Genomic DNA, 220,016 nt, shown 5'->3' on the forward strand with positions numbered 1-220,016 from the left:
CTTTCAAATGCTTTTGGGCTGCATAAGTAGTGATATGCACAAATAGCTGCTGCATGGTCCTGAGTCTCTGGCTGGGTGTAGCTACAACCTTTGCCTACTCTAGCAAGGCTAGTTTGGAGCAGGCTTGTCAAAGCCTTTGCAGATGCAGCCAAGCAAAACTCTTTTTTTTTTTTTTTTTTCTTTTTCTGAATTGTTGTCACTGTGTGCAATGGGAAAGCAAAATAGAGAACTGGGTCCAGGTTGGTGTGGCAGAACAGGCAGGAAACTGTCTGTACCAAATAGCTGGAGTATGGCAATGTCTCGTGTAGGCTGTGGAGAGTGTCAGGTCCTCTATCAGCACGTACGAGCAATGACCTTGGAGCTGGAGGAACAGTCAGGTTGTACTGTATTTGCAGGCTTTGGGCCTTCAGCGTGGCAAGGTCCAGGCAGCCCTGATTGTTGAAACAAGACCAAACTCAGTGTTGCTACTATTGCCTTGGATGCTCCTCTGGCTCGTCAGTTTGCAAATACTCAAGGAGCTGATTAAGGGAGGGCCATGTCATTGCCTTACTGAGACCTGTCTTATCTGTTCTGGTTTCTCAGAGCCATGCCACTTCTCCAGAAATTACTAACCCTTACCTCCCCAAGTCCTCTGCAGCAAGTGATGAGGACAGCTGGTTTCTGCCCTTGGTATGAGAGTCCCACCCCCCACCCCCACCTCCCCGTGGTCCAGGACTGTTGGCGCCAGTGCTGCCCAGCTGATGCCTGCTCTGTTTGCTGGCCATAAGGGGACAACAGGCCCAGGAGTTTGAAAGATTACGGCTTGCCTCTTCTTGCTTGAGTTGAGTGAAGTCCGACTGGTCGCTGAACCGTAGCCCTGGCAAAGCCAAGGCCTGCTTTGGAGGTCTGGGCTGCTCTAGTTCCTCCTTGCAGACACTTACCCATGGATCAACACTAATGCTTCCATACAGGTTTCAAGGACACTTGAAAGCTTCCCAGCCTCAGTGTACTCCTGCTCATTGCTGGAGGAGCATTGCTTCCTCAGGACATGCTTATGTGACTTAAACCACTTCCCTGCATGCTGCTGCTTGTGTTTTCTGCTATGGTAACCTCATTTTGCCTCCCTTCTGCAGAACAGCCTGTAGTATACGTGTTCACCACAGCCTGCGTGGTCCATCTCAACAGCTGGCCGGGGAGCTCTGCCCTGCAGGATGGTGCTGAACGGGTCCTCAGACTCCCAACACTGTACACCTTTGCAAAATGCGTGTACGGTCACAGCCTCTCAGTTAGCAGGAGCATGGCCATATCCGTTATGCTTGTTTAGCTGGAAAGCATCTGTGGAAATTGTTCCTGGTTTATGGTAACGGTTTGTGGTCCCTCCCGTCAGTAACAGCTTTGGCAGCTACCCTGAGCTCTCCGTTACATGCGGCACAAGGTGTGGCATGCTCTCTGGCCACACTGACCTCTCTTCTGAGGGTTGTAGCCCAGTACTTGCTTTCCTTTTCTCTTCCATTCAACTGTGCCATTGTTTCCTCCTTGAGGACACTCAGGCAGGAGCAGAGCTGACTGGGCATCAGCCTCTCCTGACTGCTATCCCGCACAGGCAGAGCAGAGGGCTGCTGTCCTAGTTTTCTGCTGAGTAGCTAAAAGAGCTGAAATAAAGTGACTTTCCCTTCAGAGGTCAGTTTGGAGTTCTGCAGAGGTACAAAGACCCATTGTTGCAATAGGGATAGGCAGCCTGTGGTGCCTCATCAGTGCCTGGCTGCCCACAGGCCCTGAGCCGAGCCCCTCATGCTGGTGCACTGTCTGGCGGGCTGGCAGCAGGCTCCTGGCCCTGCTCTGCAGTGGTCCGCCTCCCGCAGGACCAGAGATGGTTCCAGTTCAAGGAATAGAGCTGCCCTTCCCAAGAAGTGCAGGGACGGGCAGAGGGCCACAATAGAGAGCGTGATTCAGGAACTGTGAGGAGCTGCGGTGGCGGCAGGACAGGCCCTGCTGGGCTCCGCATTGGAGCATCCGGGGCTGCATCCCCACCTGGGCCCTTGGCCAGCTGCGGAAGGGCCCGAAACTTCCTCTGGAGGGAAGGGAGCTGGAGCTGTAAATCACCCCCTGGGCTGTCCCAGGTAGGCTCCATGCCGCTGATGTGCGTGTCCCTTCCCTGGGGCCGCAGGACGTTTCAGCAGCTGTGAGTGGAGGTGTGGTGTTCGTGGAACAGCCCGTACTCGCCTGAACTCATCGGCTGGAGGCAGCTGGCCGGGACTGGAGGGAAGGTATGTTAGCAGTGTCCGTGTGCCCCCTGCCTACAGTATGCACTCACTCAAAGAAGAGTTTGAAACGGCTGGAAGTGCTCTTGTTCGCAATTAATGTGGCTTTATTATTAATGTGTTGGGCTCCTCTCTTGACAGCAGTTAGTTACAGAGTGTTTCACATGGAAATGGGCAAAAGGACAGAACACAAGGAACTGAATTCAAATAGAAACATGATGCTGAAGAAAAGAATCAGGGCTCTGTTCTTAAAACATTAAGCATAGAAGAAGCTAGGAGCACAAGTTGCCATTTCAATACAGTTAAGACGTTCACTTTTTTTAATTACAGGTTTAAAATAGTATTTTGTACCTATTACATACAGGAAGATTACGCGTTGTTGCCCACATGCAGAAACAAGCAAAAGCAGAGTTTAACTGTTTCTCTCTATACCGTTGTATTACCTCTGGCTCTGGATGGATTCTGCTGGCTCCTGCAGGCTAAGCAGGGTCAGACTCTTTACAAATTGGCATTTTTACAAGTCTTTTTTCCCCGTATTTTTTTTTAAGGGGCAGGAGGGAGGGAAGGGAAGGAGAGGAGGGAGGACAGGGCAGGGGAGGGGGCACTAAGACAGGGAGGGAGAGAAGCTGAAGGCAGAACAGACTGCCACAAAAGACTAAAAAAAAGTTTGGAGCCTTGAGGACAGGAAAGCGAACTGATGTAGGATAAAGCTGTCCAAGCAGCACAGCTGCGGAGTGCAGGAGCACAGCATGTGGAGGGCAGGTGTTTCTACTGGAACACATGCCAATGACCACACTCCTGCCTGGAGGATGCAGGCACCTTGCAAAGCCTCACTATTACTGCTGCTTAGTCAGAATTACTTCAAGTTTAAAATTGAGAAAACATTCATGTGTGGGTCTATCTAAAGTTAGTGCATTAGCTTTTACATCTAGCCACGCTTAGGGATCCAGGGAGCCAGCACTGTGGGTCCCGTTTGTTCCTCTCGTATCTGGCACCCTGCGTCGCGCTGGCTGGCAGCCAGTCCCATTGGCAGGTGAGCCAGGATCTCCCCAACGCACCGAAGGCAACACCCCCCCCCCAGCAGTATCGGGGGGGCAGGAGCAGGTGTGTTACTGCCTGCAATTGCTTGCCATAACCAACATTCATCGACGCTGACCCCATTGGGTTACAGAGAATGACATTAATTCTTCTGGCAGACACACCATGACTCCATGGTTAAAATGAATACAGCACAGGGCAGGGATTTGCTAAATCCCTGAATAAGCTCACATGCTCCTAACAAGGGCTGTGTCAAAAGGGCTGGCTGCTCCCAGGGGAGGGGTTGCTAGCCTCAGGCTTTGTCCTGCACCTGCTGGGGTTTAGACACAGCCTTGCAGGCTGCAAGCAGAGACCCCCTTTTACTGCCAGCAAGTTCTCTATCATCTTTTTTTATGTTGCTGCTGTTGTTTGAATTGCAGCATCTAGGTATTTGTACTGAGAAACCTCTACACTGACACTAAGAGCACGTGGTGTCATGTTAACATGTATAAATTAAAATATTAAATCCACACAAAATGCAGCTTAACATAAAAAAAATAAATATATAAATTAAATGCAAAATAAACCATTTCCCTAGAAACTCCATTTTAGTCCTAGGAGCAGGTTTCTAAGCAGCAGTTGCTTTATGTCAGCTGCCAGAAAACTAGCGCTGAGACTGCAGTGTCTCAGGCAAGCACAACACAGGGTCCTAGGCTGCTTATTATGGAGTCAGATCCTGGCTCAGGGCCAAGCACAGTGGGTGACACAGCAGATGGAAATACCTATGAGTTGTATGTCAAGCCTTGCAGCATTGCTTTCTATCTCATCTCTCCTTCCTCAGAGCACACCCTGCTGCCAGTCCCTTTGTCTTATGGAAAGATAAAAGCCATCTTTGTGGTAAGACCCTCTTGCAATGCTCTCAGATGTGGCGAAGGTTCACCAGTGCTGCAGGCTCAGCACACCTGAGCGCTAACACTTCTGGAGCTGCTCTCCTTACAGGGGCTGGGAGCCCACAGCTGGAATGGGTTTGCATGCCAAGCAGGCTCTGGCTGACCGTTCAGTAGCAACGATGCACTCACAGCACACACCTACACTTCTGCCAGGATGGCCAGAGAGCAAGGACATACGCCCACAATAGGTGTGCTAGCAATGGGCTGCCAGCTGCAGGGTGTGCACAACACAGTTTTGACAGCGACTCATCTACGCTGGCAACACGAGCCTGCATGTCCCTGCCACGGGTGTGGAGGAACTAAGAGCAACTATACTTACTAAACTACTTTCCCCAAGTGTTTTTGGAAGGGGGTTCTCTTTCCTAACACCACAGGTTCTGTTCCCCACATCCTGGACACTTACGGGGACAACAAAAAAGCTTGAACATAGCTGAGAGGCTTGGACCGCCGGCATACAGGCAGCGATGAAACTGCTGCTGCTTGTAGAACTGGCACACATCAGCCTCACCAGCCAGACACTAGCCTCTCTCGGTACAGCATGCGGGTTCCTCAGCTGCCTCACCACAATCTTCAAGAAAGCCTTTGGTATACAAGGACAGGGAGGTTTCACGTACATCTTAGGCCAACGGCGGCCAGGGTTGTTTCAGCCCTTCTGCTTTAGAAGGGGCTGTAGTTGTGCGTTTGGATACTCTTTTTGCGTGACTGTTCATGCAACAGCCCCCCTCTGCCTCCTACTGTCCCACTGCTGACGTGCGGGAGTAAGTTGGCCACTTGTGTGTGCAAAGCTCAAGTTAGCAGGGTAGGAATGTGCTCTTTGTAGCAAAGAACAACAGGCTGAACCCTCCCCCCCACTGCCACCCCCAAACAAACATGTCCTTTATCCCAGCTCCTTAAGCATAGTGAGCAGGTGTTGCAGGATGCCACAACCAAATATTGGGACAGAAACCTGCAGAGCTGGCAAACGGTGGGCCTGCCTAGTTGGAGTACAGGTCTCCTTGCTCAGAACACCACCTGTATGTTCAGGATGGGAGATGGAAGGATGACTTTCACGGTCATGTTACAGTTGGAGGGTGTCGCCTTCCCTCATCTCCTAGGTGCATTTTTGTTGCAAATTAGTTTTCTTCTCTGCCCCCCCTGCCCCCCATGCACTGTCTACATGCAGCAGCAGGACTTCAGCCCTCACCAGAAAGATGAGGTTCATGGTGCTACAAGTTAAATGGCAAGGCAGCCGGGAAGAGAGTAGAACAAGCTCTCACAGCAGCAAGGCAGCCAAGATAGTCTACAGAAACTGTACAGGCAGCAGAATAAAGCAGGGAAAGTGAAAGTGCCCCTGGCCTGCAACTGCTCTTGCACAAACTCTTAGCTCAGTCCAGAATATTACAGAGCCCTGCACTTCTTTCTCATGGCATCCAGTGCTGAGCTAGATGGATACCCGATTGCCTGACAAATGGGAACCATGTAGAGGACTAAACCAGAGAAGAACTGGACTGTGATTAGATGGTGTCTCTGATGTTGCATTGGTGATTGGAGAGTCAATGGATGAACGCAAAGTGTGGGAGATTTAGAATTCGATCTTACAGGCTGGAAAAGATTCATCCTGCATCACAACAGTGCTGCTGCTTGCCAGTACCATGATGTTTAGCTCCTGCTGTTTCTCATGGGTCTGTTGGTACCATTCTCGTGTCACCTCAGTATCGTGTGTTGGGATCAATGTCACCTGGGAAAAGAAAGCAGCAGGGATGATTGTCTGAGAACAACTGCAGTGACAAACAATGCCCATAGGAGCAGAGGCTAAAATTTCCCATTAATTTTGGAACACTGTACCCTTGGTACTGCTTGTTCTATTTAATGTCTTTCAGATGTCAGGTTCTCTACGGCAGAGCTGGTGCTTTATTTTATGCAGTACCAGCACAATGGTGCTCTGAGCTGGCCGCAAACTGGCAGTACTAACACCGTAACGATGAAAATGGCTGCAGTGCAGGACAGAGCATCTCTCTGTGGAGCTCCGGAAACAGCCTTAGAACGATCCCTCAGTGTGGAAAAGGAACAATGCTGACAGTGTCACTGTTAATGGCCTGATATTAGACTTTGCATGTCTATTGACCCAATGTGCAACTTGGGCACCTTGAAATCTGAGGCTGCTTCATCTGAAAGAACATACACACTTTCTTGTACCTGTCTTCAGAAAGCGTGCCCACCTAGGATGTCCTGCAAACCTGACTTAGCAAGAACTCTGGTTTAAAAGCACTAATAAAAAGTTGCTATTGGAAAGATCTTCAGCAAGCAAGACTAGCAACAAATGCCACTGAGTTTGGGACACTCTGATGAAATTTCAGACTGTGATGGTGCTTGTTTTTGCTTGAGGATAGGCTCGTCCTGCAGCAGATAAGGAGGCGTGTATGATCTCTAAATGCTTCCTCCCCTCAGAAGGATGTGGAAAGGAAGACATATCTGCTTCCACTCACACCATTTTGCAGGTGTCCTCCTCCTCATGGGTACGAACAGTTGCTCTTCTAAGACTGCAGAGCAGTACATGCCCAGTACCATTTGCTTCCTCTTAGTGTACTCCCTGTGGGTACGTCTGTGACGTACACCTTCTCCCCAGCACTTGTGACACAAGGAGCATCTCACACACACACACTCCTTGGCATTTCCATGACCTACCTGCAGGTTCTCCCCCCACTGAGACTTCCCTTCCAGGAGCGCATCCAACACTGCACGGCTTGGCTCTCCATTGGCTGCATCATTCCCACTCACAACATAATATGATGCTCGAACCCGCTTGAAGAACTCCGGATCTGTGTTCTTTCCACTGCAATGGTTGGGGATGTATGCCAAGTCCACATAGACAGGTGGACCCATGGGCACAGGCAAACTGCTCTTAGGACTATTGGAAGCTTTGGAAAAAAGAAAACAGAGGCTATCAAAACCCTTCTGGAAAGGACAAACACTCAAATAAACACTGAATGACTTGAATCCCAGAAAGGCTTTTCCCTGCAGCTGCAGCAACAAAGTTAAGATTTATCCAGGCTCTGCTGCTCAGAAGTGACCTGGGTGGATTTCTGGGCCAGAGCTGTCACAGCTCTTGGGAGGAAAAGGGAGTTCTGCTGTTCTTTGGGGAGGGACTGGAAGGCTTCAGGCTCAGAAGCCTTTCCTGGGGAAGGAAATAAAAAAAAAAAAAATCTCCATTATTAGCTTTTGCAGAGTTGTCATCCCAATCAATATTTAGTCCTAATTTTTGTTGTTTAATAACCTACATTTGCTAAAGAAACCTGTTCTGATGGCCTTTATATGCTATCCTAGGGTATTACAGTAATCTTTCTGGAAGCTCCACTGTGGCTTTCTGCCATTCCTGTGAATCACTGCTATTCCAAGGACTCTATTGCTCTTTCCTGTCAACCTTTTGTACCTCTTTTTTTTCCTTTGCTGCTGCTTACATGTATGAGATAAGAGATGGTAAAACAAGAGTTGTTATACTCAGCAATATATATGCATACACACACACACACACACACACAACCTGTAGCAGGACTGTCCCTTCTCTCCCTCCTGCTCTCTGGAATCAGAGAGGCCTCTGTCCTCTCTTTCCTTACATATACTATCTCTGAGTAGTCTCTTCTGTGACCAAAAAGCCACTAACTGCTGGCACGGACAACTCATTGTGCTGCCTAGCTGCTACACAAACAAACAAAAAAAATCCCTACCTGTCTCAGCCAGTCTCACGGACGTCTAGCCCTCATCCCAAGTTTGATTTGGGCAACTCACAGCGCTGCTCCACGCACAACATCTACTTCTATATCTTTGTCTCAGCCCTCCCTTCAGACGGACAGATCCAGGCATTGCATCTTGCCAGTCCTTTCTGTGCAGCGCCTCTAAGACACGACCGGTCTGTACAGACACTGTGCTAACACTAACACCCTGGTGCAGGCTCTCTCTTGACTGTATTTGCTTGTCAGCCGTTCATGAACATCAACTGGCTCAGTCCCTGTTCAGTCCCCAACCTTTGCAGAACCCTCCCTGGCCTGGCACTGTGACCACCTCACTGGTCCCTCCACTGCTTTCCTCTCACTCCCCACTACACTGAGCAAACCCTTCATCAACTGCTTGGCCTGTCCATCGCCCTTGCTGTCAGGGACACCAGTTTGCCCCACCTGAGTTGTGTTTGCACACACACACACCCGCACCACCCCCACCACCCCCACCAGGCTCTTTTCAGGTCTTCCCCTTCAGCTGCTCTCACTCAAGAGCTCCCTGTAGCACCTCTGCAAACCTTCCCCCCACTTCTCCTACACCCTCTCTTTGCCACAACGTCTGCAATGGACATCTGCTGAGACCACATCTGCTGTGTTTCAGCTTTCTCCATTCTCCCTGGCACTACCCACCTGCTGGCTCTTATCTTACACTCAGCATCAATAATCTGGAGCAAAGGATTAGTATTTGCTCTGTGTCTGTAAAGTGAGCTGTACGCACACTTGTGGCCGAGTCCCTCTTTCACACCTTTATTTAGGAAGAGAAGACCTTAGTTTCCAACAGTCAGACTGCCTTTTCAGTGCCCTGTGTGTGGTACTCAGATGTGGGAGCTGCTCCCATCCATCTCCGCTTAACATTTCAGAGGAAATCACATATTTGACCATGGTGGTGTCCTGTTATTCTAAATGACAGCTTTAGCTCAGTCCAGTGCAATGCATTTACCCCACTCACAGGCTGAGAGGTTACTACCTATTTTTAACGCACACACATATATTGTCCTTCAATTGCTGGCATTTCTTTGACAGCACCCACCTCTAAATACCTACAGATGTAGCCCCTCCACAGAGGTAGCCCCCTGGGTGGAACTGAATCTTGGCCTATAAAGTTCTGAATTAGGTCTCACGGGTCTGTCTCTCTTCAGAGGCGGTTGCATTTGGCTCTACAGAGGTTGAAAGTTTTCCTCAGGCTTTGATCTTTTAAAGCGATTTGTGTGACAACCTCTCTACCCATCACTGCTGATAACTTTTTATGCCTGACTGGGAGGTCCTATTCTCTGTTCTGCTACATTTAACTCAGTGCTTTTTCTCTGTGTTGGACCTAAAGAGAAAATGCATGCTTAGGGAAGAATTTCTTACCAGGGTTTGTTTTGATGCCATTAACAAGGCTCTTGCCAGGGTTGCCGTGACTACTCCGGGATAACTCATCCTCTGTGTGAGGAGGCTGCACCAGCGCACTACGTGGTTTGGGCTTCTCTCCTCCATCTCTTTCTTTTTTGGCAGTGACAGATTTTGGAGATTTGTCCGATGGCTGTTTCACAGGAGTGGGTGATCGTTTTCCTTTCACATCTAATTTCCGGACAGGCGAGGAAGATTTGGGTTTGCTCAAAGGCTTCCTCACACCTTTGTTCTTTTCTTTTATGTCTTTCTTGGAAATTTTATCAGTTCTGCTCATGCTTTGCTCATTTACCAACATATCAGGGTCTACCATGCAGACATCAGGGTGAGGAGGATGGGGATGGGGATCTACCATTGGAACAGGCTGAGGATCATGGCTGGACCTAGAACTGGCATGATGAGCATTCCCAACAGCTTTGTCCACTGGGAGGAAATCGGCATCTTCATCCGAGTCCATGTTGGCATCTGCTGTGATAGACGGACATTCTTCTGTCTCAGGCGGGACATCAGAGTCTGACTGGGAGGTTCCAGAATCACTCACTGATGTTGGAGGGGTTTCCTCCACTGTGGCACTTTGCATGGGGCTGCTACCAGTGTGGGGTGGTCTTCCTTGCACTGAAGGATGACCATCCTCCTGTGAGAGGTCACTATCTTCAGAGAGCTCATGAGGACTTGGGTTGATGAATGAGGGAGAGAGCTCTCCCTTCCTGTGCTTGTAGTCACATGAGGAAAATTTCTGTCCACAATCAAAACTGCCTCCTAAATGTGGCTCCATCTCATGGGAAGCATCTCCATGGTCCTCTGTTTTTGCACCCCTCTGCACATCTGGGAAAAAGGGCTGGAAACTGTGTTCAGGGGACATCAGAGAGGAAGGACGGCTCTGCCTCTCTGTGTCCTCTTTGCCTGCGCATGGAGAAAAACTGCTGTCAGAATCAGGACATGATTTTTCATCCTTTGCCTCTGCTGCATGGTATGTACTTTGGAAAGCTTGCAGACTGGTGCTCACCTCTGTTGGACCATTGGCTGTGGTTTCATCTTCATGCTGATGATGAGGAAATGATGTCAACACATCGGGGAGAGATGTCAGTGTCATCAGCTGTTCTGCAAATGGTGCCTTCTGCTCTGGACTGCCTACAGAGGGTTGCTGTTGTTTCTCCACAGAAAATGGTGTGGGCTGTGAGCTCTGGCACTCCTTTCTGCATGGTGAAATGCTGTCACCCATGCCACTTGTGAATGGAGAACCATGTTCTTCAGCAAACACAAAGTCTTTGGTTTCAGCTGTATGCATTTTCACAGCATTATCTGGAATCTGTGGAGACACATCCCAAAGACTCCTGGTACCTGGTTCTGTTCCTGCACCCGCGTATGTGGAAAGCATATGGGAGTAGAAACTTTCTGCTTTAGTCGGTATCACAGGAGTGGTAGCTTCAGATGAAGGTTCCTCTGACAGGCTGGAAGAGTCATCTTTCAGCGGCTGTTGGGGCACAGACTCTCTTTCCACAGCTTTGGAGAACAACTTGTCTTCTTCATATGGACTCAGCGGTGAGAATTTAGTAAAAGATGAGTCAAGGCTGCTGATTGTCTCAGAAACCTCCAAGTACTCATCTTTCTTCCCCTGGTCTGAGGGCAGAGCACAAGGAATCTTTAAAGGAAGAGAGATATCCCCTAACTGGCTTGCTGAGGTTTGCTGATGTCTGACCATACTGGATGTTTCACTCCTTCCTAGCAGGGAGCATTCAAATCCGGAAGAGCTATCCATCACTCCACCCTCCATTGTTGGGCCCTTTTTGTATGCCTCTTTCTGTTTTCCAGAAGCAGATTTCAAGTATGTAGCTTGCTCTTGGCACTCTGAGACCACCGCTTCACTTGGATAATCTGTTACACAGAAATGTGAGTCCTTTGTGGATTTTTCAGCAACCTCTCTCTTTTGCGATGAATCATGTCTTAAATGGCACATTTCCGAAGCCTGCTCATCTCTGCCTATGTCTGGCAGGTCACTGTAACCAGCAACATATGTCCCCTCAACAGCGGCTGATGCAGTTTTCCTACTTCCATATTCCTCTTTCCACCCTGGATCAGAAGGTGAAGAGGCAGTAGAACTGGGTGAAATGGACTCCTGACGCTTGCTTTGCAGAAGGGGTTCTGTTACGTGAAACTTGTCCATTGCTGAGATGTGTGCGTAGACTCTGCCTGCAGCTTCAACAGGGCTGTGCAGTTTAGACTCCTTTTCAGATTTCTCCCTAGCACCTTTTTCTAACTCTGAGTCACTCATGCTTTCGTCCCCTCGACCTGCTTTCTCATAATATGTATCTTTGAGATTTGGACTTTCAGATTTCAGGGACAGAGATATCTGCTCCTGGCTAGACAAAATGATGTTCTCATCTCGACAAGTGGCATCAATATAGGCAGCTGATTTTTCTTGATAAAACATGTCAGTCATGTCTGTGGGAGAGGCAAATGCTGTGCTTGTAGATGATGGGTGCAGTTCAGAGTCCAGTTCTTCTGGCAAAGCAGAAGACACCTTCAGTTTTTCCTGTCCATCAGATATCCTAGGCTTATCTGTTTCAGACAAGGGCAAGTATCTTTCATGGATGTCTGTATAGTCAAAGGCTGAATCTGCTTTATCTTTAGGGGATGCTGGAGATGACAACTCCTTCTCAGCAGAGGTATAAAGGCAGGACTCTTCTTCCTTTGCAGAGACATGAAAACTTTGATCTTTTTGAGAGATCAGTGCTGTTGCTGGCACCTTGTCAGTGTGACCTGGCCTGTCTGCACCCCCGGGTGTGAAGGGCGAGGGTCCAACTCCGGACACAATCATCTTCTCATAGATGTCAGCATACTTGAAACTTCTTTCATCAGGGTAGGGAGTTGGTTCTCTTTCTTCTTGCTCTTGTCTTGCAGAACTGTCATCACCTCTGGGTCTGCAAACCCCTTCCTCATAGGCATAAGGCTCGGGGGAGCTCCTAGCGTAGTCCTCTGGAGGATATGCCGCTCGGCTGGCAGAACCCGCAGCCTCAGCTTGGCCCATGGCAGCACTGCTTTTTTGACAGAGGTCTTGTCCCAGAGGGGAGTGTGCACGCTGTGCTGACATTGCAGCACTTTCTTCGGAGGACGCTGTTACATATTCATATTCCACTGGTCTTGTAGATTGCAACAGAGTAGATGCTGCTGCTATCTGCTCTTTTCTTCCTGTAGAGTCATAAAGATCCTCAGTGGATTTGCAGTCATCCTCTTGCTTTCTATCTGACTTGTATTTACAGTCTATTTCCTGATAGAAACCACTGATGTCTGATTTCTCCTCTGTGTCCTTTGGTGGGACTTCCTCCCGTAAAGGAGGCTTGCACTGATCTAACTTGTAAGGCCTTTCTGTTTCTGGTGTTGTGTCAATTTCCTTTTCCAGAGTCGTAGCCATTACAGACGGGGGAGATGCCATCAGTGCTTGGTCTAGTGACTTTGCATAGATATCTAGGACAGCTTTCTCCTCATCATCTAAGTAGAAGTAATCTTGTTTAGATGACAACAACAATTCTTGCCTTTCTTTGTCTCCAGTAAATTCTTTGGCCTGATTTTCTTCACCGGAGACATACTGAGAAGACAGAGGAGAACTTTCCATTTGTGTTCTTTCTGGGAGAGTGACGTCAGCAGGAACTATTTCCACTTTCTTTGTTTCTGATGTAGGTTTGGCACTCTTCTGTGTGTCATCTTTGTAATCATATGATTCCATCCTCAAACATTCTGCTTCTGCTTGCAGCAGCACAGGTTTGTCTTCAGCATGACAGAGCTCCTCATCCTCCTCACTGGGTAACTGCTGTCCTCGTCCAGTTTCTCTTCCTTCCTGAGGATACCCATACGCAGAGCCCCATGCTTTACTTTCTGCTCTTCTCCAGGTGTGACTGCCAGGCACTGCTGGAGACAGGATCTCCTCCTCTCCCATTTTAGGAAGGGATTTTGCCTCATATTCTGGTACCTCATCCAAGAATGTGCTCTCTCTCTCTTTATCATATCTCTGCCGCCTTCCCTGAACCGGGATCTCCTCCACTTCTTCTGGAAACCACACTTTCTTCTCATAACTTAAATCTTTCATGTAAAAGTCTTCCATTTCTGGAGATTTTTCTTCCTGAGCTTCCTCGAACCTGCAAGATTTTACACCTTCAGCAGAAATGTGTGAAGATGTTTTATCCTCAGTTGGGCTAGATTCTGTAAAGTGTAAGTCCTTCACATCTGGAGATACTTCCTGAGAGTCCAAGCCTGCAGTTCTTCCCCTAAATGGGCCCTTTTCTGCTGCAGAAAGTAAACTGTCATCTGGAGACATTTCTTCACTTGAAGTGTCTCTGGGTGACGTGTCTTTAACTGAGCTACTTTCTGGGCAAGGAAAAGATTTTGACACTTCTTTCGGGAGTTCTTTGGCAGAAATTTTCAGTGATTTTTCATATGTAGCTGCACTCAGCTCTGTGAAATCCATGGATTTCACAGCTTCTGAAGGGAATTTGTCAGTAAAGTCAGACATAGTTTTTTCTTTTGCAGTTATCTCTTCTGTGAAACTAAGAGATTTGATGTCTTCTGGAGAAATTCCTTTAACAAAAAGGTCTGAAGAGATTTCCTTGCTGGGACTCTCAGTGAGAGAAATGGATCTGGTCTCTTCTGGAGAAATGTCTTTAATGGAAACATGAGAAGATTTTTCTTCTTCAGAGGTGTCTCCTGTGAAATACAGCGGTTTTCCTTCTTCAGCAGTCACTCCCTTAACAGAAACATCTGAGGATTTTTCTTTACCAATACTTTCTTCTGTAAAAGAAAGTGATTTGGTGTCATCTGGTGAAAATTGTGACGATTTGTCACTTTCAGATTTGCTTTGGCTTGTGAACTGTGGAGGATCTGCACTTCCTAGAGATGCTTCTGTGGTAGAGAGTGGCTCAAAGGACAAGTGTTTTGAAAATCCCATTAAGCTTTCTGTCATGGTTTTAGTTCCTTGTTCTTCTTCTGGCTCTGGAAAGACATCTGTGCTGGGATGGGGCAGCACAAGACGCTCCTCCTCCTCCCCTATCACCACTGTGTCCTGCTTGTGGTAGGAGAGCCAGGGCAGCTCCTCCTTCCCCACCGGTGCTTCCTGCACCTCCTCCCCAGGAGACACTGGAACATCACTGCCCAAGACCAGCTTGTGCTGTACAGGTCCAGGCACTTCTTTTTCCTGTCTGTATTTAGCTGCAGATACCTCATCTTCTCTGAGAGGTTCACCCTTGACTCCCTTCATCACAACAGAAGTTTGGCCTTCCAATTTCTTGACAGCAGCATCTGTTTGTTTTTCAAATAGATCTGAATCTACTGTTTCTAGTTTTTCCTCCACTGGAGACTGGTGGAAAGGTGTGTGTCCTGCACTAGTGGGGCCAGATGGGGTGGGAGAGGCCATTTTGACTGTACTATCATCAGGACTCATGCATCGTTCTTCAACCTCTGCAGAGTCAATCTGGGAAAATGTTGTTTCTTCAGTGGATAATGGCAGACCAGAAGTTTGTATCACTTCTGTGGGAACACTGATTAACACATTATCAGGACATCCTTGATGAGGAAACATGGGGGCATCATAATGCCCTCTGAGTTTCTCAGGCATTTCAATATTTGGAGTCCCATCTTCTTCTTCCTCTTCATCTTCTGCCTCTTCGTGAAGATCCTTTTTTTGAGCTTCTAGTTTTCTCTCTCCTTCTGCTAATGCATGGAAATCTTCAGGGGGTGGAGATTTAAAACATTTGTCTTCTTCCAAGGATGATGTGGGAGAGATTGTGCCAGCGGAGGGAACATAGTCAAGACCTTGGGTTGCTTCAGTCCGAGAGGAGGGCATGCTGTTTACTGTGTCTAGAAGTAAAGAGCTTTTCCCAGTCTCTTCTGTTTGTGGTGCTGTTATAGATGCAACAGATTGATCTTCTGCTACTGAAGTTGCAAAAGATGAAAGCTTATCACATTCTGTAATGGAGGTAGCAGAGGATATATGTTCCTCCTCAGCTAAAGGTGCTGCCACAATGTTTGTAGGATATGCCAGGATTTCAGACTCCTGGCCAGCATAGCCCTTGGCTGAAAGGTCAGCAGTAGGCATGGCCTGTATTCCATGTATTGCTTCAAAAGAGCCTGGGTGGTCAGGAACAGAAATGTCATAGGCATTGACATCGTACTTCAAGTGTGGGATCCTCTCTTCCTGTTCATCGTGTATTTCTTCATCAGAAATGGTCTGCTCTGTTTCTGAGTAGCCTGGGATAGTTTCATCTTGGATATATGAAACATGTTCTGCTGTTGCTCCTGGTGGGACTGGTAGACTGCTCAGATATGACTCTTCCTTTGTTATGTCCTTTCCAAGTAACTTGTTTGTCTCACCCACATCACTAAATTCTTTTTCCTTTTCTGTAGTGGTAAATATTTTTTCCTCCCTCTCATCCTGATTCAGCTCATAGAAGTCTCTATTCTTTTCCACCTTCTCCTCTGTCTTCATGTGCTGTTCTTCCTTTTCTTCCAGTTCTGCCTTTTCTATCACATCCTCTCTCTTTTCCTTCTCACCCTCTTCCTGTGCCTCTGTCCCCTCGATATACTTTTCACAAATCTTTGTTTCTGCTTCCCTCTGCTTTCTGTCCAAAGAGATTTTCTCCTCTTCCTCCTTTTCTTCCTCTCTGAATGCTGATGACCAAACACCTTCTGCTAAGAGGTCGATCTGTGATGGTAACTGTTCTTTGTCTGGAAACAGCTGAACTTCCTTGTCCTGCTCAGCTTTTCCCTCACAGTATTTCATGTCATGATTTTCGTCTATTGTTCTTTCATCATCTATTTTTTCAGCATGACCTGCTCTCACTTCTAGCTGATGGATGGCCTTTTGCTCTGCTGGTGATTCTTTTTCCATATCAGTAGTAGTTATTCCTTGATCAGGAATGTTTGCTTTCAAAACCAGATCCACTTCAAGGCAACTCTGAGCAATCATGTCAGCAGAGTCTTTTATCTCTGTTTCAGGTACTCTCATAATCTTATCACCAACCTCAATATCAGACATTTCTTGAGTCACCTGCAAGGCCCCCTTCTCCTCATGCTTCAGTTCCTCGAAGTCCTTTGTGAGATCTTCTGGTGAAGACAGGACTAACCTCTGTTCAGCTATGGAAGTCTCTCCTGGCTCCACCTGTACAGGTGCCTTCTCCATTGGTGATGTCTTCAGGTCAGCAGGTACTTCCTTTTCAGGTTTGACTTTGATCTTCTCAGTTTTGAGTCTGCCTGGAACTTTTGCCTTGTATAGTGTTTTTCTTACTTCTGGGGTAAATGGTTTTAAGTCTGGTTTAGAAATTTTTTTGGGCTCTGGTTTGGTTTCTTTCTTTTTATCCTCTTTCTTTGAATCTTTTTTTTCCTCTTTCTTTCCATCATCTTTTTTTAAATCCTTTTTCTCCTTCTTAATCTCTTTCTTTTCTTTGTCTTTCTTCTCCTCCAGTTTGGATACTTTCTCTTTCAGATGCTTTTTTCCAACCTTGTCTTTTGCTAATTTTCTTTTCTCAGCTTTGAGAGCATCACTTTCTGTCTTTATCTTTTCATGTTTAACAGGTTTCTCAGGAATTTTCTCTGAGTGTTCTTTAACCTTTTTCTCAATTTTAGCATCCTTTATGACTTCTGGTTTTACCTCCTTAATCCCCTCCTCAACTGCTTCTTCTTTCTTAGCTTGCTTTGTCACAGATGGCTTGGGGGAAGATTTAAGACTCTCTTTACTGTCAGTTCTTTGTTTAATTTTGGTCTGCTTCAGCACAGGTGGGGGTATTCCAGAAGTGATATCTTTCTGAGTAGCCACTGGGTACCTCAGAAAATCCAGGTGCTTGAGTTTCTCAAGACCTTCAAGTATCTTATTTTGAGGAGCATTTCCAGGAAACAAAACCCTTACAATTTTCTCTGTTGGGCTAGCTGGAAGCCACACCACCAGGGCTGTGATGGATGTGAGATAGGGAACAGATATTTCACCTTCTTTCCCACTTGAGAGAATTATGCCAGTCTTTGCTTTACTATTACCAGCCCATTTCTGCATTAGAAACTGCATTTCTTTACTGTCCTTGACAGGATTCAGTATATACATGTCCAGCTTACCCACTCCCATTTTGTGGAAAAGTGTGATAGGTTCAATGGTGCTGCTCACCACCCTGTAGAGAGGCTCTGATTTAATGCCCAGTCTGTTGAGATACTGCAGTGTCAGACAGGCTTCTTCAATGCTCCTCTTTACTTTCATGGATGATTCAGGCATCTTCAGTTTTTCAGGAACATTAAAAAAAACCACCCCTAGCTCAGGAGAAATTAGGTTCTTCATCCAGTCACTGTAGTTGGTAGAGCCCTGGGATTGTTCCTCCTCTTGCTCAGCAACTTTCCTCTGCAGCAGTCCATTGATGCCAGGTAGGTTGTCTGCACCAATGTGGGTGAGCAGGATTGAGTCAATCCTATCCAGGTGCCTTACCAGCTTCCAGAAGCAAGATTTCCTGTCAGACCCACCATCCACAAGGATGTTAAACCCATTGACAGCAAAAAGAGCAGAATCACCTCTTCCCCCAGGGAATATGTAGCAGCAGGGTTTAGAAAGCTTCAAAAAGCCCCCTGAGGTGGGTGGCTCTAGGAGATCAAATGGAGATGGCACATCAACTGTCTCAGAGATGTATTCTGCAAACTCAGACACTCCATCCATTGCTGGCAGAACTGGATCAGGATTCAGTTTCAGATTTATAATTTCCTGAAATCGAGGATGCCCAAGGTTGCTCCAGTCTCCTTCTCCAAAGCACGACACAGTAAGGGAGGCCTTGATATCTGAATCAGCGTTGCTAAGAATCTGGGTGACCTAATGAGACAAGCACAGACAAATAAAGGTCAAATAGAACTCTGAGACCAATTCAGCACTTAAAAAAAAAAAAAAAAAAGCCAGTTACTGCAGAAACACATGAGCACTTTGCTGACGGGAAACAATGGGGATAGATTAAATAGTCCAAAAGCCTCTTGCAAATAGATGTGTGGGGCCATGTTCTGCTCTCTTTTGAAATTCTTAATGTTGATGAGCTGTTATGCTTCCTGACTGTTGGGAGTGCATGGTGACAAGATCCCGAGAAAGAAAATGAAAGCAGGAACCACCTTGTCCTCTTTCCTTACTTCTTCCTATTTAACCTGGGATATCAGTCCCTGACTTGGACTCAAAAGTAGCAGTTTCTTTTTGATTTATGAATTCTAACCCGGAGATACCCTTTTCAATGCTAAGCATTATTGTCTGAACTTGTCCTCACTCATTGGCTAGTGAATGATCATATAGTACTTTGTGCAGTTTTAGTCCCATAGGACTTTCTTTTTCATTCAGATTCATTTTCTTTCCTGGGCCCTATTTTGAAAGTCACAACTCCATCTCTGATATACATACGGGGCTGGGAACATGCTACATGACTAATAAGTAGAACTAAGGTCAATATAATTTCCAAGGCTCCTTAGAACTATGCTGAACATATCCTGAGCAAAGAAGCATGACACCTTAGACTTCCTAAGTATCTGGAATGAGATTAGTACACTTCTTTACACTGTGTTCTTTTGCTTAGACAGCCCTTAATCGACTAGTTAGTGTCCAAATAAATGGGTACCAGAAATAAATGAGAACAATCAGTTTAAAATAAATGAAGGTGGGCAGATTTGCTGATGTAATTACAGCAACAATGATATCAATTGTCAAAATATCACCCAGCTGTTCCTGCAGCAACTGTACATTCAATCAGACGCAGACATTCTAAACATCTGGCACACAATGATCAGTGGAAGTAGGGCTTATCAAAAACTGATGCAGCATATCTGTATCAGTAATGAGCACCAACAGAAAGAGCCTCTGAGGTTCAGAGATGTCCTGAGGTTTTTCAGGACCCCACTGGACAAAGCCCTGAGCAATCTTGTCTAACTTTGGTGCTGACCCTGCTCTGTGCAGGAGGTTGGGCTACAGATCTCTCAAGTGCCCTTCCAACCTGAACGATTCTGCAATTTTACGATTAAATAATGATATCTGTAGTTATTTAATCATTATGTAGTTACTTCATCAGCATTTAGTCATCCCCTCATCATCTTTACACACCCCTAATGAACACTCTGAACCTTTTGAACAGCTTATGCTTGCTGGACTGACTGTGAAATGAAGAGAAATTCCCACATTTACTAGGGTGATGATGGCCTCTGTTGGCATTTTTTTGGAAGCTGCCCACAGATATTTTAAGATCTGCTTTAAGAAATTTTGAGTGTCTGCCCACTGCAGAGCCAGTCTGGAAGGTTATTTCAAGCTGAACACTTAAAGGTGGAATCACCCATGCCTACCACCTTGGAAAACTTAAGCCAGGGAGTTAAAGCAAGATGCCCAAGACTATAGCATGAATTATTTATGGTGTGCAATTGTTTTGCTGGATTTCAAGCCCATCCCTCTGCAGATCTGCCACCCGAAGGAGCAGCACAGGCTGCATTGCTCTATTGTGCACTCTCTTAACAAACGGGGACATGTTAGCTCACTGTTCACACTCACCTCCGGGTCTGAAAGTATCTCAGCAAACTTCTGGTAAGTGAAGGTTCCCGTCTGCAGGATCAAGTCTCCTTCCTGGTCTGAGCTCTGACCACAGAAGATCAGTAGTTTGTGGGCTGATGAATCACACACCAATGAGCGGACCTGTTACCATGAGACAGAGTGTTGCAATCAAAAAGTTATCCTCACCAGCACCCAGAAATCCAATTGCATGGACAGGTGATACTTAACGCATTATTCACAAATAGCCAAAGCATAAGTTTTCTACGTACAACAGAGTAGGTCACTGAAGAGGGAGGACATTGCTACTGCCTGTCCAACACAGCTCCATGTCAAATCATAATTCACATTGAGAAACTAGTCCAACGCTAAGAGAAAACATTTGGCATTACACCGCCATGTAAGAGGTCAGCACATTTAGACTCTCATCAAACTGGAATGCTCAAGGTTCAAAAGCCCTCCACCTTGTTTGTTAGGAAACTCTACAAGCTTCTGAGAAGTCCTTAAAAATCAGACAATTCTAAGGCATTAACTCTTCCAGGAAGGAGATCATTCCTAAAGGGCTAGCACACAAGAAACCATACAGTCTCGTGTGTTACTTCGTACAGCAGTAAATTCTGCCACAGAATACTGCTTACTGCATATATCTTGCTGGCATGACCAGAACACCTGGCCACACCTCGCAGCAGACTGGCAGCATGTTCAAACTCCCCAGAAGGTGCAAAGTGTGATGATCATGACCTCTACATCAAGCAAGGGCAGGAGACCTGATGTGGAGAAAACCCGCTGGCATCTGGTCCTTACCTCAGATACGATGCTGTCCACATTGGGATTTACCAGGATCACTGTCTCCAGCGTATCGCTCCGGTGATGGAGGATTCTTTGGCCTGGGGAGAGGCAAGGGATTAGACAGGATGGGAGAAGCTGATGAGACAGTATCTGCTTACTGATGTTTTAGCCTCAAAAATTCCACTTCAGCATGGTTTTGATTGCAAGACTTCCACTTGCATTCTAGACCTAATTTAATACCTGTGTCTCATAGAACAAAGCAAGCTCTTTTCAGTAACAAGGAAAGAAAATCCTAGTTCTGGATCGGCACAATTTGCAACTCAACTCCAATGTCTTCTGAAGTCCACAGTGCCAGGCTTATCAAGCTGCTTGTGCCGGGCAGCTGTGCCTCATAAATGCTGGCACAGATCAATTATCCTCTCCAGACAGAAGTATCTTGCCTTGCCATGCTTGCTTGCAGCTACCATGGAGAGGTATCTCTGGATGTTGTCCAAGCCTTAGTCACCACAGGGCTTTGTGAGCCAGCTGGTGCATGCCAGCTCACCCTTCGTTAGAGTGGTGCAGTGCTAATAATGGATCTCTCGTCATTCTTGGTAAGTTTTTTTCTCTTACAAAGGGTTTTTCTTTAATCCAAACCTGCACTCCTAGAGGCAAACTGCTGCTATGGGAGCCACCTAGATGTTAAGAATGCTTGCTCTCCTGTCCCCCTCTTGTGAGAGTCAGAAACAGGCACCCAGACAGGATTCTGCTCGCTCTATATATTTAGGCAAAAAGGGAAGAGCCAGCAAGAGCCTGGTAGTGCAAACAAGCAGTCTGTGTGCTCACCTTGGCATGGGCATTCCCTGGATATTTGGCAAAATATTGACGTAATGCCTGGGCCCTATTAATTTATTAGAAAGAATAGTGGTGAGTGCCTGCCATCGTGAAAGGTGGGGCTAGAGCCATCCTTGTGTACCCACATCAAACTGCTCTGGGAAGGACCTTTTCCCTTGACATTGCAAGCAGCACATAATTTTTTTGGATGCTGGTCTTTGCAAATACCTACCTCTGGACGTTATATCCACTCTACAAGCCAAGCACTTAGAACTTAATTATTGGAATGTATAATTTATAGGGTTTAAATCATTCATAGGCTTTAACCCCACATATAGACTGGAGGGCCATAGATCTTCACTGAAAACTGATGTCTCTTTCTATTTTTCGTCTTCCAGGCAACTGCTGCTCTCTGACAATGTTGTTCTTGCTACCCTCTCTATTACACAACCTGCCATCAGCTTTCTTTCTAGGCAGATCTCAATCCTTCTAAATTAGCTTGATCAAACTGGTATTTCAAAGACAGACACCAAAAGGACACAAAAAGAAAGAAGTCAGAGAAAAGTCAATACTCAGTATAGCTTTAATCAAACTCAGTTTACAGGGATATTTTACTCTGGCTGCCAGCAATTAAGTATAAACCAGACAGAAATGCCCAGAAGGCAACTTTCAGACCAAAATGAAAGCGGCTCTAAGCTCTCAGCAGAACTATTAATACTCTGCATCTCTAGCTGCTTTCTGAACTTGTGTTCTTTCAGTTTGTCTAAAAACAGTCCCTCCAGACTAAAACAAAACCATCACTGTGCAAAGGAAATTCTTGCACTGAGTTCAGTGGCATTTCTGCCACTTGGTGTGGGATGTGGTGCGTGGATGGGAGAGGCTGGGAACCAAGCCTCTGCACAAAGAAGGAATGCTGCAAGTGAGCCTGTGGGCAGCAGTGTGGGAGGGTGGCAGATGGGGCAGATGCAGAGGGCCCAGGAAGCGTTCTGGGGCATGCACTGCAGCCAAAATAAGCAAAACCCCACTCGTCTTCAAGGCAATGGTAATTGTAAAGGCATTGCTGATACCTTGGCATCGCTTAGATCCCAGCAGCAAACACAAGGAGTACCACGTCTCCTCACTGACTGCATTGTGCAGTTATCACACAGCTCACCCCACGCCAAGACCTCCACTCGCATGCTGCTCAGAGCATCCAGAACGGACGCAATCTGCTCCCATTTTTCAGCAGGTCTGGTACAAAGGGAAACCCAAACAATGCCATTCCCTAGGCTTCAACTTCTGCTACCTCGCTGCCTATACATCCCCGACAGACCTTTTTGGCAGTTGTTACCCATGTCACCTGGAGAACACAGCCTGATGTACAAAACCAACATCAGCAGTCTCGTCCTTGTGCCATGTGAAAGGAGGGCTCTCGGGCTCAGTCTGGTCACTGGTGCCCAGCATGTGGGCATCCTTCCAGGCACCAGGTGCCAAGATGCTGCAGAGGCAATGCCAGCCCGAGGACTGCAGGCTGGGCAGCACTCAGTGGACAATGCCAGCTGTACAGGGAAAGGGGCCTGTCTGCAGGACTAACAGGCATGAAAATACTGCTGCTCTTTGCCATTTCTGTGATTCAAGCCCAAGCAGCTGAGCTGTCACTGCTGAGACTGGTAAACAAAGCATGGCTGGTTAGCATTCTGCTTGCATCTTCTCACCCCCCCCCAGAGGGACTGTCCCCTTCATACTCGAAAGAAAGAGAAGGGTTCGAGCTGTGGGGCCAGCAGCTGCTGGCAGACGGAAGGTAGGAATGGTGAAGTACTGAGTCTTGTGAAGGGCTGAAGATGATTAAGGGACTGAAGCATTTTCATATGAGGCGAGGCTGAGTGTGCTAAGACTGTTTAGGCTGGAAAAGAGAAGTCTTGGGGTGGGAGAGGAATCCTATCAATATGTATCAATACCTGATGGGAGGGAATGAAGAAGAGGAAGGCAGACTCTGTTCTCAGAAGTGCCCAGTGACAGGACAAGAGGCACAAATTAAGTCACATACGATTCCATCTGAACACAAGAAAACACTTTATTTACTGTGAGGGTGGTCAAATACTGGAATAGGTTGTACAAAGAGGTTGTGAAGCATCCATCCTCAGAGGTACTCAAAACCCGACTGGACACATTCCTGGGAAACCTGCTCTAGCTCATTCTGCTTGAGCAGGTGGGATTGGACTAGACAATCTCAAGAGGTCCCTTCCAACCTATGACTCGGTGCAGTCCTCCAGAGCTTTGCTCCTGACCCGCTGTTGGACAGATTCCCTTTCCTCAGTTGCAGCGCTTGGTTCTCAGAAGGATAAAAGAGCACAGTCATACGTTTCCTGAAACACCGAATCACTGCACACACACATGCGCATGCCAAAACCCCAAACTGTTCTTCAACTTAATTCAGAGATAAAGCAGAACAGCACACAAACTCCAGGCTAAACTGCAAACTGTGAGTGAGATGGCAACGTGGTGACTGAACCCAGCCTGTGAACTCAACAGGGCCCCTGTTCACGGCTGGGCTGCTAGCAGCTGCCTGCCCCAGCTCAGTGACAGCAGCACCCATGTATGTGACAGAGCAAACGCTGGGCTGTGCGCAGCTGAGGAAATACTCATCATCCCAAAGTCTCTTTGAATCCAAGTGCTCATTGGGCTAAGGAGCCCTTTGCTGGCTGCTCCCTCTGCACAGGCCTGCAGACAAAGGATTTAAACACAGACTGCAGCATCCTTCTTACTAGCAACAACTGCAACAGAAATGAGTTGCGGTGTGACTGACATTGCAGACACACTGATTGCAAGCACACTGCTCAGGTCATTGCCAGATATTTGTCCTTACTAGAGCCCTATCACAGTGAAACGCATGCCTGGAAATATCACTGCAAATGGCAAAATCCCTTAATTACATTTACCAGTATGAGCAATATCCTTCTCAGGCTCCTGCAGACTGCTGTCTTCAACTTACCTGGAACAAACCTCTGAACATAGATCTCCAGGTGCATTCTGAACACAGATCCCTGACCCTCTTCAGCCCTCTCAAACTATGTTCACAAGCTGCTACATTACATGAAATCTCTCCCCCAGTAACTGTGGGAGTAAACTTCATTAGTATTGAAATTCTCATTTCGTTCACATCTTCACTTTGTGCGTTCAGGCACATTCTGATTACTGCAGCCATCGCAATGCCTGTGCACTTCCAGAGAATGTTTCCGTCCATCATGTCCCCACCAAGACAGAAAGCCCCCTGTCTTTACCACCTGTTCCTTAAGAAGAGAGAATTTTTCTAGTCTCGCATAACCACTATTGTCTATCCCTGAAACTCTTCTAGTTCTGCTATGGCCATTAGGATGAGTAAGAGCAGAAGTATGCAAGATGAGAAGGAACACAGAAGATTCACAGGGTGGCATTACTGTATTTTCTGTATTATTCGCCATCCTATTTTTTTATGTATCATATCATAACCTGACCTTGGCTTTGCACCAAATAAAGATCTTCATTTAGGGGTATACAGCGACATCCAAATTTCACCCTGCCAAGGCACTGCTAATTGAGCCCTTATAAGGAGTCTGGAAGATTTAATTTTTCTAGTGTGCTTGATTTTGCATTTTTTGATAGTGAATTAAATGACATCATGAGGACTGTTCAATTTAGTCGCAGAAGTTCCTCACAGTCTTTTCTAGATATAAGTAACTGAGTCATCTACAAATTTAGCCACCTCCATGTTCATTCCAACCCCTTTCCTCGTCATTATGGTATTGATCAACTTTATATTTAGTAGGAAATCATGAAGCCCTTGCATTTTACATCTGGATGCTGCACAAACTTGACCACATATTTGTTTTCTGTCTCTTAGGTAGTTTTTGACTCATGGTATTAGATGCCTTTTACCCACACAAAGTGCTTGCTGCATAACACATGTAAAGATTTAATACAAATGTACCTTATTCATGACCTCACTGAAATTTCAGAAACCAGAGAGGGGCATTCTCTTTCTCCACATAGATCACATTACTTACCACTGTGCAGAAGTAACATCACCTTCATCCTAAAGGACCGCAGAGGACACACATAAAGCTCTCTTCCTACAGGGCAGCCACCTCTTGGATGGCAGTCAGCAGGAACTGACCACGGAGGCATTACACAAAAATGCCTCAGAGGTGATGAGCAACAGCTTCTCTAGGCAATGCTAGAGGAACTTCCAGGGCTAATACTAAGGGGCATTTCAGGGCGGGCATTTCAGGGCGGGCATTTCAGGGCGTGCAGACTGCACTCATGGATCATTAGTGGGGAGGGAGGAAAAGTCTGATTTATTTTTTTTCGAAGAGCATGTATAGCTTACCTACTAGAAAGGCTGAAGGGTGTCCTCATGGCAGTCCACAGCTTCCTGAAAGGGGGCAATGGAGGGGGAGGTGCTGATCCCCTCTCTCTGGTGACCAGTGGTAGGACACGATGAAATGGAATGAAGCTGCACTGGGGGAAGTTCAGACTGGGCATTAGTTTCTTCACTGAGAGGGTGGCTGGTCACTGGAACAGGCTCCCCAGGGAAGTGGTCATGGCACCAAGCCTGTCAGAGTTCAAGGAGCATCTGGATGATGCTCTTAGTCATGTGGTTTAGTTTTAGGTAGTCCTGCAAGGAGCAGGGAGTTGGACTCGATGATCCTTATGGGTTCCTTCCAACTTGAGATATTCTATGATTATATGGCCCACCGAGTGTACAATTAATCTGGTTATGGTGGAGGATAGCATGTAACAAGCAAAGCCACATAGATTTTTGAAGTCAGTGTGAATTAACCATCCAGGGCTGTCTACATGCACAAAGAGATAGAGGGTGAGAGAATGAAGGACCAGACACTGTGTTTTTAGTGATTAGCTGTCAGGCAAAGAGAACTTTGCGGAGAGGTCAGTCTAGGCTAATACAAAGGACAGTGCTCTAGGGCAACTACGTGACAAACAGGATGCCCAAGAAAGAGATGATCCTCAAAGCAGATAGGTGGTTGTGGAGGCAGAAAGGGAGGTTGTGCTGCCAATACAGATCCTTGCATGCAATGTATTATGCCACTCTAATTGAAAGCACCTAAAAACCCTGTAGCTGAATAATAAATTCTGGGCTGGTCCAAAGGGCTGGCAAGGATAGCTGCAAGAGCTGCTGCTTGTAATTTTTTGTAATCTTTTGGACCATCAAACCTCAGAGGTCATATTATTCTGTTGATCAGAACTGGAAGAACCATGGTTACAACTCACTGTGCTGAAATCAGAGATGAGTTGTGAGGGCAGGGGGACCCAGGTTCTCATCTTTGTGACATACGATGATCTAGGCCAGAGCACTAAAAAGTCATCTTTCGAAGGAAACTATGCTAAAGCCAGTCGTGATGCTCTGACTGATACACCAAATTGTAATGAACATAAGGGCCAGAAAGATGATTAAAGGACTGGCACATCTCTGATGAGAGGAGGGCTGAGACGTGGGACTGCTTAGCCTGGAAAAGAAAAAGCTCAGGGGAGGGATCTTACCAATGTTTGTACGTATCTGATGGCAGGGTGCACAGTCTGGGCTGCAGAGCTCTCAGGACCTTGCCATACAGAGGATGGAGACTGTTCATTTGACCACTAAGAAACCAATCCTCTCCCCATCCAGGGAGCATTCTTTAGTCCTAATTACCTCCCTTGTCCTTTCCATACCTTTTGCCTCTGTTGTCCCTAAGATTATTTGGGCTTGTCAGGCCAGATTCTACCCATAAAGCAAACATCAATAGTACACTGATAAAAAATACCAGTGTTTCACAGTCTAGACATGTTATGAAGGCACACAAGCCACAGTGATTAAAAAAATGACTCTTCCTAACTTCTGATCTCTTACCTGATGTTATGAAGATATCTCTTCAGGGTGGCACTTCTGAAAAGACTCTTCTTACAAGAAGATCCTAGATATTGCTATGGTTCAGTACCTTTTGCTACGCTTTAGCGAAGAGCTGAGCCTTGTATTACAAGGTCTTCCTGATGCTCCATTGAAAAGAGTCCACCTCTGAAGACAGTCAAGCCATGCACGACAGTTCTCAGAGTGCATATATTTGCATAATTAATATGAGCTAGTACAAGCTGAGAGACTGCCATTTCCTTTATTCTGAAATGACATCATAACACTGAGATAGTATCTGACACTTTCATTCTGAGGCTGTGAAGTCTCCAACTGCAGCTTCCTCAGTGCCAATGGAAGAAAAAGGATCCAGCCCCAAATGGTGTCCATTCAGAGAAAGTGAAACAACGCGTTCATTCACAAATGCTCCAGGACTGTACCAAGTACAGCAAGCTACAGCTCCTTGGGAGAGAGATTATAAAGACCAGAGGAAAGCGAGGAAAGGACCTGCACAGAATTCTGAGCAGGGTCCTGTCTCTTTGACCATTTGTGCAAATACACCTTCCTGTCATCTACTGCAATATGGACCCACCCCTCAAAGACCAAGGAAGCCCTGTGGCGTTTAGCGGTGAGGGAGGGGAGTGAATGTACTCTTGCTGGAAGCAATATCCTACACCCAGCACCTGAAGGGCACGCAGCTGCTGAAGCTCCTTCTTCCAGCATGCAAACTGAACAGTGTACAGCCTGGTAGGACCAGCTCTGGCTGGTGGAGATTTGGAAGCTCTGCCAGCTAGTCAGACAGGCTAAGGAATTAAAAAATAAACACAAAGATTGCTTTGGCAGCCAGTACACAAGCCAGCAACTGCAAATTTACCATTCAGCTCCTCCTTACCTACATACGCGTGCATCTCAGAAACCTCTCAGCTTCTCAGTACCTAGGCATCCTTGCTGTACTGCAGGAGTAACAGCCCTGTTACAATGAGGAGGGATAGATCAACCCTTGAGACATACTTAGGCAATTTCATAGCTGTGGGCAACCACACCATCAGCAGTACGAACTGGACCGTGCTACAGAGCAGCATGAGGAAAGTTTGCACACAGCCTTCCTGCTGTCTGTGTGGTCAAACCATTCAAGAGGAGAATCCTTAATAAATTTAGAAAGAAACCCCTCCACAGAGGGTTGGGCTGAAGAGATTCTGAACAGTGTGTGGGCATTTGCGGTGGGTTCTAGAATGGAAAGATCCTGGGCAAATTCAATTTTAAAGAAATCTGTCATTTCCTTCTCTTGGCAGAGGGATGCAGCTGCCTTAAACAGAGCACCTGTACAGGGCCTGGTCCTGTGCAAACAGCAGTAGCTGCCACTGCCACAAACGCAGCAGGAGAAGCAAACAGCTATGACTCACTCTGGCTTGACCGTAGAGGATAGCTCAGAGTCTAGAATGTGCTAGCATAGCCTCTGCTCTGACCGAGGGAAGCAACCTGTCTCCACTTCTGGGAGCTTAGCCACGTAGGAAACAGCCACCATCGCATTCTGAGTTACAGCGCACTTCCAAACGAGAGTGCCCAGCACAAGGAAAGCAGCGTGGCCAGTTCCTCAGACTCCAGAGACAAAGGATGACCCACAGTCTCAACTAGTTTCCACAAGCTGTAAATTAGATTCCAAAGCTGATGTAGTGCTTACGTTCACTGCAATAGTAAATTGTTTTACTAACGAACTGTCCTTAAAGAAACACTTATTTTTATCTCAAAGCAAAATATTAAGGTTTTTAGATTACCACAGGACATCTTTGTTAGAGTGAAATAATGGCTAAAATTATTGATAAAAGCAATTAAAGATTTTTTCTTAAACTTGCAGCAACCCATCAGTTATTTTTACTTCTCTTTCTTTTCCCTAAAAACTTTGATAAAATTATTTTCAGGATACTCTATTTATGACGTACACAGAATCCCAAGCTTCCAGTTCTTATTTTTTTTTTTCAGACAACAATGGCTGTATTGGGTTCAGCACATGTTTTGATTGAGAAGAAGATATAAGGTCACTGCACTTCCTCAGTTTAAATCTCTTTATTCTTTCTTGTCATGACCACTTTGCTCTTGGGATTATTTTTTCATTCATCTTGACTGTTTGAAACACCTTCTATTTTGTCATCATCCATGCCTATGGACCAACATGCTGTTTACATCCCAGTCTTGGCCTGCCTTAAAGGAGTATTAAGGAAGCTGGAAGAGCGTATTTCAGAGCAGCTCTCCTGGGAGGCAGAAGGCTTGGTTACCGGCTGCCACACAGCTCTCACGGCCCAGTCGCTGTCTTCTCGAGGATGACAGAGAACCCGAAAGAAGACAGCACAGTGGCCTGCTCATTGGCACGTTCTCTCAGGACATGGGTGACCTCTAAGTCGCTCCCTGCCAGAGACAAAGCAGGATTGCTCTCAACCCCTCCAGCTGAAGCTTGTCTCTTTAATGTACAATCGAAACACCCACTAGCACAGAGGTGTGAACAGGATCTTCACACATCTGCGTCCCGAACACCAGACTGTGTAGTGTCTTTGCTCCCTCCCCCAACCACTCTAGGGAATAATTAGTTAATTATGCAAGCCACAGCTATCTCAACAGGGACACAAAGAAAGCCCTTGGACTGGCAGCGCCCTGTGGTTAGGGAGGCATCTTTGCTTTGATGCAGTCCTAAATCTGCATGTTGGTTCCAGCTCAGGAGTTCAAACATGATCTCTAACACCCCAGCAAACACACTTGGATGCCTTTACCAACGACGGGACATTTCCCGCCCTATTGCTCCTTACCTTTTAACGGTATCACTGTGTCAGATGAGATGAGACCTTCAGGCGAGATAAGCAGAGAAACACCGGGTGAGGATTACAGCTGGAGCTTGGTGTAAACTGCCCAGAAAAGACTAAGAGATATTTTGAGTGCTAGGTGGGAGGCTGCAGTGCAAACTAGTGCCTAACTGTTGGATTCAGGTGCCTGAAGAGATGCAGCGATCCCAGCAATTCTGGGCACATCCAGCTCTTGTTTCTTTTCCAGAGATGAGAAGAGCAAAAGGCACAGGCGGCGCACGGGGTGCTCACAGCTGAAAGGGCTGTCCCACAGCCTCCTCCCCCAACTTGTATTTACAACATGCGACAGCTACAGTAACTACTTATTATAATAAAAGCATTATTAGGAAAGTGTTGTAGTTTTAGCTTTCCAGTGTGATTCAACAGCTGAGAATGATGGGGAACTGGCTTCAGGCAGTGCTTTGTGGTCCACCAGCAAGTGTTCTGCCTCTCACGGACTGAAAAAGTCTACAGTAAAGATTTATTTCATATACTTTCTATTTTTAGGTCTTTAAACATTCTGCGAAAATAGATAAATAAGTATCTATTTATCAATGGCTAAATCTAAAGATCTATCTCCTTAGACATTAGTGATTTTCTCTTAGCTAAAAAAGAGAAAATAATTGTCTTCTAGCAAAGGGAATATATATTTTTAGAATATCAGCTGAAAATTGAGAGGGAAGAAGCTGTAGCAAAGCACTGAGAGCACCGAGTCCCTATAAGGGAAGACTAAGGCAGAGCTATGTGCTGTCCTGTGGAGCAATGGAAGGGACCATACAAGCAATCACCAAACGGGTCACAGATGAAACTACACAGGACATAAAATGAGGGATTTTAAACTGCATCTAGAAAAGATGGGGAAGCCAACAGCGCCTGAGCAGGAAAGTATTCTTGTATGTATAAGTTTTTTTATTTTTTACAGAAGTTTCAAAATAGCGTGTGATGACTTTTCATATTGGGATACTGAATCACATAGTTAAAATTATGGCACCACTGAAATAAAGCCCTGTGAATATACAACAGGAGACATGCCTTATCTGGAGGAAGTGAATAGACAATTACAAAGGACAGGAAAACACAAAGCAGTGTGCAGAGAGAGTGAAGATAATTCAAACATCTCTAGGAAGCAAAGCTTCCCCTAGGGACTGTAAACCTGAAAGCATACCCACATTGACTTCAGCCTCTTAACAAGGAGAAATCTCCAGGTATTGGTTTTAGCTTTAGTTAACATCCCAGCTACAGACTGATGGGAATTTTGGGTACATGTGGTGTATTTACCACTATTGCCCGTATTCTAGTTAGACTGAAGGTGGGTAGAAGGTAGAAGAGCTCCCACTCAGGAATACACCACCACATACACTAAAGCTCCCTTAAAGAGTTCAAGGGTTTGATGATATGTGGCTCTATACATGGAGAAAAGGGTGTAAGGCATTGCACCCAACCCTGACAGGAGGCTTGGCAGTTCAGCACACAGAGGACTGAGTGGAGAAGGATGTAGCACATACAAGAGCATTAGGTCAGCCAGAGCAGAGCCGGTGACACATTCTGTACTCCTTCGAGGGTTTCAGATAGAGAGTTTTCAACCAGAGTGTCTACCCAGTTATCTTCAGGAGGACAAACAGGACAACTGCTCACAGATATGCTTCCAGCAAACACCAGTACAACCTAACTCTCTCAGTGTAAAAGGAGCCGTGAAGTGCTAAGAGCAGGAAAGAAGAGAGCAGCTGATTTGGGACAGAATAGGCACTAACTTTAGAACAGCTCGGAGGCAGAGAAAAAGCCTTAAAAGCTGCAGAACTCTGCAAGTAGAGAACTTGGTGTAAAAAGGTACAGAAAGAAGACAGCATCAGCAAGACAACTCCAAGAAGGAGAGCAGTTTATCAACAGGAACAGAGTCAGAGAGTGAAACTGAGAACGACACTAGGCAGGACAGAGAAGGGAAAAACACAGCAGTAACCAGTTATTAGGGTCAAAAGAACAACATTTCTGGGAGGACCAGACAGCAACAGATTTTAAAGAATATGGAAAAGCACAACAGATTAAATTAATTGCTGTCAAACATAGTAGTGTTCGGTGTGGAGACCTACACAAAGCAGGTGGGACACAGAATGGTCTGGGGTGAAGAAGAACAAGGTCTCGTTTCCAGGACCATTCCCGAGTTTGGCAGGATGGAGAGGATTGAGATGTCTGAAGGCATGTTTAGGTTTCCACTTGTGGATCTAGCTGGAGATATTTACCATATTGTTACTGCATGCCAGGAGAACTGATCATGCTTTAAGGTAAGAACAGGCTCTGCAAAATGACTGACCACGTCTTGGGGAATTACTACAAAGCTGAACCAACAGCAGGGCAAGAGAAGGAGGTGAAATATTTTTTTAAGGTACGGGAGGTTGTGGGTACTTGCCGCATCCCAGGAGATACTCCTCCTAACCATTTGCCTGTGTCTTCCTATCTTCCCTCCTCCCTGTGATATTTTCACGCCATCTACAGCTCCTCTCCCAGGCAACTTCTATTTCTATACTGTGCCAAGCCTAGCAACCATCTTACTGCTTCCTAATTGCACATACTGTCTCACTTTTATGCTAAAGAGCAATTTGATAGCTCAGCCATTTTAGAACCACTAACTGAAGACACAGATGTTCACTTTGGAAACAGCTGTATCTATTTCCAGAAGTTAGTGTTCCTAACTGTTCATTAAATACCCCTCCAACTGGAAGTTACACCACCACTGAGCTACATTAATGGGTAAGATGAGCACTTCTATCTAGTTCACCAGGTGCAGAATCAGTCACGAGAGATTCTGCTCCCTTCAGCAGCTTTTCTGACTCAAGCTAGCCTTGCATCCTTTTGCTGTGAAACAGTGTATAGCATTCACATGAATCAAGAACACAGCTCTGCACAGGGGCATTGTCTCCAGCTGTGAGGAGCTAGGGCTGTAACTTCTTAAATGCCTCCAGCTGAACCTACAAAATGAAGCCTAAACACACCTTAAGATACCCTCTTACCTGGTGCCCTCATCCACCCCAACCCCTGGCAGACTTGTAGATGATCCCTTTGGAAACCAAATGAATCTATCATGTTTTCCTTGTCAGTAGGACTTCAGCTGTGATTTGCTGCCGGTCCCTGAACAGAGGCTCCCACAAAACTATTCCTGTTGGCATTGAGGCAGATGCCCTGTTCCAGATTCCAGGACTGAAGACTCCTGTAGGTCACAGAGCTGGACAGCTTGTGATTTCTTCATTTTAGTAAGAATATGCATCACAGGATACATGTTCTTACAACCAGAACATAGCACAGATTCAAGAAAACTGCGTGTTTCTCATAGTTTTGAAGCATCTGGGTAATGCTGATTTTGACTAACTTGGAGGTACAGCTCACGATCTGTCTTATTTCTCTCTGATTTCCATCCCCCCCCGACAACTGATTAATATGAAATGTGTAAGCAAGCTGCCTCAGGTGGAGAGAACTTAGTTGTATCAAGGAGGTGATGACTGTCACAAATAAGGAAATAATTCTGAGATTTCCTCCTGTTTGCCTATTGAGATGCCAAATTTCTGGCAAGAGGCTCCTGCCTCTGGTTTCTAGCATCTATCTAGACTTCTCAAACCTCCTTCCTATTGCCTGCTGCTAACAGTCTCATTCTAAGTAGCTTTTCTTCCCTCTCACCTGCTTGTTTTGAAGATGACCTGCTGAATAACACGTCTAAGATACAGATATTAAGCCAACTGTGGACTCTGTTCTGGGGTGGTAAAGAACAGAAGGACTGTATTCTGCCAGCCCTTGAGAAAAAGAAGCTGTCCTCTGCCAACGCCTTTCTTTGCTGCGTTTTGACTTTGCACTCTTGGGTCTAGTTGCCACTTGATATTCTCTGCATGGTCTGGATTACTGAGATTTGATTTACAGCATGGAGTACAGTTGACAATCAATGGGATATAGGAAGTTATTTCAAAGTGCAGGGCTTCAAGGCCTCCTGTCCCTTCTGCTAGCAAATGCAGGCCTTGTCTGTTCAGCATTAAAAAGAGAGGCGTTTGGGAGAAGCCAAGGAGGTTTCTAGCAGAGTAGGGACATCATCTTCTCTCAATACTGGTGACAAGTCAGCTCAGCCACTGCCTCTCTCCAGTCTGCCTTGCGCTCAGCTCACTCAAGTCTTACTTCCTAACAGGAGGCCCTACTTCTCAATGCTACCCAGTCTAGCCAGGTCCCTTTCAGCTTGCAATTTACAGAATGGAATCAGGGACTGAACTTACTGACTTGGGAGAATAAAAATGACTAGAAGAGGCCTCCACTGCCATGAACACGTTTGTCTCAGGGCTTCTCACTTGTTCAGCTCCCTCGCAGCCATGCAGGCACAGACCCCTTCCACACTCCCATGCCTCCCTCTTGACAATTGTCTTTGCCTTTGAATATGGGCCAACAGCAAGAAAGAAATTCCATAACAATTAAAACTCCCATGCCAATCTAGCAACCAGAAGTGGGCCAAAACACATATTGTGCTCATACCTACCAGCCTGCAAGCTGGTTCTTCAAAAAGATGCCACATAGATCAAAGCCACAGAGAACCACCCTATCCAATGTTTTCCTACCATGGAGTCATATTTGTTTGAAGCTGTTTACTTGTTATATGGCCCAGCCAGTGTTCGCATTTCTGTCCAAGTACTGCACCTTACCCCTCTTAAACCATTTTAGGAAGCTTTTTGGAACATAAATCTAGTCCAACAGAAGGTAAATCACTGGCTTCTTGCCCACTTCTCCTCTAAGATAGCTAGTAGCACCTTGAGTGCCTGATGACAGACTGACATTCCTCAGGCAACGTTCAAAAGAGAGATACTAATGGCCTTTTCCTTCCAGTTTTCTCCTTAATTATTTAAGAATTTGGCACTGGAGCTTAATAGAGAGTGTCACAGGAGAGATGGTTGGATCCCAGTGAAATAAAGGTTAGCTACTGCAAATGCAAAAACAATTAACTTAATCTCTTAACTTGAAAGTCAATAGAGGAAACAATCCAGACTTGCCAGTTATGCTGCCATGCTTTTTTAGCACACTCTATTTGTAGCTATAGCACATTGTGAAAAACAGCACAAAGCTTTTACAGCCTTCATCTTTTCACTGGAAACCACCAAAAGGACTTTTCTCAAGACTACCAAAATACATGAAAAGCAGACCTAGCAAATGCCAGCCAACCCATGGAGTGGTACTGTGCAGCTTGTGGACAAGTCTCCAGGTGAGAGCTAAGGCTATAGCTTGTGCTGCTTATGTCCTGCCAGCTGGTATTTCTATTTTCTTATCATGGCCAGTATTCCAGAGGCAGGAATGGACTCTCCAACCTTAAAAGAGCTGCAACAGTTTCAAGTCAGGTATTCTATGAACATAGTCAATAACAACTGTTTATTAAGCCACTGCTGTCTGAGGCATTTAGCTGACTCCCAGGGGAGTCAGAAGAGGCTCAGCCTTTTGCCTGAAACTGTCTTGCTGTGCTTAAGCTCTGTGATTTGTTTTCACCTTTGCTTTGCACTAAAGACAAGGAGACGTGCCTGACTGGTGACTATAGATGAGTTCTCTTCCTGTTGCACCTTATTCTCCAGGATCTCCAAAGTTAGTACAAATTTATAAAAGATTCCTTGTTTTGCAGAATGCCAGAGACACAAAGAACCTTACATACCTGGTCAAACTGTGAACCCAGGACCCTGAGGCAGGTTCTAGTAAATTGCCAGAGTCTTTGATGCTTCACAAAAAGGCTCACGAAAGACAATAATATGTGCGAAGAGACACACAAGTTATTCAGTAGGACATACCGATAAGACATGCATATTAAATCCTACCCCTTCTGTGATTCACATGCCTCTTTTCATTTGAGATTCTCAACCTTCATTCTCTTAGAGGAAATATCCAAGCCTTTACTTTCAAAAGCAAAGAAAGGGCTCACTCATTTCTTTCAAAACACAGAAACTAGGACAATGATGCTTTTCAGAAAAGAAGAAGTGAATCAAAATTGCATTCCCCATTAAAAAAAAAAAATAAAATGTGACCCCATACTATTCTATACATTTGAGAGATTGGTCCAGCAAGACTTGAAGGCCTGTCTCTGGAGAACCAAGAACCTGCTGGCCAAGGACACCAATGCTCAAGTTCATCTGTGAATAAAGCCTCAGAAGGACAGAGTTTTTCTGAAGAGCTGGATACACAACTAATTGTTACGTTAGTACTAACTTTTGAGATCCTGGAGACGAAGGTGTGAGAGGAGGAGAACTATCTATAGTCACCAGTCATTGGAGGCAGAAATTTATCTCCATTTCTTTAGAGTGAAGCAAAGGTAAAAACAAGCCACAGAGCTCAGGGACAGCCAGGCATGGAATTAACAAAGACTGCTTTCTGTGTGTCCACCCTGCACTGTCCCACTGCAATAATCCAAGCTCCCTCCATGTTCCCTGCAGTCCACTGCAATATCCTCAGTTCCTCTCATGAGTCATAACTACCAACTGGTCAAGTGGCGGCACGCCCCGAGACAGACATGTCTGTCAGGCGGTGCGTAAGTGGTGACCGCCCGGTTGGCAGGCCAAACAAAATGGTGCCTTCACTGGGGCAGTACACAATTCTGATCCCTCTACTGCCCCACCAGTTTTCACAAAACTGGGAGAAACTTGTTACTTTTAATGCTTTAGCAGAAGGGAAAGTGTTTACTCCAGACAAACACAAAGCATGTGTGTTTGTCAGAGGAATTCATATGACTCATGCAAGCACCTCTAAGGGGATGGAGAAAAAATTAGTATTACCTGAGAAGTTAGAGGCAAAGTAGCTCAATACTTTCTTTAGTTTTTCCTGTCAACAGCTACAAGGCTTGTGCTGAAGTCCAGAAAGACATGGTCCTGTAGCTAATTCAGGATTTTTGAGGGGACAGAAAAGTAAATCCTCTTTTTCCATCTCAGTAAATTCTCCCCAGAATAATTTCTAAGCATTCATTTACACATAACTTACTCTCTTTCCTCCCATACACAGTTACTGGGCTGATGGATAGTCTTTATCACCTCCCTTTCTTCCCCAGGTACTTTTGCCTAATGAACGCTTCACAGACTAGCAGATACACCCTCCATTTTGAGCTAGCTACTACCATCAGGTCCCTGTACACTAACCAGACAATTTCATCTTCTTTGGCCTCCCGTAGCATCTCCTTTCAAAGGCCCGGAGGTCTCTCTCTTCTACCCATCAATTAGTAGTGGAAAGCCTGTGATAATGCACATTGCTAGCTAAGTGGCCAGAAGTAGTGCCCACTAGGATCTCTATACTCAGACACCTATCACAAAGATATATTGCTGGATCCTTATTTGGCTCTCAGTTTCTTCTTCTTTTATGAGATGCAACCATCCCAAGAGTTACCTAGGATGCTCTCTGTATGACATATACAAAGAGCACAAGACCATGTCCCATAGAAACTCATGCTGAGGAACCCCTCTTCCACCCTTACTCTGCTGTCCAGCCTTGCTCCTTTGAATGACATCCACTGCACCTCTTGCTCACGTACACAAGGCTTTCTTGCCTTCACCAAAGACAGCATGTGCTGGCTATCGCTTGCCATACTCCAGTGCTCAAGTCCATCATATCTGCTGATGACATGACTCAGGTATGCCAATGACACAGAAATGAGGAAGAGTGGCAAAAAGACATGACAGGACATGGATTGTTTTGTCAGGAAAGAAACTACTGCAAAGCTGCACATCTCTCTGTCTGCAGAATGTGAGCAGGGTGGAGGATCTGACAGCCTGGCCATGTCAGATTGCAGGAAAGGAAAGGAGGAGAGGAGAAAAAAAAGGTTCCCGGCCTGTATACAATAGCTACTTGCTGGAGAAAATGTAAGGACAGACATGCAGTCTGGATGCAGCCAACTAGTATGGAGCCATCAAGGAGATAGGAAGGGTACTGACCTTATACAGCAAAAGGCCCCCAGCCCCATCAGAAGAAAGAGGAATCCCTGTCATTCTGGAACAGTGCCCAGCCTGCAGGGCTTTTCACGGTGGAACCAGAGCTACTTGGAATAGAAACAGCCTCATCTCTGAGATCAGAGAGTTTAAACCGGAGCTTGTTTTTTCTGCAGTCATAAGCCAGCAGGCACCAGCTGCAGAATTTGCCGCAGTGTGTGTGTGCGCGTGTTTCTGCATGTGCGAGTGTGCAGCAGCCACGCTCCTCCCCTCCAAGCTCCCTGTGTGATAAATGTGTCCAGCTCCCTCCTTTTTCCCCTCCCTACATCACTGACAGTCCCAGTCTGATTGCTCTCGGCCCCCTCTCTTCTCTATTAAGAAAGCTTTTTTTGGCATCAGTAGTGACTTCTTTTCATTGTTCCCTTGCTGGCTAATGAGGTTTGCCTCTCCTCCTTCTCCCTCTTACCCAAAACACCAGTGTCTGACAGATATTCATCGTCACGTACCCTGGTCTGTGCAACGTGCCAAACCCTGCTCCAGCTCCTCTAGCTCTGGACCCTGGACATAAAAGACCCTATTTTGAAATACTTCAACACATTTTAGCATTAGCGTATAGATGATTTAACACTTTTAACAAGATGTTTGCTGGTGGCAACACTAAAGGATGCCGAAGATACCCTATGAAAATAGAACCCCGTGTGTCTCTGGACTGCAAAGGTGTCATCCTCACACTGTACCACTGGCGATGCGGGACCCTAATCATAAAGGGAGAAGCTGGCCCCTTATACCTCTGTGCTACATGGGAAATATAGCAGGGTAAGGGATGACAAAGGACCACTGCTAGGAAAAAGAAAGCACTTTGCTGTTCTCGTTTCTAAAGCACAAAATCCCTCCCTATAGCTTACTGGGATAAAAATCAGCTCCAAGCCTGGCTACATCTCCTCTCCTCTGCTGCCCTAGAAAGGCTGCATCACTCATTACAAGAACCTTCCCTTCTTCCTCCCCCACTAACTGGACACATTTGGATGCTTTTTGGCTTTCTGTAGTGGAAGAATGTAGTGTTGAGCAGCCCAAAGCCAGATTTCAGCTACTCCAAGACTACTCATGTGTGGGTGTACAGCACCAAAGGAAAGAAAAATTGCAAAAGGAGCCCTGTATCTCTCTTCCATCTAATCAGCAGCATGACAGTCCACCTTAACAACCCTCCCCCCTCCTGACTGGCATTAGCCTCATTCCAGCATCAGCACTGAGCTGAACAGTGATACAGACATTAATACTGGCTTTCACCAAGCCTTGCCCAAAGGGAGCGTCTGTGAGATGCCTCGTGCCACCTCCTCCCTTCTCCAGTAGCACACCATCTTCAGGAAAGACCATACTGGGACAAATCATAATGCTGCAGGACTCCTTAAGTCCCTGACAGGCAGAATATCTTCTCCAGATTCTTCTCTAGACCCATCTTCATACATCCTTCTCTATGTTTGAGCTAATGACACAAGTGCAGTAAACAGCTGAGCAGCTAGGGAATTTGGTTTCCTGTTCCTATACTCAGGACACAAGCAGCTGAGAAGGGGCAAGGTCCTCAGATCATAAAAAAATAAGCTCCATCTGCAGCCACCTTTCCCTTTTGTCACTAGTCCTTTCCCCTTCAACCACCAGTCCATCACCACCCCTACTGCAATAGGATCAAATTCCAAGGAAAAAACGCATCTGCTATAGACTGCTCCCCAAAGATTTCCTCACCTGCTCCTCTGCAAGGACAGAGCAGACCCAGCAACTTGCCCCCTGAGACAAGGCAGAGGAGAGCAAGAGAGCCTGCTCAGGGCTACATCTGCTTGCCAGGTATCTAAATTTATAGTCACCTCCCCCAGAATAACCCATCCTCCCTTGGTCGACCGGCTTTCTTCAAAGCAACAAACAGCATCAGAACAAGAACAAAGCCAGTTCTGCTTGCCTCAGTCCTGCACCCACCCCACCCCTCTGAACAGTATTAGGGGCTTGTCATTTCTGACCTCTACCAACACCCTCCACTGTCCGTTCAAAGTCTTGGAGCCTCCAGGTCGGGCTGACAGGCTAGGAAAGGAACGCGCACATACCATCCTGTCCCGGGGTGAGCGACCCATGGAGCAGCAGCCGTTACAAGGGGCGCCTGGAGAGCCGCAGATGCACAGGCACAGCCCGGGCTGCAGAGCAGCTGCTGTGTCAACGCGAGCCGAGGGAGGAGCTCCAAGCGCCCCCCCCCCCCCGCATCCACAGTGCGCAAGGCTGACTTAACCCTCGCCGGGCTGCAGGTCCTGGAGCATCCCGGAGACGCGGCCCGTAGAGCATCCCTGCAGGCAGACGTAGTGCGCTCGCCGGCATTCGCCGACTCCCGGTGTACCGCGGCCAGCTCAGTGCTGCTCCCGCACTAAGGCGGGCTGATTTTGACGCAGAGTCTGGGCAAGTGTGAACGCTAGGACTCTGAGCAGCGCTCCCAAATACGCGAAACTGGACAAACTCCTGCAAACATATGGGTTCCCATGCTATCAGAACATTTTTCCCCAACACTCTACAGTCCAGAGGGCTACTGCCCATCTCACGAGGGGGACTTTGGTTTAAGTTACTCTTAAACTGGAACCTCATGCCTGGCTCCAACTGCAGAGCAACTCCTCCAATTAAAGAAAAGCAACATGAAATACCAGGCACAGCATCAGCAGCTTGGCTGGGGACAGTTGTGCCTACTGTCACATACCCAGCATCTGGCTGCTAGTAAACAGGGATGTGTCAACAATGATCTCAGATCCCATTGAACAGATAATAGAACTTAAATGAGCGATGCAAGAACACCAGCAACCTGACCTCTGGAGACCTATTTCCAGCACTGTTTTCAGATAAATGTTTAAATAATTTTCTAAGAACCTTGCAAATTGTTTCATAACCAGTATCAATGTCTGGCTCATTCGACCTCCAAGACACTTGACAGAGGAGTGCGCTTCCTTGTTCCTGCTCTGCTGGGCTAAGGCCTGTCAGTCCGGTGTTGGAATATGTAGATTACTCCATGACATACTAGTTGCCAATAGTGATCTTTTATCATTTCAAGCACTGAAACCACTACTGGTGCCCTGCTTGCCTTACACAAGATCCCAGATTACTTTTAGATTCCAGAATTAACTGTGATAGCTGGAGATGTCCTGCCTGCCCTACAGTAAGTCTCCCTCTCAGTGATCTTTCAAGGGCTGTCAGAGACAATGGAATGCTCAGGAATAAAAATATCACAGAATTTTCATGAGTTTAAAAAAAAAAAAAAAGGAACCTTCTCTTCTGTACTTTTCAGATGATGCCAATCAGTGACAAATATCTGTGAATGTCAGGGAAAAGTAGCGCACTGGAATCAAACATCTTTGATTTCTGTATGTTTCAAACAGGTAACACATCCTCATCTTGACACCCTATTTAAAAAGACCAAAGATTAAAAAATTCTCAAGGGACAAACTATTGAAAATAAACAGTTTCATGCTATGGGAGCTGCTGAACTGCTCCATTACATCTGTCACATCCCAGTCTTCTGCTTGACAGTTCCAACACACAGGCAGTAACACCAGCGACTTGATGATGCCCGTTAGTCTACTGCAGTGCCTGGGAACCACTCCCACTGGGCTGGAGCCTCTGTGGTGAGCACTGGGAGAAAACAGAGCTTTCTGGATTCTGCTTTCACCTCCAACACAAAAGTCACTGCAGGGACCAGTTCTGTAGATCCATGCCCAACTATTCACTTGACAGTCAAATCAGACAACTAACAGATGGTGAGGGGGACATTCCAGTCACCAGAATCATCATACGGTATAACCTCCCAGCCACAGGAATACAGCAACAACTCCAATGAAGTGATCGACCGCTTCTTTTTAATATACATCTTTGGATTGTTAAATCCTGGGACAAAGTGTTGGAATGTTCTCTGAAAGATATGCAGCAAGGCATACTGGCCTTCCGGCGACCCAGTAGCTGGTTCTGGTCACCAGTATAAACAAACACAGGTACTAGTCAACACTTTCAAGCATGATACTCAACTGAGATACTTAAAAGGGTTTCTTTTCATCTTTGGAAAGAAAATGAGGGTTCAGCCTGAAGCCAGCTTTTTTTTTGGGTGAAAAGGCCTCAGTTCTGAAAGGGAGTACAAGTTCCTGCCATCTTCTTTGAAAGAGAGCAGACAGCTGATATTAACTAAGTAGAGCTGACCTTTTTTCTGTTTTGGTGGAAAGTGAAAGGTTTTTATGAAATGTGTACTACATAATATGGAATGAGAATATATGGATTTACATTTGTTTAATTCAGGAACTAATGGATTGAGTCTACTGGAAACTACAAAGACTTCCTAAAGGTAAAAGCTCCTTTGGATTTATGTCAGTGCTGGGATTACAATAAAGAACAGTTCTATACATGCTGAAGAAGGGGCCACAGTTGAACGGCTACAGCTACCCATTGACACTAGGATCTTAACGTTCAGGTCAGTATCTATTGAGCACTACATGCAACTTCAGCAAATTCTTGTCATCAAGGAATTCATGGATTCTGACAGTAGCCAGCACTGCGAAACAAATGATCATAGAAAAGTGGAAAAGTAAATCACTGCATAGATCAGACTCGGACTGTCCCATCTTTGGCTGCAGCAAGGCTCAGCTCCCCACCCTGCAGTCAATCACGTGGAATAGAAGTGAAATTTGGAATTCTTCCATGAAATGTTTGCCTCAAAGAGCAGAAGCGAACCTGCTTGCTGGTCCTAGGCTCTCTCATGCTGCTGCTTCTTGGTGCTGTTGTAACTAGTTCTGTTAGTTGTAAGATAATGATCAATCATTTCAGTTGATTTGGTTTGACAGCTTTAATTAAAACTGTTGGGACAGTAGTCAGAACACAGCCCACTACACCTCCATGTATTCTTTATTCCTGCCTGTAAAGAGTGGAGAAGACACAGAAAATCCCATTCCATAGCATACCTGTGCATCCCTACTCCCTCATCTGACAAAGTTTGGCCTCAAAAACCCCCTTATGACCCTTAATCCATAAGAATTTTAGAATGGGAACACTGGATCAGGCCATAAGCCCATCTAGCCCACAGCCGCGAGTGGACAGCTAGGGAAAAAGCATAAAATATATGATAGATTGATTACACCTCTCCGTTCCTGGCAGATGCCAGAAACAAAAGTTGTTTCTGGATCTTTATGTAGAAATTTCATGAAAGGGAAGCACTTACTGAGCTTCAAGTCTCTACCAGTGCCTAAAGAGAGGGCACTGAGCTTCTAGTTTCCACTTCCTACTTTCTAAAGCAAGGAAGACCTACAGACCTATGTTCAAAAACATTTCTGTTTCTTCAGTCCTTCAGGAAATCAAGAGATTTGCCTGACAGTTATGGGATGTCACAAACCAAGTACCAGGACCATAGAAAAGGAGTATACAGAGGAAACAAAGTCCAAACCCGACAACAAACCAACCCACGCCCCACCCCCTGCAAACCAACAAAATAACCAAACCCAAGAGAAAAACAGTGCTCTTACCAGTATTGAGGTAAGGCTCCTTGATGTTCAATGCAAAGGACCACTAGAACGTTGATATTTAAAGACACTATTATCCTCTGATGCAAGGATAGATTTATTTCAACTATTGAATTAGAGAAGAGAGATGGAGTTTTTCCCACTTATGCTAATAAAATAAACTCTTCTCCAATTAGTCAAACAGACAACAGTCACCGAATCACTGTGATTTGAAACAAAGATCCTGTCTTTTGGCTGGGGAATTCTGTTCCCCATCCATGGGGCTTTGAAAAGGCCTCAGAGCTTCCAGGGGTGTTAGGTGTAGTTCCCTTCTGACTATGATATGGAATTAAACATAGAATTAAACTGTTAACCATGTGAACACTTATTTCATCGCTGCACACTTGAGTCAATATCACACTGACAGGAATGTTCTGGATCATAAATATTAAGAAGCCAGTGTGAACTACTGACTGCATCATAAATATTAAGAAGCCACAGACTGACTATTCCTCCAGACCTGCATAAATAACAACAGAGACTTCATAAAATGTTCTTCTGTTATTTTCAAATTTTAGGATGCAGCCAAGGTCACATCTCCATGTTTTTCTCTACCATGATGTTTAAAGCATTTTTATATAAGTGAAGACTGTGTGTCTTTATGAAATACGAGACCTCCAAGAACTACAGCTAAAGCACAGGGCTTACAATACCTATTGAGTCTGGAAAGGTTGTGCTGCTCTCAACAATAGCTCTGAGTTGCCCACTGTCTTATGCTCAAATACACTTGATTTTCTTCACAACTATAGGCCAAAGGCTTTAATGAGAACAGAGATTCTAATGAACTGTATACTAGTTTCTGAAAAAAGTTGGGACAAAGAATAACCATGGCCTGACCCAGCCATAGCCCTGATACTGAGTTATATGCTTTTATTAGGAAGGACAGGTACTAGGCATTTATTTCTCTGCACTTCTGCATGAAAAGCATACAGTTCTCAATGCACAGAACTCTGACCTCTGCGTTAGTTCGTTAGTTGTAAGATGTCATTATGCGAGACTGTCAAAGTAATTGCAAGAAAAGAGGTAGCAGGCTATCACCGCAGCATGCTGTACAGAGAAGACTGCAGGGAAGCGCAAGGATTTGTTTGCATCCATCCTCTTGGAAGATTTTTTTTTTCTTTGACTATCCAGTTACTGACTTTCACAGGCTATATGCTTTCAACAAACCGAAAAAAAGTTATTATTTGTTCAAGTCTTTGGGAAATCACTCCTAAAATCCTGTTGGCTATCCTCATTTCTGTGTAGGTACAGCAATTTTTACTCTTTTCTACAGGCTTTACTGGGATGTTTTTAAAGGATACTTGTTTTTGCTGAATATTTCCGCATCTTTCTGTGCAACTATTTAGTCTTCCCTACTTCCTATCCCCTTTCTTATTTACAGCTATTTGTACCTTTTTATTCCGTATGGTTGCTTAAATTCTGACTAAAGATTTGGTTTCCACTTCTGTCAAGTTTCCTTACTTTTCAATAACCATTTCTGAAAAGAAACGACACCTCATTAGTTGTTTGCATACTTCTACTTCAAGGAACCTTTGATCCCTTAAGTATTTTATTCTTTCAGCTGCTTTTCAGGTCCAATACAGTTATATATTTAGGCTTCTCTTCCTTAATTTGAGAATAATCTTTTCATCTTCAGGGCCTAAGGAATGATTATCTGAGCTATTGAGAATTAGCTTCTCTCAACTTGCTGTGGTATTTGACTAGTTTACAAGTGGATAGCCCAACTCATCCATTCCATTTAGCTTTTAATCATTTTCTTCACCAAGTAAGGTGTTAATTCTGTGTTAATAGCATCCCTAATGCAGGTTCAGAGAGACTGTCAGCACCTGTTACCAGCCCCTTTTCCAATTCCTACTTTAAACAAATTCATGAACCCTGTGAGTTTTCTGTGGCAACAGTCTGGTCTGTCTTGTCCCAGAAAATAAGGTTTTAAAAATGGTGATCCTAATTTAACTCAGCAACTCAAAAGCTTTAGGGAAAACAACAGAAGATGACCTGTCTAGAACTCTCAGTGGAAAGGATAAAGAGGTTTATAAATCAAGGCTGCGAAACTGGAGCAAACATGAGCAGTACTAAAAGACCAGAATTGAGATTGAGGCAAATACTGGGGCACAGTAAGAACAGCACTGTGTCCCCTGCGTGAATGCAGTACGACTCCTTAGCACACAAAAGGGTGGCTTAATGCGGCAGAGAGGAAGGAGGGACTAGGATCAAATCCTAGTGATTTCTTAGTGACACTGGGAACAAACCCTAGCTTTTTCCTAATAACAGTAACGCTGAGTTCAAGGAAAGACTTCTCCAAAAGTGTTTCCAATACGCAGCATACCTCTACCTGAGGAAAACCCCATGCCTTCTACACAGTGTTCGGGTTGGCTGTACTCCCTGAGCAGCCTTTGCCAGCATTAGTACCTGATTAGCACCCACAGGACTGCTCCAGCCAGAGGCACAGCAAAGCTTTCCACGTGTCCCAACAGACATACAGAACGAAGGAGAAGGTTTAGCCAAGAAGCCAGGTCTAGCACGGAAAGTAAGAAAGAAATGCAACCAAGGCAATGTGAGAGAAGCTACAAGAGCCAAAATATGGTGCAAGATTTTTCTGTAAGCAATGCAAAACAGCTCTGCCACGTACCTCGAAGCTCCAGAACCCGTAACCTGTCAGGTTCATGCAGATTTAACTGGCATTGTATGCAGGCTTCTCTCACAATGAATCTAAGTCTGAAGACAAGCAAAAAATTCTAAGTAAAACCAACAGCCACAGACTCTAGTTGCCACTACATGCAATGATATCACGAGAAATAACCATAAGCTATGATTACAGAACAGGAACTGTTCTTCCAGGCATATTTTAAATTTAAAGAGATAAAATGTTAGCCCTTCCAAAATAGTGCTAATAAATTGTGTGTATGTTTGGGATATTACAGTTACCAGCCATTTGCTGCTTATAAGGCCTACTAGTCAAAAAACAGAAAAAAAAAATATGCGAAATAAGCAAATGTTCTTTAGACATCGATCAAATAGGACATCCGATTTAGGCACTATTCCCTCCTGGGCTTATGCCCTCCTGTAGGATGAGATCAGCACTGCAGCACATGATTTCTTGCAAGGATGTAGCTCAGATGAAACCAGAGATGAAAAACAAATGGAGGGGAAGAAAAAAAAAAAAACAAAAACTTTGAATTATTCATCTCCATGAAATAGGAATAAAAATGCTAGCAAATTCCATCTTTAGAACAGTGATCCCAGGAGAATTGTCTTTATAGGAGTCAAACTGTCTACTGCAGATTTTCCTGCAGAATCATTGGTACTCATTAAATTTCAGAGAGAAAGAGGTAGGATTAGGTCAAACCCAGACCATTCACCTACCTGAAGGCAAAGTAACATTGTGAATAGCCATAACCAATTTCCACAATAGCTACTGTCAAAGCGAAGGCAGCCAAAATACAGAACAGGCCTCAGTTTACAAAAATATGAGTAAAACTACTGAGAACAGGTCATCTGAAAGACAAATATGGCCTTGTTTAAGCATTTTTCCTGTCGTTCTTTTTTAACCACAAGAAATTAAGTCTTATCCAGCTTGTCTGTCCTAGAAAGTTCCACACATAAAGACCAGTATCACTGGGGAAAAAAACCCCACTGTTTTAAATGGATTAAAAATGTATTCCACCAAATCCTATTAACAATGGACTGAGAAATCAAAATCATTGAGTTATTCACAAGCTACCATCTCAAGGACAGACTAGCATAGACTTAGTATTTCTTTTAAAAAGAAAACAAACACAGTAACACCCACATCTACCAGGACAGAAAGTACTAAAGAAAACAAAACAACAAAATACGCTTCTTTTACTCTGTGTCCTGAAAAGAGGGCCAAACGTTCCCCAATCTCATCATTATTTTCCTTTTCTATCAAATTAAAGGGTTAATCTTCTCTCAAGGTCCATTCAAACAGATCCTGACAGGTCAAATCTTTATATATGAAAGATAGTACAGCAGAATGGTTCAGCACAATGCACTACCTCCACTTTCCTTGAAGGATTTAAAAGACTGTTCCAGGACAAACCTAGTTTCTCTTTACTCTTTGCCTCTATATACACTTCAAGAATTTTAATTCCATGAACTGCCAACATCATTTAACCACAATGTCTGGTTTTAGAAGCAAGAGTAATAATTTAGTAGAGCAAGCTCTAACTTTAGAAAATCTACCAGTGACTTCATGACTGCAGTGATTTCAACTCTAGGAGTTTTGATCTAAGAAACTCACAAAATTGGAAAGTTAGTTATCTATGGGGATAAAATGCAAAAAACAAAGGAAAAAACCTCACCAGGCATTATTTTTTGTCTCTGATTTGTATAAGGACTAATTCTGAGTAGAAAATACCTATATCAGTTTATTTCCAGTTAAATAATTATATCAACGCAATCTGGCTTGTGAAGACTTATTCTCAAATAAGTATGCCTGCACCAGTATTCTACCGCTAGCATTGTACTGACAGTCTCACTACTAGGCTTCCCATACACACCAGTCCTAAGCGATGACTAAAGAAAGGATGAGGAGTGGAGCACAAGTTACCTGTATCGGCTAGGTTTTCTATCACAGCAGTGTCTTACTGCCTGTCTGCAGCACATGAGCCCCACACATAACACCTATGGCAGATAGCTCATTCTCTACCATTTTCCCTCCAAGACAGCAGGAATCTTTGGTTGTACTGAACATTTTCTTCTAATGAACATGTGTGCTTGTAGTACTCCATTTAGAGACAGCAGGTCAAAGAATCACAGTTACATAAAAAAAAAAACAAGAAATGGGCTTGTGGTGACCATGTAGGAACTCTTACACTACCAAATTTAGCCTCCAAGAAACCACATCTGCATGTGACATTTTTATGCGTGCACCACAGTCCTGCTCCCCGTGAAGTTTTTTATTACAAACAATTTTAGGAGCCATCCTATCCCCGAACTCAAGTCATTCACCATACTGAAGCAAGAATCGAGATCTGGACTATGACTCATGGTTCTGTGGGGAAGCCTATTCAGGCACCGAGGACAGGTCTGATGCATTTGTATTGTCAGGCAGAAAGAAAGCAGTTCCACGTTCTAGAAGACTGTTAGCTTATATTGGGAAGGTTAAAAATAATTTTTAAATGATGGACAGCTGATGAGCAGATATTTGTTCAAGATATTTCTAGGGGAATCTCATATAACTGTTGTTATCAAGGAATCAATTACCTGCAAGAAAATACACTAATTGTTAACAGAAACTCATGATTGGTACCAAAATAATTGATGTGTCTACTGGACTGAACACATTACAGACCAGAGCAAGACATTTATACCATACTTGTGCAATGTTGGTTATATTTTAGAAAACAGTAACTTCACAGCTGAGAACCGTGCACATGAACTCAGCTCAGTGTAGAGAGCTAGCTGTGGAAGTATTGCAGGCTATTAATTTAAAGTGATAGAGTGATCAATAATGTGGTAATTACAGACAACACTTGAGGTTTTTTGTTCTTTTCTTTTGGTCTAGGGTTTTAATTTTTGAAAGGCAGATTCTAAGATTCTAGAACTGAAAACATCCTAACAGAGTTACAAGTACTGTTTGAGGTCAAAACACCCCAAATTAGTCTGATTTAGACAACTGAATGCATTGTGAGATGAGAAGACAGCTGCAGGTAGTAAGATTTCTTCCAGAAGAGAACTCAGACCTAGCGGACACAGGCAGAATGGAGTATAGCGACTGGAAACCACAACAAACAAGTTCAACATAGAAGTGAGGTACAGTTTTAACCACAGGTAATTAACTACTGAAATTAATTACTCATGGTTTATAGCAGACTGCTTGCAACCTAATGCATTCAAATAAAAAACAACACCTCACCTTAAAAAGTCTGTATAATACAAAAATCTTAACCACCCCCAAAACCCAAACGATAGTTAAAACATTTGCTCAGTTTAAAATAAAAATAGGAGACTCTCTTCAGGCAGTGAATTTATTTTCTTTGTGGTGTTTTTAGTTTTCCAAAGCTTGAACACAGGAATCGACTCATTTTTTCCATTACTGCTTCATACAGGCTAGCAGGATAAAGCAAAAAATAAAAAGATTACAGATGGAATAGGGATCTGGTGTGGATCCCCTGCAGTAGTACATTCACACTAGCAAGAAATCAGGAAAAGCTGATTGCTTTTGCATACAATCCCCTAAAGTTTCCAAATCAAGCAGCAAGACATTCCATTACACAGAGTGAAAACAAGTTGGTACTTCAAAAGAAAGATGCCTCTAGACACAAGCCCTCAATGATCCCTGTTAACCCCACTTTAGAATTCATGATTTTCTAGCACAAAGTCTATTATACTTTCTCAGTATTAAACAGAAAGCATGTCATCTCAGATTCCCCAGGAAAGAAGCAACACCAGATCAGGAAAGGAAAACAGTGTCTCCAGTCTGCAATTTTAAGCTCTTACAGAGGGAGGAAAAAGGCATACGTTCTAGCAATGCCATGGTTAATAGGGCAGGACAAAATCCTGGAAAAGAGCCAGTCAGACTGAGGGACATCTGTTTTCTAAGGAGGTAGGAATTATGGCATTAAAATTACAATAGCACATGACAACAATTAATCTCATGGCAAAATAGGATTAACAGGCTCCTTCCACACTGTTTTTCACCCTTCTGAATCTGCACCTAGTGGAAGAATTTATTTCCTGAAACAGCAGCTAAGATCCTAGATGAGATGACTTCAGGGGAATTCTGTTCAGTTCCTTTGCCCAAGCTGGATGCAGCAGAGCACCAGAAACAGAGTTATCTTCCTCAAGGCCGAGGGCCTGCCAGCATTTCAGAGTGCTGCACATGCACCTTGTGCACCAGTGTATGGGAAGCCGATGACATAGCCCGTTTCTCTCGCGTCTAGCACGTTAACGCCGCCAGTTACTCCACTCTACACTGGAGCAGTGAGACAGTGCACATTTGCTGGCTGTAAGTGAAGAGGCTTCCCACTTCATGAGGCCACTCTGGGAAGTACTGCAGAAACTGACAGCCAGACCTTTCTAGGTGTATCCATGAGCTCGTGCACAGGAACGGCTCAGCGGGCTCAGCCCAGGGTCCTCAGTCCCAGAAAGAGACCGGCACTGGAACACCCAAAGCCACTTACCTACGACTGTTTAAATGCAACACTCGAAGAAACAGGAATTTGAGAACAGCTGGTCGGAGACTCCCTCCTCAAGCCCACACCAATACTAGGGATTCTTTAAAAGCAAAGGAAGAGAGTTGGGGAACTGCGTTCATAGCACAGTAGAAGGAAGCAGACCAAGAAATCTGGTCAGAAAATTATACACAGCTGTTGAAACTGTCACATGTTAAAGATTATTTTCCTACTTAATCCTCCTTCCCCTTTGCTCATCTTGTTTGTCTTAGCAAGGTCCAGTTGACAAGGATCGGAAAAGCCTACTCTAAGCCACTGAAGCCAGGGACACTAGAGGAGAAAAGTGTACAGAGCCACAGTGAAATAATGATACACTAATAATGCATTAACAAGGCTTTTGTTACCAATCTCTAGATAAGACTGATGCTAGAATCCCAGCAACATTCATTAAAAAAAGTCACCCAAAGCTTGTATTAGCTTGTAATAAGTATCTCTAGTTTCAACACCTCTGCTAAATATGGAACAACAACAAGACTCCAGAAGACGTGTGTATTAGAACTAGTTTTATTTACGAGGTCACTGTCATTGCAGCTGCCATGCTTACAATGCACATGACCACCAAGAGAATGCTGCCTTTGTCAAGTTAAAAAAATGTCACTGCAACACTAAGAAAAAAGAAAACCGAAAACAAAACCACAAACACCAACACCCAACCCCACCCCCAGTTATTTTGTGTGCAACTCCTGTGATGGACAACATGGAATACTTATCAGAGCACTGCTTAAAGAACTTCTGCATCATACAGATCCTCCACAAGCTGTTATCCAGTAACTGAAAGCTGCTAATTTTACAACAGCCTTTGTTGTTTTTCTGCTGGCATTGAGTGGAACCACATGCCACTTTTCTTTTTTTTTTTTTTGTTCTTAACTGGCTTGCTGAGAGCTATTGAACACTTCTTATTTAAAAAAAAGATAAACAGCTTATCAAAAAAGTAGAGATAAGAGAATAAGGCCAGACAGTCAATGAAAGAAAAGAAAATGCTATTCTAGGCAAAAAATAGAAAGAATTAAAATGTGTTACACACTAAAAGGTGGCAGGTGTCTGCTGAGAAAAAAAAAAAAGTCTTATGTAAGGTGCTAAAAACAGTGCCTGCAACCTTTGAAATGCCTGAGTTGTCAGAACAATGGAACTGGGTATTCACCAAGGTCATAAAAAGACACTGCTCTACGTACTCAAATGCTGAGTCCTAACAGCCACTTCAACTTTCCAGCAAGTTTGGAGCACAGATAAGAGGGTTTATTTTGTGGTGATGTCAGTCATGAACAACAGCTGAGGGTGAGAATTGGAAATCTTGTATTATTTTCAAGTACAAAAGTAGTAATATAAGGGTCCACAATCATAGACAGGCAGTAACACTGAGTGTTCATTAAAATAGGGAATCTAGTATTTTGCTAAAGTTCTTATGTGATGGACCTTGTTCAAAGGTGATGTGTTTTTTTCATTCTTTAAAAGTACTGCTTCGTGAACTCTCTATTATCTTTATGAGGGTAAAAGATAATCTAGGATAGCACTGCATGGTGTTGCTGCTTATGAAGATAAGTGTTGTGTCTATCAATTCAGGTTTAGCTTAGAAAATCAAAATGATTAAGAGGTTTGAACAGTGGCATTATCATAAGAGTCTTTAAAGTCCAGAACTCTTCAATCTAGAAAGGAGAAGGGCTGAGGGTGTGAAATGCAATCAAAGCTTACTTAAAAAAAAAAAAAAAAAAAAGGGCAGCTAGTAGATCAGGTCATTGCTCACCAAAACCTAAAATGGTAGAAACCAGGGAGCACTCAGTAAAGCTAAGTCAACTTAAAACAGAAGAGGAATTTCTTCTTTAGACAGCAGCCAGTGAATTTCAGGAACTTTCTGCTACACATGACTGTGAAGGCAGACAGCATTTGTAGATTCAAGAGGGATTAAACAACTTTTACTAAAATGAGTTGTTCATGGTGTGTCCTTTAACAACCCTAATCCAAGCATTATGCATAGTGAGGGACCTATGAGGGGGGAAAAAGGGCAATCAAAAGCAGTTAGGCTCAGATACTTCCCTGAATTGCATCTCTTGTTGCTACTTCTGGAGACAATATTAGGCTAGATAGACCACTGATCTGATTCAGTAAGGTATTTCCTTTGATCTCATTTGCTTTTAAAAAGCTGAACAGAATTTTCACCTGAGTATTCAGTAGAGGAGCTTAACAGAACCAGAGCATCTGTGAAAAATTGTTTCTTTCATAGGAATTATGCTTCACAAAAGTAGATCCTATATAATTTTACTGAAGCCTCAGCAGTTTCAAACGTATAACAAATATGCACAGAAATGTCAGTTGCAGAGGGTCAGTTTAATGCTTACATGAATTTTGGAGAGAAGCACTATTTGCCCTTTCAGTCAGTAATCAACATTTGGACAGAACAGCATGAAAGCAAGAAACTGATGTTAAATTAACCTCTGCTTAGCTGAATTGTGAACTAGCTTATTTGGAGCTCTTATCTTCACCAAATAGCATTTTGGGTATCACAGTGAGAACCATAATGTATACCTTATGAACAAAGGAACATTTTGAAATACACAAAAGGAAAACAAAGATTAATTCTGATAATTTCCTAGCCTGGCCTACCAAAGAAGGTTCAGTATGCTGGCTTCAAATGCATAAAATGCAGCCCAATACTGTCAAAGAGAACTCTGAAGACGGGTAGTTTCTAGAGGAGTTGTCTTAACATTAAAAATATCTGTTAAAGATGGTAAAAGCAGCATTTTTAAATAAAGTTTATATATAATCTTCCAAGTTTTTTCTTTTGTGCTATCTCTTGTTTTAAAACTTAGCTCTGCAGGTCAAATAGAGCCAGAAATATTCAGTAAATATTTCTGTTCTGTATTTGGCAGAAATTAAGAATATATTTTAGATACAATGAAATTATTTCTATTTCAACAGTAACGGCAGTGGGAGATTACAGCAATCAGACTAAGTCTATACAAACAGATAATTTCTGTACAAGATCTAAGAGACTAAGAAGCTCTCAGCTTCCAATCTGAGCTCCAGTGCTCTGGCATTTAAGTCCTAGAAGACTGGAAAACCCATCAGCAGTAAAGATTCAAATACAGTACAAACTTAATGCCAATCAGCACGGCATTACAGAAAATATGACCTTACTTCTTAATAAAAACCAAATAAGCTTGTCAAAATCTCAAAGGTTGTATTGATATAGTGTAATTATTATTTCATAAGGCATATCATATAAGCCTACACCAGGACTTGTGCTGTTCACCATATGCATAAACAACCTGAAAAGGAGGAAAGCAGACTGGTGGCAAAGCTTATGGTTATTAGCATGGCTGAGGATAAACTACTGAGGGAGACTTCACAATGCTGAATTTCATTTGCCATTTTATTTATCAGTATAAATCACACATGAAATGACACTAACTATTGCTAACTAGAGCAAACTATTACCAGTGGGGAGAGATCTTAAGGTTATGATAGTCTTGGTTTTATTCAGAACTCACTGCTCAGCAGCAGTCAGAAAGTGAATAGGTATGTTAGAAATCAGAAAAATGAGAAAAAATCTTGTAATACTGTGTAAATACATAGCTCTACCCCGCTTTGAACACTACACATTTCTGATCCAAGCATCTCAAAGAGGTAGATCTGGAAGACAGTAATAAAACAAGAAAGATAAAAGGTATGGAGTAGCTTCCCTGTAAGGAACCATTAGGTAAACCAGGCCTCTTAAATCTGGAGAAATAATGAGAAGGCAAATATGCCAAACCTATAACACAACTAGATTGGAGACAATTGTCCAATGTAGGTCGGTACATCAAAATGAGAACAGACAGGAATGAAAATCCAAGGAACAAAGAAGAGGTTGCAGGTTTCTTCCTGCAGCATGTCCCCGAACTGTTCTACTCCTCGCCAGATTCTTTTACTTCTAGTAGGGAAGGACTGAAAATCTTTGTGGAAGTTCAAAAGTGCTGAGTGTTACTAAACACGTAGGAAGCATATCTCCCCATGAGCTGGAAAGAGATATGAGCTAGGAGAGTACAAGGAGGAAGTATTTTACGTGCTCATCATACACTTTTGCCCATGCATCCATTTTTTATCGCTATGCTGGGTATACCTTTTGCTTGAACCAGTACAACTACCTGTCCTAACATACAGCATTCTTACAGAATACATATTCCTACAAAACGCACAAGTAACTGATTAAGGTATGTCTAACTGCTAGATCCTGGTGGCGCTTGCAAGTCCCACAGAGATATTCTTTACCAGTTATCTGGGAGAAAAATCTAAAGCTGTTTGTGACAGAAGTCAGCTGAAAAGAGCAATGCTTGGGATTGCTGCAGACACATGTAACAAGAAGAAACATGGGCTGCGCTTACAGCATGGGAGACTGTATTTTGGGAGACTGCCATTCACGAGATCTTTGAGGTCATGCTCGGTGTGGTTACTATGAGAGCATACAGCCCTCAGTCACATAAGGAAGAAGCACAGAAGCTGACAAGTGCTTGCTTTTATATTTCTTGTCAGAAGTATGTTGGCAGACAAATGGTGCAGGAAAGTAATTGCTTGAGGACTACAAATCACATCTAAATGTCCAAAGAATCATTACTGCATCTGTGAAAAAAATGTTAACCACTGACTTTTTTACTACGTAAACATGCAAATTTAGGACATCGTAGTTCTTTTACTAACAGCCAAGAGCTGAACAAAATCCATGACAGGATTATCTATGTTACAGAAGTCTCTCTAGCAAGACACCACAGCCATGGGAAATATACACTGTAATATAACTTCCACAAGCAATTGGTCTTTTGCCTCTTGTGTAGAACAGCTTTTCCTTGAACACACAAACTTGTCATCTGTACTATCTGCGAGCTATAATTTGAATAAACAAGGCAGCCTTTTTTACTGTCATGCACTTGAGATTGATCACTGAAAACTAAGCAGTGTAGTGGAAAAAAGTATATGGCACAAGCTGACACTCAAAGTCATTCCAAGTTCCATGAAGAAGATGAGTCACTTGTACAAGTAAAAGCATTAACCTATGAGATATTTGTTACTGTAAAAGGAGGATCAAATGCAGGCTTTGAGACTAAGATGTGCATAGTGCACTCATGCATTTGCCTTTGCTTCTTCTCAGGTTTACAGCTTAACATGACCTGATTTGTGCCACTAGTAAAACTCTGTTCTTTAACTGTTGCAAAGTTGAATTCATAGAAGCACAGGCTGGAAGAGACCTCAAAAGATTACCTGGTCCAACTTTTAATGGGAAGAGGAACATAGATACCTAGCACCCTGTCCAATCATATCTTGAAAACCTCTTGAAAACTTGTCAGAGGAGTAAGTGCCCTCTCTGTTCCCACAGAATACTGCAGTTACATTTTGATTTCAGCTTCAAACACTAAGCATTAACATAATGCAAATATAGCTTGGAACTAAGTACTGTAACCGAGTGAGAAATTGCAGATAGGAAAGTCTTGAAATATTCCGTTAGGTAGACTGCTTTACGTCGTCACATTGTATTACCAGCCTTCATCTTTTGTTTCTCGCCAGTGGTGTCAAACTTCTACTGGTTGTTATAAGTCTGTAGAGTGAGAAGCCTTTTGCACTAAATAGAAGGTCAAAGAACTACTCCGGCTTTACAGGAACTGCTATGCTCCAGATGACTTTTCCCTAATCACAGAGTGCAAACATCAACCATTAAGGGAATGATATTCTGAGATTAATGCATATACTTCAGAAAAGAACAGTTTTATCCTCCAGAGACGCTGCTAAGCATACCAGTGTGGAGGTACATGTCCCTCACACAAGCGAGACTAGGATCTTTCAAGTAGTATGGAATCGTAAAAACAGTAACTGGAAGGGAGTTTTCAGGAGATGTCTAGTACAGCCTTGTGCTCAGAGTAGCCAACACCAAGCTATGAATACTAACAGGAAAATCAGTTGCAGCCACTCTTCTCTATGCTCACAGCAGGAACAAGAGGGCACGTACAGTGTAGAGTGGAACAACTCCTACTGTTGAAAAGTTTCTAGTTTTATTAATGTCCATCTGGAGCAGAATGGTGATGAACACACATCTTCATACGGCTGTTACAGGATATGCAACAATGAATTTGCAGCAAGTCACACCAGAAGTTCAAAAATAAATTAGGAAGATTCTTAACCATGGAAGTAATCAGTATAGAATAACTGCTCAAGCAGAAGCAGCGTAGCTAAAAGAGCATTTGGTTAAGACTGCAGCTATCTTCCAAAAGTTATTATCTGATGGTACATATGGAGTGCAGTCAAGACTGTTCCCAGTTTACATTTAGAGCTTCTTCTAGATTATATTACCAGTCGTGACCTGAAATTTCTCTAGTAGCAGTCCTTCCCACATCCTCACCCCGAACCATGCCATAACCATAGCTTCTTGCTAACTGTCACAGGGAGAAACCTGTCTACGCTCAAGATCCACCACCACCAAGTAAATCCTGGGATTATAGCATAAATCCTCAGTTTAAGCCTTTCAGCACTCATCTCTAAGCTACACTATCTCCTGCTGCAATCTTCAGCTGTATGGACTGTCATCATTTTGTACAGCTCTTGACAGCTGCTTAATACATTTTAAATTGTGGCCATTATTCCCATGCTTACTCCTTTTGCCTCAGTATTCGTGAGTCCATGGACCCCTTCTGAGGGATCACCTTGCTGCATTTCAAGATCCGTGCTTACTGAATCAGTCAACAGGAATATGCAAGTATCTAGTTTGAGACAAACCTGCCTCTAGACTTTCCTAATCCCAAAGCCAATCTCTGCCTGCCTGGTCTTGCCTTAAGTGCTGCCAGGGGACTCTATTAGAGAAATGACATATGCCAGCTGTACACAGTTGCCAGAAACCAAGTAGCCACCTATAGTAACTGATCTGCTCCAAAGGCCAATCCATGTTCCCTAGATTACCAGGCCAGAATATCTCACATCTATGCTGCTGACCACACCAGAAGCAGGAACAGCTGAGAGCCAGCTATGCTTTTTCTTTCCCAAAAAATTACTAGAGCAAAGAGATGTTTTGCAGAGTTAGCAGGAACGTGTAGTCCCACAGGAAATTCTGGAGATGTGTAATGATGGGGAGGGGCTCCGAGGAAGAGTGTCAGCATATCTAGTACCACATTAAGCTGCAAACCTCCAATTCAGGATCAAGTCACTATGGACAATTTCAACTCCCTTAGTGAAATCAGGTGAGATGAATTTGCTCTACAGAGAAAGTCATGCCAAACTGTTTAATATGGTTATGATCCTTAGTGATACCACAATATCAAAAAAGTGGCATGGTAAGAAATTTTAGCAGTATTAGCCACTGCTAGCAGAAAGACTGCAATAGCTCTAAGTCATACTGTCTTTTCCTAGGGAAAAGAATCTGACCACCACCCACTTCTCTCCCTGACTCTTCTCAAGCAGGCAGCTTCCAAAGCTATTGAACTACTGAACACATTACTTCTGTTACACAAACCGCCTGCATCATCTTCCAGAAAACAAGCACATCTAGACACTTGTCCAAATACTCACATCGAACCATCCTGAAGCATAAGGATACCTTTATTCAACAGACCCACGGAACAAACTCTAAGCACAAAGACAAGACCTGCTAAGGGGCTTAGAGACTTGTCTCTTTGGGGGATGTCTGTGTAAATAAAAGATGTAAGTTATGACAGAAGAAACAACCTTTTTGACAGTGTGTCAGTCAAAACTTGCCTGCCCTACTCCAGCTGATCAACGACATTAGCATGTCCTGTAGCTGTTGCCTAAGCTGTAACTCACTCATCACAGTGCTGTTCATACTAAATGGGGTTGGGAATTCATGCCAGGAGTTACTTTTACAGTGTATAGGAGAAGAGCCTCCCCCCTCAGATTAGTTTACTAAATTTGATAGAAAATAACTTCTTTGGGGTATCGCTTTCGAAGAGATAACAGTATCTAGGAAATGTCTTACGCTGCAAGAACTACACCTGCATAAACAAAACCTAATCTTGAATTGCAGCACCTCAAGAAGCCATATAAAGAGACTATTTATCAATATACCCTGCATCAATATTTGCTATAGGATGAACTAGAATTGCACTTGATCCCAGGTAACAAACATTTTGTTGAACAGACACAGGGACAGACTGGTCAGGGACAGTTTGCAGGCAAGTTTCTCCAGGAGAAGCTGGGAATTCTCCTAGAACACAGAGCACATCCCATTGGTGTTTAAACCCTGTCACTTTTTCTCCACTGTGTTACTGAAGTACACCAGCACTAGAATCTTAAGGAACAACTTGACTGAGCCAACTCGAGAACTTTCTCCATCACACACTGGTTAATACACAGCAACATGTGAAATCCCTACATCGAGTAAGAGTGTAAACACACGGGTTTCTTCAGCTCTGCCAGATCCCGCAGATAGCTATGGCTGCTTAAAGTCTGCACTGTGGCACTAGAACCATTACTGTAAAAAGGAAAATAGGTATCAATTTCCTGCTTTGCACTATCAGAAGATAGAAAACAGACTTACAGATCACAAACTGATTGACTAAAGTGAGAGGCTATTGTTCTGATGCTTAGTTGAGACCACCAATATCTGTCAAATTAAAGCGTAATTATAACAATTAATCTGCATTTCTATACAGGTGAGATAAAATTACTGCTACTGATCAGCAAGTTTGTCAGAGAAGTATGCAAACAGACCATAGAATTGTTCGTGTTACTGGAATGCTATCCATCCCTATACATGCCTTAGCTCTTTCCTGAGAAAATATTGAACGCTTCTTATCACATGCTTGTCTAATGCTAAGGACTGTTGGGGAAAAAAGGTCAGGATCTTTAGACCCTAGTGTGATAAAGCGAGGATTTTTCAGGTCCAGTGATACCACAGCACTTTTTAAAACAGATTAATGTTAGCCTAGCCATTATCTTACAAATGCACTGTTAGCAGTAAGAACCCGAGTCCTTAAGATCACAATGGGTGAATAGCAAGAACCTACAGTCCTTTAGGCCACATGATTAATATCTCACATTTTCCAGATAATTAGACCTGAGTGAGGAAGCCCACAGGAGGTTTCATGGAACCTTCTAAGACTCAACAGAAATAATTTCTGGGGAGAAGATAGGTAGTATTTGTAAATGTTTAATACATTAAATACTTGCAGTTATAGGGGAAAGCCTTCAGACAAGAAAACCTGCCATGCTTTACAGATAGTCAGAGTCTATCTAATGCAGTTTCCTACTTTACAGCCTGAGTCAAAATAATGCTTCAGGCTCCAGTTACGTTGCTCTAGACTAAGAGCTGTCCTGCCATACACAAATGGAGACGTGGTTGTAATCTTAAGTCAGCTTGCAGGTCCTGTTCACCTACGGGACGACAAGGCCACAGCCATGACAGAGGCTTTTACAGAGCAGCTATTTGCCAACTAATTTATGAAGAGCTTTAAAGTTACAACAGGCACAAAGAGAACTGGTAGCCAGAAGCCCTACAGGATAACACTGAACTGTTTACTATCTCCTACACAAGAGAGAGTCTTGTTATTTCTTGTTTTCAGACCTAAACCTAATGGGATGCAGAAGTCTAACCTGGAGGTGACAAACACACATCGCCGTTATCCCAGATAAAGACTAGATCACAAGAAAAAGCAAAACCAAGAGAAAAATCACAAATTTTATACTTTTAGTTATCAGTGGGTTTTGATTGTCCAAAATTAGGGTTATGCCAGTCAAGAAAGGCTTCAATAGAAAGGGAGGTTATCGGCTCAGTCCATAGGTTTCTTCTTAACTAGCAATAATTATCGTTCGCTCCTTCTAAAAAACCTGCCATCCACAAGCCATTCAGCTGTTGCTCTAGTAGTCTCTTCCATATAGATATGAGAGCTTCCAGATCCACGTTATACCTAACAGAAACACAACCCTTCAACAGGGGCTAGTGATTGGTTTCAGTTAGTTATTTTCCCCTCCAGTTAATTCCTTTCAGATTTGAGGGGGGGGGGGGTTGTGGGTTTTGTTTGTTTGTTTTGGGGGGTTTTTTAATGCAAAATAGATCAGACAGATGTTTGGATGTTGGATTGCTCTTTCAACTACCCCTTGCACTGGTATTCAGCTAGTGACAGCTACAAAATAGAAAACTCTTCATTACTTGCTACAGTAGAATAACATTGCAAAAGTCTGTATCAGACAGTTAGGGGCTGTAGAGTTTAAACCCTCAGAACGCTTGCAGAAAACGGGGCCTCTAACAAGTCACTGTTTAACTGGTTGCAACAGCAGGAGACAACTTGAGCGAGATCCGATTGCCTCATATATCGCTCTACCCTTTCCCAGTTCCACTAGAAAAGTCAACTAAGTTCTTCCACAAGGCATCTCTGTTTCTCAGAACAGAAGTGACTGTGAATGGCTGGTAACAATAACATCCATGTCTGATGCTCTTCTAGAGGTGAGATCAAGTCTGTCAGACCCAGATCATAGAATGGTTTGGGTTGGAAGGGGCCTTAAAGATCATCTAGTTCCAACGCCCCTGCCATGGGCAGGGACACCCTCCACTAGAACACATTGCCCAAAGCCCCATCCAGCCTGGTCTTAAACAATTCCAGGGATGGGGCCTCCACAGCTTCTCTGGGCAAGCCTGTCCAGTGCCTCACCGCTCTAACAGTAAAGAATTTCTTTCTAACATCTAATCTAAATCAACCCTCCTTCAGCTTAAACCCATTCCCCCTTGTCCTGTCACTACACTCCCTGATAAACAGTCCCTCACCATCTTTCCTGTAGGCCCCTTCAGGTACTGGAAGGCCGCAATTAGATCTCCCCGGAGCCGCCTTTTCTCCAGGCTGAACAAGCCCAACTCTCTCAGCCTGTCCTCACAGGAGAGGTGCTCCAGCCCTCTGATCAGCTTCATGGCCCTCCCGTGGACTCTCTCCAGCAGCTCCATGTCTCTCCTGTACTGGGGCCCCCAGAGCTGGACGCAGTACTCCAGGTGGGGTCTCACAAGAGCGGAGTAGAGGGGCAGGATCACCTCCCTCGACCCGCTGGTCACACCTCTTTTGATGCAGCCCAGGACACGGTTGGCTTTCTGGGCTGCAAGCAGATCATAAGTCTGTGTTGGACATGCAACAAGATGCCAGCTGACCTATGTCATTAGCTACAGAAATTAACTAATCAGAACTAAATTTATGTAACTGCACACTGGAGAGACCCATCGATATCTAAGGAAGGTCTGTGGATGCACAGATGAACAGAAATCTTTCATTTGTACTGTTCACTTCTGTACTTAATTTCTCCTTCTGTTCTGCCTCCGTCAAGATTTAATGGTTTGAAATATGCATCAAGTGTTCTGTAACAGACAGACTTAAGTAAGGCTAAAAGGGACAACAAAGTCTCCCTGTTTTGGCTCATCCATTTAGTAACTCCCCAAAGGGTGTGTCTCAAATATTTATCCAATTTCCTTTCTGAACCACACAAGCTTCTTTCCAAAGGATGTTGTGGAGATAAATTCTACAGCTCCGTTATCAGTTGAACGTGCAACCATATCACCATATTTTCTTTTGAATGTGACTTCCACCAGTTTCCCTTAATTCTCTCTAGCTCTTGTTCATCTCTTTAGTCAATTTTTTCCCAAACTGAAGCATCTCAGCTTATGTGATAATTTCTTGAAAGAAAGCTACTCCAGACCTCTGACCGTCCTCACTACCCTTCTGAGCTTTACTGCAGTGCCACTACATTTGAGATAAGGGGACCAAAACTGCACAGTATTCAAGATCTGGGATCTAGTATACAGTGCCATGACGCTCCTTGTTTTATTCTCTGTTCTTACCCAATAATTCCTAATATTTTCTCTGTTTTGTTTGCTGCCAAGCACTGAACTGATGTTTCCAGGAACTCTATCATAACTACAGGATTTCATTCCTCCATGGTAATGGTCAGTTCAGAACCCACCATTATTTTCAATTTCAAGCTACATTTGGGGGCTGGTTTTGCATATGGGCATTTACCTTACACAAGTTAAACCCTTCAGTCAGGACTCAACACTACTGAGTCCTGAATGACTTTGGATTATCAAAGTTGCCTCACTGCTCACCCTTTAACATTTAAGTAGCTATGTCAAGCAACATGTACTTTGCTGAACCCAACTGGCAATCCACCTCCATTGATGGAGCCGGCTATTTACATCAGAACTTCTGTTTACCCATCCTTCTCTCAGTAACTTCTGCATACCAAAGCCTGGCCCCTAATTCTATCACCAATAGGCTTCCTTAAATAGACTTCATGGACTTAGATTCTAAAAACATATTTGGCTGTTAGACTAAATCACTCCTTTGTATGTTTGCTGATCTTTTCAAAGAACTTCCAAGACATTTGAAAAGCAGGACTTCCCTTTGCAGAACCAATGGTGACTCTTCCCATATAGACACTAATTCTGCCTTTTATTATAATTACTACTGATTTGCCCAGTAGACCTGACAGTTGGTTAACAGACCTAAAATTCCCCAGATCCCTCACATTTATCACCCTTTGCTCCTCAGGAACCAAGCAAGGGAAGTGAGGGGGATACATGTTGCTATTAACCCAGATATTTCAACCCTGAGTTATAAGAATTCTTGGGCAAGTGTTATATTCACAGTGACTTGTTAGTGCTTAGTCTATTTGTACCATATACTCTGTTATAGTTGTTTCAAGTTTAGACAGATCTTTCACTGAGCATTTCAACCGATATGTTTCATACAGAGTATTTTAATCCTGTGTGTTTACATACACACACTGCTTTGCAAGGAGGGAGACTATCTCAATGTTAAAAAGTCACAGGAAAGTTAAGAGACCTCTCAGTCAGCGGCACATTTGAATAGAGTCCAGGTACCTTCTTTCACAGCTATGCATTAGGAGAACAGCTTTCCCAGCTGGAAGATATATTCAGAAGCTTTGACAAGAGTGTAAGATGTACAGTGAGCTATAAGACAGTCTTATATAAAAAAAATATTTTGCATCAGTGTCATCTGTGCTTACTATGGCAACTTTAATATACATTACATAAAAGTATTACAAACATCCTAACCAGAGTTCAAGCTTCTCACAAGCTAAGCAAGCACACTTTATAAATGTTAAAAATGACATTTTTATAATGTTCTTACTCATTATTCTTCTCAGAAAAGGGAGATAGGCCTTCAAAAAAAGGGATTCAGAAAGTCATTTGACTAGTCTTACACACTACTTGCAACACATTTTGTGCATACAAAAATATATTCTAAAACCCAAGAGACAGATAATAAATAGCTTATGAAGTAAAACTGTATGGACTGGACAGGAAATTAGCAAATGCGATGCCCAGAAGGAAGATCCAGGAACTACAGGCCTATCAGCCTGATCTTGGTGCCAGGGAAGGTCATAGAGCAGATCATCTTGAGTGCCATCATGTGGCAAGTGACACAAGGTGATCAAGCCCAGTCAGCATGGGTTTATGAAAGGCAGGTCCTGCTTGACTAACCTGATCTCCTTCTGTAACAAGGTGACTGGCTTAGTGGTTGAGGGAAAGGCTGTGGATGTTGTCTGCTGGACTTCAGTAAAGCCTTTGACACCAATGGCCGCTCATTGCTTGGATGGGCATATGTTTCACTGGGTAAAAAACTAGCTGGATGGCCGGGCCCAGAGAGTTGTGGTGAATGGAGTTAAACCCAGTTGGCAGCTGGTCAGAAGTGGTATTCCCCAGGGCTCAGTCTTGGGGCCAGTCTTGTTTAATATCTTTATCAATGATCTGGACAAGGGGATCAAGCGCACCCTCAGTAAGTTTGCAGATGACACCACATTGGGCAGCAGCATTGATCTGCTTGAGGGTAGGAAAGCTCTACAGAGACATCTGGATAGGCTGAGACCAGCTGTATGAGGTTCAACAAGGCCCAGTGCCCAATGCTGCACGTGGGTCACAACAACCCCATGCCATGCTACAGGCTTGGGAAAGAGTTGCTGGAAAGTTGCCTGGTGGAAAAGGATGCAGGGGCATGGGTTGATAGCTGGCTAAATATGAACCAGCATTGTGCCCAGGTAGCCAAGAAGGCCACCTGGCTTGTATCAAGAATAGTGTGAGCAGCAGGACTAGGTCAGTGATTGTCCCCCTGTACTCAGCACTGGTGAGGCTGCACCTTGAGTACTGTGTACAGTTTTGGGCCCCCCACTACCAGACAGACATTGAGGTGCTGCAGCATGTCCAAAGAAGGGCAACAAAGCTGGTGAAGGGTCTAGAGAACAAGTCTTATGAGGAGCAGCTGAGGGAACTGGGGTTGCTTAGCCTGGAGAAAAGGAGGCTGAGGGGAGACCTGATTGCTCTCTACAGCTACCTGAAAGGAGGGTGTAGCCAGGTGGGGGCTGGTCTCTTCTCCCAAGTAAGAAGCAATAGGATAAGAGGAAACAGCCTCAAGTTGCACCGGGGGAGGTTTAGATTGCATATTAGGAAAAATTTCTTCACCAAAAGGGTTGTCAAGCACTGGAACAGGCTGCCCAGGGTAGCAGTTGAGTCACCATCTCTGGAGGTATTTAAGAGACATGTAGATGTAGTGCCTGGGGATGTGGTTTAGTGGTGAACTCGGCAGTACAATGTTAATGGTTAGACTTGATGCTCTTAAAGGTGTTTTTCAACCTAAATGACTCTATGATTCTATATTGTGCCACCTGAATAACATACAGAAGACACATTCTAACTTACTAGCTTAACAGGCTTTTAAGCAGCACATGTTTCTATTCACTCTATTCTCAGTAGTAAGGTATGTAATTTTAAGTTAAATTCCTTGCATCCAACAGATCCCTTAAGATGTTTTTTCTTCTTTAGTATTCATGTCTGCAGAATCCTGGGCAAACAATTCACTACTTGAATTTGACATTCTAAATCACAATCAGCTTTATTCTGTATATTTTTCAAACCCAAAAGAAAAGTTAAGTTAATGCTGATAAACCAAAAAGCTGACCTTTGACTTCTGAAGAAAACTGAGCCAGGTGTCGGGTTACAAAGAGTCGCAGTTGCTGATTCAGGTCACAGGACAGAATGTTAATGTTCCAGGAACGAATTCCTGCCCAACAAAACAAAAACAGAAAAGAGAATAGTGAGCTGTTACTAGATTTACTGCAGAAACAGAAGTGGAGATAGAGAAGTAACAGGACACACAAGGACCAGTGATGCTCTTCCAGAAAAACATTTAGGATGGAGAAAGTCTTCAGAAGCAGTGGGCTGTAAGATACTTACCTTCCATAAAAACTTCTATCTCTGAAGCACATGCAGCGAGCAAGTCTTCATTCAACTTGGGCTTCATGCAAGTGAAACTAACAAGCTATAAGGGATTGCGGTTAAATAAGTTACACTGCCTAACCAAGCAAATAGATTATGTTCGGTTGACATCTTCTGCATTATCCAGCATTGGTCACTAGTAGAAAAGGCCTACTGGATGGTTAAACTACTAAACAGCTCAGACACCAGCTTCTCTGCTCTTACAGCCTGTGCATCCTCCAAGCCACAAAAGCCCCCCTCCCAACTCGCTCTGCCTAATCGCTCCTTCAAAGCCCCTGATCCCAATGAGACCCTTTGAGTTTGCTCTTTAATCTATATAATCTTTGAAGCTAATCGCCTTCATATCACAGCAGGAAGCAGCATCTGCTCCCAGAGCAAGTGGCACCATGCCATGCTGGGGAAGTCACCTTCAGACCTCAGTGTGAACAGTTGTACGTTCCGGATAACACCAAACACTACAGATCTTCACATCCCAGTAAGGAGCAGCCTCTCCTGGATGGTGTGATACCACACTTCAGCACCATGAATCACTATTCCAGCCTCTTGTGCTGCTGCCTGCTGAAGTACAGATGTTGAAGGCCAATGTCACAGACTGCTAAGAGTTAACTGAAACAAGAATTTCAGCCCCAGTGTTTATTGATAGGATCCTCACTGAGAGTTCTTCCACCATCTTCTGGAGACATGTCATCTGTTACATAAAATATAAAGATTTATTGCATCAGATATCTGCCTTCTTTCAAGTGAAGCATGTTGATTTTTCATGGAAATATTCCCAGTTACTGCCATTCTAGTTCTCCAGCACAGTAATCCCATGTTGTGCAACAGCTTCTGCTGGCCACCAGTGGGAAACAGGATCTTCTAGGATACAAGCTCCAGCTTTCTATACACAACCAAGACAGAGTTAGTAATCATTGCATCATACAGTTCAGTAGTCTCAAGGCCTGCAGAATCTACAGCATCTCAAGAAAACTTTGTTCTTAGTTTCTTTTTCTGGTGGCAGCTGGAGTAGAGTAATATAGCTTATTTATTACCTGACAGTCTGCACTGCAGAGTGCTCAAAAAATCCTCAGTAAACCCTCTGAGCATCTGGGGGGGGGGGGGGGCGGCGGCACGGGGAACAACTTACCACCACCTTCATTGTCACAGAACATCTATTCCTTTCAGTTTGGGCATGGGATAGGAACAAATGAAACAAGTAATAAAAGACAGGGAGCAAGAAGGTGAACAAAATGTTTTCCTATGCTATACTCTTGGAAAGCATGACTGTTTAAACAAATGTCCAATTTAAGTGCATCTTAATGCAGTACTGATGAGCATTCTGACCTGGACAGGAACAAGGAGGCACTCTGCATGGCAAATCCTGCTGACTCTAGCTGCTGTGTCACTGTCACAGTGTCCTACTGCAGCAATAAATGCTATTTGAGGTACTGCTACATCCTCTAGGATGCAGAAAGAGAGGATCCTCTTTCAGAGCAAGGAAAGGGAAGAGTGAAATTATCTCTCATCCTACTTGCAACAAATCATTAAACTTTTTCCCCTCCAGGTAGTCTGAAGTTACTCCTAATTTCTCCCCACTTGCCACAATTTCAATTTATCATCCCATGGCACAGGAGCCATGTCCTTGCTGATTAGGATCCTGATAGAAGAGCACAGACTATACCATAATAGGGTTTCTAAATATTCATGCTCTCTGCACATGCATAGCTTGGGTAAGGTACCATGTGATCCATCAGTTTTCCATCGCTTTCCTTATGTCCTTGTGAACTTTATTTCCTGCTGAGGTAATTTGTGTATAAGATTTGGCATTTCCCCCTAACACCAGACCTAGTCTTCCAGATATTTTTCTGTTTATGTGAGTTTTGTCCAGTTTTGAAACAGTAAGACCAATATTTTAGACAACATTTTAGAATAAGTGTTTTTTAAGCAATCTGTATCCCACAGATACACAATGCCACTACCTAAAAAGCACTACACATGGAAACAAGCAGGTCCCTATAATGCCTATATTCACTATTCCATTCTCCTGAACCAAGGTATAGGAAGAAATCTGGGAAGCACACTTTTTAGATCAGTCAGAGCAAGAGATTTGTGCTGGGTTTTTGAGGTTTGCTTGTTTTGTGCAGACAGGACACCACGGCCAACAGAAGACAGACAGAAAACAAAACCTAGCTTTTGCACTATTTAGAAAACCCTATCTAGATGTATAGTATGTAACACTTAGGACCAACTCTGCTTAACAACTTTATTTGCCAATTTTGTTAATCTAATTGTTATCAGGGCTATAAGCCCCTTACCATGCTTACCAAGTTGCAGAAAAATGCTTTTCTGAAGGGCAGAAGTATTTTATTATTTACACTGATTTCTTTCCTAAGGAAATCAAAGCTTCTGCTCAGCAGCCTGTTCTACCCTCACACAAGCCTCATGTAAACCCTCTCCAGCAAGTTATCACTTAAGAAATGGGATACCATACGTAAGAATGGGTGTACTATTTCCACATTTCTGAACTCCCTGAATCAAGAGTACAGCCATCTCCAACGTTATAATATGCTGTCTGTTGACAGATCTCAAGAGTCTGCTGTCATTTTAACTACTTTTACTTTTTATATCCATCTTCCAATTTGCAGATCCTTGTCTCTTTCATGAGGTCATTCTCCCCTTTCACAGTGGGAAAAGTCTCCTCTATGATTTGCTGCAGGTCCTGCTCCAAGTCAGTGACAGAGGAAAGTCTGAAATTCAGGTTTCTAGCTCCCTCAGCAGTTAACTTCTACTGTTAGTAACTTACCAATACTGCTTAAATATCTCTCACACAAAGAAGCCCCTGCTCTTGGCAGAATTTTAGTAGCTTTCTAGTTAGACAAAACTGTAGAACTTACTTCTGCTGTGGCAATTACAATTTGTGTTGCAAAATTAGCATTTCTTTTTTTTCCTCCAGTGGGAATTTCCAGGTCATTGGCATATGACTGCAGAATCCAAGAACAAAATCCATTAGCTTACAGTCTGATCTGTCACTATTTCAAAGATTCAGAGAATGGATATAAGCATGCAGGTTGGCACACCAGTTCAGTGAAGCACCAAGCAAAGATGATCATCCTGTTGTGCAGAAAGCAGGAACAGTCCCTTTGAAGAGGGGGCTTCAGAGGCCAGATGGTCATAATCTGACCTACCCCTACTGGTTAAAGCCGTCCCTTGGAAAAGTTCTCAAAGTAGCTGGTAAATGGTCTGCCAGCAGAGATGGTTAGAAAAAGGTGCTGAGATTGAGGAGAAATTGGACAAGATTTGACATTTTTATACCCACTCCCTCTCAAATTGCCCTGTTCCTCAGTACTGTTGAGGCTTGAGAAGAAAACAGTCACAGAAGTATCTCCAAATAACATAGTTTGACCACTAGCATCTTTTAAACCAATGTGTCTTGGAAATGGGAAGCAGGGTAGAAGTGCATGCAAAGTCAGAAGCCTGTTACTTTATTTCTCAGAGGTGCACTACACTGCTTATTACAACAGGGATTCCCTTAAGGTCCTGATGTAGCTGACAACCTCTCCATTCTCTTCTTAGGAACCATCAGAAACTGCCACAAAGCAAGAGCTACCATCCCACCACCTCCTTACCCCTCACTTTTAACAACACTACATCTAATATACAAAGACTAATTCATTGCCAAGGCCTCTGGGTGCTACCACAATATGGATAACAAAGGAGCAAAACATTATGGCAGGCCTATCTTGCTCTGTGCCACTCCTGAAGCAGTTCACTATTGTGGCTCGTCCACCCCGAGCCTCTCATAGTTGCTCCTTAGGCAGGCAGAGGCCATAGCACAAACCCCCGTTTGCAGCTGTCCCCTTGCACTGCGGTAAACAGTCAAGCAAGACAAAGCCTCCAACTAATACAACAGAGGCTTGGAGTAAGATGGAAATAAGATGCAATTCACTGACCCACTAATGAAATAGAAACTTGGGGAAATTAGAACCATAAAATGTCTTCAAGCTTTAAGACATTCTAAAAGCAGCATTAACTGCGTTTCACTAACACAAATAAAGGAATGCTTGGGGGGAATACAGCAGCGTATGGCCTGAATGCCTGCAAGCACACCAGCCCGCAGGAGCAGAGCCGGACTGACTCGTTACCGATGCCATCCGTCAGTGGGCTCGTCCTCGCTGGAGCCGACACCGCGGTCACCTCACCCCTGCGGGCTGCGCCACCGGCCGCGAGCCACGCCCTCGCCCGCGAAGCCCGCCCAAGCCCAGCGGAGCTTCTCCCCCCAGCCCCGAGCCCTTCCCAGGATCTGCGGCCCCAGGACGTGCTCACAGCAGCCTCCATCTCCTCCGCCCCCGCAGAGCGCCAGCCCTTCCCTCAGCCGCCGCCCGTGGGCCGCCTCCTCCCCCGCCCGGACCAGCGGGGCCACGCCGCCATCCCTCCGGTAGGAGGTGGGCGAAGTCCTGCGGCGGGGTGGCGGTGCCGCAGGGCAGGGCGGGCACCGGCGGCTCCGCCTCGGGCCGGGCGGCGGCGGGGACAAGGCGGCAGGCGCGGATGGGCTCGCATCCCCGCGGCGCTCGGATGCAAGGAGCGCCCTCGCCTCTCCCCGCCCGCGGGGCCTTCGGCCGCGGCCCCGCTCCTCACCGCGCTCCAGGGCGCTGCGCAGTGCCCCCCGCTCCGGCTCCGTCCCGATCTCCCCGATCACGACGAGCAGCGCGTGCCTCCGCGGCTCCCGGCGGCGCCGCCCGCCCGGCAGCCAGGGCACTGCCGTCTCCATAGCTACTGGCCCGGCCGTGGTCTCCATAGCAACCCCGGCGGCCGCTGCTGCAGCGCGCGGTGACTGGCGCACGGCTCTTAAAGAACCCTGAGCTCCTCCCCGATTGGGCGAGCTGGCACGTGATCCTGCGCTACTGCGGAGGAGAGGGGCGGGGCCCCGGCACCCCGCCTCTCCGCTCGCCGCACAGCGGGCGCACGGGCCTTAGCCGGGCCTGGCAGGCCTCGCCGCCACCGCGCCCGTGGCCGGTTGCCTGCGCAGGGCCCGGGCAAACCCGACAGAGCCTCGGCTCCAAGGGGCCCCAGTTCTCTCCCGGCTCAGGCAGTCCCCAGCGCGGGCTGTGCTGGCCAGCAGCACCCGGCCTGCCGGCCCGAAGCCGGCCTGTCTGCAGGCGCGGAGCACGGCGCCGTCCCTGACAGGACAGCGGCTGCCGCTGAGCTCCAGGCAGCGTTGGGGAAGCGGGACTCCCCGGTCCCCGGCTGGGCACGGCTGCGCTCCCTTCTTCTGGCACTAGGAGAGAAGCGGTACAGCTGCCAAGCTCCGATGCTCAAAACCGTGTGCGGGGCTCACGAGCTTTAAATGAATAATTCGGAGGGGAGTTTAGTTTGCCTTCATGATTTTAGTGTCAGAGAGTTACTTAAATACAGAAATCCATGGAGACTTTTAAATGCCTGGTGTTGAGTCGTTGCAGTATCCACAATAAAATCACGGACACCAGCAGTGCTAAAAGATGCCTAGGCTCAGCATCATCGTTCACATTCCTTCCTTCTTCTGCATCACTTGGAAGTAAGCAGAACAGCCAGGTCTTCATCTCCTCCTGGTGGTGGTTCTTCCTGTTCAATTAAAGACAAGTGTAATGGTCTCTAATGGCAAGTGATGGGATTTCCTAGATTCCAGAAAAATGAGATATGAGAAAAATCTCTCTGAACTTCGCTAACCGCCACTGTAAACCTGTTGTGAGCTGTCAACTGCTGTGTAGACAGCCAGCTGTGTAGACGGTAGTTCTTAACGTCCAGGACGACCAGAGAGGGCCTTAATTCAGGGCACAAGTCTGTATCAATAACAGTCAGTTCTAGCTAGCCACATCCTCAAAGCACTTCAATGCAGTATGTAGAAAAGCTGAGCAAACTCAAACTTCTGCATGCTGAATGAGGGAGACCCACCAGAAAGTAGTTTCAGATAGAAAAATCCATGTCTTTTCTAACAAAGAAAGGGAGATGCATCCTGTGCTGATGCAGCCTGGTGGAAAAGCAACCCAGCTGTTGTAAAACAAAAGTCAGCAACAATCTGCAGCGTTTCCTAAAACCGTGTCAGGTTCTGGCCCCTGCGGTCTGCAAGATTTCCATAGAGATGAGCTACAGTTTAGGAAGCTCGATGGTTAGATAAATCAGTGTCCTGCCCTGTTTTGTTCCTTAGTACCCACGAAGCCTGCAGTGAAGACACAGTTGAAACCTCAGAAGGTTTGGACACTCGGCATTTTGGCAAGCGTACGTGAATCTATAGTGTCATAAGACTCTGACAGAAGATAATCAGGAAAAAGGCCAATCACAGAAATGGGGAAAAATCCAGAATAATTATCTCTGCAGGCTACAACTGATGTTACTAGCTTACAGTTTTCTCAAATTGAGATCTTTAATCTGAAGGTGCTCTAGCTCTCAACAGATAACTTAGGAAATGATGCAATAGGTCTTTTTCATATTAAATTGTGGTGACACCACTGGCTATGATCTTTAGGAAATAAATCTTGTAAACAGAATTAGCGCATCGGAAGGGTTTAATTTATTTCTGTGTGTTGTAACTTGCATAGCATCATTAATTTAGTTTATCTCAAGGGATTGTACTGCAGCAGGTAAATATGTGAATAAAGCAATAAACCTGCAAATAAACACCAGCGTACAATATATTCTATCATGAAAGTAGGACTGTAGATCATGGAGGGAAAACATGATGACAAAACATGAAGATGAAAGATTTTCAGAGATTTTCACACCAGCTGGTAGAAGTGTCTTCTGTTTTCAGGTGATTCAGTCTTAATACTTGCTGCTTATTTTTGACATGGTAGCTTTCCAGAGCTGCAGCTTTTCACTGCAGTGCAGAGATGCTCCTCCAGCTGGCTTTCTGCCAAGCAGAAAAGAAACGAGACATGCAAACTGGAGTGAAAGCTTAAAAAGAATATCCAAGCATGGTTCTGTACCAGAGAGACTAGAAGCTCTAGGGAAGACTGTTTACAATTAAGACATGGGCTTTTATGATGTGATCCATTTGCGTTCTTCTACTGTACCATCAAATGGCAGAATAATGGTATTTCTGTTGCTTTCTGATGTGAATCAGAGCTGTCTGTGGTCACAGTAGAATTGGGGTGGCTTGAGTCCTAGTGTGTGTCTACTGCATAAGGCAGTGAAATGAGGGATTTCCAGCCTACTAAGTTCTTCCTTTTCCCTGTAAATTCACATTCTGGATCCATAGGATAGATCTGTATAGTAATTATGGTGTAAGTTTCTGCTTTCATGCACTGCAGCAGTAGCTGGCACCCCCATGAAATATCAAAAGCTGACTGGGCTGATTATAGATATTAGAGGTCCTGACAAACATCACAGAATGAGAGGTGGCAGAAGCAGACAAAAGGATTATGTCTAAACAGTGAAGGATGATGAATCACAGGTAAATGACCATTATAAAAATGGATTTAGAAAAATAGCCTAAAAAGGATCTTCATAATATCATGGGAAGAACAATCTACACGATTTCTCAGTACTTTAGCCTGGAATGATGACCTCCTGTCCTACCCAGCTAAAAAGGTCCATATGAATAAAAATATTTCTGGGAACCAGAGATCTATGGCAGTATCTGAAAGAGGATAATGTCTTTAACTGAGGTAAAATATAAAGTCATTTTGGCTGTGACATTTCTAAGAAACAAGGAAAAATAGGTGACTGCCTAAAGGCCTTGATCTCTCCTGTGGTGAACACAGCTATCCTTAGGTAGAGCAGAAGAACCCAACTTTGATAATGCTTCCATGTGGAGATGGAGCCATGTGGCCATTTATACTGTCACTTCCAGGATGTTTTGTAAGATACAGAAAGAGAAACAGAGGGCTAAGTCCTTCAGCTTGACCAAAGCATGTATATTTTTGCTTCTCTTTAACCCCATAGGTGATTTATCAGAGTAGAACTCCTATTCCTCCCACTTTTGTCTTATAGAAGGTGTTGCAAGATACTGAATGTCTTCTGTGCAATTTGGAACAACTGCAGCTCTGACCAAGACTAGGATCTAAGTGCCTATGAAATTATCATATATATTTATTGTGTCATTTCCAGTGATCCAGAGCTTTGGAATTAAAATAGATGTTTATCAGACCAAGAAAGGTACTAATTCATACTGATGCAGCAATCCCTCTGTGAAGCCAAAGTGATTTTTAATCGATTAAAATACAAATACAAATTGATTAAATACAAAGTGGCCGGAATTCTTACCTCTTACCTTCATCGTTCCTCATAACTAAAACCAGTTGAAATAATGTAGCTGAAACAGTCAGGCAAAGCACAAGCATAAAAAATGAGCACAAATGGAATATTAGTAAGATTTTTTGCAGATTGAACTGTATGGGTTGCCAGCAGCCTCACTGAACAGTGCAAAGAAACTGTAACACTACACTTTCCACTATAACTCTGTATATATCTTTCACAACTTCTCTTGCCCAGTAAAGCCATGTAGTGATTTTCAGATTTCTCCAGAAGAAGGTGCAGAGAAATTATGTGATCCTGGCTTACAGTGACAGAGCTAAATTGCAGTTTTACATGATGCATTTTGTGTTACTGAATATGTTAGGAGTATTCAAAAGAAATGATATGCAAGTCAATAAGTAAAATGTATGCTTAGGATGGAAGCTAATTTGCTGTGGCAGTCTTAGCTATGTAAGGCTCACATGATTAAATGTGGGGGTTTTTTGTTGCATTCATATTGTGAACACTTCTTTGTGGTCGGTCTTTCACAAATTAAGAATATAGATGCATTGCATTAATGTTAAGAGCCTTTGCCTGAAGGCTACAGAAGAGCAATAAATTGCATTGTCATTCATGATTGATGCTAGTCCCACTGTATATCTTTCAGTATTCTACTGCTCCTGGAGCACACAGTCTCTGAACACTGGTTAAGTGATCAAATAAACCACAAATCTTGTACGTTTGCACTGAAGTTCATCAGCAATGAAAGACTAAGTAAACCAACTTTAGAATGAATATAGAAATATCTGACTAAAATAAAGTTTGACCAAGAAGTGTACGTAGATATGAGAAATAGGGTTTAAGAACACAGTTAAGTACAAAAATGCTATTTCACTTACCCTCTGGGACTGATTTAGAGGGTTGGCTGTCCTGCAGGATTGGGCGTTACTGTGACCTAAGGAAGCAGTCCTTGTGTCTGCTGCTTACGGAGTTTCTGATATCACATCAAGAGAAGCAGAGACCTCCACTTCCATGTCTCAAAAGGTAACACAAGCAAATTCATTGTTTAAATGTATTTATCCCACAGCACAGCTCACAGTAATGTCTCTAAATATGGGTAATGGCTTTAAACTGAAGGAGGATAGATTTAGATTAGATATTAGGAAGAAATTCTTCTCTATGAGTGGTGAGGCACTGGAACAGGTTGCCCAGACAAGCTGTGGCTGCCCCCTCCTTGGAAATGTTCAAGGCCAGGTTGGATGGGGCTTTGGGCAACCTGGTCCAGTGGAGGGTGTCCCTGCCCATGGCAGGGGGGTTGGAACTGGATGGGCTTCAAGGTTCCTTCCAGCCCAAACCATTCTAGGATTCTATGAAATCCTGCAGTCGTACGTATTTAAAACTATCTTAGCTTTCCTTCAATGTTTGATTGAAACGTAGTGTCAGTTGCCCATACATTACTCTTGGGTCAGCTTAGTGAAGCTTTAGGAAGTGTTTTCTCAGCATCCAGAATTTACCCTTCTCAAAGAGATGCACATCGATGTCACCAGGGCACCCTCTAGGGACCACTGTGTAATTGGTTGTACGCTACTGTATTCTGAAAATGATTTAACGTTACTGGGTCTGTGAATAAGAGATGGACAATGCTCGCATGTTCCAGACAGATATTAGTAAAACCCTAAGCTTTCTGAAGTCCAATAAAAGCATACTGTATATGTGGTGTCCGTATCTTTGTCAGATAGAGATCTAATGGCTATAGAACCTGCCTGAATTTCCATGTTATCATGCCAACAAAAAATGAAGTAAGGTGCCTGATAAACAAATGTAAGGTAATTGCTTGTAAGGTTTAAAAAGTCTTCAAAAATTACTATGCCTGGGTTTTTTTGCTTTCCTTTTTTAAATTCTGCTACTGATTCCCTCTCTTGGCCCAGCTGTTTGTCATGCTTTCTTCAAAACAGGAATTACAACCTTTGCAGATAGCCATTCATTCTCTTTTCACTCTGTCCATGTTATAGCTAATGGTCAAAGTTCCAGTTAGTTTGTGGCTGCTAGAAATTATTCCAGTAACTTCATCCATCAGAGCATCACTTCTTACACTAGTAAAATCAAATAGGTATTTATTTTAAAACATAGAGACTGTTGAGATTAGGTTGAAAGGGATACAGAAATAATACAGACAATTCTCCAAAGGTGTTTCTGGTCTAGGGAAAAGTTGTATTCTTACCAGGCTGAGTTACAGTATCTCAACAGTACAAAGCAAAATCTTAATGAAGATAAAAAATGAAATCCTGCAGTCTATCTTAATGAAGATTTTGCTTCATTTTGCTTGAAGATGGGCAGTTTTAATAAGACTTGGCAGGCTGCAGAAATGGCTTTTGGCTCCTGAAAGCTTTGCGACTTCACTTTTGATTTTTTATCCTAAGTACAAGTGATATGCTTTCACTGGGTTTTTACTTCAGGTTATAGCTGGTTTGTGATAAGAACATAGGTACAAATACTACCATTATGGAAGAAAAGGAGCATGCCCTACAGCAAGAACTGAATGACGTTGAGGACTAAAAAAATGAAAACAGGATGAAATTTAATATTGCAGAAAGTAAGGTTGTGTATTTGGTGACTGGGAATAAGAATTTTTGTTACCATTTAGGCACTAATCACCTGAAAGCGACTGAGGAGATTGAAGCCCTAGGTATTTTAGTTGCTCAAAAGCCAGTTGACTTCACAACATGATGGAGCCATGAAAAAGCCACAGTTTGTCAGTTCCAGGATGAATCAGATGAAGTATTTCCAGTGGAGATCAGAAGTGCTAATGTCAGCAGGCAGTGCTGGTCTCATTTAGAATACTGCATAGAGTTCTGGTCATACACGTTGAAGAAATTCAGACCTGAAGAATGTAGAGAAGGGCCGCTAAGGTGAGAGAGGAGAAAGTAAGGTACAAAGTGCTAAGAAAGGTGCTAAGGAAAAACTATTTTACAGAAGAGAGTGAAAGGACCAAATGGTTCATCTCACCAAAATAAAGACAATATTATAAAGACTATAGATTGCACTTATAAATATATCAGGAAAAATAGCAAGGACAAAAAAAGAACAATGTATGTTGAAGGACAGTGATGGCATGAGAACAAACACATAAACCGGTCATGAGCAAAAGTAGGCAAGAAATTAGAATTGTAGAACATCCTGAGTTGGAACTGACCCACAAGGATCATCGAGTCCACTCCTGATTCCACACAGGGCAACCTAAAAGTTGAACCATGTATCTAAGAGCACTGTCCAAACACTTCTTGAGCACCAAAAGGCTAGGGACTGTGACCACTTCCCTAGAGAGTTTGTCCCAGTGCTCGACCACCCTCTCAGAACTTTTTCCCAATATCCAATCTGAACTTCTCCAGATGCAGCTTTAAGGCATTCACTCACATCCTATCACCAGACACCAGAGAGATCAGCACCTCCCTCTCCACTTCCCCTCATGAGGAAGTTGTAGACAATGAGGTCACCCCTCAGTCTCCTCTTCTCTAAGCTGAACAAACCTTCTTTGTAACACTATCATTTTCTTTTACAGCTATGTAAAGTTCAAAATGTCTCACTCTTAGTTGTTTTCACCTGTGAGAGAGAAGCTATGATGTCCCTGACATGTCAAACTCAGGAAAAAATTAATTTCGAGGGTTAATCCTTATCCTTTGCATCCTTAATGCTCACCTAATGAAACTATGGTAGGGGATGGTCTTCTCTGACACCATAACATCCACTGCTCTTTAAGCCAATAATTCAACAGTTTACTAATGAGTCCTGAATCAAACATCTTCAGAAAAGAATGTCAGTAACTTACAAGTTACATGGTCAAATTCAATTATCCTAAAGAAACTAGACTTCTGAAGACACATCTGAATTAGCAAAGTGCTTAAATAAGTGTTTACAGTAAAGAAACTCTAAAATGTTTTAAGTGTTTTTGGTTTACATTAGCCATCTTTTTTTCTGGAGTTGCATACTAGAACAAGAGTTCCCAATCTTTTCGCAGCCAAACCTCGTCTAAGAAACTGGTATTTATTTAAAAACAGAGAGCTGTAAAGGAACATGGACATGTTATAATGTCACAAACAAACCATCACTTGGTGAATGAGATGACTAGGTTAAAAATAAAAGCCAACCTAATCATTCTTAATTAACGTTAGTACCAGCTCTGTGACAGGGTCCTAGAGGAAGGTGAGAACGGTAACAGCTTACAGGAACCCCATGGCAACGCATTGTGGAGATGACGTCAAGGCCTTTGGTCACACACCAAGCAATGAGGATGCAGCTGTGCCTCAGGATGCCCTCCAGAGCCTTGGAGGATAGCACAAGGTCCATACAGCCATGCCTGTGAGCATGTCCAGACCACTTAGTCTTGCCTGGGCTCTCACACCTCAGGCAGCCTCAAGATAAACGCGGAGTTTGGCCGCCTTCTGCCATCCAGCAGATAGTGAAGTAGGCTCCAGTGCCATGTCAGGGTGGGGGCCAGCAGCATTGCTGAGGCTCGTGGGAGAGGGGCGCTGCCTGTCCTGCCACGATGCCAAGCGGTGCCCTGCGCCAGCAGTGCCAGCCCCCGCTGGCAGTACCCCGCCCGTCCCACGCGTTGGGGTACAGCTCGCCACGGGTCAGCATGTGGGCCGGGCCCCCGCACCAAGGGGGCGTCGGGGTGGGCCTCCGTCCCCGGGGGATCCGGGGCCGGCCGGGCCTCCGCCCGCCTCCGCGCTCGGGCACCCCCCGCAGCTCTGCCCGGCTCCCCCTTCGCCTCGGAGCCGCCGCTGCCCCCGGGCCCCGGAAGGGGCGCGGTAGCGCTGGAGCCCCAGGCGCGGCGCGGACAGCGGGCGGAGTCCGGCCCGTTGCCGCCCGCCTGATGTCAGCGGGGCGGGCCCGGCCGGGGGCGGCGGTGTGGCTCGAGCGCCTCTGCCTCCGCCCGAAGCGGCGGTACTGGCCCTGCTCGCCGGCTCAGACCAGGTAAAGCGGGCCGGGGCGGCGCCGCGGCCTCCCGCTGCCCGCGGCCGCTTTGTCCGTTGTGCTCCGCCCGGCGGAGACCGACCCGGGAAGCGGCCGGGGCAGCTCCCTCTGGCCCGCAGGGCGGGCGGGGCAGGCGGGAGCCGCGGGGCACACCCACGGCAGGACCTTGGGGACGCTGAGGCGCCGCGGGGCCCGGCCAACCCCTCGGCCCGGCCTCGCCGCTGCGGGCGGGGGCGCCGCGCGGGTCCTGTCCGGGGAGCTCCGGCGGCGGTTCGGGCGGCGGAGGCGGCAGCGGCTCGGGAGGCGCGCTGCGCAGCGGCCGCCTCACCGGTGGGGCGGAGCGGGGCCGCGGCCGCACGTCGCGGGGCAGGAGCACGGCCCGGTCACAGCGCGGACGCGACGCGCTCTGCTCGGGGCACCCCTGCGAGGCGGGCCGCAGGCGGCCGGCCAGGCTGCCGGGGGTGGCTGAGGTGTTCACATGTCCCGAGCATGAGGGCTTGCTGGCTCGCTGTAAGCAGCAAAGTTTGGGGGGCGCAAGTGCGGGTGGCTGCGATTGCCCTGCCGCTGGCTCAGGTCAGCTGTAAGCACAGGCAAGGACAGCTGTTTCCCGGTCACTCCAGACACTTTCGGTTTATAAAGCACATCGGCCCCTTGTACCTTTAGTCAGTAGCGTGCCAGGCTACTTGCCACTGGACTCACAGACCCCGAGAATGGTAAATACTGCGCAGTGTTTATTCCCAAATTAGAAGAGCAGAGGATAATGCATACGGAAATTGTCCAGGTAGTTTTTAGATGTGTCTCCCGTGAAAATAATAATTGCAATAATACAGTACAATTGTTAAACCTAGATTTTCAAAGATAAGCAGCATCCTTATTCCTTTAGTAAGTTTAGCTTTCTTGTTAGGTATCTTAGTTTAGGTATCTAATTTCCACCTGAAATCAGGATCTGGAATTTCGTGCTTTTCATGTGAATACTATCCTGTTTTGAAGATGGGGCCTGGGGCTGCACTGAGACACAGAGAAATGGATTCACAGTGGAAGAAATGAGAATGGGTACTAGGAGTCCTGTTTCTCGGTTTCCCGTCCTAATTAGTAGACTTGCATTGGAAAGTATTCAGAACAAAATAAACTATAGCTTCAACTGTCCATTGCAAATTCTGTAAGATACAAGAAATTCAGAAAAAAAATACTGCAAATAGGAAAAATCAGACAGCCTTCATACCTCGTTCATTGAAAGCCTGGTGCTGGACATGTTTTGTTTTGAAGGGAGAGGAAGCAAAAATTAATTTTGCTCTTTTATCCTCTTTCTTAGATAAAGGCGGCCACACCCTATTTGTAATTTATGATAGGTCTCAGAAAAAAGGCAGTCTGCAAATTGAGGGGGGATATTTAGATCAGAGATTTGTATATTATGAAGAAAGCAGGCTGCTTTTTTTCATAGCATAAAAAGATGGAAAAAATGAGATTACCAATGTAACACAAAAAATGGCAGTCAGCTTTAAAACTCAGATGCAGATTTGGCATTTACTAATTTGACTGCCTGGACTGAGCTCTCAGTTTTGTTCATGCAAGAGTATTGAATTGCAGAAAAATAAGACTGGAAGAGAATCCTGGAGATGATCTAGTCCAGCTTTCTGTTTCAGACCAAGATCAACTATATCTGTTTGTTACTACTTTAAAAAAATGTTTTAAATCTTAGAGATTGCATAATCTTCAGAGCTTCATTAGCCTTACTTTTTAAACATTTTTGCTTATTTCTGTTTTGTCTTACTTTAATTTAAACCTATTTGCAGTTCATGTAAACAAATTCACAGCTGTCCTCTAAACTGTGAATATGAAAATCAAATTATTTGCCATCAACTTTTTTCTATTTGAAGACTGTTATGATAACCAATTCCTTTGCCATCTTCTCACTAGACGTAGCGCTTAGCTTAGGCCTTGCCAGTGTGGAGTACAAGAATTATATCACGCATCTAGCATATATGCATACTATACATAAGCATAATCCTTGCTGTTTGCATCTTTTTCGGTGGCAGCAGCGTGACACTGACTCATGAGTTTGTCAGGCACTATGACCCCCGATTGCCTTATTTTACAGCAATGCCATGTAGCTTAGCAGCCCTGTCCTGAATTTGTGCAGTCAATTCTTTCCTTTTGTAGAATATTGTTCTTACCTGCATTGTACTTTGTCCATTTTTGAGACAATTTTTAAAATTTTTTCTTCTTCAGTCCTTCTCAGTTTCAGATTCCTTGTAGGTTTAATAAGTGTACTCCTTATTTTGTGACCAAGGTGATTAAAGAAAACAGTGAACAGAATAGGAATAGCGCATTGATGTTTGGACCCTCACTCATACATACTTGTTTTGGCATAGAACTAATGATGATTACTTTCCAGGGATGGATATTGAACAGGTTTTTTATTTATCTTACAAAAATTTCATCACAGCTACGTCTCCCTTGTTTGCTTACAAGAACCCCATATAGACACTGCTGAAGGTCTTAACTATAGTAAGGTTGTTATTCTGCCACTTCTGTCCATAAGGCCTGTTGCTCTGACATGGGAAGAAATCAGATCAAAGTTATGTGCCTTGTCTTTACGGATCTATGTTGGCTGCTAATTCCTCTCCTTATCTTCTAGATACAAACTGGTAATTTGGTTGGTGATTTGTTTTCAAGGATTTGAAGGGAATATTGAGAAAGAGTGACCGGCACATTTGCCAGTTCTAGTCTTCAGATACCTCATGAGTTTTGAAAGGTAACTGTTAACAGTTCTAAGACAACATTTTTTGGGGGAGTCATCTAGACTCAACAGTTTCTAAAACATCTGGCTTAGATAAGCACTCTAACCTGTTTCAGCCTTGTTTCAAGACTGAAATCTTGCCCTTTGTCATTGTTGTTTAACTGAGCTAGATCCCATTTTCTGTTAACCTCTTTAGAGAAGAAGAGTAAATGCTTCTGCCTTCTTGACATTAGCCACCCAGTAGTGTTCCTTCAGAACAGCAGATCAACAATTCTTATGGTTGTTGTTTTCTTACTAGTATGTCTATCGATAATTTTCTCATTGCTATTGATTATCTCTGGCCTTTTTAATTTTTGTCTTTGTATGCCTCTGCCATTGTTTTATACTGATCCTTTAAGAAAGCTGATACAGTTCTGATTTCCTTGTTTCCTTTCCTCTGTTTTCTTGTCATACCTGAGTCAAATCACCTTCTCCTATTACATTTCTTATCCTTTCTTTGCATTAAGATAGTTTGCACTTGTGCCTTTAGTAAAGAAACTGCTGTCTCTTCGTAACTCTTCTTGTGCTGCAAGATCTTACTTGGCAGGTGTTTATTGACGTCTGCTCCTCAAAATCCATTCTTTGTTTTTCTGCTCTCTTATTTTCTTCCCAAATATACATTCTGCGTGGCCAATGTCTGCATGTACTTCTCGTGTTGTTATAAACACAGTAATTTTCTTTTCCCCCCCGCAGTTTGTAGTTAGCTGTGTCTATTGTAGAAACACCTTCAGATGAAAATCTGAAGTTTCAAGAAGGACTTGGCTTAGGTAAGCTTTTAAAGTGCACTGATAAAGAGCATATATTCCCCAGGAGAAGCTAATAAGAGGTGCTGGCAGGATACAAGTGTGAAAGAAGATGAGATGAGGAAGGATATAGTTGTTTAATGTTTTGTCGATAAGAAAAGGAGCTTATTCTAAAGGAGAAGACAGTAGCGAGCTTGGAAACCCGCTAGTAAGTCCAGCAAGAATCAGTAGTGGAATACCATAAACTTGCTTAAAAAAATGAGAACTTGTGCTATCCTTGTGTTTATAAGACAGCTTTACTTTCTATTTTACCAAAAAGAAAAAAAAAGAGGAATTTTATATTTTATTTTGAGAGTAGGCATAAAGGCAGACCATCTGAAATGCTTTCATTCTGATGGAAGCAGAATTCTATTTGAAGGGAATTGAACAAACTGCAAGAGCCCATTCTAAAACTTCTGAGACACTTGAGGATCATAGACTGCCAGCTGTCCCATCAGGATCCCAGTCTCCTTTTCAGTTCCCTGGGATAAAATATTTTGTGAACATGAAATCTGGCTTCTCTAGATGGCTAACAAAAGCCTATGAACAACGTCATCTTTCAAAAGAAAGATTTAGTAATCACAGGCCTGGTGGTGTTCTTTGGCATTGTGGCAAATTTCAGACAATATCTGAAGTTGTATGTATTTTTGAAACTAGTATACCAGAAGAACTTTTCAATAATACAGCTTAATGTGTGCTAAAGCAGCATCTTCCGGGAGCTGAACAATCAACCATTAAAGCATCCTTCCTGCATAGGAACTGTAAATATTTATAGCCTGTTTAATGTTCTTAACATGCATGTGCAAAATTGTATTTCACATTACACACAGAAGTTGTTAACACAAACTCATATTTACAGTGTTTTACTGTGTACAACCTTGTGTCTATAACTTTGCATAATAACAGTTTCTGCCAGGCCAGGTATTGGTTTTTTCAGTCTTCTCTAGTTTTGGTTCTACAAGAGGTTTTTAAATAAAATATATAGAGTTCTCATCTATGAAATAGAGAGAGGTGCAGAAGTAAAAAAGAGAGCTTGCAAAGGCGGATTTAAATTAGTCTATTCACCCTAACTAGTTTTTAGGCAAAAAGTTTAATGCTGACAGACAACAACGCTGTCACAACTTGTGCCTGAGGCTTCTTCAGTAACTGCCGTTTATTAATATAAGCACGGGGAAATCAGTCAGATTTCACTTTCCTGTGAAACCCAACAATTTATGTACACGATTGTGGTTGCCCGCGATAAGCACTATTCCGTGCCGGAGCCGGGGATGTTTTGTACGTTCCCCGAAAGGGGTCGGTAGGGCGCCGCGCTGAAGCCCCTTGGCCCGAACCTCCTCAGCCCGCGTTCCGCGCCAGTCGGGAAGTCGCTGTATTCGCCCTGGAGCGGCCGCGGCGGCACGACCGAGGCCCCCGGCGCGGGCTGGGCCGGAGGGCAGGGGGCTGTTTTCTGTCTCCCTGGCTCCTCACGGAGGGGCCGAGTGGGCGTTTCCCTTCGCTGAAGGAGACGTGAGGCGGGGCAGCTCCAAATCCACCGCCGTTACCGCTCCGTGGGCGGCACTGCCGGTGCAGAGCCCGGTCTCATCTCCTGCGCCCCGCCCCCTCCCCCGGCGGCGAGGCTGCCGCCAGCCCCGACCCCTCTCGACTCCCGGGCCGCTCTGCGAACCGCGAGACCCGCCAGGCGGCGCCTGGGCCGGCGTCTCCCTGGTAACGGCGCCGGCGGCGCGGGGCGGGGGGGTCGCGCGTCGCCAATCGGCGCGCTGCAAGATGGCGGCCGCGGGAAGTGTGGCGCGGGGTGGCGGCCCGGCGGGCGGGCGGGCGGCGTAGGGCCGTGGCTGGGCTCCCCAGGCGTCCCGCTCCCCGCGGCGCGCTGCATGGAGCGCGGCGGCAGCCAGCTGGACCCTGGCTTCTCGCAGCAGGACACGCCCCGTCTGATCGTGGAGGACTCGCAGCCCGAGAGCGCGGGAGCGGAGGAGGACGCGGAGCAGGCCTGTCTCAGCGTGCTGGCCCGCCGGCTGCCGGCCCGGCGGAGCCCGAGCCCCGTTCTGGTGAGAGCCCGGCGCGGGGGCGGGGCGGGGCGGCCCGGCCCTGTCCTGCCCTGACGCGGCCTGTACGTCTGTCTTGCAGGAGATCGTCTGCTGTCCTGCCGGCAGCCGCGCACCCGCGGGCGGCGGGGCGGCCCGAGAGCGATCCGCAGGTAAGAGCTGGGCGCGGGGCTGCGGCGTGCCCGGGGGGCCGCAGCCGCGCTAACGGCGCTGTGCTTGCAGAGCCGATGGAGAGCCCTGCCCGCTCGGACGCCGCCGGTTCGCAGGACCGCGTTGCTGAGGAGGTGCCACCGCCCGGCGGAGAGAGCAGGTGCGTGGGCCGGGCTGGGCCGCGGAGGCCGCCATTCCCTGGCACGGCGCGCCGGCTCTCGGCCGCCTCCTGGGCTTCTCTCGCCTTGTAAAACCGCCGTGGCGCGCGGAGGACAGGCTGCGCCAGGGTGCGGGGTTCGGAGGGCTCGGGAGCGCCTGGTCAGGGGCTGCAGCCGCGAAGCTACCCTTCGGAACATAAGTAGGCTGTCAGAAGGCAGGCCGCAAGAAACCCCAAAGCGATGTGTATAAGTCTTTCTGTTGCAGTGCCCTTGGAAAGGCTGGAGAAAGAAGTGAAGGTGATGTTGAGGACTGTACTACGCCGTGCGTGGAAGGTAACTTCTCCGTTTCAGGTCTCTTCTTGGGGCTGTGAATCTGATCAACCACCTGTGTAGTTCTTAAGTTCAGCTGCCTCACTTGTCTCACATGGGGTGGTTGTGCTGGTAGTAATGGGTCAGAAATTGATGTCTTTTTCTGGAAGTTGATCTGTATGCTTTGGTGCTTGAAAAAGAAATGGTGATTTCATATCCTTGTTAACAAGGATCTTGGGAGACAGGAGAAGTGATGGAGGCATAGGTGCATTGTTACCATTAGGAGATGGAGCCTTTTTATGGCAGAGTAAAGAACTCCTGGCATAATGGTTGTGATCATCAAAGGACTTTCAGGCACAGGCTATGTATTACCAGGATTGTTTTCTCATCACAGAATCCAAATCTTCTGCAGTACCTAATGGTGTTACATAAGAACTTGCTGATTAACACTGGTTTTGGAATTAATGGTGACTGTCCCTATTCTGTTACCACATTTTTAATTAGTACGGCTGAGATCAGAGTCTGTTAGTTTATTCAGAGTTTCAGCAGTAGCCTAAATACTTTTGTTAGAGGGTATATCTTTTGCTCTTATAAAGTGATAGATGGCTCTTTGATTTTTTTCTTTTTTCTTTTTTTTTTAATTTAAATATGTATTATTTATGGATGTTTGGCGTTAGATACGGGCATGTCACAGCTGCATTTTGGAGCTCTAGAGCTCTCACAGAGTCAGGATTTTGAGAGTGACTTCGTGCCCAGCGAAGGAGATGCTAGGCATCAGTTTCACCCTGGAGCTGCTGTCCCTTCTTCCAGACTTGTGAAGAACGATACTGAAGATGGTATGTGAAAATTATTTTAGATGTTCTTTTGTTGCTTTGTCAATTATCTCTAGTTTCTTTTAATTTATAGACGTTATGTTTCTTTGACAGGAACTACAGTATTAGTAGTTTTCAGAAATGAATTCACAGCTAGTTGGTAGTTGAAAAGAATTTTGCCTTCTCTTTGGGCAACCTTTTGCTAACCTGTGGGCTAGTTTATTTGTTTTCTTGTAGCTGTGCAAGTGCTGTCATTGATTCTTGCACCTCTCTTTCCTAATTTGTTTCCAGAATATTCAGACAATCTGATATTGAATTCCCTCCCTGGTAAAAAAACTCATCTTGTCCTTTTTTGTTATTGTTGCTGTCATTGATAGTTCAAGATTATTTTTTTCATATAAAGCTTGTCTTGATATTTGTGTAACTTACAGAACTACACATTCTTCTCTTTGTATATTAATATAGGTGACCCAAGTAACAAATATATATATTTTTTTTTTCCTCTTGCTAGAACTGCGTGAGGATAGCACGGAAAACGTCTCCAGCACAGAAGCACATACTGCTTTGGAATGCCAGCCAGAGGAGTCTGAAAGGTAAACCAGTCCGTGTTCTTGTAGGTCTCTTGCTGACATTCTGGAAGTGGATTTGTGTCTTTTTTACTGGATTTTTAGACGTAGGAGGGTTCAGGCTTCTAGGCAAAAGAGAAAAGTGAAGGGAAAGATGAAGTACTGATGAGACCATTTTGCGGCAGTGCTGACTAAGGAGTGCTTTCACCATTCCTAGCTGAGAAAAGAGGTGGTGTCAAACTCTTGCGCACAAAGATATCAATAGATTTATTTTTAAGGGAGAGTGCACTGGATAATGAAACATACTAATAATTTTCTTAAAAGTTAAACAACTGGAATATATTAAAAGTAATAATTCAGTTTAAGGCACAGAAGTTATTTCAAAATGACTTAATCACTGCAGCATGGGCTTTAGCCTCACAGAAGAAATCTAGAGCCTAAGTGGTGTCCATTCCAGGATGCTTTTGAGTATTTGCTATTGTAAGATTTATAGTTTAAATTATTTTTAAATGTGAAACTTCAGTTTGTTGAAAACTGTTTATATATCTTTTATTCCTGATACAAGATGAGCTAAATACTATTCTATTGTCATAGTCTGCCACAAAATAATATTAAAAAAGAGGTGAAACAAAATTCCTAGAATCCACATTGAATAGAAGTCAGTAGAACAATCTGCATTCCCTTTAAGCATTACTTAAATTGGTAGAAAACTTACAAAACAATCCTGAAAATGTATTTTGTGAAGGCTGAACATGTTAATTTGTCAGGAGAGAGAGGTCGGTCTTCCTTCTACTCCTCCCCCCCATGGTATACACAAATGAATACCTTTCATCTGTGCTGATAAATTTTCTTTACAGTCTTGCAGTATTACTTCATACTATAAATTTCTCAGGTCAGTGACTGCATCTTGCTTTTCCAGAACTCTGCACAAAGCAGAAGAGCATACCAGGAAACAAATGCCTGTCTGTGACTCCACTAAAACTGAGAAATCCCTTGATTCTGGTCACGAGGAGTCAGATATCTTGTCAACTCAGGAAGAGATGTTTCCTGAGGATAATGCAACAGGTAACAATAGACAAGCAGAGCCAAAACATCCATCCCAGAGATCATCATAATCATCATTCCTACTTGATCTTTTTAGGCATGTAATGTTTTAGGGTACAGAGTGCTGTGAGTCTTTTTTCGTGTAATTTCTGCTAAAACTGAGAATGCTTTGGAAATGAAAGGCCACCATCTCTTTTACTATACTATGGAGCAACGGCTAAATGTCACTTCTTGTTAGAACAGTTACACTGCCTTGTTAAATACATTTAATTTCCTTTTTTTTCTGTGCCCCTTGAAGAACAAAATTAAAAACAAACAAATTTTTACCCTCTTCTGAAACTGGCAATAATAACGCTTACCCTTTGTAGTGACACAGAATCTAAAGTGTGGATCAGTAATGTAGGCAGATATTGTACACCTTCTTATGCTGGGTGATTTTGGCAAAACATTCCACCTTACTCTGCTGTTTGGGATAGGACAGAATTCCTGCAATCAAAACTTCATACCACAATTTTGGTCAGTCTTATTTGTCATCTAGGTTAATGTTCCTTCTCTGTAAGAGAACAGATTACATAAAATAGGATCAGGAGAGAGGTCATCACTGTATGTCTTGCTAGGAGGATGTGTATGTCTGGTTTTGGTATCCACAACTGAAAGGGTAATAAAGAAATTGAAAGGTTCTTAACAATCTTAATAGTGAAAGGCCTAGAAAATGAGGTTTTGAAAGGCAACTTTGTCACAGTTTATAAAGCATGAGCTAAATGAAGTCTCACCGTGCGCTTTTTATTTAGTTTTAATTTGTGTACGACTGTGTCTATACCAGTATGATCTTGTGCATGAATGTTCTGTATCCAGAAGGTTCAAAACAACCTCCTACTCACACTGAGTCAGTGGTCAATGCACGGTGTCTTTTCTTATAAGAATGTTGCCTGCATTTGCATTCTAGTGCTGGATCAAGTGTGCTGATATTGGAGCCATTGGGGATTATTTTTTTAAAATTCCCAAGTAGGATTATTTCTACAGTCTGGCCTAATAAAAATCTATTGTATGGGTACAAACTTAGATTTTTCACCTTAACTATATTATGTTCACATTTCACATACTGAACTTTCACTTGCAGTCCGTCTTCAACTTTGTGTGAAAATCAGCTTGTCCTTGTCTACTTGAGAAGTAACTGTACCGTAGTGTGAATATCATTCCTCAGAATTTTCTGATCAGCTTGGTTATTGTCAGATTTCTAATCTTATTTCCTTTTGTTCAAAACTGCTGCAGGGAGTGGCTGTCCAATAACCAGGGTGGAAGAGAGAAGTTCGCTGGCATGCACCCCTGCGCGCAGTCTGCAACTCCTGCAGCTTTCTGGACAGGGATCCCTTGTACAGGAGAATCATCCCACGTAAGCAAAAAAACCCCCAAACTATTGCAATAGCTTAATTGCAATAGTGCATTTCTACCACTCTCGTCTGTATTCAAGGACTTGTGCTTTATTTTAAGCAATCGATATTTTAATTTTGCACTATGAGAGGAGCATGGCTTTATCTTGTGATGAAATTGACTAATGATGCCTATGTGGTCAATGGCTTTTTCTCAAGTCTCTTGCTAGTGAACACCTGACACTCTCCAAGACTCATATTGTGACAAGCTGGAGCTACGCTTGAGGAGAAGTTAATGCATTTTCTAGTGATGTATGGTCATCTTTTCCATGTTCCCTTTTCTTGGTCTGCAGTGTCTCTTCAGGCTTAGTTATTCCTCCTCCTGTTGCCTTTGGATCCAATGCTCTTGTCCCTAGCAGTCCTACTGAACTGGAGCAAGCAAAAGGTAAGATTTTCTGCATACTGGTCAGTGGTGGTGTTTCTGTGCTCTGTGGTTTAGCCTGCGCATGCAGCCTTTTCAAAACCTGCTAAAATTACGTTTAAAGAGTAAAGCAGGATTGAGAACACTGAAGGAGGTAGATGAAGGTGGATCTGTATTTGTGACTAAGACAGCTGATGTGCTGTTGATATTTCCTGCATAGCTATCATGATAAAATTAGTATGGTCGGCTAGCTCCCCTTCACTTGAAAGATGGAAAATACTTTGTGTGGGATACAGATTGCTGCTTGCGATTGTCCCCCTTTCTTAGGGACAAGCCATTCGTGCTACAGGCAGATATCTGTATTAAGTGTGTACTGTTAGGGCAGTAGAAAGGGCAGAGGACCGCATCGTAACAGTTATTTTACCTTAACTTGCATGACTTGCACAATATTTTAAAAAGCTTTGGTATGTTGTGTGTGTGTATTCTAGAAGGATTCTTCTATATGGTGGGGTAATGGGTTTAAACTAAAAGAGGGTAGATTTATATTAGATGTTAGGAAGAAATTCTTTACTGTGAGGGTGGTGAGGCACTGGAACAGGTTGCCCAGAGAGGTTGTGGGTGCCCCTGGCTCCCTGGCAGCGTTCAAGGCGAGGTTGGATGGGGCTTTGGGCAGCCTGGGCTGGTGGAGGGTGTCCCTGCCCATGGCAGGGGGGTTGGAACTGGATGGGCTTCAAGGTTCCTTCCAGCCCAAACCATTCTATGATTCTATTATACCTTGGTTCTTAAACATTTTATCTAAGCACCTGTTCACTGTCAGGGATAAGATACTCATCCACACAGACTTTTAGTATGATCCAAAATCACCATTCCTTTTTGTGAGATTCTTGTCACAGAATGTGAAATACTTTTAGAACAGATATTTTGTTAGCCGGGGTCTGAATTTGGTTGCAATTTATAAAGATAGAAAAAGGAAAAAAAAAACCTCCAAGAAATACTTTTTATAAATTTCAGATACTTTTTTCTAATTGTAGAAGTTCTAGACCTGTAGCAAAATAGCTTTATGAATTCTGAACAAAACGCTTTCTCCCCCCCTTAAATTTAAGAATATGGATGGTTTTTTCATGTCTTCCCCCTCCCCTCCCCCCAATAATTTACCTGGAGATTTTAGATTCACCCATTAAAGTATGAGAAAGTAGCATACGCCAATGAAGACAAGTCTTTTAACAGAATGTTGGAAACTAGGCACAACACAAGAATTTGCTAGTAATGTATTTTCTGCTCTTTCAAACCAGATGAACAGATGGATTTATCTATCCCTGCAGAAGGAAGAGAGCTGATGCAGAAGCAGAGAGGAGATACGCTAGTGGAGATGGCCATCCCATGTATCCCACCAGGACCTCTTGTCCTGCCACAGGCTTCAACTCCAGTGTCCCAGAATGCCCCAACCTTCTTTCCTGGATCTTTACCCATACCATCACAACCAGAGTTCTCTCATGTAAGGGTTCATGTAGATATCTTTGCTGGGGTTTTTATATGGCTGTTGCAGAAGATGTGTGTTTGAGTCAGCCTCTGTGCTTCTGTTTTGAGCTTCCCTACTAAGCTGGTTCTCATGAGCTTCCGTGTTCCCACCAGTCACAGTTATATGTTGATCATACTATGTGGCAGTTTATCCTGCAGAAAAAATGCACAACAGCTTAAGAGGGCATAGTGAGTTACTGAACATAAATTTGTTGTCTTTTAATCTATGCTAGAAACTTTTTTTGTGGTGTTTTTGGGTTGTTTTTTTTTTCTTTTTTTCTTTTTCTCTTTGAAGGGTTGCTGCTTTGTGATGCTGAACTGGTCATCATGCATCTCAAACTGTGCCATAAATTAGACTTTTATCAGGATAGACCTTAACATCATTTGTCATGGAGAAAGTGCAGCTGTTTTGTAATAAAGCATTTGTATTCTCTTACAAGGCTAGAATTCAATTACTGCATTTTTCAAGTTGCTTATTATCTGTTTTTTCCTTTGGGCTTTTTGATTCTGGAAGTTATTACTGTTCAAATGGATTTAACAGGCGGTTGGTGGCTTTATAGCTTAATATTACAAATTTCATCAATTTAAGGCAGAAAATGAAGGTTGTACTAGAGACTTCAGTAGTTGAAGCAGGGCTTCTCCTTAGCTGAAAGTGGCTTTCATGCTAATGTAATAGATTCCTCAAGAGAATCTTTCCAGAACCCTAGAAAAATAGCTACTAGTTTGCCATACTTGACCATACTTGACCTGTACTTCATGATTTGGTACTGTGAGAGGTGTACCAAGGATTGTGTCTGACTTTACTTTCTAGTATCTCTGTGACAATGGGTGGTGATAATTTTTCTCAGCAAGAACAGGGCAATTATGACTCTCATAAATGTGGGGATTTTTTTTGTTTTTTAATCGGTAGTTTTGCACCGAGCTTGCTCTGCTCCATAATCCAGTGTAATGTTCTAGGAAAAACAAATAAACAGTCCTACTCGGGATGCCCTGATGCTCCATGTCCCACTTTTTCATTTTAGGATATCTTTGTTCCAACTCAGAGCCCAGAGAAGCAGCACGAAGGAGAAGCAAAAGCTGCTGCTTTAACCCACTTACATTTACCAGGAGATCTCTCTGGACCCACAGATGCTTTATCAAAGATGTCTACAGGTGACTCTACGTCACAGCCTTCTGAGTCCTGTAAGCTGATGCTTTCCACAAGTGAATGTAGCCAACCCACAAATACAGAGGTCAGTTCAAGCTCTCTGAACGTGGGCCAAGATAGTGAAACTACTCAGGTAGAGACGATTTCTGAATGCAAGGCCTCAGACTTGAGACTCTGTTCTGTGGAGAATGACAACATAAAACTGAGGCTGGATGCAGGTGATCAAGCCCTCTCTGAAAACTGTGAAAAAACAAAAAAGGAGGAGTTACAGACTGCAGGAAAACCTGTAATGCAGTTAGTTAGTGTGGATATAGCAGCAGATGGGTCATTAGCCCCTACAGGTCATCGGGAGATCAAATGTATTTCTGGAAGTCAGTCTGCTGCAGATCAGTCTGGTTTGCCTGAGGTTTTGTCGTATACTCAGGGTAGAGAAGCGCAATCTGAGGATTATCCATTGGAAGAGACTTCTGAACCTGAGGCTGTTCCTGAGACTCAATGTGAAGAACAAGAAGAAAAACTGCAAATAAAAGAGAAGCAAATAAATGAAGATGGGTCTCTTGTTAATATAATGCTTTCTCAGAGGTTTATTCTTGAAAGCGAAGTACAGCGTCATGAGGATAGGGAAGTGGAATTTGCTGATGGTTCTTGTAAAAATAGCAAAAATTTGTCTAATCAGGCCCAAGAATCAGAAAAGATTGGACCAGAAAGTTGGAAAAAAGAAACTTCAAAAGATTGTACTTCTGACACTGGAGAGGTGAAGAACATGGATAAACTGTCCTTTAAGGCTGCTTTGGAAAACATGCCAAAGCTCAATAAAGTTTTATCTAAGCCTTCTGTAGGGGAGTTACTGGAACAGCACAAGAATTTGTTTCCTAAGTTAAAGAGTGATGTTCCATCGGAAGTGGAGTTGTGTGCCAAAAAACATCCAGGTTGTTCAGAATTAGGACAGATAATGCTAATAAGGAATCAGCCACCACTTAGAGAGGTTGACGTGGTGGTGACTCAGCAGGAGAATCAGGTGCCAACGAATACGGAGGATATTGTTACGACAGTGGATCTGGACCAAGAAGAGCAGATGCAGCCACAGGAAAAGGCAACTGCTAAATCCCCAAGTCCTTCCAGTGGTAAGTGAATTTAGGTTAGTAGTTCACAAGTGTATATTTTGGATGATGTCAAGGACAGCTGTGTACAATCCTCAGTGTTTTCAGGGAGCACTGGTCTTGGATGTGCATTGAACAGTGTCTCAAGAGGAGCACTACAAGTTACTCTGTTATGTGCATAACATGCCTTTACTTTTTCTTCCCCTTTGTCACACTACTGCGGGCAAGAACGATAAGGTAATTCTTGTTCCTAACACTCTTGTGCAGTATTTTCTGGCAGAAACGCAAAGCAGCTTGGACTACTGAGAATACTGTGACCTTGGCTGTAACTTCCCCACCCCAAGCAACAACAGTAGTGTCCTTGAAAGGAAAAGGATATGTCGTAGTCTGCACTTTCCCTCTTGTAGGTCTCCTTACTTTTTTTCCCTTTTTGGCTTTTTTCATCCTCAGAAGAGAATTTTCTCTGTGGGGGTGTATAGAGCAACTTTGAGATAGAAACTAATACAGCAAATTTATCTTGAGATTATTTTAAAGTAGAATGGCTTTTCACTTGCACATAAGCTGTGGCTTTGCAGGTGTTGTCATGATGCGTTGAAATCCATTTAACATGCTGTTGTGTAGTTATACAAGAAATGTCGGATGCTGAATTTTGTGGAGCTTTTGCCTCTTAGTTGGCCTCATTTTAAACATAGAGTTCTGTACTCCTCATGAGGAAGTAATAGAAAACAAAGTTTTACTAGAGCTTTCTCTTGTATGCATTTTTGAGATCTAAGTAATCTTTCATTAAACTGCAGGATCAGGGAATGAGAGAGTTTACCTTGTCTTATGATGATGGTAGGTGACTTCCAGCCTCCTGAAGTTGGTGATTATGAAAGTTGAGGGTCTGAAAACATCAGTTGTCAATAGGTGATGGTTGTCTTTACATCTCCTGAACAGACCAGTACTTTAGTAGAGATTTATTTAACTCTTTTTGCTTGGTAGTTAATGCTCTGTGAGTTATCAAAGTCCTTCAGTTAGAGTACGATAGAAGATCAATCTGATAGCCTTCTGTGATGGCATGCCTGGCTGGGTGGACGAGGGGAGAGCAGTGGATGTTGCCTACCTCGACTTCAGCAAGGCTTTTGACACCGTCTCTCATAACATCCTCATAGGTAAGCTTAGGAAGTGTGGCTTAGATGAGTGGACAGTGAGGTGGATTGAGAACCGGCTGAATGGCAGGGCCCAGAGCGTTGTGATAAGCGGCGCAGAGTCTAGTTGGAGGCCTGTAGGTAGCGGTGTGCCCCAGGGGTGAGTACTGGGTCCGGTCTTGTTGAACATGCTCATCAGTGACCTGGATGAGGGGACAGAGCGTACCCTCAGCAAGTTTGCTGACGGTACAAAACTGGGAGGAGTGGCTGATACACCAGAAGGCTGCGCTGCCACTCAGGGAGGCCTGGACAGGCTAGACAGTTGGGTGGGGAGGAACCTAATGAAGTTCAACAAAGGGCCCTGCACCTAGGGAGGAATAACCGCATGCACCAGTACAGGTTAGGGGTTGATCTGCTGGAAAGCAGTGCTGCAGAGAAGGACCCGGGAGCCCTGGTGGACAACCAGCTCTCCATGAGCCAGCAACGTGCCCTCGTGGTCAAGGTGGCCAATGGTATCCTGGGGTGCGTTAAGAAGAATGTGGCCAGCAGGTTGAGGGAGGTTATCCTCCCCCTCTCCTCTGTCCTAGTGCCACACCCCCCACATCTGGAGTACTGTGTCCAGTTCTGGGCTCCCCAGTTCAAGAAAGACAGGGAACTACTGGAGAGAGTCCAGCGAAGAGCTACGAGGATGTTTAGGGGACTGGAGCATCTCTCATGAAGAAAGGCTGAGAGAACTGGGTCTGTTTAGCCTGGAGAAGAGAAGATTGAGAGGGGACCTGATCAATACTTATAAATAAAGGGCGAGTGTCAAGAGGATGGGGCCAGACTCTTTTCAGTGGTGCCCAGTGACAGGACAAGGGGCAACGGGCACAAACTGGAACACAGAAAGTTCCATCTCAATATGAGGAAAAACATCTTTGCTCTGCGGGTGACCGAGCACTGGAACAGGCTGCCCAGAGAGGTTGTGGAGTCTCCTCCTCTGGAGATACTCAAAACCCGCCTGGATGCAATCCAGTGCAGCCTCCTCTGGGTGAACCTGCTTTAGCAGGGGGGTTGGACTAGATGATCTCCAGAGGGCCCTTCCAACCCCCACCATTCTGTGATTCTGTGTTCAATAGAATTGTGCAGTGCTATTGGAGTTAAAAGAGATGTCTAGCAGGGAAGATGTTTGTGGACCATCTGATAGATTCAGATTGACCAATCTGTGATTTTGATTTGTGGAACCTATAAAGCTGTGGGCTAGATAGAATTTCTCTTGCCACTCAAAGGTCATGGTATTGTAGCCCTATAGTCTGTTCTGCAGAGCTTTGTTCAACTGGTAATGTTTTCTAGTTTTTCCATTTGAGAAATTAGTGTAAGATATACTGCTTAAAAAACATTTCCTAACACTCAGCCTTCTTTTTCCCTTTATGTACTCAGTGGATAACCAGTCTCAATAATTTTCTATTCTTTGTCAGCGAGGGATATCTCTCTTATTTTCTCTGCCAATTTATGTTTGGGGTTTTTTGAGAGATGTATGCTTCTTCAAAACTTCTCTCATCAGTCTCATGAGTCCAATATTTTTTTGTTACTGTTTTCTGAACTACTAGTTTAACTTTTCCAGTTACGAACTGATCCTCACTGCTGTTATGGCAGCTTTGGCTGTTTCTTCCTGAAAGCCTTTTGAGCTTGTTTTTACATGGTTCCCTCCCCTTTTCTTCAGTTCTTGTGACCTTGAACCGTGCTGACTTCTGGAACATGTGATCCTGTTTGGAAAGGTCAAAATGGCAGATTTCAAAAAGGAGCAAGATGAAGAGCTTTCTTCTTTATGTCTGAACAGAAGTAGGTGAGATGACTTTGAAGTGCTAGATGGAGACGGATGAAAAGGATTGAGTGTAATACTTATGTCTGTTTTTAATACCAAATTTGCTGACACATTTGAGAAAGATAACCATTTAATGCTATGACTGGTGAGAAAGAACTCGAGATGCTAAAAATAGGATGAAGGTAGTATCTTATGTTGTAAGATAAGAACAACAGGTAAATATTGATACCTGTAGAAGTTAGATTACAATGAGGGGTGTAAAAGAGATTTGAGTGCTTATACAGGTTATCAGTTTTGGAGAGATTTCTAGCAAAAGGTAATAGCAGTTTTCAAGCTAGACTTTGCTATAAGTATCTGTTGACCTATTTTAAAATAAAGGTCAAATTATTTTCAAGGAGTATGGATCCTTGTGGCTGCAGATTTTTTACCTCATTGACATCTGAAAACAACTTCTGCAGTGGTTATTTTATTTTGAGCTAAGTATATGTTTAGTCATGTAAAAATTCCCATGCTTTAGGGGTTCTGATATAGTCTTTTTTTAGATTTAAAAACTCCACTATCCCAATAACATAGTCATATGAATTAAACACTGCTTAATATACCAGCTATCATAACAATTTAATTGATGTAACTTTTGTACCCATTCTTCTGAATGCATTAGGACCAGTCAGATGTTTGGGAGCTTTTTTGGTTTTCCATTCCTTTAACATGCCATAACTAGTGACTATCACTTTCTTTCAGAATGTTATAGCAAACTGCTTCATTGTTGAGCATGAAAGTAGAGTATTTCGGTTGGCCAGAAATGCAATGACTTTTTTAATTTAGCGCATTCTCTGACAGTAATCTTTGTTGGCTTAGGGAACTGGTGCTAAGCAAGTAACATGCTGGAGGCAATTCGGTGAGTGGTTTTGTCAATCAAGATGGTAGAGTCGTCAATTTCAGATTTAAGGTCTGAATTTGTGGTATTTAGATGTGTCTTAGCAACATCTTATCCAAAGTTTGGAGGCTGCCTCGCTAATGATATTTAGGGAAAGTTTTGAATATTGTTTATAAGTGGTACAAATTTCAAATTAGGGGGGAAAAAAAGCTTCAGTGACAGATTTTGGAGACTGCACACAAAATCTGAATCACCAAGGTTTGAGATACTCTGTGGACAAAGACAACCAGATTCTTTGTTAGTGTTAGAGCATTTAATGGTTTGTTGTTGTTGGGGTGGGGATTTTTCAGTCTTTCCCATTCAGTGGCTTGCAATAGGTCATTGTGCCTTTGTGATAACTCTGAATTAAAGACTGAAAATCATGGTCTCTGTGAATTGGGATACTACAGCAGTTAAAAGAACAGTTACACTGCATCAATCTAGCTTGGTATGCAAGTTCCCCCAGTATTGAATAGCAGATGCATACGGATGAATATAAGGGCAAAAATGCAGTGGGGAGATACTTCTGAAGAAGTTTCTCCATCATCAAGAAAAGTGTGGTTTAGGAACGTGCTGCGTCTGAAGTGATGTCTTTGTTTTCTGATATCTTCAATAGGTGTTTTTTCTCTCCCACCATGGCATTTCCATGTGTGTTTTTTTGAACATCTGTAAACTTTTAGGCTTCAAAGCTTCCTTCAGTAGGAAGTTTGACAGCTTAAATTATATACTGGGTAAAAAAAAAACTCTGTTTCACCAGTTTCATTTGATGCCCCCTAATTCTGAAAACTTTGAAGTCTGAGAACTTAAATTTTATGTAGAAACTTCACATGGCAAGAATGGAGGAAATTGATATTAGTATCAGAAAATCTATTTCCCTTCTATTAATCCTATTAGGGAAGTGCAAAGATTGCAGGAGCTCAACATGAAGTTGAATGGTGATGTTTTAGATACAGTATTCTTAATTTCCTTTAAGAAGAAAGAAGAAAAAAGCTTTGTTATATAGAAAATAATGCTTCGAGGGGATCTGGTCAAAATACTGGTCAGGAACTTCAAAGGTGTTCCGATCCCATTGCATTTTGTGATCTCCAATTAACTTTTCTGTGAACAGGTCCGGGGCATTTAGTATGCTGGGACAATTTGGCATAGTCAAGTGAATAGTACTGGTTTTTGAACTTAAGAATAGTATAGATTTTATTAAATAATACGTTTGGCAGTACGCTGCTGAAATGATGATAAAATAAAGATGAGTGGCTGTAGTTGCATAACGAGGTTGAATGTTACATTCCACTTCAGTATAGCCTTTCACAGAGCTCACAATCCAAAACTTCCTTTTTAAGAGACCATGAACAAAATTGCATTTAACCTGAGGTGACATTTCCCTTGTTACATTGTACTTGAAATGTTTTTTCTTAGATAAATCTAAATGAAACTTAAACACATCACAGTTGGCTGGATTTACTAGCGAAAGAGAACAATAAGCCACTGTTTGGAGAAAATTAACTTGGAAATTAATGCTGGTGGTTGTGTTTTGCGCATTTGTATTACACTAAAGGGCTGATTGGTATCAGCAGAGAGTTCAGGCTTTTCAGATGGTTCTGCCTGCTGTCTTCAGACTCATGAAGCATGGCGGAAAAGTACGTAGAGTGATGTTTGCTCTTTCACCATCACTCAGTCCTTAAGGCATGAAGAGTTTTAGAGCATCCCTCTTCTCTTAAAGCAGCTTTGTTCTCATAATAGTTATTTCCAACAGGAGTCTAATCCCTTATCAACATTAGGAAGCATACATCAGTAAGCACAAACTTTGGGTGAGGACTAGAAGGATCTTGGAGAAGTGTCAAAGAAGCAGTAGAAACTGGATGGTGCGATTTGGGGGGTGTCTTTTTGGTTTTGAATTTGCCTTGAATAAGATATTAAGTGTTTAGTTACTTTACTAAAAAATGCTCAGAAGCTAGAACATGATTGAATATAGAGATACAGGAAAGATATTTACTCATTGAAGTCTGTTTCTAGGACTCTATGGAGTTTATAGAAGTTGTGGTTCTGTAAAATCTTTTTTTGTAGATGGTACAATTTTGTACATACAAAAACTTACTCAGAAAGTTATCTCTTTACTGGTAATATAAAATAAAGAAGAAACAGATAAACAGTTAACATAGTCATAAAGTTTAAGCACACCACATTAAATAAAAAAAAAAGTTAATATTTTTATTAAAATAATGAAGACTTGTGTTGTCAAGCTCTTAAAACTTTTTAACATTGCCTCAGGCCTGTCTAGAGTGTTGATTCTTAATCTGGAAGACTTTGGAAGTAAAGTTGTTATTTTCTAATGAGGTCCTTTGATATATCACAGCTAGATAGGAATTACCAATGGAGGAAAATGTATGTAATCAAGCTTTTGTCCTGTCTATTAAATAGTTGTGCTAATGATTTAAGAATAGAGCTAAGAAAGGGCTTTTTAAATAAGAAAAAGTTCTTACATAGAAGGCATGGGGTTCCTTGGGGTGGTGGTTTTGGGGTTTTTCCTTCCCTTCTATATGCATAGAAAACAGACTGGCCATCCACTACTACTAGCCTTCTCTGTAGATCTTCATGTGGCTGACAGCCACAGTACATGCGCCGCAGCTCTTGTAGAGGTGATGAGTAGGAGAGAAGAACTAGAGCAGAGGGAGCTGTGCTTGAACTGCTTGAGAGCTGCAGGCTGGCCATCCATGTAGTAGTAGTGTGCGAGAAGCATCACAATATGCAGAAAAAGTGGTGGGACGTCTCTTTTCATGTAGAAGAGAAGAGGATGATAGCTCTGCTTCACTTAGTTTGACACAGAGTTGGGAGATTCCTTCGTCCCCTTCCATTATGAGGGTGCAGTTTTGTGCTACGCAGGTAGTTGCCGTCGGCACTGTGCTAGAAACATCCAACTCTCCCTGTGAAAGTGTTACCCAAGCAAATGAGTTTGTAGAGAGAATTAAGCTTTATAACCATTGTTACAACAGTTGATGCAGTTATGTGAAAGCAATTAAGCTTTCAGGCATACACATATTTTGCAGGTCTTGTGAGTGTGAAAGCTTGTTTATTTTCTCTGATGGTGTCTGTTGGTTTAGTAACTAGGTTATCTCTTATTAAAGTGCAGGCTGATCAGTTCATAAATTCTTTTGATCATTTGTTATTAGCCTGCCAAATGTGGATTTGTAGGCTAGAAGGGATTGTGGTAGCTAAATCGATCAAAATTCAGTGGAGTTTCTAAAGGCTTCCGTTTTTAAATAAAACACTTTTTAAATGGAGATCTGCTATAGGTCATGATATGACAGGCATTCATAAGCTGCTTGTGAGGAATGGTAGTTTCAATATGTGGTGTACCCACAAAATGTGAGTACCATTGCACTATGAAATACCTGCCCACTGCAAAAATACAGGTTGATTTCAAGGATCTTGCAGTTGCTGAACTGTATCTTTAAAACTTGTGACAGCAGAGCAAGTGATGGTTTTCAAAGTTTTCAGATGGACAGTAGATAGCTTTTCGCTGTTCGGGATTTTTTCTGTGAGGGGATTATGTCTTTGTCATGTATTTATGGCTTCATTTGCCACAAGGTAGTTGTGTAAATTGTATGTCAGCATATTGTGTAACTGAAGAATGAAGCACTGCATCTGGCTATAACTAAAAGTTGTATCTGAATATCTAGTGCTAGCTCTTGAATTTAAGTACCTTGAATTTGTATTCTCATGACCTTAACTAACAATTTTCCAATACTGTTTAGTTTTGGGGTTTTTTTTAATACATGCTTCTTAAAATTCACGAGATATGTAAATTGCACTTTTCAAGTAGTATCTTGAATGAAATCCAAAGAAGAAACACAGTTTTAGAAAAAGGAAGGATGGTGACAAAGATGATGAAAACCTATTTTGACCTCAGTGTGGGGAAGAAATGGCTGTTCTGTTAGTTTTGTTAAATAGTTCTATGCAATTTGGGAAGAATGCGGCCTGCAAATTACTGCTATATGATGTTGAAGGTTTGCAAATAAATGGCATGGGGTGAGGCAGAAGGAGGGAGCATTATGCTAGGTTTTTAATGTATTTTATCTCTTAAATCCTGCAAGATCTGCACATGGTTAATCCACCAAGGCGTGGTTTCCCTGATGGGATAGGCTACCTCAGCCCATAGACCCTGCGTACCCCTGGGTGTTGTTGGGACAGCAAGGGGGGCTGGAACTAGATGATCTTTAAGGTCCAACCCAAACCATTCTATGGTTCTATGAGGTATTGGATAGGATAGGAGGATGAGGCCAACTCCTGGTGGCAGCCTGCAGCTGGTTATGAAACTGCAGTACCTGTTATTTCTCTTAAAGCTTACTTTCCAGGCAAGTTTCTGCTGTCATCATCTAACCCTTAATTGACTGCTACTAATTGTTTGGGCTTATATGTGGCTATCTGAAGTGTATCTGCTGACCTTTGATCTAAGGCTGTTTGATGATAAAGCATCATTCTGTGTAAGTTTCAGGTTATTAATTCAGGCAACACATAGCTCTGCCAATTCACTTCTGTGCTAACCTTCATTTCTGTTTCTGGCTTCATCTCCCTTTTCTGTGGAAAATCCTGAGCATTTCTGAAGCAAAGCTGCATTCTGTAAAAGTCCTGTTCATGTCAGGATATTTACTCTCACTTTTACCTAGCACCTGGGGACAGCTGCATCAAGTTGACCAGATTTTCACAGAGAGAGATTTTCCACACAAAATGTAAGGAAGGTCAGTTAGAGCAGCTGTCCTGAAACCAGTAACTCTTCAGGTGGGTTTTAGTACAGGACAGCACCAGCGTTATGCTTCTCCCCATTTCCACAGCACAGTGAATCTATGTATTTGGTATTTGAACCAAAGTGTTCCCCTGAAATTAGTAATCCTGGTGCTCTCTGTCTCTTAGGAACCCCGTTTCATTTTACTTTGCCAAAGGAGGGTGACGTCATTCAGCCCTTGACCAGCATAACGCCACCTCTTATTGGCCAGCTTAAAATGGGACCCAGAAGACACAGCACACCAATTGGTGAGTTTGACCTGAGTGGCTCTGTTCTGCAGTGAAAGCCTGTTTGGAAGCTTTTGATGCAGGATCTGATGGGATAGCTCAAACCTACCTTGGCAAAAAGCATTGCTGTTCTATGGGGACAGCTCATCTCTTCTTCACACTTTCCTTGTTATGTTCTCTAGTGAAGGTGTTTGCTCCCTGAGTATGGGGTGATATGGAACATGTCTTCCTTGCACTTGTTGCGTTCCTGCATACAACTCCATTAAAGAATGCAATAAAGAATACCCCTCTGAGTAGTGAAAAAGCTTAGACTAAAAGAAGATCGTTCCCAGTATTCATCATCTTTTAGCAGGACTTCCTCTGTTAGGTTCACAAAACAACGCCCTGCATTTGCTGGATGAAAGGCAGTGTGTATTTTTGCTTGTGTAATAGTAAAGTATTCTGTGGCAAGCTAAGGATGATACCCGTGCTACAGAACTTTCATGCTTCAGAACTCTAGATAGGACTTTCCACTACTGCACAATTGCTAGTAAAATGCATGCAGTGAAGCATCTTCAAAATGGAACCAGGACCTGAACCCCAGCAGTGTGAATGACAGTAGCTACTTTTTGGTTTACTTTTTTTGTTTTCCTATTTTCAGTGGATGATAGTTGCCCAGACAGCACTATAGCAACTAGTGATGTTACAGCAGAGGGCTCAATGGGGACCAACAATGTCACCGTGGAAAGTGCAATGGTATCAGCAGATGTGTCAGAAGTGTGCGAGAAAGGAGATTCTCACGTGGTTCCTGAGGCTGATGCAAAACTCTCTCTGCGAATGAATGTTGTTACCCCTGTGAATGATGGGAGTGAGGAGTCCCTGCCATTCAGCTTGGAAAGTAAGAGGATGAAACCTTGAAACATATACAGGTCCTACTAGATCTCAGCCCTAACTCATAAACTCTTTGTGGCGTTTCCTGAGACAGTCTCTGAGTCTCTGTGATTTTTCTCATTTTTCTTTTTGAGCAGTGTCACTTAAATTTGTTTCTTTGTTTCTGCAATGCTCTAAGTGAGGATGGAGTGACAGGAGAGGCCTCTGTTGTGAGGAAAGATATTTCCAGCAGACTAAAAATTGTGATGCATAGTGACAACATCACAGGACAGGAGCTGGAGTTTGATTATATTGGGAGGGAAAAAGATTTTAAAAATATAACCTGGACAAAAAAGTTTGATACCCTTTTAATCAGAACAGTGACGTTCAGTCTAATAGTCTAAAACTTGTAGAAACTCAGGTCTGTGATGAGAAGTTAGGCGGGGAGGCCTGGGCACCCTCTGTCCAGCTTTACTCAACCCCTCTCTTTGCTGAGTGTGGGGGGCTTGGAAGGGGCAGGAGAGTCTGTTCAAGTGACACTGAAATCATCCTTCCCTCCCTTCTCGTTTCAGAGCCTACTGCCAGTGACAGGAAAGATGGATCCTCTCCTGCTGCCGGGGCTGCTGCCAGGTAATGGGTCTTGTTGCTGCGCAGAGTTAATACGAAGGTCTGGGTAGATCCTTTTTTCTGTTTGTCACCAGCAGCAGGGAAAAAAAAAAATAAAATGAGACACAGAGGCATGCAATGCTTTTAGCAGTAGCCACGACATTATAACTCGTTAGCTCTTGCAGCAGGTTTTAAGTACATAGGCAAGGGTGCCCCACCTGCTCTTTCACTACGGGGTTTGTGCTTCCTACTAATGTCAGCATTTTGCCTCCATCTGATTGTAGTCAAAGCAGAAATTCATGTCTTGTGCAGTCTGGAATGCAATTCTCCCCTATCCACCTCTTAAACTTCAAATGTGTTGTTTTCTGCTTTCTTTCCTTATCGTATGATTTTCTGCAAAGAATCTCTGAGGAGTTCTGAAAGAGAATTCTCTTTTTGATATGAAGCTGATAGAAACATAACCAGGTCACTGATGTACTGAAATCACAGTTTAACATGTTGACCAGAACATAAGTTATTCCCTTGGTCTTTTGATTTGTACGTATTCATCTTATCTCACATTTGATGCGTAGCATCGCTTGATTTTAGCTTTTGGGGAGTATGGTTCGTATGTACTAATAAGAATCTGAGTCAGAAGAGTGTGACCTGTGGTCATCTGAGTGAAGTATAATGGTTTGAAGCAGTGAGAAAACTTTGAAATAAACTCAGTATCTCTTGTCACAGGATTGCATGCTGGATGGTAATCCTGCCTCAGTGCTAAGTGGCAGTCATTCCTCACTGGTTGAAGGATGGGTTGTCTTTTTGGGTATAGGATGAACTTGATCTCTCAGGGTCTGCTTTATGACTGTCATAACCCATATTTTTGTGGTGTCATGAAAATCCTGAGCAGTAAGCCATAAATGGTCTGTTTTCCCTTGGTGGGTACCAGAGGTAGTAGATGGTGAAACTCCTGATGGCGCTGCAGTTTTCTATACCACGTTTTCTGGAATTGTTACATTGCTCTTGGCTGTTAGGGTGTCTGCAGAAATAACAGAAATGCTTATGCAATTGCAGCTTGTTTCTTGACCTTTGAGACTGACCACATCTCACTCATTCTGTGGCTGTGTAGGTCAACAAGCTTAATACCAGTTGTTGCTTTCCCAGGGGGCTAGAGAACTCTTGGTTTGCTTTATAAGAGATTTTTCTCATTCTCTGATGCTTTTTTGTTTGTCTGTTTGTTTTAAATCTGCACTGCTAGCTCCCAGAAAGCATCATCTGTGTTTAGTCGTGTCTGTGAAGTTCGTCGAGAGGATGAGGCCAGAGGTCATGGTCTTTCCACTTCTCCATTTAGGTAACTCCTCACAGTCTTTGCCTGCCAGTCCTGGTTGGATTTATATGCACATGTGCATTTTCTACATCAAAGAAATTGCACAAAGTCACTGTCTTTGGGTGACTTAGAAGGTTGGGGATAACAGGGTAAGTATAATAAGTACTGTATGTTTGTATCTCACATGGTAATCAGACTTATCTTTTTGACTGAGCAGCGATGTGATTCCAGCTGGCTAATATGCTTTGGTAAAATCTGGGGCTTGAGAGAACTGAGATCATACTTAGAGCTGTTAAATACCTTTTCTTTCTCCTGTTCCAAGATCTTCTGACCTATTGTGTTATTGTTTCTGCTATTGTCTCCCTTCCAAGTCCATTGATTTTTTGCTGTCTCTGGTTGCTTTGGAAAGGACTGTACTGCTGCATATCTTATGGTGATAAGGATGCTGGCTGGAGGAGCAGGTGTAGAAATCTCATTTTTCGGTGTTTTCCATTCTGTCGTTTGATGGGGCAGTGAGGTCTTGGTCTACGGAGAGAGAGTAACCTATATTTCAAGAGCATTGAACAGTTGTACTAAAGACCGTAACGAATAGGGAGTTCCAGTACTGGGCGATGTACAGACAGAATGGAAGACAGTCACTCCTCAAAGTTCTCAAGTACATGAGGGAAGCCAAATGTATACTTAGACTAAGGCTCAGTATACAGTCCCATATAGTACCTGATGACGCTTCTGACAGGGCAGGCAAATTCTAATGAAAACATCAGACAGCATTTGTGTTTATGCTCCTGCCCCTTCTCACTAGGTGTGATTATCAGTTTCAAGCCAGTGAAGTCCTGAAGCAGCCTGTAGCAACTTCAGGATGGCATGATGACTTCCAGGAGCATGTTGCATAGTTGGTGCCCGACATGTGGAGTATAGATTGCTTTATTAGTGTTTGGAAAAGCGCCTAGTTCTCTACAGGTGTCAGCCATTCTTCTTGCTACCATGTGAATCACTTGAGAGATGTTGAAAGGTTATTTTATAATTTGAGACTCACTGAATTCTGTGCAATTTTAAGAAGCAATTGAATGACTGCCAGTTGTTTGGGGTTTTTTTTTTTATAGTACTTTCACTTAAGTGGCAGCATATTGGTTCTCTTGCTTTTTTAGTCAATAATTTTGATCTCTATATAACTGTTTTGCAGGGGGAATCTGTTCAGTTTTCCTGGCACACAAGAAGATGCTGAATTACATAAAAATCCCAGTGGTGGACAGGTCCTAATTCCTCAGAGGATGCAGCAGGACTGCTATCAACAACCTTCTGGTGCAGAGGATGAGTCATCTGTGGAGGCTGGTATTGTAAGCACTCAGACAGAAGAAGGGAGAAGAACACAGAAGAAACCAAGTAAGGCTGTTAAAATTGATGAAAGCCAAGAGAGGTGGGCGAACACCAAGAATAAAGGGATTCAAACTACAGCAGACTGTCTTTTTACCCCAACAACCATTACAACAGCAACACAAACGTCAGAAGAAATCTATAGGCAGGTGGAAGTGGGAACCAGTATGTCTGGGGAAAGACCTGGGCGACAAGATGCGAATGTCCAAACTGAGGAGAGTGGGGAAAAGCTTGTGAATGCCTCTGGAGAGCACACGGACTCTCTGCACAGTCAGGTGGGATGAAGGCTGCCTGTATTTAATTTTACTGCTTTAGAACAGTAAAGTATCCGTTCAGCCAGTAAATTCACTAACAGTAGGTTCTCTGTTGAAAAAAGCCAGAAGACCACTTTAAAGTGCTAATGTCACAAGCTTTCCTGTATCAACTGTACACAACTGCTAAGGTAGCAATACTCAGTGGGCAGCATAAGTTTGGGAAGTAAATGTCTCCGTATTTATTTTCTGGAAAGATATGACAAGTTTGGGTTGGTTGGTTTTGTGTGTCCAGATGTAGCTAACACTGTAAAAAAAAAAAATTCAATTTTTGTTGAACGGAGATGGGAGTTGCATGAAATTTTGAATGAAGGATTTGATGCCTTCTCTTCTGCACCAAGTAACTTCTGACAGCTTGTTCTGCCACTCCATCCAATGTCAGTGGATAAACACAGGAGGGGAGAGCTTCTCCATATGAACATTGTAACAGGATGAATAACTTTGAATTAGTATTTCAGAAAGTATTGCAGACTCAAGAAAAATCACGGCTTTGCAGTTACAACTTGTATATTTTCTTGTGAACACAAAGACTAGAAAAATGCTTTTTTCTGAACTTAAGAATAGTGCGTCCTCTAGGAAACAGGAGATTAACAGGGCCGTAAATACGCAGTGCAACATTGATATGATATGTCTGAATGTCCACTGAATGAAAGAGTATCAGAAGCCATGCTAAGCAAGTTTACTGTTTCCTCCTTGGACTGCTATGATTTCCCTTCCTCTACCCATAAGCAAGTCAGCAAAATGTGTTCAGTTCTCCCTTGTTTAGGGTCTTTTATGTTGTTGCATCTAATTTGTAACAAGATGCTGAAAGGTTCCCTACACCAGTACTTGAACATGATATGAAGAAACTGTACTGCAGAGATAGCTCTTCCCAGAAATTATTTGCTTTTCGTCGTGGTCTGATTTGTTTTTAATTTGTCCTGTTTATTACAGGGAGAGGAAGAGTTTAACCTTCTTCACCCACCCAAAGGCCGAGTTCAGCATCGCCACACGCGAACCATTCGAGAAGTGCGCACTGTCGTTACGCGTGTTACAACAGACGTTTACTATATAAACGGTGCAGAGGTGGAACGAAAGGTAGTTGAGGTAAGTTCTTGTTTTCAGGGCTAAATGTAATGATATGTTGGCTGAAAAATAAAATTAATTAAAATGAGAATGTGTCGTGGCTGCGCGAAACGAGTTGCGTGAACAAGTCAGCATGCTGCGATGACAAACTTTTCTTCATGAGCAAACATGTAGACCATTTAGTGCGTGGCGAAAGCAGTGTATTTGTTGCTGGTGTATTTCATGCCCGTTACTGTATTCTGAAGACACACTTTTTTTTCTTCCCAAAGAACCAGACAAAAGACTTTACTATGTCTGTCTGACTGTTTTAAAATTCTTGGGATTTTGTCAGAATAGAGATATTTCAGAATAGGCAGAAATTCTGTTAGTAAGCAAAGATCACTTCTGCCTGTAAAATTGAACTATGTAACGTAGTTTAGCCAGTTTTGCAGCTCACTGTCATTTTTAACTGCACTCTTTTGAGTCCTGTGGACCAGATTCTGTAAGAGGTTTAGAAAAAGCAACTTAAAACCAAAAAATAAGCAAGCTTATTGTTAGTACAGTTGTGTTGGTCTATGTCCATTCATTAACTGGAAGATCTTTAGGGAATCTCAAAAGATAGCTGACAAACGCTGATTTAACATGCACAGTAATCCTATCAGCCTGCTAGCAATAAAATGTTACTGCTATTCTGCTATAAAGGTACATAACATAAGAGTCTTGTGCTGTGTTGTTACAATGAGTAATGACACAAAATGATTAATTAGTTCAGTGCAAAGCTTATACTTTCACACCTCATGCTACACATGAAATTGCTTATTGTAACATTATAATAATAAAGTTTCCTAAAATCATAGTATCATAGAACGGTTTGGGTTGGAAGGGACCTCAAAGGTCATCTAGTCCCATGGGCAGGGACACCCTCCACTAGCCCAGGTTGCCCAAAGCCCCATCCAACCTGGCCTTGAACACTGCCAGGGAGCCAGGGGCATCCACAGCTTCTCTGGGCAATGTACTTACATAGGTTGTGTAATCACAATCATAGAACCATTTCCAATTTATCTACCAACATTTGACATCAGTATTTCATAGATACATATTTTTATATCCATAAAACTTTAATGGCTCCAAGTGACTAGCTGTCTGAAACTGATCTTGGATTATTAGTAACCAAAGGCCGCTAGTGTCTCATGTATTTGTTGCACTCTCACACCCTCGAAGGGAGAGAATTACTCAAAGCCAGACTGATTTGATACCAACCAAGCTCTGTCCTGTTGATTGATTTCTTAATGTGACTTCTTTATACAGAGCAGTGAGAGATACACTGTCTACCATTGATCAGTTCAGACTCAAATCTGCATGGCTATCTTCAGTTTGATGAATATGGGCTCATCTTGTCTGCACTTTTGCCTGGTGATTGTAGAGCTTCCATGTAGCAAGTGTGTTATCTTTGACAAACCTCTTATTTTTTCTTTCTTTTTTTTTTCTCTTCTCTCTTAAGGAAACTGAGGAGCCTGTAGTGGAGTGCCAGGAGTGTGAGACTGACACATCCTCCTCCAGAACTGCAGTGGGCTCATCACTGACCTCGGGAGACCTTGGTGATGTCAGCTCCTTCTCGTCTAAGGCCTCAAGCCTTCACCGTACATCCAGTGGAGCAATCAGTGGTCACTCTGCCACCCACAGCAGCAGCAGCAGCTCAGGGCAAGGAACTGGAGCTCTCAAAGGGAAAGTATGTGGGACAGAAACTGGAGAGTTTGCTTTACCCATTGGCAGAGGCGTCTTAGGAAAATTAAGGTACGTGCAGAGATTTGGGAAGGGAAGAACAGATATTTTGCAGAAGTGAACGGCTGGCTTGGGTGTAGTGTGAAGCAGGGTAGGCCCTAAACCAAGAACTTCCTGGGAAGGATCTGGCTTGATGAACAGAAATAAGGAGATAGTTTTTACTTTCACATCTGTTCTTCCTAGAGGAAAAGTTTGTTTCCTTGTGAGGCATTGCTTTGCCTAAACTCTTGCCAGTTTAGCAGCGATGAGGCAAACTTCTTGACCGATTGTGAGATCACAGAGAAAGTTGGGGGGGGATCCTAGCGATCTGGCTTCTCTTTTCGGAACAGCTAACTCATAAATTCTCTAGCCCTAGGAAAGGAGCTGGTCAGCCAGCATCTCCACTCAGAGTTAGCCAGACAGGAGCACTGCCTTGTGAGGAAGAGGAGGACTCTATGCCTGGCACACGTCAGGGTGGCAGAGCACCTGTGACACCTCGTGGGCGAGGAAGAAGAGGCCGCCCACCATCTCGAACAACAGGAACAAGGTACCCTGGAAAAAGGAGACTGTAAATTTAATTTATTGCCAAGGAAGAGAATAGGGAGCTGCTATCTTAATGTGACAGAGAAAAAGGAGCACTGAATTTTTCAGGAGCTAGTTTTTGGTGATAGCATGTAGCAGCTGCAAGCATCTCACCCAAGTATTCTTTGTTTAGTAACTGTTTCCTGATCCTTCTGGGACTGCTTTTATCTTTTCTACAGAGATTTATCTGGACTGCCAGGTGTGGAGGATCTCTCAACTACAGCATCACCTGAGGAGAAATCATTTACTCATTCAGTTCGCCTGCCAGATGGAGGGGAGAAATCTGACACTTCTGGCTTCTGTGCCTTACGTCGAAGTGATTCTCCAGAAATCCCATTACAAGTGGTGACTGGTACTTCAGACTGTGCAGACTCATCCTCTGGGAGCAGCTTTGTGGGCCTCAGAGTTGTAGCAAAGTGGTCCTCAAATGGATACTTCTATTCTGGGATGATTACCCAAGATGTTGGGGCAGGAAAGTACAAACTGCTTTTTGATGATGGATATGAATGTGATGTGCTAGGAAAAGATATTTTACTCTGTGATCCTATCCCACTGGAGACTGAGGTGACCGCACTCTCAGAGGATGAGTACTTTAGTGCAGGTAAGAGCAGTGCTTGATTGAGCTCCATCCATGGGTTTTCTGAGTTGCTGAATGCAATGGGAGATGGGTGCTTGTCCAGGAGGATGAGAAGCCTGGGTATAGTTGGTTAACAGGTGTTATTTGATGTCTTGTCAGGTGTGGTGAAGGGACACCGGAAGGAGTCTGGAGAGTTATACTATTGCATTGAAAAGGAAGGCCAAAGGAAGTGGTACAAACGAATGGCTGTTATCCTGTCTCTGGAACAAGGAAATAAGCTCCGGGAGCAGTATGGGCTAGGTCCTTATGAACCTGTCACCCCCCTGACCAAAGCAGCTGACATCAGTCTCGGTAAGGGGAGGAGCTGTTTAGCTGCTGGCCGTGCTGTTCTGTGTCTTGTGCCTTTGAGGTGCTTCTAGTTCCTGATCTGAATTACCCATGTTTAAATCTTTCTGGGTATTCAACAGTGCTTTTGGTACTTAATGGAATCTTTGAGATACTTGTTTTGTATCTTGTTCAGAGACTTAGTGGTATTGACTGGTTTGTGGAGAGTGGCCTCCTTCTAGGACAGTGATGCTTGCTGTACTCATTTACGCTTGGTGGATGGCTGCTATGAACTCTTCAGCAGTACTGGGAGGAAAAGAGACAGGGAGGGTACAGGGCTTGGGAAGAAAGATACACAAGTGAGATTTTTTTAATTTTTTTTTTTCTTGCTCTTCTCTGTCAGAGGGTAGTAGTGTGTACCATCTAGGTACTATTGAGTTTAGCCACCTTTATACATATAGGTAGGGTGAAAGCTTGTGGAGTTAGGTGACAGCCAGTGACTAATCTCTGCATTCTGTTTCACAGATAATCTTGTGGAGGGGAAGCGGAAGCGACGTAGTAACCTTGGTTCTCCCAGCACTTCCAGCAGCAGCACAACTCCCACTCGTAAAGGGCAGGAGAGTCCACGCATACCACCAGTCACACTGTCTGGGAAAAGAAAACTCGTTGCCTCTGAAGATGAGAGATCCCCAGCTAAACGTGGCCGTAAGTCAACAATGATAAAGCCTGGTGAGAACCTTATTTTCTGCTCTTAAACTTGCATTCAGCTTTTTTTTTCCCCCTCCCTGGTATTTCTGTAATTCATCTTTCCATTTCCCATAAGCAAAAAGTAGATGAGATGCTTGTTTGCCCTGCAGGATTTGAGACTGATTCTCCCTGGATGCATTCAGCAGCCGGAGATATTTTTACCAAAGTCTGAGTACTTACCTGCCATTTTTTCAGTTCTGCTTTTTAGAAACGTTGTGACCTTAATGTTGTGATTTGCCTCTCTCCCTTCTTCTCTCTTTTCTTACCCCTTTAGCCAGTCCTGAAATGCGTAGCTGTTAAAAAGACTCTTCACAACACTAAGTGTTGTTTCAGGATGTTGATAGACTGGCGAACATTGTCCCATTAGTCATTCAGGTTTTGATGTGAAGATTCTTTGCAACCAGAAGGGTAAAAAAATCCCTACTTATCCTAGTGTAATCCTAACCCAGTCTTGCCTCCCTCTGTCTCCTCTAGTAAAATAACTGAAGTTGAACATATCCCAAATCTTACCCAGGCTCTTTGTGCTGAACCTGACTTTTGAGACTCATGGTCCTTCTCTCTCTCTGCAGGGGCTGTGAGAGCCGGAGAGTTTGTAAGCACCTGTGAAGGTGTAGATGCTGTAGATCCCCCAGTACTGGAGGACCATCATGGACCCTTGCCCCACAATAAGACCCTCTTTTTGGGCTATGCCTTTCTCCTCACTATGGCAACACCCAGTGACAAATTGGTCAATCACCAGAAGCCATCGGATGGTCCCACAGGAAGCAGCGAGGAGGAAGAAGGTGAGGCAAATCTTACCCATTGCATTTCCAAGTGGAATGCTGTGGCTTTAGGAAAAACGCCAGATGCTGTCTGATCAGACATTTGTGTGAATGCTTGTTTTACCCTTTTGCTCTTTAATCCTTTGCAGAAAGCACCTAAGTCTCTGTATTAGAGAATTTACAGCCTGAAATGTGGCAAACATCAATGATGATCATAGGGCTGTTCAGCAAGTTAAAGGTGTGAAAATTAGTGAGATCAGCAGTCTCAGAATAGTATAATATGAGAAGGAAGGTTTTGAGAGATAAGGGATAATGCTGGGAAACATAGTACTTTAAAGCATGAATGCGTTGCTCCAGTTTGCCTTTGCTAGGGTCATGTTTCATGCAATGAACTGCAGCATCAAAAAAGTGAAGAAGTGCTCACTTGGCTAGTTTTTCCAGTGCTGTGCTTCCCTTTCTGCTGCCTTTTTTTTTTTTTTTTTTTGATTCTTCCGAGGGTTTTTCTAGATATTCTTAGGAGAAAGGCTGGCATTCCTTGCTGCCCTTATTGGAGTGGATGAGGGCTCTGTAGACTGAGGAGTATATGGATATAAGCAGATAGACTATAGCCAAAAATGGAACTTTCTGTTTCTGCTGTAGAATTTTTAGAGATGACTCCATACGACAAACATTACATAGCACAACAACTGCGAGCAGGAGCTGGCTATATTCTGGAAGACTTCAATGAAACCCAGGTAAGGGCTTGCTTACTAATCTAGAATGATAGTCACAGAGTGGTCGAGATTGTAAGGAATTTCTATAGCTCATCTTGTCCAACCCCCCTGCTGAAAGCAGTATCAAATAGAGTAGATTTCTTATGTTCTTGTCCACTTGGGTTTTGAGTATCCTCCGGCACGGAAACTCCACAGCCCCTCTGGGTAACTTGATCCTGTGGTTAACCACTCCCAATTTGGGGGGGGGGGGGGGGGGGGGGGAAGAATTTCCTGTATTTCAATTTCTATCTGTTGCTTTTTGTCCTTTTAGTGGATAATGCCAAGAAGAGTCTGGCTCCATCTTTTGTATACCCTCCTATCAGTCATGCATATGCATTGATAAGACCACCCAAGCCTTCCCTTCCTGAGTTTAAACCCAGCTCTCTCAGCCTCTTCTTGTATGTCAGATGCTCCAATGCTTAGATATCTTAGCACCCCTCGGCTCGGCCTGCTCCATTATGTCTTGTGGTTTTGTTGTACTGCGGAACCTAGGAGTGGATGCAGTACTCCAGATGTAGTCTCACCACAGGCCTGTGTCTCAGAACACTTAGATGTAGAGTTCTTCACTCTTCACTTACCAGATCTACTTGGACAACTAATTTCATTTAGTGTCACTTTTACTGAAATTTACATTTTTAATAGAGAGGGTAAATTGTTCTTGGAGCATCTTGCCTGAGGATGCAGAGTTTTCTCCAGTGACTCACTGAGTCTCAAACTAAAAGATGAATCTTCTCCTTTGTTTGAACTGGAAGAGAGAGTTATGATACAAAAACTACTAGGCAGAGGTTTTTGCCTGTGAACTGCATAGCTTGGAATAGGTGGTTATTATAGGTACTCCTGATTTCAGAATCTATTTATCTGATTCACCTTTCACATAATATGGCTGTGAAAATCAGGGTTTCAGTTGTTTTCTTCTTTAAAGTGTTTAGCAGCAGGATAACTTCTGGGTCTTTGCAAGCATTGTCTCCTGTTTACATGTCTTTTTATCTCCCCTGAAGTGTAATGCAGCATATCAGTGTCTTTTAATTGCGGACCAGCATTGTCGAACTCGGAAATACTTGCTGTGCCTTGCCAGAGGGATCCCTTGTGTGTCTCATATCTGGGTTCATGATAGCTGTCATGCTAACCAGCTTCAAAATTATCGGAATTACCTTTTGCCAGCTGGTTATAGCCTCCAGGAGCAAAAATTGCTAGAATGGTAAGTGCTAAATAACCATGATCTGAGTCCACAGACTGAGGATTTAATCACAGAGAATTGTTATGCTTGGGAAGCTCCTGAATCCTACAAGTACTGAAGGTGTCCCTAGTACTGCTCCCCATGCTTTCCCTTCCATTTAGGAACAGCACTTCCATCTCTTTCCTTGGATTTACAGTGACCTCTAATGCCAAGGTACATTTGGGTGCCATATACACAAAAAAGACAGTCTCCTGGGAAGTAAGAAAGATGTCAGTCTCCTCATGAGGAAGATGGAATTCAGGCAAGGCTTCCCACACACTTGGCTGACTTCTCTAATTGCTCATCAATGGATAAAGGAGAGCAATACTACTGCAATTTCCTTTTCCTTTGGTACGTTTTGAAGCCAGCTTCTGCATTTTCTATGGAGTCTAATCCAGTTGGTCTGTTCTGAGAGATCAAATGTTAGGTCAGACTCCTCAGGCAAGGTGAGGGGTGGACAAAAGCAGTTTGTAAATCTCTGTGGGCTTTTGGGCAGGAGACCGATGCCTGCCTGCTCAGCCCTGTCAAAGCAGAGACATTTTGGATACGCACAGAAAAGTTGGTTCAGGATTAAGGAGGAGCTTAGCCTAACTTTGGATTTAAGCTGCTGCACACATAATCCACCAATGTTGTCTGGCTCTTTTACTATCTATAAACAGAGGACAATTGTTCCAAGTATTTCAGGAGGGGTGGTAAGAGAGCAGGTCATTGTATGCAAGATATTCAAAGAACAATATGGAAGCCAATCAGGTGACTAGAAGTAGATAATGGTCCTCAAATAAAGTCTCAGACTACTGGATATTCTTAGCAGTCTGCATTTCTCTTCTTTATTCTACAGGCACCCACGAGAAAACCCATTCCATAACCTGAAGGTTCTCCTGGTGTCAGACCAGCAGCAGAACTTCCTGGATTTGTGGTCTGAAGTCCTCATGACTGGGGGAGCAGCATCTGTTAAACAGCATTACTCAAATGCTCACAACAAAGGTACTCATCGGGCAGTTTCTCAGGCCTAGTAGCTGGGAATCCCATGCCACTGTGATCTCTAGTATGGTTTAAAACCATTTATGATGGCTTACTTGGTTGTCTATAAGCATAAAGGAAGGCAAAGTGCAGACACTAGCTCTCTGTTTGAATGTAATCTAGAAGATTACATCTGCAAGATCCACCTTCCAGAGGACATGTTGCAGCAATTCAGAGGACAAGCCATCAGCTTCCAGCCTGTGCTGAAAGGGGGAAATAGGCAGGAGTTGCTCCTGGACCTTGCATAGGCCACTAAAATTGTGCTGCTTTGTCCTTCTGAACTCAACTGTCTCTTCCCCTCGATAAGGGATGTAGGCCCTACTGCTCACAGCGTGAGGTCAGGACTTAAGGTTTTCTAGTCCTGCCTGTAATGTTGGCTGCTGGTTTTCTGTTAATTTCTATCTCAGCTAGAGGGAATCTTCTCCTTGAAAGTTGCAGTGTTGCTCCAGAGCATGTCTTAACTTTTACAATGAGAATTCAATGGCTAGGAATGAGAGGACATGAAAGAGAGATTCATAGTGAAACACGCTGATCTTCTGCTACAGGGAAGGTCCTTTTTCTTTTTTTCGCCTGACAGATGCCTGTCTTTCCTCCTGTGCAGATATTGCTTTGGGTGTTTATGATGTGGTGGTGACTGATTTTTCCTGCCCAGCTGGTGTCTTGAAGTGTGCAGAAGCTTTACGGCTGCCTGTTGTCTCGCAAGAGTGGGTGATCCAGAGCCTTATTGCTGGGGAGAGAGTAGGCTACAAGCAGCATCCAAAATATAAACATGACTATGTCCCCCACTAAACTAAAACTTTGCCCTGCTGTCCCACTGTTGTGCAGACTGTGTTTTAATCAGGTTTTAAATGTTTGTGTAATTGGACAGTGTGCATGGATTACTGTATATAGTTTTATCTGCTGGACTTTTACGATGAAATAAATGTTCAATCTCTTGTGGTAGCTGCTGGGACTCCTCATTTATTCCAAGGCCGTCCCTCCAGAGAAGGGAGGAAAGAAATGCTTACATTTCTCTGAGCTGAATAGCACTAACATTCTACTTTCAGTAAAGGTTGACCTCAACACAAAGTCAATTATAAAGGAAGGGAAAGCTGTTCTCAATTGGCAGCCTGTATTTACAGAAGTGAATACCCTATGACCAAGTTCAGGGCGGCAGCAGAAGCAGCACTTCTGTCTGTTGGAAGAATAGCACGTTGGGTACTACTCCAGCTCGCTGTTATTTTCCATTAATTTTGTCAAGTTGCTGAAGTGACTGGTAAGAATTTCTAGGACAAAGTGCCATTTTGTTTTGGCTGCCTGCCTTTTTTTTTTTTTTTTTTTCCTGTTGTGACTATATAGGTATTAACCAGCCTTATTGCAGACTACTGAAGTAGAGATATAGACACAGGGACCTAGGACAATTAAACTGCTGGGAGACTGAGGTGCAGAGTATGCAAGTGCTGTGTATCTTTGTATAAATGGTAACGGGATAAGTCATCAGCTTCTGAGCTGCTGCATTCACAGCCAGACCCTTCATCTTAGAGGTCAACTGCAATAAATACAAAAGCTGAGTTTGACAGCTCTTCACTCAAATAATGCTATAGGCTCGAGGTACACACAGGCCTCCATCCAGCCTTGTACACAGTCTTTCAATGCCCTGCTTCGAAAATGTGAGTTTTTCTTGATGCATATTTTTCCCCTAGCATTTCCTAGCTCAGTCACCTTCTGACTGTGTTGGTGTGTAAAGTCCACATCCAAACTTCAACACCATTCTCGTTTTCTAGCTTTTTTCATGGTTGCAGAATTTTTAACTTTGGAGCAGGCACAGTCCTACCATGACCAGCTGTAACGCATTGAAGATGCCAGGCCTTATACTTGCTGTCTGTTGTTACTGTGTCTTTCTGAGGGAGGAGAGAGGATTTCCACACCACCCCCCCACCCCCCCAAACATGTAACTTTGAGAGCTGCAGCTTCAGATACTGTGAAAATACCAACACTTTGAGGCTTTGGGCAACGTGGTCTAGTGGAGGGTGTCCCTGTCCATGGCAGGGGGGTTGGAACTAGATGATCTTTAAGGTCTCTTCCAACCCAAACCATTCTATGATTCCAAGGTTGGTTTCCTGGCAGCCTTTGTGTTCAAATTGGGAAACCTGATACTACACCCTAGTGCTGGACTGGAGGGCTCTCTTCTGCCACTCATTCGAATGGACTTACAGCAAGATTGTCTGTTATTGCAAGACTAGGAAATCAGTAACGTGCTAGAAGTTCCTGCCAGATACTGCTTTTCATTGAAATAGGCTACTGTGCCACACTAGTCTCTTTGTACTTGGGTGCAGACATTGTCAATGTTCTACATAATTGCATGACAAGATATTTTTTTTTTTTTTTTATTTTGGTTCAGTAGAATAGTCACTAGTAGCATTCTAAATAGCCTTGAATGAAAAACAGTACATTTAGAGCTGGCATCTTAGCTAAGGTTCTTCTTAGTTTTAATTCTAGCATACTTTTCTGCCAGCAGCGGGAGCGTTGTACTTTGAATAGGGCAAAGCTCCTACTTCCATCTTAATGTGCATAATTTTAGCACACAAAGTGTAGAAAGTTTTATAGAGAAAGCATTTGATATCACTAGTGAGCACAGATATGCTAGAACAGTGCACTGTAGAAGAAGAGATTCTTAAAATCTATTCCTTCTTCTCTCCCCCTTTACCTCAAACTGCCATGGCAGTTTCATTTATCTGGAGGTACGTATTTGATTAGCAGACATTGTGGACTGTAAATCACTTTACTACACGAGTGGAACTTCTGAATACAGCCAAAACTTCATTCAGAGGCAAGAACAGATTACTTCCTCCATACTCCAACTTGCAAAGGATCACAGTCCAGCTGAAGAGTCAAGACTAATTCTTGTTGTTTTTTCACTTTCTGAAGAGGCACAGACTGCCTCCCTAGAAGCATTTATAAGCATATGCAGGGCTGCTGAAAGCATGTTTTTACTAGTTCAGCAAAAATGGAGTATCTTTCTGCAGTCACTGGGCAGCCTCACATTAAGTGGTGCTTCCTGCCAATTCCTTCTGAAACGGTGGTTCACCAGGCAAGAGCCAAATTCAGTTGAGTGCACCAGTCTCCACTGCTTGACACGTTGTTGGTCACAGCGTGAAGAAAAGGTCTTAGTGCTTAAACCCCAAAACTGCAAGAGAAGGGTGCAGTATTAACTACATGTTGAAAGGAACTCCCTTTATCACCTCCCCCATCAGCATTTTTCAGCCAATATGAGCTAGCAGCTAGTTCAAATTCATGCTAAAACAAAAAAATAACTTGTGCTGGTTTATTACTTTTGTTACAGTATTTAGCAACACTTTGCTTCTAATTATTTTGGCTTACACAATCAATAAAAAATACTTAGGATCATTCAGATCACTTTGTACTTCACGTACCTCAGGATAATGCTACAAGTGACCCTGAAGATATTCCTACCTGCCCAAGGTTCCTCCAGCCTGGGTATAGTATTTGTTATAATCCAAGCGTAGCAACAGTTGAGCCAGGTCAGAGTTTATCTGATGGTTGCGAACACTAGAGAGAATCTTGAAGAGAAGCGATGACTGACGACTGAATCCCTACAAATTAGAAGCAGTCAGTTCTGGGCACTCTCAAGAAAGCAAGCAAGCCTTTCACCTCTGTTCCTGCCTAAACGATCCTTTAACAGCCTGAAGAAAAGAATCACTGCAAGAGAAGTGAGGTTTGTGATCCTGTGTAAGGTAAGCTGTCAGCCACAAGAATTATTAGGTGTCCAAAAGGAGGGGTAGAGCCACAGGCTGATATCCACCTCCTTTCTATTCCAATAGGATAAGTTCTGCATATCTGCCCATATTCCTCCTCTCTGTGCACACTGAATTTTTTAACTCAAGAGGGTCGATTAATTAAAATCATTGCAAGTACTCACATAGAAGGTCTCAGCTTAAACTTGCTCCTGTTCTACAGCTGTTAAAGCCAAGATGACTGCCTAGGCAAATATTTGCATGGGAGAAGAACAGGTCCATATAAACATAGATTCACCTTCACCAAAATACTGAGTTGTGCAGCTCCTCGTTCATCTAATGGGCCCAGATTCTGACTGACCAGAGAACAAAAACTATGACAAAGATCCAGAATTTCATTTAAGCAGTGGAAAACCTGCATGGGATAAAAAGGAAAAGATAGTAGTTTAAACAGAGTTCAAACCTAGAGAAAGCTGGTCTTAGTACCTGAAATTTGCAGCATTCATAATCAAGATGTTGCTGATACCACGTTTTTCAAGCAGTAAGGAAGATGTTAAAGCACCTGTAGCATTTTTGTAAGGTTTTTCTACGGAAAAAGGACTTAAATGTTATGTTGCCTCTTTCCCCCCCACCCCCAACCTTTTGCAGACATTACTGGGGAAATAGCAATTGGCATGAGCCATCCACATAGGCATAGAAGTTGAACATTGGCTTCCCTATCCAACCAGGAGGCCATCACTGCAGCTTCAGGATTGAGAAGGAAGAATAAAGAACAGCAAGAGCTGTGGTTCAAGGCCTTGGGTTCACTGTTCACAAAACTTAGAATTTATTTTGCATCAGTTGGTCAAGGAAACTTGTATTCAGGGGTGTTAAGCAAGCCTAAATGCCTCACAGACATAAGTACTGGAACACTGAAAAGTTCCAGACTGAATAAGTCTGGAAAAAATAGTATTTTACCACATTTATGCTATAGTCTCATAGACTGAAAAAAATAATGAAACACACAAGATGTGCGGTAGTACCATGTTTCATTGATACCAACCTGCTTTGGGAATGTTGTTGTGAGGCTACATGTTCAATAAATATACTGGTAACACTGTAACATACCCTTGAGGTCCACTCAGGAAGGTCTCAACTATTTTTATCCTCTGAAGTAAGAGACGGAATTTTTCCTGATCTAATGCATTTCTAATGCATTTTGGAACGAGTCCCTCAGGAATACAGTTCCCAGCACTATGCTAATTAGTACGTCTTTAATACTACTTAATTGCCTGTGAGAAAAATACAGCAACAAAATTTCAGTTAATAAGGTTAACTGAATACTGGAATAATTTTGATTTTAAATTGCCAGGAATGCAGCATCCACACTCACCAACTGTAAATTAAGTGATCTTAATTCAATTATCTATTCTAGTTTATACCTGCTGTATTCCTAGAATGGTAGTCGGTGCTCTGCAGGAGATTACCACTGATCTGTTTTAAAAGAGATAGTTTGACTTATCTGTTCAAAAGGTGTGTTGCTTAGGGCAGTTGGAGACTTTGTAGAAAAAGGTGACAACAAGACCTACTTACAGGTTTTAGGAGGATGAAAGACTGAGCCAACAGATTACTTAAGAAATGATCGTGAGCCAATCGTATACTCTCAAAATCTCGCGTGGCATTTATCTGCTGCAGAAGCTGTGAGAACTGAGATTCCAGTACATCCACCTGATGGATATGTAAAGAAATCTCATTAGTATCTTGAGGAATGGGAGTATCTGGAGCCAGAAGTTTTGTGTAAGAAGTTTACTTTCCTTATTGCTACTCTTACCTTAGAGGCTAAGGATTACCTTCTCTCTGTGTCCTCAATGGGGGATTATATACAACAGTAGTACGTAACTAGGGGGAACAATTTTTGATGCCTATTATCTAAGTAGAAAGGGACATAGTCACTTTCTTTAAGATCGACTACTGAAAAAGTATACAGCTAGCATATAAACAAAGGTATTTGATTGTAGTCATCTCTGAATTTTACACTGGGAGATACTATCTGGACTCTCAGGGCAAAGGCTGCGGTGCAAAGATCTGCCAGATTACTCTGGAGAACCTAGAAAGTCAGGCCCCCTCAATTCAGCTGTTATGGCTATTAACAAAATGGCTACTAATAACTGGTGTTTACATTTGAAAAGTCTCCCGATTACTTCAAATGTTCAGAATATGACTTCTTTCAATTCTTAAAAAAAAAACCCAACCAAACAAAAGCAAACAAAGAAACCCCAAAACAACTTGTCACTTAACTCAAACTGGAGTTCACTTAAAGGGACAAGGGAAGAAGCCAGGATGGTATTTTAATAATACTACTTCAGAGATGCCTGTGGCTTCTCACAAATGCTTCATAGCACTACAGAGGCAAAAAAATCCTGCATTTCCAGTAATACTCACTGATTCACAAGTCCAAAAACTTTGTAATTGTAGCACTAAGTCCAGGAACTCAGAGAAAGTTCTAGACTTGTTCCAAAGGAAATCCTGATTTCCTTAAGGTACAAAGAATCTGAATCCTGAAAGACAGGACTTCAGTGCTCCCTCCATGAATTTCTGCCAGTTCCTGATTAACTGATACAGTTTACCTTTCTCTATAATCCTGACCTGCAGATAATACTGAAGATTGTCCACAAGGAAAGCCATGTGATCCCTCAGGCGCCACTTGATGGCATCAGTTCTGTTAGATTTCAAGTGTTTGCGTTGCATCTGGAGAGCCCAGCAGTGCTGTAGCTCAGCCTGGACTCGTCGCACACTCAGCAGGTATTTGAACACAACGTTGTACCTACAGTCAAGAAATACAAAATCGTTTAAGGTGAAAATCTTCCTTGGGTGCAGGTACTGGAGAACATAACAATGCAAGACTGGAAAAAAACCAGGAGGTGGCAGCCTGCCAACAGACAGGGTAGGTCAGGGGATGCCCCATCACAGAGTAACAGATTTCTCCTTGTATTGGTTACTGATCTAAAAATTGCAAAGTTAATTTCACCATAAGGAGGGAAGAGCTGACAATGTTTTGTCAAAGTAGCCCTGTTTGTAAAATAGTGCAGATAGAATCATAGAATGGTTTGAGTCAGAAGGGACCCTAAGGACCGACTAGTTCCAACCCCCCTGCCATGGGCAGGGACACCCTCCACCAGCCCAGGCTGCCCAAAGCCCCATCCAACCTGGCCTTGAACGCTTCCAGGGAGCCAGGGGCAGCCACAGCTTCTCTGGGCAAGCCTGTCCAGTGCCTCACCACCCTCACAGGGAAGAATTTCTGCCTTATATCTAATCTAAATCTACCCTCCTGTAGCTTAAGGCCATTAGCCCTCATCCTGTCACTCCGTGCCCTTGTAAATGGTCCCTCTCCAGCTTTCTTGTAGGCCCCTCTAGGTACTGGAAGGCTGCTATGAGGTTTCCCTGGAGCCTTCTCTTCTCTGGGCTGAACAACCCCAACTCTCTCAGCCTGTCTTCATCGGAGAGGTGCTCCAGCCCTCGGATTATCTTGCAGGTCTTACTGTCATTACAAGTACCCTCAATATGAATAAGTGGAAAGAGTAATTCTAAGGTTCAAGGAGCAAGCTAAAGCTCTGCCTTTCCACAGAGAGGAAAAAACCCCAACCCATTAGTGAGTGCCTGTGATCAGGGAACCTATAGATGAATATAGAAAGACCATACCTAGTACTTACTTCTCCAGAACAGCCGGAGTAAAGAGAATGTGCAGTGGCCACTGAACTTTGTAAGAAAGGCCCAGAGCTGCCCATCCAGATGTAGGGGCTTCACGTGGAGATAACTCCCGAGAAGGCCCTTCACGAGTCTGAGAAGTATCTGAAAACAAATGAGGTGCTGAATTAAGTCGTGTTCTCAGTCAAGACAACCATAGCAAGGAAGAAAAGGGGAAAGAACAGAATAAGAAGAGCCACAGCAGGCTAGGTCATCACATAGCGCTGCAAAGGGAACCAAGTTACTATTTCTTTAACTTCAGAGAAGGGTAAGTAATAGGACTTGAAAACAAGGCCATCATCGCCCCTCTTAATGCATTACCAAAAATGCAAGTAGATATACCTTTATGCTCCTTTCCATGATACTCAATGGTCAAGTGAAGCAGAGGAAGAAGGTTGTCATCATCTAACAGTACCTTATGAGCAGACTGCTGAAATGCAACGTTGACATCTGACAAGGAGAGAGCAGATATCAGCACTAGCTGCATCATCTTGTGTTAATTTTGCACCCATTAATTATTTATGCTCAGCCATAAAAGACAACACTGACACGCTATTTCCACTATTTTCATTTCATTCCAGTTTCAAATATGGAGAGAAACCTGTCATCTGAAAGTTTCTGAGATATTATTTTCACCCCCTCTGTGAGACATTGTAATTCACAAGTGCCGTTCTTTCAAAACTAACAGTAACATCTAGAGGATAAGATAGAGCTCTTCTGTACTGAACGCGGCTAACCATTTTCCTGCTATACGACAGTGAGGACAGTCTGGTAAGTGAATAAGCAACACTCACCATGTTCAGTTACAGCCGTAGGTGGTGTTTTTAACATGTGCTGTGCAGTGTCGATGAAGGCCTGAAACAGCTCACCTCTTCCCAAAAGGTAAAAGTCTTTTATAATCTGTGGAGATAAATTTTTTGTATACAAGCATATCAAAAACTGAGCAGAAATTTTAACCATCCTAGCTGATAGCATCCATTTTTATTATTGCTTGGACAACTTCTGCCATTTCAAAACACAGCTGGAGAGCTATGAATTTCATCCAGTGCCCAAAAAGTCTACACTGCCTTTGCTTCAAGATGCAAACCACAAAACCACATACACATACCCCTCTAACTCTGTCTCTGACCAAGTTCTATCACTCTGTGCTCATTCTTGAGACCTGGAAAATGAAAACAGCTTTACCTAAAAGAAGAAAGTGCAGAATCTAAGACAGTAAAGTATTTATTGAGAAAGAGCCGAAAGAGCCGAAAGAAAGAAAGAAAGAAAGAAAGAAAGAAAGAAAGAGAAAGAAAGAAAGAAAGAAAGAAAGAAAGAAAGAAAGAAAGAAAAGAAAGAAAGAAAGAAAGAAAAGAAAGAAAGAAAAGAAAGAAAGAATTACGCTGCTTTAGCAAAAACAAGCTAGCAGTTATATTACCTTCAGTTGTCCTAGTAAATCTGATTCCTCCACCATCAGTTTCCAAAGATGCTAGTGAGGAAGCAAAAAACAAACTAAACAAAATAAAACTCCCCTCAGATTTATCTAAACCCATTCAGTGAGAAGAGTAGCTGTCTTAAAATGCTTGTGATGCATACAAAAAAAAAGCACCTATATAAAACGCTACGTAAAGCACACTAGAACACAGTAAGAATCTTGGATGTAGGCAGCCTGTGCTACTATGTAGAACACTCTTGATGTATACCAGCAAGAAACTCTGCTCAAGAAACAGGAAGACCCATGACGAAAAAATAGGCAAATTCTTACAAAATCAGTTCCACCTAGCTTTGTTCTCACTTCTCTAACCTCCCCATCTTCTCAGGTTTCCCCTCCAACTCAATTAAAAAAATATTAAAAGTTCCCAAAGCAAAGAATTTGCCCAGTGAGATGCCATCTGTTATGCCGAAACCATGATGAAAAGTTCTGAAGTCGTTGCAAGTGAAATAAAAAAAATAAAATTAAAAAAAAAAAATCCCTTCTTTCCCCCATGAAAGTGAACAGTATTTGTTAATGCCCTTTTGTCATTAGAAGTTAGGGTAACATGAAGCTCTGAGTCCCATAAGAACATGAAAGCTACCTGCAGCATTCACACACTTGTTCAATCACTGGTTTTAAAGAGCCCCTTTCTTCTCCCAGTCATTCACAAAACTGAAGAGCTCCTCAGCCTCCACAGTAGTTATCCTTCCTAGGATCCTTACCTCAGCAACAGTGCTCCGTATCCAGTCAACCACTGATTCAAAGTCCACCAAACTAAAGAGCGGTTGCTGCTTGAGTCGATGTAGCTCTGCTGCAAAAGTGTCCTCCTGGTTTTTTAGGATGGAGCCTGCACAGCAATAAGAAAAGCGTTTTAGACTATAAAAAGGAATACCTTTTGGAGAAGTGCAGACCCCTTCCAGCACAGTGGGACAGAAAGGCTGTCCAGGCAGTGCCATCTTAGGTCTGGCGAGGAACGTGAAGTTGAGGAGGCATCAAAGTACAAGTACCAAGGAACAAGATTACTATTGCAAGTACAGTTACAGTATAGACACTTTACATAGCAGTGCTGTGGTATCAGTAAAAAAACCAAAATATTTTCTATGTAAATGATTGCCACCGACAGCCCTTTTTGCTAGGACTGAGCTCAATCTTTGAACCCACAACTCTTCTGCCACATGAACCTGCTGGTTTGGTTCTCCACCCACCGCTGTTTCAGATCTATCCTACTGCTTGAACTTGGGGATTTATTTATTTTTTAACTAAGCTAGAGGACCTATTTCTTTTCACCTCACTTCTCCTAAGGCAAGAACAGTCCAATTTAAATTAAATACATAGACAAGCTCAAGATAGAGCCTCCACAGCAGTTCTCCCAAATTGGTGTAGGAATACATTTCCAGAACCATCTCCAGTGTAAACTTATCAGGCTCTCAAAGAGAACCATCAGCTGGAATTGTCTCTTTCTTGCTGTCTTAAAGGCTCCATCTTGATCATTTGTCTTTCACAGCAACCTTTGGGACCACCTTGCAATGAATCTCTTATGTTTGCGGATGTGTTTTGATCCTAGGACACCATGCTGCAACATACACACTCAGAGCAAGACGTGCCCTTGTGTCTGTCTGCATCTTTGACAGACATGGGTGCAAACTGAAAAGAAAACACAGCCTTTGCAATCGCTTTTTTTATCCAGAGTAAATCACATGGTGACTTCTTGCTGGAAACTTGGAGACTATGTTTGGAAAGTGTTATTATTTACTCGTCCTGTTCTTATACCGCTCCCCTGGAATCAATCAGAAGCAGAAGACTGGGACCACTGCTCTGTCCTGGCACAAGCATCCATATGTTCTGAAGAGTATCAGCCAATAGTCAGTGACTGTTGAGGATTTTTTTAATACAGCATTTTGGAAGATACCCGTCAGTCACTCATAACTGAGCAAAGGCCGCAAGAAAGATGTTCCTTACCTTTTCTGGTCAGGTTAACATTTTGATTCTCAAACATCTGTACAGATTCTCCCACAAAGAGGATTTTCTCAGCAACTCGCACAGGAATGTATGAAGGCAGCATTTCTACTCGCAGAGAAAACTGTTTTAGAGATGGAGCCAACATGTTCTCCTCCTCAATCAAGCGCTGTCAGAGACCCCGGGGAAAAGAAATCAAGCCAAAAAAGTGTGAGGAAACCAGACAGAAAAGGTGTATAAAGGGGGTGTGTGGGGGTGTGTGTGTGTACACGCATGGGAGGGGGAATCCAAGTATATTGGAAGTAAGCAGAAAGGCAGCAAACCTGATTTGCATCATTAAAGTAAGCCTGCAAACTTCTTTATACTTCTGGTACACTACCAGATCTCCCTAGAGATGTAACTTTCATCAGACAGGGAGCAGAAGCAGGAAAAGGAGAAGCTAAACCTTCGTGAAACAGCAGCAAATTGGCTCCCCCAAAGGATAATGTTACATCAGCAAAGGGAATTTTTGTTGGAACTGCAATACATTAGGTTTTTTTGCAGCCATAACGATGTTAATTAGCATTACCAAAAATAATCCTCCCTTACACTCATTCCTGTATGTTTTAACAGTACTAGAACACTTGGGATATGGGCCAAATGTAAGCACCTCCACTAGTGATCAAATAGGTTAAAGATCTGTAGGCTTGCTAGCATAAATTAGGCAGTTTTCTCAGTTCCTGCAAAAGGTGTTGAAAACAATACAGTAAGCTATTACCTTTTTTCTGAATGTATTAATAAAGAACTCCAAGTACAGAGGTAAGACTTTCCTTCAGAGAAGCAATACGGATTATTTCATTTGGCTTTCTTGTTAGTAGAGAATTAGGTTCATTAGTCAATAATCCAAAAAACACCATGCTAACAAATTTTTGAGAATGTTTGCCATCTACAGAATTCTTCTTTTTAATAGGAGAGTTCAGTGCGAGTTTGTATACTGATGTTAACAGCTTGGCAATTCTTTTCTTAAGATTCTTCTGACACTTTTAGATGAGGAAATACAGAATCACAGAATGGTGGGGGTTGGAAGGGCCCTCTGGAGATCATCTAGTCCAACCCCCCTGCTAAAGCAGGTTCACCCAGAGGAGGCTGCACTGGATTGCATCCAGGCGGGTTTTGAGTATCTCCAGAGGAGGAGACTCCACAACCTCTCTGGGCAGCCTGTTCCAGTGCTCGGTCACCCGCAGAGCAAAGATGTTTTTCCTCATATTGAGATGGAACTTTCTGTGTTCCAGTTTGTGCCCGTTGCCCCTTGTCCTGTCACTGGGCACCACTGAAAAGAGTCTGGCCCCATCCTCTTGACACTCGCCCTTTATTTATAAGTATTGATCAGGTCCCCTCTCAATCTTCTCTTCTCCAGGCTAAACAGACCCAGTTCTCTCAGCCTTTCTTCATGAGAGATGCTCCAGTCCCCTAAACATCCTCGTAGCTCTTCGCTGGACTCTCTCCAGTAGTTCCCTGTCTTTCTTGAACTGGGGAGCCCAGAACTGGACACAGTACTCCAGATGTGGGGGGTGTGGCACTAGGACAGAGGAGAGGGGGAGGATAACCTCCCTCAACCTGCTGGCCACATTCTTCTTAACGCACCCCAGGATACCATTGGCTGCCTTGACCACGAGGGCACGTTGCTGGCTCATGGAGAGCTGGTTGTCCACCAGGGCTCCCGGGTCCTTCTCTGCAGCACTGCTTTCCAGCAGATCAACCCCTAACCTGTACTGGTGCATGCGGTTATTCCTCCCTAGGTGCAGGGCCCTTTGTTGAACTTCATTAGGTTCCTCCCCACCCAACTGTCTAGCCTGTCCAGGCCTCCCTGAGTGGCAGCGCAGCCTTCTGGTGTATCAGCCACTCCTCCCAGTTTTGTACCGTCAGCAAACTTGCTGAGGGTACGCTCTGTCCCCTCATCCAGGTCACTGATGAGCATGTTCAACAAGACCGGACCCAGTACTCACCCCTGGGGCACACCGCTACCTACAGGCCTCCAACTAGACTCTGCGCCGCTTATCACAACGCTCTGGGCCCTGCCATTCAGCCGGTTCTCAATCCACCTCACTGTCCACTCATCTAAGCCACACTTCCTAAGCTTACCTATGAGGATGTTATGAGAGACGGTGTCAAAAGCCTTGCTGAAGTCGAGGTAGGCAACATCCACTGCTCTCCCCTCGTCCACCCAGCCAGGCATGCCATCACAGAAGGCTATCAGATTGGTCAGGCATGATTTCCCCTTGGTGAATCCATGCTGACCACTCCTGATAACCTTCTTTTCCTCCACATGCTTATTGATGACCCCCAGAATGAGCTGTTCCATCACCTCTCCGGGGTTGGAGGTGAGGCTGACTGCCCTATAGTTTCCTGGGTCCTCTTTCTTGCCCTTTTTGAAGGCCAGAGCGACATAGCCAAGTATTTCATTGGTCTATCCCACCAACACTTAGGATTTCTTATTTTACTCTGACTGAAGAATTGCCAACACTGTTGGTCAATAATACTGAAGAGTTAATTAGGTGCTCTCGGTGTCATCTTCTTAATGCCGACATTTTCCACCACGCATCTAGAAGACTCACCAATTTTCACATTCTTCCTATATTGATATAGTGAAATAACAGATTTTTCACTAACTGCCTTTCCAAGTTTTCCCTTGTTTTTGTCTGTGTGTAGTCTGTCCTCAGCAGAGACTGTACAGGCCACTTAATTAGTATGCAACTCAGGGTGTTTCAGGGGTGAATCTTCTATGTGTTCACAGTCAAGTTGCATGCAGCACACTGACACCATGGGTGCCCATGAAATGTTTTCTCACAGTACACTAGCATGTGATTTACAGAGTTGCAGTTGCTCCTCACTGGTCCCTGATGCAGACACTATTCAGATGCACAAAGTGTGGAAGATTACTCCATTGAGAAAACTGCTTTGCACAAGGGCACTCTAATGGTATGCCATCTACATGAGGAGTTACCGAATTTGACCAGTATACTGGCAGATTGCTCCCTTGCTTAACTTAAAAGCCTGGACATGTTCTTAGCAGTCTCTTGACTCTCACATAGCACATTTTTCCCCAGCAATGTCAGCAGTATTACCCTGTTAGGCAACATTTGCACAACAAATGGTTGTGCAAGAAGATACCTGACCCAGCTGCCAATAGAAAGGGTGCAAATCAAGTCAACACCCAAGCTCCCCACACCCTTTCCCTTGCAATTGCTCACACTACCACCAATGTCTATGTTGAGCAGATCAGTGCTGACCATAAGGAATCACGTAAGAGTCAAGAGCAGGCTGAGTAGAGCAGTTCCAATTACTTGACATCAGCATCTACACAGATTCCACCCACAGGGCTTTCTGCCCTGAGATTATCCAACTGTGCCAAACAGTATGTGTCTGTCCCTTATGCCTAGCCGCAACTTATTACAATATTCTGTTGATTTGCCATCCTAGCAGGTCTCAATATATGCCCAGTCTAGCATAGCTCACACTGAAGCAGAAGACAATGTATTTCTTCTAGTTCCCTAAGGGCCGAAGGATGTCAAGCTACGACTTACAGTCTTACCAGGTCCTGCAGTTCTCGTAGCTGTTTTCCTGTAAGTCCCCCAATTCCTAGGTCATCATCATCTTCTTCTGGTTGGCTAGGGACATTCCCAGAAGAGGGGCCTTGTTTGATAAAGAACTCTTCATGTTGGTCTAGTAGCAATCCATGCAGCATCCAAGCAGAGAGCTGCTTATACATGACTCCATGACACACAGCCAGAATCCTGAAGTCAAGGGAAACAGACGGTGGGGCCTTTGCAAGCAGTAATCAAAACCTCATTGAACATCATCCTGGCAAGTCCAGTTAGTCAACCAGGCAATATGGCAAGTGCTAAATGGCTAATGTGGAATTTTATAATTTTTTAAAAAATGTGGACTGACCACTTGCAAAACTAAACTAACATATCCTCTGAATATGTGGCTTCTTCGCAGAGATCTACTAGTATACCAGAACTATAAGTAAGTTTACAGTGGCTTCCCAGTCCTGCTGTTTCTACTCAATTACCATTTCAGCATGAACACAAATTATATTTTAAGTAGTCAGACTTTCTCTCCAAGGACACACAAACCTAGCAACACTCACCCAGTCACATTTATTCTTTTGAAGGATCAAAAGACAATAACAGGTCTACCATATGCAAAACAGTTCATGCAGACCTCAACAGAAGAAAAAACATAGGGTCTGAACTTTTCTCCGCCCTAAATCCAAAGCATGGAGAAAGCCTTAATTCCTGCCATAAACCTGCTTTAGATAAATAATGGGCACTGTGACTGTTTTCCCTGCATGCAACTCCTACTTCTATGTCCTGCAAGCCTGTTTTGTATATACTGTTTTCACAAGTAAGATAAACACTTTGACACTAACTCCAGTTACTACAGAAGACTGAAATAATAGCTTTACTGTATCTACATACTTTTCAAGAGCACTGCGAACAGGAGGTAACCCCCCACAGCTATGTTTGTGCACTGTCTCCAATATCTGACATCCATGAATCTGCAGAAAGAAAACAGGGTTAAACTAGGTCTGTTATTTGGATCTGTACTGAGCTTTTCAGACATTTAAACACTACACTTTTGGCTAACAAGAAAATGCCTTATCAACCTGCACAAGTCTTAAAGAAAGAAAGATGTAACATATTGATGTAGTGAAGAAAGAGATGTTCTATGTGTGGCTCTACACCCAAGCTTCCCTCAAAAGTTTCCCTTAACAAAAAGTAAGCATCTCTGGATTCTGAAAACATTAGCTTCTGCTTTTTTTTTTTCGTTTTTCATGTAACAGTGGGAGAAAACAGACTCAGAAAAGAAGAAATTCCAACCAGCAGCATCTTGTACCATGAAATGTATTGTGATTATAAAATGCAAGTCGTCAGAGATCATACTGATAATGAAAGAGTCAAATCCAGTGTAAACGAATTTGCAAAATATTTATTCAATACTTATAGTAGTACTGGGAATAGCGCACCCATTACTGAAACCACATTCTTTCCTAGTATTAAAGGTCTGGGATTGGGGGCAGAAAGAACTTAATCAGCTAAAGCGGAAAATTGTTAAGAGAAACTAGCTACAATTTTACTGTACCTTCTGAGTCTTTATCTGTTCCACCATGACCATCACAGAGGGGAAGAGTAACTGAAACTGCAGGAGCAAAATAATGAATTAGGTTGCTATGCAAGGGAGACAGAAAAACTATACTTAAGTGTGGACAGCAGCTGACTGCAATAATTTCATGAAAATATCATCTGGCTTTCCCCACAAATTAGAAACATGACATGAAAATCTCTAGGAAGAGTGTCCTCCCTCCACTTGACCAAGATGCATGAAGTTACTACGTTCCAGCTGCAGTTCAGGCTAAACACAGGCAGCAGGGAATATGTGAGGGTCAAGGTGGAGGACCTAAGCTTTGTGTCAAAGTGCAAGTGATCCTCTGAGCATGATTAAGGGACTACGAATGTAGAGGCATTAAAAAGAAATGGCATGACATGACAGACTAACCCTTATTTATCCCACCCATTTTCTTATTAGACTCAAGGAGTGATAACAATAACCAAAGAGCACTCCCTGTTTATTAACATGACATACCTGGTCCAAGGAGTAATTAACATGTGAGATGGAAAGATGTGGGTCGGCCAGAAACTGTAAGAACAACAAAGCAATTAATGAAAATTAAAATAAGGTACGGACAAATGAAAAATCGTGTTTGGCTCTACATTCCAAACCTTTAGTTCCCACAGCTTCCCCCCTCACACACACACCCCCCCCACCCCGATATTTTCGGGTCATGTCCCATTTTAGGCTATAGCAACCACTGGATGGTGACAGTACCCAAGATAAGACAGCTGCTAATCTAGCGGAGATTAATCAAAACCTTTACAACTGGAAACAGAAGTCACAATAGGTTGAGACAGCACTGGGCTCTGAGGCAGATGGGGCACATACTGAACTGAAGGCAGAGGGGACAATACTTATTAGAATGAAGACTCATTTACAATGGCACTTCACAAGAATAAATTGGAAGACATCTCTGATGTGGAAAGGAAAAATACCTTGTCTCCTCTTTAGCTACTATTACTTAGCATATTAACTGCAGAAATGACAACTTTCCACAATGTCAGGACAGCCTCTTGTTCCAAATCTCTCTCCTTTACCTCTTGTTCTAGGTCAAGTAGTGCCTGTCGATATGGCTGCAGCACTGAATCAAGACCTGTGCAGAAGGCTCGCAAATAAATGCCATGTAATCCACTCTGGTTTTGCTGAGATGGATGATGGTCCTGAAACCAAACAATAAAATCTACATCAGCTCCCCAGTGCAGGTCTAAAGGGTAATGGAGTTTCTGTGCAGTGTTATACCAGCAGCCAGTGGTCCAAACATGTTGAAATGCACCTTAGCCCACCAGAAAGTGCCCGGGGAAAAAAAAAAAAAAATCAGAAGTTTGTCACAAGGAGAATTACTTGACCAGTTATATTTAGCTCTTTTGTGGACATATGCAAGTGCTGGGAAACACTGGTAACTTCAGTGCTGCTTTGTACTTATGCATGCCTGTTGGATCTCAAAGCTCTTCACAAACCATGAGAAGGGCTCACTACAACATAGGGATGAGCATCCCGTACAGTTCATAAACCCCGGCCAGTCTGCAGTGATCGGAAATTATTACAGTATGCTTCCCCAAGAATGGGATTTTACATTGGGTCTGTCTTTCACTGTTCTGCACTCTCCCTTATCTGCAGTGCACGGAGCTTTCTGGGGCTCTGTTCAGAAAAGTGCATTTGTTTGTGCTAGCGCAGATATGCGCTGCGGAGCATCCGGGGCAGCTTGGCCAGACTGGCATGCACTGCGCTCTGCCCGGGAAATGCAGCGATGCGGTGCGGCAGCCCCACCTGCTGCTGTACGTGTCCCGTGTACTGCTCCACGAATTCAGCGAAGCGGATATAGTCGGTGCCGAGACGGCAGAGCCGGTTCAGGACGCTGGTCTCGCTGGGGTGCAGGAACGGCAGTTCCTGAGACACCTGAGGGGGGAAACAGCCGTGAGGAGCGGTAAGGGCGGCGAGAGCGGGGCAGACGGGCCGTGTCGTACCTGCAGGCCCCCGCGCTTGCTCCAGGTGAAGGCCGCCCCCGGGTACCCGCTCAGCGCCAGCAGCAGCTCGTGGATCATCCTGCCGCGCAGCAGCGCGCGGGCTGCTGGGAAGCGCGCAAGGGCCGCCGGGAAAGGCGAGCCTCCGCAGCAGCTTCCGCAGGGCGCGGGCGCGGCAGCTCCCCCTGTGGGAGCGGCGGAGGCGGTTGTACCGCGGGGGGCAGTTCCTCGCCAGGCTCGGACAGGTACGGGGTTAGGGCTGGCGCGTCGGGAGCGACCAGACCGCGTTGTGAGGGGTGCCCAGGCCCTCGCCCAGGACCTTTGGGCGCCTTTGCTTGCTGCAGGGGGGTGGTTGAGTAACGTGGGTGGCTGTGATGGCAAGTGCTGGTCTGGATGGTGTCTTCTAGGACAGCAGCAAGTCCACGGCCTTCTAGGTTGATTTTTGGTTTAAGTATACCTTACCAGGTTTCTTTATCATTTTCTCATATTATTTGTCAGTGTTTTATCAATGCCAGTTTTACCTTTCTCCATTTATTATTGTGCTGGGTTTGCGTGGCAAGGTTTTGGTAATGGGGGGGGCTACAGGGGTGGCTTCTGTGAGAAGCTGCTAGAAGCTCCCCCTGTGTCTGACAGAGCCAATGCCAGCCGGCTCCAAGACGGGACCCGCCCCTGGCCAAGGCCAAACCAATCAGTGCCTCTGTGATAACATATTTAAGAAGGAAAAAAGAGAGAACTTTTGCAGCTAGAGGAGTGAGAAGGTGTAAGAAACTCTGCAGACACCAAGATCAGTGCAGATGGAGGGGGAGGAGGTGCTCCAGGCGCCGGAGCAGAGATCCCCCTGCAGCCCGTGGTGAAGACCATGGTGAAGCAGGCTGTCCCCCTGCAGCCCATGGAGGAAGGATGAGGGGGTGTAGAGATTCCACCTGCAGCCCGTGGAGGACCCCACGCCGGAGCAGGTGGAGGCACCTGAAGGAGGCTGTGGCCCATGGGAAGCCCACGCTGGAGCAAGCTCCTGGCAGGGCCTGTGGAGCCGTGGAGAGAGGAGCCCACATCAGAGCAGGTTTGCTGGCAGGACTTGTGACCCCGTGGGGGACCCACGCTGGAGCAGTCTGCTCCTGGAGGTCTGCACCCCATGGAAGAGACCATGCTGGAGCAGTTCGTGAAGGACTGTAGCCCGTGGGAGAGACTCCATGCTGGAGCAGGGGAAGGATGAGAGGAGTCCTCCCCCTGAGGAGGAAGAAGCGGCAGTAACAACGGGTGATGAACTGACCGTAACCCCCATTCCCCGTCCCCCTGTGCCGCTGAGGGGGGGAAGGTTTGAAGCCGGGAGTGAAGTTGAGCCTGGGAAGATGGGAGGGGTGGGAGGAGGTGTTTTAAGATTTGATTTTATTTCTCATTCCTCTACTCTGTTTTTGCCTAGTAATAAATTAGATTAATTCCCTCTCTAAGTTCGGTCTGTTTTGCTCGTGATGATAATTAGTGAGTGATCTCTCCCTGCCCTTATCTCGACCCACAAGCTTTTCTTTATACCTTTTCTCCCCTGTCTAGTGAAGAAGGGGAGTGATAGAGCGGCTCTGGTGGGCACCTGGCCCCCAGCCAGGGTCAACCCACCACAATTATATATTGTTTTCCTTCACTTTCTCTTTTAACCCAATTAGTCTTTTAATTAAAACTGCCCACTTTCAAAATTGTGGAGTTATCTAATAAACTGTTTTTTACCAATCTCCTTTTCATTCTTTTTACTATTTTTGGCAATGTTTTTCTTCATGTGCATTTTTGCTCTTCTTCATTTAGAAGAAATTAGTGTTAAGTATCATATAACAGATGTCTGTTATATGTCCAATTTAAACAAGTATTTGGTTCACGATCAGCTTGTCACAATGAGGTCTGAAATGTAGGAAGAAGAACTTCTGTTACATTCTTACAGGGATGAATAAGTTCCTAGTACTTTGCCTCATTTTTCTAAAGAATGTTTTGATACAGTCTCTCTGACATGTATGCATTTGCTTTCTGTAGCTATCTTTACATGTAACTTGAGAGCCCCAATGGCATCATTCTATCGTGTCAGTATAATAAAACTATCCTCTTTATATTGACAAAGCTTCTGTTGTCTGACTAAAGACTGAGGAATTTGACATGGGCCTCTTGGAGCGAGTCCAGAGGAGGGCCATGAAGATAATCCGAGGGCTGGAGCACCTCTCCGATGAAGACAGGCTGAGAGAGTTGGGGTTGTTCAGCCCAGAGAAGAGAAGGCTCCAGGGAAACCTCATAGCAGCCTTCAGGTACCTAAAGGGGGCCTACAGAAAAGCTGGAGAGGGACCGTTTACAAGGGCATGGAGTGACAGGATGAGGGCTAATGGCCTTAAGCTACAGGAGGGTAGATTTAGATTAGATATAAGGCAGAAATCCTTCCCTGTGAGGGTGCTGAGGCCCTGGCACAAGTTGCCCGGAGAAGCTGTGGATGCCCCTGGCTCCCTGGCAGTGTTCAAGGCCAGGTTGGATGGGGCTTTGGGCAGCCTGGGCTGGTGGAGGGTGTCCCTGCCCATGGCAGGGGGGTTGGAACTGGATGGCCTTTAGGGTCCCTTCCAACTCAAACCATTCTATGATTCTATGAATTTGACTAGGCATTTGTTGTTCATGATTGACATAAATATCACGGTATACATTTGGGCCAGGAAAACTATGTGCCATTCCTGCTTTTAGGAAGCTGTATTTGAGGTTTAGTACTGTTGGCGTCAATCTGACAGCGCTGAAGTTAGTGGCAGCCCTTCCCCTGTTCATGAAAAGCTTTGGTTCAATCCCATGCTGCTGACCAAAAGTTCTGTGCTAACAGGTGGGCTTTGATTAATGCTGAATTTAATTACTATTTTCAGTGGATTAGAAAGCTAAGCATCCTATAGATAGCTTATAGGTAGTTAAATATGTAGCGATAGCTCAATAATTGACCAAAAATGTTTAGTATGTAAAGACTAAATATATAATTTAGTGGTGTCTTTGTACAGTACTATTAATGTAAAGCTTTTATCAACAGAAATACATGTTACATAGTTAATCAATTAGAGAAATCTTGAATCTAAGCACAGTCGTCTTCTGCAGCCAGAAGCTGAGCTTACAGCAGCATTCCTTCACAAAAAATGGAAAATCCCAAGAGTTTTCCTTGAGAATAGGGCAGGAGAAAACACGGTGTAAAATTTATTAGAGCAGAAGGAACTTTCCTTTATCAAAGGTGGGGGCTGTGGAGGGAGCTAATTTTTGTGGAAGGTAGTGAATTGTTAAAAGTGAATCATACTGGGGATACTGTTATCTACCTGGACTTTAGTAAAGCCTTCGATACTGTCTCCCACACCATTCTCCTAGAGAAGCTGGCAGCTCATGGCTTAGACAGGTGCACTCTTCACTGGGTAAAAAACTGGCTGGAAGGCCAAGCCCAGAGAGTTGTGGTGAACGGAGTTAAATCCAGTTGGCAGCCGGTCACAAGCAGTGTTCCCCAGGGCTCAGTCTTGGGGCCAGTCTTGTTTAGTATCTTTATTAATGATCTGGATGAGGGGATCGAATGCACCCTCAGTAAGCTTGCGGATGACACCAAATTGGGTGGGAGTGTTGATCTGCTTGAGGGTAGGAAGACTCTGCAGAGGGATCTGGACAGGCCGGATTGATGGGCCAAGACCAACTGTATGGGGTTTAACAAGGCCAAGTGCCGGGTCCTGCACTTCAGTCACAACAACCCCAGGCAATGCTACAGGCTTGGGGCAGAGTGGCTGGAAAGCTGCCTGGTGGAAAAGGACCTGGGTGTGCTGGTTGACAACCAGCTGAACATGAGCCAGCAGTGTGCCCAGGTGGCCAAGGCGGCCAACAGCATCCTGACTTGTATCAGGAATAGTGTGGCCAGCAGGAGTAGGGAAGTAATTGTGCCCCTGTACTCGCCTCTGGTGAGGCCGCACCTCAAATACTGTGTTCAGTTTTGGGCCCCTCAGTACAAGAAGGACATTGAGATGCTGGAGCATGTCCGGAGAAGGGCAATGAAGCTGGTAAAGGGACTGGAGCACAAGTCTTATGAGGAGCAGCTGAGGGAACTGAGGTTGTTTAGCCTGGAGAAGAGGAGGCTGAGGGGAGACCTTATTGCTCTCTACAGCTGCCTCAAAGGAGGTTGTAGTGAGGTGGGGGTTGGTCTCTTCTCCCAAGTAACTAGCAAAAGGACAAGAAGAAATGGACTCAAGTTGCATCAGGGGAGATTTAGATTAGATATTAGGAAAAATTTCTTCACTGAAAGAGTGGTCAGGCATTGGAACAGGGTGCCCAGAGAGGTGGTGGAGTCACCATCCCTAGCGGTGTTCAAAAAACATGTAGACGTGGCACTTGAGGACATGGTTTAGTAGACGTGGTGTTGGGTTGATGGTTGGATTTGATGATCTTAGAGGTCTTTTCCAACCTTAAGATTCTATGATTCTGTAAGATTATAATTAACCATGAAAGCAATTTAAATACAGATATGGTGGCTTTTTCATCATTGGAGTCCTTCTTTGATGGTGAAAGTTACGGGTTTGATGCAGGGTGTTTGGTATGCGGCCGGTGTTGCAGAATTGGTCAGACTAGATGTCTCACTGTGTCTTGTCTTTACAATCTGTAAATCTGGCTCATTCCCAGTCACTTGCTTCCAGCTAAATGTTGTGGTATGCTCAGGACTTAAATTACTTTCTTGGTTCAGCAAGTGTCTTTTTAGGTAGCCTACATGAGATCAAATAGAGAGGAAACAAGACAGCCTTACTAAGTGGATAAAAAGACAGGGAGCATGTACCACAGACAAAATGAGTCTTGAATTACTCAATATTTTTTTTCTGTTCTGTTTTTCCAGGTAGCTGTGGAGCTTCCTTGCACAGGAAAGGTCCTTCAAGAGAAATTGTTCCTGGTGTGTGGGGACAAGTGCACAGTTTTCCAGTTCAAGAAGCCTTTGTGCCAGTACAGAGCTTGCCCATGTTGCACTGTCACGAGGGGAGAAGGAGATGGGTGCTCAGAGTGGGGATATTGCTAACTTGCCTCCAAAGAATGAGGACTCCTCTGCTATTCCAGCAGCCTGTTGCTGTGCCCTAGCATCATGTCATGACTATCAGCATAACTGAGCAGGATTTAGGCTCCATGCTTTTGTGTCACTTGCTCTCAGTCTTCCACGGGGAGTCCTGTAGACAGTGTGCATGCAGGGCTGTATCCCAGGCAGCTGCTGGGCCATTTGAAGCGAGGTCAGGATGCAAAAGCAGACTCTGGCAGCAGAGGTGATTGAGGAGACCTGTTGTTTTTAAAGCCAGACTTCCCTTTTTCCTTCCTGGCTTGTCTGGTGCAGTAGAAGCATGTGGGATGGGGTAGTCTGCATTTTCTTGTCCCAGGTGTGCAGCTGCTTCCTTTGCAGTTTCTCCAAAGCTTCCCTGCTGCAAACACGGGCGGATCAAGGCTGTGGGAGTGATCTGGGCTAGCACTAAGAGTGCAGTTGTGAACTAGAACTGGGGGCTGTGTGTGTGGAGATGTTTGTGCATATGTCTGTGCGTTTGTTTCTTTTAAGACCGGGTCAGTAACTTGTCACATTTGACCACTATGATTTTGATCTGATATTGGGAGCCAAAAGGCAACTTTTGCTCTTGGCAATCCATAGCCTAACATGCAACCATATACAAAAGAGTATAATCAAATATACGAGGGATGGGAGTATTTTATACACACCCACGCATATTTTTCGATACATATATGTAAAATACATATAGTTAATTGAGACAGCTCCATCTGGATTCCTACAGGGCATTCTGACCCTGTAGACACAGAACATGTAGCTAAGCCGGGTAATTAGGGAAGACAGCAAAAATGAATAGGAATCTAAACCTTATTACAGACATAGAGGATAAGAGTTAAACTTATCTGGGATAAGTGGGGCCAAAAGGGAAAGGTCATGATTGGCTGTACATGATTAAAGTACAAAAATAATATTAAGAAAAAAACTATTAGTAAGGATGAGATGGATCATCAAAATGAAGGATGCTCAGATGTAGAGAAGCAATAAACGAATGTTACTCCAGCTGTCTGAGAGTTTCATGTGTGCTACAGAGAGAATAAGTGATGGCTTGGAATTCTTAGTGCTAAATGGGACCTAGAGCAGATCCTACTCCCATCTTCAGGCTTTGTTTTCCCAGAAATGAGGATACATGTGAACAATTATTCAGTACAAGATTGTTTGAATACGCTATTATTTTCCAATCTGTTTTGGACTGCAAGACCATAATACTTTGGAAGGGCAGGTGTGATAACTGTACATACTATCCTGTTTGGAGGAGGATTTGAAGAGATTGGAGATTGCTTATGTTTCAGTGGTAGCCTGTGGCTAGGTTATCTTTAAGTGACTATAGAATCATAGCTTCAGAGTCTTCAGGTGTTCTAGACGTATTTTTTTCAGCACCATTCACAGAAATAATCTTTTTCATAAGGGAAGTGGCCAATAAATACCTGCAAAAGAACAGATAACAGTAGTTTAAATAAAGGACTGAATTTTTGAGCTGTTGTTTCCCCTGGGAAGCCTGGTGATTAGGCATTAAGGCCTAATTTTTTTTTTTACGGAATCGATCACTCAAATTTTGAAACTAGAGAAAAATTGGTACCTCTGCAATGCTCTTTGTAAGGCTATCTGACTAGTGCCTGTTCAACATTAAAAAAAAAAAAAAAGACGACAAGAAACAGGAGAGGCAATAAATTACACACATAGATACACAAACCCTAACAAACAACAGTCAGCAGAGACAGTAACAAAGACCAGAAATCTTAAATCAGGGCAGCTATTACAGGAACCACTGAAATATAACCTTGAAAAGGTTTAGCCAGATTCTTTGATGATGTGTAAGAATCATATTTTATGTTTCTTATCAGAATGGGTCTTATAGGAAAGAGTAAGCTTATGAGATTTTTTTTTTGAGGGAGGATTGTGGGACTGTGCAAAAAATACTACAGGATTTTTAGGGGGAACAAAACCAGTTCTGCACTGCACAATCTACATATAAACATTATTTTAAATGGCTTCTCATTGTATAACTGCAAAGTGGCCACATGAGAAGTAATGCAAATAAATGTTAATAATTAGAACTATAACTGTTTCTTATAAACCCTTTTGTTTTGTAATTTATGTCTGGCATTCACCTATGTAGTTACTTCTGTAACCGTTGAACTGTACATGTAACCATTATAATCAACAAAAGCAGCTTTCACTTAGTCTCCCTTTCATACAGACCCTTTAAAAATTTTATGTAAATATACCTTTTCATGGACTCACAGAATCATTGAGGTTGGAAGGGACCTCTGGAAGTCTCTGGTCCGACCTTGCTTCCTCAACGTAGGGTCAACTAGAACGGGTTGTCCAGGACTGTATCCAGTTAAGTTTGAAGTACCTCCTCAACTTCTCTGGGCAACTTGTTCTAGTGTTTGACCACCCTCAGAGTAAAAATGTTTCTTCTTATCTTTAAGTGGACTTTCTATGAATTTCAGTCCACTGCCCGTTGCTTCTTGTCCTGTCCTCTCTCAGCTTCTCTACATACGTCAGATGCTCCAAGCCCTTAATCAGTTGCTCAGTGCTTCACTGAACTTGTGCCATTATGTGCATGTCTTCCTTGTGCTGGGGAAGCCAGAACTGGACCCAGTACTCTAGATGTGGTTTCACCAGCACTGGTAAGAGGGGAAGGATCACCTCCGTTACCTGTTGATGATGCCCTTCCTAATAGATGCTATTAGTGTTCCTAATTACTTAATTTGTGCTTAAGTAGTAAGCTTATGCCCTGGCAGCAAAATTTATGGGACTAATTTAAATGGGCATATGGTGACATCTTCAGTACTCTGACTCTTGAATCAGAGCTAGCCATAGCAACAGTAATAGATGAGCTTAACATGCACTGAGGGAAAGGGAACTTTCAGGGCATAATTATCTCCTGTGGCAGTGCTGCTGAATGTTGCATGTTGTTGCATGCTGATGTTTTGGGCCACCCTGCTTCATTTCAGGTGAGTTACCATGGTGTGGTCAGCAGAGCCGTTTAGATAGGAGGGGAAAACTGTGTCCAGCAAGGCCAGGTTTTGCTGCTGAGGAGGCCTGGGAAGCCTGGCCCAGCAAGGTGTGTGGAAGGGGACCAGACTGCCAAGGCTGAGCTGATCTGGCCGCACTGTATGCACAGGGGCTGGCACAGTGGGACTGTTTTTGTAAGGAGGCTGGAAGGGTTGAGAGGGTAGGTGTAGGGTCATCACTGGGTTGACCTGGGCTGCATCCCATGTAACAGGGCTGGCAGAACTTAGGTCAGAGCCTATCTGGGTGTTATGAATGGAGCTGACTGGAAAGCTCATGGCTACGGGTGGGACAGGGCCTGGGTGGGGGCCCTGTTAGGGGGACCCTGGGGAGGGACATAGGGACCTGCGTGGGGCAAGGCGGACAGGCCGGGGGCCGTCGGGGCTAAGGGTTGTGGAACGGGGCCGAGCTATGCCGGGCACCGAGTCCGGCCAGCGCGGCAGGGCAAGTTGTCGCGCTGCCTCTGCAGCGGATGAGGGTGGCAAAGGTGTGGCCTGGGCGGGGAGAGGGAGGGAGCGCGGAGCGGCGGCCCCTCCCCCCGCCACTCCCAGTGTGGCAGGAAGAGGAACAGCCGCGCCCTGCTCCCGGCCGGTCCCGGCCCAGCCCAGCCCAGCGCAGCGCTATGGCGGCGGAGGAGGTGGACGGGCTGGCTATGTCCCGGCCCCACTATGGCTGTGAGTACTGGGGCGTCCGGGGATCCGCGCAGCCTTCGAGCAACAACGTGCCCGGTCCACGCTGTCCGTCCCTTCTAGGGGCTGATGCTGGAGGTGGAGGCTGGGGCGCCGCAGGCGTGGGGGAAGCCGCGGGGCCTTGGCTGTGGGACTGGCCCACGGGCGCAGTGGGCCCCGTCGGCTCTCCGCGCGGGCTGCGGGGCGCGGCCCGCCGTGACTCCTGCGGGGCGGGCGCTGTGCGGTGCGGGAGCTCGTCCAAGCTCGACGTCCATCCCCGGGCGCTGGGAGAAGACGGTGGATGGGCAGCGCAGGGGCATCCTCTGGCTCTCCTGCCGTCACCTCCCGCTGGCGGGCTCCGTGCCTCGCCCAAGATGTCCGCCGCGGGCGGGGGGGGGAGCGCGGGGCGGGGGCGCCCCTAGTGGGAGGGGACGCGGCGGCCGCCCAGCCGCGGGGGCGCCCCGGCAGGAGGGGGGCGCGGGGTCGCGGCGATTTCTGTCGCCTTCTTTCCCGCGTGTTTCGGCGACGACACCCAACTTAGGGGCGAAACGCGCATTCCGATCGGACACCTCCACCTCCTTGTCATACGCTTGCTGTGGAGAGGGAGGCTTTAGCTCAAGATGTCCGAGATACGTGCTCGCTTGTGCTGCGATACCACGCCAAAAATGAGCAAAGGCGGGGAAAAACGCGATGCTGTGGATGGGAGATGTCGTAAGCCACAGCCGGAGGCCGGCGGCGCAGGGCAGGGAGGGCGGCAGCGGGTGGAGTGCTGGCGGAAAGGTTGTGTGCTCGACACTCGTAACGTAGGAAGGAAGGATTGAGTTGGGGAGTCAAGATGGGAGGGACTTTTTCCTTACTGATAGGCGTTACCCTCTGGTTTAGGACAGTTTTCAGCTCTTGTAACTTTGGGTGGGGTTGGAGTAATCAGAAAGATGCTTTTGCGGTACTCCAAGGTGGTTCTAAGAGGCCCTTTGCAGTTTGAACCAAGATTTTGTTTGATCCAAGTGCTGTAGTTGATACCTCATCACTTGCATGTATTTGCTGAAGGCATTTTAGGTGTAAGCTAACCTTTGATTAACAATGGTATGAGACATTGCCTATTTGTCAAGTTGGTCCCTAAAATCTAAAAAAAAGTGGGGGGTTTTGTGTTGGGTTTTTTTTTTTTTGGACATGAGAGCGTGGATGAGATATTTAGCTGTAAGAGTGGAAAGAGCAGGCTTTATCACTGAGGCTTTAAACACACAGAATCTGGAAGATTTAGGCATATACCCCTGTCGGTCCTCAGCTTGGTCTGAAGATGACACGCAGGTTGTGGATCTGAATGATTCCCTTCCAGATGAAGACTGTGAGTAACGTTTCCATCTTTTGAAGAGATGGACTATAAAGATACAGAAGGGATTATGAGATGTGAATATATATTGTTGTTCTTCCTTAACCTTTGACTACCAAATCAGAGGATAGATGGAAGGACATGTGGTCACTGATGTGCTTTTGAGGAAGAGAAAGGCAAAACTAGAGGAAAATAAGAAAATGAAGGACCATTTCTAAGAAATTGGAAGATGGGAAAAGTTGGATCACAGTCAAATTGAGAAATCAGAAAGAGGGAAGATGGAAAGTTTATGTGACAAGGAAGGAAGGATAAGGAAACAGGATCTGTTCTGTTGCTTGTAAAGAACAGGTATATTTGGTCCTTCATTTTTCTGAATCAAATAAAACCTGTGATGAGTTTCTATGGGAAAGGTTGGATCTGATTTTTGGTGTGCCTGTTCAGTTATATTAAATCTTCAACCACCTGAGAATGTGTTTTGACTATTTGCAGCTGTCTTGGATAATGAGAGATTAACAGCAGAGGAAATGGATGAAAGACGACGCCAGAATGTGGCCTATGAATACCTTTGTCATCTGGAGGAAGCAAAGAGGTAAGAATAAGTGGTTTTGAAACTGCTGGTGCTTTAAAAGAAGTTGTGATATTTGGTAAGGGGAATAATTTGGATGTAGCTTACCTCTTTCCTGTGTTTCTTAGTGGCTATATAGATTCATTTAAAAAAACAAATGAGAAGCCAAACAGAAATAAACCCAAAACCCAACTGACACCTGATGTGCTTATCTAACGTGTTCTTAAAGACTTTTCGTGACAAGGACTCCGTAGCTGTTGTGCTGCGCTATTCCTATCACTGGATGGCTTCTCCCTCCCTGTTAGCTAACTTGTATATGTCTTGGTGCAGTATTACCTCACTCTTATCAATGGACATGAAGAACAGGTTATGCTTTTCCTCTTACACTGTTACAATTTAAATTTGTAAAAGGTTACAGTTATTTCCCTTGCACTTATCTTCTCTGAGACTGGAAATCCAATTCTTGCATGTTTTTGTGTGGGTCCTATTTAATAGGTCTGTAGTACTTTTCCCTGGATTGGTCTGGCTTCTCTCCACTTGCTCCGTGTCTTTCTGGAAGTGCACTGCCAAAACAGAGAAGAGTTTTCCCACAGGGGTGTTAACATGCATGCTTATAAGAGCACAAAGATTGTTTTATGTACCCTGATAGATATGCTAGTATCGTACATTATGGCATGGTACCTATGTTTTCATAATAGTATGGTGTTGTAGTTTTGCTGAGTTGCTACCCTTTTCCTTGAAGGTGTGCTGCTGAAATGTGTTCCTCATCCTGTCTTTACACAGTCTATAGTGTTTTCCTGAATGTGTTACTTTTCACTTGATCCTGCCAAATTTGATTTTTCCTTATCTTTAATATGTTGAAATAATTTTGAACTTATTCCTGTCCTCCAGCATGTGTGTAGCATGTGTCACATCCATGTTTAATAAGCATGCTCTATTTCTTCATTCTGACAATTAATGAAAGTGTGATCAGAACACAGTAGATGCTATATATCTGCTATTAAAGGAAAAAGAACCAATATGAAAAATGAATGCATGAAGTCTTACTGTCGGTGTTTTTTAAATCTTTTGGCAAACATTCAATCCTACATGCTGTACATGGAGAATAGGAATGAGACCGATTTGTCTACTCCTTTACTTCATGACAAGTTGGGTCTTTCATGCCTCTGTATAAATTGAATTTTTACTTGAAATTTAAAATATGTTTTTGAAGCTGAGATTGAGATCAAAGGCAGGTTTTCAAGAACAAGATTAAAGAAAAGAGATGAGAAAATGTTTATATTGGTGACTCCCCCTGCCCCCAACACTTTTGAAAGTGATGCTAGTGTTTCAGTTTGCATTTTGTAATTAGTCAGGAAATGGATTGTGAGCATTTTGTAATTAGTCAGGAAATGGATTGTGAGCTTAGACTTTCCTTGTTCCCACAAAGATCTAGGCAAACTAGCCAATGTGTATACCACAGAAAATAATTTCTAGAACAGTAGAAAAGTATGGAGCATGCATAAAAACATGCTCTAGTCAACTGCACGTTTTGTCATGGCTCACTGAATACTTCAGTCTACCTCTGTCCTTCAAAAGATGATATGGATCAAGAGTCAGGAAACTTTCACTTCTGCTGGCTGGGTGATGAATTTTGGATAAATCTGTGTAAGTCTTCCCCAGCAATACAGGTATCTTCCACTGTAGTGATTTTATTGGGGAGGGAATGCTGAGTTTGTACAAGTTCATTGCTGGCAGAGTATAAAGAAGGACTTTATTCCAGGATTTTAATAGTTTACACTGCCTTACCAAGAACGTATAGTATATTTTTGAAGGCGTGGGGAGCACTCAGTTTATGCTATAGTCTTTTAGGTGCTTCATAGCAATTGTCACTACTGTAGATTCACAGAGGCTGCTTAGTTACTAACAGATAATGATTTTCTGACCATATGGATTTGGATGAGCTTTGAAGTAGTGAGAAAGATCTGACTATATGTCAAGATAACTCCTTCCCTTTGAATCCAAGATCTTTATGATCAAACACTGGGCAACAAGGAGAGATGAGTTGTCCTGTAGTCACTGTCTGTGCTTGAAGGAGCCCCAGATCCATCACTTTTGGACTCTTTGTCACTGGCCTCGGAGTAAACACTTTCCAAGGTGCTGGTTCTCTGTTCCATTCCATGTCCAGATTTGCAAAAAAAAAAAATCAGGCAAAAATACCTAACACAGCAACAGCTTTAATGTTTTCATTAAGCCGTTGCTTAATCATGGGACTTACTCTTTAGATAACTCTTCTTTGACTCTAAAGTTTCTTGGCCATCTTATCTCTGCTTCTGAGTATTGCCTTGGTATTGATGAGGCTGAGCAGCTGGGCTTTTGATTTTGTTGCACCTTGTCAGAAACAAGATGTTTTCACTGTTTTGTCTCAGGAGAAGCCTTGAGATGTTTCAAATACTGCCTAGTGGTTCCCAGTATGTTTTGTGAAGAACGAAGCAACAGCTGTCTTGCTCAAAATGCAGGTAGTGGTGTTACAACTTTCCTTGTATGCACCTTGGCAATCAGAGCACTTGTTAAGTGGAAGGTCTGCTTGGAGAGCTTCAAATACCTCTTTTCCAGCCCTCAACCAATGTTTGCTTAGTGGCCTACACCGGCTGTTCATGCATATGTGAGTGGCAATTCCTGACTCCTATAGCTGAAGCCATACCACTTTGCATGCGAGTTAAAGATTAAATGACCAGAAGGAGGGGAGCAGACTCCTTAGTTTAATAATTAAGATACATAAGTGAGAGCAGAAAGGCCTGAGTTCATGGTCTGCTCCCAAGATTTGTTTTTTCCTCACTGAGCAGTCTTTTTGTAAATTGTCCTTTGAAGTTTTTTATTACTACTAGTACAGCCTAAAAGAGGGCTCTTGGCTGCGTTGTTGGAAAGGAGTTTGTTTAACAAAAACAGCTACAGCAGAACTGTAAGAGATCATTGTATTTTAATGTCCTTGGTCTGAGATTTTCTGTATTTGACTTCTTTACCAGTAGTGTAACTGAGACATAAGGTGTGAATTAGATTACAGTGCCTCAGAGCTATGGGTATGGATAGGAGGGTTTATAATCTTTCTTCACAGTGAGAGGCTTTCAGATTGGAAGTTATAAGAAGACGAGGATCTAATAGCAGAGGAAAGTATCTGGTGCGCCCTGTGTCACACTCTCAGAAGCTGAAAAGGTGAACGTTGTAAAGTTGGTGGCGGCTGAGGCAGCGTGGGAGGTGGCTGAAGAATGATTCTTAGTGGCCCCCCTCCTCAGCCTGTAATCATATTATCATATTACATTCTAATATTGTATTCAGGCACTGTAGTTTATATTCAGTTTTTATGAATGTCAGAGGCTTGCTATCCCTTTAACCAAGCAGCAAATACAGAATCTAGAAGCAGAAGTGGGTTTTTTTTTTTCATAATTATTAAAAGAAGGTAAGATGAAAATTGGCTAGCACCTAATTTCATACTGAAATGAAAAATCCAGAAAAGTCCGGATTTCTGAATTGTCTGATGTAACAGCACATGTGCAGTAGCTTTAAGTATTTCATGAAGTTGTTTGGAATACCTGTCTGCTAAGGAGCGTACATCAGAGGCATTATTAGAGGAGTATTAATAACTTGTATTTATTTAATGGCATTCCAGCCTGTTTTGTTTTTTCTTAAGCTGTCACTGCTGTTCTATTGTTATTTAGCAGTTTTTGACTTCAGCTACTAATGTGCAACAGTCTTGTGAAACAGGCATTATTCTTGCAACTTGGAGAAGGGCAGGGTGTGCAACTGAGTTGCTCAAGATTATGAAAGACATTGAATTGAAAATTGGAGCTGAAATGAAGATTGTGAATAGAATAGTACTATGCTTTGACCAGATACCTCTTTATTGAATAAAAATGGATGTATGAATAAGTGTTGTTTAATACTTCAAGTTTGGTGTTTTGTGTGGGTGGGGTTTTTTGGAGGTTTGGTTTTTTGGTGGTTTTTTCCTACCTCCAAATCACAGTAGTCTATACAGAAAAGCTGTGGCAGCGCAGATAAAACTGTAAGAAGTAGTCTGTTCTGTTGTGACATGGCAGCTTGTGCTGGTGGAAGGGTAAGGGTATACTTACCTGGAATAGAGGCAATCTGAGAAAACTTCTTTTTGTCATCATTATCTAGAAGTCAGGCTGGTGCACTATAATATCCTTTGCTGTGTTGTGAGAGCCTTTTTCCCTACATGGGTTACTTGTTGGGGTATTGTGGCATTTTCATGATGAAATTAGCACTTACCAATTTGGCAAAGGCTTTTTCAAGCTTTGTCTTTCACCGTGGAATGTTTTAGGTATTCCAAGTTGGAAACTAGAATGTTGTTGGCTCTCATTTCCTTATCTGGCTTGCTGAGTGATGGCACCACGCTTTTCCCCTGGGATATTTTCATTTTGGGTTGTGCCTTAGCATGGTGTAAGCATTTTAGTGCCCAGATTATGTGGCTTTCAGTAACCGTATAACTTCCATTGTGCCTGAGCAGTGTTTCTTCTTTTATGCATCGGGATGGAATCTGACCATATGGTTTTCTTCTCCTTTTTGGGGTTTCTTGTAGAAGGTGATCCCTATTGAGCAAGAAAAGGATGCTGCTTACTCTTTATTGCTGATTAAATCTTTTAAGGATTGAAGCATACTGTCTGTGATCTTGTGGTAATCCCCTTCTTTCTGACAGTTTGGAAGATGGCTTAGTGTAAACTGATGATACTTTGAGAGATAGTAATGTTTTGTGCCTGTGTGGCAAAGTCCGAAGGGTCTTTCAAATTGATTGCTTTTCTATAAGAATTACTTTCCCCTCTCCCTCATGCATGCTCTCCCTCTTCAAAGTGGGGAGCAATTTTTTTGACTGAGATGACTTGTCTGTGTCTTTAAGTAAAAACAAACAAACAAACCACCAAAATTGTTTGCCAGGTGACCCAGTTAAATTTTGTTTCCTAGAAGAAATCTAATGTTTAAAGAAAAAAATCTGGTCTTCATCTTCTTGGGTTTCCCACTTTTAGTTTGAAAATGTTTGGATGGATATTGTCATCTCTTGGAATTCAGTGCAGTCATCCAAGATCTGCTTAAACAGTTTTCTTTATCTTCAGAGGTGTAGGGTTCCCAGAAGAACAAAAAGGAAGAATTATGGAGGACACCGCTTTCTGGACAAATTGAACACATCTAGCGTTGGTGTTAGATGGGAAGCTCTGTAAAGCTTATTCTGTGAGTTACCTGTGAGTAACTTTGTAAAGCTGGTTCTTCAGTGTCTGTGAAGGTGTAGATATCAGTTGTTGAAGGAGCTCTTGTTTGAAGATAATTTTTAATATAGTACACTACAGCTTAAATCTGCTCGTGAAGGAAATGTGATAGCTGCTCTCTTACACAGAATTAATCTCAAGAGGCGGCTTCATTGCAAATCAGAAATTTTTCAGAAAGGTGATAAATTGCATTGGTTCCATTCTCTTATAACCTGAACTTGGAAAAATTGAGGTAGTTCAGTTAAAATATGTATCTTATGAGCCTCCGTTAAGAACAGGGCTGCGATAGAGAGCTAGGTACCAGTGAGGTAGTTTGAGAACAGCAGGATTAGGCTTTCTCAGTTTTGCACAGTTCTCTCTGTGTCTCCTAAGCAAGTTGTGGGCAGAATATCTTATTTAAATCCTGCTTGAATTAATCTGCAAATCAGATACAGGCAAGTTTCCTGTGGGTTTTGAAGCGGTAGAGTTAGTGCACTACCTCATGGAGGGTTCTGAGGATGGAGCGGTAATAGCGGTCTGGGGAGTACAGCCACACTGATGGCGTGAAGCAGAGCTGCAGCTCAAGAATGTCAAAATTTTTTTTGCTTTGTTTTACTGTAAATCTCTAGACAGCAAGAATTGTAATGTAACTCTGGAATCCCTCAAATAAAAAGAAAGGTGAGGATTGTTTTGGGAATGAGCTGTTTCTGAGCTCATTCTCCTCCCCCCCCCCAACTTAGGCAAACCTGACTTTGTGGGATGGGGTTTCTCTTAGCTTTTAAAGATATTTCTATTTGCATTCATATTCTAATGTGCAGACTGTATGCAGCCCAGCTACAGTTTAGTGTCCTTCAGTGATTTATGAGCAATTAATTGCGTTACCTCAGAACCATAGGAAATTATTGCAACTTTGCAAATAACAGAAAAAGAGAAGGTAATGCAGTGGATCTTAAACTGTTCGTAGAATAGATACAAAACATATTTTGTAGTTATGATATGTGAAAGCTACTTTGCCTTATGCAGGTCAGCCTGCATCTATATTTAATCCATCAGATCATAATGGTCCCCTCTTTAATAATTGCTGGTCAGTATTGCATGCTGGAAAAGATGTAAAGATGAAATTAGTTATGTTTAGAAAACATCTGCGGTAATATAGTCAGTAGCCTGTAATGTAGAACCTTAGGAAGTGTTCCTCTTGTTGATGAGGTCTTCAGACTTAGATGGGAGGCCATCTGAGACTTCTGAATGATGTTTGTCTGGTTTGCCCATGTTTTATTTCAAATGTATAACTCCATTTTGGAGATACTTTGTTTTTATTTTCTAACTTTAGAATGAGGCTTTTTTTTTTCTAAAAAAATTGTAATATTGAAGTATGATTGGATTTTTACAGTTGCAGAGTCAAGAGAGAAATAAAGTCATTCATAAATTGATGTATTTGTAGATACATTTGTATGTGAGGAGTCCTGATATTTTCGTGTATAATCCAAGTCACAAAATTACTGGCATTTGGCTGAAAATGACATATATTTCCCACCAAAAGTGACCCTTCTAGGTCAGTTGAGTGGGTCAGAAGGTTGCTAATTGTCACAGCAGAACTTACTCTTATGTGACATAAATAAGGTTCCTCTTTTTATTCCAGGCTAATCAAGACCTTTTTTCTTTATTTCCTTTTATTTCCATTGTATTCCCACTTGTAAATTGGGTCAGGGTTAGGGTTCTTTGGGCTGATTGTTGGGGGGGGTTTTTTTGTGTGTGTGCTGTGGTTTTGTGGGTGTTTTTGTGGTTTTTTTTTTTTTTTTTTGGCTGTCAGATACGATGCAAGTCCCATGTTAGATTGTAACCATGAATATTCATAGATAATATTTTATTACCAATAGTTGTAAGTTGAAGTAGCTGCTCTTTAGCTCTCACCACTTCATTTGGGGCTTCTTATCAGCTCCTGTTTGGACTTGAGATCTTTCTCTACAGTTTCTGTACTGTTCCGTTGATGACTTCATGTGGCTGGCAGGGAGTGGCTGTCTGGACTGGAAGTGTCTTGGAATGCACATTCAGAACTATATTTTTTCTGCAAAGTGGGTGGAGAGAGGTGGGGGAAGGACAGTGGTGGGGTACCACCATCTTTGCCTCGCTGAATACTTTTTTTATGACTCACTGGAAATAGTAATGAAAGGCTGGCCAGGAGGAGGAGAAACAGCTGTTTGCACAGAAGTCAATTCAGAGACCGGCGTTTTGCTGTTTGAACAGTGGTTTCTGAAGGAATATTGTATGTAATGCAAGAAGAGAGCAGCCCAAAATAAAGCCAGTAGTTGTCGCAAAACAGTTTTTGACTATCGGGTGCCGTGGAATGCTGCTTATAACCCTTATTTGCAAAAATCAACTTAGTTTTGAGGTATGATAACTTTAGCGATGCTATACCTTCCAAGCATTTAGGCCTATTTAGTTTCTAATGGTAAACGATCAAGGCAATTAGTTTTGGCAACAGAATGAATGTGTCTTGAAAAAGATTTTTGTATATGTGATAATTAAGTTCCTCATGACTATGTGCTTGGTACTCGCCTAAAGCTCTTTGAGACTAATCTTTTTGGCAAACATGGTAAATGTGATAGGATCCTCATCAGCAAGAGCAGCTAAGGTAATTTTTACCAGTTGTTGGCAGTGTTTGCAATGGACCAAAGAGGAACCTTATATTTACTTTCACTGGGGCGAGGGGAAAAGGATTTAAATGCCAAATTATTAATACGGTCTTTGGTTCAGCTGCACGTTGCCAAGGAAGGTACATCAATCATTGGGAAAAATCTGACCTATGTTACTTGCTAATCCTTTGCTTTTTGGTATCTTTCGACTGAAAATGTCTCCGTGGGTAATGAGAATGTTCTGGGACCTTTTACTTGTTTTCCTAGCTCTTCATTTGAGAGGCCGTGTCTCTGGCCTCTCCTGCACAAACTGTACTGAAACACATTTAAATTTCCACTGACTTCTCTAGAAGAGAACACTCTGGTGTGATAAATTCATTTTACTTTGTTGTTGTTAGCTCTCTGAGAGATCTTCTTTCATCAGGTGATTCTTTGATTTATTCAGAGTTGGTAGAATGAGTTATTTTAGAGAGAAGTTTTTGGTTTGGGTTTTTGCATGGCTGTCTGATACCCTTGCTCAGGTGAATTGGACGAAGAACTGAGGCTGTTTGCAAGTTTTCTCTTCTGATGCTCTGTGAGAATGTGTGCCAAGTCTGTGACTGTAACTGAACTAAAAATTAATGAGATTCATATGTAGAGGCAATAATCTGCTGGAATTTGAGATCCCTCTTCTCTCAATAAAATGAGTAGTATAATTTGTAAAAAAAAAAAAAAAAAAAAAAGCAATACCTATGGTGTTAGCAATACTGAGCAGTGCAAAAGCCTTTAAGCCATAGCTTTGTACATTCTTATGCAGACACTGTTGGGGTAGTGGGGGGGAAGGGCTGCCGTTTTGCTCTGGCCACTTGTTCCTCTGCTGTGATGCTGCTGTGACCATGCATGTCTTCCTGGGCACACCTGTAGGGAATTGCAATAGATGGGCTAAATGGATGTGAATGGAAGCATCTAGATGTGGAGGTACCACGTGCAACAGGGGAAGGGCTATTGGAATGACCTGTGTTTAAAAATGCCTGGATTAGCAGCTAGTCTTCAAGACTCCAGCATGTTTGTGTTCAGTTTCACGACACCCTTTGGAGGCACAGGGAACAAACCCTGATGGTCACGGAGGTGGCACAGGACAGAGATAGTCATCACTGTCAGCTACAAAAGGGCATGAAGAGGCCTATTTGTAACCTGTAAAATCTGGTTGTGGTTGCCAACTGAGGAAGAGCCCGGGAGATGTGAGGAGAACTTGACAACTGGTGTCCATTGCCCTCCGTGTCAGGGCAACAGATCCTGGATTTCCTAATGCTTATTGTTGGGCCAGTTGTAATGGCCCACTGCTGGGTGGACAGCTTGAACATCGTTCTCCTGGTTGCCTGATTGTTGGACAAACTTCTTGGGCATCAAATGCTTTCTGGTGCTTGTGAGTATGAGACTGAGTGAAACCTGTTTTGTTTTCTGGTTTTATGTCAAATGCAATCAGCTTCCCACTTCTATAAGGTCTGGCGATTTAGCTACGTTGTTGGTACAAAGGTGTAACTGCATTTCCTACTTGTCTGCCACCTTACAGGGTTCAATAGACACTGGCTTTAGACCTACGTCGAATGCAAGAGCTTTTTCTTTTCTGGGGCAGGTGACAAAGATTTAAATTTCTATTTCAGCTTGTTACATTTCTCAAAACTATTTGAATTGAAATTGAAGTGAAGAATGCTGCTTTTGATAGAGAACTAGAGAAGAGAGCTATAAACCAATGGTCAGTCAAAATCTGCTTTATGAAACAGATCTTGCTCAACAGAGTATTTCAAATTACAATTCTGATTGTTTTGTGGTAATTACTGGTATAACTTTAATAGTTGTAAAGGTACCTGACTTAATATGTGATACTGATTTGAGCAAAGCCTTGAGTGTTTACAGGTGTGATTTCAGATTTACCTGCTTTGGAAGACTTTAAAGGACTGATCTCGAAAACTACATCTCTTGACTATGATCTCATTTCCCGGGATGTCAACTGTTACAATACTGCGGAAGCCAACTTGCCTCCCCCGTGGATTTGAATGTTTTTTGAAGAGTGGAATTCTAAATAAATATTGTTGGTGCCTTCCTTTAGCTCAGACACCTGCTGTCTGGAATGTGCTGGTGTCCTTCAGTCCGCTTTTGTGAGCCTTGTTTCTGTAGGATGAGTTGTCAGGCAAAAGATGGTAATGTTTGATATTCTATGTGTCAGTGCAGAATACTACACAAGATGGGGGAAAGCCGATGATATGTTATGCAAACATTGACCCTGAGAATGAGCAATCCTGGTGGGGAGTTAGGGAAAGGGAGACAGTTTTTCTTTCTTGAGGTTTTGTTGTTCTGAGTAGAATGCTTGGTATTCTGAAAGTCCTTGCATGATGTAATTTGTCATTTGTGTAGTATGAATTGAATGGCTGGTTAGCAGTGTTCACTAGCGCGTTTCCAGCTTCTGACTGGCAGTTATACTGTGATCACCGAAACTGAGTTTGACAGAGGGTTCTGCCCTCTTCTTGCAGTTTTTCTGCCATCTTACCAGATGCTTGCCAAATTTTCCTGTTAAAGCAGCCACATAAATGTTATCGCAACCTCTATCGCTTGAGGAAGATGATTCTGTTTACTGCATGTCAGAAATCCTTTGAAACAAACTACTCTCTACTAAAAAGAAAGTCCTTTTTAACACAGGGACAGGTATGTTGTGTTACAGGTCCTTGTGTTTTGAAACATAGATATCCAGGAATTGCAAAACTAGCTAATTAACTGCCAAAACCTGAAGCATATGAACATTTGTTGGGTCTTTGCTGCTGCAGTCTGTTTTTCATTTCGGCTTTGGTAGATCAGGTGCAAATTTTCCACTTATTTCCTTGTGGACAAAACTGTTATTTTACCTTTCACTCGCCCTCGAGACTACTGAAAGGAGGAGAGAGAAACTTTTTCAGTCTTTCCCTAGGCACTCTTTTAAAGTATTAAAAAGCCTGTGCATCAGCACTACGTGGTGTGACTGCCTTTTTCTTCTTTTTTGAACTGAGACTAGACAACGTTACTTTATGTGACTTTTACATCAGCGTTACGACATTTGACGGAGTTAGACCATAAAGATATCCAATACTGATTTTTTTTGAGGCTCCAGGAAGCGAGAGTTCAGCCAATGTCTAGGTGGATCGTTCCAATGGATTAAAATTTACATATGTTTTCCTGCTTTGGCTTCTAGCTGTTGTTTCTTATTGTCTTTTTCTAGTTGAGACTCCTGCTCTTGCAAATACTCTTATTTATATTAGTACTGGTTAAGAGTGATTAAATATTCTCTAATAGTCAGTTTGCTGACCTGGCAAAATCATCCGTTCTTTTCCTTGGGATGGAGAGTGGGGATGTTCTTTGTCAGGCGACTGGGCTGAATGTGCTTGCTGAGACACATGGGCCTCCAGAATGCAAGGGAGGCAGCTGGAGTCTGTTGCTGCAGTGGGAGAAAGATTGTACTAGGCTCACCTGTACTGATTAAGAGAATTTCTCTCAAAGCTAAACAAATTGTTTGCATGTATCCTTGATATGTGGTGTGCGTATGCAGCGTTGCCCTGCTTGGATGCACAAGGGTTATCTTGCTTTGGTATAGAGTGCTAAAGACAAAATGGAGAAGCAACATTGGATTCTATTTGTTGTGTGTTTTCTGGAGCAATGCAGGAACTCTGCCGTTCCTCTTCTGAATTACTGTAGTGTACTTCTAGTGAAGTTGCAACTTCAAGCTTTGCATCCTGTGTGCTGGCTGTCAGTTTCTGGGTGAGGTCTAAGACTGTGTGGCTAATGGTTAAAAGAAAGAAGCGAGTATGTTAGTTTTATAGAAGACTTTTAAAAGACCTTTTTAAACTTTCCTTCAGTTTTGTAATTTATTGCAGTATGTAGAATACTATCTTGGTTTGGAGCGTTTTGTTCAGAGTCGTGTAAATGGTAGAAAAGTGGGGGGGGGGGGGGAAACCACAAGAATGCTTATTTTATTTAAGTCCAGGAGAAGCATGAGGATTTTTCAGTTGGGAAAAAAAATTAAGGCTGATGTAGAGCAACAGCTTCAAAGATCTAAAAAGGCCTAGTATTACTTAAGAAATGTTCTTGCAGGTTAACAGCTGATCTTCATTGTTTACTGCAGGAGGTAGAAACTGGTGTACATACGTACTTCTGAAAGTTTTGCTAGGTATCTATAGACATCTCTGGTTATGTGAATACAGTTAAAAGTCTGATTTAGGGTGACTAAAACCAATCTTTTGTGCCTGAGTGTTAAATAAAGCAAAATGTATTTAAGTTCTATGTACTTTCTGTGTGTGAGATAGATCTAATGAAAGTAAATCTAAAGACCATTTTAATGCATTTTAATAGTTCTGTGATTCCCAAATACATTTTTGCATGTTAGATAAACTCACAAATGTGACATTCATAAACTTCTGTCAAAGAGTTTCATCAATTAAACCTATGCTATGTACAATAATTTAGGTCAGTGTGAATAGATACAGCATATTTAATTGAGCAATCAGTTACCTAGCTTAATAAAAGCCAATGTTTATATGCGTCTCTCTTACTGGCCGTTGTCAGAGACAGGGTATTGGGCTATGTGGGGCGCGAACTTTTGGTCCGATACCATCAACAGGCATAGGGGCTGCTGTTGTCATCTGTGCCTTCCTTCGTGATAGCTTCCTGGATTAAATATGGTTGAGGTAGCTGGAAGCATTGTCAACGACTGTGCTCACCAGATTGCTAGACTGGATAGTCATAAAGTGCAGGCAGATGCTATAAAAAATATAAAGAGAACAGAAGTAAGCATAGAGCGGTTGCCATGGGGAAATGCAGATGATCCTACAGCAGGGAGTCTTGAATTTTCCAAAGATATTTGTCCTTGCCGCTTTCTGGCATTTGGTTGATATGCTTTCACCTCTATTTTGTAACTTCTGTTGTGCATTTGGGAATGTGGTGTGACTGGGGGAAAAATAAAATCCTGAGGAGATACACCCCCCACCCCACCCTGAAACACTCCATGAGCAGGAAAATGTTAAGTTGTAGTTAAGTGCTTGGGTATGCCACCTGGCCGCCTGCCTAGTTTTGACTGTCTGGTGTATTTCAGTGCGAGAGACGAGCAGGGAGCCAAACAGTGAAGTCTGTTCATTACGTGGTGGTAGCTGTACTGTTTGAATGAAGTTAAGCTTTGGTAATCTTTATTAGCTAGCTTGGAGATGTAAGCAATAAACTCTTGCAGGAACCTTTTCCTTCAGAGCAGTAAGCAAAAAGATTTCTTACTCTGATAAATGAATTGGGAGAATGCAGTGCTGTAGGTCCAGTGCAAGGGTTTATTTTAAGATGTGGTGTACTGTAATAGTTTGAGGGATGGACTTCCCAGTCTTTCTGTAGGTGACTGTGTTCAAAGAACCATGTTAGTTCCCTGTTAGGTAACAGTATCCCCAGTGATCTCAGCCTTGATGTTCTGGGATTAGCTCATTGAACCATCGCTTGAAGGCCTGCTCTCGCAAGAGCTCTTGTAGAATCCCAGCCTGATGTGCAACATTAGGTGAGAGGATCCTGGTGTTTGTGTAGCACAATTCCATGCCCTTCCTAGCGACTTGCCTCTACTTAAAATCAAGATGGTTATTTCCTTAGGGAATATGTTGGCAGTCCCTTAGCTGGCTGAGTGCTTGGGCACATTTGGAGTAGGAGCTTCTCTCTGAGGTCAACAGGATGTCACTTCAACAGTGGCATGATGTGGCGGGTTGACCCTGGCTGGATGCCAGGTGCCCACCAAAGGTGCTCTATCACTCGCCCTCCTCAACTGCAGAGGGGAGAGAAAATATAACAAAAGGCTCATGGGTTGAGGTAAGGACAGGGAGAGATCACTCACCAATTACTATCATGGGCAAAACAAATGCAACTTGGGAAAATTAATTTCATTTATTACTAATCATAGAACAGTTTGGGTTGGAAGGGACCTCAAAGATCATCTAGTTCCAACCCCCCTGCCGTGGGCAGGGACATCCTGCACTAGAGTAGGTTGCCCAAAGCCCCATCCAACCTGACCTTGAACACTGCCAGGGAGCCAGGGGCAGCCACAGCTTCTCTGGGCACCCCTATCCAGTGCCTCACCACCCTCACAGGGAAGAATTTCTGTCTTATACCTAATCTAAATCTACCCTCCTGTAGCTTAAGGCCATTACCCCTCATCCTATCACTCCATGCCCTCGTAAAATCTACCCTCTTTTAGTTTAAACCCATTACCCTTTGTCCTATCACTACACTCCCTAATAAACAGTCCCTCCCCATCTTTCCTGTAGGCCCCCTTTAGATACTGGAAGGCCGCAATTAGGTCTCACCCAGAGCCTTCTCTTGTCCAGGCTGAACAGCCCCAACTTTCTCAGCCTCTCCTCACAGGAGAGGTGCTCCAGCCCTCGGATCAACTTCGCGGCCGTACTCTGGACTCTCTCCAGCAGCTCCATGTCTCTTCTGTACTGGGGCCCCCAGAGCTGGACGCAGTACTCCGGGTGGGGTCTCACAAGAGTGGAGTAGAGGGGCAGGATCACCTCTCTCGACCCGCTGGTCACACCTCTTTTGATGCAGCCCAGGACACGGTTGGCTTTCTGGGCTGCTAGTGCGCACTGCCAGCTCATGTTGAGCTTCTCATCAATTAATACCCCCAAGTCCTCCTTCTCAGGGCTGCTTTCAATCCATTCCCTGCTCAGCCTGTAGTTGTGCTTGGGATTGGACCCACGTGTAGGAGCTTGCACTTGGCCTTGTTGAACTTCATGTGGTTCCCACAGGCCCACCTCTCCAGCCTGTCAAGGTCCCTCTGGATGGCATCCCTTCGCTCCAGTGTGTCGACCACACCACGCAGCTTGGTGTCGTCGGCAAACTTGCTGAGGGTGCACTCGATCCCACTGTCCACGTCACTGACAAAGATGTTAAATCAGAGTAATGAGAAATAAAGCCAAATATTAAAAACGCCTTTCCCCATCCCCTCCCTTCTTCCTGGGTGTGTTGGGTCTGTCTGAGATGGAGTTAATTTTCCCCATTGCAGCCCTCATAGTGCCGTGCTGTGTATTGGTAGCTAGCAAGGTGTTAATAATACACCAGCGTTTTGGCTACTACTGAGCAGTGCTGGCACGTGTCAAGGTTGTCTCTCCAACATCTCTCCCCCCCCTCAGCAGTAGGCTGGGAGTGAGCAAGATCTTGGGAGGGGACAAAGACAGGACAGCTGACCCAAACTGACCAAAGGGGAGATTCCATACCATCTGACATCTGCTCAGCAATAAGAAGCCGAGAGATAGGGGGAGGAACGGGGGGAGGCATTTGGTTTTTTTACAACGCTTGTCTTCTGGAGCAACCGCTACGCGTGCTGAAGCCCTGCTTGCCAGGAAGCGGCTGGACATCGCCTGCTGATGGGAAGTAGAGAATAATCTTTTGCTTTTTACTTTGCTTCTTGCGTGTGGCCTTTTGCTTTTACTACATTAAACTGCCTTTGTCTTGACCCACAAGTTTGGGGTTGTTTTTTTTTCCCATCTTATTTTTCTCCCCTCCCTGTCCCGCTGAGGAGGGGAGCGATAGAGCGGCTTGGTGGACACCTGGCGTCCATCTGAGGTTAAACCACCACACCGGGCATAACTTCACTCCCAATTTCTCTCCCTCCTCCCCCGCAGCGGCACAAGGGGACGGGGAATGGGGGTTGTGGTCAGTTCATCACATGTTGTCTCTGCCTCTCCTTCCTCCTCAGAGGCAGGACTCCTCACATTCTTCCCCTGCTCCAGCGTGGGGTCCCTCCCTTGGGAGACAGTCCTCCACCAACTTCTCCAACGTGAGTCCTTCCCACAGGCTGCAAGTTCTTCACGAACTGCTCCAGCGTGGGTCCCTTCCATGGGGTGCAGACCTTCAGGAACAGACTGCTCCAGTGTGAGTCCCCCATGGGGTCACAAGTCCTGCCAGCCAACCCGCTCCAGTGTGGGCTTCTCTCTTTACGGGTCCACCGGTCCGCAGGTCCTGTCAGGAGCCTGCTCCAGTGCAGGCTTCCCACGGGCTCGCAGCCTCCTTGGGGTGCGTCCACCTGCTCCGGCGTGGGATCCTCCATGGGCTGCAAGTGCATATCTGCTCCACCATCAACCTTCGTGGGCTGCAGGAGGACAGCCTGCCTTACCATAGTCTTCTCCATGGGCTGCAGGGGAATATCTGCTCTGGCGCCTGGATCACTTCTTCCCCCTCCTTCTGCACTGATGTTGGTGTCTGCAGAGTTGTTCCTCTCACATACTCTCACTCCTCTCCCAGGCTGCAATTGCTCCTGGTTGTTCTTTGGGTTTTTTCCTACTTAAATAGGTAATCCTAGAGGCATTACCACCGTCACTGATGGCCTCGGCCTTGGCCAGCGTTGGGTCCGTCATGCAGCCGACTGGCATTGGCTCTGTTGGACACGGCGGATGCTTCTAGCAGCTTCTCACAGAAGCCACCCCTGTAGCCCCCACCCCCGCTACCAAAACCTTGCCACACAAACCCAATACAAATGAGTTGTAAGGCTCTTGCCACTTAGAATCTTTTTTCTGAGCTGTGTTTTTTTTAGCGTGAAATACTTCTAATCACTCTTTCTTGAAGTGTATACATTCAGGAGTTATTATAAATAAGTTCATCGTCTTGGATACCATGAATGCTTTATCTTCAACAGGCTGAAGGACTCTGGTGTGATCTCTTGCCTCTTTGCTCTCATAGTAGAGGGCACCTATATTATTTATGTTGATACACAGGTGTTTCTTGCACTCAGTCTTGGACTCTTAAGAACTTTCTACAAGACTGCCAGTATTCATTGTGTTGTGAATACCTTCCAAGAATACAAATGACTTTGGTGTTTTTGAGAAAGATCTTTGAAGCTTTGTCAGCAGTTTCGCTAAGCATTGCATGTAGCTTTTGCACAGCTTCCAAGTTTCAACCATAGTTAATGGTTGAGCAGCTCTTCAGTCACTCTTCTAACAGCATCCAGGTACCTCTCCAGATCCCTGTGTAGGCTGAACAGTGCTGCTGGGAGTTGCCTGCATTTTAAATGTTGGGGAGTGAACACTCGTAACGGGTAGCGACTCTTAAGTTCTTCATGGCATTTTCAGTACATCCATTAATATTGCGCTTTTTCTTTTCTCTTCCGTTTAATTTTGAGTATTGTGAGATTTGAAGAAACTAAGAGTGTGAGATGTACGTTTTGTCTGTATATGGACATAGCAACAGACAGTGGGTGACTACCAATAGGATTACTTTGAAAGCACCTCATTTCAAGAATTTGTACCCACAGTATGAGTGTGCACATGGACATCACATTATGAAGATGTGTTTAAAGAACTTGATTTTGGGCAAATAGCCTGCTTGTTTCATGGTTACCAGGAGGAGATGTCTAAGACAATCTAACTGTGTTAGTAGAGCGCAGGTTTAGGCAGGCTTATTTGCTAATTAAAATATATTGGCATAGGATACAGACAGTGTTACAAAGACTGGAGGATAATACATGCACCTGGAAAGAGAATCAAGCTCTGTGCCCCTCCAGTCCCTCTCTAGACCTTCAGGAGCATACTCAGCCTTCTCGAAGGAAGAGACAACACCCTTCTGAAACATAGTTGGTAGGGGACCACTAGAAGCAAGCAGGGAGTGCTGTGACACTGACATGCTTACAGAGAGAAGACTCCTGTGATTCTGACCCATGATCAAGAACTCTGTGGCCAGTGGCTCCCAAACTAGAGGCTCAGAAGTTTGCATTGAGGTTCTGTTTGCAGCTTTCCTGCTAATGAAATTGGTGAGGTGTGCAATAAGCAGAATGTGGTGTGATCCTGTGGACAACTGAGCTTCAGCCAACACTTAGCATTGGTACCAGACTCTGATATGAGTGGTACTGGTTATCCTTTAGCATGATGTGTTAGTGTTATGTACTTTATCTTACAGTATTTAATGGCTAGAAGAACTGAAGCGTTGCTCTTGAGGCCAACACAGCGGAAGTGACCACCAGATGCAGACCTAGACGGTGTGCTGGGCTGCAGTCTGGTCTCAGGGTTGAAAATGTCACTGGCTAGGTCTGTGTACAAAAGGAAGAATCACTGTCTTGAAATTCTGGGCTAGCTAAAGGTTAGGAAAAGTTATTTCTGGCCTCTGCAAATAATTATTTTTACCTTGAAGTTACTACTACTTAGTGATGGCCAAGAAGTGAGCTTTCCTTATTGGTTGGTAAAGATCACTTTTTTTGACTGTTTCTATGCCATATTCTGTTTTCTTTTTGTGCTGGAACATACTGCATGGTAGTCCTGTCATGAAATGAGCAGTGTTCCTTACATGTTTTTCTAGGTTTTTTTATAGTCTGCTCTACTATTTTTGTTGATTAAATTGGCTATTCTTGCAACAATTTCTGGAGAGATGGGTTGCTAGTTCTTCTTCTTAGGCTTATCTATAATCAGTCTGAGAGGAACAGTGACTTTTCCACATTTTTTCCATTGTCTCAGGATTAGCCAGACTTTTGACATTTTTGCAAGTGTAAGAGCAAAATGTGTGCCGTGTGATCAATGTTAAGTTTCTGCTGGGTCTAAACTCCAGTTCTGGTTAAAATTGGCCTATGATACTGTTGAAAAAATAGGACACCTCTGTGTAACTTGTCACAATCCTTGATAATGCTGTATTGGGGGAGAGATAACAAGTTGGTAGTTGAGATGACTGATGTTAATTTTTTCAAATCCTGGCTAATGGAGCAATGTTTCCTTTAAAAGTTCGAAGACTGCTTTACTTGAGAGACTAGCTGCCTGACAATACCTGCTGTTACATTTTTACTGTCCTGCCTTCTCCGGGAAGGCTTGGCTCTAAATTGCAGCTGATGGTGGTACGTGCATGTAGATATTCAAGGATCTTGTTCTAGGAGGGGGATCTGCATTTCGTAGCAGTAGGACTCACTGATTAGAAAGGTGTAATTACTACTTTAATTTGACCTAGCTTCAGTAAAATTGGAGAGTCCAACATTACCTGTGTGGTCATGTGATGAAATTTGATTGAAAAATGGATTCTGGGTTAAAAATTACCTTTTCTGTGCTGGTGAGAGGGAGGGAGCATCGGGGAAACTGCCGAAGTAGCAAAAAAAGAATTAAAGGTTTCTGTGAAAAGCTTATTGAGAGCATATTGTTCTAATGCCTAATGTCTAAAGTGAGTAGAGGTTGCTGCCCATCAATCAGTTTGCCCCTCTTTTCTGCTCCCCACCCCGCCCCGTGGGACTTGAAAAATGCTTTCCTCTTGTTCCTCTGGAAATTCTGCCTTTATTTCTGCATTTTAAGGATGCTAGGTGTTAAATTTGAGTATGTGAGCTTTTAAATGTAAAAGGTACTGCATAATGCTTTCTGAAACCATCACTTTGTCCTCTGGCCTAGCAAATGGTTAAGCAGTGCCGCACCAAGCAGGAGTATTATTGTATGTAAATTGCCCTGGTTTTGTAGTTACATTAACACCCACTTAGGAACCTGTCGAAACAGGTATGAGTGCATTGAGACAGCTTATGTTCTAATTAAGGGCTATTTATCTTACTTTATAGAGATGCTTAAAGAGAACTCACTACCTCTGTGTCCTTGGGCAAGGCTTTAAATAATTCAGTACCATGTCCTTTCTACTTTCCTTTTAGGTCTTCTTAAGTTGAACAAATTGGGTGGGGTTTTTTTGTTGCCCCAATAAGGTTCTTGGGAGGGTATTATGATTCCTATTGCTAGCATTTGGACTCTTCCAGGGTTTGAGTAGCTCTGTGCCCTCTGGGGAGTCTTTGGTTGTAGTGATCTAATACATGCAAATGACATTACAGAAAGCTCTTGCCCCTCTCAGAAGGAATGGGGAAAAGGGTTGCTCGTGGGGGCGGGGAAGAGTTGGACTACATCTCGAGAGGTCCCTTCCAGCCTCAGAGATTCTGTGAAGGTTGGGTTGAAGCAGCACAGGAAATGCAGCCATGTGGGACAGGGGAAGAGAATAGTGTTTGATTTGTTTTACAGTATCTTTTGGATAATGGTCCAGAATTTTTAAAATTACATTGTATTTTCTCTATCATTCAGTTGCTGTCTGCATTTTTCTAGAACTTAAAGTTAAGAACAACTAAGTTTTGAGAGGAAAGCAGCAAACCCCAGGGAAACAGTAGTTTGCAGGAGAATGAGTTTCTTCTTGTAGCTCACGTACAGAAGTTGGCCAGGTGTTCCCAGAAACCTTTTCTTCCTGGTAAACACTACTCCTTATTGCTTTTCCAGGCTCCCCATCCTGCTTTGGGTTGCATGCCCCCCTTTTCTTGGGCTCAGGCTGCACTCCACAGTGTAATGGTGTCTTATTTGGGATTTAAAGTGCTCTCTCGGTTTAACTGTCTATAATCCACAATTCTTCATTTGCAGTAGAGGCTTCTTTGAGAACATTCTGTTGAAGAAGCTGTGGCAACCAGCTTGATTTTTAATCCCTTTAGGAGAGTGTTTGCATTCCTATTTATAAAATTAACCTGAGGAAATATGACAGTCTAAGTCACAAAACACTGTATTTATGTCACATTAGAAAGGAAAGTGTGGTACTAACTCTCTTACTATAGGAGACTGTTGAGAAGCTTGCAGGAAAGCTAATGTTTTCCAGGCTAAACTTAGCTCAAATTAGCAGCTTCCTATATATACTTTTTCCACTTCAAAATTGTTACTTACTGTTTAAAGGCACTGTATCTGAAGTACTAAATGTAAGGTTATTAACTTATTATTAATAACAATGAGGTTGTTAATACTGTTTTCACTTGGATTAGAGGGACTGAGCATCCTTTGGCTTGTGGAAGCTTCTCTAATACGGGGTATTTTGATTTATGTCTTATTTGGAACTCTTCTGACGTGTAGCCCCTGCCGTCTATGACTTGTATGTGTCCTGAGTTGATGCCTTCTGCACTCCCGTCCCTTTACTGCCTCAGATTTGTAAGCTTTTCACATTGAATACTGAATTCCTATCAAAACTTGTTGAACTGGTTTGCTTTCTGTAACTTGTACTTTGACTCAGTTCCTTACTCCCTTAACATGTCCTTCGGGTTCTGTTTGTTTTCTGTACCTTACGGGCTTTGCATAAACAGTCTTCCTATTGTTTTCCTGAGTTAGGTGGCAAGGAGCTCAAAGACAAGATGGGAGAGAACACAGGCTGCACATCATCTGGTGTTTGATGGCTAACTGGTGGCTTTCTCATATATGAATAGAGGGTGCAAAGGAGGGCCATGAAGATGATCAAATAACTGAAGAACCTGCCCTATGAGGAAACACTGAGGGAGTTAGGTCTTTTCACCTTGCAGAAGAGAAGGCTGGGGGGGGGGTGGGTGGGGTGGGGGACGACGGGGGACCTCATCACAGTTGTCCAGTACTTACAGGGCGGTTACAAAGAGGACAGAGGCTCTTTCTTCACAAGGAGCCACATGGAGAGGATGAGGGGCAATGCGTGCAAGTTGCACCGGGAGAGGTTTCATCTTGATACAAGAAAGAAATTTTTTTGTAGTGAGAACAATCAACCACTGTAACAACCTCCCCAGGGATGTGGTAGAGTCCCCATCACTGGAGGTTTTCAAGATGCAACTGGACAGGGTGCTAGATAATCTCATCTAGGCTCCCTTTCCCAAGGGGAGGTTGGAGCAGATGATCTTTCAAGGTCCCTTCCAACTTGGGCTGTTCTGTGATTCTGTGAATAAACCAGGCAGTAAGACTAATTATCATTTCCAGTTAGTCAGGTGCTATCAAAGGGCACATAAATCAGTCCTCTGACTTCTCGAAGCTTTTAGGAAGGTGAGGAGAACCCACAAAGAGTGTGTGAGACCTGAGGCTTGGAAATGTCATTTTTATATGCCTGTCCAAATAGTATTTTAGATGCTTCTCCAGAATATGAAAGGATACTTCCTAATTTCCGCAGAGCATGGACTCTTTTGAGGATGGGGAACATGACGTTTTTCTCCCTCTAACACCCCCCCCCCCCAAATGTAGTGTTGCAGTGTCCCATTTCAAGTAACACCTTCTTCAGTAGTGCTTGAGCCTAGTCATTTTTGTGTGAAGTTTGTCTCAGCCATTCCCAACAGCTATACTTTCAATCAGCAACCAGTCATTTGCTGATTGAAAGTTTCTGCACGCAGCCTTTATAATCTTGTCGTTCAGACCAGAGGCAACAATTGTCATGTTGTACATTTTATGAAGAGTTTTGTGAGATGTTAATTACAAAATTTATTCTAGTTTTGGGGGTTGGGAAAGACCAGAAGTAAGTGAGACAGCACGAGAAGGAGAAGCCAGCAGAAGCTGGAAGAATCTGGTGTGTCCCGTTTCCTGCAGAAAACCACTCCCTGTTGTGGGAGGGCTGTCAGTAGGAACATAAAACTGTTTCTTGCTGTTGATTTTTCTGAACGCTAGTTCCTGAGAAATGTGTGGGTTTCCTTTTCTCTTCTCCCCCCTTCCAGGCTCTCCAGAAATCTCCATCGCTGTGTCTGTTGGAGACATCTAGTTGCTGACCTGTTTCTGTGATTCGTTGTTGTGGTAACCTCATTGAAAAGCTTCACGGCACCTTTTTCTTGCTTGTGTTAGCTTTTCAAAGGTGCCACCTCTGCTTGGAGCTGTAGAGAAGCCAAGTGTGAGGAAAAGGCTTTCCTGGGCAAAGAGGATGGGTCTTAAAATTGAGTAGTTGTTTGCATTTAGATGGAAGAATCAGTAGAACTGAGATTTGGTGACTGTAATAGTGGCTGATTGTAAGTACTTTATGATGAGCAGCTATGGAATGTTGGTGAGTTTTTTTCTCTTGAAGTAACTTCACATTTTTCTATGTTTACCTGGAGAGGAATGCAGATACTGAAAACAATCTGAATAACCAAAGAAACAGCGGTGAAATCAAGCTGATTGTAAAACCTCTATTGAATCATGAGTATTTTTTCAACAGTGAGGCTGTAAGCATAGCTGGCTGCTGCAGAATCCGCAAGCAAGAAAACAGCATCAGGAATTTGATCTTTAAAAAAAACCCCTCAAACAGAAGTGCAAGGGATGAATTAAAAATTTGAGGACTTTATGCTGTATTTGCTTTACAGTCAGTTTTTAGATGCTCTTGGGTGTAGGCATTGGGATTGCTACAGCTGACTTTAACTTGTGTTAATAGGAGAGGTGGTCTGAGGATTAGTGGCAGCTGAGCTGAATAGATGTGTTTGAATTGTACCTTTAAGCAAATACAGAATTAGAGCAAAGAACAAAGCACTAGTGTTACGCCTTTTTTGTTGTTTTAAGAACACCGACTTGTTTATCTTAAAAGGCATATGGCTACTTTATGTACTGTGAGACTGCATTGTATACTAACATTTCAAGTAGAGAGAGATGGAGAAGTAATAGATTCAGATATGAGAACTTGACTGGCATTCCTCTTGAGTTCGAGTAGTGAAGATGTATGTTCATCTGAAATGTATGTTTTAGCAAGCATTCTGTTTATGCTGACAGACATGAAAATGGAGGAGCTGTGGTAGAGAAACAGACCATCTCTGTTGGGGGTTTAAAAAAAGTAAACCCTAGAGATAGTTGAAACTGAATACAGGCAAGACAAGAAGATGGTCTAAGACTGCATATCCGCACAAGTCAGTTGTCTGTCCTTCGACTGTTAAAATATTGCAGCCTGTGAGATTTTTCATTTTCACTAACACCTACCTGTCTTCTGTAATTAGAAATGCAGTTTACTGCCTTCTCAGGAAAGATGAAGAACTGGCCGTGGTGAATTTGAATGCATCTCATCTCTGTCATGTACTGCTACAGTGTTCTGTATTTGAGATCAAGAGTAAACTGTGCAAAAATATCCCCAAAATGCAAATTAAATTTTATGTTTATACTACTTTTCTAAATTACTGTAAAAAATCATCATGTATTATTTTCTTGTTAAGGTCAGAAAGAACTGTCACTTACTCTGTCATCATCTCAGATATTGCAGGTTAAATAATATTTAGCTCTTTCCATTAAGCTTTGCATGCTGGGCTGAAAATTGATGGTTCGGAAGTTGATTCACGTGTAGTTCATGTGCTCCTGCCTTGGATTTGGTGGTTTATCAGACAAGGTGGAGCAGGCTGATGTCAGTGATTACAGTTTCAGTCATCCGATTTCAGTCTGCTACCAAAGGACCATCAGAGCACCAAACTGCTTCTCAGACTTTGTTTCAACAAACAGCATGCACTGTGTTGTTCAGGCTTCTCACTGTGAAGTATTATTTTAGCTAATCAAAAATGTCTTTCCTATCTTATTCCTGCTCTCCAGTTTGAAAAAAATGTGACAAGGTTAGTCTCCTCAGTGTCGCATACAAAAGAATAGTAGTGCCTGACATTACCGCTCCCCTTTGTATACACCCCACAGTAACATTAGGCCTTACAGCTTTAAACTTCAAATTCATTATGTCTGCTGTACTCGTTACCCATTTTTCAGTGTCACGGTTGTCTTTTAGGATGTAATCTCCAGTCTGTAGATACGCTAGGTCAAAATGACCTAATATTTAACCATGTCTAAAGCCTAGGCTATTTGAACAATCCTGTTCTTATTCAAGCTGTGACCACCTGTGTGCTAATTATAGGTTACAGTTATGCTAATATTGGTGTTATCCTCTAATTCTCCAATTTTGTCAGCCTCAATTTTTGTGTTTACTTCCTGGAAAACTGAAAGAGCAGGGCATAGCACGCATCTATGCCAAAATGCGTTGGAAACAGCACCAATTCAGTGAATCCCCATGAAAACACTGCTTGGAGATGTCTGTTAGTTCTTAGTATATATGAGCTTTTTTTTGTATGTATGTACAGTGCTTGATTTTAATCAGAATATTACAAGGGATGAAGCCTCACAGACATGAAATATCTGCAGTTTAATTTGGTTAGAGAGCCACGTAGTTTTCCCAGGTGTGTTTTACAGGACTGATTTCTGTGAAATTGTCTTAATTTACTACAACTATTCATTTAATGTGTTATCACTTGCATCCAGTACGGTGTTTTCCTGTTATTTTGCCTGGATTAATATGGAACTAAATAGTTTACAGTTATGTATGCATCTGAAACGGTATTTAGAATATTAAAATTCTGTTCATTGAAGTTCAAGCAGGGTTTTCTACTTGCCTGTCTTTAAGATCAGTCCAAGTAATGCGGACTCCTCATCCCCATGTGCCAAATTGTTAACCTCGCTTATGTTGCAGTGTCGGCTCTGTTTTCTAATATGGGCTACTGCTATCTAGGCTACTGTTGTCTTGAAAGCCACTTTTCTGTGATCTTTATTGATTCAAGGTTCATCCGTCCTGTAAGAGCTTTAGACTTTAGCTGCCAGTGAGGCATGATCTAAGGAAAACACTTTAGAAAGTAGCCCATAGCTGTGCAGCTCCCTTTTCAGAGAAAAAAGAACAGCCAGGGAGTGTGTCGACTTTGGAAGAATCTGAGCTTGCCGTATACAGCCTGTGGTAGCTCTGTACAGAAGAAATATCAAGGTGCACCTCTGTTTTGAGAACAGTGACTTTTAAATTATTTGCTGTTGTAATCTTTGTTTTTGTCATGAGGATCTGTGGCACCATTAAATGAGATGGAAGGAAATAAGATAAGGGAAAATGAATTGTTATGAGGATAGGAATGCCCATTCCAGAACTTTTCCCCTGATTTTGAAATGTATAGTAGGGTGGGAGAAAATATATAGGTCAGGAAGGTAGACTTGATGACAACAGTGTAGGGTGTTTCTATGGGATCAGCTGAAAGAGCTTGAATAAGTGGTACAAAGTCATGAAACTGCTCTAGTCTCATTAAGTATTTGCTAGTTAAGAAATGCTTGTGAGATAAGCCTGTACTCAAGAGGAAGATTTAAGTCAGTTAAAGGGACAGGTTGGCCACGGTGTATAGACCAGTACCAGCTAAATCATGGGCTGAAGGAGAAACATGACAGTGAGTTGGTATCTTAATTACTTGTGAAACTCTGGCTACTGGACTGCGTACTTTTTTGTCTCAAGTGTTACTGACTAGCATTTTAATGACACAGATTGTGTGTTAGTGCTATAAACACTTTCAACCCCTAATGCTAAGTAAATAGTATGGTGGAGTATGACAGCAGTAGCAGCATGAAACTTGTTTAGCATGGGGTTGTGTTCATAAATTGGAAATATACTCATGTGACCAACTTTGTTCTTCTTGCACTTCCAGATGGATGGAGGCATGTCTGAATGAGGAGCTGCCTCCCACAACGGAGCTGGAAGAAGGATTGAGAAATGGAGTCTACCTGGCCAAACTTGGAAACTTCTTCTCCCCTAAAGTGGTTTCTGTGAAGAAAATCTATGATAGGGAACAGACTAGATATAAGGTGAGAGCTGTAGGCCATAGATACTGCTTTAGGTAGACAACTAAAATGGGAAAATGCGCACATGGAGATACTCCGAGCAAATAAGCAGAAAGTTAGTTTATATTAGTATTAGCTGAGGAACTCCACCTTCACTCTAGAACATTGGTTAAGTGAGGGAGGGTAGACTTTTAGCTTTACAGAATTCATAGAATGGTTTGGGTTGGAAGCAACCTTAAAGATCATCTAGTTCTAACTCCCCTGCCATGGGCAGGGACGCCCTCCACTTGACCAGGTTGCCCCAATCCCCATCCAGCCTGGCTTTGAACACTTCCAGGGATGGGGCACATATATCTGAGCTTGCACTCATGTGAAAGAACTTGTCATAAACAGTCAATATAAATGCATATGGAAGAGTTCTGACTTGTTTTCTGTAAGAGTACTGTTTTCACCATCTGTCTTAATGAACCTCCCTGCTGTTCTTGGCAGCTATGATATCTTGTTTCTTACTGCCCTCCCCCTTGTTCCTGCCTATTTTTATTTCAGGCAACTGGTCTCCACTTCCGGCACACAGATAATGTGATCCAGTGGCTGAATGCCATGGCTGAGATTGGTCTCCCCAAGGTAATTTCTGTGCTGTACGTGCAGATAAATAAATAGTCACAGAAAAGCTTTACATTCTGTGGAAGCATTTGCCGTTGTGCAAAAATCAGCATGCTTAATTTAGTTAATTCTTAATTTTTTTGGATTTGTGTCCCTATAGAAATTCTCTCCTAAAACTTGCTGAAAGATTTCATTCTGGTATGTGTGTGGGAATGATTAGGAGCAAAATAATTCCTCCTTCTGTACCATATCCTTAATATCACTAATCTTGCATAACATCTGCATTACATTGTTCTTGCCATGCATTCTTTTGAGCAATACCTGAGCTACAGTTTGATTGTGGAAGTTTTTTTTAGAAATCTATGTTAAAAGAAGCAGCGCAACAGAAAATACTATGTTCTCCATTTCTTCAGGTTTCCCTACGAAATTTTCACGTCAACTTGAAATGTTCCCAGTGTAGCTTAATCAAATATAAATTATTGGCTTCACTAGGGGAATGGCCAAATAAACTCCTCTGAGCTAATAAACACTGTTGCCTGAAAATATGTGGAACTGTGGTAGTGTTGTGCTGGTAGTCAAGTTGCATAAATGGATAGTAAGTAAATTTTTTTTAGCATAGGTTTTTTTTCTTGTAAGCCATGTTATGCTTAGTCTCACCAAAACCAGTGTTGCGTAGTTTAGTCTCATGTATGTTTTCTTTGCGTACATGCTTGCAAATTGAATGCTTTATTTTCGGCAAAGTTTTTCAAATAACTTGTTGAGATTGACCAGTTGAGCCTTGCTGATATTTATCATGATCTTACAGTAACAAATTTGGGATTGGGAAATACTGAAATATGCTGTTAATGTTGTTAGGTGAAAATAAATGAGGAGGGAGCTAGACAGAGAGAAGTTAAGTGCCAGGTATGAGGAAAGATTTTAAAAAAATGTGTGAGGAGATTAAGTTAAAGAAACGATACTGGGGTCCAGTACATTGACAAAGAGATAATGGTGCTTTAAGTATTTTCCCATGCAGAAGAGCCAGGGAACTGATGTGGAATTGTGGGGGTCCTTCAGTAGCTTTTGCCTTTACAGATAGAGCAGTGCTGTTTTGTGCTCATAGGCAACAGCAAGGAACCTTCCAATAACTAGAAAGTAACGTACCTCGTCAGCACTTCTGAATGAATTGACGCTTCCAGTATTAGCCCCTTGTGTTAAACTTTGAAGAGCTTTGCATTTGAGACTGTCTGGAAGCTTTTGGGTCCAGCTAACTGAAAACGTAGTATGCAGAGCACTTCAGTGCTGGTCTCAGTTTCCCTTTGTCACTGTCTCTTCTCTTGCTTCTCAACCCCATTTAGTCCAAACAAAATCCTCTTTTCTCTCTTCTGTTGTGGTTTTTTTCATCTCTCAGTTTTCACCAAAGTCCTTGCTAATACCTCATGACCCAGTAACTTGGTGGGCACACAAAAGAAAGGGTGTAGTCATCCATGGAAAAGAGGAGCCCTGGTTTGGGTGGTAGAAACAAAAGGAAGGATTGGCGCTTCAAGTAGGAGAAATGTTGGGCCAGGGCAGAGAAGCTCGAACAGTTTTGTTTTGTGGGCTGTTTCATTAGTGTGCTGCAGAAGAATTGGGCTTATCACAGTTACACAATTTGGCTATATAGAGTGAGTATAATTCAGACTGCTAACTTTGTTTTATCTTTAGATATTCTACCCAGAAACTACAGATATCTATGATCGCAAGAACATGCCACGCTGTATCTATTGTATTCATGCACTCAGGTAAGGCATGCTAGGCAGAAATCTAATTGCTTCTGAAGTCTTTCTGCGAAGCTGAAAGGCAAGAGGGGAGATAACTGAACTGAGGGCTGGATGAGGATGAATTTTTTACCAGGTCAGAGCAAAGATCCGTGAAGCCAGTATTTTGCCTTGGTCAGTGGCCAACAGAGATGCTGAGGGAAAAAGAACCAGTCAAGTATGTTGTGATTACTACCTCATCATCCCAGTTCTCACCCTCCCCCTCTACTGTCTGAGGCAGAGCTACACATTTTGGGGCTTAAAGGAAAGCCTGAAGCCCTAAAAGGTGTTCATGAGAAAGGAAAATATTAGTTTATCTAGGGATCAGTCAGATCACTGAATGAAAGCCAGTGTGGTCGCGGTATTGTACTGCAGTATGTGTATCTTGATGACCACACTAAGCGATCAAACAGGAACCGTTGTTGGAAGGTCTCTTAAATTTTAAAATCTAACGTAGACCAGGTAGGATAATTCCAGTTCTTGAGAAAACTGGGAGGATTCATTTGTTGATGCTTTGCTCTTCAATTTGACAGGATGGCACATTGCATGCATTTTTGTTTTGGGGACGGGGGGAGGGTTTGTTGTTTGGTTTGTTTTTTCCCTGGCTAGCTGGTTGGAATGCAAGTGTGGCTTTTGGAACATGTTGAGATTTTTATTTAAAAATAATTCCTTTTGTAGAATTTACTAGGTGATTGAGTGCTGGATTGTGTACATTTGGGTCTCCATTTGTTGCTTGCTCATTTTCAGATCTCAAGAATGGCTTGTTCTGCTCTTTGATCTGTTGCCAGTGTGAAATCCATAGAGATAGATTGCGTTTATCTGAATGTTATCTGATATTTCAGATTGCTGTAGATGAAATTATTATTTACAGAAGTGAGCTTGATCCCAACTTTAGATCTAAAATGAGTTATTTCTGTAGAAGAATAAGTCATTTGGAGTTTATAGAACAGTGAGGAGTAGACCTGTGGTGTAGTACACTGCCACTATCGAGACCAGTGCTCCTTTTTGTTTAGGTTATGGCAAAGTTCCTCCCTCGCTGGCAGCTTTGTGACAGCTATTGTAGCTACTTTATGTCAGGAGTTGACTGGCACGTATTCCTGTTACATGTTTTTTATTATATCCTGGCTGTTCCCACCCCCTTCCCCCACAGTAGTCTGAATTGTGGACAATTACCAAGCTTCCCAAGAAAATTGAGTTTGCTGTTGCTGTACTCTTTCTAGATCATATATTAGGAAAAGAAAATTAATTCAGGGAGTAAAAATAATACATGCAAACAGTTACAGTAGTTAAGGCTGTAAAGGTCACAATCTTTCATCTAATAATACCTTTTTCATATTACTTAATTTTCTCCAATTGTTAACCTTTTTGGCTGTAATGTTCCATAGCCAATTTCTCTGCAAAGGCAGCCTCCTTAAGATTTTATCATTGAAACAATTTACTTATCAAGGAAAGAAGATTAATTCTGACAAGTAAATATAAATATGGAAAAGGATGTTTTTCTAAGAACTTGTTCGTTTTTCAGGCTTAGTGCCGAAGTATATTCCAGATGAGAAATAAAGATCTAGAATGCAGTTTTGTTGACGGTCCATAGGTCAGAAAAGTTCCTGCCTAGCGTTTGTGGTTTGTTTTTGTAAAAAAAAAAAAAAAACAAAAACAAACAAAACCAAAACAAAACCAAAACCCAACTACTTAGACTTATAAAGATTGGAGATTTAGATTTGACATGGTGAGGTCAGGCATAAAGATGGAATTGCTTACCTTCTGTTTTCTAGTCACGTTAAAGCTGAGTTTATCAGAGGAATGAATATTTGCTTTATTAATAGTTCATTTTTAATGTTCCTGTATAATCAGATATTTTAATAGAGGGTACACTTCTGTGATCTGTGCTGAGCTGGCACAACAGGCAAAAAGGAGAGGAATTACTTCTCTTTCCACAGAGCCATTTGTCCTTAGATGTATGGATTCATCCGTCCTTTGTAGCAGTTCCATTTCTCATCAGGCTCCAAGTGAATACATAAACACCATTTTAGTAAGCCGAATCAGCTTAGTGGATATTTCCCTCCTACTCAGCACCGGTGAGGCCGCACCTGCAGTACTGTGCCCAGTTCTGGGCTCCCCAGCACCAGCGATACGGACATGCTGGAGAGAGTTGGAGGAAGGGTCACTAAGATGATTAACGGACCAGAGCATCTCTCCTATGAGGAAAGGCTGAAAGAGCTGGGACTGGTCAGCCTAGAGCAGAGAAGGCTCCGGGGGAACCTCAGCAATGCGTGCAGCTATCTGAGGGAGGGTGCAAAGAGGATGAAGCCAGGCTCTTCTCGGTGGCGCCCCGTGACAGGACAAGAGGCAACCGGCACAAACTGAACCACAGGAGGGTCCCTCTGAACATCCGGAAACACCTTATTTACTGTGAGGGTGACCGAGGAGTGGCACAAATTGCCCAGAGAGGTCGTGGAGTCAAAAGCCATCTGGTCGTGATCCTGGGGAACCTGGTCCTATGTGACCTTGTTTGAGGAGGGAGTTTGAACAAGATAAACTTGAGAGCGCCCTTCTATCCTTAACCATTCTGTAATTCTGTGAAGAATTCAGACTGGTGGAACAGAGGGGGGAAGAGAGGAGTCGGCTCACCCTCTTGGTGATTATGAGCTGTTACATTGGCTTACCTGAGTGGCTCCTTGAATCTATAGCTCCTAAAACTATCTGTATCATTGTCAGAACCACAAGGAAAAATTACTAGTTGTAATTACTTGCTTTTTTCTTTTCTAGCCTGTACCTGTTCAAACTGGGTCTCGCCCCCCAGATTCAGGATTTATATGGGAAGGTGGACTTCACAGGTAAAAAAAACAACCAACCAAAAAACCCCCAGCAACAAACGACAAACCAACAACAAAAAAGTGCTGATATGTGTGCTGCCTTTATCTCATACTCTACTGGACATTGTATAGATCAGTTACAGGATTGGTACTGCTGATAGCCTAAATGCAAATTAAATTCAAAGTTAATGGCTGTGAGGAGTTCTAGTAATTTAAGAAGAAGATTTGATTTGGGTGCTTCTGAGCCAGGCTGTTAAATAGCCATCAGTGCTCTAACCATTACTTTCATGAATAACAGCCCCTTAACTTTTTGCCACTGTTGTAAGATGCTTAAACCTTGCCTCTATCCCTTTGGGAGTGATTTCAGTTTGGAACTTGGTAAACAGTTCTCACCTCCCTTGGCAGTTTAAAGTAGAGGTGCCATCAGCTGAAGAAGAGTTTGCCAGCTGATCTGCTGCAGGAAGTTCTAGAACAAAGGCTCATGTCTACATGCCTCCTGAAGGTTTCAGTTCCTTGATTTTTGCAAAAGTGTCAAATTCTGTGTTTTGCATTAGTGAGGTTCCTACCTGAGGGTGCAGATCTGGTTTAAAATGTGTATAAACTTTATTTTCCTCAAAACAGTTGTTGATTGTACCTATAAAATGTTAAACTATCAACTCTCATTTTGAGTTGTATGGTACTTATCAACAGCATGTCTCGATATCTTCCATTCGCTTTTCTCAGCATAGTCTGTCTGGGGGGGAAACAAGAATGCTAAAATACTGCCTGTGCATTTTCCTGACCTGTTGGCAGCTGTAGTTGAGGCAATTCAGAATAACGGAGTTGTTTCCAGCTCCTCATGAGAGTCGTGTGTTGTTTTCTAGTGAGAAAAACTACAGAATATTCCCATGTGAGTTTCTGGGAGAAATGTAGATTTTAGGAAAGTGTGCAAAATGTCAATCAGTTTATATTTTGTTTCACTTACTGCATTATATTCAAAATATTATTAAAACAGTAATTGTAATTTATTGTAGTTAATCTAATTTTTTTTTATAGCAGCAGTTTGTATAGCAGTACTGGTTCCTAATGTGTTTAAGCCTGCATAACACTGTTTTCATGTATGTTTCAGAGGAGGAAATCAGTAATATGAGGCTTGAACTGGAGAAGTATGGTATTCAGATGCCTGCCTTCAGCAAGATTGGAGGAATTCTTGCAAATGAACTTTCTGTGGATGAAGCAGCATGTAAGAAAAAATGGCGTTTAGCTTTATGTGATTATTCAAATCAGCAGATAAGTTTGTGGGTTTTTTGTGGGGTTTGTTTGTTTTTTTTTTTTTTTTTAAAGCGTTAGTTTTAATGCCCCGTTCCAAGACAGTACTGTCCTTTTGGTAGGCCTTTTGGAAGACTGGGAAGAGAGTTTTCTTCTTTCCCTTGTGTATTTTTATTTTATTTCTGGAACATGATGATTTGACTAGCTAGAGTATCATAGTAGGAAGTAGGCTGCCATTCTTTGTCAAGAACAGAAAGCCATGATGGAACAAGAGATACTTTGATAGTTCTTTTCCTGACCAGTTAATTTCCAGATAATTCTTCTGCTTTTTCCAGTTAAGTTCTCAATTTTGAACAGAGCTGTTGTGTTTGGGACTAACTGGCAGACTGCGACTTGTTTTTCAGTACATGCTGCTGTCATTGCCATTAACGAAGCAATCGACCATCAGGTTCCAGCTGACACACTTACGGCAATGAAGAACCCTAATGCCATGCTAGTAAATCTTGATGATCAACTGGAATCCACTTACCAAGACACACTCTACAGAGCAAAGCAAGATAAGATGGAGAATGCTAGAAACAGGGTAGATCAATTCTTCTTTCAAACCACCTGTTTGCTTGTATTGCAGTGTAAACTGTGGGAAATTCACAGAATGTGTGTTTAAAGTCCTATATGTATAGTGTTAGGTTGATTTACTCCTGGTGGTGTTACCCAGTAACCTTTCTGCCTATAGTAGAAGACAGGCAGCAGTTAGCTGTGTTACTCTGTTTAGCGATCTGAAATGTGGGCTGCATAGATACAGAATTCACATCAGCCTTTACATGTTGGGAGTGCTATCCCTCTATTTTCATACAATATAGATACTATTTCCTGACAATGAAATGATGACCAAAACTGATTGATGCTTTCAGAAGGGGTCAGCGTTGTTTTAGAACGCTGTATATCAAATGCCTAGCTGTGTACTGCTTTCTACGTTCCGGGGCTCTATTGTGCGTTTGTATAGAGCCATTGCATTGAAATAAGCCGTTTCTAGGCTGTCTGCATGAGAGAGTGAGTATACTTTATATGTATTTACTTCTAGGGCTTCTTTTTGCGTGTGTGAAGGTAGCCTATCTATGACCTGTTACAGCTCTGTATATGGTTATCCTCCCTGACCTTTTCAATGAGAAGATCTATGAGGGCAAAGGAAACTGTAGAAACACTGATTAATTTTTATTTCATCTTCAGATTGCCTCAGAAAATTCAGAGAGAGAGAGAGATGTGTATGAAGAACTTCTGACTCAAGCTGAGATTCAGGGAAACATCAATAAAGTGAACAGTAGGTATCATGCTAAAGTAATAGGCTTAATTAAAAGAGTACTTAAAAATTATACCGGTACTCCTCCTCGCTTTCTGTAATGCTAACAAAAGTGGAAGGCAGCTCCCCGGTTTTGTGAATTTTCTTGGTGCTGTGGGGGTTTTTTGGGGTTTTTTTGTTTGTTTGTTTAGGGGTTTTTTTCAGTTTGGTGTGGTTGTTTTTTGGTTGGTTTGTTGGGTTTTTTTACTCATTAGTACATAGTCATAAGCTGAATTCATTTTGTCTTCTGTTGCCCGCCCTTTAGGAAATGGATTGTCCGTGTCACTGCCCCCCTCAATTCTTCATCTTGAGTAATGCATGCTATTTCCAACCTTCAGCCCCTTTTACAAGTACTACTTTGCAATTGATTTTGGAAGTCTTCCATTCAGATTGCATACCTAACTTGCTATCCATCAGGTCTAAGAGTATTTCTTTCTGAGCAGTAGGTTATATAAACCGTGGGACTGCCTCATTTAATGTTTCTCTCAGAACTCTGCTTTACTGTTCCTAGCACATGCAGCCATATCAAAGATTGACCTAGCTTTGGAACGAGGCGATGCATTAGCACTGTACGAAGCTTTGGCAACACCAGCCCTGGGACTCCGAGGATTGCTACGAGAAAATTGTGACTGGTATTTCAAGCAGTTTTTGAGTGATAGACAACGGAAACAGGAGGTACGGAAAAAATCTAGATTACCCCGATTCATACGGTTTTCCCTCGTCCACCCTTGCACCATACCACTGTATGCTAATCACTTGCTATATACCTGCATTACAGTTTAGTTTTGGTTTGAAGAAGTTAACACTAAGAGACAGAAACATATACTAAGCATATTTATCATTTAGTTTCCATCTCTGCATATGAAAGGCCAGTATAGTGCTTGTTTGTATGTATCTATAATTAAAATAATTTCACCAAACCTTAAAATACTAACTTGTGTGTGTATAGAACCATTATAATATAGGTGCGTCTTCCTTCTCATTTTACTATTGTCAGTGCCCAAAGAATGTGGGTATTTGTGTTTTATAAATACTATCAGATAAGCATACACTGCTTTCACTGTGGAGAATCCCACCATACACCATTTGTAGATGTGGCACTTAGGGACATGGTTTAGTGGTGGGCTTGGCAGTGTTAGGTTTACGGTTGAACTCGATGATCTTAAGGGTCTTTACCAACTTAAATGATTCTATGATTCTATAACTAAGGTTTAACTTAGTTTCTCATTTCAAGCCAACCCTTCAGTTGATTTTTATGTGCAGGCTGCTTATGTATGCTGCTTATAAAACATATGGAATAGCTTTTATAACCAGCATCGTCTCAATTATCACAATGTCATGTATGTTAATAGGGGAAATATACGCTGATACAAAGATGGTTATTACTAGTGCATCTCCTGAATGAGTGATTTTGTTAAAAGCTGCAGCAAGGTAGACAAATAAGATATTGCGTGCATTTGGATCCAGGGAAAATGCAGACAAGTCAGTTACACAGTTCCAACAACCTAGATCTTGGGCACTGTGGTGGATGCATACGCACCTGTATGTCATAGGTAGAAAATGCAATCACATGACCCAGCAGTGCCTGCTGGAAGAGCTGTCGGGGAGGAGGAGATGAGAAGGCTTTTGCACTGTAGGAAGTGTAGAAAGACCTAGAAAAGTTCAGACCGCATAATTACAGTAAGAGGCTGAAGAAACATACCTGTTCCTAGGGCCTTTGAACCACAGTTTGTAGTAGAAGCAGTATATGACAAGCGATCAGAGTGCTGAATCTGTAGTAAGGCCTGGCAGTTTAAATTGAGTCCCTGAATAAATGTCAAGTTTGAATTTCTGTCTAATTTTGGAGAGGGTAGCTATGCATTATCATAAGGCTTTTAAACCTTACCACTGTTAAATCATTAGGTACTGGAGCAGACCTCATTTTTAGTATAAGTCTTAAATTGCTAGAGCTGGTAGGTGGGAAACAAGCGCTCAGTGTCAGGCACACAGTAATCATACGCAATTCATTGTTGTAAAGCCACTGCTTAGCTGAGTATTGCGTCGTTCAGCGTATTTAATGACGGCAGTTAAAAGCATGGAGCTAATCAGAGTGTGTTCTCAGTGCTGACAAACCTGAAGCGAGCCTCAATGCCATTCGCACCGCTTTGCTCACAAAACTGCCCTTTGAATTTTCTGTTGACTCAACAAATGTCAAGCTTCTGGGTGGCGATCAAACCCCGTACAATTGTTTGTTTCCAAACTGTTGGAGGTATGTGGTCTAATCTTTTGTAGGAATCAACAGGGCAGGGTGATCATGTGTCCAAGTGAGGAAGCGGTCAGCTGGGTTGGCAAGCAAAGGGTGTAGAGCAGTGTGGATGAGAGACACCCTGAAATCAACAAGACAGGGCTGAAGGGGACCTATCTCTAGCATATGTACAGAAGTGATGAGACCAGTGTTACAAGGGAATCTCTTACCCTTTTCCTCAGAAGTCAACATGACCAGGTGCCTCTCTGAAGTGCCTGCACACTAATGCGTGCAGGGTGGGGAACGAACAAGAGGCATTAGAGGTCTGTATGCAGTGGCAGAGCTGCCAGAACTGGAGTGCTGCCATGGACTGGTACAGGCCTGTTAAAAAGGACAGACCAGGCTGGCGATGAGGGGAATTAGCCCTCTATGTGAGAGAGCGGCTGGAATGTCTGGTGCTCTGCCTTGAGACACATGATGAACCAGTTGAGAGCTTATGGGTCAGGATTAGCAGGCAGACCAATGTGCGCAATGTTGTGGTGAGTTTTTGCCGCAGACTGCCTGATCAGGCGGAAGTAGGTGAGGCCTTCTTCAGGCAGGTGGAAGATACCTTGTATTGACAGGCCTCAGTCCTCCTGGGGGACTCGAACTGCCTGACCTGCTGTAAGGGCAGCACAGCAGGGCACAAGCAATCCAGGACGTTTCTGGAGTGTGCTGGTGATAATTTCTTGGCATATGTAACTGAGGAGTTAATGAGGGAAGGTCCTTTGCTGGACCAATACAGACAAGGAAGAAGTGGTTGGAGATGGGAGAGTCAAGGGCAGCCTTGGGTGCCGTGACTATGAGACAGTGTGATGATAGAATTGAGGATCCTGAGAGGAGGGGACTAGGTAAAAAGTGGGATCACAGCCCTGGCCTTCAGGAGAGCCTGAAGACCTGTTCACGGATCTGTTTGGAAGAATACCGCGGACTATGGTCCTGGAAAAGAGGTCCAGGAGAGCTCATTGACTTGTCAAGGATCACCTCCTCAAGCTTGAGAATCGCCTGTCCTGATGAGCAGAAAGTCAGGCAAAAGCGGCAGGAGGCCTTCATGGATGAACCAAAGAACTTCCCACAAAGCTCACACAGAGAAAGGAAGTATACAAGAGGTGAATGGAAGCAGGGTCAGGTGACTCAGGAGGAACGTAAAGATCCTGTCTGAGCATGTAGGGTGGGGTTAAGAAAGCCTCAGCCCAACTGGAGCTGAATCTGACGGGGACCGTGACGGGCAACGAGAATGACTTCTACATAGATAGATCGGCAGCAAAAGGAAGACTAGGGAATATCTGGGACTGCTGCTGAATGGGGCAGGGGAGCAGATGACAGGGAACACAAAGGCTGTGGTACTGAATACTTTCCCTGCCTCTTACTTTACTGATAAGATTTTTCCCTTGGGAATCCCAAGCCTCTGAGACCAGTGGGAAAATATAGGACAAGGAAGACTTACCCCTCAGTAGAGGAAGATCAAGTTAGGGACCATTGGGTACTCATGCACAAGTACAGACTAGGGATAGATTGGCCGGAAAGCAGCTTTGCCAAGAAGGATATGGGGTCCCAGTGGACAATGACTTCACCAAGAGCCAGGAATGTACCCTTGTGGCAGAGGAAGCCAGCAGTGTCCTGGGATGTATTAGGAAGAACATTGTCAGCAGGCGGAAGGAGGTGATCCTTCCCCCTCTGCTCATGGTGAAGACCACAGCTGGGCAACTGCACCCAGTTCCAAGGCTCTGCAGGACAAGAGACATGGATATACTGCAGCACGTCTAGTGAGGGCTTAGAAATTGATTAAGGGCTTGGAGCATCTGACATGTTAGGAGAGGCTGAGAAAGCTGGGATTACTGAGTCTTGAAAAAAGAAGGCTCTCAAATAACTGATGGGAGGGAATAAAGAAGATTGAGCGAGATGCTTCTCAGTGGTGCACAGTGACAGCATAAAATGCAATGGCGCAAGTTGAAAATTGGGGAAATTCTACTTAAGCATAAGAAGAAACTTTTTTTTTTTTTTTACTGAGGCTGATCAAACACTGGAACAAGTTGACCATAGAGCTTGTGGAGTCTCTATCCTCGGATATACTAAAAGCTCAACTGAACACAGAATCACAGAATAGTTAAGGCTAGAAGGGATGTCTCCAGTTAGCTCATCCTGTTCGACACACTTGCTCAAGCAGGGCCCCCTAGAGCTGCTTGCCCAGGATCACGACCAGATGGTTTTTGACTCCACGACCTCTCTGGGCAATTTGTGCCACTCCTCGGTCACCCTCACAGTAAATAAGGTGTTTCCGGATGTTCAGAGGGACCCTCCTGTGGTTCAGTTTGTGCCGGTTGCCTCTTGTCCTGTCACGGGGCGCCACCGAGAAGAGCCTGGCTTCATCCTCTTTGCACCCTCCCTCAGATAGCTGCACGCATTGCTGAGGTTCCCCCGGAGCCTTCTCTGCTCTAGGCTGACCAGTCCCAGCTCTTTCAGCCTTTCCTCATAGGAGAGATGCTCTGGTCCGTTAATCATCTTAGTGACCCTTCCTCCAACTCTCTCCAGCATGTCCGTATCGCTGGTGCTGGGGAGCCCAGAACTGGGCACAGTACTGCAGGTGCGGCCTCACCGGTGCTGAGTAGGGGGAAGGATCACCTACCTCGACCTGCTGGCAACACTCCTAATGCAGCCTACTACCATTAGCCCTCTTTGCTACCAAGGCACCTTGCTCCCTCATGTTCAACTTGGTGTCCACCAGGACCCTCAGGTACTTTTCTGCAGAGGTCCTGGACAACCTTCACTAGAGCAGGGGTTTGGACTAGACTATTTCCAGAGATTCCTTCTACCATCGACTATTCTGTGTTTCTAAGTGGCCTCGCTTAGAACTTTAACCTTTCTGGGGCTGAAGAAACTCTCAGCCTTAAAGTTTCTGGGACTTGGTTGTAGTACCTAACTAGGGAGCAGCTTTTAAATAGGGTCCCTGTGCTTTTGTTGTCAGATTTTAGTGCAGCTCATTCAACTCCTCAACCACTATATAATTTATTATGGAGGAGGACCGAATACAATGGGAGTTGCAATGGGAGCTGCCTGGCTGTGTGACTGTACCTGTCTCGTGTGACCTGATATATTCTCTCACTTTGGACAGTCTCTGCATTGGGGTCATTAGGACCTACATTTCTACTAACTTAACACGTCCTCTTCCCTGAACTCCCTCAAAATCTATCTGCATCAATACGTGTTTTAATATATATATAGGTATATAATACCTTTCTTTTGTAGACTGTTACAGTTTTTTCTGGCGGAGTGCAGCTTTTTTGTGTTCAGAAGGATCCCTCAATCTGAAAGGCATACAGTAGTAATTCAGAGCCATTCTTGATTATTTACTTAGTTATTTTTATTTCGATGGTAGTGTTTTTGTTTGTGGGGGTTTTGTGTGTGTGTGTGTGTGTGTGATGCAAGATTTGTTTGGTCAATAGCTAAATGATATTCCTTACAGTGAATGTGCTGGTTTGGGATGCTCTTTCCATCAGCCAGTGTACTGTTATACTTCGTGAATGTTCCTTACCTCGGATTCGGTGTGAATGATAGAGCTGAAGGATGTGTGTATTGCTGTTACACCCTTCTGTGGGGGGTATGAGGACTTCTTCAGCACAGACTTAGCCCCGCAGCTGTTGCTATTCAGATTTGTCGCTTATTTCTGAAGAAAGATCTTCACAAGCTATGTTTCTTGAGACCTGCAATTAAGATAAAATAGGAAAAGTGGGGGCTTTTTAAAAAGTCCTACCGAGCTTTGTTGTGGCAGAAGCTCTCTGTAGTTGTCCAAAGGTGTCTCTAGGGATGAAATAGGACTGGGAAGATTTTTACCAAGTTTTTTAGTAGCTGCAAAAAATAAATTCAGCTGTTTTCTAAACTGCAAAGTCCAATTGCATGTTCTTCCAGAATGTAACGGAAAGGTCTTGTTACATAAATGTGGTCTGGTGATGCTTTTGGAGAATTATCATTTTTAGTGTGTGGATTATACAAAGGGTTGTGACCTGTATAGCTACTACCCAAGTTATTCAAGCCCTCCTGCTCCCCAGTCACTCAGTCTCATTTTCTGTTTGTATTCACATGGTACCATATAGTCCAAGGAGCGCGTATTTATAATCCAAAACTGCACGTTGTCCATTTTTAATGTTCTGCTCACTTTTTCGTTGCTCAGAGGTAGAATGGAACGTTAATTAATGTGTCGCTTCATGGCAAACTACACAAGTACTAGTTTCGCACCAGCACGCTGCTCACGTACAGGGAGTCTTTTCCCACAAAATTGTCTCCTTTGTCTTAAGTGTTTTATAATTTTGGAAGCTGGGTCTTGCCTTTAATTGCTGTGTTCACGGGACTGCACTTCTAATACCGTAAAAGGGATCAGGTTGTACACGTACGGGTCTCTCAACATATGACCTGAGAATTTGGTGAGTAATTTCCATCTTCCTCACATATGTGGCATTCTTTGTTTGCAGAAGCTATGTGGCATTAGAGCGTTGTAAGGAAAAGCTGGGTTTTTTCCTTTTTATTGAGCTCTTTGAAGTGAATAAGCTGACATCGTTTCACCCTCCCGGTTTCTTTTTTTTTTCTCAGGCTGGCCTTACAGGTCCTCTGCAGAAGGAAGAGTTGCAATTGGGAGTGGATGCTGCTAACAGGGCAGCTCAACAGTATCAGCAAAGTAAGGATCAGCAGAAATTATCGCAGCAGAGTGACTGTGGATGTGATCAAAAGGATGAGACAGCAGAATATTTGGGTCTATGTGGGGATACGTGAGGTCTCTCTCAAACAGTTATGAATGTTCTTTAAGTACTTCATGGCTGCTAAGAACATCAAAGACACGGTTGCCCTGGTTATTTGTAGCGTCTTTTACCCAGCTCTTACAATACTGCTGCAGACAACAGCATATCGTTTGAAATGTTAAGAAACATTCAGAAATATTAAGAAATACTAAGGAACTTCTGCATCCACTTTAAATAACCTCGTTTTCTAGAATGTTTGTATGAGTTTTTGTGCTATGGATCTGTGATGGAAATCTGGGTTGCTCCATGAGGTGTGAAAGCTAGGTTACCTGCTGACCATTGACATAAATCTTACTGGGTTTGAGATACAGAACCTTTAACTGTTTCTAAGTACCAGGTAGCAAATAAAATGCAGATCACAATGGCTGTTTGTTTTTTTGATTGATTCTTCTGACGCTATGCAGAGCTCTCTTCTGGAGAAGAATGTTTAGTTCTGGCTGTGGAGGAGCAATTAGTTCAATTTGTAATGGGTAGAAAGGAGACTACTAGAGATCTGGGAGAGAGGGTTGAGAATACAAGACGAGAATAGTGAATGCCTAATAACTAGGTGGCTACCTTTGAAGTACCTTACTGGTTCGGCATGGAGCTCAGCGTTAGTTTACCTACTCGCGCTATTTCAAAGTTAGCCGACGTGTACCCACTCTAGAGTGCGTGTTACTGCCTTGAGCAGGATAGATGTTGACGGGAAGAAAAAGTTACTACTACTTGTCCATCAAAAAAATTGCAATTATGAGGCTTCTTACTATCAGAAGACTGAACTGGTGAAACCATCCTTTGATAACCAGGCAAAAAGGTGAACTGGTTTTAAACATGAGCTTTATTTTAAAGAAGGCATTATGTATTTTAGTTGTCTGCAGTAATAGATGACTAACTGGGGAAGTATGGATCAGAAAGATTCACTTATTTTCTGCAGCTAAGGGAGTTATGCTTTTTCTTCTTAGGTATCTGATTATTGAGTAGAATAAAAGTCCTCTTGTTACTGGTGTCTCAACTGTCTGCCTTCCTCATTCTTTATGCTACCTCTTCGAAATTCTAGGGCTGGCAGCAGTAGCCAAAATTAATTCTGCAATTCGAATGGGTGATGCTGAGAAGACTGTGGCAGAAATGATGAATCCAGAGGCCCAGTTGCCAGAGGTTTATGCATTTGCTGCAGATCTTTACCAAAGGGAGCTGGCCACCTTGCAGCAACAGAGCCCTGAAGTAAGTACCACGTTCTCTATTATTAGAGAGAAGTTGGTATGGATCACCAGGTCTACCTTGTCTGTTTCGTTAAATGCGTTTTCTGGAACAAACCTGTCTTGAGTCTACATGGAACTGATTTGGTGTTCAGTCTGTTCTGATGTAAAGTTTAATCCCTAAATCTTGAGCAACTTGGCCCTAGCAGATGATTCTACTTTAATCTCTTACTTGGTATTCTAGCTTTGTTTACGATACTCATCTTTCTGCTTCTGTGTCATAAAGGTTGTCCCTTTGCTTTGTTATGTCTATTCTGACAACTGCTCTGTTCTGTATTCTGCATGCAGCAATAGTTTGTAAAGAGCGAGTGGAATTAATTTGTTGTCCTCTTTGTATGCAGGGTAACCTCACCCATCCAGAATTATCTGTTGCTGTAGAGATGCTGTCTTCTGTGGCCCTGATTAATAGGGCTTTGGATTCAGGGGATGTGAATACGGTATGGAAACAACTGAGCAGTCCTGTTACGGGGCTTACAAACGTTGAGGATGAGAACTCTCAGAGGTGGGTATTTCAAGGAATCGTGTCTGTCCTTAATGTTGCTTAGATTCTATGACTTTTTAAAATTTTTTTCCCCCTCTTGCACTTTACGTTCTTTCTACGTTATTTATTATGGTATTGATTTAATCTCGCATCTTCGTTTTGTGATTACTGTCTCTCACTGGTCTGATTTCTGCGCTGTCTCTCAATGCTTTCTCACGGATTTCACATTAAAGCCGTGTTCTGGTACCATTAGGTTGTCACTAATACTAGGCCAGCTCACCCACCGTGTTCTGTACCCTGGACCCTCATTCAGTGTTTTAGTGCTTTTGTCGATTGTTTCACATTTGGGCTGACTATCCCGCACACAGCCTTTCCTCTTTCTCTTCTTCCCCTTTTCCTGTTTGCTCCAGTTTCAACCCTCATGCTACCTCTTCCACTTTGTGTACAATTCTCATGCTGTGTTGTGTGTGCCCTAGCCGGCTTCTTGCGATGTTAGTTGGTTTTGGTTTTTGTTCTTTGACAGATATATCGATGATTTGTTGAAACTGAAAGCTCAAACACGCGCAGAAGGAAATGAATTTGTCACGTGGAACGATATCCAGTCATGTGTTGATCGTGTGAACGTAGTTGTGCATGAAGAACACGAAAGTAAGTTTTTCTGCTCAATTCATGCAAGAATCATCCTAGCTCATAAGGAGCGCTAAAATTAGGTGCATGCCAATACAAAAAAGTTATTGATTGACTTGTAGTTGTGTCATACATTCGATATCTAGGAATATCTTAGTTGTGAGCAGGCCTTGGTGGTCTGTAATGTAAAAAAGCTTGATAGCAGGACTGTTGATGGAGAGCTCAGACAGTCAGGAGTGTTTGTGGTATTGAAATCAATTATCTCCACTTTATTAATCTTTCCAATGCAAATTTCAACCCTTTTTGGATAACAGAATGTGTTGTCTATGGTCAGTGTCTAGGATTGGTCTAGAATCTTTTCTAATTTTGCTTCAATCCCTCAAATTTAACAAAAACTAGTGTTGTCAAAATCTCTGAGTGGATCGTAGCCCAGTCTTGGGGTAGTCCATCCTCCTTCCTAAATTGCTGTGTGCAGGAGAAGTTGCTTTTCTTGAAGTCTTGTTCTCTCTTTGCCTGCAATCTCTGCCCTGTTCAAGTTTTCCCCTTCTCCCTTTTAGTCCTTCTTTTGAATGTGCTTTGGCCTTTTTACGTTTCCAGTATTTAGTGGAAATTCCGTAGACTCAGTGCAGGATCCACCTCTACTCTTTATCTGTGGGTAATCAGACCTGCAAATGCAAGATAAGCCACCCATGTTTGTGTTCCTGGCTCTCAGATGTAATGATCTGTCAGATGCATTTCTACAGTGGATGAGGAGCTTGAATGAGCAACAGAGATGAGTTTATTTCCAGGTCTTATTCTCAGTCCTTTAACTCCTGGCTGTGTTAACACTACTTCCAAATTACAGCTTCTTTGAAGATCAGTAGTGCAAATACAGCATCAAAGAAATAGGCTTTTGCAGTTAGTTTGATTCAGCAATAAATCAATAGAGATGCCCAAAAGGTTTATTCTGAAGTGCTGTCTGTTCAACAGTTACGTTGAATTCAAATGTTTTTGCTTAAAACATCTGATACAGATTTTCTTTTTTCAAAGAACAATTAATGATCTCATCAGTTTGATGCCACTCAAATTCTAAGTGCCAGATACTGGGACCCAATTCTGAAATTAGAGTTGAAATGGGAAGTGCTGATCTTTTAAGAGGTTAATTGCTTTGTGTACAGTTAGATCCATCAGGAAATTAGAAGCTTTTATTGTCAGTTTTAACGCTACGTACGACCACTAGTTGTTAAAACCAGGGTCTATAAAAGCTGAAATGAATGATAGCCGACCTGCTGACCAGTAGAAGAAGAATATGCCTGCACAGCTGTTCCCTTTTAATACGAAATATTGGTAAAGAGCAAAAAAATTCCCTGATCGGAAAATATGCAAAACCCCATAGAAGTTATAAGTGCACGCAGCAAGTGCGAGTAGCAAAACTTAAGTGCTTGCGAAGGAAAAAATTCCTGTTGCAAGCTGAGAAATGCGAATGGGTGTTAACCTAAGTTATGTGCTGCTTCTAGTTCTGCATTGTTTTCATTTCTATTTTTTTAGTAGTGTTTATGCTAATAAGTGTCTTTTAGCAGTGATAAAAGACTGGGATTGAGCGTAACGATGAAAATTTCAGCAAAACAGAAAATTGGAGTAATTCTCCTTTCTCTAGGATAGAATTAGCTGACTTAAAATCCAGAGCGGAGATAGAGGAGTCCTTGAAAATAGCACAATGAAAGCAAACTTAGGTATATCATCGTGAGGTTCTGTGTCAGGTGGTTCAATTTTCTATTAACTTTTTTTCCAGTTTCATTAAGGGACCATAATTTTTTTAGTTATGACCAGTGCTGAAAACCTCCTGCATATGCAGGTAGTATGACATTTACTTTCAAGCTATCTTTTTAGTATTTAGCTCAAAGCTTTGCATCGTAAGAGAGGAGAGGTCTGTCTCAAATGTGGAGGTGATGCTATTGTACACTGAGACAAACAGATGTCTTCTGCCAGTTCTTGTTGCATAGCTGGTGAGTTGTGTTTCACCTTGAAAATACTTTATAGAGGGCTAAACTGTACTTTAAGAGCCTGCTATCTTGATTAACTTGTTTCCTGGCTCTCCAAATAGACACTGAGTTTCCTGTTTGGGTCACATGAGCAGATTTGTTGAAACCATACAGACCCACACCGCTGTGTGCAAACACCAAGATGTTAGTTTCGTAGTCTCTTTTCTATGTAAGAGGTCACAGCAGAAGTCTAAAAGTTTCTTATAACACTCCTTAACCTGTAAAAAAAAAGGTGCAGAAAATCCTGTAATGAGATAAGCTGTTCTCATGGGGAATTTCTTAATTCTTTGATCTGCTTCATATATGCCCTATGCGAGGACACTTTTTATCTCCTCTCTATGAATAAGTTAAAGTAGTCTGAGAAGGTCCTCAAGGCATACGAGCATGTATATTTTTCATTTCCACTATCCTTGTAAATAGTTTCAAATTAAAAAATGCTCTCTAGTGAGGAGCTGTAACATATTGCTGTTCTGTGTCTTGTCATGCCCATACTAGCAAAACAGATGTAAAAATCAGTAAAAAATGAGTCAGACAGAATTACAGTCTGTGCCCTTTCCTGAGTCTAACAGTTATCATACCATCTGCTTTTTCACAGAAACCATGCCATTATTTTAGTGATCCTGGTTCTTGCAGTGTCCTCAACATATATTTTTCCCTAATCTCTACTCCATTCAAATACTGCCTCTTCCCTAAGATGTTCTGGTTTTCATATAAACTTTTGTTTTGTGATTCTCTTTCCTCCATAGAAGAAAGTCACAGTCTTTGGCTACGTTAACCAAAGTTGAAAATGCCCACACTGAGCTCCTTTCTTTTGTCTAAAAGATCTCTTTTGTTCTGCACTGATCAAACCATGATTTGAATTGATCCTTCTTTAAGCCAGGAATTGAATCAGATGATCTCAACCTAAGTTATTTTGTGATTCTCAGAAGATGATTGCTGTAGGTAGGTAGGGCATGTACGATGTAGACTCTTTTCACGCTTAGCTAACTATAAGATATTTATTTTTGTTTATTTTTATTTAGCTGAATGGTAAATTTTACTGTACGTGAATAGCATCTGCAGCTCTAATAATATAGCTAATACTACATACGTTCAATAAGAGTTTTCTAACATATGAAGTTACTGTATTTGCAAATGGTATTCCATGCAAATCTTTAGCTTTATGTAAAGATTTCTTTCTAGAGAAGCCAGAACCTTGGAAAACTGTAACTTATGAAATCTGGCCATTTGGGCTTTGATAATTCTCTTCCAGTGGCTCTGAGCTGGATACCTGAGGACTCAATTCTGTCCCTGCATGTGGTCTCCCTGAAAGATTTTTTTTTTTTTTTTTTTTTAAATTGCAGTGCCCAGGCATTATGACTACTTTAAGGTGGAGAAATAGTCTTGGTTTCTTTACTAGTAAATAATGTTTCCTGTTAAAAATATTACAGTTCTCAGCCGATACCTGATTTAGGAAAGACAAACTGCTCTTTTCTTCTGAAGCAGTGCTTATGCACGATGGCCAAATTTTTTTTTGCTCATGCTTATGACCAGAAATTAAACTTTGCATTTCTCCCCCTACGCCTTCCTCCCTAGGGATTTTGGCAATTGGTCTTATCAATGAAGCTCTGGATGAAGGGGACACCAAAAAGACTATTCAAGCCTTACAGATTCCTGCAGCAAAACTGGAGGGTGTAGCCCCAAAGGTAGCACAGCATTACCAGGATACACTACTTCGAGCCAAGAGAGAGAAAGCACAGGTGAGTGCAATTAAATGCACCTCTCAAAAAACCTTTACATCTGTGTAATGGGCTTATTACTGGTTCTGAAAGCCAGGAATCAAAACTGGAAGTGGAGAGCTGGGCATTCTGTAGACCATCAACTGATCTTACCCGGTCACTTTGGATCTTTCTGTACTAGAGAAAGAGATTTGCAGCCAGACCGTATGAATCTTCATGAACTACAGAGATGGGCATAAGGATATTAACTGCATGAGATGGCTTGCTGCAGCTAATCCTGGGCCCAGAATATGTATCTCGTTTGCAGAGAAATAATATGCCTCATCTGTTTTCACTAGGAGACCTTTTTCATTCCAGGATTTCTGAAGTTCTGAATGCAAATTTCCTGCAAGCTTAAGTTTTTTTTTTTAGTGTTCTTTGTTAAATGTAGGCATAGACATAGTTACATACGGCAAAAAGAAAGTTTCTGAAAGGGGAAAAATCCGTTAAGGTGGTAACTTAGAAAAAAGAAATGAAGCAAAATACATGCTACTAGCAAAATGTGTACTGATGCCTGTTGTTCACCTGGGATGCTTTTATTGCTAATGATATTTTGAGCGGTAGTTGTCTGTCTTATTAACCAAGGACTTCTACCTACTTGCACATAGCTGTTCCTTTCACGAAGCGACTAAACGTGAATGTGGGGAGAGGAAGAGCAAGTCTCATGTTGCGGGTGTAGGAAAGGATGAGAGTGCGTGCACGCAACCGTTTTTTGAGTAGTGTGGATGGGATACTGTTTTGTTTGGGGTTTTTTTTCCCTCATCTATTTACAAAGAGGTTGCAGACATCTCTGCTTTCAGTGGCTTGAGTGTTTTGTTCTGTTTTTTCTGCTGTGGAGCTCATGGCTCTGATACCAATGAAGAATTTTGCATAGAGACTAAGATCTAGATTGTGTTGAACGTGCTTTTTTTTTTTTTTTTTTTTCCTAAAGTAAACCCACGTGATGCAAATAGCTGAAAACTGTAGGCATTTCTGATGAAAATCATTAAGCAGCTTCCTCGAGGGCCCTGAAAGGGTTAATTTTCTCAGGAACACATTTTGTGCTGAAGCATTTCCTCCCACTGAGTCAGAATGAAATAATGAACTCTTTTTAGTGCGCTCTTCAGCTTGTGCCAGGCTGTGCTGGTAACTTTTCACTTGGTGTGAAATTACCTTATTTAGGCATATGTTCAGTTTAGGGCTTCTCCCAACAGCATGGCAGTAATTTCAGAAATTTGAAAGATCATATTATAAAGTAACATTGTGGGGAATAGTCACTATCTGAAGTCCGCTGCTACTAACTAGTGATTTCTGTACCTTGGGGATGAGAGGGATTGTAGTTCACCACCAGACATTGTTCAGTTGCTTATGTGAATGGGGAGTGCTGTATGATGCATGTTTCTCACAGGATGACGAGAGAGAGAAACGGTAGACTCTGTAGTACGTTATACTGCGTGTACCTTCCAGAAGGCCTGCGACAATAAATCCGTAGACAAGCACGGGTTGGTTTCGGTAGTCTTTTTGGGCTGCCTTCTGCAGGTAGAGATGACAGTAGAGGAAGCTGTTTCTTTGATTATTCTCCCACACTCCCCGGGCAGGAATTCAGCTGTTGCTGGTACTCTTGTCTGGGCTTTCAGATGAAATCTGCCTGTGAAAGACAAGTTAGTCTCTTGAATGAAATATCATTAAGCGTGTCGATTTCGGACCCGCCAAAACAGTGGGGAAAAACGTGAAGGGCACGTAAGGAAATGTTCATTTTCAGTCTGGCCCTAAAGCTCTTGAACACTGTAAGTAGTGGCTCTTTTGTGCAATGTGATTATTATTCCATACCAGAAGTAAATGTTTCCTGTGTTCTGTTTGTACGATGAGAGTTGTCAGAGGGGTAGCAGTTGCGTCTTGGCGTTTCTTTCAGTAGTTACCTACAGGAAGCAACAGTGGGTGGGGAGAAGCTATGCTTGGCAACTGCTGGATCATTGTTCTTCATGTATATTTTGGGACTAGCTAAACAGCTGTCTCTTCCCTCTTCTTGAATTGCTGCGTGTAACGTTAGTTGACTGAATTTCTTCAAATCCCAGCTAAAATACAGCATACTGTGTGATCGCTGCTCCTTGACGAGCAACCTATTAAAACAAAGACTTAAAACATCGCTTTAACTATTGTGCGTGTACACCCAGTCACAATATGCACAATCCTTTTTGGTTTGCTAGTTTGTACAGGCTTGTGAACTTTTGTGGACAGAGACCAGAACAGCCTGCTGTGGCATTAATTACCCCTGAGTTTTTAGCTTCTGCATACAGACTTGCATCAGAAGCTTTTTGTTCTAAGAACTCTTTGTAGCCATGTTGCGTTGAAGGACTAACTTGTGTTCCTGGAAAGTTGTGTCCTCTTACAAGTACGGCTTTAGGACTAACCGGTACCGAGTCCTTAGCCTCGTGTTCTCTTTGCTTATCAGAGTGATTCCCATTGACAGAATTTCTTCTTCATTCTGCTTCCTGAAAAGTTTTTGACTGGGAGAAGGTATCGATTCTGTTAATGCCACAGTATTCTCTGCTAATTACAAATGCACATGATGTCCTTGTGTTGCAGTCGATTAGAAAGACTGAAATGCTTCTTATTCTCTCTGATACGGAAGACTACTGTATTGGCTGTTGTTGAGTAGAGGTTATTTTACTTTGCAAAAATAGTGATACTCTTCTCCTCACGCAGTGTATCTTTTTCTCATTGTGTTCTCTTCAGGACACACAGGATGAAACAGCTGTACTTTGGCTAGATGAAATTCAGGATGGGATTCATAGGGCTAACAAGGACACAGAGGAGTCTGAGAGATGTAAGTATTGTCGCACAATATTGCAGTAATGCCCGTTATCAACCAAATACTGGTTACTTAAGGAAAGGTTGGGCTAGAAATGTCATGTAAATGTGGCAAAGGAAATCAAGTGCGCTTATGTGCTTCTGGTGTAGTAGTTTTTCTTTGAAGAGTGAACGTCACGTTCTGCAAATATTAAATTTCTTAACTTTTGGAGGATACGCCACTTGTCCAGTTTTCCATGCGACCACGTTACCTCATTGGGCAAATCTCTATCAAGTTGTTTGTCATTTGCGACTAATGGTGTGCGTCTGTGGGTGGTTAGCTCAGTATGAGAGTGTTCACGTGCACAATTTAAATGGTGTTTTCTGGTGTGCATTACCTTTTGTTTGTGTGGCATACTGTTGTCTTGTCTCGGTTCTATTTAGCGTTTCTAGACTACCTTGCATCTTTTTCAAATATGGACAATAACACACATCAGTGAAATCCACCTTTGCTCCATAGCGTGGTTTGCAGGTGGACCGGCCCACCCGTCATTACATCCCAGTCTTTATAATGATGTCTTTTCTGTCTCCAGAAACAATGTAGTAATTACTACTCTTTGCTTAATTTGTTTGGGGGTTTTTTGTGGTTTTTGTTGTTCCTGAAAGAAGCTTTCTTTTTTAACAAAACATGAAGGTTTTTAAAGTCTTCTGATATATTCTAATGGCCTGCTCTCTGTATATGCTGTTTGTTTGCCGGGTATCGCGTGCTTCGGAGAGGTTGTGTTTACATATTTTTAAAATACGATATTGTTATATTTGCATTTACTCTAAATCTCTTAATTTTCCATTACGTTCAACATTTACACCCGCCTGCTTGTTTTGCTTGATTGGTACAGTATTAGTAAACTGACTGTTTTCTCTCTTTATAGTCACCTTACATTTTTCTTGATTCTCTTTCATCATCTCTGGTGTGCTGATAAAATGTCTTACTTTCCATTTCCAAAATGTCTAATTTGATGTTAGGATGATACTTAAAGTTATCCAAAGAGGCACAGTCAGTCCTTTCTGATTTTACTTTGCATAGGCAACCGTACTGGAAACTGAGAAGTTTATTCTGAGTGTGGAATCTCTTTGGTGCCTTCTGAAACAGGTTGTCCAAAGGCACTGTGGAATCTCTGTCCTTCAAGATTTTCCAAACTCGGTCAGACAGGGCCCTGAAGTTAGCCCAGCTTTGAGAACGGGATTGGACTAGGGTGCCCTCCAACATGAGTTCTTAATGAATCTGTGTATCAGATATGTAGAGTTTCTGGCACGGTGTCCTTGCTCTGTTGGCGCAGAAATGAGCTTGCTTTTATATTTGTGCCTTGTCCATTTGTATTCTTTATTTGTAGATGTTTTAGAAGAGAGAAAAATCAACAGATTCACAAAAAGCTTTCTAATGAAATACACAATGAGTTTGTCCAACTCCATGGCCTAGTTCAGTTGTTTCTAATGACTTTATTTGGTCAGTGAATTCCCCTGTCAATTGGCAGGAAGAGGCAGGGAGAGTAGGGCAGAACTTTACCTGTTCATCTGACTGTTTGTTCCCAGCAGTACCAGTGCAATTTTTTCACCATTTTCCCACCCACCGAGCACTTTGGCAAGGCAGCAGCATTCAGGCTTGAATGTCATGCCAAGGAACGTTTGGTCAAAAGCGGGATTAAAGTATGCGCCCTCAAGCCTGGAAAACATCTTCAAATACCCTTATCTATCCATATATGAACAAACATTTTTGTAGTCTTACCTAGTGCTGAAAAGTACTGTATTTCATTTTTGCTGTGTCAGTGTGATTCCTGCGCTCTTGTGAATATGTCTGTACTTGAGTTGCATTTCTGGAGCAGCCCTGGAATGGCGTGTTGTTATTTGTCTCTTCCTCTGCCCCCTGTTTTTCCCTGATCAGGTTTTTGACTTGTTGACAAACTACTCCATACTTTTTTCACTAAGGCTTGGATGGTACTAGTTGTTGAAAAGGCCCCTTTTGAGTTGCGACTGGCTCTGCCAGAAGAAACTGCCTTAGGTAAAACGGATGTCAGAGTAGAGCTGAAACATTGTGTGTTGTTGAGAAATATTGGTGGTAAATCAGCACCATACCGGGACTCAGGGCATACAAATTATATGCTGTCAGGTGCAGTACCACATATGGTTGGACACTCTGTACTGAAGAGGCCTCTATGCTGCAAGTTGTCTGATTGTTTTTTTTATTTATATGTTGTATTTATATACACTTAAATATCCATGCGTATACACGAACACCAACTGTAAGTGTGTGTTCACGTTGCCTTGCTCTGTTCTGTGGTTCTGCGTTTGCTGTGAATCACCGAACCCTGAATGCCGAGATGACCTGCTTCCTTGTGTTATCAAAGTCTCCTTAGGAATTCTGGCCATTAACGAAGCAGTGGACCACGGTGACGTTAGCCAGACTCTGAGTGCCTTGCGTTCACCGGATGTTGGGCTATACGGAGTCACTCCAGAATGTGCTGAGACGTACCAGCGAGAGCTGTCAGAAGTCAAGAGAAGAAAAATGGCAGCAGGTGAACCTCAAGTAGCTAACTGTTAGTGAGATAAATTCAAGATTATTGCATGTGGAATCGGAACCAGAGGTAAAAAAGCCTCTGTGGAGAAATCTTGTGTTACAGGTGGCAATTGCGGATGCTTTGTGAACTAAGGTTTCAAAAAAAAAAAACAACCCACAAAACAAAAAAAAAAAAAAGTGAACAGTAGAATGTTCTCTGCTTATACAACGTGTTGTGTTTAGGTGGTTCTCGTATGAGGTCATTAGGGACTTGGAAACATGCCTTCTCTTATTTGGATGAAGGAGCATCTGTATATGTGGATTTCCTAGTCATAATATTTGTATGTGAGAAAGATAAAACACTTGTCTGGTTTTGAGACTTAAACTGCAGTTTCTGCTCTTAGGGGACAATGGCAGTGAATGGGTGAAACACTGGGTGAGAGGAGGCTATCATTATTACCATAACCTGCGGACCAAAGAGGGAGGATGGGATGAACCAGCAGAATTTGTGCAAAATGACGTACAGCTGTCGCGGGAGGAGATACAGGTAGGGTAGATAAGACACGCTCTTTCTCTGAAAAGTTGGCGTTCCAACCATTCCCATCCTTAATGCAGCTCTAAGAGAGAATGCCTCAGTGCCATAGTCATGTTAACAAGCTTAGTGACCCATTTATTTCACTGGGCATCATCAGATTGTGTGTGTCAAACCTCCTTGTCCCGTTTGAGAAGAATTTGTCCTGTTGGTAAAAGTGTACGGGACCGTGGTGTTGCTGTTTATTGAAAGGCAACTTGGAAGTTTCTTGTAAGCACAATATGGAAAGCCGATGTAATGTCTTGTTTCTTGTATCTCCGTTCCCTTTTTCTGGCTCTTCTTCTTACCATAACATTAATCCAGAGCACCATATCTGGAGTCACTGCAGCATACAACCGAGAGCAGTTGTGGCTGGCCAATGAGAACCTGATTACAAAACTTCAGGCTTGCTGTCGAGGTTATCTTGTTCGCCAGGAATTCAACTCAAGAATGAATTTTTTGAAGAAACAAGTTCCAGCAATCACTTGCATTCAGGTAATGTTATCCTTTAATTATGTTTGAAGCTTGTACTCTGTGATTGTTTTCTATATGCAAGCTTATTGACAGGTTTTGTTTGATTCAAACAGCACTCAATTGTCTTTACCTCATTTTGCAAATTATCTAAAGGCATTTCCTTCTCCCAAAGAGTTTTGGTGCATTATTTACTTTTCCACATCGTACATAATCAAGAAAGTCTTCTTAGGCAGAATTGGAGAGAGAAAAACTTATTTGGGGAAGCTTTATCTATCATTTTATTATCAAGATTCATTGTTTTGGGAATAGGGCAGTATGAAGTGTGTCATATGTATTTATGGTGATGGTAAAATACCATGTGATGAATTACTATTGCGATTCCTCAGAACTGAAGAGAAACAACATAGTTTTCAGTATTCCTGAGTAAGATTATTCTTCTCAAATTTGTTGAGGGATTTGGAGGATTGAGGACCATCTCTTTCAGATGGTGGGATAATTCAGCGTGAGATTGGGTGCATTTACAGGAGAACAATGAAAAAAATCTTTCTCTGGTGTTATAACTGAAAAGTATGCAAATTAAATAGATGCTTTGCACCCTATTACCACTTTATTATTCAAGCAGTATATGCATGTGTATTTCTGCCTAAGTAGCACACGCTCTGCCTATATATTTGAAAAAAAAGTCACAAAAAAACCCCCAAACCCACTCCCAGCTCGTTTAAATAGCACTCTCTCCCTTTAAGTATAGTCCGAGCCCTTGCCTAACTGCTGTTCCAAGTAGCAGTAGCAGTGAGTCTGCTCTGAAGGCTTATAATACTACAGCACTGTTCTCGCCAGCAGCAGCAGCATCTAACGCACAATCCTCGTACAGAACAGTTTCTGTCGACTTGACTGTTTAGCTATATCCTTGATCTCTAACTGTGCTTCAGAAGGCCCAGGCTCTTCATGGGGTAATTTCAAGTCAATTGTGATTACAGTTGGTGAAACAATTAATGCTTCACACTGTATATCTCTTGATAAGATAAGCATGTCAACCTCACATTTTACTTAGCGAAAAGGGAAGTCGGAAGCTGAGGAGCAGAAAGAAGCTCAGATTCGTAATGGCTTCTCTTTAATTAGAAAAGTAAAGTCAGTGCGCCTGTTTTCTGTTTCCAGTCCCAGTGGCGCGGCTACAAGCAGAGGAAGGCATATCAAATCCGTTTGGATTACCTGCGAGCACAAAAGGATCAAGTAGTGAAGGTAGCAAAGGCTCCCTGCTGACTTTTTAGGTAAACCTTTTGGGTAGTGGACTTTGCAGGAAAGGTTTTTATCTGAGTGTTTTGGTTACCCTTCTGTAGATTCAATCAATGACCAGGATGTATCAAGCCAGAAGACGTTACAGAGATCGTTTGCAGTATTTCAGAAACCACGTAAGATGCTATCTTGTTAAATGAATTCAGTACTTGACTTTTGTAGTCTTTTCCAGAATGAGGTTGAGTGCCTTTTTTTTTTTTTTTTAAATCCTAGATAAATGATGTTGTAAAAATTCAAGCCTTTATCCGAGCAAACAAAGCACGAGAAGACTACAAAACCCTCAGTGAGTATTGTCAAGAGGATAAAACTGATGTGTCTCGAATCTCTGTTCACGAGGGATGACGCTAGTGTGATCTATAACATCAAGACAGTTTTGAAGAGTGAGGGGGATGAAGTTGGTAGGGCAACAGGGAGAGTAGGTAGCACTAGAGGCTGAAGGAAATCTTGATTCCAGCTGTTGCTTTTCCTACTGAGAAAATAGAACCGTAGCTTTGCGGTTAACTTTGGTGGTGTGGACTACCCTAGACTGATACTGACTTTGTTCTTTACTGTTTGCTTCTCTCATTATTTACTCAAAACAAGAAATTCAAAATGTCAGAAGCTATTTAGACATGGTGGTGCTAATTTTATTCTGGCTGCTCCTTGATGTGCTGTTTAAACATAGATCAAGCATGTGTTTACTTCTGTTTCCCATCCCCTGATGTTATCTTGCCTATTTTTAGTTAATGCTGAAAACCCACCTATGGCTGTGGTTCGGAAATTTGTCCACTTACTCGATCAGAGTGACCAAGATTTTCAGGAGGAGCTTGAGCTAATGAAACTGCGCGAGGAAGTTGTAACCTTGATCCGATCCAATCAGCAACTGGAAAATGACCTCAATCTCATGGACATCAAAATTGGGCTGCTAGTGAAAAACAAAATTACACTGCAGGTAGGAAATGTGCTGATGGGAGACCAATTACAGATTGAACTGAGCCCAGCAGTAGTTAGCATGGAGAGCTCCTGGCCTTGGGAGTCAGTTGCTCAGGCCCAGCGGAAAACATTGCCCCAGACTTGCATATTTTACTCCCAGTACGTTCTTACTCCGTTCCGCTAATTTAGTATGTATCCCTAGAAAGAAAACTGTAGGAGTAGAAGAAACAAGACCTGCAGCTAAAAAAGACAAACCATCACTAGACTATCTTGACCTAATGAATGCAACAGATAGTGTGTTTGAAGGCTTTGAGAATTCTGCTTTATTGCTCCTTTGCAGTTAAACAAGGGGCATGCCACAAGCTTGCAACGAGGAGGGTGATTTTGGAGGCAAGCCACATGGTGCTTGTTCGTTACAGGAGGTCCCCCTATATCACTTGGCTGACGTGATGAATTTGACCAAAAAAAAAGAAAAAATAAAAGAAGCTCTTGCTGATAACGGCATTGCGCATTGCCTTTTCTTCAAGCTGAAGATCTGGTCAGCTTTGTATTTGGTGCTGGATCGCATGACGCTAGGCTCCTCCCAGTGCAAAATCTCAATTGGTGTAGTGAAATTGATCTTGGAAGGAGGCTGCAGCTTTTGGGCTGGTGCCTGCAGCGAAAAGTGCCATTGCTGTCAGAGTATGTACAGGTAGCGAGCTAGCTGAGTATGAAACAGGATTTTTAGGTTTTAAGCCCAATTTAAAAAGGAAGATATTTTCAAGCATCTTCAGGATGCTACCAGCTCTGATATTAATTGCTGCCAAGAGTGACTAACCCTTCTAGGGTTTCGGATAAATTCAGGAAGTTGGGGACAAAGCAGAACATGTATTTCCAGTCAGAGAAATTGCTGCCATAGCAAATAATGCTTCACTTTAATAGCCCCAGGCATACCTTGACCCTGCCTTTCCGTGTACAAGAAAAGCGGGCTCTCAGATGCATTTGTTTTCCGTATTGCCCGTTATAAAATACTTAAGAGTGGAATCTGTCCCTATTCTTTCTTTCCAGGATGTTGTTTCTCATAGCAAAAAACTTACCAAGAAGAACAGGGAACAGCTCTCTGACATGATGATGCTGAACAAACAAAGAGGAGGTTTGAAAGCTTTGAGCAAAGAGAAGAGAGAAAAGTTGGAAGCCTATCAGCATCTGTTCTACTTACTTCAGGTAGGCAACTTCTAACGCCGCTCGGTAACCTCTCGTCATAGAGGCTTATATGTCTTGGCACGGTCTTTGCTTACGCACCGGAGTTTTGAGCCACCGTAGTTCTTAGCGACACTGGCCTGTGTGAACGTGTACACTAAGTAATTTTTCTTGTTGTTGTAGACTAACCCAACCTACTTGGCCAAGCTGATTTTTCAGATGCCTCAAAACAAATCCACAAAGTTCATGGATTCTGTCATCTTCACTCTGTATAATTATGCATCCAATCAAAGAGAGGAATACCTGTTGCTGCGGCTTTTCCAAACAGCATTGCAGGAAGAGATCAAGTATGTGATAGCATACGGCCCATTCTTGCTGTTGAATCAGTTTGGCAGTTTCTTGAATTGAGGCTGTTTTCACGTTATGTCTCATGCTGATATGCAGATAACGCTAACCTGTCCCTTCATTGTCCTCTTCCCGTTTCTTATCTGTTCGTAACGTAGTCTATAAAGGAAGAGTCGAGTATGTCCGTTGAGGATGAGGGCTTTTTACTTCCATCAAGATTCTACTGCTCAGCACGGCAGCTACTTTTAATCTGATGCAAAGTCATCCTAAAATTCAGTCTAATCTCAGTTCTCCAGTGTCTGGTTATAAACACCTCCAACAAACTGCAGACTCAGGCTTTACAAGCCTGGGTAGAGAGCTAACACTCTGGATTTCCAAAAGCTGATGAGGAGGCTGAAAATGAGAGGCTTTATTGTTTGGCATTTCTGTGTACTCTCAGTGTTGGGGACTCTGGCTCTCCTCAGGCATGTCTTGCTTGATCGGTTGGGCCTTAGGAGCTCAGTGTTGCATGACTTCAGTTCTTTTCAATGCAGAGCTGCATAACTTGCTGTGAAGAAGGATGCGCAATAATTTTTTTTTTTTTTTTAGGAACAACTCTAAGCGTTCTTTGGAATGCTTTTTAAGCATGAAGATGGTATACGCCCTGAAAAAATAACAACTTCTAAAAGGGATTCCCCCCCGCCCCGCCCCTTAAATTCATGCTTGGAATAGCAGTCCAGGGAAACGTAGACACTTTGTTCTCTGCCGCTGTATTTCACAAAGCTGTATGCTAGGAGCGCTTTTGTTGTCCATCGCTTGTTTTCTTATTTTAAATACTGGAAGAAACCTACTATTCTTTTTCTTATCTACATAAAACATACTCTGTTTCCTTGCTATTTGTGAATCGTGCTCTCAAGTATAACGTACGGTTGGATTTGCATTAATCGTCCTCGAGATGACTACTGGCGAGTTGCATTGGAATTCCAAACAGAGGTCATAAGTTTCTTGCCTCATCTGTCTTGAAAAGCGTTCCGGTATTGTTCTTACACAGTGTAGTACTTTATTGCTGTATCGAGATCTTAGTACAAATCCATCGGCTGTTTCGCGAGGGTGATGCTTTTTAACAGTTCGGTTTATGCCGAGAAATGTATCTAAAGCTGACGGAATTATGCGTACCTCATATTTCATATAGATTCTTTCTTCTTCAGATCCAAAGTAGACCAAATACAAGAAATTGTCACTGGGAATCCTACTGTTATTAAAATGGTGGTAAGTTTCAACCGTGGTGCCCGTGGTCAGAATGCCCTGAGGCAGATCTTGGGACCGGTTGTGAAGGAAATCATCGATGACAAAGCACTCAATATCAAAACTGATCCGGTGGATATTTACAAGTCTTGGGTTAACCAGATGGAGTCTCAAACTGGGGAGGCCAGGTATGGGAACTGTTACTACTGTGTGTTTCTAAACATTGTTCAGCTGCTTTGCACTGCTCGGTTAATCATTCCAAACCATCTTTGGCTTTGCTGCATCCATCTGTCCAACTGATACTGGCTTTTCCATCTCCTCAAGACTGCTTTCATCTGAGAGTTCTAAATATCTGGTGATGGAGCTGAGGGTCTTGAAAGGTGTTTGACTATGTCCAATTGGCTATGAGATGCCCTCTAACCTAAAAGAAATCATGGTAAGAAGAAGTATTTGGGAATCGGTTCCGTGTCAGTCTCTGTTCATGTCATATATATAGCCTGTGCAAACTTCGATACTGTTTGCAAGCCAACAAAACCTCTTTTGCTGGAGGAGAAGCATGACATTGCAGTTCTTTAAGTCCTAACATCTTTCCAATTAATATCAGCCGCTGATGACAATTGGATTGTGCTAGAGGTTTTGTGTCATTCTGTTGCACCGAGTCCAGAGGAGGGCCATGAAGATGATCTGAGGGCTGGAGCACCTCTCCTGTGAAGACAGGCTGAGAGAGTTGGGGTTGTTCAGCCCGGAGAAGAGAAGGCTCCAGGGAGACCTCATAGCAGCCTTCCAGCACCCAAAGGGGGCCTACAGAAAAGCTGGAGAGGGACCGTTTACAAGGGCATGGAGTGACAGGACGAGGGCTAATGGCCTTAAGCTCAAGGAGGGTAGATTTAGATTAGATATAAGGCAGACATTCTTCCCTGTGAGGGTGGTGAGGCACTGGAACAGGTTGCCCGGAGAAGCTGTGGATGCCCCTGGCTCCCTGGAAGCGTTCAAGGCCAGGTTGGATGGGGCTTTGGGCAGCCTGGGCTAGTGGAGGGTGTCCCTGCCCGTGGCAGGGGTTTGGAACTTTAAGGTCCCTTCCAACCCAAACCATTCTATGAATCTGTGGTTTCTTTTTCTTCCAGTGCGTGTGATTTGCTAGAACTTGAGGTTTCTATTGTGTTCTATTGTGTTGTGGGTTTTTTTAAACATATTTAAAAAAAAAAAAGCCACACAGATGAGTGAGTTTCCCCATTCAAAGCAATCTGCAGTCATATCTTGCCGCACGCCTGGTTCAAAATTCTGGACGTGTTGAAAATGCAGGCGAAGATGTGTGTTCATGTCCTTCTCTTTACATGAGATTCAGGAGATGCTTTTACAAATTAGCCGCTTGTGTCTGTCTTCACTGAAATACTATGCAGTAATTTCAGCCAATGGAGAGAATGTAATTACTCATTGGGCACCGCTTCCCACCAATAGCATGTTATATCGATTTTATGGATACTGTTCTGGCTTCTGGCTTGTGTCCAAGCTTTTAGCATCTTAACATTCAAATGCGTAGCTTGCTTTTTCACGAATTTATTTGCAGCCTGAAGTACCGCTACATGTCACAGGTGGCACTTTTTTGCCTAGCGTGCCTGTGTGCCTGCTGCAAAAAAGACACAGTTTTGCACTAGCTGGGCCTCTTCTCACGATGGCCATTGTAAGGGAGAATAGAAGAAGTAAAAGCAAGAAGTCTCCAGCTCTTCCGGTGCCTAAAAGGTTATTTGAAGGCAACGCACAGCTCTCGGCAGCCAAGCGAATACAAGCTTGTTTCCGTGTCGAGCTAGAAATTCTGGAAGTATGCTAGCCCGAGGAATACTCACCTTCGCATGTTTGACTTTTTTCAAATAGCAAACTGCCGTACGATGTTACGCCTGAACAAGCTTTAAATCACGAAGAGGTGAGGACGCGCCTGGATGCCTCGATCCGAAACATGAGGACAGTGACAGACAAGTTCCTGTCTGCCATTGTTAGTTCAGTGGACAAGATCCCGTGAGTCTGGTGTACCATAGTGTTATCCCTGAGAAGTTGTTGGTGGGTTCATGCTTGCAGCAGCCTTATTTGCCCTTCTCTTTCTCTTCAAGTTATGGAATGCGTTTCATTGCCAAGGTACTAAAAGACTCCCTCCATGAGAAGTTTCCTGATGCTGGTGAGGATGAGCTTCTGAAGGTGAGGATCTGAACACCTTTGTGAATAATTGTCAGCCAAATTGGCTGTGGCAAGCACATCTCATTCTTCTCCTTTGTTGGATGTATGTGTGGAGAGGAGTGCATGTAAACCTATATAAAGCTTCTTTATTTACTTCTACGGATAGAAAATGTTTCACATTGGGCTTTTGGTTGTTAGCTTCGTTTACGTCACCTGAGATGTGTAGTACATTGTTAGATGGAGGTATCCTGTTGTTTCTGCTTTGCTTTTAACATCTTGGGCGTTTGGTCCTTTAGGTTTCTTGACTTGGGGTACTCTTGCTCCTGGAAAGTAAACCTTGGTTTTGCTGGTGTGATCACAGCCAGCTGCTCCTTTCTTAAAGAGACAGTGTCAAGTTAAAAAGCCTGTGTGCAAAATACTGATGTGCCTAATTCCCCTGTCTGAAACACTCCAGGGTATTTTGACAGCAACGTGTAGCGTGTCACTTTCCATCGTGTCTAGTCAGTTTTGTATTTTGCATTTGAGTAGGTTTGGAGAACTAAAAGGATCCTAATAACAGGCACTCTCAGATGATTGTAGCTTTGGGGTTTTCATTGAAATTTCTTGGGGTTTATGGCTTTTGGGAATTGTGAAGGCCTTTATGTCCATGAATGCTTTGCTTGTTAATAAAACAAAGTTTGGATCCTAGAATACTTGACAACATCTCTTTAAACTTCTCTGCCTCTGCTTCATTACAAAATAATTACCAATCTGAATGCTGTTTTCTTCTCTTTTCTAGTTCTGTGCTTTCCCATTCTGAGACATCGATTCTTTCTATGCAGGTGAATTAATTTCTTCCATCTCTAAATTTAGGTGGAAAACTGCGGTTTTTGTTAATCCTCGTGGAAACAATGTAACTGTCCACATGAAAGTCAAAACTGCAGTTGCGTGCAATGACTACTCGCAGATTCTTTTTAGCAACCACAGCTATCCTATATAATATGCTGTTCTTCTCTCCTGGCAAATTTGAAAGTTAGTAATACAGTTTCTTTCACAGATGTGTTTTCGTACTACTGGTAGTAAACAGCTTTGACTGTTGTCAATCTGTGAGAGTACAGCAGGGGCTTGCATGAAACAGGTGTCAAAAACATGACCTCACCGAAAGCAGTTAATAATTTCTGGGGCTGCTCAGCCGTGGCTGGATTATGTCTCTCTGTTTTCAGCTGTTTGCTCAAACCCCGATCTCTTCCGTGCATTTGAGTCATGTGGCAAGCAGGCGAAGCCAAGATTCAGTGACCTGGCCTTCTGCAAATTTCTGTGAACCACCAGAAAATAGTAGAGCATGCGGTGTGAGAACTACCGCTTTACATCAGCATGTCGGGTTAATTCCTTTTCATTGCCGGAATTACTTTTGGCAAAATATTAAATACAGGTTAGAAGTATATTTGTGAGCATATGGATAATGTGATATCTTTATTTCTGGTTTGAAGTTTATTGCTGCTCACATTTGACTAGGTGAATTGGATTTTGAAGTGTCAAATGCCGTTTGTCTCCTGTACTTCTCATTTTCTTACTTCTGGATTAAATGGTTTCTCGGTTACTCTCGCTAACTTTTAACTGGGGGTCTGTGCCTGAAAATGTTGCTGGCTTATCGAAGAATTATTCTGAAAGAGAAAAGGGTATTGGAGAAGGAATGGAAAGTAGTTTCCTCAGTTTAGCTCCTTGGTGTGCCATGCTTCCTCACCATTTTTGCTTTGTCAGAGATGGCAGCCGATTCTGCATGCTTCTCTAAGAATTAGCTCTTGTTCCACATGGAAACTGCATTGCCGGGTTCCTCTATACCATGATCGTTCTGCCCTCTGTTAGACTACCTCGATTATATTTAATTTTCCTGATAGATTGTCTCGTGCTCATACGAGTAGTCTGTCGGTAACTTGTAATATCCCCTGTCCCTATGTTTTTATGAGTTAAAGTTTTAAATCTTTATGCGTAGGAATAGCTGCTGCTGTATTGTCCTGTGACTAGTAGTGCTCAGTCTTCCTTCTTTGTGTTGACCGTCCTATTGTGTATTAATGTTTTGGGGGTTGGGTTGGTTTGTTTTTTCCCCACTGTAGATTCTTTGGGATAGTATGTGGTTGTATACAGCAGCACAGCAGAACCTTTTTCTTGGAAGGGGCCTCTGGCTTACAAGAAAATAACTTATCAAAGCACAGTCAGAGTAGTTTCAATAAAATTCAGTTGGGTCCGATACCATTGTTTCTTGACACGTTTCTTCTCAACTTTTCCCAGATTGTTGGCAACTTACTCTATTATCGCTACATGAATCCAGCCATTGTCGCACCGGATGCGTTTGACATCATTGATCTTTCAGCTGGAGGTCAGCTGACCACAGATCAACGCAGAAACCTCGGTTCCATTGCAAAGATGTTGCAGCATGCTGCATCCAATAAGATGTTCATGGGAGACAATGCGCACCTAAGCATCATTAATGAATACCTGTCGCAGTCGTACCAGAAATTCAGGTAGAAGGCCTTAGCTAATTAAGTTGGGAAGTTTTGCAGGGGATAACATTGCAAGTGAAAAAGGGAAAATAATGAATTTTAAATATGATAAATTCTATCCCTGTCAAATATGCCGTCTGTTGAAAATAAGAGATTGCGCTCCAGACTGCCATAAGCGTCAGTGACAATGGCAGATAAAATGTGTGCCTGGAATTTATGAATGATACGTTGCATGTTAATGGGATTGCAAAGTCAGGTATTTTGACTTAAGAGTTTCCAGAATAAAGGTTGCTTTTGCACATATTTATTGTTATACTTTGGATGTGGACACCTAGAATGGACCTACATTCTTCTGTCCCATATGAACCCTGGCTTCACATGAAAACCCAGTGGTGCTCAGGAATAAAGCAGGTTGGCATTTAGCTGTTCATATAGTTGAAGTAAGCTTTCGGTCAAGAACGTCTTCCGCCTCTCGTGTTTTTGAAGAAAGAAAACCAGAGATTGCTGGGAGCAAGGGGTGTTACTGCAGCAGAGGCAGGAGGATGTGTGGACAAGGTTGCCGGAGCCATAGCGAATGCTGAAAATGAGGAAGTGTCAACGTGGTAGATTTCAATAATTGAATGTGCTAGGTGACTTCTGATGTGTTAAACTAAAGCTGACAAACTGTAGTATGCCATAATGTACCGTAGTTTTCTTTATAAAGAAGAGAGACTACGCTTGGGATTGTCATGGGGAGTTGGTGCTTTCGGCATGTCGCGTGACTCTGAGTCATACTGATTCTTCTTTTCTCCTCCTTTTTTCTGAAGACGTTTTTTTCAGGCTGCCTGTGAGGTTCCTGAATTGCAGGATAAATTTAATATTGATGAATATTCTGACTTGGTGACGCTCACTAAACCAGTTATTTATATTTCTATTGGTGAAATCATCAATACGCACACCGTAAGTATACATCAGTCACAGTTGCTCGTAATAAGCAGTGCTTACAAAGAAAATGCCGCTCCTGCTAAAATGCAGCATTACCAAATACAAGGCTGAAAGTTGTCTTTTGCTTGCAGTGTGCAAGGGCCTGTCGGTTTATAGAATTAAGTAATTTGCCTGTGGCTTCTCTAAGTTTCTTTGGAAAGTATTTGATTGTGTGATAGTGGCACAGCTTTGAATGTTGATATAGCTGCTTTGAAGTTCCGTGAAATAAGATATTTTTGTAAAAGATACCAGCTCAAAGTAATGTAATTTTACTGTCTAGAAAAGGATGCACAATTAACGACATAAATGTTCTTTCCGTTCATCTAGTTGCTCTTAGATCATCAAGATGCAATTGCTCCTGAGCACAATGATCCAATTCACGAGCTGCTGGACGATCTCGGAGAGGTTCCTACAATTGAGTCCTTAATAGGTGGTCTAGTTTATTGTACTTAAGAAATATGTGACGTTACCTTAAATGATTTGAAGTACAGTAAAGAAACTATGTAAGGGATCATCGCAGGTCATTTGGGAGGACACGCTTTAAAAAGCAGCAGCAGCAGATTTATTCTGACATATTCCCTCTGACTGCAGAATTTGGTACCCTGTTTGAAAAAAACCAAATCAGGGGTTCTTTCTCTTCTCCTCCCCACTTTGCTCACCTCACCCCACGCCAGAAGTTTCTGGAAGACAGACGGATATTTTGACATGTTTTCTTTGTTCCGTTACACTGGAGCCATTTCCGTGTGCGTGTCCCCTTCCCAGCTTGTTTGCAAAGATCCGTCCTCCATTCCCTGTGCGCGTTCCTTTCAGAATGCGGTAGTAAGTGTATTAAATGACGTGTGTCCCTGTAGGGATCTTTGCCATATGGACAAATAACTTTTTTCCCCCTCCTTTAGGGTTTTTTTCTAGATCTTAAGAATTTTATCTTCTTTCGTCTGGCTGGGGGAGGAAGGAACTGACTTTACTAATCTGTGAAAGTTTTCTAAAAACTTGAGCCGTGGTTCACGGCTTCAGGATATAACAAACACTGGAAAGTTGCGCACGCCTCTCTCCTTCCTTAGTTTCTATGTTGCAGCTATTTGAAGCCTGATAGCGGGGAGGTGCGGGGGGGGGGTGTGTGTGTGTGTGTGTGTGAACAGACACGGTTTCTTGAGAGGGTGCTTTGACAGCAAAACGCTTGTCTTGAAGTCGCCTAATGAGAGAGGTTGGAACCTTTAAAGGAATGATTGCTAGCCCATTTTCTTCCAAGCACCGGCAAAGTATGGGACATAAGAGGTGTTATCTGAGCGAATCTAGGCCTTGAGTTTAAGTAGAATTTACCTTACTTCCCCATTTCATTTCTCCCATGTGCATTGTATCAACGTGGTTAATATGTCAGAGTTTAATCTTTCTGAAGCCCTTTGAAAAAGGGGGGTGGGAGGGGAAGCATCCTAACAACTGTTCTAATGGAAGTGCAGACATAGGTAGAGCAAGAAAATGTCCTTTTGACAGGATAGCTCACTTTGTTTAATAGAAGATTACAAGCTTGTTGGCCAACAAGGGCTTTGCTCTTAGCTTGTAAAATTCATTCTAATGAGGACATGGACATAGAGGCATGGTACTATTTTTATTTATAAAATATGTTTGGCAGGCCACCTACTCCTCTCAGTAGAGAGTGAGACGCCGAGATACAGCGTGGAATACGCATACAACTTTAAGGCACACAAACTAGTGATTTTGTGATGCCTTTCTGGCCGGTGCATTCTCTCAGTTTTGTGAAGAAAAAGTCTGTAACGTTCACGGTGATGATTTTAGAAGCTGGTTTTGGCTTTTGAAGCGTCCTTTTGACAGTATAGGAAACAGTGTAGTTTTTCTGTGGCCTGTTATATAGGGAGAAATTACAAAGCTGTAGCAGTCAAGAACATAAAGAATACGATTTAATCTGTAAGCTCTTTCTGCTTGGCAGGGGAAGGGTCTGGCAACGTTAATGACCCCAACAGGGAAATGCTAGCAAAGACTGAGGTTTCTCTCACGCTCACTAATAAATTTGACGTTCCTGGTGATGAGAATGCAGAGATGGATGCAAGGACAATTCTGTTGAAGTAAGTGAGGGGTAACTACCTGGTTTGTTTCTCAAGAATGAGAACAGTTAATCCGCATGTGAAAATAAGAGAACAGAAGTGTAATTTAAACAAATGTGGGACTGTTACTCCAAATACACTGAGCTTGTAGCCATGTCCTTTCAATGCTGCGGCCATTAAATTTGTTCCTGTTAGTTCTTTGTCACTGTTGAATTTGTCATTCTTTAAAAGTCTATCTGGGATGGTTCTGGAAGGGAAAACTATCAGAAAAGAAAACTTTCTAGATGTGAGCGAGCGCGACAGCAGCAGTTGGATCTGCCTGCGTGTGAATAGTTTGTAAACATAATCTTTAATCCGTAGTGTTCATCACAATTGAGTTTTAACTCTGAAGTCTATTAATATAAAATTTAGATGAGTCAATATTTGTGTCGCCTGCATAACGCCCCGTGCAAATGTTTTGAACAGAATACGTGTGACATATGGAAATTTAAGGGTAATTAAATGTATAGCATGTGTGAGTAACGCTCTGTTGCTAAGTTTGCTAGTTCCTGCAGAATTAGCTTCTTCACACGGCCGTTGAGCGGATTCTATCTGTATCCTGTTAGCGAAGCGGGAGAAGATGGTAACTTAGGATACTCTCCCTATAGCTTTCCCCTGTCTGTGAGAAATATTTCCTTGGGATGTTTTTTGCTGTTGCTTCTCTCCTCTTTTGGTTTATGATGCGGTCCCCTTCTCTCTGCACTCGCTGTTCCCCAAACTCTGACTCTTAATAGATGAAGACCAATAGCCTTTTTGGGACATAGAGGTGTTATTTGCCTAATGGAAAGCTGTCAGGAATTTCATCGTTGCCAGACTCTATTCCAGAGGACTTGGTTACTGCTCTGTGCCAGTTTTAGGCAAATTCCTGTTGCTGATATGTATAGAGCAGCTACCTGACATTCGGATGCATATTTACCCGCTCTGACGCATTCCTGCTCAGATGCTAGATAGTTCAGCTGAGAATTCTTTGGGTCAGCTTACATTTGGCCTGATGGACCAGTGATCTTCCAGAAGAAAATCTTGTCTCCAGAAATAACTGTAAATTAACTGGACTTCTCAAAAGATACATCAGTATTTTCCTACCTGCCAAAAGAACGTGACGTTGATGTCAAAAGTAAAGGTTTACCAGACGTGATCTAAGTTGTGGATGACGAGGAAGGGGTGCGTGTGATGCCAGAAATAATTCCAGCCTGACTGCAAAGTACTGAAGTTGCTATTTGGTTTCATTGTATGGCTCAGAATTGCCTTAGAGTGGGCACTGGCTGTGATTAAATCACAGTTGAGATCAAGGCACGACCCTGTCTATCACCTGATTGGAGTCAGGGGTCTGCTGTGGCTCAACTACCGTACACATAACAAAATAGTTCTGTGGAATTTTTTGATACCTGTTACAAAGCACTGAAGTGCTCTTACGGATGGATAATACGGACTTTTTCTGGCTGCGCAAATTTGCTGTTGCTGCTACCTGCTTTACCTTTTGCCTCAGAATTGCAGCTTCTGTGATCCACGTGGCAGTACCGGGGCTGCCTTGGAATATGTGGGGTAACGTCCTTGCTGTTTGAGGGGGTACTGGGGAGCAAATCCTATGTACTACGTAGGTGAACCTTTCAGGGAACCAGCTTCTGATAACGCATTGTCAAAAAAGTAAAGTGCTTCTCAGGGGTCTGGTCTAGCCTATGACTACCTAAGCACGCATCCAGTGGTAATCTGACTTTAGGTAAATCAGTAATGTTGCTATTATTGCAGAATAGAACAGTATTGAAGGTCTTTCAGTTTAAAGTTTTTTCTCCTCTTCTCCTTGATTTCTTTGCAGCACAAAACGTTTAATTGTTGATGTAATCCGCTTCCAACCGGGGGATACGCTGACTGAAATCTTGGAAACTCCAGCCACCTCAGAGCAAGTACGAAGTTGTTTGCCTGCATTCTATTTAGACTAGGAAATTGTCATCTATCTATATAGATGTGGGTATGCCTGGGAATCTGCATTTCTGTATTGCAGTGAAGCTGTCTCCGCTGATGTTGGAGCAGTGTGTAACGATAATGAGGAGGGAATATAATAGGAATAAATTGTACGGGTGAATCTTATTCCTCTGGCAGTTGCTAGAAACTATTTATCTAGAAGACCGTTTTAAATGTCAGGTAGGCTTCTGTGGGTTCCCATACGTGGAATGCGTTCATCAAACGTAGATTCATTGGAGTCAGTACGGGAATGATCAAGCAAAACTCCTTATCTTGTGTTTATGCTGGAGGTCAGACAATCTATTTCTGATTCTTTTTCCCCTTAAAATTGATCTGCTGATGAACTGATATTTTTTGCTTTCTTTTTCTAGGAAGCGGAGCATCAAAGAGCTATGCAGAAACGGGCCATTCGTGATGCTAAAACTCCCGATAAGATGAAAAAATCTGTGTCTGTAAAGGAAGATGGCAACTTAAATCTTCAAGAAAAAAAAGATAAAATCAAGACAGGCCTGAAGAAGTTGACAGAACTGGGGACAGTGAATGCAAAAAATAAATACCAGGAGCTAATCAATGACATTGCAAAGGTATGCCAGTCAACGGTTTCCTAGTAATCGTAGTGGAGTTTTCCCACAGTTCGCAGCTTCGTGAAACTGGCATGAGTATTCAGGAGGGGTAGGTTTTGTAGTAGCTACTTTACAGACACGACGCCTACCTTTTGCCGCAGCTTTTCCGCCTCTTGGCATTTGGGAAGTCCTTTATTGTTATAGGACACTTGTGTTTTCTCAGATGACTGGGTTGCCGGAATCTCAGGCGCTTTAAGGAAAAGCGTTACGGCTTGGAGGGGAAGTCCTGATGTGCGATCTTCTTTCTGCACCTTTTCAGGGATTTAAGTAGCGCCCCTACAAACTTATTCACACGAGGAAGTTTTGCCCATAACTTAAAGACATCCTAACCGTTATTTTTATTTAAATGTACCCATTCGAGAACACCTAAACGATAAAGGGGGGGGGAAGCCGAGAAAAACTTGCGAAAGTGCTCTAATACTGTTGTACGTTGTTACAGTGACAATGTATTTTATATGTTTACCAAAAAACTACTTTGGAAATGTTATGTACGTAAAATGAATATATAATCGCCTCTAGGGATCCGATTAGAATTAATCGTGCTGTCACGTAGCAAAAATGAAAACAGAAGTCAACTTGGCTTGAGTGACTGTTAAGTTTTCTGCCTGTCTTTCTCTGCGGCGTAGGATATCAGAAATCAGCGTAGATACCGTCAGAGAAGAAAGGCGGAGCTGGTGAAGCTGCAGCAGACGTACAGTGCCTTGAACTCCAAAGCTACTTTTTATGGGGAACAAGTGGATTATTACAAAAGCTACATCAAAACCTGCTTGGATAACCTGGCCAGCAAGGGCAAGTAAGTATCTCAGAACCGAGCCGCACCCCTAGAAGTGCTTCTTACAGAAAGCACGCGTGTAGGGTGTTGCTAAGAAGAATCATAATGCCATCTGCTCAAAGCTCCTCGGCCAAGCTCTTTACCACAACGATAATTCTGGGGGAAGGGGTCCCAGCAGTGGTACGAAAATATGGGCAGTGCCCCAAATGAGGTCAAAAAGACATACATGAAAGAATTTTGGTCCGGGGCGGGGGCAGAGTATAGAGTCCAGTGGGAATGAAGCAGGTTGCCCAGATAATGCATGTGCTGCTCAGTCTGTCTTGTCATCCTTTCTAAGAACAGAGAATAGTTACCTACAAGGAAAGCATTGATCATGAATTGTTCTCTTTTTATCCTGAATGGAGTCAGTTGTTTGTCGTAGTGCAAGACAATTCAGATTTTCGGGGGGGAACGGGAGAAAAAGTGTCTTCCTCACCAGCGAGAGGCGGAAAGAGCAACTGCCAGTGAAAACTGAGGCAAGAAAGTTGTCTAATGATAGATGGTACTGCTTTCTATGAAGTACCATGTGGTTATGTTTTGGTTGTTTGGGGTTTTTTTGTTGGTTCTTTTTCTTCTTCTGTAGGTAAATCATCTATCAGCTGCATTAGTCACAGTTGATTAGCTATATTGGTTCTGTCCCCTCATCCAAATAGGATTAAATGTTTGCTGTCTTTAAATCTCTTTACTGGTATGACTGATCATCTTGGGGGTTTGTTTGGTTTGGTTTGGTTTGGTTTTTTTTTTTTCAGAGTCTCTAAGAAACCTCGGGAGATGAAAGGCAAAAACAGTAAAAAGATTTCTCTAAAATATACAGCAGCTCGACTTCATGAGAAGGGAGTGCTTTTAGAGATTGAGGACCTGCAAGGTAACCAGTGAGTATCTTTTTAAAACTCTTTAGAGCTAAATAACCTTCTCGGAGGAGAACAGGTATGTCGAATTCTTGTCTCTTTCGTTGAACTAGTCTAGGTGCTGGCAATTGAGCAATGGAAGCTCTGAGGTTTGTTTGAGATTGTGACAGCTTGTCTTGCGGTTTTGTTCTTGGAATTTAGCACTGTTGGTAGACTTAGCTATTAAAGCTGAAGAAACTGTTTTGGCGATCTAGACTGGCATCCCTAGGGCCAAGAAATCTTGCATAGCGATCGCTTTTCAGTTCTCTCTTTTTTCTGGTTGAAGCGGAGCAGGTCTCTGATTGAGAAGTGTAACAGGATTTAAACATGACATCCTCTTCCCCCCTGCCCCTTGCTTGTCACCCCCACAAGTCATGGAAGGGTACTTCCTCAGGTGAATTGCTACTATGGTTAATTGCTGTCACTGTTGAAAAATCAACTTAATGTTAGCTTGAGTTTGTCCAGCTGCAGTTTGCTAGCCTTGAGAACTTGGTATAACTTCTGTGGAATATAGAGAAGCTGCCTGTTACTAGAATTTTTTTTCAACCCCGACTCATATTTTGTACTTCGCACACTAAATGAGGCGTGGATGTGCAACGCTAAATTAAGACAGTTTAGACTGCACGGGCAAAATTACTGTATTTTCTGCTACGGTTGTGTGAAGGTGTGATCTACCGGACGTAGAATCTGTTGGGCTTCCATTTATTGTTGTATTGAGTCTGCTCAGCTTTTACGGTCTCATTCCAAATGGGGATATAGAATAAAGAGTTAAGAACAGAATTCTTAGAAATTTCTCTTCAGCTTTTATCTCGTGCATTCTCTCCCTGTTTCATTAGGAATTACATGTTCAGTAATGAACTGTGGGTTTTCATTTCTCAAATTTCATAGGTTTAAAAACGTGATATTTGAAATCAGTCCAACAGAAGAAGTAGGAGATTTCGAGGTAAAAGCAAAATTCATGGGCGTACAGATGGAAACCTTTATGCTACATTATCAGGTAAGAACTGTCCTATTTAAGAGTGGTATATAAGTTACGCTTGCCAGACTCTTCATCAAAATAACGATGACGTGTTTTCTGCCTGAACAGTCTGCAAAGTGCTCTCAAAACCAACCCATCTGTTGCAGGCGAAACAGATGCAACGGAAACGGGGGATTCAGACTAATTTCGTTTCTTTAGTATGAAACCCTGATGCCAGCCTGTGTTCTTAGTTACGCTTACACGTACGCGCGCAAAACGAACGCGCGCGTTTTTACCAGCTTCCCGCTGCAGCAGAGAGACCGTGAATCTGTGGCAGCGGTCAGCTGGGCTTGGGCGTGGTGGCTTCAGCTGGTCATCGCGTATCAGCATTCTTTCTGTCACGCTACACTTAGCGGTTTCTTTAGCCATACAGTTCTTAGGAGTCCTCAATCTTTACTTAGGCCAGGCTATCGGAAGGGGCGTACTGACTGACCTTTTCCCAAACGGTTCCCCGTTCTTCCTCTCACGCCAGTACTGGTACGCCTGGTATCTCTGTCCCCTTCTTCCACTTCTGTCCCTGCCCACCCCGCACCCAACTTGGGCGTCGTTAGGTTTGTTAATCGCGGATGCCTCAGGGGTCTCGAATCTGATTGTGCGTGGGAGCACCTCACGTGGCGGTAAGTCCATGCCACCTAACTGGCCGACGGGAGGGATAGCTGCCTCGCGCACGTCGTTCGTGTGCTCTGAGGACTCCCCTAGTTCGTTCCGGCCCTAATCCGTCGGAGACGGTCACGAACTTCTTGGTTCGTGGGGCTACCGGAGGTCACTCGTTCCTGAGGCACGTGTGTTGCTATGCCGCTATGCCTTTGTAGCGCTGCTTGCAGAAAAAGCAGATCTTCTGAGAGGACAGCAACAAGGGAACTGCTGTTGGTCATCCAAATGTAGCATTAACGGTAGCATCAGTTAAAAAAGACTTGCGTCGCCATCGACAAAATTTTTACGGAAAGCAGCAGAAATAGCTTTATGATTGTTTACTCCAACGTCACCCAGGCTAGACAGCCGCAGCAACCAGACTGGCATTTTGGAACGCACGCAGCATTTCCCTGCAGTAGCGCCGCTCGAATACGGATTGCTCAAGAGCGGGCTTGCCGAAAGAAATTCATTGCTGAGATAAATCAGTGCAGGGAGTCCTATTGCTCTGTCAGGTGCAGCACTGACAAGAGCAAAGCGTAACTAGGAATACTGCCTACAGAAACGCCCAAGAGACTAAATCGGCATCGTGTACGTAATCGTAACAGAGATGCCGTTTCTTTCTCTGCCCTAGATTGCAGTGCCCTAAACCACCTCACTGAGACCTGTGGCAACTAAGATTTTTAGAAAGTGACGCTGTGGAATATTGTCATGTTTCACTGGTACGGAATATAATTTGGCCCATAGGAGACTCTTTGTAAATGTTACAACAACTTTATGGCTACCGTGCAAGTGAAAAGCCTGGAAGATGGCTAGATCTGACATTTGGCTTTCTTAGAACGGTCTTCTCTTTCTGCCCTCTTTGGTATTTTTTTTTTTTAATACCGATTAAGAAATTAAGATCTTAAATGCCTTAGAGTGATTTTATTTTTCATGAAGTATGAGCAGATCTTTACGAAGGCTCTTGTTTTTCTATCTTAGTCCATGTACTTTGTGATAGATACTCCTCAAAAACCTACTGTACCACAGGGTCTTGTATATTCTCTGTAAGCTCTCGAGGATTCCTCGCTTATGAAGGTATTCTCTTTGGCAGGATCTTTTGCAGCTGCAGTATGAAGGCGTTGCGGTCATGAAGTTGTTCGACAGAGCAAAAGTGAATGTCAACCTTCTGATCTTTCTCCTGAATAAGAAATTTTATGGGAAGTAACCGACCTCTGCCAGCAAGTCTGTGAAAGGGGAGATGAATAGAAACCTGCGCGTACAACTTTTAATGGCGTAGCTATGTATCGGTATATGCTAATGCTGTGCTAAGATATACAAATGTATCGTGAAGGAGGACTAAGAACCTCTTGTGAATTGACCACCCTGATTGAGTCTGCAGGGAGTTGGGTTGTTGTTTATTTATGATCTTTATCTTCAGCTTTGAGGGTCGCCTGAAAAGCAGTTGATTGAGAATGTATTTTTACATGGCGCTGGGGATTAAATTAATATTAGCGTATACTTAGGGCATCTGGATGCTTTATTTGCCTAATTGCGTGCTTTGTGAGGCTTGAATTCTTGTCACCTGTGCAAAGAGAAAGCCGGCACTGTACAGCGGTCGGTTTGCCTCTTCCCGAAAGCAAAAAAGGGCTGCAGATTGTGTTCGGGCTCCAATTATTCTCTAACAGCCGTGACCAAAATAAAAAATGGTCAAGGTCCAGGTTGCCCATTTGTGAGCTTGCGGTGGTGGCGGCCGCGGCCGATTCCCAACATGGAACTACTATGGTCTGGGGAATCAGTAAGCGTCATAAAAGGTTGCTGAACTATTTGTGATTATGTACTATAGCCACATAGAAGAGCTTTTCTTGATTTGTTTCTGTTTATCGCAGTGTAATAATTTACAGATGGTCCCTTAAATAGAGGGACCCTAGAATGTATTTACTAGTGCTTGCAGATGAAAAGAAGCCTTTAGGGGAAGGGGAGGGGAAACTTACAAAATTTCTTGAGACATGTTAACTTTTAATGTCGCTTGCAAAGCATTTGAAATGTAAAAATAACTTCTTTTCAGTTTAGAGTGATGCTCTATGTATCTGATGCAATAAATGTTAGGCTCTACCTGCAGACTTGTCAAAGGAAGACAACTATCCTGAACTTTAAAAGTTAAATTTTTCTAGCTATACTCAAGTTCCCATTTCTTGTACTACTGTGTTAGTTTGGGGTTTTTTTTACCGTGGCGGCGGCGGTGGTGGTGCTGGCTGTTCTACTATATCCAATAAAAATGCAGAGACTCTTTTAAAGACATCTCTCTTAATTTGAAATTTCAAGGTATTCATAGGTCACTTTGTGGGGTTCATTCACATTACTGACTTGAATTGAACTGCTTTATCTCTGATCTACGCTGAGCTAGTTATTTCAGGTTAGAGCCTTTTTTCTCATTAAAGACACTCGCAGTATTTGAAATGGCTACATCCCTGACGATGACTTTTCTTCAGTCCTCACAAAAGCAGGTATTTATTTCAATCTGCTGGTGTCTAGACTGTATCTAAACAGTGTCAGTGCATGCGCGGTCCAACCCAATAACAAAAATTATTTACCAAAACCAAGAAAGATCTTTATGGTCCAGATCATCTGAAACAGAGATACCTCAGAACTGGATTTCCACTGAAATCTGACAAAGAGTCTGAAATGGGATAAAGGTTTTGCCTTGGTTTTTTTTCTCTTTGTTTTTTTTTGTTTTGGGGTCGGGGTTTTTTTTGGGGGGGGGGGGGGGGGGGAGTTGTTTGGTTTGGTTTTTTTTTTCCTGCCACTGAATTTATTATATAGTAGAACTTCTTAAAAAAATTAATTCCTTTGATTTGGGGATGATGAGAATAATGGTAGAACATTATAAAATGATTGCTAGGAAAATGCAGCTGTACTCTGCAAGCTCTTGAGCCACAGGGATTCATCACACACACACGCACTTTAGGGACCTTGCGGGTCCCTTCCGACTAGAGATGCTCTATGAAATCTTCCTGGTTAAAAATGAGCTTATTGTAACAGAGAATTCACTTAACGTGGCTTTGTGCAAGGACTGTCGTCTTATAATAGCTTGCTTTTTATTTTTTTATTTATTTATTTATTTAGCCACAGATATGAGAAAAGCTCTGTCCAGAGTTGCGGAGACGGAATCAACTGTACCTCTGCCTCATCCTGTGAGACCGGAAGATGTTGAGTAACTGTAAGCTGTGATTCTCAGGCAAATTACTAAGAGCGTTTTTGTTCTTTTTAAAAAGTTTCCTGTGCCTTTGCTTTCACTCTCCCATTCTTTTGTCTTGCGGCACGTCGCATTTTTTGAGGCCGTGGAAGCGACACCGGGAGCGATGGGTTGTCAGAACCAGGTCCTCCTGCCTGTCGCTGGTTTTGCTTACCTTTGCCGTCTCTGTGTACCAGCCTGCGTCTCTCTGTTCCTCAATCCCTGTCCTCTCTTCTCTGTTCTGCTTTGTTTCGCTGCGTATGTCCCGTTCCCTGTCCCACCTTTATCCTTCCTTCCTTCTTCTTCGCCTTTTTCTCTGTCCTTTTGTCCTGCTCCCCGACCCTGTTTCTCGCTCCATCTGACCGTCCTTTTCCTGGCACCTTTGTGTCTCTGCTCCTTGCCCCCGTCTTTCTCTCCCCTCTGCCCAGTCCTCGTCTCCCTCTTTTGTCTCTCTGTCCCTCTGTCCTCCTTCTGCCTCTGCCCCTCTGTCCTGCTCCCTGCCCCTCTTGTTCTCACTCTGCCCCAGCGTCCCGCTCCCCGGTCCTCTTTCCCTCTGTTGCTCTCTCCTTTTATCTCTCCTTCTCCCTGCTCCCCAGCCCGGTGCGCA

At 43.3% G+C, this 220,016-nt stretch overlaps 4 protein-coding genes and 1 long non-coding RNA gene across 23 annotated transcripts; 3 read left to right on the forward strand and 2 right to left on the reverse strand.

The window, feature by feature from the left end:
- Window positions 1–2,321: 2,321 nt before the first annotated feature.
- Window positions 2,322–70,891, reverse strand: MAP1A (microtubule associated protein 1A). Of its 3 annotated transcripts, XM_054836815.1 has the most exons (7): window positions 70,686–70,891; window positions 65,755–65,856; window positions 20,678–20,760; window positions 19,877–20,017; window positions 9,313–18,178; window positions 6,872–7,104; window positions 2,322–5,924 (listed from the first exon to the last, which is right to left on the reverse strand). In XM_054836815.1, exons 1-7 carry the CDS (start codon window positions 70,843–70,845, stop codon window positions 5,769–5,771), a joined length of 9,741 nt encoding a protein of 3,246 aa, XP_054692790.1. In that variant the 5' UTR covers window positions 70,846–70,891; the 3' UTR covers window positions 2,322–5,768. The 3 variants fall into 3 exon arrangements, with proteins under 3 accessions (XP_054692790.1, XP_054692791.1, XP_054692792.1); XM_054836816.1 differs by lacking the exons at window positions 65,755–65,856; window positions 70,686–70,891 and adding an exon at window positions 40,170–40,283; XM_054836817.1 differs by lacking the exons at window positions 65,755–65,856; window positions 70,686–70,891 and adding an exon at window positions 38,083–38,291.
- Window positions 70,892–79,078: 8,187 nt separating this feature from the next.
- Window positions 79,079–116,451, forward strand: TP53BP1 (tumor protein p53 binding protein 1). Of its 12 annotated transcripts, none has more exons than XM_054836781.1 (28): window positions 79,079–79,232; window positions 84,707–84,838; window positions 84,918–84,987; window positions 85,058–85,145; window positions 85,409–85,476; window positions 86,130–86,288; window positions 86,776–86,857; window positions 87,750–87,895; window positions 89,147–89,267; window positions 89,598–89,689; window positions 90,988–91,160; window positions 92,206–93,454; window positions 102,183–102,302; window positions 102,922–103,158; window positions 103,703–103,760; window positions 104,974–105,066; window positions 106,226–106,691; window positions 107,661–107,813; window positions 109,273–109,565; window positions 109,903–110,079; window positions 110,294–110,715; window positions 110,851–111,042; window positions 111,541–111,744; window positions 112,332–112,544; window positions 113,163–113,257; window positions 114,274–114,473; window positions 115,330–115,475; window positions 116,089–116,451. In XM_054836781.1, the coding sequence occupies exons 4-28, from the start codon at window positions 85,063–85,065 to the stop codon at window positions 116,298–116,300; spliced, it is 5,454 nt and encodes a 1,817-aa protein (XP_054692756.1). In that variant the 5' UTR covers window positions 79,079–79,232; window positions 84,707–84,838; window positions 84,918–84,987; window positions 85,058–85,062; the 3' UTR covers window positions 116,301–116,451. The 12 variants fall into 12 exon arrangements, 11 of the variants coding, with proteins under 11 accessions (XP_054692756.1, XP_054692754.1, XP_054692752.1 ...); XM_054836779.1 differs by having other exon boundaries at window positions 79,085–79,232; window positions 90,958–91,160; XM_054836777.1 differs by having other exon boundaries at window positions 79,086–79,232; window positions 84,710–84,838; window positions 90,958–91,160.
- Window positions 116,452–117,621: 1,170 nt separating this feature from the next.
- On the reverse strand, window positions 117,622–133,601 carry TUBGCP4 (tubulin gamma complex associated protein 4). 4 transcript variants are annotated; one of them, XM_054837516.1, is made up of 18 exons: window positions 133,499–133,601; window positions 133,302–133,430; window positions 132,572–132,694; window positions 132,006–132,059; window positions 131,505–131,561; window positions 130,841–130,920; window positions 129,949–130,150; window positions 126,381–126,546; window positions 125,144–125,268; window positions 124,386–124,436; window positions 123,763–123,868; window positions 123,311–123,418; window positions 122,935–123,073; window positions 121,871–122,048; window positions 120,818–120,952; window positions 119,544–119,660; window positions 118,965–119,104; window positions 117,622–118,677 (listed from the first exon to the last, which is right to left on the reverse strand). In XM_054837516.1, exons 1-18 carry the CDS (start codon window positions 133,574–133,576, stop codon window positions 118,665–118,667), a joined length of 2,001 nt encoding a protein of 666 aa, XP_054693491.1. In that variant the 5' UTR covers window positions 133,577–133,601; the 3' UTR covers window positions 117,622–118,664. The 4 variants fall into 4 exon arrangements, 3 of the variants coding, with proteins under 3 accessions (XP_054693491.1, XP_054693492.1, XP_054693493.1); XM_054837517.1 differs by lacking the exon at window positions 117,622–118,677 and having other exon boundaries at window positions 118,980–119,104; window positions 119,431–119,660; window positions 133,499–133,597; XR_008578710.1 differs by lacking the exon at window positions 117,622–118,677 and having other exon boundaries at window positions 119,086–119,104; window positions 119,544–120,718; window positions 133,499–133,597.
- Window positions 133,602–133,626: 25 nt separating this feature from the next.
- On the forward strand, window positions 133,627–140,803 carry LOC129211018 (uncharacterized). 2 transcript variants are annotated; one of them, XR_008578712.1, is made up of 3 exons: window positions 133,627–133,740; window positions 134,129–135,777; window positions 138,348–140,803. It is a non-coding gene; the product is annotated as an uncharacterized LOC129211018 (long non-coding RNA). The 2 variants fall into 2 exon arrangements; XR_008578711.1 differs by having other exon boundaries at window positions 133,675–133,740; window positions 135,597–135,777; window positions 138,348–140,799.
- Window positions 140,804–142,122: 1,319 nt separating this feature from the next.
- IQGAP1 (IQ motif containing GTPase activating protein 1) lies at window positions 142,123–218,471 on the forward strand. 2 transcript variants are annotated; one of them, XM_054837519.1, is made up of 38 exons: window positions 142,126–142,246; window positions 144,060–144,159; window positions 170,157–170,313; window positions 170,836–170,913; window positions 172,576–172,652; window positions 175,434–175,501; window positions 176,589–176,702; window positions 177,133–177,311; window positions 177,956–178,046; window positions 178,576–178,739; window positions 184,912–184,996; window positions 186,154–186,317; window positions 186,694–186,854; window positions 187,357–187,481; window positions 191,057–191,220; window positions 193,954–194,044; window positions 196,410–196,577; window positions 196,963–197,105; window positions 197,454–197,624; window positions 198,759–198,842; window positions 198,941–199,012; window positions 199,110–199,179; window positions 199,619–199,827; window positions 200,856–201,011; window positions 201,171–201,334; window positions 202,520–202,744; window positions 204,429–204,569; window positions 204,662–204,746; window positions 206,994–207,226; window positions 208,012–208,144; window positions 208,496–208,598; window positions 210,114–210,249; window positions 212,081–212,168; window positions 212,598–212,810; window positions 213,476–213,642; window positions 214,410–214,532; window positions 215,436–215,544; window positions 217,289–218,471. In XM_054837519.1, exons 1-38 carry the CDS (start codon window positions 142,195–142,197, stop codon window positions 217,400–217,402), a joined length of 4,977 nt encoding a protein of 1,658 aa, XP_054693494.1. In that variant the 5' UTR covers window positions 142,126–142,194; the 3' UTR covers window positions 217,403–218,471. The 2 variants fall into 2 exon arrangements, with proteins under 2 accessions (XP_054693495.1, XP_054693494.1); XM_054837520.1 differs by lacking the exon at window positions 170,836–170,913 and having other exon boundaries at window positions 142,123–142,246.
- The last annotated feature ends 1,545 nt before the right edge of the window (window positions 218,472–220,016 follow it).

The sequence above is a fragment of the Grus americana genome, chromosome 10 (assembly GCF_028858705.1).
Source record: "Grus americana isolate bGruAme1 chromosome 10, bGruAme1.mat, whole genome shotgun sequence".
In the NCBI taxonomy this organism is placed as follows: domain Eukaryota; kingdom Metazoa; phylum Chordata; class Aves; order Gruiformes; family Gruidae; genus Grus; species Grus americana.

Bases quoted from the DNA above. Each gene is read 5' to 3' on its own strand.
- MAP1A (XM_054836815.1), bottom strand. From the start codon at position 70,845: ATGGAGACCACGGCCGGGCCAGTAGCTATGGAGACGGCAGTGCCCTGG. The intron at 20,761-65,754 runs GTCAGCTTTTTG...GCCTCTCCCCAG, and splicing joins GTTTTCTTCAGAAGTCAAAG to GCCAAAGAATCCTCCATCAC. The intron at 20,018-20,677 runs GTAAGGACCAGA...TCATGGTAACAG, and splicing joins TGGACAGCATCGTATCTGAG to GTCCGCTCATTGGTGTGTGA.
- TP53BP1 (XM_054836771.1), top strand. From the start codon at position 84,665: ATGGAGCGCGGCGGCAGCCAGCTGGACCCTGGCTTCTCGCAGCAGGAC. The intron at 85,477-86,129 runs GTAACTTCTCCG...GTTTGGCGTTAG, and splicing joins TACTACGCCGTGCGTGGAAG to ATACGGGCATGTCACAGCTG. The intron at 110,080-110,293 runs GTACCCTGGAAA...TCTTTTCTACAG, and splicing joins TCTCGAACAACAGGAACAAG to AGATTTATCTGGACTGCCAG.
- TUBGCP4 (XM_054837516.1), bottom strand. From the start codon at position 133,576: ATGATCCACGAGCTGCTGCTGGCGCTGAGCGGGTACCCGGGGGCGGCC. The intron at 123,869-124,385 runs GTAATATAACTG...TTATCTCCACAG, and splicing joins ATTTACTAGGACAACTGAAG to ATTATAAAAGACTTTTACCT. The intron at 122,049-122,934 runs GTAAGTACTAGG...TCTTGACTGTAG, and splicing joins ACTCCGGCTGTTCTGGAGAA to GTACAACGTTGTGTTCAAAT.
- IQGAP1 (XM_054837519.1), top strand. From the start codon at position 142,195: ATGGCGGCGGAGGAGGTGGACGGGCTGGCTATGTCCCGGCCCCACTAT. The intron at 201,012-201,170 runs GTAGGCAACTTC...TTGTTGTTGTAG, and splicing joins ATCTGTTCTACTTACTTCAG to ACTAACCCAACCTACTTGGC. The intron at 212,811-213,475 runs GTATGCCAGTCA...TCTGCGGCGTAG, and splicing joins TAATCAATGACATTGCAAAG to GATATCAGAAATCAGCGTAG.